We start from the raw sequence: 288358 nt of genomic DNA on the forward strand, positions 1-288358 counted from the left end.
CCAAGTCACCCAGTGCTGTGTGTTTGGTGTCTCCTCACCAAAACTCAGGCTGAGAATTTTTCAATGTGGCAGTGTTGGGAGGTGGTAGTGGCAGTATTGAGTCACCTGGGCAGAGCCATCATGAGTAGATGATGTCTTTTCTCAGGAGTGAGTGAGTTTTCCAGTGCTCAAAAGTCTGGATTATCAACAACAGGAGCTCATTGTTAGAAACCAGGGTTGCCTCCATATTTTTTCTCTTCCATATATGTGCAGTCACTGCTCTTGTACACTCTTCTGCAAGTGTGCAGCATTTATTTACAGTCTTACTGGGTTAGCAGGGCTTTCCTGAAGGAAGAGTGTGGTAGCAGGGCTCACTGGCAGGTAGATTATTAGGGAGGTGATCATAGGGAGGAGGAGAGAAATCAGAAAGGTAAGATAGCAAAAGGCAGACAACTTCTGTGAGAAACAGGGACTTGATTCTGCTGGGATCAGCTGAGAAGCCTGCTTAATGCCTTCCAAATCGTCCTACTAAAAGACAGGAAGCAGGTTCTTGTATCCATCAGCCCCTTTCCATCCATCAAAAGGCATCTTCAATAGTGTTAACTGCCTGATCTATGCAAATGCTTTGGGCAACCTAACCCCACTCAGTATTAGTGGTGCTCCAGGGCAGAAAGCAAAAATGTATGATTTGTTATCTGTGACGTAGAATAAATCACTCCAAAAGTACATGGCTTAAAATCACAAACAACTATGATGTCATAGTTTCTGTGGGCCAGGAATGTAGTTGTAGCTGAGACATTGGCTCAGGGTCATTCACCATATTGCAGTCAAGGTGTTGTCCAGACTGTTGTCATCCAGTGGCTTGAATGAGGGGCTTGAATATCTGCTTCCAAGATGGCACACACACACAGCTGATGGCACATGACCTCTGTTCTCCATTGGCTGGGTAGTAGGACTTATTTATTATCACACGGTCTTTTCCATAGGGCTGCCTGAGTGTCCTTACTGCACTTTTAGAAGCTAGCTTCTCCCAGAAAAAAAATGATCCTAGAGTGAGAGCAAGGCAGAAATCAAAATGTCTTTTATGACCTAGACAATAGTATTTATGCAACTGGTCACATACACACCCAACCCATCCTAAGACACTGTGGGAAGGTACTCCAACAAGAATGAGAATGCTAGGAAATGGAGATAATTAGGGGACAACATGTAGGCTTGCTACCATGTGTGAATATGTATTTCGGGAGCACTGTCAGCACAAAATGTACCAAAATCCACACAGAACTGTGCACACCAACATGGCTGAAATAACACATGAGGTCAGAAGGATGTAAGCCATGGTAGTCCAGATGCCTATTTGAGCTATGCTCCCCCATGCCTCCCATCACTTGTACACAGTCATTTCCTTGGTTCTTCAAGTTGAACCCAGGAGGATGTTCAATTAAACAAAGATTTCAGAAAATACAAAAGTGCAAAGCTGATCTAGAATTTTGCAATTATAAGTACAATAGATCATCTGAAAATAGAACACATCTTGGATTGATTAAGTCAATAAAGTCAATAAATTAGAAAGTTTATTTCTTGTTTTTCTTTCACCCCTAACCTACAGCACATAGGCTACAGAAGCTGATACATGACTGCCTGCTTTTAACATGGAAACAGAACAGATCAGAGGTTCCAGTTTTATGAAACAGGACAGGACACAACCCTAAAGGAAACTCTTCTGCTTTATCATAAAGACAAGATTCATTTTGGTTTGAGTTTGTTTAACATTTCAGCAGATGCCTTCAGGCTGTCAGGGTCATAGAGATCGGTGAACACAGCACCAAAGTCAGAATTTTTGAAATACATGTCATTTGGGTGGGTATAGAAAAAAAAAAAAAAAAGCATTTATACCCATACCTGTAATCCCAGCTACTCAGGAGGTAGAGATTGGGAGGATCCTGGCTCTAGGCTTACCTAGGTTAAAAAAAAAAATTAGTGAGAACTCAATCAACAAATTGGGTGTGGTGGTACACACCTTGGTCCCAATTATGTGGGAAGCACAAGTAGGAGAATTACAGTATGAAGGCAGTCTGAGGCAAGACCCTATCCAAAAAAATACTGAAGCAAAAATGGTTTGGGAGTATAGCTCAAATGGTAGAGTGCCTGCCTAGCAAGCACAAGACCCTGAGTTCAAACCCCAGTACTGCCCCCCCACAAATAATATATGTATTTCGAGTCACAGAGTAAGTTAAAAACAAAAACTCTTGGTCTCAAAGACAATTAACTACCTATCCAACATCCACTCTTTTTTTCTCCCTTACAAACAGGAAATTTGGCATCCAGCCTAAAACAACATGGAATGGCCATATGAAACCGTTCTGGCCAGTAGTTTACGTGAAGTGTCCGGGTGAGTTCTGGGGTTCTGCTTTCCTTACCTAATTTTTGTGTTTTGGCCCTACCTAGAAAGACAAGATAGTGACTGGAGTTGGAGCCAAAGCAGACACCATGCAGTACTGGGGGAAAAGGCCAAAAGAATCAGAGTTCTTAAGTCATCATACAACCAGTCACTGGTAAGTTCTGCATTCCTCAGGTGAAAAGAGAAACCTGTGTGATTTCTCTCACTGCTATTGGGCTTTCCATTAGAGAGCCTCCAATGCATACAGACCACAAAGGTATTTTTAGATTAATCCAAATAGAGTGGTAATTGATTGTCAAATTTAAAAAATATTTTATTACCTTGACGTGTTTTCAACATTTCAAACTTGTATAAAACCATTATTGTTGATCTTCTGAAGAAATGTTTAGCTACACGATGATCCTGACATGCCATGCACACTGGGCTTTTTTTTGTCTTTCCGGTTCCTTCAGCTGGCCAAGTTCTCACATCCTTTGGGTCTTTACAGATAACTAGTCCTCTGTCTACATGCCACCCCCCTCCCTACCCCACTCCTCACTTGCAGAGGCATTTTCTGACTTCTCGAATCCAAACCAAGTAACCCAATGCTATGGCTTGAATATGGCTTATCCACACCAAAACTCACATTAAGACTTAATTCCTCAATGCAGCAAGTGCTGAGAGCCATTTTGGTCATGGGGCAGAGCCCTTGTGAATAGCTAAATGACCTATCTTGGAAGCCAGTGAGTTCTTGCACTCACAGGACTAGGTTGTTTGCTGTAAGAGTGGGTTGCTATAAAGATGGCTTACCCCAATGTCTCTTCCATACAAGCCCACTGGCCACTTTTGGACACTCCCACTATGTGAAACCATTTGCCATGGTATCATGCAGCATGAGACCCTTCCTAGAGGTGGCCACCTAATCTTGAATGTTGTTGCCTCCAGAACCATAAATCTTTCTTTAAAAATTACCCAGTCCTTGACACCTGTGAAACTGAGTCAAAATAAACCTTTCCTCCTATAAGTTGTTTATATCAGGTATTTTAACACAACAATGCAAAAATAACTAATCCAGTGTCCTACCAGTACAATTGTTGTGGAATATTTTGCAAGCCAGCTACTCTGCTTAACTCCTACTCAGTATCAAAAAAGAATTTTGGATTTACAGGTCAGAATGGCCAAATATGAAGAGAGAAAATCTGCCAGATTTGTTTTAGGGGATATCTCATTCAGAACACTGTGTACCAGAAATGATTGAGATTAGAATGATGTTTAAAGAGTTCTTGAAGTGTGTTGCATTGAAACTTATTTCGGGTATTTAGCTTCCAGAAAAATTAAGCATTGGTTTGCCATTGGTCTTGTCTTTTCTTTTTTTTTTAGATAGAATCTCATGAACTATTGGCCCAGGCTACTTCGAACCACGATCCTCCTGATCTCTGCTTCTAGAGTAGCTAGGATTACAGGCATGAGCCACAGTGCCAAGTGTATTTGCTTTGCTTAACTCCTAAGCAGAAAACTTTTCTGAGGAATAGCCCCATTAATTTTCCCAATCTTTATGTCTTATGTGTCAATTAAAAATGACTTTAAAGTAAAAAGGTGAAAAACAAACAAACATTTCTTGTCATAGCAACAGAAAATAGACTAGGAGATTCAGTTACATTCTCATGCAAACAGAATCTTTCCTTTGTGGAATTTATCAAATATACACATACATTTGTGCATAATATTTGTTTCCTCACTGAACTAAGCCTGGTGGGGCCAGGGGCTGTTTTGGGTGCATTTGTGAAGAGAAGAATGCAAAGTGGAGTGTTATGCCTATGCTGTCTTTGAAGGAAAGTAAAAGTGCTCTTAGTTTAAGGTTCTACAGAATTTAGAGGCAATCAGAGATGGTGCCCATACTGGATTCTGCTAATTAAAATGTATACCCTTTTCTAGTTGTTACTTTTTTTTTTTGCTATTTCTGTTGCAAGCCCCCAGGAGCCAGATGTGTCCAGAGATGACAGCCTCCACAGAGCAGTCTGGGCAAACTTCCAGACGTCCAGCCAATCAAGAGAGTGTGTCCAGGGCTGACAGGCTAGGTTCCAGTCTCTTTTAGTTACCTTGAAACAGGATAAAAATACTGCTCATCCATAGTTAGAGGTGAGAAGCTCTGAATGCTTTCTTGTATAATGTTCTTGAATATGGAAATATCTATTTACACTGGTGGCCAAGCAGGCGTCTGGGGTCCATTTAACCATGGTGATACTATGCTCCCAAGTAAAAGTTCTGTTTGTTGGAATATAACACAGTTACTTGATTTTTCCAAAAGGCGCCATTCCCCTTCTAAGTTCTGGCTGAAAACAAGAATTCAAGATAAGCCATTTTTGGAATATTAAAACACATCCAAATTCTAATGGAAAGATGAGGAAAACTAGAAAGAAATCTAGTAAGTTGTATGGTGGCATATGCTTACAATCCCAGCACTCTGGAGGCTGAGGCAGGAGGATAAAAAGTTTGAGGCTGGCCTGGGTTACATAGAAAGACCCTGTCTCAAAAAAAGCAAACAAAAACAAACTTTAAAATATAATGCCTGCTTGGAAAATATATTACCATTTGCTGCTTATTCTACTTCTTTCTTCTAAGTACCTAGTGTAATGGGAACACCCATGAATGACTCCTACATAGCCGGAAGTCTCCTTAATCCACACTGTCTGGACTTGAGAGACATAAAGGCAGGAAGTGGGTTAAGAGAGAAGGGGAGTGAGGGGTCAGCTGGAAGCTGCACTTCCACACGGAGGTGACATACTGTGGACTGTGGGGCTGAGCAGTTTTAGTAATCACAGGTCAGGTAGAGATGAGGTTTCTGGAATATTTGGGTGCTTATACATCTAGATTACCTGGCTGTAAAGGAACCAGATAGAAGAATTTCTAGTAGAAAAATAAAACTGACTCAGCAGAAACTTAATTCTAGGTAGTAACTATAAAAGCTGTTTAATTTTCTACTGGAATTAGAATATTAGTTCTAAATAAATAGTATTTTAAATTACTATATAACATTAATCTAAAGGTACACTATATGAAGGATAAAATCATATTTTCAATTATTTACTCATCATTTAATAGATACTCACTTTAAGAAGGAAAAATACTATGCTTCTATATGTTTTCCTGATTTTTGATGTAATTATAAATATACTCAAAATATGATGAGAAAATAACTTTTAAAAAATTGATAATACTTCTCAGTGCCATTTAGATAAAAGTTTTTGAAAGGTTACTGATAAATTATCTGCCCCAGAGGTAATCCATCATAAAGAACTGAAAATATCAGAAGTAGAGAATTGTATACTTTTATACTTGCTAGGCCACTATAACAAAGGCAGCAGGTTTAGATCCAGAGAGGAGGTGCTGTTTCTGCCAGGGACAAAAATACATTTGAATGCTATTTCATTGAAAAAAAACTAACCTGTTGGGACCAAAATACTTGTTCAGAATTTATGACCTTATAGTTAAAGTCATTTTTAAGTGTACAAAAACAAGGTGGGCTGTAGCCCACTCTATGTACTTTCTGGGAACTCCTACAGCTGAGCCTGAGCAGAGAAGAACGAGTAGGATCCAGTATACAGCTTGTATAAGTGCCAGTAAAGTGTATGATCATTTAAAATGTTTTATTCTTTTTGCTGTTTAACTACCATTTGAAGTGGACACAGCTTAGAGCAATTCTATGTGTCTGTTCTGGATTCCCAATAGGTAAATAATTGAATCCATCCCTGGAGTGTTCTCCTCAAGGTATTTGTAAGAAGGCTGCCCATGTTAGAAGTCTGAGTTTAGCTGGACTTCTTTCCTAGCTGCTTGTGTTTTCATCTTTAGGCAAATAGTAGAAACATTTCACCTGTTATGTCACAGTTTATCTGTAGATGTAGCAGATAGAAGTAATGAAAGTTTTACTATGTGGACAGTACGACACTCACTCTTGAGTGACACAGTTTGTTTATACATGGAGAAAAGTTTAACAAGCTGTCATTTATGGCAGTGGGGGCATAGGAGTGGCTCTCAAACCAAGGAGCAGAGATTATCTCTTTTGTGAGGACAAATTTGATTAAGAGGCACCTCTTGTGCACTTTTTGTGGGACAAAACAGTCGAATGCTTAGCCTCAATATAACTATCTTTCCGTCACTTTTAAGGAAACCTTTGAGCTGACTGTCAACACTTGGGTAAACAGTAAATATGCATGAGTGATGGAAGGGAAAATGCTCAGAAGCAGGAAAGCAATAGGCATTCAAAATGTGCAAGACCTGCATGCATTCATGAAAGGACCAGAGTGCTCAAAAAGAGAGTGGGATTTTGTACCCTCCGCTCTTTAGTCCCCACAAACTCCCCACAGCCCTGGACTCAAGGAATTCTTCCTTGGTTACAATGAATATAGTAAGTGCTCTGTTTGTGCCAAGAGAGAAATAAAAGACCACGGTTAACATAAAATAATGAGTCACCCTTTACAGTCACTCACATGGTCACTTCCTCAGTCCTTGCCCTGTAGGCTTCAAAATGTGGAGACACAGGCCCAGCTACCAGCTTTTTGCTAGAACATTGCCAGGAAATATGAACCAGATTCAGATCAATATTTAAAATCTGGACACACAAAATCTGTTCATGTAGCCTAATCTTTAAATTTCTACTCAAAATAAAATGTGCCTCTAAAACAAAATATGGTGAGACACTCAGAAAGCATGGTAAGGGGGGGGGAAGATACAAGAAGTTGAGGTGGCAGGGGCTGTGGAAGAGAGGAGTGAAATGAGGTTATTCAGGAGATTATTTTACCTACCTCATTGCTAAAAATGTTCATTTCCTGCCTCTGGGATCAGAGTGTCAAGAGTATTTCATCTTTCTCTGTTGACAGAGAAAGTATGATGACCACTGAGTCAACTAAATTATACTCACAAATGTTGATGAGTACTCTCTACGCATTTACCCTGTGCTGGCACAAAAGAAGATACAAAAACAACTAAATATGGTCCCTATCTTCGAGACCTCTATAATTCATTACGAAAGTTTAAAATAATTCCCTAGGAAACTGGTCTACAAAGCACAAATTGGCTTCAAAGCAGAAGTAAACTATTAATTTATCTATCTATCTACTCTTTTACTTATTTAGTTTCCTAAGGTCTAGGAGATTATGTCAGATCATTCTCAAAGTTGATTTTTAAATAGTCATTTTCTTAATCTTCTTTTCTAAAATCTTTTCTAAAGACAGTCTATCATTGAAAGTAAATTTACAACTTTTTAACATCTGAAACACAGGCTGTGGTCCTGGAAATAAGAAATCCAAAAATTCATGAATAGCTCTACAAGTCTACAAAATTGCCTTCAGATCCTTCCAGACTACTATAAAACAAGCTAATAAATTAGAAACAGAAAAGCATATTGACACCAAAGTGACAGCTGACAGCAGAGAAAAGAGATGGAAAAATATTTAAATCAAACAGAAGAACTGAAGGACAGTTACTAAGTGTCATTTAGTACAGATGTAAAAAAGCTCCTTCTGATAGGCTTGCATGTGGATTAGGAAAAACAGCAGGTACTTAATAGAAGAGTAAGGGCTCAGCTGATAGCAAGCAGGGTTAGAGGTAACCAGTGAAAATTTCAAACACCACAATAGTCTGGGCACTGGTAGGAGCCAGCAGCTCTACTCGCTTTAATAATCACTGGGAAATCACATCATTATGAAATTGTTTTCCATAATCGTGGCCCTGAGTCATCAAGGAAGACTTTAAATCCTGTTTAGTATTCTCTATTTTAAAAAGCAGGAAATGTTTTGGGACCAGGAGACTGAATAATGCATTTTAGAGTTTTATAGGCAAAATTTGGTTGTGTACACATTTTACATGTTCCCTAGGGACTGAAATCACACTAATTAATTAATCAGGGGCTTACAGAATTCTTGGTCAATAAAATGCTCTTCTAAATTTTTCCTAATAACTATTGAATGTTAATATGTCATTAAAAATGAGTCAAAAAGCAAATTATATTTTCAGCTATTTCCACAACTATTTGAAAACACTAAATGTAACCTACACTGTGGAAGCATTTTGTGTAGCTTACATAGGTGGGGAAACCGCGGTAGCGATGAGGTTGACAGCAGTAACACAGCATGAGGGACCTGTGATAACCTGGCTGCACAGAGATCCTGTGGTGATAGGTAAAGGCACCTCATCCTGCTGATGAGGTCATGGGGTTGAGAGTATGTGAGAAAATGACCCCCTCCCCCTCTACAATCAATGTGCAAATGATAGTGTTTTGTCCCATAAGCATGTAAAGTCCAGATTCTAGGGAAGGGCCTTCTGCTGTTGGTTGCAGTATCTTTCATATGATGGAAGATGGTACTGGAATAGGAAATAAACCTGACAGCTCCTTCCATAGGTGGGCCTCACTTTCCTGGGCCTTGGCTTGAAGCTGTCTACGTATACTGTGGGCATTGTTTGAGGGGTGCCCTGGTGAAAGCAGAAGATGGGCTCTGTACTGGAGCAAGAGTGAAGGGACAGAGTTAAAACTCACCCTGGGGCCTCACAGGGCTGAGCAGGCCAGTCCAAGCTGCAGGTGGGTTCTGAGTCTGTCTCTCTCTAACAACCATAGGAGCTCTGTCGAATGTTCTTGAACATTGCACACAGATTTCAAGTGGTCACCTGTCTACACAGTCAGCATCCTTGACTGGCAACTTCCTGCCTCCCTAGTAGCCCTAGGGAATTATTTAAGAGATAACCATGGTAAAGTTACTTCACCTCACATGAGTAAGGGTTTAATTACTGGATCCAACTTTATAGTCACTTTCCTTTTCGCTCTTTGCAAAATGTCTTCTCTGGTTTTTCTCGTTCTTGCTGCATACCTGTCAAGTAACATTTAAGTAAGATTATGTGAAGGCTCATGATACCATACACTTGGTAGATTTTCCAGGACCTTTTCTGGTCCATTTACCATTTCAAATTTTGGTAGCACCTATACCACAGGGTGAGGTGGGAAAAGGAAAGATGCTAACAAAGACTGAAATGACTAATGGAGCAGAAATATTTTTAACAAAATTATAGGCATGGAGTTACCTTAAATTGGCATCCATTTTGTGACCTGGTTTTGGAAATTTACTAGAATATTGGGTATCGCTAAATATATCTAAAAGATAGTCATAAGGCAACATAATACACACATACTATTATTTCCAACCAATAGAGCTTGCAGCATTTCCCCACAACCCTTGTCCCCACTGAATGCCTGAGTGAAATTCCCACCCTTTTTTTGTATGGTTTTGGAATCTGGGACATCATCTTTATCTACTGGCTTCTGTGGTATTTACTGCATCTAAAATGAAAGATTCTACATTTAAATGGTGCCTGGAAAAAAACATAGTATCTTGCTTTCTTTTATTCATTCATTTGAACTAATTATTGCTATCATAGTCGCATGAGCATTTTTCCCAAACCATAATGATTTGAGACTTATAGAGTATGGTAAAACAGTTGGATTGTTTTCTTTAAGCAGGCAATTTTGTGAAGCAAATGGTAGTAATCTGAGCCACTTTTTGGTTTCTAAAGATTTCATCTGTTCATAGGATGACTTCAGGCTTCATATAACTTCTTACCTGGAGACTAACATCCTATGCTCAAAATCCTGTTTTCCAACTCCCATGTGCAGAGTACAGGCTTAAGAACTTTAAAAAAGACACATTCTTTCAGAGTTTTCCTTTTCTTACTTCCTTTGGGTCAGAGTGTTTCTGAGTTCTTTATTAGTTTGAAAGAAACATGGAAAAAAAAGTTACAGTGTTTTCAAATAAACTACATGTGCCCCTTAGGAATTTATACTAAAATGTGCATTTATTTTTAAAAGACCAAAGGATATGAATATAAGAAATGCAATACTGGGTCACCCAATGGTCTAACCAGCCTGTGGTTTGAAAGTTTCACAGTACTCCATTAATGTTGGACTCAAGCTTTGGGATGTATTTCAAACTGGTATTTCCCTGGTTTCCTTTAATACTCAAATCTGGACTTACCATTCACAGATTCATCTAAATCTTTCCCAAACTTATTTATATTGTTAGCTTACATCAACTACAGAAATAACAAGTCCCACAATGGTAAGGGTACTATACTGTACCTACTGTGAGATTACAGCTAGGGTACTACTACAGGGGAGTGAGAATTGGGATGGATAGTCCCATTGGTTACAGTTTTTCCTCTTGGTCACCACTATTCACATCCTCCCACATGTAAAACTCACTCACTTCCATCCTGTGAGCCACCTGCCTAAGACCTCATCCAATCATGGCACCAGCCAAGAGTCCAGGATCTTGTGATCTACATCAGGTCCAGACCCAAAGATCTATATACTGCATAGAAAATCATCTGCCTCCTACATACCCGTGGTAGGCAGCTCCTAAAATGGCTATCCCAATGGTCCCCAATAGTATTGGTGGCTTTGTGTTATCCTTTCTCCTTGAATAATTTACTTTGACCAAAAGAATATGGCAACATTGAGGGGAGTCATTTCTGTGATTAGGCAAACATAAGACAGTGACTTTCTCTCTCGCCGTCTCTCTCTCTGTTTCTCTCAGCAAGCTGCCATGCTGAGGAAGACATGGCAAGGAACTAAGGGTAACTTCCAGCAAATACCAAGCAAGGGATGAGGAACCAAGTCCTGCCAACTACAAAGGTGAGTGTAGGAGTGGATCTTTCCCTAGTCAAACCTTCAGATGAGACTCCATCCCTAGATGACAATTTGGATAAAGACCAAATCAGAACAGTAAGATAATAAATATGTCTTTTTAACTGATAAACCTTGGGAACAATTTGTTACTTAGCGAAGATAACTAATAGTAGATAATTAGTATAGTACATCTAACATACAATAGTAGAACAGGGACAGATAATTGCAATACATACTGCTATTTGGAAAGGCGAAGAATAGGAAGTACAAAACAATCACTGGCTCCCATCAGTTCTACAGTTCCATTAGATAAGTGCTGACGGAATGCTTATTAACTAGCTGGGTCCCTCTACCGAGTTTGAACACAAAACAACAGTTCCTTCTACTTAATAGAAATAGCTCTCAAATTTATTTTCCTCCATTGTTCTTGGCTCTGTTTTCTCAGAGGACTCTTCCTTTTCATTATACCCTGTGTTGCCTTGTGAAGAAAACATTGAGAATATGGCCTTGTCAGATAAACAAAAAAAGGAGACAAGGTCTCGCTACGTAGCTCAGGCCAGCCTTCAACTCACAATTTTCCTGCCTCAGCCTCCTGAGGGAGAGTAAACAATGTTTTCTAGACCCCTTCTTGCCTGTATAAAGTTGAGACCTGTGAGGTTTTTTTGCATCTTGAACCATCTCAATCCCTTTTAATTTAGAACAGAAGCATTTTTTAAAATCAATGTATACCTCTCAAAAATGTAGACTTTCTATTTTCTTTACTTAAATAAACTTCATATGCCCAAAGGCACAGCCAGCTGGGGATGTAGATCAGTGGTAGAGCACACAATTCCCTGGGTTTGATCTCCAACACTGCCAAAAGGCACATCCATAGTTCTTTTTGAGATAAGCCTTTATCTGTCTGGACTAATTACCTCTAATTTGGGCAGAGTCAGGCTTCAGTAGGACTTTGTTCATAAGATTTCTGGGAATTCTTTGTCCATCTAGAAGAATCTACTAGCTGGACAAATCTTGGTCCTTTCAGAAATTTTACACTGTGTGTGTGTTTGAACTCACAGTCTTGAAGTTGCTACACAAACATTGCACCACTTCAGCCACACACCCATACCCCAAGCTCTTTTTGTTTACAGTTTATTTTTCAGATAGGGTCTCATATGTCTGCCTGAGGTGGGCCTCGGACTTATGATTCTCCTACCTCTGCCTCCCACATAGCTGGGGTTCCAGGCACATACCACCACGCGTGACTTGTTTTTTGAGATAGGAGTCTTGGTAACTTTTTTGCCCTGGCTGGCCTTGAACCACAATTCCCCACCTCCCACATAGCTGAGATAACAGGTGTGTTCAACCACACCAGGCCCCAGAAACCTTAACCCAGGTGTTCTGGCTCCATTCTAGATTTGATCTTTATTCCAAGGCCCAGCATTGTGGGTTCTACTTCTGCTTTAACCATATTTTAATGCCCACTGACTCTTCCCTGAGTTTGTATATTTCTTGTAATACCTTATTAAACACAGTTTATGCTTTCAGCAGTCTGCCTCAAAACTTCTTGCCCAAATCTCTGTTATGTAGGTACATTTTTTGTCTTCCAAGTTATCTCAGGTGACAGTTTTACCAAATGTTTTACTACTATATAACAGTCATTACTTTTCTCACATCCTATAACAATTTCTTTGCTGCAGACTGCCAATTCCAGAACCATTGCTACTTTCACATACTAATTCCCTGCAGGATTGTGTGCTCTATTATGTCTTAGTGCTGCTTCCTGGAAGGCCTGAGCTGACATAAAAACATTGTGAGACAGATTTTGTTTGGCATGATGAATTGACTTCCAAAAAAATATTGACTTAATTAGTTGCCTTACTTAAAAAATATTAAAGAAACGAAGATTGTTCCCTGAAATTTGGCTCTTTAGGATATCTCCATCTAGCTGACTTGAATTAGATGATTGGGGCTTGAGACACTAATTTTTCTAGGTTCCCATGGATGTTTTCATCGAGGTTGCAAATGTAGGACATGCTGTACCAAAATAAAGAAGTGAACCACAAAAGAAGCATAGGAAACAGAGATACAATAGAATCCGCAAATGGGAGTCATGGAGCCAAAGTGCTGGGTGATATTTGGAAATCAATCCCTGAGTAACCACCCTGTCTCTTATCTGAGCCTGGCAAATGCCCTAACATATTACCATAAATTGGGTGGCTTAGAATAACAAAAATCTATTCTCTCACAGTTCAAGGGCCAGGAGTCTGAAATCAAGGTGTCAGCATGTTGAATCCTTCTTGGGGACTAGGAGGTAGAATCTGTTCCCTGCCCCTCTCCTACCTTCTGGTGGTTATTTGCACTCTCCGGCACTCCTTGGTTTGTGGCAGCATAACTACAATTCAAAGAGATGGAATTTCATTGATGGCAGAGTTTTTCTCTTGGCATTCTCTGTGTGTCTGTGTCTCTGTGTCCAAATTGACCTCACTGAGTGAGGATACTGCCTTTAGGACCCACCTCAATCCAGCATGACCTCACCTTAAACTTGACTACACTGGAAAGTCCCTATTCCAGATAGGTTCATAATCACAAGCTCCATTTGGACATGATTTTGGGGGGACACTATTCAACCCAGCACACCTGGGAAAGAGTTTAGATTACAAACTGGCCTTTAGACTGTTGTCCTAAGAGATGGGAAAGAATTTTCTGGTAGTGAACTTTTGAAAATAGGGCTATAGGACCTTGTTGCAGGATCTGAAATACCGGAGGGCATATTTCCTCATCACCACTCCTCCATAATCAGGACCGTTACTTAATGTATGTTCCACATGGTTTCCAGTCTACAGAGCAGTGAAACAGCTGGGTTAGTGCATTTGTGTATATGCATTTGCTTTTCTTTTACCTCCTCATTCTTTCAACAGAGGAAGGCAGATAGCAAACATCTAGAGTCCAAATACTAAACTGCTAAACTTATGTTAGGGTCAGAGAGAACCAGTCACTTCAGGTGAAGGGGGAGGGAGCAGCCCAGCTATTGGAGTAGAGTGAGGGAAGGAGACTATGATCTTATTTCTCAGCTTTTACCCAATCCTGTTTACTTTGGACCTCCCGCACCCCCATTTCACTCCCAGATCTAGAACATTCTGAGGATACTGTAGAGCCAGGTTGGTTTTCAGCTTTCCTCACTGCTAGCTCAGACTGTGTCTATCTCTGTTCTGCTAAATCAATTTCTATTCATCCATTTACTTTCCAGATTGCAAAATTTTGTTGCTGCTGTCTCTTTTCCTGTTTTCTAATACTTGAGATTTTTGTCAGCATGGGTATTCATCCATCCATCTCCCTCTCTTGTGATTTTAGTGAGATTTTAAAGTGGTATTAGATGTGTATATTGATCTGACACTGTATCTTAGAATTCCAGATTTAAAATAAAAGCAATCAGTATGGTTGTGAGACTTTTTGCCTGTAGTATTGTGCTGTTCAGGTACAGGCATGAAATAGGTAGATTTAAATGGGGCTAGTTTTCCCAGGTAAGAAATGGAAGGGATGAGGAGACAGGATTTATGGGTATTTATTTGCAAGGGGGTAAAAGTAATGATGCTTCTGGGTAAGCTGGGTAAGCAGGGCAGTGAGAACATGAATGAGATAATGAGGAAAAAACTGGGGGCCATGGATTGAAGTTTCAAAGAATGTTGAAAAAGAGTTCAATGGGGTCCACAAAAATTAAGGGAGCAGAAATGATGGTGAGTAAAAGACTTGAAATTTCGGTTTGTGATCTTGGGAAGGAGTGGTATGGCAGGTTATTTTCCTAAGATGCCCATAATATCTGTCATCTCATCTGGCTTTTGACACTGTGACAATGCAACACCTCCATTAGTAGGTGGAGTATTATTTCCCTCTCCTTGATTATGGGCTGGCCTTTCAATTTGTTTACAACCAGCTGGGTGGAAGTAAAGCTATGTGAAGTCCCAGATTAGATCAGAAAAGGCCATTGCTTCCCTGACACTATTGGAGGAATGCATTCTAACTGCTCTAAGACTACTGCACTAGAGAGACATGATGCGCTTTAACTGACATGAAGTCCCAGCTGAACTCCATCTTCCAGCTTCCCTGACAAAATGCCAGACGTATGAAAGTCTCCTGGAAACTTTCTTGGACCTTACACTAGCCAGTTAGGTACCTAGTGATTTCACTTGATGCAATGAGAAAAAAAACAAAACAAAAAACTAAGACAAAAAACAAGTTGAACCCTGTCTCAATTCTTCACCAACATAATTTGTAGCACATGATAAAATGTCTATGATTTGCAAGTCTTTATCTTTATCTTTCATCTGGGCCTCTCCAATGAACTCCAGGCCCATATACCAACTGCCATCGGAATATCTCCACTTACATGTCTAACTTACAGCATTTCAAAATGTCCAAAGCTGAGTTCTGGATATTCCTCTCAAATCTGCTCTTCCTTTTATCAGTTGCACAGACCAAAACCCCTGGTGTCACCTCTCTCTCATTTCCTCTCTCGTACTATGTATCTAGTATTCAGGAAATCCCCATTTGTTCCACCTTCAAAGAAGATCCAGATTTCAACCACTTCTCTCCACCCTCACTGGTATTACCCTGGTCCAAATGGCTCTCTTCTCTCGCCTGGATTATGTGACTATCCTTACAGGTCTCAATGCAGCTGCTCTTGCTCATCTTCAGTCTACTCAGCCAGCCTGCTCAAGGGATCCTGCTAAAATGTCAGTCAGATTTTATCCTCCCTCTGCTCAGAATCCTCCAGTATCCCTCCATCTCAATCAGAGTAAACAAATGCTAGAGGACCCATGTGGCCTCCTCCCTCACCTCTGAGTTGTGTCCTACTCCTCTTACACTCAGCTACAATGGCTTCTCCCTGCTCCTTGAACTTGAGAGACACTGGCCTGTCTCAGACCATTTACGCTAGCCACTGCCTCTGCTGGAATTATTTCCCAGGAACTCCTGTGGTTAGCTTCTTCCTCTCTTTCAGATATTATTCCAAAGTGACTTCCTCTGGAGGCATAAAACTGACACCACATCTAAAATTCAATCTGTCACTCAGATACTTTGTAACTTTTTCCCTGCCTTTTCTTTTGCTTTATTTTTCTTCTTAGCATGTGTCATTGTCTGACACACTCTACATTTCATTTACTTATTTATTGTCCACTCTCTGGGTGATTGTTAAGCACCACAAGGCAAGTTATTTTTTCTAATCTGTTTACTGCTGGTTAGACTAGTGCTATGCACACACATCACTCAAACTATAGTCACTGAATGACAGAATTTCTCAGTACAGTTTACACTATTTCAATCAAAGAAAAAAAAGTGATAGAAAAAGGGCGGGGGAGAGGCAGCTAAAGAAAATTCTAACAAGTAAGAGCTATAATCAGTTTTCATTTATTACACCTTCTTTCAATCATTTATTCACAATTTTCTAATTACATTCCTGATGATTATCTGAGTTCAACAATATGCAAGTTCATTTACTTCTCAGGATGCTCCTTTTTTGACTTTGAGTCTCTGTTCTCCTGGAGTCCTAAGAGGACCGCATCAGCCTCCAGTATAGTTGTATCTGTGGTTGCTCCCAGGAACCTAGATGTGAGCTCAAGATCTAAGAGCCGCAGCCGGACCTTGGTGCCTTTCTGGTATTTCCTAAGTAGTAAGAAAAAAAATTCTATTCAGTCTGTATATCATAATATGAACAAAGATTTTAAAATGAAGTCCAAATTCTAATTTTATTTTGTATTGGCTCAAGTTAAAACAAGTTAACACTGTGAGCCGAGAAATACTTGCATTCGACTTAAAAGTAATTTGCTCTATCATAGAGCTTTCTTCATTTTTTAAAATTTACTAATAACCATTAAGTTTATCTCAGAAAGCTATTTACAAAAGCTTGAATTTATAGAGAGCTTATATTATAGTGTCAGAAATTCTAGACTGAGAGGAACCACTGAGGAATGGTTGATGGGTGTTGACAGTGTTCATTTCTTGACTACAATGTGCACTGGTTAACACAGATATTTTCTATCATGTACAAAATCATAGAATTACACATTTCTGTAGATATATTAAAGGTAAACACAATGTATTGTTAAAAGCACAGAATTACAAGGAAAACTAACCACCCACAATCATGGTGGGAAGATTCTTTCTGTAAATGATAGAACCAGTACATGACATTTGTAAGTATATGGAAAATTTATAAACTTATTTTAAATTTTTTATCTAATACATACACAAATATTATTCATTTTTCTACTAATTCATTTGTTATAATTATTAACACATATTAATTATATAAAGTAATGGGAGTCACTGAGATACAGTATGCATAGATTGTCTGCCCACCCTTCTTCTGCCGATGTCTGTCCTCCCCCTCCTCCTTCCCCCTGGCTCCTTCCCAGTCCCTCTTCTACTTTCAAGTCACCTGTTTTTTTGCTGGTTTGTTTTTACAGGTGACCAAAAGCATGAGGTGCTTGTCTTTCTGTGCCTGGCTTACTTTGTTTACCATGATGTCCTCAAGTTCCATCAGTCTGCGATAATTTTCATCTTAAAGTTGCCTTTAAAGATTTTTATAACCACAATAAAAATGTACTCAAAACTAAAATTCAAACAAGTCAGTTCTTAAAACTGCCTTTTTTTTTTTTGGTGGTAATGGGGTTTGAACTCAGGGCATTGTGTGCTAACTAGGCAGGCACTCTACCACTTGAGCCATGCCCCCAGCCTTTTTGCTTTAGTTATTTTTCAGATAGGGTCTTATATTTTTGAGCAGGCCAGTCTGGACCATGATCCTCCTACTTATGCCTCCCATGTAACTGGGATTACAGACATGTACTATCACACCTGGCTTATTGGTTATGGGTCTGGCTAGCTTTTTGTTGGAGCTGGTCTCAAATTGTAATCCTCCTGATCTCCTCAGTACCTAGGATTACAGGTATGTGCCATCATGCCCAGCCCTTCATTTTTTTTTAATGTCACTCGTTTTTTTTAATTTTATCATTTTTACATTTACTTACATGTGTATTCATTGTTTGGGCCACCTCTCCTCTCTTCCCACCCCCCTACATGCCCCCACTTCTGGGCAGAACCTGTTCTGCCCTCTTCTTCTCTGATTTTGTTGAAAAAACATAGGAGATAATAAGAAAGACATAGTGTTTTTGCTAGTTTTTAAAGTCAGAGAGTATCAAGGGGAAGCAAGTTTTCTGATACATTTTTCCTCTTAAAATTAAAATCTTCCTTTAAAGTAAAGTAAAAATTTATAGAAGCAACATGGGTAAAAGCCCAAGTGCAAAGTACATACTATATTGGGGTTGACTGAACTGTCATTAAAGTATAATGCCAGCTGGATGACACTGGAGGATGTGATAAGTGAAATAAGCCAAGCACAGAAAGACAAACACTACATAATCTTACTTATACATAGAATCTGAAAGAGTTGCACTCACAGAAGTAGCAAGTAATGGTGGTTACTTGGGTGAGTGTGGGGTTTTGGGAAGATGTTGTTCAAAGGACAAAAAAATTCAGTTAAACAGGATGAGTAAGTTCAGGAGATCAGCTGTACATCACCATGACTATAGGAATACCAGTGTTTTATATGCTTGAAAATAGACCTAATGTGTTCTCACCACAAAAAATGATAAGTATATGAGATAATACATAGTTAATTACTCAAGTTAGCCAGGCCACAATGCATATTATTTTTTAATTTTTAATTTTTTTATTATTCATATGTGCATACAAGGCTTGGGTCATTTCTCCCCCCTGCCCCCATCCCCTCCCTTACCACCCACTCCACCCCCTCCCTCTCCCCCCCACCCCCTTGATACCCGGCAGAAACTGTTTTGCTCTTATCTCTAATTTTGTTGAAGAGAGAGTATAAGCAATAATAGGAAGGAACAAGGGTTTTTGCTAGTTGAGATAAGGATAGCTATACAGGGAGTTGACTCACATTAATTTCCTGTGCATGTGTGTTACCTTTCTAGGTTAATTCTTTTTGATCTCACCTTTTCTCTAGTTCCTGGTCCCCTTCTCCTATTGGTCTCAGTTGCTTTTAAGGTTAAAAAAATTTCTCTGTATTGAGGGCAACAAATGCTAGCTAATTTTTTAGGTGTCTTACCTATCCTCACACCTCCCTTGTGTGCTCTTGTTTTTATCATGTGCTCAAAGTCCAATTCCATTGTTGTGTTTGCCCTTGATCTAATGTCTGCATATGAGGGAGAACATACGATTTTTGGTCTTTTGGGCCAGGCTAACCTCACTCAGAATGATGTTCTCCAATTCCATCCATTTACCAGCGAATGATAACATTTTGTTCTTCTTCATGGCTGCATAAAATTCCATTGTGTATAGATACCACATTTTCTTGATCCATTTGCAAGTAGTGTTTCCATAACTTGGCTATTGTGAATAGTGCCGCAATAAACATGGGTGTGCAGGTGCCTCTGGAGTAACCTGTGTCACAGTCTTTTGGGTATATCCCCAAGAGTGGTATTGCTGGATCAAATGGTAGATCACTGTTTAGCTTTTTAAGTAACTTCCAAATTTTTTTCCAGAGTGGTTGTACTAGTTTACATTCCCACCAACACCGTAAGAGGGTTCCTTTTTCCCACATCCTCAACAACACCTGTTGTTGGTGGTGTTGCTAATGATGGCTATTCTAACAGGGGTGAGGTGGAATCTTAGTGTGGTTTTAATTTGCATTTCCTTTATATGCATATGTATTTTAAAGCATCATGTTGCCACAATAAATACATGTAATTTATATTTATTAATTAAAAATAAATAAGAGGAAAATGTAATGCCAGCATAACATACAAGATGACTCAATTTGATCAATAAAATATTCAAGTATTTTATGCACCAAATGAAATTTGCCCTTTTTCCTTGATTAATTCTTTTAAAAGTTTACTATCAACATAATAGACATGCAAGAAAGTAAAATATTGCTACTGACTGAAAATATAAATCTTTAAAGAGCTAAATATATATGCCAAATACTGTAAATTTATTTATTTATTTACTTTTGTAGTGGTGGGGATCAAATCCAAAGGGATGTGCTCTACTATGGAGCTACAACCCCAGCCTATAAGTTGATTTTTAAATTTATTTTACATAAACAGAAAATTAAAAAATAAAGTTTTGAGAAAAGTCAGTAGAAAATAGCTTTGGTAGACCATATAATGAAGTCTCTACACAATGTTTCATTTACGTATTCTGAAGGAATTTATAAAGTCCATCAAGTAAACATTTAGGCTATTCCTATTTTTTAAATGTGATTTTTCTGATTATAGAAGTTAATGTTCTTTAATAAAAACTTGGAAAATAATGAAGCCAGTCACATTTTCTTGTCTTTGTGTGTGTGTGTGTGTATCTGTATTTGATAACACAGGTCATATTTTCTCTCTTTGTTTAAACAAATTAAAGAGATACCAGAATACTGAGGCATAGCTTTATATTAAAACATAGCAATTATAGAATGTATCCCATAGTAATTAATCACTGGCACTACACAGTTAGTTCACAGGCAAGGGAAAGCCTACATTACTTGGAGTTCCAATCTGTGTTCTAACGGATTCCTTCAATGTCCTCACAGCACAACTCAGTGATTGTTCAGTCAGTTTTCATTCACATTGATCCCTCCTTCCCTCTCCCCTGCAACATCCAACTTTATCATGCTTTGGTCATTTTTTAACACAGGTGTATCTTCAACTCAATCCTTCAAGGAATCATCACCCCAAGTTAAAGCTGAGGCATGACACGATCTTCCTGGAGTGCATGTATCCCTCCTGGTGGGTTCCACACCTTACAAGCTTTGGTGAAAAAGGCCTAGGGTCGTTCCCCCTATCTTTGTCCTTCTGTACCTTTACTTCTGCCACCAGCACTGCATGGACTTCTGTCCTTCTCAATCCTACTGATTCTTAAGTATACAGGTAGAACACACCAAGTGCAGTTCTTCCCCCATTTCCTTAGTCAGAAAGAATTTATTGTTTGAATTCCCATGAAAGAATGAGGCTTTGCAGAGTTGAACTCTGCTATTTACTATGGGGAAACCATGACTAAGTTGCTTTCTCTAAATCACAATTTCCTCATCTATGTGACATAGGTTCCAACTACTTTGCAGGTTTGCTGTCACGATCAATGGGTTAATATACTGAACAGCACAGTATGCACATGTTAGTACCCTTCATTTACTTGTGTTGTCTGATTTTCTTAGTATACTGTATGTTTCCTATAAGGTCTGGCCTGGTGTTGCACTTATTTCCCCATTCCCCCAGACCCAACACAGCAAATACTCAACTACTGTCAACAAATTAGTGTGATGCTTGCTGATAAAAGCCATAGGTCATCAATGATCTAGAATCTCTATTTTCTTCAATTTTGTGTGGACAGGTACATTTACTTCATCACTCTGAAATTAGCTTGCCATAGTACCTGACATATATGAGTAATAAATGTTATTTCTCCTCTATTCAAACTTGTTGACCTACTTCTTTTTTATTATTTTTAGGAGTATTATTCATAGGTAAACTGTAAACTAACCAGAAGGATGAGAACAGTGATTTTGTTTTTTCACAGAAATAGTTGAGTGCGTCACAAACACTTGAGACAAAAGCTCTGCACATACTGACACAAGGAGGAAGCTGATGAGGTTTAGTACTCAGCCCTCAGTGTGCCATGTCATGTAATGTTGGCAATCTCCTATGGAAAAACTTAAACAGAAGCACCAGGGGAGTCCAGTAGGCCTGGAAATTTATGGGAAGCAAAACTCTGTTTCCATTTTTACATGCAGTAGCCTTTAATAATATGAAAGCTTTATTTTCATTTCTGTAAATTATGCAAATTTGAAATTATACCAATGAGCTAGAAAAGGAGACCAAGAGCAAACTACAGACCATTATGTGTGCTGAATAAATAATCACTCAACTGTATAGTACCTAACAAAACAAAAATATCTCTAAAATATTCTGACTTATGCTCCTGGAGGAAGCTGTTTCTACATTTAAGAAACTTAGGATTTTTTTTTTAACTTTGCATTATGGCTATTTCTATACAAGTGTTATCTTCTCTGTTGGACTGTAACCTTGCCTAGAATAACCTTTATTATGCATAAGCAAGTGCAGGAGACAGGCTTTCCTGTACAGTGAGGACAGCTGAGAGAAAATTGGGGTCCCCATTAACAACCTTCAAAAGTAACAACTGTCTGTCATAAGTAATGGCAGACTTTTAGGGTGAGTTGTTTATTGAGACCAAAAAAAAAAAAAAAAAGGAAAAAAGCGAAATGCACCTAAGCAAAATCCACTGTCAGCCTGGAGAAGGGGTGGCCTCTCCTATGCACACTGTCCATTCTGGGAAACCTGCGACATGGGAAGGTCAGCATGTTTGTTCATCAACAGGAACTGAAGCCATACAAGAAATGGGGAGTTCATCCCTGTTTTAACTGTGGAACACTTTATTAAAAGGGGAAAAAAAAAAGAAGTTAACTAATAATGTATTTCTGAGAAGTCCACTTCTGTCAATGTAATTTGAGGTGACCCTTCAGTATAGTCTTGGATCATCACTTATACTACTTAGTCTTCTCATTTGGCTTTCCATTGTTCCATGTAACAAAATTTAAAAGGATATGCCAGTAAACTTTCCCCAGATTGTTTGTGCAGTCTTTAAACAATCATTTTATCCAATGATTTTGGCCTGAGTATAAAAATCCAGAAGAGGCCAGTGTGGACTGTGGGACTGGACTAGACAACAGGGATGGTGTCTAGCTCCATCACTGTTCAATATGCAACTCAGAGTCAGGTGCTTCATCTATGTTTCAGTTTTCTCTTATGAAATAATAATAGTAATTGTACCTATTTTCTAGAGCTTTTGTGAGCATAAAACGAACAAACATATGCCAAGTCCTTATAAGGACTCAACAAATGTTAGCTCTCACCATTCATCAATCGCTACCACCACCACCACCATCACATCATCATCAAAATAAACTTGGTGACACCTAAGTTTATTAGTATTATTAATACCTACTTAATCCTACACAATTGATAGAGTACAAGAGCCCTCTCAGTCTATAATTCCAGTTTATAATTAAATCAAGAAAAGATTTGTGCAGAAAGTAAGGTTAAATTTTGATTTATTTTGTTTTGACCCAAATCCTATTCATTTTAATGGTATAAACATTCCTCTCTTAAAATACATTATAACATAAGTGTTCTACAAAAATAAAAATTTCTCTTGAAATGAATCTTGAGTATCTTTCAGGTCTGAGGCAAAATAACTGAACAAAAACAAGTATACTTCAGAGAACTACACATTTAATGGCCCACATTCCCCAGCATTAGCCACAAAAGAACTGGAAACAAGAAAGCAGCACATACCATCAGCCACAAAAGGGTCACAGTGACTAATGTACTCCAGGGTTCTTTTTGACAGTAGCTCAAAGAAGACTAAGAGACAGGTAGAACTGGCTGACTTGTCTTACCTCCTATCACTCTTTCTTGCTTCTTGAACTCTTGGTAGAGTTAGAGTGAAGCCTTTTTAAATCTACTTATATTTTTAGCATACACCATTTCTGGGAAGGATAGGTTCATTACTGTTCTTCCAAGAAACCTTTTTTTCAGCCTTTTTAAGAATTTACTACTTCAATTACACATTTAATCTCTAATCTAATCAAATCAACTATCCTTTTCATGATTTTATAGACTCAAATCTATCTCTTATTTTCTTTCTAGAATGGGGCTTAATTATTCTTTTATTTAATCAATTCCTTTAATTATTCAATGGCCTCTATCTTATAAAATATGCACAAATGCCCACAAATATAATTTTGCTATAGTACAAGGGATCCAGTCACCCATAGACCTCAAGGACTAGTAGTCCTGTTAAGTCTGTTTGTCTTTCTTCATTTTTTGGCAGTACTGGGTTTGAACACAGGGTGTTACACTTGCTAGGCAGACACTCTACCACTTGAGCCACACCCACAGCCCTTATTTGTCTTTCTTGAGGTAAGAAAATGAGTTCTCATTTAATCTACAGAACATCATGACCTTTTGATGCTAATTTTTGTTACTTCACTTGAATGTGCTTCTGAAGGAAATAAAATGGTTGGGGGACAGATAACTCAGTGAGGTCCTGCTTAGCATGCACAAGGCCACAGGTTTGATCCCCAGCACCACAAAAAAAAATAAACATAAACACAAACAAACAAACAAACACAATCCCAAAACCCTCAGGAAATCTCAGGATTTCACTGAACAGGTTCATTGGTCCAGTGTTCAATGTTAGCAAATGAAAGAGCCAACCTTCACTACAGTCTTATTTCCTAATGGAAACAGGAAAAAAAGTCTTGTAAAGATTTCCTTTCATTATCTCTGATACTTTAAGAAGCTCAACCGTAGTAGGAATGAATAAGGACAGGTACTACGAGAAGAACTGGGTCTATGGCAGCATTATACTTTCAAATAAAAAATATAGAAAGAAAAGATAAATCAGTAAGATGAATCCAAAAAAGGAACAGGCTTAAGATAATGTCCTAAGAGGCTGAGTGGCCCTGAGTGCAGGTGGCTCATGCCTGTGATACTAACTACTAAGGAGGCAAGAGGCAGGAGGATCGAGGTTTTAACCCAGCCTGGGCAAATATTTTGTGAGACTTTATCTTGAAAAAACCCTTCCCCAAAGAGGGCTGGTGGAGTGGCTCAAGGTGTAGGTTCTGAGTTTAAACACTAGTTCACACACACACACACACACACACACAAAAGAGGTTGAGTGACACAGAGCTCAGATTTTCTAAAATTAGTTTGAAAATTTTAGAATTTTGGAGTGCTTTTTAGTTGTCTGTATGATAGGATACTTAGAGAGGTCTTATAATTCACAGAATTTTATGTCTGACAGAATTGGGCTTCACCTGTGCTAGTCAGAGACCTTGATGTGGGTGAAAAACCTCCTCACAATGATCCAAGCCTAGAGCTTATACTTACTGAAGATAAAAGATTTTCAAATGTATAGTTTAATGCCCCCCCCCATAAATTTCCAGAAATTCAGTGATTACTATGAAAATTGATGGGAATGTAGCAAGAACTGTTCACTATTTCAGAAAATCATGTCACCATGGACCATCCCTACCATTTCCTTTGTGACCTGTATTAAATGTACTTTTGGAGACAGGGTCTTGCTATGTTGCCCAAATCTCTGTCTCCTGAGGAACAGGACTACAGATGCAAGCCACAAGCCCAGCTTCATTACAGCTTGGCCTAATCTTTCCATTAGTCTCCTTAGCACCTGCCACCCAAAAATATATGAATTTGTATTCTCCCCTTTCAATGACATGCATAAAAAAACTTCAAGTATGATATATCTGATATATTCTAAGAACTTTTATAAATGCCACAATGTACACCCACCCAGCAAAACAATAAAAAATATGTATTTGACTCTAGATTTCTAGAATAAATTTCATTGTTACACCAGGAAAAAAAAATATCAATATGAAAACACCACTGCCCAACATATCTCTGAGAGATGATGGAAACATTCCATATAATGTGAGCACTTAAGAGATGGCTCATGTGCTGGGCACAGTGGCTCACACCTGGAATCCCAGCTACTCACAACAGAAATGAGGAGAATCATGGTTTGAGGCCAGCCCTGGCAAAAAGCTACTGAGATCTCATCGCAACAATAAGCAGGTGTGGTGGTACACACCTGTGATGAGTCCAGGCATGTGCAAGGTCATAAATATGAAGATCAAAGTCTGAGGCTGCTCTGGGCAAAAAAAAAAAAAAAAAACTTGCTACCTTACCTGAAAAAAAACAAAAGGCTAATGTGACTAAGATATTAAAGTTTTAAATTATATTTAATTTTAATTAAGTAAAATATAAGTTTAAATATCCATGTAATAGTGTAGCTCTACAAAATTTCAAATGTAGGGCCAGGGGTGGTAGCACACAGCTGTAATGCCAGCACTTGGAGGCTGAGGCAGGAGGATCATAAGTTTAGGCAGGCCAGCCTGGGCAACACAGTGAGACCTTGTTTCAAACAACAAACAAATAAACAAAAAAAAACCAAACAAAACAAAAAATAATTTCAAATTTAAACTAAAAATAGCAAGCATGCTTTTTCCATAATAAATAAATACATTGTATAGTGGAAAGGTTAGCTTTACAGGCAAAAATAGCACTGTGAAATAAATTTGTTATAATAACTAACTGCTACTACTTAGATCTGGCAACAACATACAGAAACTCCATGTAGTCCATTATTAACACTCCATTTCTTTCTTTTATGTTACTTTTTATACTCTTCTTCAAATCCCTGTGATATATTAGACATACAGCAACTAAAGCGTCTTAATATTGAAGGGTTAAAATTAAATCCCCCATAGAGAGCTTCCTCCATGTTACCGATAGAAAAGAACTGTAGTATACAGAAATAAAGCTACTGACCTAATGCCACATAGTGGCACAAGAGGATTCACAGGTTTTGTTGTTACTGTTTTTTTTTTCCTCTTTAAATTCTCAATTACCTGTGATATCTTGCAAGAGTAAACTTAATCCCTCTAGAAGTAGTAAGAATTTACCATTTCATATAAAATTATAGTGTATTTCCTTTGAAATAAAATGAAGTCATGTAGCTGCCATCCAGTTCATTAATTATTCTAGGTTAGAAAAATGGTTACTTTCAATACTAACAAATAAAGAATTAAAAAAAAATCTATACAACTTCATGAAATGCTATTTCTTTTACATTTTTTTTTAATTAGGAAAGTATCTCCAGATACTAGTTTTTGAGAATTCTTATATTCCATACTAAAACCACAAAATACCACTGTCTTGAGAGGCAAGTAGGATGACTCCAATGAGTACATCCACCATGAAAATAAGCTTGTGTTTTTACTGCTGGTGTTTCTTTGAACTTCAAGTGCTTCTTCTGACTGATCTTTGTGAACTCCAGCCTTTACCACGACTGCTCTCCTCCACTGTGCACTTTCTCAGACCATATGCTGCTGTAAATGAGCCTGCATGTCTGAGTTCTGTAGGAAAAGGGCAATTAAATCTGGTTTTGCATTTCTGCATTAAGGACGTGGTTAAAGACTTTCCTTTGGAGAGGTTTTTGACATTCATGCCTCAGACATTCTTTCACATCTGTCAGTGCCTGCTACTGATGGTTCTCATAGACTTAAAATAGAGAGAATCTCTCTGACTAGTTCTTTGATATAAACATATTCAATAATACAAAGCCGACAATCACAAGGCTTGGATTGAACCTCAGTATCTAAAGAGAATATTGTGAGGAATTCTGACTTTGCTAGTCAAACTAGCTGTCTCTATAATCATAATTCTCAGAGGGCTTAAAAATAGTCCTTTTGAAATTATTAACCATGTAAGTTTTCAGCTCAGTGAGTCAAACTTGTTCAGAAGTTTCTTACTTTCTCTAATTCCTTATTTTAAATTTTATGATAAAAGTATTTTTTTTCTTTTCTCAAGAGAAAAAACATTAAAATGTTTCTAATGTGTTAATTAACTGTTTTGTTTTTCCTAATTCTCACAGACATACTGATCTACATGTAAAGCTGGCGACATTTGCCCGAGTGTATGGGAATGGGTGTACTTTGTTCTTGAAATAAACTGTCTGGTCCTCAATTTCCTCATCATTTAAAAGCAGTGTTAGAAAAGACCTAAGGTCTTTTGCAGGTTTGTGATTTTATTCTACTTTTATACAATTTTAAGTGTTTGAAACTGATACAAAGTGCTATTAAATGAAATTAATAAAATATAGACAGAATGAAAAAAATGTAAGCCTTTTTAGTAGCTATATAAAACACTGTGATGACTGTGAACACAGAACTAAGAATTTGCCATTACTGCAGCTGGTGCATTGGTGCATTTTGCATTTGTCCCACTTGTGAAAAGTACTGGAAGGATGTTTCTTTGACCCAGCCTATTGCTTCTTCTGTTCAATTCGTAAGATGCTAAAGATTCTCCTACTTGTTCTTTTTACTCTCCACCCTGATCAGAAGCATGCACCACTTCATATACCCTAACTGGTTTCTGTGTAGTTTGAATAAATGCCTTTGTTTAGTATTGCTCACCACTGTATTATCTGTAACATATTCTCACGCACATGGTTAACAAAATAAAGGTGAGAGAGTGTTTACAAAGTTTTAGGTCTCAGCAATGTCACTGCTCACCATTAAAAATTTAAATACAGCATAAATCATAAGTCCTAACTTATTCCAGATGGTTAGAAGATATAAATGGAAAATAAAATTATGACAATCATAATTTCTGCCACCTAAATTAATACCAAAAATTCACTGAGAAAACAAATACTTATTGTTTTAAAAATACTGCAGACAGAAGAATGCCCATCAATTTGGCCAAAATAAACCAACTGGCAACTGGAAACCTACACACCCTCATGGTGAAAAGCAAAGGATACTGTTTACCATACTAAAGTACATCTCCTCTAACTCCAGTCATCCTGAATTGGGACTTTGATCTTTTTCTAGAATTCTAATAAGAATGCATAATTTTGTTTTTCCCTAAAATTGAGTTCTTTTTAACCTTGTTCTGCAAATATGGTTGATGTACTTTATATATGCATATGAAAATTGAATGACGAAACCTGTTGAAATTGTTCTAAGAATGGGGAAGGGGAAGGAGGGAGAATAATGGAAGGGGTGAATCTAATTAATATACATTGTAAACACAATTGCAAATGTCACAATGGAAATCCCCCTGTACAATATCTGCTAAAAAAACAAAAACAAAAGCCTTGTCCTGTTAATATTTTGGGTCATCACAATTTTATCTGTTGGTTAAGCATTTCAACAACAAGAAATGTGATTTATTTTATGAAATGTGAAAATGGAGCATTTAAAAATGTCCAGTAAATAACTTCACTTTTTAATAATGTGGAATATGCATGTGCATAATATAATAAATATATTAATGGCATCAATCATGACAAAATCTTTTCTGCTGTTTCAAATAAGATATATCAAGAAACAAAGGAAAAGAAAATCCTATGTATTGAGGCTATTTTTACTTTAAAAAAAAGCCAAAAGAAAAGGACATAATGGTTTCAGGTTCCTGAAATATGCAGATGACTAACATTGGGATCAAACTGGGCATCTAAGCAAAATACTTTTTAATATGCAATTTTCATTCTGTGAGAGAAGAGATTTATTGGCACTGGCAGAAAAGGTTGTCACTGTAGAACAGAGGTTTAACTGTGACTGAGCATAAGAAATCTACCTTTTCTGAGATGTGTACTTCTCTGTAAAATGAGAGCGATACAGAACACTTCCCAAGGTTGATATGAGGTTTAAAGCATTAAAAGTATAATGTCATATAATAATTCATAATAAATAGCTATTATAAAACTTATTGCATTAAAATACAATAAATAATTGAAAGGATAACTTCAAATGTGATTTTATTAAAAATACTAGAATATTGTTCCAGTGGACAAGTCTAGTATGCAACCTTTAACATATATAAAAGAAATGACATGAGAATAAAAGTTATGGAATGCATCTTTGAGTTTGGGGATTTGGGACTGAAGGAGAGAAATAATAAGGTCCAGAAATTATTCTGTAATTTACAGGAAAAGACTTGCTAACCTTATAGGGAGTTAGAGGTAGGAGGCAAGATGAATAAAGAATAGCTTTAAGGACTTAAAAAAATTTTTTTTGTCTTATTTAAAAAATACTAGCAGGGCAGGATGGTACACAGCTGTAATCCCAGCACTCAGGAGGTGAAAGTAGGAGGATCACAAGTTTGAAGACAACCTGGACTATACAAAGCGAGTTCAAGGCCAGCCTGGACTACAGAGTAAGACTCTGCATCAAAAACACCACCACCACCGATGCCTGTAGTCTAACCCAGACCTGCTCCTCAATAGCAGAGAGCTGGAGACAGAAGAGAGTAGAACGCTGGGGGAAAGCTCCCCCAACGGGTCCAGTCTTCCTGACCTTGTTAAAACCATAGATTTATGTTCATAAGTTATTCTCCTAAGTGTCTGTTCCATTAGAATTCCAAATGCTTTGTGGTGGTCTGGCAGTACCAAGCTGAATCTTGCTTAATCCAATCTTTAATTTCCCTAATAAGTACATGCAATTTAAACACTGTATGAAAGGTTAAAGTTAGAATTGCATGATTTAAATAACAGATATGAAAAGCAATTTTTTTTCCATTATGAAAATTGAAGAGATTAATATTTATGTTCATCTAAACCAAAGGCTGAATCACTTTAGTTTAGCTTTGTAAGGTATACTGCAGTTATTTGTATTTTCGTGGCCAAAAGATACGAAATTTTCCAAACCACTTACACAATGTTCAATAACCTAATGGTTGTTAGCACACACAAGAGTTGGATTTTAGCTCGACAACTGCTTTATGGCAGGTGTTATCTCCTGATCACTTCACCCCTAAAACATCCTTAATAATGTCTTTCCTCACTAAAACCTGTCTTCAGATTCCTACCCAACTCTCTGCACTTTTGACTACATTAAAAGAATGGAAAAGCTCTAAATCTGTTGTTCCTACCCATTTTCAGTTTTCTTTTAATCTTGTTTCTGTCTCTCTAACTTAGCTACTTATTAAACAGGTACTGTCAAATCTTACCTATATGACATAATGGAACAGCAACAAGAAACAGAGCAGAAAGGGGAGTAGAGGGGTGAGGGTGGAGCACACAGACCAGGCTCATGTTAGGTCTGGTCTCTCGCAGCATGGAAGAGTGCTTCTGACTTGACCCCACTGATCCTGTTTGACATTTGCCCCTTGTACCCCAACTCTAAGAACATTAAACACTCCAACTCATGCCTATTAAAAACTGAGGGCACCAATTTATGGAGAATGCTTGCCTAACATACATGAGGCCCTGGGTTTGATCCCAGCATCACAAATAAACAAACAAAAACAAAACAAAACAACAAAAGAGCAGAGAGCACTGAATGAAGCTTAAAGAAGTCTTATGAAATAAAAAATAAAAAAGGAACTGAATTACCCAAGTACAGAAAAGCAAACAGTTTAAAGGCATATCATGTGTAAGGTGGTTTTATATCATTGTAAGCTCAATTAAAGTTGGCAATATGTTTTTGTTCTCACAAAAAATTAATGTATTTTTAGACTGAATTAGAAGTATATATTCCAATTAATATACATTCCACATAGTAATCCCAATTTCTTTTCTCCTTTGCAACCATAGGTATAATACTGTGATCTGCTCCCTTTAACACAATTAGAACCACTGGTAACTGGAGTTTTTTCAAAAAGGTGACAGTGAAAGAATTTTTTATTATGTTGAATGAGAAACTTCAGGAAAGGAAGTAGAGGAAAAAAAAAAAGAGAGAAAGAGAGAAAAAATGGCCAGGCACAGTGGCTTACACCTGTATCTCAGCTACTCAGGAGACAGAGGGGGGTCGGTATTCAAAGCTAGCTAGAGCAAAAAGTCAGTGAGACCCCATTTTACTTGATCAGCCAGGCATGGTGGTGCAGGCCTGTGATTCTAGCTATGAGGGAGGAGTAAATAGGATTACAGTCCAGGTTGGCCCTGGGCAAAAACACCCTATTCAAAAAATAACAAAAGCAAAAAGGGCTGAGGGTGTCATTCAAATGGTAGAAAGGGCCTGCCTAGCAAGTACAAGACCATGAGTTCAAACCCCCAGAACCACCAAAGGAAAAGAAAAAAGAAGTGGAAACAACCTAAGTGTTCAGGTATACAGGAATAGCCAAAGAAAGCTAGCACATAAAAAATTTGTCATTTGTGACATGTATGGAACTGAAGTACATTATATTATGTGGAATAAGCCAACATTGGAAAACAAGTACTGCATGATTCACTCATATATGGCATATAAAAAAATTTGATCTCATTGAAGGTAAGAGTAGAATGGTGGTTACCAGAGGTCAGGGAGGGACAGTGGAGAGGAGGAGGGATGAGGAACGCTGTACTGTGATACAACTGACAGGAGTAAGATGCTCCAGTGCTCTGTTACACAGTAGGGTGACCAGATTAATGATAATGGAAATGTTGAGAAGACAAATGTTTAGCAACTTAAACACTATTTAATATATATGTACTGAAGTATCACATGGTACCCCATAAATACGTACAATTATTATGTTTTTATGTATCGGTTAAAATAAACTTAAAAGTTGAAAACAGCTTTCTGGCGAAGAAAGAGACAATATTTATCTTGTGTGACTACTTTGGGTAGCTCCAGGAAGCAGAAATAAGACAAACTGTAGAAGCTGCAGGCTGGAGACTTAGCAGATTTGTCTGGTATGAGCAAGAACTTCTAGCAGAGCTCGGGAAAGTAGATCAGCTGTTCTGTGTACTAAAGTGGAAAGCACAGGGAATCCCCACAATGCATGCACTGTGGCAATGAAGGAGTTTGAATTCTTCAAGAGCTTAGATGACTTTCAACTTCCTATCCATTTTTAATGTTTTAAGATTCTGTGACTCAGAAAGCTATTATCTCCCACACTATGAAGCATACAAGCTGGAAAGCAGGCTAAAAAATAAAGCAGCCAATCAGAAGGTAGGTCAGGTGTACAGTAGAAAAGCTGACTGACTTTCAGTTTACCTTTCACCACATAACTCTTTCAGAACACAAAAATATGGAACTCTCAGTAATGACTTATCACGTCCACAGATGCCTCATTTTCAGATAGCAATACAATTACCCGAAACTAATTTACTCATCTAGCTCAAATCTTGCTCAAATCTGAAACCAAAAACGATTCTTTTCTTTCTTCCTTCTTTTTTGAGACAAGGTCTTGAACCTTGTCTGGACTTGAACTTTTGATCGTCCTGCATTGCCTCCTAAGTGCTAGTTGTGTGAGTGTGACAATTCTTGACATGATTCCTGATGTCTAAAATACCTACCTTTGCTGTTACCTATGCTATTCTCTTTAATAAGTTCATGTCAGTAGTACTTTTGAACTTTCACTCTGTTGCACTACACTACACTGTTCACAGTAGGCATGTAATCAGTATCTGCAGAAAATTACAGTAAGTAATATAAACTCTCAAGTGCTATACAAAACATCTGCAACTTATTCTGAAAACTGGAAGTCTGAAGTCTTTGGACAAACCTGCATCCCACCACCTGTCCTGTGCATTCTCAACTGGGCTTCTGGTCTCAAGGCTGCATTCAGAGCGGTAGGTGTTGACCAGTGTTGCTCAGCACCATGCCAGTAACTGGATCCCTGGGTCATTCCTGTCAAAACAGGTGTGACTACACCGTGACCAGGGTGCTTACAAGCAGCAGGCTGATGATATGTTTTGCTTCTGATCTGAGAAACAAATCATTTCTGAGCTGATTGGCATCTCTAGAGTGGCAAATACTGTCAACAGTCAAATGGTTTTGAAATAAAATCCTGCAAAAAAGTACCTCAGAATCTCTGAATTAAAAAAAATCAAGGCACATATTTGTGATTAAAATTATACATAAAACCTTTTTTGTTTATTTTTGCTATTATTTTTATGGAAGTGGGAAGCTGTGGCAATTTTCTTAAATTAGATAATGATATTATTTTAAGCCATTATTACCCAGAAAACATTTAAATAATAAAATTCCATAAGAAGAGTATTAGGTATATTTTGACAAGTATCTCCAAATAAATTCTTATGCCTTTAAAGTAAAATAATACAAGGTAGACTAGTGACTTAAAATTTCTTCTTCACTACCAAGAATGAATAAGCAGTCCCTACAAAAACTAATTTTAATAGGCATTCACTTTCCCCGTGAAATTCTGTTTTATAGAGGCTATCTGTATCTAACTTTCCTTACCCTTGTAAATGGACTTCCCAAATAAGTGCCTACAAGGCCAAAAAGGGTTTCAAGATCCTTGAGCTTTCTAATTTGCAAAGAAAAGATGAACAAAGGAATAGAACATAAGTTATGTGATATTAATGGGCCAAGAAGGCCAGTTTTTTTATTGGCCAGAAATAACTAACACAAGAATAGATATACTCTCCTTTGATGTGAACAATTTTATTATGTAGCTTTGGGCAAGTATTTACCACTATCGTTACTGTAAAATGGGAATCACCATAGCTCCTACCTCATAGGATTGCTGGAAGACTGTATGAGACTGCACATAAAGGACTTGATAAATACTCAATGAAAGTCTAATCAGCAGAGAAATCATTCAGGTACAGCACTACCTACTTTCTGTCAGAAATAAAGCAGCCTGGCTATAAGGTTTACTGAGCCTGGCAAATTGACTTGGCAGGGGCTTGTCTCCTCTGGGGAAAAGACAACAGTTGACAAATTTCCAAAGATTTTGTATTCAAAGCAATTGAACTCTTTCTTTTTTTTTTCTTTCTTCTTAAGATGGGGGGGGGGGTCTCCCTATGCTGTCCAGGCTGACCTCAAATCCCTTCCCAGGCTGGCAAGCTTAATTTTAGATGGGTTATCAGTCAGCTAAAGGGTCCCAATCTATTGGATAAACAACAGCAGCTGGACTTTTTTCTAGTCTCTACAGAACCTTTCTGTTGACAGCAGGATGCAGGCGGCTAAGATTTAGGAATAGTACATTAGCCCTGAGGGAGAGATTTCTTTCATGTCTCCACCTCCTTTTATAAGGAAAGCAATCCCATCGGATTAGGGCCCAGCCTTATGACCTCATTTAATCCTTACTACCTCCTTACAGTTCTACCTATAAACACAGTCACACTGGGAGTTAGGAATTCGATATATGAATTTGGGAGTGGAGAGGATACAACTCAGTCTGTAACAAGGCGTTATAGTCACAGGAATTCTTATGTGTGAGTACACACAGATGTTCAATTTATTTGAAACATGTAATAGCCACTCATGTGCTAAGCAGATACTTAGGATATGGAGAATATGTTTATGATCTCAAGGAGTTTAGAGTAGCCAGGGAGAGAAATACAATGAAATGTGGCATGTTATATTAAAAGTAGATATAAATGTCAAGAATTCTATTAGGAAAAATAAGTTAATTTAAAAGAAAAAGAAAACAATTCCATTAAGGAAAGAAACTTCATGGAACGCTACTGAAATTGATGCTCAGTTTTTATAGTATGTATTCCTATAAAATTTTATAGGAAGCCCAGATTCACCTCCTAATCCAGCCTCTATGAAGTCTTTTTCTGACTACCCTGACTGAAGATATTTATCCTCTTACTGAGTTTCAAGAATAATTACTGTCTGCACCATCCATTTAGCCACTAAAGGACTGCTCTGAGATAGGGCTCCTATTATTGTCTTGAACTACTATTTAAATCTTTTGTTATAAACAACTTTTAATGAATGCAATCCTTGTTTACTTACTAGAAAGTAGGTTTCTCTAAGGCAAATATCTATGAACTCTTTAATGGAGAAGGAGCCCAGTAAATGAGTGTTGTTTTGATTTGGTGAAATAAAACATGTAAAAGAGATCATTTAGATGTGAGAATTAGGAGAAGCCTTACAATTTGGTTCTAACTTCTCACTAGCTAGGTTATTACCAGTTAATTGCTCTGATTTTCATTTTTTTTTTCTGTCAAAAGAGAGGGTTGCCTAGGTATCTGACGCTCACAGTCTTAACCTTCATATTAGTTCAATCTCTAATCCAAAGGAAACTGCCAAAATATAGAAGGTGTAAATCATGCATTTTTCATTTTGTAACAAAACCTTACCTTAAAATGAACAAGCAGTTTAAGAAGAAACTCAATTAAGAGATATAACAACTCTAAAAGCACTACACTAGTAATTATCAAAAAAGAAATAGATCCATTTGTAAAGTGGTAACAGTTCTAACCTTAAAGTCACAGATTCTTTTGTCAGGTTACATTAAGTAAATTGGTTGTTAAAAACTCGGGCTTACAAAAGTAATTCTGATACCCAAGTATGGGACAGGCTCCATGACCACAAAACTATGCCAGTTCTACCTTTTAAATAGTTTGCCAAGATGAGTGTGTTATTAGCTAGGCTTGACTGAAACAATCCATTGCCCACAAAGCTACTTTAATGTACTGTCTCTATTGAAAATCACAGTAATCCAACAATACATTACGATACTTTCCCATCACTGCAGCAATTCCCACCACAGGCAACACTTTGTCTTCAACAAAGAAGGCTCACATACAACGTCTGCAAAAGCCCCAACCCTGACGAGTACTGCAGGGCTGCCAAGAGGAACATCTGTGCGCTCCACAGTACACAGAACTGGCACTTTTCTTTCTTTCTCTTCCTTCCTTTCTCTTCTTCTTCGTCTTCATCTTCTTTATTTCCTAGACAATAAACTGTGTGACTGCTTGGTAAGGAAATGGTCTTTCATTCCCTTCCTGTCCTCTTTGTTTGTCTGTCTAACACCAGAGTCAAGCAACTACATATGCCATCCACTATTACTTTTAGTCCAAATCCTGAAAACAGTAAAGTTTCTTATTTCATATGAACATAAACTTGTGATTAAAGATTGTTAATTTTAAAGATGAAGATCTTTAAAAGTATATTAATGAGAAGCTATTCAATTCTGAGAATAACTAGAACTTCATTATATCTGTGGAGTGATAAACCCTTATTTAATACTAAAAAATGGTAATATACTCTCAAGAGTAAAAAACTTATAAACTACTATGCATTCTCTGCAAATAGCTACAACATATGCCAGTGTTTCATAAGAATATCCAATTTTGGTGTTTTATACCAAGGCAGCCTTTTATATTTATTTAAAGCTTGGATTAATAATTTGCCTTAAAGAAGTAAAAGAAATCGAGGCACAAGAGAATATGAACAAAACTACAGCTAGTAGGAATCCATTAGAGAAAAATTATATAATGCAAGCCCATTATTTATTTATTTATTTATTCATTCATTTATTCTCATGAGGTAGACATTACTACCACATATTCCAAGTGAGAAAACGTTCCCTAAGCCACATAGCTAGGACACAGTGGAGGTGGGATCCAAACTCTGTCCTCACTGATTCCAGTCTGTGCCTTTTTACAATATTATTGAGTCAAGAGAAGTAGATTAATTGAATGCCAAAATTAAGAAATGCCCTTTCGGTTGAAGGAAGGGGGGGAGAAATGACCCAAACACTGTATGCACATATGAATAAAAGAAAAAAAAATTGAATGCCACGAAACTAAAACAGTACCTTACCATTGTCAGTGGTTTCCCTTTCCTCTCAATACACTGGCATAGCGCATTTGTTTAGAAAAGTTAAATCCAAATCAAATGTTTGACATAAAAGAATTTATAGGTAACTACACAACTTCATTGTAAATCTGGCAGAGATAAATTATAATGTCAAATTATGACCTAATTGATTTGGACTATAGGATCAGTGTTATAAACGGGTTTTATGTTTAGGAATCCTCATTTGCTCAAGCAAATAAATGAAAATGAAATAAAATTAATCTATATACTTATTCAATAAGCAAAATCAAACATTTCACACAAAATCCTCTAGGAGTAGGGGATTCTTCGGATGTGCTGAGTTGCCTGGGGAAGAAGGAGAAGATGGCAGTTTCCCTGGGATGATCCCTGCTTCGAATTCTGGTTTTTATCCAATGTGCACCAGCAATTGTGGTTTCAGAAATACTTGTAGAAAGATAGGCACAGGCTCTCTCCAAGTTCCTTAGGACCAGGTTCAATGATCTCATTCAACTTTCACTAATGGTTTTCATTTTGCTCTTCAAAATGCTTTTGTTCACATTGAAGAGAATGTCTCTCGTGGCCACATCACGCTCTTACACATTTGAAAGTAGGACAAGTCATTGCCTGCTGAGGATCATACTGATTTTAAGTCCCATTATGGTGCAGTCACCCAATCACACACTTTGTAAGTCACCAATCAGCCCATTATCATTTTTTAAACCCTTTGTCTACATGGTGATTTTAAAGCTGAAAGTATACCTAGTCAGAGTTGCCTATACTTCTCTCCTTTATAAGGTCATTACAGCTATAACTGCATTTTAAAACTCATTTTACAAGGCATGTCATAACAATAAAATAAATCAGCTTGGTCTCAATCATCATGAAGAAAATCTGTGATTCAGTAATCTCACTACTAGGTGTATAACAAAAGGAAATGAAATTAGTAGATCAAAGAAATATGCACTCTCATGTTTATCATGGCACTAGTCACAATAGCCAAGATATGGAATTAATCTAAGTGTCCATCATAGTGAATGTGTAAAGAAATACTATTTAGCCACCAAAAGGATGAAATGCTGTCATTTGTGACAACATGGTTGAATCTGGAGGGCATGATGTTAAGTGAAGTAGGCAAGTATCACATGATCTCGTGTATATGTGTAATCCAAGTAGAATGGAAGCTACCAGCGGCTGGGGGAGAAAGGTGGGCAAAGGTATGGGAGACCTTGATAATGAGTACAAAGTTATTGATAGAATGAATAGCTCTGATGTTCTGTTGCACAGTAGTATGACTATAGTTAACAATAATTTATTGCATATTTCAATATAAATAAAAGGATTTTTTAATATTCTCACCACAAGAAAAGATAGGTGTTTGAGGTGAAGGCTATACTAATTAAACTGATTTGATTATTACATAATGTATACAAGAAATGAAACATTTCCTTGTACCCTATAAATATGTATATAATGTGTCAATTAAAAATAAAATAGAACTTAAAAAAATCTTCTATTAAATATTCCAATATGGAAGTTTCTTTTAAGGAATAAAAATAGTTTTCTCATTCTTCCCGCTGCCCTGGTACTTGCCTCAACTACCTCCATTGTTTTTAGAAGTAAGCCACTACTAACCTGTCAGCTGAGAAACCAATCTCACTAAGAAATGTGTATCAATAAGCATTGATTATGAGGGCCAAAAGCAAGGTTCTTCATTTTTAGTAAGCATTTGAAGTACCTGGGGGAATGTGCTGGAGGCTGAATTTTGGGCCTCATTTCCAGACAATTCTGAATCTTTACATATGAGGTAAGATTAGTGGTCTGAATATTAAGCAAAACTATCTGGTAAAAAGATACTAGTTTTAGTACAGAACTTTATGGCCACTGTTCTCAGAACTCCATTATTTTCAGGTTTTGTACTCTGTCTTGGAGAGCCTAAAGAGCTGTCAGTGTAGGAGTTTAATTCTAGATAAGTGAGGCATTATTGCACATATATCTGGTCCTCTGACTTAAAATTCATTCAACATTTTCATAATGCATTTGTTAGCAAAATTAACCCTGTCAACTCTTCTGGGAAATAAAAATATAGTAACAGCTGACAAATTATTTTTAAAGTTACTTTAATAACTAAATCTTGCTCTTGCTTATCAGTCTTACAAGATGGGCATACTCCAAATTTGGAAAGAACAGACAAGTTATTAAGAAGTCTGCCCTTATTGAACAGCAAAAGAAACTATCAGCAGAACCTTTCTTTTTCATCATCCCCAACACTGGCTGTGCCTTTCCCACAGTATCTGATTGCTGGTCAAGCCATACACACAACCTAGGTGATAATTCACTTAGATTTAAATTGTTTTTCAAAACCACCTTTTCCAAACAATGCATCATCTACATTTTAAATGGTGGGTGAAATTCTACCACTACTCTCAAAAAGGGACAAGGAGGTGTATTGTACTGGACAAAAGAAATGGAGAGAAGTATTGACAGTACAAGCAATCTAAGTACCCCTGGGGTAGAAAGAATTGCTGAAAGAGTTTTCTCACACATGAAAAGCAATGAAGCACACAACACTGATTTTTATTTCATTATTTTTTTGAACCTGGGTATTGAAATACCCAAAAGAAAGCTATCATTTTTAATACATATAATCTCCTTTCCCCATCAATAGACAAGTCAGTGTGACTAGTCTCAGTCCTAGAAAAAATTTGTCTTTTAGAAAAACTGAGACATATAATCTGTGGTGGTTACTTTATACATGAAAATCCTCAGATCTTTCAGTATTTCCTTGATTCCAAATGTGGTATAACATCTTGATCCACTCTACTGTCTCCCAGTCTCCTAGATTACCAGCTGAAGGAAGATGTTCCAAATAACAAAGATTAACAATTGTTCTCCATATCCCCCATTATTCTTTGTATGTAACAGTTTGCTTATACAATCTTAAGACCAGATGGAGAGCTTCAGCACACTTTTCCCACTTAAGCAATTATAAGGCATTTACAGAACAAGGCAAAATACAGCATAAAAATCATATTCTCAGGGGTCTCTGAGACGTCACCTACTCAAATCTCCTGGCTCTAGTCCTGCTAAACCAACATGCTATTTACAAGAAAACAGTTCTTCCAAGACTTAAGTCTCAATAATTATTATTAATTTAGTCAAATTAGCTAGCATGAGTTATAAATTAATCCAAGATGTTGGGTTTTAAATGTTGAAAAGTTAATTAAGCTCAGAGCCAGTTGTTATGAAAGAGAAAACTGTTTCGATAACTTATTCAGGTCTAAGGGTAAGTACATCTTCAAGTGTATTATCCATCCTAACAACCTGTGAGAATATTGTAAATTAGGGAGAAAAAGAATAAGATGAAAAATGTTTTTTCATCTGCATGTTCATGCTAATGACAGTGGCCAACTGTTGTGGAGGAAGATAAATCTGACTGGTGCACTTAACTTATTTCAATGTGGTCAGGTGCCAAGGACTATGTCTAGGAAGTTAAGGAAGCTAACTCTGCTATAGCACCCGATCTGAGACTCAACTCAGACTTCCTAAGGCAATGCGATTTCTCCTACTGAGGGGACAAGACATCTGCGCGGAACGGGTAAAAATGAGAACATTGTGCTGATTTCCTCAGGGAGGCTCAGGAACAGCAGTTTGGTTCGAAAGGAAAGTAGATTAAGAGACAGCAGCAGAGACTGTACTGATTCTCCACTGACAACCTGGGCTATACAACACTCCTAGGTGAAAAACTCACAATTTCAAGAGACCACAAATTATCAACAGCACAAAAACTATTTTATAGTTTCAAGAACTGATTATGCAAAATAAAAGCATGCCAACAGTGGGATTTTTGAAGATGAGTCTTAAAAATCTTAGAATTGTCCCCTAATTTCTGTTAAATGAGCCAACTTCAGGCAATGTATATATCTATCTGGTTCTGTAACACTTAGTTTCTTTCATGAAATTTCTGTAAGTAAAGCTGAGAAGACTAGTTCTAGAAGTCTGGAGTGAGAGTTGTTATGGGAGCATGTGAATTTACTTAACAATTCTTAACAATATCAGTGCTTTCCCTGATTAGATAGAAATTGGTGTCTGGGTAACATCAGACCAGTATTTTTATATCTTTATCATTTAGAGTTAAACTGATCTTGAGATTGCTTTTAAAATAATCCCTTCCCTTAAATTAAATATTTTTAAAAAGTATCTAACAGGCTACTATAACTATGGCTATTATCAGGGGAAAAAAAGTCCCATGTTCTCTATAGATAAAACAAATTTTGAAAATGTGGTCCACTTTGAATGAAACAAACAATCCACAGTTGTATGTCCTAAATCACTCAGGGAAGGGAGATTCTGTAAAGATTCTTTAAAAAAATCAAGAAGAAATGGCTAGCATCAAGCTCAAACATATTTCAATAACCTTCCATTGATTATATTTTTAGGAGGAATTAACAGTGCTATTTTATTCCACATGGCCAAGATCTAAGATTAAGAAGCTTTTGTTGTCTTCTGCATAATGTTAACTTTCACTGATACCAAGTGCATTCCCCCAGCTGTGAAGTCAGTCTAGCAGCTGCCTTACCAAACCATGCCAACCCTACACCAATACATAAAGACAGCTGCCTTGCCTGTCCTTACAGATGAATGAAGAGTGCTAAAAGCCTAGAAAAATCTTTAGCACTGGCAATGGTTGTAAAGGCAGCTACTTGCCTGTCAGACTGCTGCAGTGTGTGCTAAGTGACAACAGCTACAAGAGATGCAGGAAAGAATGACTATAGCCAATTTCTACCAATAACACATTATACTTCCAAATTTTTTTCATCATGGGACATCACATTGCTTTTGACACTTTTAATTTAATTCCTCGGTATGTCTTAACAGTTTATAAGCAAAACTGATATATTTCTTTTAGAAAATGTTCTTTTAATAAAAATACTATACTTGATCATGATGTCTATAATTCATTCTGAAATGCTTAAAAATACAGTTGGATGCTGTGATGTGCATTAAAATAACAAATATATAATCCAGGGGCTTGTCAATTGTAATAATAATAAAAGTTCATATGGCAGGTGGCTATTAAGTGTCTCTATTATCTTCAGTTCAGTAAACAACTGACCCTTTGCTATTACCATTGTGATATTGGAGGTTTCATTGGTGAAACTAGTTAATATTAAAAATGGGGTTCCATTTGTGAAATAAATAGCATTTAAGAGATATGGGCTGGTTAAAAAAAAGCATTTTAAAGACTTGGTCCATCTTTTCATGAGCAGAGGCTAGGAATCCACTGGAGCATGGATGCTTTCCCCTTGTTCCAGGCTTTCCCTTAAATTGCATATTCTAATATCCAGCTGCAAAAAGTAGAGGATTCTGTTTGCCTGTTGTTGGCTATGATGGAGGCAGAATAGCTCCTGAGTGAACTCTTATCTACAAGGTGTTAGTCAGGATGCCTCTAAGGACTATGAGATGTGGTTTCCTCAGGTTCTAAGAACTGCCTGTGTCTGCTTGTTAGTATTTAGCTAGTAAAGTTCTGTATGTGCAAGGTCTGAGATTTGCTTTAATTAGAATCTAATAATGAGGGTGTCAAAAGTAGCTAGTCCTTACCTACTCAAATTTCTTTGGAGGCTATCATTATCTCCCAAAAGGAGCCAAAGAGTAGGGCATGAACACACTAGTTCAGGTCAGTGTGGGATGGTAAGACGTACATTACGTAAAACACTTGAGAATAATCATATGTAAAGCCACAATCTTGTCAAACACAAAATTTCAGATCCAACATATGACTATTATTATCAAGCACTTTAAAATAATATCAAGTTAGAATGCTCTGCATAGGAACCAAAAACTTTATACCAAAACATGTGAAACTTAATTAGGTTTCAATAAAACCAGTATGTATATAACTTTGGAAAGTCCTAACAACCTAGTCACACAGAATGCCATTCAGAGATCTGTTATAGTTTACTATGGAAAAAAATACATATATAGCTATACATAAAGGTACCTTGGCAAGAAGCCTAACTACAAAGCAGTATATTTATAAATACAAATTTATGTTCTAAAATCCCTGGGCAAGAGAACTGAGAAAAGTGAACTACCCTAAACAAACTTAAGTACATATACAGAACATGGTAGATGACAGAGATAGCATTTTAAATTCGTGGAAAAAAAAGATTAATGATAAATCAAACTGAGAAAATTATTTTTTTATCTGGAAACAAAAGAGATTATTAGGTCATCATTACCAAAGCATACCTAGAAATAAGCTGTAAAATGGGCAAAGAGTTTTCTTTTGGGATAATGAAAATATTCTGAAACTGGATAGTGGTGATGGCTGCAAATCATTGGGAATGAACTGAATTGTATCTTTTAAATGCCAAAAATGGTAAACCTTGCATTTTATGTGCTTTTCCATAGTAAAAATGCTAAGTAGTAGATACATTACAGAAATTAAGAAAACTCAAGCTTTGAGTATATTATACATAAATAGGGGAAATTTCTTTCTTTTTTTTTTTTTTTGTGATACTGGAGCTTGAACTCAGGGCCTTCACCTTGAGCCACTCTGCCAGCCCTTTTTCTTTTTGTGATGGGTATTTTCAAGATAGGGTCCACAGTCTCGTGAACAATTAGCTCAGGCTGGCTTGGAACTGTGATCCTCCTGATCTCTGCCTCCTGAGTAGCTAGGATTACAGGTGTGAGCCACTAGTGCCTGGCATGTCTTTGACCCCAGCACAGGAAAGGCTTTTCTAGATAGATACACAGAGTTACAACTATTCCAGCTACATAATAAATCATCCTAAAACTCAACAGTTTTAAAAATAATCCTTAATTTTTTTCAAGAACCTGAAGTCTGAGCAAGGCTGGGCGGGACAGTTAGTCTCTGCTTCCCCAGGTCTGTTGTAGCCTGGCTGGGGCTGGAGGATCCAGTTAAAGATTGTCTCACTCACATAGATAAAGACAAGTTCATGCTGTCTGTTGGTTGCTGTCCACATGGACTTTTCTGGAGGGCATGGCACCATGGACTTCCTCACAGGATGGTGGTTATATTCCGAAAGTATCCCAAGAAAGAGGAAGAAGAAGCTGTTTTCTAACCCTAGGCCCCCAAACTGGCACATACCACCTTTGTTACCTTCTATTGTGCAAGAGCTCATTTAGTTCAGATTCAAAGGTGATGAGAAGAATGTCAAAGAACTTGGGGCTATGGCTAAGACTACCATACCAATCCATAAAGTAAAAGATGGGCACACTTGCCTGAGGCAAAACTTATTTCAATGAATTTTTAAACTGATACACAGAAACATTAAAAGGTTTACATATTATGATTTACAATGTCCAATATATGCAAATATTGCATTAAATATATTTATCTCCTCAAACTAATCATTTGTTTGTGGTGAAAACTTTCAAAATCCTTTCTTCTACTCTTCTGAAAATACAGAATATAATTGTTATCTACAGTCATCACATTATGCAATAGCACCCCAGAGCTTCTTGCTCCTAAATGTATCTTAGTACCCATTGATCAACCAGTACCCCTCCGACCTTCTCACTTCTGCATGGGGTCTCCATTAACCATGGTTCTATCTCAACTTCTATGATGATCCCCCAGGAGTGAGATCATCCAGTACTCATTTCACTTAACATAATGATCTTTAGTTTCATTCATGTTGTTGCAAAGGACAGGATTTCATTTTTCTTCTTCTTCTTTTTTTTTTTTTTTGGCCAAATAGTATTTTCTTATTTATTTATCAATTGATGGATACTTGAGCTGTTTCCATTGCATGGCTATTGCAAATAGAGTTGTAATGAATATGGGTGTATAGATATCTCTTCGACATACTGATATCGTTTCTTTTAGATATATATCCTGTAGTAAAATTGCTGAATCATACAATAGTTCTATTTTTATTTTTTTGAGGAAACTCCATACAGTTTTTCATAATGACTGCACTAATGTACACTCCCACCAAAAGTGTGCAAGTATTGCTCTTCTCCACATCCTTGCCAGCACCTGCTATTGTTTAAAGTCTTTTTGATATTAGTCATTCTTATTGGGATTCAGTGGTATCTCATTATGGTTTTGATTTGCATTCCCCTGATGATTAGTGACACTGAGCATTTTTTTTTTCATGTGCCTGCTGGCCATTTGTAGGCTGTCTTTTGAGAAGTTCCCATTTCTATCTATTTATTGGACATTTTAAAATTGGGTTATTTGTGTCTTTGCTATTGAGTTTTGGGACTTTCTTTTATATTTGGGATATCAAACCCTGTCAGCTGTATACACTGCAAATATTTCCTCCCATTCTGTAGGTGTCTCTACACTTTTGTTGAGAACTCCCTTTGTTGTTCAGAAGCTTTTTAGTTTTATGTAATCTTATTTGCCTATTTCAGCTTTCATTTTCTGTGCTTTGGGGATCTTGTCCAAAAAAAATCCTTATCCATTCCAAAGTCCTGAAACATTTCCTCTATGCTTTCTTCTAGTATTTTCAAAGTTTTGTGACTTACATTTAAATCTTCAATCCATTTTGACCTTGGTAACTGGGAGCTAGGAATCTAACTTCATATTTTGCATGTAGATATACAATTTTCCCAACACTATTTATTGAAAAGACTGTCCTTTTTTCAGTGTGTGTTCTTAACATCTCTGTCAAAAATCAGTTGACTATTGATGTATGAGTTTACTTGTAGGTTCTGTATTTTGTCCAGCTGATCTATGTGTTTGTTTTTATGTCAATACCATACTATTTTGATTATTACAACTTTCTAGTATGTTTTGAAATCAAGTAATATAGTGTTTTTCCTGCTTTGTTCTTTTTTTGCTGAAAATAGCTTTGGCTATTCAGGTTTTTTTTGTGTGTGGTTCCATATAAATTTCAGAATTGATTTTTGGTTCTGGGCAGAATGCAATTAGTATTTTGACAGGAATTGCACTGAATTTATAGATTGCATTGGGTAGTATTGACATTTAACAATACTGATTCTACCAATCTACGAACATGGCATACCTTGCCACTTTTTTATGTTCTCTTTAATTTTTTAAATCAGTGTTTTATAATTTTAACTGTAGGGAGAGAACTCTATTAAATCCATTCTTAGGCATTTTGCCTGTACTCAATTTTAAACTCTTGTACAATAAATCCTCCATGAAAAAAGTAAAACATGAGATTGTTTGAAAAGAGATAATTTATAACACAGAATTAATAACCAGAGTATACAAAGAATTTATAGTATCTAACCATTATATTCATTTACTTCTAGTTGAATCTACTTGAAGCACACAGCAGAGTGCTTGGCAGAATGCAGAAATTTATGAGACACTTGAAGAGCCTTTGAAAAGCAAGGCTTATTAAACCCACTGTATAGTGGAGCTAAGCAATCTCAAAGATGTTGAATCATTTAATCAAAGTAATTACATTTTCTCAAATTAAAATGTCAAAAATAAAATTCACTACAATAAATTAAGGAAATGAAAAATATGCTGTTATATCTCTTTTTAAATTTAGTAATAGAGTGAATCTTTAGACAGTAAACTCTAAAAGGTAAATTATTTTAAAATACACACCCACAAATTTCTGAGATATAGGATCTAGAAACTAAAGAATATTTTCCAGTATGAATTAATTGCTTTAATATAGATTTCATCACAGTTGAACACTCAAGGAATATAATACTACGTAGTAGGGGAAAACACAGATAACATTCACAATATCCCATTAGTAATAGGTTTTGGTATACTACACTTTTCTTTTTCTTGACAGTACTGGGGTTTGAACTCAGGGCCTCACACTTGCTAGGAAGGCACTCTACCACTTGAGCTACTCTGCCAGCCCTGTTCATTCTTGAACCACTATTTTAATGTGTGTGCTCTTTTATTTATTTATTTTTTTTTGGCTGTACTGGTGTTTGAACTCAGGGCCTCACACTTGCTGGGCAGGTGCTCTATCACTTGAACCACTCCACCAGCCTAATGTGTGTGCTTTTAACTAAAGAAGAAACAAAAATTTTAACATATGTTCCGTCCGTTTGTACTACTGATTGTATTATTGAGAGTATGAACAATACTCTTAGCCAGACAGTCTGATTTATTTAACTGAAATCCAATTTAATGTTAGGTTCAATACCTTGCAGAAAGAGAACCAATCTGTTAAAATTAGAGCTAGTTATTAAAAATATCACTCAGCCAGTGATGGTGGTGCATGCCTATAATCCCAGCACATGGGAGGCTGATGCAATTTCAAGGCCAGCCTGTGCTACATAGTGCAACACTGTTTCAAAAAAACCCCCCAAAACTATGAACTAAAACAAAACAATGCAACAAGCTACTACATTTCCAATGGTAGTATTAATTTTCTCTTTGCTCTTGTGTAATTTCTAAGTTTTCTACAGTTAGAGGAAGGAAAAATGCTTATCTGAAAGTCATAGATTATAGATTTGCAAAATGAATGCTTTTCTAATTAAAACAGCAAGCTTTAAAAATCTTTTTTGGGTGGTGTTGGGATTGAAACCAGGACCTTACATATTAAGCACAGATTCTACTAGTAAGTTACACCACCAGTTACAGCTTTTTGGTTTTGTTTTGTAAAGGCACTATTTTGCTTACAAATGGTCCCTAAGTATTTTTTTAAAAATCAGCTTAATAGACAAAAAAGAAACTCAATAACTGGGTACTTTGTACTTTAATAACAAGAAGTGTCACTGTAACTAATATATTTAGAAAACATAAAAAAGAAGCATAAAAATTAAACAAAGGATATGTTTCTCACTACTTACAGATAATGACTGTTTCTTTGGAAAATCCCTGATAATAAAAGTAGTAAGTATTGCAAGCCATAAATTTAGTAAGGTAACTGGATATAAAATTAAGACACAAAAATCCAGCAGTGTACACATGCAAACAACTGACAAATGAGGGTGAAGACACAGAGAAAAGATACCACGGGCAACAAAAACAACAACTACAACACAAAAAAAACCCACGTTGGAATAAATATAAAATACATGTTAGATCTTCATGAAAACTAACAGGCACACAAGTACACAATACCTCAGATAAATGACTGGAAGTAAGAATGATTGCACAAAAATCTAAAAACATTTCACCAAGGTAGTTAGTTATCTTAGTGAATAACTAGATAGCCTTTTGCCATCTGAAGTAAAATTCTGAGCATGGGGTTTAGATTGTATCAGACTAGCTGACCTCTCAGGTATTCAGGATTTGTGCTAACCAATGTCAGATGAATAGATGTCCACTGCTACTCAATCCCAGAGTCACCAACAGGAAGCCAGAGCACCCCCCTGTCACTTTTACTTTGGGACTCATATTTCAAATCACTGTATTTTCTCTGGTCATGGTATTTATAGCAAACACTCTTGATTCCCAGCCTAATATCTACTGCCTTTCCCACCACCACTCTTCCTTCAAACAAAACCCTGTTTTGTTCAGGCTGGGGAAGCTGGTTGCAGTTCTCATCCTGGAAGAGAATGGGTATGTGACGAACCAGTGCAGCCACTCAGGAACTCAAGGAAGAAAGTCCTGTGCTTGGGGTTTAGTGTGCTGTGCTCACTGAGTTGAAGTTCTTAATAATTTAATCCTGGCATTTGTGTCTGCAAGTGACCCATTGATGGGACAACAACAAAGCACTAGGACTTGGAGTCTAGACTTACATTTGATTCTTGATACCAGGTTCAGAGTTGGGACATGCACTCTGTGGAATCTTGGTGTAAGGTGAGGTGGTGACCCTCCCAGCCACAAACTGTTAATTCCATGATATGTTCTGTGAGCAAAGCAATGGGGAGTCTTGCACCCATACACGATGCAGGTACCTCTGTGGATCCTGGCACACTGGCAGCAATCCTTTGGATTGCCCTTCACTTTGGGTTGAAGTGGTGGACCAATGGGAGGGAACATTAACTTCCCTACTCCTGGCTAGAGACCCAAACTTTTGTTTGGGACTGAGCTTTGAAAATTATGCAGCTCAGCTTGGCAGATTTTTGACAAGTATGAATCAATCACAGTTTCATTCCATCAATGATTGCCTTATATGTAGATAGGTAATGCAATTCTGGCTAATAATATAATGGAGTATCTGCAGGGGAACTTCTGCTCTCCTAAAAGAGATGCAAGAAAGACATGTCCCCTTTGCGCACCTGCAAACTGTCAATTATGGACAGGGTTTCCAGTATTTTTACCATCATCTTGCGATGATGATAGGATCAAGCCTGAGTTCAAAACCTACATGGCGAGGCCAGTACAGAAAACAATCATAACAAAGAGGATCCAGAATTCTCATCACAACACAATTACAATGCTCTGCTTCTGGATTCCCTGTTATGAGAGGTGATACATTTTATTCTGTTTAAGACAGTTAACAGTAGGTCTGCCAATTGCAGCTGAAAGTATCTTGATATATATGAGACGGTACTTTTGACAGGAGTAATACAGATCCCACAGAACCTATTTTATCAGCTTCTGAAAATAATGCTTATTCTTCTGAGATGTCCTCAACTCCTCTTCCCTAAGTGGATCTTATATATTACATAACCAAATTTTTGTACATCAAACCACTCAAAAATACCTCTTTCCAAAATTTGTTAGAATACTTGCAGTGGTTTCCTTGCTCACAGATAGATAGATAAATGCAAACAATCTTAGTTATACAGCTTGAGATGTACTATTTGGATGGGTTAACAGGGAATATTACAAAGAAAACTATTTCTAGTATATCTTTCTCTTTCTACTCTAACCTTCCCAAACTGCATCATCAATGATCTGCCTATAAATGGAAGGTATAAGAAAGAACTATTTTTACATTGGAAGAAGAAATGTTGTCACACTATTTTTCACGAGAATGACATTAAAGAATTCTCATGGAATAGTAGAAATATTCTTCCTATGAGAGTATTCTTGTATCAAGACTTATTCCCCTTAAATGGGCTGGAACTGCACCCCCACAAGGCAAAATACCCACCACAGAAAGCAGATGCAGATGAATCCCTGTTTTCCCTAACAAGCCCTTCCCACCTCCTGGTATCAGGGTCCTTATTGCAGGAAAGAATCTTACATCCTCAAGAGAGACCCTCATTTCCCATGGGTAGCTGTTCTGCTACAAGGAGTCAGCTAAGTCCACCAGGCCTCACTTGAGATCTGCCTAGCTGTACCAAAAAACAAAACAACAGCAACAAAAAACAAACCCAAAATACGATTCCTGGATAATAATAAGATTGGATAGTAACATTCATAATTTGTTAAATTTGATATATTTGTGTTAGATAAAAGTCTTTAAGAGCAGGTTAGGAACAAAATTTTCATTGTGACTTTGGGAAAAATCATAATCTCTTGCAAAAAACCAGAACCAGTTAAAATATGTGATTATAGCTTTTTTTAGAGATAATTTTTGGTAGTGAGAAAATTAATTAAACATTCTTTAGAAGCCATGGAGCTGAAGTCAGAGCACTGACTAACAGAGCAGCTGTCAGTGCAAAGTGGGTTCCTGTCCTAATCCTGTTCTGACCTCAGCATTGAGCCTGAGAACCTGTCAGAAAGGTGCTCTCACAGTGGAAGACATCAAGCAGCAGCTGCTTGAGCTCAATGCGCTACAGCCGTTTTCTCTCTTAAAAACTACAGTGCTCTGGTTACATATTTCATGATATGAGGGCAAGGATAGTTCTCATCACTGCTACAGAGGGCAACGAGTGTTCAGTTCCACTAGCACATGGCTGTGAAAGGCAGGGTCTTCCAGACACTCCTCAGGATCTGGAGCTGAATCTGTATCTATGGGCCCACAGAGTCACAGTCCTCATCATCAATACGGACAGTAGGTAGTAGTAACATAACTGCCCTTTTGTCAGGAAGTTAAAACTGAGCCGTCATTGACATCATTTATATAAGCTAAAACCAAAGTAACTTAAAATTTCCTTTAGGGTAGTTAAGGAAAGAAATAAGTATAAAAATATAAAATATAAAGAACAGTTGAGGGGGGTAGTTGGAGGCATGGCACAAGCAGTAGAGCACCTACCTAACAAGCACGAGGCCCTGAGTTCAAACCCCAGTACTGCTGGAAAATAACTAAATAAGGCCTGGATCCAGTTTTGCCTGAATCCACCCCCCTTGAATTTTACAGTTTCTTAAGTCAAGAAAAGTTGAAGGAGAAAAAGCAAATCACACACACACACATATATTGTGAGTGTGACAGAGACAGAAACAAAGATCATTTATTATATATATCGCACACGTACTGATTTGTAAAATTAAAATAATTAATAAAGAATAAAAAAAGGGAGGGTGAATGAAGGAGGGTGATGGTATATGATTGATGGACTTCATATATATATGAAGGAGACAGAACTAAGAAACTTGTTGCAATTGCTTTAAATGGGTTGTGGAAGGGGTTGCGAGGGAGAGACAATGGGGGAGATGTAACTAATGTACAGTATAAGCCTAATCGGAATTGCCACTATTAATCCCCCTTGTACAATGAATATATACTAATAAAATTTATTTAAAAAATAAAAATAAAATAAAGATCAAGATCACTGACTTAGAGAGAGGCACACTAGGGACATACTGATACTCTTTTAATTCTGCAATGGTCATTTACATAAAAGGACTGTCCTGTGTAAAGTTCCCAGTGGCAACGACTCTGTTTCTTCTCTGGTCTCTTCCTTGTATATTTGAGGGGAGGAATATGGGAAATTCATGGTAAAAAATAAAGGAATTTGTGTGCCATGAATTCTTCCTCTATAGTGCCTGACCTAAACAGGCTGCTCCATGGGCCTCTCTCCCAGGGCTTGCTGTTTCTCCCCAGGAGTGGGTGTTTCTGTTATCCCACAGGCAGCACTGCTATTAAAAATATGTCTCTGTGGCTTTTCTGCTGCCTCTACAATATTCGATACTACAAATGAGGGGATGGTTAGTTTTATGTGTTCACTTGGCTAGGCTACTGTACCCAGTTATTTAATCAAGTACTAATCTAGGTATTGCTGCAAAATTATTTTCCAGATGGTGTTAACATCTACAATTCACAATTACCCTCAACAATGTAAGTGGGCCTCATCTAATCAGTTGAAGGGCTTAAAAGAAACTAAAGTTTTTCTGGAAAATAAACTCTGCCTCAGAACTTCAGCATCAACTCCTGCTTGTGTTTTCAGCCTGCTAGCCTGCCCTATATATTTTCAGACTCGTCAACCCCAACAATTGCATGAGCCAATCCTTAAAATAAATCATCTATAGCTTTAGATACAGTTCTTAATGGTTCTGTTTCTCTGGAGAGCAAACTCATACAGATGGCAACACCGACTTTTCTTTTTTATGAGTGGAAACTCTATGTCGTCCAATCTATGCTGGGTATCTATGAGGACTGGATACAGGTTCCAGATACTGCAAGGAACTGAGGAGCGCACAAACATCCATCTCATGTGGACTAAGTTCACCACCTGAACCTTGAGCAAGGTTTGAACCTTTCTGACTCAGCTTTCCTTACTGTCCTTACCTCCTCTGGGTTTTCTCTTGGCTTGAAATCTGTACAGAAGAAGGTCCTTTCTTTTTTGTTCAGTTTCCTGTCCTACATTGAATCTAATTAAAGTAAAATTTGTGTGTGTCTCTGTGTACACTTTTTCTTTCTTGAAAATATGACAGGAAGATACATATAGTAAAACCTTTACTACGACAAAACCTTGGGAGGATGGAGCCCTCTGATTAAATGAAGCTCCTAGGTTGCTGGAAATTTGCCTCTTTTTTGTTGAGTATATTTAAAAATTAAAAAGGGGGGGGGAAGTAAATAGTAAGATGATTGACTTAAACTCAAATATATTGTGGTTACATGAAATTTAAAAGGGCAAAGTGTTCCAATCAAAAGTTAAAGCTTGGCAGATTGCATAGATTAAACAAATCCCAATTAGACACTGCTTGTAAGAGTCACACTTTAAATACATATAACACAGAGAAATTTATCATACAAACACTGACTAAAATAAAGCTAGTATGGCTATATTAATAAGATAAAATCTCTTAAGACATGAAATAGCAAAAGAAATACAAAGGAACATTTCATGATGACAAACACCGGGTGATTATAAATTAACGACATTAAATAATAAATGAGCAGCTCTCTCAGAGGCATTCATTTTGAATGTACCAATGCCTACACGGCCCTTCCTGCCACCTTCCTGGTCCAGTTCTCCAACGTCATCTCCTGCCAAGGCACCCAACACATGAGCCCTGGGCTCAGACGTGACCTGAGCCACTGGCAGCTCCTGAACACCCAATGCTTATTTTGTTTCTCCCTTGCTCTGTGCCTCGGTGTAAATTATTCATTCTCTCTGCATGGGAGGACCCCATCTCCCTGGCACATTCTCTTTCTCTCCAACTTAGACCACAAGTTCCATTCTCAGAGAATTTTCCTTAAAATCTTGAGGTAGAGCATAGCACTTTCTTCCCCCATCCTAAATTCGGTCTACTTATAAAAGAATGGTCAGGACTTTAGGATGTCCGATATCATAATGGCACACCTTTGGGGCATGCTTTTGTTTTTGCCTGTCTTTCTAATAATGGTGAGACTGTAGAGGGCAGGAGTCAGAATCTGGTCATGTCTGTATTAGCATGTGGGGCAGTATTTGTTATATTATTATAAGACTGTGCTAATGAGGCACCTGTGCCTGGCATGTATTAGAAATCAATAAATATTTGCTAAATCAATGCATTTCATCTCCGATGAAAGATACAAATATCTCTTAAACAGTCAGGTTTTAGGACTGTGCAGATTAACATATTGTAGCATGGGTTTTAGTTCAGTTATTAAAATGATATTAGGCTAATGATCTAGTCTACATAAAACTTATATTTACAATCCTACAGTGGGGTACTTTGAGAGAGGTTAACTATAAGCATAAAACATTAATAATTTTTTAAATCTAAAGTATTTCCATTACTAAAACTTCAACAGCTTTACTGACATAATTCACATATGGTAAATTTTATCCATTGAAAGGGAACAATCTGGTGAATTTATAGTACATTCTTAGAATTGTACTGTCTTTACCACAATCTAATTTTGAAATATTTCCATCACCTGCAATAAGAAACCCTGTACCCATTAACAGACGCACCTCACAGCTCCTCATCCTAGCCCTTGGCAATGACTAATCTACTTTCTGTCTCTATGGATTTGTCTGTACTGGACATTTCATATGAAGTGATTCATACAATATATGGCCTTTTGTGACTGGCTTCTTAACTTGGCATAATGTCTTCAGAGTTCATATATGTTGCACTACAACTTCTTTATCTTTTATAATGTTTTTAAAAGAGCTAGAAAAAATGTTATAATCTTTTTTTTAAAAAAAGCTCCCCAAACAGCATAATGAAAAAACATACCTGATGGAAAGAAAATTCTAAGACACAAAGGAAACCAGGGCTATTTAAAAAATAATTTTATTGCTAACTAGTCCTATTTGGTACATTTTTAAAAAAGACATTTACTAAGAGTCACCAACAAATTTTGTTGAATTTTCATTTAATGCAAAATAGGTGGTCCAAGACTTTGTAGATGGGCATGTCAACCCAAGGTAATTTAGAGAATGGGTAGTCCTGTTATTCTATTCTGTCCACATAGCTAAAAAACTAACAAATGTGATGTGTGCTCAAGGCTATAAATACTGGTTCTGTTGATATGCAAGTTAGGATGAATTTTTCTTAGATCTTTTAAGAAATGTCCAAATATAACCCCCAAATATATCAAGGCTAATTTGGATTTGCTCAACTCATTTGAGTAAAGTAAATTAGATATCTGAAGTTAGTAGGGGCTCATTGAGTCTTTTCACCAATACTGCCTTAAGCATAGAAGTAGGGTTATAATCTAGTATTGGAAACTATGTGAGTTAAAGAAACACCACAAGATTATCTATGAATGAGTGCCAACATAAATGCGTGGTACAGATAATAAAGATGTACATTATACATATACAGCTTAAGCTACACAATAGACTTTGGAATGAAATTTTTCCCTCTTTCACATATGAGCTTATAAAGCATTAGTGTATACAGGAATTACATTACTCTATCTGCAGCAAAGATTGCCAAAATAATGGAATTCTATTGTTATCTGCTTTTAATTGTAGTAATAAATTAGCTCCAAGATACTGTTATTAATTTCTTTGTAGTGCAGTAATACTACATTGAATAATGCTTCAAGGAAAAAGTGATAGATTGAGAGTTGGAGATCTTTGTTAAATAAAACTTGTAAAATAAAACTTTGTAAAATACAGGAGAAAAAAAGTCAAACTGTTATTCTCAGGGAGATACTCTACCTATTTTTTAATAGTTGCAAGAAAAAATAGTTTTTCTATATAAAAAAACTGTAATAAAAGTTTTTTTAAAACTTTCAAATTTTGGGGGTTTTTTGTTTATATATAGTTTTAAAAGTCAGATTTCATTCTGAAAGATCAAGTAGTATAACTTTTAAATAAAAGGGACAAAGGTGGTTTGTAACTGTGGCTTGCAAATGTTTTCCCCCATCCAAAATAATTTTATACAGGAAAACTTTTCAGCACACAGAACTCAAGCACATTTAAATATGGGTATAGGAGGTGATAAAGGTGAATGATGAAGGGGGTGAATTCAATTAGTGTATTGTAAGAATTTTTGCAAATGTTACAATGTATGCCTAGTGTAACAACAACAAAAAACCAAAATAAATAAATAAATATGGGTGTTTGGTATGAAAGATTAGCATTAGAGTCATGAGCAATCCAAATTGCAAATCTATTTTAAGTTAATAGCAAGTAGAAAACATTAGATTAAATCTTAACATTTCAGATTTACACTTACACAAAATCAGTACACATGGTTTTAAAAATAGTACATTTGTAACAATGTTTTATTTCAAAATGCTCATAATCTTTTGAACCACTATGAATTTTATCAATAAAGTAGCAATAAAACTATTTTCCTTTCTTAAAAAGGCACAGAGGATAAACACTGACTGATTAAAACTCCTCAGTATTGTCAAATGTCCCATGGATCATTCCCAAACCTTAAATCCTAACAACATCCTATTTTACTAGGAAGACTCTTTGCACTCAGCGCCATCTCAGAGAGACCACAAAGTCTTCCCCAGTGGGCTTGCCCCAGCCCCTCCTTGGATGGCAAAAAGCACCATGGAGTTGAGCTCTGAGACAGGTATCCACGCCTTCTTGTTAGAGAAAAGTACAATGCGGATGCTGGATGGGAAAATGCCTGGCTGCTTTGTCCCTTGTCTGAACAGCCTCTCACTTTCCCACAACAGGTACGCACAAGCACAAACTGCTGCTGAAGGCTCCAGACCTTGCCAAAGAGCCTGAAACCCACTGGTTTCTGTGGTTGTCCCAGGCAGACCCATTTTCTGCAGACTCTGGCTCTGTGCCAGAGCCTAATTAAGCCACAGAGTATGCCAGATGGTTAACCCCTCTGCACCCACCTCCAGTTACGTGTAAAGCACTTCGATATGCTTTCACTTTTCCCAAAACTAAAGATATGCATCACACTCTCCCCATGTATAACAGACTAAGTATAGGTATGTGTGTTTTGGTGCTGGCAGGCTAGTACTCACTGCTAGTACTTAACAGTAAAGAAAAAGAAGCTCAATTGCTAAGCTAGCAATCAGGAAACCTTTCAAAATATGTGTGGGTTTGGTTTTATTAGCTAGGTTAGAAGGAAAAACACAAAAAACCTCTAATTTAGTCATGCTTAATCTTAGGGAAATAATTTTCCATTAAAAGAGAGAGAAAATAAGTATTTGGATCACATGTCTGTTGTGAATCCTTTTTATCATATGAACAAAACATTACAGAGCTTTTGAAATTCCCAAAGCCACTGGTGTTCATTAAAAAAAGAAAGCACTCTTTTAAGATCTAGGTGCTTTATCTTTTACAAAATGAAAAGATCAAACATAAACCCTTATTTGTAAGCAAGGCAATAGTGTCTCTGGGTCTCTTGCTAAGATCAACAGCAAGGAGGATGAATGAGGGGAAGCAGTGACAATGGTCAAAATGGGTGAAAGGAAGCTCTCTGTTGAGGCCAGCCTTCCCTGATTGCAATCTTTAGACCCAGGGCCCATAACTCTGTTTAACTACTATATCCTGAATAAGAAGTCAATTCTACGCTAATGAGAAGCAAGTGAAGTTGCACGGTGAGAGGAACACGAGGAACCTAATTGAGCCCATCTAGTTTGATATCAGAGAAGATCTCTGAAGATAATTTAAGAATATCTAAAGTGGAGTTCAGGAGAAATGCAGGAAATCGATTAGTCAGGCTAATTATTTTCTCTTTTAACAATAGGACATCCCACTATACACAGCATATAACTAAGTAATTTTTTCTCATTCTATATTCTCTAGCAACAGACACCTGCTACAGATGTTCAAGTTCCAACTTCTTGTTAACATTGATGCAATTTTCAACAGACCAAAGTGATAAGAATCATTTTTCTGCTAACCCAGGGCCAAGTTCTTACTCTCATCTTATCCTAACAGCTTTTGTGTGCTTCAATTACTTATACTTAAAATTCTTCTTTGTAGCAAAACAGCACCCAAGTTGACTGCTTTCCCTAAAACAATCATGGATGCACAAGAATATTTCTATCTGGTGACAAGAGAAGATTTCACACCTATACAACATCACAATATGGCCCAAACAAAAGGGTGACTTAATTAATTGCTGGCCAAGAGCCACATTCTTTCCAAATCAGGGCTTCTACAAGATGGCATATGGTTTGTTATTTCTTACAAATATTTCTTACAGCCTTTTGAAGTGATTATCTGTCAAAATAACTACATATATGAAACAGCAGCACTAAAAAAAAAAGTATTATTTTAAAAAAATCACTACAAGAATTTGAAAAGTTTTCATTTTTAAGGATTAATAGTGATTGGCATGCCATTTGCATAAGTATTATCTTAATTCCACCTAGTGTTCCATGCACAACAATGCCAACTTTACTTATTAACTTACTGAGGAATATTAGTTTTAAAGTGGACAGACAGTTCTTCATTATTGGCCCACATTTCATAATTATCATATTATTTATCATATTAAATCCAATCACTATGCCATGTTTCCAAAATTGGGGTTGTAGTAAGGATGGAATAAAAACAAAAGAATTTAACTTGAGTTCCCTGAGGATAAGAGTTTTATATTTTTCATCACTGTATTTCTAGGACCTCAGACACAGAAGGTGATGCTGAATTATTATCTTTTGAATGGCCACAAGCTCCAAGAGACCAATATAGTAAGTCCAGGCTCACTCTGAGAAGTGCAAAGGGAAGGGAGCCCTGTTTACAGGACTCTGGTTCAAAAGGCAGGATAATCCAGGCCCATGGGCATCCTGACTGCTTTCCCATCAAGACCAAATAGAATCTGTAACTACCTACTTAGAGAGACACTGCATCCCACTATTCAAGGGACAGAAAGTGTCAAAACATTAGAAAAACCTTGAAATTACAAATTCTTGAAGCTAATTTCCTCTATGTGCTGCATTGTGAGTTTCATTCCTGATATACTTCTTAATGCCACAAGTGACAGCATAAATCAGAAAAAGGAAGCCAACAGATTTTTAAGTGGCACCCCAATTACCAGCACAGTCTACCATCAACTAGGCTTTTACTAAATATTATTAAATAATGAACTGTAGAGATGAATGAAAATATAAATGTAGGATGTCTGAGTGGTAAGTGGATTTTCATGGTAGACTAGAACATATTTCTAAACATTTTTTCTGTGACTGTTATAAAAGTGCTTCTTTTTCACAGAAGATGTGATGTACTAAGACTAATTTATTCATAACTTTTGCTCCTTAGAATCCTGAAAGTAACTACAAAGGACAGACCTTATTAACATAATTGAGAGCCATGAGCCTCAAGTCAGTCTGATGTACATGCCACGACCAGGACCAATGGCCTTTTGCACAGACCATCCCGCACTGCGAGAGCGCAGCAATGAGGACACAACAGATAAAAGCACAGGCAGGCACAGCTGAGTATGAGAGGTGGCCCTTTCAGAGTGACTTAGCATGATAATGTGATCATACAACACAGAAGCATAAAACAATTGTTACCTTATACTGTCCTAAAGCTCAGTCAAGATTATACACGCTGGACTCAAAGAAAGGCAATGTGTTATCAAAGGAAAACACGCAAGCATCTGTGTTGGAGACTATTTTAAAGTATCCACCTTGTTAATCTTTTAGTCTTCCTACTACTGCATTATCCATTTTCAGTTCAAAATCATTAAAGTCCAGCATATAAGAACCTAGACACTGGACAAAAAGCACATACTATTTTTCCCATGGGGGTGGTAACCAGATGTCAATAGCTGCAGCTGTGACTATATAATTACCTGTTTGCATTAACATATACCACAGTTTAGATTTAATAGGTCAGATGACAATGTGGCAAAATGCATTTAGCCTATGATTACCCCTTTCCAAACATTCTCTCACTCACAACTTCGACCCTGGGAACATAGCAAGCACAGACTTAGGTCAATAAGAAACACTGGCCAGCACAATAGGCCTTGCCTCAAACAGCACTGTTGACAGACACCAGCACAAAGGAAATGAATAGAGTCCCCCTCAGTTCTCACACAGAGAGAAGAATGACTCAGTGTACTGCTGCTTTGGTGCTCTGTTTGTACAGTGTATACAGCTTTTGTCCTCAGCCACTGTTCACAGCTCAATGGGGGCTAAAGAGCCTAGGAAGTAAAGATGGAAGAATGCTCCACACTTGTCCCCGTGGCCAGCAGTTGTATCCATATGCACAGGACAGGTCAAGTGAGAACTGGAAAGTCACTAGCTAAAACTCCTCCTACTCTAGCTTACATGAGCGAGTAACTTTTATGTTAAAATATAAGTAAGGCAAATAGAAGTCACCATTAGTTTAACATTAATATAGTTATCGACTAAATCACTGTTACTGTTCTTTTTGTTTTTTTTCTTTTCTGTCCTATTTCTCTTATGGCCAGTTATATAATCTTTTTTCAGAGGCTTGTGTTGAATGCAAAGAGAAATCAGGGTTGGCTTAAAGTAGGGAATTAAAGTAGGCCTAATTAAACTGAGGCTGTTGGAATTGAGCCACGAAGCAGTTGGTGGGCAAGATCTAGCAGATATGGATCTGAGACATCAACAAGGGCAGCAGTAGCACTGCTTTTCTTGCATGTGTATTACCATATTGTCCCAAGCACATACAGTTTTCTCTTTATACTAATTTCTATTTCTTGGGGTAATGGGGTATACCAATAAAGAAACAGAATTCTAAGATAAACAGAATTCTAAGACAATTCAGTGGATATCATGGATAGACAACCTACTTTGACTTAAAATGGTTTGTTTTATACTGGCCAAGAAAGCCTAGCTAGAACAAGGTGCAAGCTCAAGTGCTGAATGCAGTATCATTTCCCTAAGACAAAAATAACTGGGCAGAAACATGTCTATATTTAAGTGTGCATGTTTAGGATAAGACTGTGCTCAAATTTGTGTCTATCAATTAGGAGATGTGTAACATTGTATAATCTCACTGTGCTTTCATTTCCATCTGTAAGACTGGATGTCCTCCCATTTCTTCATTTGAAAAAAGCTATTATTATTATTATTTTTGTATTAATTTTTACTTCCTGATTGACATAACATTTGTACTTATTTATGTGGTACAGTACTATAATTCAGTATGTATATAATGTATATGCTCAAGTTAGGATAATGAGCACTTCCTTCTCAAATACTATCACTTGTATGTGGTGGGAGCCTTTAAATTTTCTCTAGTTATTTTGAAATAAATAATTAATTGTTGTAGATCAGAGTTACCCCACCGTACTGTAAAACACTGGAACTACTCCCTCCACAATGTGCTTTGTACCCACTATCCACCCTCTCTCTATCCCCGCTGCACCTACCCTTGCCAGACTCTCCAGTAACCACTATTTTACATTAAAAAATAATTACTGAGACATAACACCTACTTCCTTGGTTGATATAAAGATAAAATTAATTAGTACACCTGAAGAGGGCCTGGTACCATGTAAGCACTGAATAAATGTTACCTGTGAGTTTTAGCAATTGTTGCTATGGCCGCTACCACATTCTACAACTAGTACTAACGTCACAGCTACCACCACCACTCCCACAGTGAGTGGACCTGTATATTCATGACCCTTCAGGAACACTTTTTCCAGATGACTGAGATCACTAATTCTTGAGTCCATGAGGCTATCCCTCGTATCCAGAGGTTGTTTTCAGTGATCTCCAACAAACACATGAGTTCAAGTTTTATGAACACTGCACATGTGACATAACCATACATAATACACACAAATCGATCAATAGTAACCTTTAAAAACAATGTATGATTTGACATTTTTCCCCAAATCTAAATCAATGTGCAGCCTAATAATTATTCTTAAGAGGGAAAAACAATAACAAACATTAACTGCTTGCTATTTTAGGTGCCAGATTTTCTTCTAAATGATTTATTTAAGGTACTATTATTTTTACAGTACAGAAACTGAGGAATAGAACATTAGGTAACTGGCTTAAATAAGCAGAGTCAAGCAATTTGAGTTCAGATTGTATTATAAATGTTATACTGTCTCATTGATATTCCTATGAAGGCATCTATAACAACTTGTTAAATAGTACCGTCCTTATGCTTAGCAAAGAAAAGAAGACACTGCTATAGAAGGTCTGGCACAAAATCAAACCATAAATCCATAAATGATAATATATTATGAATTAAAATATGCTTAGGGTATATCCTTTCATCCTTCTTGAAGAACAGGCAGTTGCCAACCTCATCTAGTCTTTAGGAGTCAAACGCTTTGTTTTAATTGCTTTCATAAATCCTCATCACTACACAACCATAATGAGTTTCAAGCTTATGAATTTTATCTTACATGTTAATTATATCTGTAATGATACTGAGAATGCAAATAAGTTAATTAATGAAAAATAACTGCCTTGAGGATAGATGTTTTAAGCATTTAAGTGATTATAAAAAGAAAAAAGTAATGTTTCAATTACTTTCAGAATGGCTCCCTATGTTTAAACTCCTTCACTACTGGTCAACAGAACATCAACACCAAGCAAGAACAATGGCAGAAGTTTAAATGAATTTTGCACTTAGTTTGTAAAAGTTCCCTCTGACTTAATTTAAAGTCTGAACTTGTAAGCATATACAATATTCCTGTATTATCATGATTATAAGTAAATTTTAAAATAATAACAGATTTCCAGCTCCAGCAGTGTGTTAGAACAAGTAGGCTGACCAAAGCTTTTGCTAAGCAGAAATAAACACAGTGGTTAAAATACGAAAAACATTTTTTCGAATTGTATCACTGAGCCACCAGTTTACAATTGACTACAGAAAGGCAGGAAAAGAAAAGAGAACTACGCTCGGAATAAACAAAGCTCTGAAGCGGGGTCTTGCAAAACCTGACCTTATTTTAACTTTTTTGTTTGTTTGTTTTATTTGAGACAGGGTCTCACCATGTAGCCCACACTGGCCTGGATCTTGCTATGTATCCCAGCTGGCCTTAAACTCATGATCTTCCTGCCTGAGTGCTAGTATACACCATGCTCAGCTTCTTTCAACATTACCAGAGACACTAAGGCATACTAAATAGTGAAAAAAAAGCTGAAATATGAAAATTTTAGACTTTACAAAAGCAGTAAAACAGCCTCAAAACATATCAAAACAAAAAATTAAAATGATTACTAGCAGAAAAGACAAATGACCATGACAGTGGTTCTATAAATGAAACATTTACATAAAATAACTCAATAGTGTGTAAAAAGGAAAGTTTGACAAATTTCAAAAATTAAAGTTTTTTTCCTGATCCCAATAAAACTTTGCTAGGAATAAACCATGAAAAATTTTTCATTTGTTTAGGAATGTAAAATATATTTCTAGAGCTGGAGGTGTGGAGAGCCAGCTTTGCAATCATGAAGCCCCAAGTTCAAATCCAGTTCCACCAAAAAAAATTTGTTAAAATATATTTCCATATAATTCATAAGCCAAAGAATAAATCATGGACTTAGAAAATAGTATGAAAATTAGCAAGGTTGCTCAAATATACTATAGAACAGCATGATAAATACAAAACAGGAACTTTAATTCTTATGGATTAATTAATTAATCAGCATGCAGTTTGGCTTTAGTGCTTTTGTTGGTCACAAAAAAGCATAGTTCACAATTGTGTATGCTATGTATAAAATGTGACCAAAATTATAATAAATTCTCACTTTGTAATTAGAAATTTTTCTAATATAATGTGTTTACATTAGTTTGACATCTTCAAGTTTTCATTCTTGAAGGTATACATTTTATGATTTTTCACTTCAATGTGCATATCCTTTTAAGAAAGAAATGTTGAGCGATTACATACATGCATTTAAAAGTAATCTTGAAGATGGAGGCAAGAGGATTGGGAGTTCTAGGCCAACCTGGGCTAAATAGTGAAAACCTGTCTCAGAAAATGAAATAATAAAAATAAATAAAGGCAATCTTGATTCCTGAATACATTCTGTGTTCTCTATACTCATAATCTGGCTATAAAACATGGCAAGAATCATTTAAAAAGAGCAGTAAAAATAAGAACCTTGAAATAAGTACTTAGAGATATACACTAGGATTTAAAACTTTGTGTTAGAATACATACTACAGTGTTTCCCACTCTAAAATGCAAATGCAATCCAAATGCCTAGGCTAGACTGAAAATATGAAGAGCTGATCTGTATCTCGAATCACCAAATCAAAGTATGTTGTCTAAACGTTCAACACTTCTCAAAAATGATAGGCCTGGTATGCCTAACTTTACCTTTTGACAAAAGACTGGAAAGGCTGGTGAGTGGATACTGACTCCTGGCTCCCAGAGACTGACAAGCCGTAAAGGACACAGACAATGGTCTGTCTCTCCCTTCCCCCTTTCCTCCACGCTCTTCTCTACTTGTCTGTGTGATTCTTTTTTTTATGGATCCACTTTCTCTGCATGGCATACAATATGGCTACACTAAGCCCTTGAATTTACAAGTTAAAGCCTCAGACATGAAGAAAGTACTTTTCTTTCTCTTGTTCTTGGTTAAATGTCTACTCTATCAGCTGTGGCCAGCTGGAAAAGATCACATGGTTTCAACATGGTTGCTTACAGACCACTGCTTGCATGGCAAAACATGGCAAAAGGCAGCTAAAGGTGCAGCTGTGAGGAGGAAATGGCGTGGTGTTCAGCATTAACATGCAGCGTGTACTGAGTAAGCAATGTGTTTTCTGATGGAGTCTTTGCACCACCCTGTGCCTGGTAATCAGGTATCAAGTTGGATGTTCAAGGTGGAGGGTACTACCTCGGGCTTTGAGTAGGGGAAAGGAGTGGAGAATGAATTTTCTTAAGGAGTAGAAGACTTACAGCAAAGAGATGTGGCCAGCACTGCCTCAAGAAGATGACGGGTCAGAATTTAACTGCCAATTCTTACTCTTGTATGATTGAACACAAACTGCTTATATTACCTGGAATACACATATTTAAATAAGTTAATAATAACTTATCTAATTAATAATAATTAACAAAATAATTTTGCTCTTCTTGGGTGATTATGCACCTAACTGCCTAGCCTAAAACTACTAACATAGTCCTTTACTCTTCCCTACCCATTCCTATCCATTCTACATACGGGTTCCTACTGTGAGGTACCTTCTGAATCAGACACCTATGCTCCATTACTGCTGCATTTAATTCAAGACCTTATTACCTCTTTTCTAAATTTTTGCAACAGCCTCTTAATTGATCTCCCTACCTCAAAATCTCCAATTATTTTGTACTAGCTTTAATTACCTTAATATCAAATCACACCCTGTCCTTGTCACCTGCCTGTTTCTAAATCTCAATTAGTTCTTTACAACCTGTTGCAGAGATCCAGGTGTGCCTATATATAAGAACCACCCATCTAGCTGTTGTGCTAGACTTTCTGAATCAGAATCTTCTCGAGTGGGGCTTAGGAACTTGCCTCTTTATCAAGCTCCCAACTTGATTCTGAAGTAACCAGCTCAGCATCCATCTTTGGACCTCTAAGACAAAGTCCAAACTCCTTGATTGGACACAGGTAACTCGCAACCTGATTCCAACCAATCTCTTTCTAGTATCATCCATGGCAACCTTCCCTTTTTAACCTTTCTCACAACACACTTTGAGACTGCTGAGCATCTACATATCTGCCCTCTCTGCACTTTACTCAGGATCTTCTGTTCATTCTTTGAGAATGAGTTCAATGGTCACTTCCACTGTGAAACCTTTCTTGACTCCACTGGCATTTAGTCACTTTTTTTTTTTTTCGGTGGTACTAGGGTTTGAACTCAGGGCTTGCTAGGCAGGCACTTTACCATTTGAACCATGTCCCCCGTCCCATTTATTCACTCTTGATTATAGAGTTTACAAGGCATTCTAATGTGGTGCTTAGGAGAAGAGGCTCTGTAACCAGTTTGCCAGTGTTTGAAACTGAGACTGCAAACTACTAAAGAGTGTCAAGTGGTTTGGACAAGTTACTCAACCTCTCTGTCCCCTTAGTTGCCTTCAGAATGTAAAATGGGAATAAGAACAGTATGTATTCAATATAATTCTAAGAGTTAATGAATTAAAGCATAGAAAATATTTGTCTGGGCCCTAGCAAATTATTTTTAAAATCAGCTTCCCATCTAAAAATTATTCCTATCCCTTAGAACAATGAACCTTAATTCTATTCCATTAAGCTAGTCAATTTAAAAATCCCACTTTTTAGATGTGGTACCACCCAAAAAAGATAATATAACAAAACAACTTCCTCTCATTTCCTTCTTAAAAGATGACAGAACGGTTGGGGCTGTGCTTCAGCGGTACAGCACTTGCCTCGCAACATGTGAGGTTCTACCCACAGCACTGTGGCAGGTAGGGATGAGGAAAACAGATGACTGAGGATGATATTCTAAACCTACTTAAGGAAAAAAAAAAAAAAGCAATGTGTGAGAAGGAACTTTGTGTTTTTTTAAGTCATCCACTGGAGGAGTAGAAACAATTTGGAAGGCTTAATCCTTAATCTATCTGAATAACTTCAGCAAAGAAAGGAAATATTGAGCCTAGTTTTAGGCTACTAAAATTACAGAGAAAACTGGAGTCTTGAGATATAGCTCAGTGGTAAAGTGCTTACCAACCAGGGGTAGAGTCCTGGGTTTGGTCCCCATGGCCAACAAAAATTTAAAAAATAAAGAAAACTGAAAAATCTAGAGAGAAATCTAAAAGAACAAAATTTCCATTATTTATAAGACTACAACTTTAGCCAAAAATAAATTATGAGAAGTCCGGTGGGCTTTCAAAATAACTAGAAATAAGGCTGGGGAGTATGGCTCAAGAGGTGAAGCGTTTGCCTAGCGAGCTCAAGGCCGTGAGTTAAGTCAGTACAAAATCTTTATGAATCCTGCCTTTTCTCTAATCACTAAGGTAATATCTGCTACAAAAGGAAACAAGTATGATTATGCCACGTAAGAAGAAAATAGGAGCCAGCTCAGGGGTGCATGGCTGTAATTCCCACATGGGGGAAGCTGAGGCGAGTGGATTTTGAGTTCAAAGTCAGCCTTGGCTACATGGAGAAACCCTGTCTCAGAAAAGAAAAAAAAAAAGGAAGGAAGGAAGGAAGGAGGGAGGGAAGGAGGGAGAAAGGAAAAGAAGAGGAAAAAAATTTTGTACTCAGATACTAAGTGAGCATCTTCTGTAATGTTATGTCATTACCACATGTATTCAGAGCTATTTTGCTTATTTTGCTTCTGACATATCAGCTAATAATAAAAGTTTAAAACAAAATATAGTGAAATCTGGTCATAAGAGTTAGCTTAGCTACTTGGAAGGTGGAGATTGGGAGGATCATAGTTTTGTTTTTTTTTTAATTTGTGACATTTCCATATATGCTTACAATGTACGTTGGTTAGGTTAGGTTCGTCCCCACCATCGTTCTCCTTTATCCCTCTACCCCCTACTTAAAATCATTGACAGGTTTCAATGTTCTATCAAAGTCCAAGTATATAACATACACTAACATATTTACCTTCCTTTACCCTCTCTATCCACCCTCCTCCTGCTACTAGCACACCCCTTAGCGGGGCCTGGTTCACGTTCCTGTCCTTCATTATACTCATTGTTCAAAGGGCTTTCACTACGGTATTTAAACTGTCAATATACCATACATTAATCAGATTAACCCCTCCTATCACTCTCCCTTCCACTTCTCCCTCAACCCTATTATTTAATAGCGTTCAATGCATAATTCATTATGCCATCTTTCTACAGAGACAATGATTTCAATTTTATTCACTATCATTCTCTTTTCCTCTCCCTCCTCCCCCTAATAATCTCAAATAGCCCCACTATCACAGATGGGTTTTACACACACACACACACACACACACACACACACAAAATCCTGTTTGTATTTGTGTATACGGTTATCTTTTGGATCTATCTTCCACATATGACAGAAAACATGCAACCTTGTCTTTCTGAACCTGGCTTACTTCACTTAATACAATGATTTCCAATCCATCCATTTACAATGACTTAATTTCATTCTTCTTTATGGATGAATAATATTCCATTGCATATGTATAAATGTGTGTCTGTGTGTGTGTATCTGATGTATACATCTCAGATTTTCTTAATCTATTCATCAGTTGTAGGGGATCTAGCTGTTTCCATATCTTGGCTATTGTGAATAGTGCTGCAATAAACATGAGTGTGTGTCTTTAATATAACCTGATTTACATTCTTTCAAATATATGCCCAGGATTGGTAATGCTGATAGTTCTATTTTGAAGAACCTCCATGCTGCTTCCCATAGTGGTTATACTAATTTACATTCCCACTAACAGAGGATCATGAGGCTAGTATCAGAAAATAGTGAGACTCCATCTTAACAAATAATCTGGGTGCAATGGTTCATACCTGTAATCCCAGCTACACAGGAGGCATAGGTAACAGGACTGTGGTCAGAGGCTGGCCATAGGTAAAAAGCATAAGACTCTATCTGAAAAAATAAAAAAAAGCAGAAGGGCTGCTTTCCATGCTTGAATAAAGCTGTGAACAAAAGTGGCAGTGAGGTGTGATGACACTCCTGTGGTGCTTAATAGGTGAGCAACCTCTGTGTTGCAACGAATTCAGCTGACCTCATACACTGCCACAAGGAATGGTTCTACTTACGAATAACCAATACGAGTCACAACAGAAGATAAACCTATCTCATCTCTATGCTATGAGTCTCTGGTGTGTCGAGGGAAATCTGTGAACACCTATATGCACACAAATGTATGTATGCACATCCATGAGCAAATTCTCCTAGACAATGTGCTTTCATGAAAGTACAAATGATCACTGCTATGGCTGTAGAGGAATTCCTTCTCAGTTCTGTCCTCCTGAAAAGGTGGCTGCCTGTACCAACCCAGAGAGCACAGGGTAAAATTCCTCATCTGACATTTCTTAGCACAATATTCAACAAGTTGAACACAATTGACAAGCTATGTTTTGCTCATCTAAATTCTGGCCTGAAATTTTTCGAATACCAACAATCTAGTTAGTCTGCTTGACAAAGACTTCTTCCAAAAAAACTGTTTATAGAACTTGGGCTCCAGCAACTCTTGCAATATAATCCTTGTGTATTACTGAACCACAGAAAAATAACTCCTTAATTTGTGGTTAGGATAACCACTGCAGAACAACCTACAGTGGGTGGCATGAAACTATCACAATTATAAAGTAACCAAGCAAATAATATGCTATGTCTCTAAGAGATAAAATGTTATAAATCAAAAACACACATTGCTATAAATAGTCTGTGGTTATTTGCTGAGATACTCCGACTAACATTGCAGTGACAAGGGACACTCTTACCAAGTTTTATAAAGGAATAGGAAAGCTATTTGACAGTAGACTTGGTGGCACCACATGTATTGTTTGGGCTAAGAAATGAGGTGAACTTCACTGTACAGTAACTTTGGGAAAACAAGGCCTTTAATATAAACAAACAATAGACTTTCCTTTAGAAGCCATGATAAGGGAGAAGAGGACAGCAGGATCAGTTCTACTGAATCAGCTTGCCTGCAATTTGGGAAACCATTGAATCACAGCAATCAGTGTGTCTACATGCATATTTGTCAATAGCTATAATCAGATAATTTCCCTTAAAGTTAAAATAATAGATTTTAGAGTAGGACGGACTTAAAAAGACCAACCAGACAAGGGGGTCTGAGGAACAAAAAGGATGTGTGACTTGTGCAGGTTCACAACACAAAATAGAAATTGCATCTCTTGACTCCCCTATCATGCTGAATTTTTACACAGAGAAGTTTTCAACTGAAATGTAACTCACATGCCATAAAATTCACCTACTTCAATTTAATGAACTTCAGTATAGTTACTAAAATAATTATGCATCAATTGACTTTTTAACATTTACATCACCCCCACGAGGGTGAATAGAGGATGTGTTTTATATTCATATATGAAAATAGAATGAAAACTTGTTGAAATAATTCTAAGAAGCCAGGGACAGAGAGGAAGAATGATGGAGAGGGTGAATCTAACTACGATACATTATAAGCACATATGTAAATATCACAATGTATTCCTCTGTACAACTATTATATGCTAATAAAATTTACATCACTCCACAAAAATATGGTAACCTTTGGCCATCATTTCCTTCAATATTCACCACCAGCCCTCTTCATCCCATCTTCTCATTTCCCAAGTCATCACTAATCCACTTTCTACCTTTGTACACTTGTCTATTGTAGACATTTCAGATAAATGGACTCATACAGTATGTAATCCTTTGTGACTAGCTTCTTTCATGGCATATTATGCCATGGCTCATAACTTCATTACCTATTTACGGGCAAATAATATTCCACTGTATGAACATGCTATGTTTTCTTTACTGATTCATCAGTTGATAGACTTGTTTCCACCTTTCAGCTATCAAGAATAAGGCTACTATAAACATTTATATAAAAGCTTTTGAGTAGATAAAAAGTATTATCTCTCTGATACAAACACACACACACACACACACACACACACACACACACACACACAGAATTGCTGGGTCACATAGCATGGTAACTGTGACCACCGAAGGAAATGACAAAATGTTTTCTAAAGTGGGTTGCAAAATTTTACATTTCCACCTATCAGAAAGTTCTTACTTTAAAAATAACATACCACAAACACAGATTCCTTAATTTCTACTAAAAGGTAACAAAAGAAAGAACCCACATGTTGATAAATGTTTTAGAAAAGGCCACATACTATTAGTACATGAAAGTCAAATTCAGAGTTCAGAGAAAAAGGCAGCTTTAAATTACTATTTTTAAAAGGATTAGAGTATAATAAATATTTCCTTTCTTAAATCATATCAAAAAATTATATACAAGCCACAGATAATGTCAAATTTTTAAAAACATTACAGAATCTAAAAATATGAATAAAAAGACAAATTGAATTTTCTCAAACATTAAATCAGAACCAATCACTAAGTGATATTATACAGTTTCAGTCATTAGAAGGGAAAAAGTTACTTTTAAGGTAGAGAACTGACAAGTATTCACAGGGCAAAGTACACACAGCACTCAGGTTTGGAAGAGAAAGAAAGTTAGCTTCTACAAGTATACAGCAAAGATAGAAAGAAGCTATCGCCCAAATGGGCTCATGGTAAGCAATCTGAGGAACAAGAACTTCATAAATTATGTAGAAAACTGCATAATCTGGATGGCAAGGGTTCCTGCTTCTATATACTATGTGCACTTCCTAGACAGGAAAGTCAGGACAAGTCAGTGTCTATGCCTAGGAAGTACAAAAGGAGATTAAAGGAGAATTTGGTCAAGGATTGTTAACTCCCACGGTATTTCTGACAAGAAGAGAGTCCAGAATTTGGGGAACAGCAGAAAGCAGACAAGGGGCCAGGAGGAAAGTACAACTAGGAATAGAGAAAGTAAAGATCCCACAGATGCCAAAATCTGCACGTGCTCAGCTCCTATACAGAATAATGGTATTTGCATATAACCCATGCATATCCTCCTGTATATTTTAAATTATCTCCGCATGACTTAAAATACTTAATACAATGTAAATGCTAGGTAATTTTTATATTGTACAATTTAGGGAATAATGACAAGGAAAAATTCTGTACACATCCAGTACAGATTCCAGTACAGTCTTTTTGTTTCCCCTGAGAATAGGGCCTACTGTATATGTGTGTATATGTATATATCATTTACATATGTATATATCACTTACACATATATGCATATGTCATTTACATCTCCTTTGCAGTTCTGCCACTTCAAAAGCTTTGTCCCCAGGAATAATCAGACAGTTACAACAAGATTTGTGCACAGAACTGTTGCTGAAATATTGTTTATAAGTACTCTCTGTAATTTTGAATCTTGAATTTTGAAACAACATCAATGTGTGACAATTTAACTAGTCCCCAACAAAATCAGTTGGGGACTAGTTAAATTATAGTAATGAAATGCTGTGTGATCTTTAACAATTTTTGTTCATGACATAAATGTTCATGACGGGAAACTTAGCTACAAAATAAAATTCAAAAATGATTTTTTTGCTAGGAATTTTTTGCATATATGTAAAAATGTTTTCACTAGGTAATCTTTTGTTTTCTTTAATTTATCTGAATTTGTATTTTGCAACCAGCTTGAATTACTTATGTAAAAAATATTTTTTAAATAAAAAGGTGAGCAATCCTAACAATATCAAGAGCTCATGTACATAAATTAGGAGAGCACTATAATCCCAATAGATAAATAGACTAACCAACGAAATGGACAACTTATATAAAAAAGTCAATGCTATTGATAAATAAATAGATGAAATGTTCAATCTTGTTTATGTAGCCTGAAAACAACGAGTAACCATTAAGCCTGGTTATTCCACTTATACTTTCCTCAGGAAATAATCCTAAATAAGTCTTATTCTTGAGAGGCTCCTAGTTTTGTCATTTATAGGAAAAGGCAAAAACAACCTAACAAACAGGAGTGCCTAAAGAAATTATGATATATCCAATGATACATAATGTATTCTTCACAGTGAAAAAGTGCTATTGCTATAAAATTAACTGAGAAGCTCAAGATTCAAAATTACAGATAGTACAGTTAAAACTACATACAAACAAAGTGAAAACCTGTATCTGGCTGAAAGTTTTGGAAAAAAATACACTAAAATGATTGTCAGAATTCTGAAGTTTCAAAATTTAAATATTTAAGGAATTCGCTATAATTTCTTTATGAAAGGTATTGTTTTTGCAAGTCAAAACCAAAAAAGGAAAAATACCAAAAATATCAATATTAGTACAATTTTGTTAATTTGGCATCACTAAAGAATATCAGCTTTGATATTGTAGTAATCAATATAGAGAATAAATAATTTTAAGTTTTAATATAAAATGAAAAGGATAACAGAATTACTTAGGTTTGGTTTGGTACATAAAATGTTTTTATAAATAATAATACACAGAAAAAATAGAATAAGAGTATATATAAAAAGAACACTTGCCAAATTATAATTTATGCATTTCAATAAACCATAAAAATTTTAATGCAAAAGAACACAATATTTGGTATTTGCTGCAGATATATAAATTCTTCTTCCTACTTTCCCTTTTTTTTTTCCTTTTTCTTTTATTATTCATATGTGCATACAAGGCTTGGTTCATTTCTCCCCCCTGCCCCCACCCCCTCAATTACCACCCACTCCACCCCCTCCCTCTCCATCCCCTCAATACCCAGCAGAAACTATTTTGCCCTTATTTCTAATTTTGTTGTAGAGAGAGTATAAGCAATAATAGGAAGGAACAAGGGTTTTTGCTGGTTGAGATAAGGATAGCTATACAGGGAGTTGACTCACACTGATTTCCTGTGCGTGGGTGTTACCTTCTAGGTTCTTTTTGATCTAACCTTTTCTCTAGTACCTGTTCCCCTTTTCCTATTGGCCTCAGTTGCTTTTAAGGTATCTGCTTTAGTTTCTCTGCGTTAAGGGCAACAAATGCTAGCTAGTTTTTTAGGTGTCTTACCTATCCTCACCCCTCCCTTGTGTGCTCTCGCTTTTATCATGTGCTCAAAGTCCAATCCCCTTGTTGTGTCTGCCCTTGATCTAATGTCCACATATGATGGAGAACATATGATTTTTGGTCTTTTGGGCCAGGCTAACCTCACTCAGAATGATGTTCTCCAATTCCATCCATTTACCGGCGAATGATAACATTTTGTTCTTCTTCATGGCTGCATAAAATTCCATTGTGTATAGATACCACATTTTCTTAATCCATTCGTCAGTGGTGGGGCATCTTGGCTGTTTCCATAATGTGGCTATTGTGAATAGTGCCACAATAAACATGGGTGTGCAGGTGCCTCTGGAGTAACCTGTGTCACAGTCTTTTGGTTATATCCCCAAGAGTGGTATTGCTGGATCAAATGGTAGATCGATGTCTAGCTTTTTACCTACTTTCCCTTTTCTTATAAAAATGTAACTAAAAATATTTTACTTGGTTAATTTCCAATTTAAAAAAATGAACATGAAATAGAGCTATACATGCAGAACACAGACCACAGAGCACACTGCAATATAACTACTTAAAAGACATACAGTGCTTTGAATTTCAGACTACAAAGGACAAGACAAGAGTAGTCTATGCATTTACCACTCACTGACAGCCTAGGACTGACAGTGGTATAGCTAAATTCAGCCCAACTTACTGAAACAGTTCTATGAAGTGATTTGGTAAAACAAAAATGAAAAATTGTCAGCTAAGGTAAACTTGGCTTATATGTAAGATGAATGTGACAAAAAGGTATTGATATTTTTTTTAAATGGTAGAGATATGATATTGAGATCTGCTTCTCCCCCCTAATAAACATGTAATTTAAATATTTTAAGGAACTAGACAGTCTAGAATCTGTCCTCACTGGAAAGAATGCCCAAGATTTTATCCTGACCATGCACTTGTGAATCGGATCAGGTTTCAGTCCAAATTCTACTAAAAATACAGTTTATTGGATTTGCATAAATTTAGTAATTTTTCTAAATCTCAGTTTCCTTGCTTAAAAAATCATGGATAATGCTGTCTAAGTCAGAACCTTACTGTACTTGTCCTTTTTCATCTACAAAATTCAATATAATTTATCTCAAATATAGAAAGATAAAACAGTAAAGTACAGTTAAATATTTAAAGAATTAAGCAGAGAATTTAGATTATGACCTTAATTTCACCCACTCACCCCCGCCCTCAGAGAAGGAGGAGGAATGAGGAAGAAAGATGGAGGGGTGAATCTAATTCAAGATGTGTCGTAAGCACAGATGTAAATGTCACAATGAATTGCCCCTGCACAATTTTAATATGCTAATAAAAATTTAAAAAACAGATTAAAATAAATAAATAAGCACTGCCAAGAACTGTGGACATTTTTATTTTTCCAGAAAATGAAATCGGCAGATAACCACTCCTTAGGAAATGAACATAGAACAAATTCACTTAATACAAGTTAAAACATAATAATTAGAACAGAGAGAGGAAAAAACTCAATACTTCAACTATGTATTATGATACTTTTACTACAGAAAGTTAAAAAATGTTATCAGAAATTCCCTAAAACAAACATATGATAATAGTCATTTCTAAATATAAAAAGCATTTAGTCCTAAGTTTTCGGTTTTTAAAAAATGTTTTACTTGGAGATAGAGCAAAACATAACCTATACCTTCAAAATTCAGGCAGCTTAAAGAGGGAAATAATTTTTATTTTGAAAATCACAAAATTTTAAGAAAACTTGATATAGATAATGTTTATTTAAAATGTTTGTGACATGGGGTCTTTATCCTTTGAGAGGCAGAACTGGGAACGAGGCCCTCAGAGGTCATTTACATTGTAGGACTGAGCTACCTAACAGAACCATCAGCTAGGTAACATAAGAATTACCCCAACCCTCTAATACTCTATAATGAAGAAAAACCCAATCAAAGAAATTTCATTGAAAAAGTTAAATGCTGGTTTTCAGAGACTTCCCTATAGCTAGAAAGGAGCCAAGTTATAGAGATCAGACCAATGAAACAGAAACTGAAGTTTCAGAGAGGTTAGAAAGTTTTGGTTTTCCGAGTGAAAGGGACAAGCCAGATGGTCCTGCCCTCCCATTCTCTTCCTTGCTTCAATAGTTGTGCTGCTTGCAAAACCAGCAGCCTTACTGCACCAAGCATGATGGTGAGGTTGATGCTGAGGCAGTCACAGGAGCCACCAGCACCCAGGATTCTCATACAAGAACTCAAGAGTTCTACTGTTTGCAAGTGACACTAGTCACTTAAGTTCGTCAAGGCTCACCTTCTTCCTCTATTAAGTAGGCATGCTTATTAGATGTATAGATGTATGTAAGGCATGGTATCGGTCTGACACACAGAAAAGGTTTAACCATGCCACTGATATAATGATGATGACCTTATTTAATTCTAATATCAACCATTTAAGGTAAGTAGTATCATTTCATTCATTTTAAAGACATGACAGCTCAGGTTTTAAGAAGTTAAGCAACTCGCAGAAGATCACACAATTAAGGAGTGAAGTCAGGATTCAAATTCAGAAACCCTTATTCTGGGGCCAATGTTAACAAAAGTGACTAAACAGTAATATGAGTTAATAGTGAATATTGTTGGTTATACTGATTGTGATAATGATATGATAATAATTGTCTAACTATGAAAACAAGAACTGGTAGAAAACTTCCTAATTTTCAATTCTGGAAAACAGTAAGTTCTTATTTAATTCAGTAATAATTTTACTTTCCTTCTGAAAATTCAGAAGGTTCTCATTTCTTCAATGAAACAGGAATTCCCAAGCCTCTTCATCAAAGGTAATTTTGTTCCTTTATAACACCAAGGAAAAACTAAGAATGGTATAGCTCAACTTATAACTGAAGTATACTATTGTTTAGCTTGCGATTTTGTGAATTTCATCTTCAATTCCTACCACACACACACACACACACACACACTCACATAGGAAATAAAAAATAAGCAATGAATACTTATGGTGAATTTATACTCTGCAAGGCACTATGCCAGATGCTCTTAAACTATTTTCCTCCAAAGATGCAGCATATGTTTATTTTCTTAAAGTGATTTAAGATTCCTTTACAGGGAGAATTTCCTAACGGTCCTAAAATTAGGAAGTTGCTGCCACTGTTATCAGTCATCACCATCGTCATCACCACCGTCATCACCATTGTTGTTAATAACAAATATAAAGCTTGTATCACAAACCAGCATATGCTAAACTTTACTTTTTGAACACTTTTCTTCAAACTTCAGATGAGTAAAAAAAATTCATGCTGAAGACACAATATTCACAAAATAAGCTAAGTTCAGAATTAAAATTTCTAAATAAATTACATCCAGGAAACAGGCAGGCTAAAATATTTATAATTATAATTAGAAAAAGCTATTTTGTTTCTGGAATAGATTTTGAGATTTTTAGGTGTTTATGTTTAGCTGTTAACTTTCAAAATAGTTTGGCATATTAGCTTTCTAGAAAATAAAAAAATAAATGGAGTGTAACTAAAGGCCAAAACAAAACGGATACCGAGTCAAAAAGCAGTTTTGATGCCATGTTCATTCACAAGAAAATGTTGACTTCCAAAACAGGTCCATTTACAGCAAAATACATATATTTTGAAAGCTAAATAACCTCACGTCATATGTTCCACACTGAAAGAAGTATAGCTTCTCCATTATTTCTCAAAACAAACAGTTGATACCATCATTTTCATGAGAACGCAGTACAAAAAAGAAAATGCTTTCAAGGATACTATATCGAGGAAAAATTTGTTCTCTTAATGAATTAAAAAATGACAGTTAGTAGCATAAAATCCACATGAACATTATAATATGCTCAATTAGTACTAATTAAAGTGCAAATTATACTTACTTAATATCTAATTTGCATTTTAAAAAGGAACACAAAGTATTCTATTTTAGGTCCAAAATTAAAGTTCTGATTTAAAACTTTATTTATTTATTTATTTATTTATTATCTTTGTGACAATTTGTTTTTACACATTCTTCTCATCTTTTTTTCTTCTTTTATTCAAATGTGCATACAATGTGATTTAAAACTTTTAAAGAAACTTGTATAATTTAAGAAAAAATTTTTCTTAAGAACTTGGAATAAACTACAAACAAAACATATTTTCAAATACTAGACTTATGCTGAACCTGAATGATTCCTCATTTACCAAATGAAAGAAAAATGGACACATACAAGCAAGACATTAGTGTCATTTATATCCACATAAAGTATTTTTCAATTACTGAAATTATGTGTTTTTTAAAACAGATGAGCATCAAAGCAATAGGATTTGCTTTAGAGCAACTCTTTTTTTGCATGCTTAGCCTCACACGTGTTAAGCATGCAGTTTACCACCGTACTACAGCGAACCCCCTGGGGGAGGAATTCTATGGGTTAAACTGAGTGTAGATTTCTGGGTAAATGAACTTTTCCTGTACATACTGACAAATGTGTGGTGAGACCAAGGTCTCTTCCCCTCCACTCCCATGCTCTTCTTCATACTTGTTTTGCTCATCTTCTTTGCATATGCCCCAAACCATACTTCTGTTAGACAATCAACTTAAAAAGAAGAAAGGCTTATTTTGACTCAGGTTTCAGTCCATAGTTGCTTGGCTCTACTACAAGTAGAAGGGTAACCAAAAAAGTGAAATGATGAAATAATTTCAAAGAAGAGAACAGCTAAGAGAACTGAATGCCTCAGTGCCTCAACAAAAACTGGTAAGCAAGTGGCCAGGGGTTACTGATAACATTATGAGTGTGCTTTCTTTCTAATGGTTAGGGCAGAGCCTGGTGGGCTGAACCAAAGTACGAACAGAAATTAAGAAAATAGGCAATATTTGGAACAGGGAAGAACAGAACAATAGCTTAAAAGAGAAACAAGCTAAAATGTTTTTGATTTTACCAAATTCTCTAGTAAAGATGATAGAGAAAGCCAGGTATGGTAGGACATAACTGTAATCCCAGCATTGGGATTGGCAGGAGGATCACAAGTTGAGACCAACCTGGGCCATGTAGTTAGATATTGTCTCAGAAAAACCAAAAGAGAATGAGGAGGGGGGAAGAGGGAGAACGATGGTGGAGGTGAACCTTACCAAGGTATATTGTAAGTATATATGGAAATGTCACAATGAAATCCCCCTGTACAACTAATAAACGGTAATAAAAATGTGAAAAGAAAAGAACAGATAAAATTTACAGAGTATTAGGTTGAATTATATGAAATTTCAGATAGTCAACTATTCTTGACTTATAAAAACAGGGATATCATATGGTTTAACTAATGTCTGAACTTGATTTCAAGATTATCTGCTAAGTAGGTAAAAGAAAGAAACAAAGTCTGTAGGAGTGAAAAAGGTAAAATAACAAAAGTAGATGCAAGAATTTTGAGAGTGCTGGTTGAAGCTGAGAAACAAGAATCTATAGTGAATATACTTGACAACATTCCCCCCATTTCTCCAAAGTGGCCTTATCTGTTGTTATGCTTGCATTTCACATTTGGAAGTACAGCTACTCTGCTGTAATCGGATGCCTGAATCTGAGCATGGCAAAACTTCAGTGCAGTCACTCTTATTTACGGTGGCACAAACACAGATCTGCACTGATGCTGCTACTTTAGTATTTACAGTTTTTGTCTTCTTTACATTGTTTTTGCTAACAAAGCAGAAGATATAGAGATTTAGAGTAGAACATAAAATGCTAACTCCAGGTCTAGTGTTATATTCTACAGTCTAATGTCTCTTATTCCAATCCCATGTACCAAATGCCTACAGAAAACCCACAATATGTCTGAGTGCTGAGTGCCAGCAGCCTGAAAGAGCTTTTACCATCACTGGATTTCAAAGGCCAGGGGAGGGAAAGAAGGAGAGGGAAAGAGAGAGAGACAGAGAAAGAGAGAGAGAGAGAGAGAGAGAGAGAGAGAGCGGCCCCCCAAGATAGTGCTGGGCCTGACCAACTTGATTAATGTTTACAAATTAGCCTAAAGCTATCAGCACTTTACTAAGTGCATGGATAAGTAAGGAGACAAAGGTTTTGGATCCCCAGAATTATACTAAGGAAGAAAAAAATTAAGTTATCTTAGAAACATACACAAAATTTAGAGTTAAGTAGTGCCTAATAATACTAATACTAGTGATTAAAAATATCTGAACATTGAAAATAACAGAGGGAAAGATGTTTCCATTTTCTTAAATCTTGCTTTATTCATGTACTTCTGTTTCCTCTCTGTTTCCTGTTCACAATGAGGTGAAGAACTCCTCTGTCACATACTTCCACCCCCACAATGTTCTGCCCACGTGCATGGAGCCAAGTGACTATGGAATGAACCCTGTGAAACTATGAGCAAAATAAATAATTCCTCCTTTGATTTGTTTGGTCACAGCAATACAAAAGTAACTAATACAGCAATTTATTTGTATCAAATAAAATACAGCTTGAGTAACAATGTGTGACTCTTCAAGAAAGGTATCATGACTTCCTCCTTGCTCTCTTTTAGATCACTACTGAGAACACTTATGCAGCCCAATGGAGAGACATGTGACAAGCAACTGAGGCCTCCTGCTAACAACCATCATTCTCAAGACCTGCATGAGAGACACAACAGCCTCATCTACCTCCAGCGAGTTTATTATATACAGTGGCAAACAAGGCGCGAGTTTATTATATACAGTGGCAAACAAGGAGGTGGAGCAACAGTTGGGGGGGGGCACATTACTGTGAACAGGAGGAACCTGCCAGGGCTACTGTCTGAATGTAAACGTCTTAGGACAAGCAGCCATACTGCATTTTGCCCTCGCCCCCTTCTGTGACTGGGGCCATGCCAACTCAGCCTGCAGATTATTGAACATAGCTGTACTTATGTCAAGTTCTCATACTCTGCTCTGCACACATCATGCTATATTGGATCTGGAACATCCTCCCAAGCTCTATGTATTGACAGCTTGGTTGCCAGGCCATGGTACCATTGGGAGGTAGTGGAACCTTTGGAAGGTGGGGCCTTGTGGAAGAAAGATACCACATTTGGGGTGTGCCCTTAAAGTAGATATTGAATCCTTAGTATTTTCTGATTCTTCTCTCTTTGCTTCTCAGCTACCATGAGGTAAGTAGCTTTGCTCCACCATGTACTCCTCGTCATGATGTTCTGCCTCCCCAAAGGCTCCAAAACAACAGAGCCAACAGACCATGGACTGAAATCTCAGAAATCGTGAGCTAAAATAAAATGAATATCATAGGTACTTTTATCATAGTGACAGAAATCTGACTAACACACAGCACTAACTTGCCAGACACAGCATTGAGCCACACTGGAAGCAAATTCCCCAACCCCAGTCGAGCCTTCAGATGGCTGATGCCTCAGCTAATACCCTGAAGGAACTTCTTGAGTCCTTGAGCCAGAACCATCCAGCTAAGGCTCTCCTGGATTCCTGGCCCATAGCAATTAAAGGTTTAAATTAAGGTTTAAGGTTTAAACTAGACCTTAAACAATAAAGATTAATTGTTTAAGCTCTACATTTTGGAGTAATTTGTTATATAGATGTAAGTAACTAGTATGATCACACCAAATTCATTCTTAATTCTTTCCCACTGCTCATCCTATTTCTCCCAGAGATATCCTTTCATTATCCATCTCCCAACAACTCCCCCATCTTTCAGATTCTAATCAAAGTTCCCATCTTTAGGTGAGGCACTTTTTTCTCTAATGAAACCACCACCTCAACTTTCTTGCTCTAGCTTCTCCTTTGAACACTTCCATGTTTCATCACATCATTCACTTGGGCATCTATCTGTTACTGTGTTATATATACATATATATTTATATGTACTCAATATATATGCTCAACAAATATTTACTGAGAAATCAACAAATTATATACATATACATCTATATGTATGTGTATGTGTGTGTATATACATATATGTATGTATATATATATGTACACACACGCATCCTGGAAGTATATCTGAATAGCATAAAGTAGTGATTAACAAAAATGGACTTTGAGAAGTTATGCTGCCTCAGGTCTGTACACTTACTAACTGCCATCTTTGGGCAATTCTTTTTATTTGATATTTCTGTTAGTACATATTAGTTGTACAAAGTAATGGGTTCATTATGATACTTTCACATATACATATACCATATTTTCAATATTCTCCCCTTCTATTACCCTATTTCAGTCCTCCTTCCCTACTCCCTCTTCCTCTTCCACATCTCTAACAGTTCATCTTAGGGTAAATTACTTAAAAGCCTCTGTAAGCCTTAGTGTTTTTTAATGAGGATCCTAACATTACCTAAATGTTAGCTAACAAAAAGGGTAAAAGAAATAATGCATGCCAATCTCTTAACAAAGTGCCTATCATAGAGAGAGCTAAGCAATTATATACAAATTACAAAATACATACTGAAGTTTTGGGTCTCTAAAAGTTACTAGATCTTATCAAGTGGCCATCTAAATTAATGCAAAATTCTACAAACTGAAATAGAACTCAGAACTTCTATTAAAAATAGCTTTTAATTTTATAAAAAATCCACTCTTAGGTCAATAGAACTACAGCCTGAACCAATTCCAAGAATGCAGCCTTGACTTTTTCTTCTCTCTGTTCTATTATGATATTAAGTTCAAAATTTTTGTAAGAACATTTAATTGCTTGCATTCTTAGTAGTTTCCAGATACACTTTTGACCTTTACAGTCCTGAGAAAACATGTATGGCAAACTCAGTAGACACATAAATTTAGACAATCTCTGCCCTGTAGAGCTGTACATATGTGACTGCCACTGAAAGAAATCAAAGTAGAATCTAATAGAACTACCAATCCAATAGAACAAAACCCAAAGAGCTTTCCTATGAAATGTATCCAAACAAGGAAGAAAATCCTCTCATGTGATTCACAGTTTGAATTACATGTATTTCAAGAATCTAAACATTTCCCCAAGACTGCATTTTATAATTTGATCTTATTTGGACATGTAATACTTATTTGAATATATTTTATTAAAAATAAAATGGATACTCTTCTATCCTAAAATAAAGGATAAATAAAAGAAAGGCTAACAGGACGAGTTTAAGTCACTGATCTGTTAAAAATATGCATACTTTTTCCTTCATTTTTACTATCAGATACTAAGAATACAAGGGAATTTCATTGAGATAATTCCATAGAAAAAATATGCATTCTTAAAAATTCTGTCCAATGTCCTCTACAATAAAAAGAACTACTTAATTCAAATTCTCATTTTCTCTTTCCTACACCAATACACTTGAAAACTTTAGTTTTTGAAACATTCAATATACAATCCACTCTCTATTTGACCCTACACATCATACAACCTGAAATAGAAACAAAGACCAGGTAATTAGCTTGTTTATTCCACCTTCATGTCAAACAAAAGTACAAATAACATTCAGTGCATGTGCTAGCTACCTTAGAGCTGCCAATCACCCTTGTTTTGAAACTCTTTGATTTGCAAAGCTGTCAATCATGTGTGTGGTGATACAGATGCCAGTATAGAGAGAATGCTTTAAAAGATAAAACCTTCATTTGCACACTAGTAAATAAATGACTTTGCTTATAAAACTGGACTTGAGAACTTTACAGAAATGCAACCATTGAAAAAGTCAAAATAAAACATAACTTACTGAAATGAAAAGGTTTGGAGAATTTGGTTCTTTAAGTTAAGCAATAAGCATGAATTAAGCATAGGGATTTTATAGTTTGGTAAAAAGAGAAATATTCCTTGCATGGCAAGTTATCAGAAATACTATGACTGTAATGGCAATGACGGAGTCAAACTGATCTAAATCTGGGCAGGCAAGCAAGCAAAAATGTCAATATATCCCCCTGCTTCACCTCCCAATGCAATCCAACTCTCTTATCTACCTAGCAATTCACATCTGAAATAAAATATTGTTCAAAACGTCTCCTTCTATCTCATAATCCACAACTACTCAGTCAACAAGACAGGCCCTTTCTACCTCCTAGATCGCTGAGGAATGTTTCTCTTTTCTCCACCTTCACACTTAATTCACCTTCTCATCATTTCTCCCCATTAGCTTCCTTATGGACCTAACTCAGCACCATTCTGCCAACACACACCTCACACCTCTGCCAGGATGATTTCATGAAATGCAAATTTAATCCATGTTATCTGCTACAAAATTTTAATGGTTATTTGCACCTTCAGAATAAAGCCCCACTTTTTCTTTTCCCCTTCTCTTCCCTTCCCTCCCCTCCTCTCCCCTTTTCTCCCATCCTTCCTTCCTTCTTTCTTTCTTTTGGGGGGAAGGGTCTCACTATGTAGCCTATGCTGGCAATGAACTCAAGTTCCTCCTTTCTTAGCCTCCTGTTGCTGGCATCACAGGCAAGTGCCACCACATCCAGCTTGTAAACCCCACTTCTTTTTTTTTTTCTTGGTGGGACTGGGGTTTGAACTTAGGGCTTTGCGTTTGCAAAGCACACGCCTTACTGCTTGAGCTAGACCTCCAGCCCTAAACTCCACTTGTTTGACTAGCATATAACTTCCTGAAAATTGTACTCCTATTCACCTTCCCACTTCCATCATTCCTTCTTAATTTAGGCTCACTAAGCCACCCAGGTTGAAGACTCAGGCTCTCTCACTTGCAACATCTGCAAGGGCAGCTCTCACCTGGAAACACTCAATGTCTGTGCTTAGTGTAACTGCCTACTCCTTCTTTACAACTTGTTCAACTGTTAGTTCCTCTGGGAAAGCTTCCCTAACAAGTAACTGAACCATCCATCACCTCTTCTCCATCCCTATGGAATACTATGCCCCAGACTGAATCAACTGTTAGAAAGCAGGGACTGGGGGATTCCAGGATGGCGGCTAGAGGGAGGAAGCAGAAAGCGAGCCTCCTATAGTGAAATCTTGGAGAGACGCTGGAGACACACTTTGCAGGCATAATCACCGAGAAAAGGCATAACTTTGACCCCTCCACATCTCCAGCCGGCGCAGAGAATCTCCACTTCACGTTAAACGGAGAACCGAGGAGGGCCCCCGGGGCCGCCAGTGGCCGGCGCCCATACGGCTTGGGAAGACGCGGACCAGGTGAGCTTCGCGGTACCGCGGTAGCCCCACAGACAAGCCTGGGCCAGAGCAGCATAGCCCCCCTCGACAGACTGACCTCCACCCAGGGAAAAAAGAGAAACTGAATACTAAGCAATAAGAAAGCTGGAAAGAGGGTGGGGCGCCCTGAGCGCTGAAGATTGGGGGAAGGGAATCCTTCCCGGGACTGTAAATAAACGAGCCTGGCGGGCGGGAGAGGCTATGGGGGAGCAGGGGTGCCCACTATCTCCACTCCTATTCAACATAGTACTGGAATTCCTAGCCAGAGCAATTAGGCAAGAAGAAGGAATAAAAGGAATACAAATAGGTAAAGAAACTGTCAAAATATCCCTATTTGCAGACGACATGATCCTATACCTTAAAGACCCAAAAAACTCTACTCAGAAGCTTCTAGACATCATCAATAGCTATAGCAAGGTAGCAGGATATAAAATCAACATAGAAAAATCATTAGCATTTCTATACACTAACAATGAGCAAATGGAAAAAGAATGTATGAAAACAATTCCATTTACAATAGCCTCAAAAAAAATCAAATACCTAGGTGTAAACCTAACAAAAGATGTGAAAGACCTCTACAAGGAAAACTATAAACTTCTGAAGAAAGAGACTGAGGAAGACTATAGAAAGTGGAGAGATCTCCCATGCTCATGGATTGGTAGAATCAACATAGTAAAAATGTCAATACTCCCAAAAGTAATCTACATGTTTAATGCAATTCCCATCAAAATTCCAATGACATTCATTAAAGAGATTGAAAAATCTACTGTTAAATTTATATGGAAACACAAGAGGCCATGAATAACCAAGGCAATACTCAGTCAAAAGAACAATGCAGGAGGTATCACAATACCTGACTTCAAACTATATTTCAAAGCAGTAACAATAAAAACAGCATGGTACTGGCACAAAAACAGACATGAAGACCAGTGGAACAGAATAGAGGACCCAGATATGAAGCCACACAACTCTAAGCAACTTATCTTTGACAAAGGAGCTAAAAATATACGATGGAGAAATAGCAGCCTCTTCAACAAAAACTGCTGGGAAAACTGGTTAGCAGTCTGCAAAAAACTGAAACTAGATCCATGTATATCACCCTATACCAAGATTAACTCAAAATGGATCAAGGATCTTAATATCAGACCACAAACTCTAAAGTTGATACAGGAAAGAGTTGGAAATACCCTGGAGTTAGTAGGTATAGGTAAGAACTTTCTCAATGAAACCCCAGCAGCACAGCAACTAAGAGATAGCATAGATAAATGGGACCTCATAAAACTAAAAAGCTTCTGTTCATCAAAAGAAATGGTCCCTAAACTGAGGAGAACAACCACAGAGTGGGAGAAAATATTTGTCAACTATACATCAGACAAAGGACTGATAACCAGAATATATAGGGAACTTAAAAAACTAAATTCTCCCAAAACTAATGAACCAATAAAGAAATGGGCAAGTGAACTAAACAGAACTTTCTCAAAAGAAGAAATTCAAATGGCCAGAAAACACATGAAAAAATGCTCACCATCTCTAGCAATAAAGGAAATGCAAATTAAAACCACACTAAGATTCCACCTCACCCCTGTTAGAATAGCCATCATCAGCAACACCACCAACAACAGGTGTTGGCGAGGGTGCGGGGGAAAAAGGAACCCTCTTACACTGTTGGTGGGAATGTAGACTAGTACAACCACTCTGGAAAAAAATTTGGAGGCTACTTAAAAAGCTAGACATCGATCTACCATTTGATCCAGTAATACCACTCTTGGGGATATACCCAAAAGACTGTGACACAGGTTACTCCAGAGGCACCTGCACACCCATGTTTATTGCGGCACTATTCACAATAGCCAAGTTATGGAAACAGCCAAGATGCCCCACCACTGACGAATGGATTAAGAAAATGTGGTATCTATACACAATGGAATTCTATGCAGCCATGAAGAAGAACGAAATGTTATCATTCGCTGGTAAATGGATGGAATTGGAGAACATCATTCTGAGTGAGGTTAGCCTGGCCCAAAAGACCAAAAATCATATGTTCTCCCTCATATGTGGACATTAGACCAAGGGTAAACACAACAAGGGGATTGGACTATAAGCACATGATAAAAGCGAGAGCACACAAGGGAGGGGTGAGGATAGGTAAGACACCTAAAAAATTAGCTAGCATTTGTTGCCCTTAACGCAGAGAAACTAAAGCAGATATCTTAAAAGCAACTGAGGCCAATAGGAAAAGGGGAACAGGTACTAGAGAAAAGGTTAGTTCAAGAAGAATTAACCTAGAAGGTAACACCCACGCACAGGAAATCAATGTGAGTCAACTCCCTGTATAGCTATCCTTATCTCAACCAGCAAAAACCCTTGTTCCTTCCTATTATAGCTTATACTCTCTCTACAACAAAATTAGAGATAAGGGCAAAATAGTTTCTGCTGGGTATTGAGGAGGGGGAGCGGGAGGGGGTGGAGTGGGTGGTAAGGAAGGGGGTGGGGGCAGGGGGGAGAAATGAACCAAGCCTTGTATGCACATATGAATAATAAAAGAAAAAGGAAAAAAAAAAAGAAATAAATTAAATCATGAAATAGAAATATTTGTAAATCTAAAAAAAAAAAAAAAAAAAGAAAGCAGCTACTGTGCTTTAATCTGTACATCATTAGGACTCATGATAAAAAGGTGGCACAAAATAGTTACACATGTAAAGCTTTCTGGCTCAATGAAAAACTGTAACATGCCTAGTTTATTTGCAAATAAAATTAATAAAACTAGTAGCTTATTTCTTGTGAGTGATAAAATGTTCTATTATGTATAATCTATGCCATAAAACAATTCTTTGGGCTTTGCAAATTTTCAAAGGAATTTAGTCAGTTACTTAAATTCAATGTATGAACTGACGCCATCTTAAATAGGATTTGGGATCCAATAATCCCATCTTATTTTCTCTTCTGTTCCTCCTGGAGGTGTTAAAGTTTCAACCATGATAAATGCTCATGTCCAAAACACTCAGCACCTTGACTGGCTCGACAAACACTGTTCTGATATGTGACAATCCCTATCAAGGGCATCAGTGAACAGGCAATCAACACAGGTAAAATCCCACACCAATCACACTTCACTTATCAGGAAGTTAGTTATCTGGGACATCAAGTACTGAGAATACAATGAGAATTAAGCAGGAGTTTAGGAGCTGTCAAAACACATGTTAAGGCACACGTACTGAGGTACATGTACTTTACTTATAGAAGAGGCTGCTAGGTCCTTACATACCAGTTGTTCTTATTTTAAGCACAACACACTTGATGATCAATTTCTCAGCACACTGTAACAAGAAAATTAGGAGGTTTGAGAAAGCTACAAAAAGCAAAAATGGGCATAACAACAGAAAAGAAGGATTAAAATACAAAACTATAGAATTGGTATTATATGGTTATTGAGAAATAGTTCTATATAGTATTTCTATAATGATAATTCATATTTGTAAATTATTACCTTGGGTCATTGAAAACAAAAATGGTTAAACTACTTCAGACCTAATAATGTACATGCTTCATTATATAAAAACAACCAAAGAATTAAAATCAACTACCACTTACAAGTAGCAAACTTCCATTACTTGCAGAATAAATTTGTATAAAATATATTATTCTCAGATAACATGAAGAATGATGACTTTTAGCGACTAATCACTGTTAAACACTAACCAATTCTGTACTCACAGGTCTCACTATAATTATGATATAGATGCATTCCAAAACAAAGCATGGTCCACTAGTCATTAACTTATTGGTGATAACACTATCCAAATACCACTGTCTTAGTTTAGGCTACCATAACAAAGTACCATAAACAGGATAGCTTATAAACAGAAATTTATTTCTCACAATCCTAGAGGCTAGGAAGTCCAAAAACAAGGTGCCAGCAGATTCAGTGTCTGGTGATGGCCAGTACTGGTTCACAGATGACGCTTTCTCATTGTGTCTTCAAATGGTGGGAGAATCAAGGCAGTTTTCTTGGACCTCTTTTATAAGGACACAATTCAATTCATGAGGGTGCAGCTCCATGACCTAATCGTCTCCTAATAGCATCACACTGGTGATTATGTTGCAACATTTGAACCTTGGGGGGGGGGGGGCGTGTGGGGAACGACACACATTCAGACAACAGCAATTGTGAACACCATAACAGGGATATTATAATTGAGTACCCAACATGCCTTAACAAACCTGCACAGAGCTCCCCATCTCACTACCGCACTGCCTTCAGAGTCCCTGGTACAACACTGCTTCATATGTGAGACTGTTTTTAGGAGATTTTTATGACACTTGACTAACCATAGGTTGCATGACTCAGAAAACAGCATAGCAGGGCAAAAAGAACACTTCTGGGCTTTGGATAACACACAGTCCTAGGTTTGAATCTCTGTTTTGTGAAATTATCAGCTGTACGACAGTGGCAGATTATTTATGTTCAGAGACTCACTTTCATCATTTGGAAAATGCTTCTTGTGAGTTATAAATGACACAAATACATAAATTTCAATGAGATTAAAAAACTAGCTAATATGATTATTGAAAGAAATCAGATGAAATACAGAAAGGGAATAATCTTAATTCATACTGGGACAATTTTGGGAAACTGTGTGCTGTATTACTAATACAGAAGCAAAAAAAGTCTAAAGAAAAGGACAGGCAGGGTCACATGATGAGAAAAGTGCTTTCATCAAATCACAGAAGTCTTTCACTTATAGATTGGTACATGGAAAAAACAGACTAAAAGTGAAGACTCATAAAATAGGGTACGCTTAAGGCTGAGTGTGGTGGTACATGACATGGAAATAAGGAGGATCCCCTTTTAAGTATAACCCAGGCAAAAAAAGTTAGTGAGATCCCATCTCAATAAATAAGCCATGTGGGAGGAGGAAGGTAAATGAAGAGGGTAAAGGAAGGTGAATATGGCTAATGTATTGTCAAAAAGAGGTCAGGCTGGTGAATGATAAACAAATTTGAATAGTCAGTTCCCACCACAAATTTTGTTTTGGGGTGGGCAGGAGTGAAAAGTAACTGGAGCAGTGAATCTGCTGGCCTGACATTTCTCAACATTTTTAAGCCTAAGTGTCAGGAAGCTACAAGAAACCTAAAGAAGGGTTTTAGAAGGAATCTAAGCCTTTCTACTACACAAGCAAACAAGAGACTCAGTAATACTCTGTGAAGACTGCAAACCTTAATTTCAGGACAAAATAAAACTGGGATACAGAATCTGCTATCTTAGAAAGTTTCTGTTCATAAAACAATGCATGTCTACATGGAGCTGTATGTACATACTGTGATAGCTATGAGGAGCTGTATACACAGTAAGCCCTCCTTAGTCACAGATTTATTACACATGGTTTTGACCAAAAGTGGACAAAAATGATAAGTAATAAATGAAAAGAAATTTCAAAACCAAAATTTTAAATTCCTGCATATGCAATATGCAGCTCATGTTACGTGAAGATCTCAGTCAGTCCTGTGTATTTCTGTTTAAATTGTTGGGGATCTACTAAATGTTCCCCTGCCCTTCATTTTGTGAAAAATCTGCCTCCCCAAAAGCAAATGCTGCCTCAAAAGCAAGGTCAAAGTGAAGGTGCTTCAATAGCCAAGTTATGGAAACAGCCAAGATGCCCCAGCACTGACGAATGGATTAAGAAAATGTGGTATCTATACACAATGGAATTCTATGCAGCCATGAAGAAGAACGAAATGTTATCATTCGCTGGTAAATGGATGGAATTGGAGAACATCATTCTGAGTGAGGTTAGCCTGGCCCAAAAGACCAAAAATCGTATGTTCTCCCTCATATGTGGACATTAGATCAAGGGCAAACACAACAAGGGGATTGGACTATGAGCACATGATAAAAGCGAGAGCACACAAGGGAGGGGTGAGAATAGGTAAGACACCTAAAAAACTAGCTAGCATTTGTTGCCCTTAATGCAGAGAAACTAAAGCAGATACCTTAAAGCAACTGAGGCCAATAGGAAAAGGGGACCAGGAACTAGAGAAAAGGTTAGATCAAAAAGAATTAACCTAGAAGGTAACACCCACGCACAGGAAATCAATGTGAGTCAACTCCCTGTATAGCTATCCTTATCTCAACCAGCAAAACCCCTTGTTCCTTCCTATTATTGCTTATACTCTCTCTACAACAAAATTAGAGATAAGGGCAAAATAGTTTCTGCTGGGTATTGAGTGGGGGGAGCGGGAGGGGGTGGAGTGGGTGGTAAGGGAGGGGGTGGGGGCAGGGGGGAGAAATGAACCAAGCCTTGTATGCACATATGAATAATAAAAGAAAAATGAAAAACAAAACAAAAAACAAACAAACAAAAAAAGCAAAGTGAATGTGCTTCATTTAAGTGATAAAGTGAAATTTTAAATTTGTTGAAGACAACACGCCTTTAGCAGATGCTCGGCGGCATGATGGGAAAAATGAATCAAGCATCCACAGTGCAGCACTGAACTCTACGCATCCTGAGACCTCCTCAGTGGAGGTCTCCTTGAACTACACACCACTGATGCCAGGGTCTACTGTATAGATAGGGAAGAAAAAAGTAACCAAACTATTCAGGCTAAATGTTGTCTTAAGTAATCTACTCTCTTGGGCACAATGTTAGAAATTAACATTTCTGGTCCACAGATTCAGAGTTTCAGCTTAAGCTTTGACTCCTATTTATCACTTAAAAATAAATAAATAGGCTGGGTACCGGTGGCTCAAGCTTGTAAATCCTAGCTACTCAGAAGGCAAACATCAGGAGGATCATGGTTCAAAACCAGCCCAGGCAAACAGTCTGCAAGACCTGATCTTGAAAATACTCAAAACAGTAAAAGGGCTGGTGGAGTGCCTCAAGTGGTAGAGCACTGGCCTAGCAAGCATGAAGCCCTGAGTTCAAACCCCAGTACTACTGATAAATAAATAAATAAATAAATGGCAACACTTTGATGGTATTTCAGATTTACAGCAATAGAAGCAGAGGTCAAAGGCTCTTCTTTTTTCTATTTTTGGTCAAAGGCTTTTTCTGACTACTGCTATTTTCCACTCATCAGTATTCTGTCACTATTTTATTCCTTTTTACTTGTATAATTATCGATATTTTAAATTGGTCTATGCCTTGTTTACTCTCTATTCCTTCTTCTCCCATCAGAATATTCCCTTCATGAGGATAGAGAAGTAGCTTGTTTTGTTCACCAGCCCTAACAGTTACTGTCTGGCAAACTGAAGAGGTGTAGTAAGTATTTAAATGAACGAATGAATGAGCATATGAGTGAACAGATCGACTGCTGCATAACTATGGCTCCTCCCTCTTCATGATCCTCATCCATGGATGCACTGATGTTTTGAGTACTTGGAAGTTAAGTGGGCATTTCTGGTGACGGTAATTGGAATCTGGGCAGGTGGTTCCATGGAAGCTGAGGTATAACTACTGCAGGTAACTACAGAACAAAGAGATGAAGACACGTAACTCTCCCACATAAATAGATAGTGACTGCTCCGAAGACGAGAGAACTTAATTGCAAAATTACTATGGGCCACCCCCGACTCCCAAAAGACATTTGTTAAACAAACTGCTTCCCTGGAAAAAGAACAGATGGAAATGTGGGTTTTAAGCACATTAGTAATTTCCATAATAGAATATGTACATATGTGGTATTTATGCAGTTTTAAATAAAAATTTAAGATTTAATATATATATTTAATATATATTGCAAGAGATTCTAATATTTAACCATTTAAAGCTATATTATACATAAAATAAATTCAAATTGTACTATAGCACTCATTACAGAAATACCTAATCCCAAACACAACTAACATTTAAAATTTTGCACTTTAGCGAGTAAGTCATAAGAATCAGAACTATAATTGTACATCTCCAAAGCACGCTGAAACATGATGTTCAAGAGTAAGACATAATGACAAAACTAATGCTATAAAATTTCAATTAAATGAAAAAAAAGAACAGTATGGATAAAAGAATATCCACAAAGAAATAAACACCCATGAAAGAAATATTAACAAAATTCCATGCTTAAATATAAAGAAACATAAACAAAACTGGTATTGGGAAATGATAATAACCTTGAGTGAGAAAGAGAGCATCTCCTGAGAAATATCTCAGCAGAGTTACCTGTAAAATACAATTTTTTATAAAGTTCTTTGGTCACATATTAGGTCAACTTGTAAGGCTAGGATAGTCACTGCAACTGGATTGCATTCATGAACATGATGAAAAGTTTATCAGTTACAACTGGAGACCATAAGACTTCTTTGTGTAAAATAAAACAGTACTTTATTTTAAATTTATGGATATACTTTGTACTAATGACAAAAATGTCTACTATAGCTTCTGCTGACAGTATCCAAGAGCTTAGGATGCCTCTCTTGAGGGATAACTTTGGGACCGTATATACTCACACTTGCCTCCTCCATAAACCCTCCTCAGTAGGAATTCTTGAGAGATGTCATTTAGGTCACCAGGTATTTCAATAGTAACACAACAAAAAATATCAACAATAGTAGCATCTATTTACCATATGCCAGTCCTGTTCTAAATCTTTACATATAATAACTTAATCCCTTCAATAACTCTATACAATAGATACATATCAGAGTATTACAATGTGGATTGACAGATACATCCTACTTAGAAATTTCTTTAGGTCTTCCTACTTTCAACTGAGCTTTTAAGTAATTGCTATACCAACTCAAGCCATGCCTGAAACACTGGCTGGCATCTCATTATCTAGTAGAGCTGTGACAGTCCACTGTCCACAGCTTCACAGCTCTGCTTTCAGTGACACTGCAGTAGTAACCTGAATTTGACCATGATGGGCATATTTAACACTACAGAAATTGGCAAATCAGGGCCTTTCAAAAAAATCAGAAATCCGATTGTTAAGTATCTACTAATGCATCGCTGATCTTAGGAAATGTGTATTCTGTTAATTTTTTCATGTCCTATTCAGATTCAGGTAGAACAAGCTAAGTCCCCTAATTGGGTGAACCCAGTTATCATCTGCACCTGTAGAAACCAGAGCTCTTAGAAAGGGGAAACTGAGTCTCATAACTACTTTCTTAGGTCTAGAGTACATTCCCTCCTTATTCATTTCCACAATATAATTCATTCTTAAACATCATGAACTTCTTAATCACTCTAAGACATCAATGATTACTATACTTGTCATGATTTTATAAGCTATTAAGAAGAAAAAAACTGCCAATTAAATTGATATATCATCAACAATAAGATGCATCCTGATACTATAAATACTGAAATCTAAAAAGTGTGCACATCAGAAACTGATGGAAATAAATCTTTTCTATCTTGTTTACTTTTGTTTTCCTATCTCGGAATCTTAGCTCAACATTTCCTTTAACCTTGATATTATACTCCTAAATCTCCCACCCTAGTTTTTTCCCCAATGCATATCTATATTCACAAATATCTTTATCTGTACAAACTATAAATACAATGAATTCAATTTATGTAATAGGAAAAATAACAATTCTGAAAAAGAAATGCAAAGTAATCGATAAAACGATAAAGCATCAGAATTCAGTGGGGTAAGAAGAGGGTACATGAAGATGTGACAATGGAAGGCTGCCCTGAAGAGAAAAACAATGTCTGTGGAACAGGGGAGGAGGCAAAAAAGGTTGCAGGCAAATGGGCCTGAGCAGCGTACATTACTACAGAATCCATTTTCATTTTATGGTGTAGAATCATCATCAGGCTTATCATTCAGATCTTCTCCAAAACTCTTATTGCTTTGAAAAGACAAAGAGTGGCCTAAGATGACTAACAAGGATTTTTTAAGCACTTCAGACTTTTCTTCTAATAGCATTACCATGAGAAGCAAATCTACTGTCTGCCTTTTCAAAAGTTACCCTCAAAACAATACTTTTAAGGTATTTCAACTTTTATGAATACTTGTAAAGCATCTGGAAATGAGTCTACTTACTCGCCATCCACTTCTGGTCTTTTACATACGCAATGAAACTTGCCACCAAAATCTATGTAAAGATCATTCTCTACAATATGAAAGATTCTTCCAATGACCACTTTGTCCTTGGCAGGGCCCATCTGTGTGAGAGGAGAGCGTCTCAGCATGGATGCGAAGGATTCCACATTTTTTGGAGATTCCTAAATATGAAAAGATATTTATACACATAAAATTCAACATAAATATATAATATGGTAGGAATAAGAAAGACACAAAGGATTTTTAAAAAGCCAATTTGCTGTACATTTACATTTTGTGGTGCTACTGAAGAACTTAAGTGGAATTTTGCTTTCAAAAGCCAGTTGTGCTCCTCAGCTTCCTCTTTTTCCCTTTCCTTACTGAATGCAGGTAATAGCATGATGCCATGGTACAAAAGTCCAAGTAAGGCAGGAGCAAGAAGCATCTGCATACAAAACTCTCAGAATGGTGGTCAGAGCCAGACTGGGAGAGAGGCATCCAAGGAGCCCGCTGGATTCATTCCTTGTACTGACCACCTGCAGAAAATGCCTTCTAATTCAGGTTTTAGTGAGAGTGACTGTTCTTTTAATAAAAATTCAAATGCACATTCACATAAAAATGACTAAGAGTCCTTCATCACAATTATCAGTCTGAGCTGGGCACTGGTAGGTCACGCCTATAATCCTAGCTACTCAGGAGGCAGAGATCAGAAGGATCAAGGTTCGAAGCTGGTCTGGGCAAACAGTTTGAGAGACCCTATCTTGAAAAAACTCATCACAAAAAGCTGGGCTGGTGGAGTGGCTCAGAGCCTTCACCTTGAGCCACTCTACCCGCACAAGTTTTTGTGATAGGGCTTTGAGAGATAGGGTCTTGCAAACTATTTGCCTGGGCTGGGTTCGAACTGCGATCCTAGTCTCTGTCTCCTGAGTAGCTAGGATTACAAGCATAAGCCACTGGCACCCAGCACGAGCTCTTGTTATATAATAATTTTAAACAAATCGAGTTTAAATTTCCCTCTCTTTCTTAAAGACAAATTCCAAAGAAAAAGTAGCATCTTTAAACATTTTGTGCTGCTTACTTTCTAGGAGTCTTTTATAGACTAAATTTGCCTATGGTCTGGCTGAACATGCAATGTAATCTGGTTACTCCTTTTTTATATGAAAATTTTTGCCAAATACATGCTTTTTCAGAAGTCCATGAGCAGAGATTTGTGCCTCTATTCATCTTTAATTTACACACGTTGTGATATCTACACTTTTCACAGATGAAGGGAAGCATTAAGTTTGTATTTGTGAGAGCTAATCACAAAAGAATATTAACAATTTGCTCTGGTTAAGTACATCCTGTACTTGGAATGAGTTTTAAGGTTATTATGTTATATATTATTACCAAAGAAGACTTATTATTTTTATGAAAATGGCATACATTTTAGTACCACTTATTTATTTATTTAGGCAGTACTGAGGTTTGAACTCAGTGTCTCATGCTTGCTAGACAGGCACTCTACCTCTTGAGCTGTACCTCAGGCTCTCAAAGAAAATTATTAAGAAGGAACTCTTAGCACAGAAGGCTCAATATAAACCAACAAGTCGGGAGAAGTACAGGCCAAGCTAGAGCTGAAAGGATAGCCAGGGATGTGTGCCATGAGCCACAGCACTAACTCATAACTCCATGAAGTTAAGAGTTAAAAGCTCATAACTGCTTAAAAGCTCCTTTCTGCTTAGCAAGCATGAGGCCCTGAGTACAAACTTCAGTACCACCAAAAAAATGAATAAAATAAAAGGCTTAAGTGGTAGAGTGCCTGCTTTGAAAGTGCAAAGCCCTCTGCTCAAACCCCAGTACCACAAAAAAAAAAAAATAAGTTTTTTCTTACAGACACAAGGAAAAAACACAACACAGACACAGCTAAGAACTGCCCTTTAGATGTGGTGCAGAGAGTAAAACTAGGTAACTCTAAGCCATCAGCAACAAGAGCAGCCACTATGCCCCTGTTTTGGAAGCCCCTATGCATCTGCAGCAGCTGTCCCCAGAGGCCTGGAGAGGAGCAGTGTTAACTTGGGGTTCTCGTCTTGCTTGTAGTAGGGAGGGTCCCGCACACTGTCCCTACTTTTCTTCATCACACTTTGATGGTTAATATCTACCAGGTTTCCTCTCTTCTTTGTCTTTGTCAGCAGACTCATTGAAGCCATGGTTCAATTAAAACAGCCTCAGATGACAGGAAAATGAAGATAATGCACCCATCACTAGCCTTGCTCCTAAAATACCACCATCTCCTTTATGACTGCAAAGAATGTCTGGGCTAAGATTATTGTGACAGTAAGGGGAACTTCCCCTTGGCTTTAGGAAATTGGGTATTCTCAGTTATTTTAAAATGATTCTCTTGAGATTTTTGGTAAATCTGTTCAGAAATATTTATTGCATTATAAGCTCTATAAAACTATGAATAATTATTTTCAAGATAACTTTAAGATCAAGTGGAAATAAAACTTATTGCTTTCTGTTCCATTATTGTTGCCTTTTATTTACTTCATCACATACAATGGAGGTGAGGTTTTTCAATGAGTGAATTTTTTTTTTTTTACCACAAATATAACACCAGACCCTTGAGTTAACACCAAGTTTGTTCTTAAATTGTACATTCATTATTGTTCACTGATTTTGGAAACCATAGCAAACAACCAGGCAAAATCTTCCTTCGAAAATCAGTCTACTTGGGAGGCAGAAATCTGGAGGATCATAGTTCAGGGCCAGTCTGGGCAAACAGTGAGATTCAATCTCAACAAATAAGCTGGGTGTGGTAGTACACACCGTTAACCTCAGCTATGTGGGAGGCTTATGTAGGATGATCATCACGGTCCAAAGCTGGCCCAGGAAAAAAAAAGTGAGACCCTATCTGAAAACTAAACTAGAGCAAAAAGGGCTGGGGGGGGGCGTGACTCCAGTGATAGAGTGCTTGCCTAGCAAGCACAGAGCCCCGAATTCAATCCCTAGTACCAATGACAACAACAAGAACAAAAATGATAGCATAGAACTATCTGATTTTCTAGGGCATAAGCCAAGCTGCACTCATTTACTTGTCAAGTAACTTCTAAACACAATAAATGTAGAGAGTCCTGTTTATAAAATGTCTAAGCCAACACTGAAAGCTCCTCCCATGGTGATGCAGATGCAAGGATTATAGGCAGGTACTCTGTCAAGTGCTGGGTCTGCCTCTTGAGCTCAGTGCCTAACCCTGACCAGAAAGCGCACTCACTGTGGTGAAAGTGGGCAAGCAGGTAATTTGGAGATGACTGCTTCCCTCAAGAGCTGTTCTGGAGCTCAGATTTCCTGTTATTCTGCCATATTTTCTCAAAGTTGAACATAAAGGGAACAAGCAATAAGAGTCATTCATCAAACAAACTGGATGTTGAGTACTTATCATGTACCAGTCTCAGTTCTGGACCTTGACATGAGAACATATGAAATGGTAGGGGACATGGAGTTAAACCAACATGACTACAGAACTTGGTTCAAAAGTTACAACAGAATTGTTGCTCACACATAGGTTGTGAAGAGTCTTGTACTCTAGGCTAAGCAGGTTAGCATCAGAGTCAAAAAGTGGTTTCCCGCCAAGGAAGTGACAGTACTTGCTCTTTGTTTTAAAAAGACAGTGGTGGTAGCAGTATGCAAGATGAGCAGAAGGATAAAAAGAAGAGCTGGGAAGAGTGAACTGCTAAGCTGCTCCTTCAGTTAGCTAGCACATAGATGACAGGGTGGTGAGCACAGGACACAGAAGACACCAAGCTCAACTGAGCATGAGGACTGGATACCCAGCTGGCCATGGAGGTGGAGGAACCAGGGAGCCAAGAGGAAGAGCAGACCAGCACAGGAAAGGTAAAGAGGAAAAGAAAATTTAGTTCTGCACATGTTCTATCTATTATATAAACCTTTATAAAATTTTGGGAAACATTGGCTATCTGGTAGATAGTTTAAGAAAACAGTGTTTATGTTTCTGCACATATTTACATTATTTTACATGTAAATTACATATATTGTATAGATATAAATCCCTCAGAAGAAATGCACCGAATGCTAACTGCAGTAATTTCTGTATAGAACTGCATTCTTCTTCATATTATTTACCATAGAAAATCTAAAATACAAAAACTGTATCACTTAAAATCCTTAAAACATATGAAGCGTATATACATATTGTAAGTATCATGCACATGAGGACACTTTAATACAATAGCTTGCAGTCAAAGATTCTCAGTAATAAAAGAAAAATGAGCCATCAACTAGTCCAACTACTTCATTCTACACAGAAACAACATAACTGCTAGTCGAAGCTACATAGTATGGTATATTACTTCTTAAATAAAAGTTGCCAAAAGACAGAAATATCACTGAAAAAAACTAAAAAAGAAAGGACTGGCGGAAGGGAGCCATTGCTCAAATGCAGAGTGCCTGTCTCACAGGGCCTCAGTACGAGGCCCTGAGTTCAAGCCCCAGTACAGCAAAAAACAAGCAAACAAAAAAACCCGTAAGAAAGAATATAGCATACCAGAATAATACAATCATTTAAGAAACCCAAATGCTATAACAAACGTGGCCAATAAATAGCTAAAAAGTTAACCTCTCCAGATTTGTTCTCTTATTTGAAAATAAAAGAACTGGACAATTATATTTTCTTCCAACTCTAAAACAGCAGAAATTCTTAAATATTTTCAAATACAAAAAAGGCTTTATAGGGCCAGGCACAGTGGCTCCACCTGTAATCCCAGCTATTCAGGAAGTGGAGATCAGGAGGATGGGAAGGTTCAAAGCTATCCCAGGCAAAAAGTAAAACTTCATCTCAACAAATCAGGTATAACAGTGCACACCTGAATTCCAGATGTGCAGGACACATAGATAGGAGGATAGTGGTCCAAGGCTAGCTCTGGGCAAAAACATAAGATCCTATCTGAAAAACAAATAAAGACAAAAAAAAGAGCTGGGGGTGTGGCTCAAGCAGTAGAGTGCCTGCCTAGCAAGTCTGAGCACTGAGTTAAAAACCAAATACCACCAAAAATAAATAATAAAAGATTATATAAAGTGGTATGTATTAGAAATGTAAGACATCATTATTACTCAGCTTCCTCAAACAATAACAAAATAATGAAATAGTATATGTACTTACTTTCATACTACTTAGTAAGAAAAAGATTTCAGGACTAGCTGAGAGGTTCAAGTGGTAGCACTTACTTAGCAAACATGAGGCCCTCAGTTCAAACCCTAGTACCACAAAAAAGAAAAGAAAAAGGATTTCAACATGTACCTTGTCTGACAAGTAATTTTAGGTTTTTTTAGTGGAGGGAGGGTTGGCAGCACTGGGGTTTGAATTCAGGGCCTCACACTTGCTAGGCAGGCACTCTACCACTTGAGTCACTTGACCAGTCCTCTGCAAGTAATGTTAGAATGATTCACTTTTTGTGGGTTTTTTAAAATCAAGTCTCTCAATGTAGCTAAAGCTGGCCTTGAACTTGTGGTTCTCCTGTCTCAGACTCCTGAGTGCTGGAACTACAGGCGTGTAACACCACTCCTAGCTCTAGAATGACTCACTTTTTATTAACTGTCCAAAAATAACTTTTATTTCCACAATACTAATCAATATATGTAATGCTTGTAACAATATTCTTTTGCTAAAATAAACTGCTAGTGCCTCAAGATGAAATCGTATTTACAGTTATCTCTCTCCTTTCTGAAATTCCATTAAATGATGGGAAAGAATGATTGAAAATAATCATAGAAATTTTAACCTCTTAACAGTGAAGAGAACGTTATAGAGCCCGAAGCATAACCACATGCTTTCTAGTGGTCAGACAGCATGCAGAAGACTAGGAACCAGTGAAGCAGAATGGAAGGAAATGCAGAAAAAATGTGTGCAGGATGAAGCCTGGGGTAGGGGGAGGCCAATCTGTCCCAAAGCATTCCAGAAAGATTTGAGGCTTAGGCAGGCCAGGAATAACAGAAGTCTAGAACAAAAAGGCAGAATAAAAACAAGAGGAAGAATTAAAAACAGAGGCAGCGCAGCCAATATGTTCAGCACAAAATACTCAAGAGCACAAAACCTATTGCCCCAGAAAAATTAATACAAGAGTTTTTCTCTCCTCAAAAATGAAATTGAATAGACTGTTCAGAAGACAACTAAGTTTGGGATAACCTGTTATGCAACACAAGCTTACAAAAGTGAGAATTAAAATGACAGCAATCAGTGAGGGCAGCAGAGGAATGCTCTGAAGGGAGGCTCTGAAGTCAGCTTCATGCATCACATCATGGCTCTGCCTCACCAGCTCCGCAAAGGCAATGCATTGTAGCTCTGTGCTGCTGTATCTTATAAAATCGGGGTAGTAATTGTGGTGCTATTTTACAGGGTTGCTGTATGATCAAATAAATATGTGGCCATATGTAAGACACTCAAACAGTGCCTAAAGGTAAGGTAAAACATCAGACTCAGACTCAACTATGGCAGGGATGCTGGAATTACTAGACCAGAAATCCAAAACAACCATGATGAAGGTGCTAAGATCTCTAATGGATAAAGCAGACACCAGGCAAGAACAGAAGGGCAATCCAAGCAAAAAGAATGCTAGAGATCAAAAATGCTGAACAGAAATGAAAACTAGCTTCAGTGGGCTTTTTGTAGACTGGACACGGATGAGGGAAGATTCTCTGTCCTTAATGGTATCTCAATAGCAACTGCACAATCTGAAAAACAAAGAGAAAAAACACGGTGGGGAAGGAGAGTGCGACAGAATATCTAAAAGGTGTAAGATAAAACATAGTGGGAATTCCAGAAGGAGAAAAAAGGATAGAAGGAAAAGAAATATTTGAAACAATAATGACTGAGTTTCCCCCAAATTAGTATCAAACACCAAACCACAGATCCAGAAGGCTCAGAGAGCACCAAGCAGGATAAGGGCCCCCAAACACTACACTGTATCATTTTCAAACTGGAGACAATAAAAAGATAAAGAAAAAAATCCAAAAGAAACCAGAGGGAAAAATATCCTATCTATAGACGAGCAAAGACAAGAATTACTTACAAATTCTCATACAGAAAAGAAGATAAAAGAAATATCTAAAGTGTTGCGGGGTGGGGGGATGGAAGGGGGTGGAGAGAAAGACATTATCAGACAAACAAAAACTGAAGGAATTTTTTGTCATAGTAGGCCTTGCAAGAAAGGTTAAAAGAAATACTACAGAGAGAAGAAAAATTTAAAGACCAGAAATTTGTATCTACATAAAGAAAGGAACAGCATTGAAACAGAAATAAATACAAGTAAAATAAAAACTTATTTTTCTTACTCTTTTTTTATTTTGGCTGGTACTGAAGTTTAAACTCAGGGCCTCAAGCCTGCCAAGCAGGTGCTCTGCCACTTGGGAGTCACTCCACCACCCCCTTCTCTTATTCTAAATGATCTAACAGATAGCAGTTTGTTACTATAGTTTATTAACGATAAAGGGGTCAGTTCTCCAAAAAGATGCAACAATCCTTAATGTATATGTATATGACAGCATTAGTCAAAATATATGAGGCAAAAACTGATAGAACTGCAAGGAAAAATAAATAAATCCACTATTACAGTTAAAGACTTCAGCACCCCTCTATGAGAAATAGATGCAGCAAGCAAAAAGCCAGTAAGGACATGGTTAAATTTATTAACACCATCAACCAACTGCATATAATGGACTTTCACAGACTATTTCATCCTACAACAGTAGAATACAACTTCTCCTCAAACTTTCATTGAACATTCACCAAGTTAGATAATACTCTAACACACCTCCATAAAACATACCTTCAAAATTAAAAAATGGAAATCATACAATATCTGCTCTCAGACCACAATGGAATTAAACTAGAAATAGTAACAGAAAGACAGCTTCAAACACTGCAAAATACTTGGAGAGTACACACACATTTCTAAACACATGGGACAAAGAAAAAAAAAAATCTCAAGAGAAAATTTAAAAATCTTTCAACTAACTGAAAATAAAAACAAAACTTATCAAAATTTGTGGGACCAGGGATGCAGTGAAAGCAGTGCTGAAAGAGAAATTTATTGTATTGACTACATCTTAGAAACAAGGCAAACTCTGAAATCAATCATTTAGGCTTCCATCTTGGCAAACTAGAAAAAGAAAGAAATTAAATCCAAAGTAAACAGAAGAAAAAAATTAAAATCAGAGCAGAAAGCAATGAAACTGACAGAACAATCAATAGAGAAAATCAACACAGACAAAAGCTGGTTTTTTTAAATGATTAATAAATTTAATAAGCCTCTGGCCAGGCTTACCAAGAAAGAGAGAGGACACAAAGTACTAATATAGTAGTCCCCCAGCATCCGTGGGGGATATGTTCCAAGACCCCTGCTGGATATCTAAAGCTGCAGATTGTACCAAACCCTGCACGTACTATGCTTTTTCTTATATTACATGCCTGTGATAAAGTAAAATTAAAAATTAGGCACAATAAGAGATTTATAATAGCAATAAAATAGTACACTTATAACAATATACTGTAATAAAAAGTTACGGGAATCTCTCTCTCTCTCTCTCTCTCAAAATATTTTATTATGCCGTAGTCAACCTTCTTCTTCTTGTGGTCTCCAGGTAATGGAAACCACACAAAGTGAAACCATAGGTAAGAAGACACTACTGTATCAAAAATGAAAGAGGAGACATCACTATAGATCCCACAGACATTAACAGGATAATAAAGGAAAACTATGAAAAAACTCTGTGCCCAGAAATTTGATAACCTGGATGAAACAAACCAATTCCTTGAAAGACACAGTCCACCAAAACTCACACCAGAAAAAAACCCCAGGCAATTCAATTAGGCCTAATATCTATTAAATAAATTCAATCAATAATTAATATCCTTCCAAAACAGAAAGCACCAGACCCAGATAAATGCACTGGTGAATTCTATCAAACACTTAAGGAAGAAATTATACAAATTCTCTACAGTCCCTCTCAGAAGATAGAAATAGAGTGAATACTTCCTAATTCATCCTATGAGGCAGGCATTACTCTAATACCAAAACCACTCGTGGACAGTACACGAAAAGAAAACTAGAGACTATATCTTTCATGAAAAGATTCAAAATTCTTCAACAAAATATGAGCAAATCAAATCCAATGACTTAAATCCCATACAAGTGGGATTTATGACAGGTTCAACATTCAGAAATCAAATAATGTAATCCATAATATCAATCACATGGTCATACCAATAATTACACAAAAAAGCATTTGACAAAATCCAACCACCCACTTGTGATTAAACACTCTCAGTAAACTGGGAATAGAGAGGAACTTCTCAACTTGATAAAGAATATCCTTAAAAACCTTACAGCTAACATCATACTTAATGATGAGAAACATGAAATTTCCTACTAAGCTCAGGAAGAAGGCAAGGACATATCCCCTTCACATGGCTTTTTAACATCAATCTCATACTGGAAGTCCTAGTCAAGGCAATAAGACCAACAAAACAGAAACAATAACACTAAAAAGAACTATACAGCTAGGGAGGGAAGAAGTAAAACTTTTTGCAGATGCATGATCATCTATGTAGATAAATCCACAAATATCAACAACAAAACAAAACAAACTCCTAGAACTAATAAATGATAGCAACAAGGCTGCGGGATACAAGGTTAATATATAAAAAATTATGTGGCCAAAGTACTGATGAAGTCACCAATGAAGATGCTGAAGTCACTGAAGATGTAGAGATACAGAGATGTAGAAATATAGAGAACTGCAAACTGATGCTAAAGAAAAAAAAACTGAAAAAATTGAGAGGATTCCTATCAAGGAGCCTTTTAAAAAGCATTTCTAATACAACAGTAGTGTGAAATGGTATTGAGAAATAAGAACCATGATAACTCCTTTCCTACTCCTAGTCATGGACTCACCACAACCTCTACTAAAGGAAAGAAAAGTTATCAAGAGAAATCAAGTGAGCCACCAAGAAATACTTGTAGAGAAAGTTAAAAGTTTATAGGAGGTTTGGAACCAAAGAATACAAATCTAGAGTAGGCCTGAAGGAAAGAAGACAGGCCATATGAAAGAACAGTGGTCTTCATGATAATCCATAGGACAAAAGAAGCAAACACTGCCATTTCTATTTGTAGGGTTTTTTTTTTTTTACTTCAGTCTTTATAACATTTGTGTGAGGATAGATGTGTATGCTTTAAAATGTATATACTAAATAGTACTATAGTACTTACACATCTTTTTAAAGTGAACATTTGGAACATGTGCTCAAAAATTTCTTAATGAAGGAAGATGACTGAAAAAGTTGAGAAATATTAGTAATAGAGGACCATTATAGTAGGAGGAGAATAATTATGCTAGATAGGGGCAAATATAGTTATGAGAGGAAACTAGGTTCTCCCACACACACACCCTTTCTTTCTTTCTCTCACTTTCTGAGAAGAGCTATGAGACATATGCTAGCAGATGCTGGAGGGGAGAGAGGAAAAAAGACAGAGCTGGAAACAAAAAATGCCTTTATGGTTTCTAATAAGATAGAAGTTATCTGACTAAAAAAGCTAGGGCATGCAGATAGGTATATGGAATTTTACTTCCAACTATTCTAGGAAGTGGAACACTTCCAGAACTACATCAAATGCCTTGCTCTAAGATCTTACATAACTTAGTCAGTACTATACAATTTCTTTAGTAATATATTTCACATTTTAAAATTATTTTTTATCTTCCTTGCTATATTTGATGAAAGAGAAGCTGAAAAAAAAAAGCTACATAAATGTATAATCTTAGTTCCTACAACACAAAGAAAAGAGAATTGGTATACTTGCTGATTATCCTAAAAAGAATCATCTAGAAACCAATTTCTATCCCATCTGTGAGACCATCTACATGAACACTACCCACATTCCAATATTCAACAAACACACTAGTCAAAAAATTCTTTCAAGGCTGAGACAGGAGGATCATGAGTTGGAGGAAGTCAGCAAGTTCAAGGCTAGCCTGGACTACATAGTGAGACCCACTCTCAAAAGCAACATCAAAAAATTCTTTCAGAGATGCATTACATAAAAGCCTATTGAGAAAAATGCTTTCAGAAATCTGATTTTTAAAAATGCTATTACTCCCTAGTGCTACTTCTTACTCTAATACTGCATAATAAAAATATAGAGACAACACAAATAAATAATGTCCAGGACAGGAACTGGCTCACAAAGAGACACTCACCAAGGCTGTGAGCATAAGAGATGAGATACCCAAATGGTTTCAGAGGAAAAGAACCTTAAGATGTATTATCAGAACTCTTCTGGGTTATTTGGGGTTGGTTCTGTGAAGTGATTCAATTTAAAGGCATTAACTGATCTCATTTCCTGATCCATGATACACACTGGCAAAGCAGTTTTTTTAATTAACACCTGGAGACATCTATAATCAAGTGCCCACAGAAGGCAAGGTTTTGTGGTGAGCAAATATTTTCTGCTCCAGATCAATTAGGTCAAAAGATAGAAGTATAAAAGTGTTGGTTGGTTGCTGCAAAAGTGTTGGGTTTCTGCTAAAATTAACAGCTAAAGGTCCACCAAACGAATCTGGAAGTTTCTATGACAGTCCTGAAAGAGTCACAGATTGAGATTTCTGAAAAACAAAAGAATAAACCACAAACCATGTCTAACCCTACAGATAGCTAAATGACAATGCACACTGAATTTTTAATTTTGCAGGTTCTCTAGTAAAAAACTTTACACAATAATTGGGAAGGCAGTGGATTCTGAAAACTGGATTGGGAATCTAATGATTCTGGAGACTTTAAACCCCTAAATTCTGCTAAGTATCTGCTAGTAAAAGAAGTCCCAGTCTGCAAATGATAACTTCGCCACCCCTGAAGAACCTACAATGGTACACCTGGAGGTAGTTACAAGGACTGTTCATCCTCAAGACCCCATCATTACTACGTCTCACTGCTTCTAGACCTACACTGTTGAGTATGGTATCCACTAGTCATATGTGGCCATTTAACTCTAATTTTAAATTGAAATGAAATTAAACTTAAAATTCACTCTTCAATCACACTAGCCATATTTTAATTGTTCAACAGCTATACATGACAACATATTATAGGACATTTCCATCTTCACAAAAAGTTCTATTAAAAAGAGCACTGTTCTAGACCTTCAAACAAACTCAAGTCTCAGCAGACCCCCAAGGGTAAAATATAAGTGTAGTCCATGAAAATGTACAATATACACCAAAAGAATTGCATGATGTTGCCAGTTTCTACCAGCAGAAACTGAGGATGCATGTGGGAATTGTTCCTAAAAGTACTGGATCTTGGTGAGAGGAAAACAGTGTTGCCTGAGAGCAAATTTATTAATATAGGTTTGCTAAGCAGAGATTCTGGATACAATGCTTGTTTAAGAGACTGCGAGTGGCTTTAATAGTTTGCTTGGTTGGCTGAATGAAACCTGAACCCAAGATAAGACTACAGAAAATGAAACTGAAATACCAGAACTTCCTTAGTATAGAGGAAGGTATTTAAAAGGTTTGGAAAAATACTCCCTTCACCAAGGCCAAGAAAAAAACATTTGTGAGTGGAACACTAGCATTTCTGAAATACTGTATGGTGGCTGTTATCAGAAGGCCAGGACTGCTTGTGGGAAATCTGCCACAAACAGCTTCCTGAATACAATAGAGATGATGAGACCCCAAAGAGCAGAAATCAAGTGAGCACTTACTAGCCAAAGACCTGGTATGCACAGTTATCATAATGCGAGAGAGCCTAAGCAGTAATCAGAACAGTCTGACCTTTACAGTTCTTTGGCTGTTGATTATAGTCTTCCTAGAAATAACATATATGGGCAACTCTAGTTTGAGTGGAAAAAAGTCTGACTTGAATCACCACAAATGGATGTTATGGCCCCTCAACCAATTTCCAAAGTTTAACCAATTTCTAAGACCTTCAGTCTCTTGCATGAAGAAGAGGTCACGTCCCCTTAAGAAAGGGTTCTGCCAAAAATTTATACTGTCACTCTTCCTCATAGCTTTCCCAAAGAGAGCTGCATCCACTGAAGAAAGGGAAATAATCAGACTTTTCAGAGATTATCTGAATTAACACTAATTCTTGGAGATCTACATCTCACCAGTCAGACAGGGGCTTAGGAGGTCACAGGCTCAATGTGTTTTAGCTTAGGTCATCCCATGTAACTACTCTGAGGTTAGCTTCCCGGTTGCAAAATGCACACTTCAATATTCAGCCACTGGGACAGTCCCCACACTTTTCCTTGATTTGAGGAGTTGGGGCAACTAAGGAAGTAGAAAACACTAGAACTTCCTCTACCTACCAAACAAGTAAATTGAAGGCAATGCTACATTCTAGGAAGGAGTGCAGCAATTGGTACACCACCAAACTTTCCAAGATCAGACAAGATTGGGCACATTCAGGGTGCTAGGGCCATAGACAAATTCAAGAGTACAGTGATCCTAATGCTTTCTCATTCAACTTGCCTGTTTGGCCTGCAGAAAACAGAAGGAGCTTAGAAAATGAAAAGTTTTTATCATAAACTTAGGTTGCAGGTCCAACTGTAGCTCTTGTTACATGGCTAGACCAAGTCAAATATCCCTCAGCATCTAGTATCCAATTACTGATTTTCACAATTGTGTTCTTTTACTAAACCTGCTAGTAAAGATCATTATCTTAAGATAGTATCAGTTCTCTAGTTCTATGTTATAACCTATTCTGTAGGAATTTTTATTGCCAGATCATTCCACTGGACAACCTGATGGTCCATTACACTTTGCAACTCCTTCTAGATGCAGGGTAAGACATATGTATACGGGAGGAGGCAAGTAAGTCCCATCTGGTGAAATTCCTAAGGGCTAGTGATCTGGAATGTGTAAAGATACCCTTTCTTACTAATAGGAAAGAAGCACAATGCCAAGAGGTTCTTTTTGAATTCTGGAGGCAATAAATAAATTATTTGGGCATATTTATCCAATCTTTTTACTAAATACCCTGAAAGCTGCCAGTTTTGAGTGGGCCCTGGAACAAGGTAAAGCTCCATAACAGGTCCAGGCTCATGAGCAAGCCAGTTAGCTTGCTGGGCTATATGACCTGGCAGATGCAGAGCTGCTTGAATGGTCTGTGGCAGATGGAGATTAGAGACTTGGAGAGTTCTCTGTAGGTGACTCACAGTGTAGAACTAGGATGACACTGAAGGACTGTGGTAAAGGAACAGCAGGTAAAACTCTGGGCAGTACACATAAATGATAACTTTCCCTGGAAAGATAGATAGCTTATATTAGTTATCAAAAATTCTGATTTTTGGATGGTCAGGAATTTAGAAGGAAATGTTTGGAAAATAGATGACAAGGTATGGAAAAGAGATCTGTGAACAGACCTCTCTGAATGGGCACACAGTGAGAACAAAAATGAGTCTGCGCACTTTCCTTTGCTATAACAAAATATTTGAGGCTGGGTACTTTATAAAGAAAACAAGTTTATTCAGTTTAAAATTTGGGGATCTGAACATCCAAATAGCATGGTGCCAGCTCTAGTGACTGTGTCTCATCATGGAGGATGGCATCATGGTGGAAGCACATGCAAGTAGAACAAATCTCATGGCAAGACATGAAGCCAAACAGCTATTCACAGATAGGCTCTCTCTTTTCCAACAACTCATTCTCATGGGAACTAAGTGGGTCTAACAACAAATACATCAATTACTCCCAACGGCAACACCCCCAATGATCCAACCTCTCACACAAGGCTCCACCTCTTTACAAATCCCCCACATCTCACATCGCAAACAGAATGGTTCCATTGACACAGGATCCCTTGGTTTGATGATTTGTAACTCTCCACTTCCCTTCTACCCATCCATCCCATGCTTAACTCTTAGCAACCATGATAAGCTCTCCATCTTATTTATAGTTCTGTCATTTCAAGAATGCCAGATAAATTAAATCACAGCATGTAACCTTTTGGATCTGGCTTTTTTTTCCCTTTTGTCATAATTCCCTTGAGAGTTATTCAAACCATTTCAAGTAATAGTCACTCATTACTTTTTATGGCTAAGCAATATTCCATGGTAAGGATTTACCACAATTTAACCATCCACCAGTTGAACGGCATGTGGGCTGTTTCCAGTTCTTACCATTACAGAAAAAGCTGCAGGATAAAAATCACACAATCATCTCAACAGATGCATAAAAGTCTTTGACAAAATTCAACATTCTTTTTTGGGGTGGTACTGGGATTTGAACTCAGGGCTCTACCACTTGAACCACTCTGCAGTCAACATCCTTTCTTGATAAAAGCTCTGATGAAACTAGAAATAGAAGGAATGTACTTCAACATAACAAAGGCTGTATACAACAAACATAGCCAGCATCACACTAAATGGGGGAAAACTGAAACCACTTCCTCAAAGTCAGGAATGAGACAATGGTGTCTACTCTCTCCACTCTTATTCAACAAAGTTTTGGAGTAAGACAAAGTTTGCAATAAGACAGGAAGAAGAAATAAAAGGAATTCATGTAAGAAAGAAAGAAGCCAAATCATCCCTATTTGCAGAAGACATGATCTTATACCTAAAAGACTCAAAAAAACAAACAAACAAACAAAAAAAAACCCTAGACATTATAAAAACCTCTAGCAAAGTAACAGGATACAAAAATCAATAGCCTTTCTAGATATTTCGTTTATAATAGCCTTAAAAAAATTTTTTTAAAGGAAGTGAAAGACCTCTAAAAAAATTATAAACTTCTAAAGAAAGAAATTAAAGAAGACATCAGAAAATGGAAAGATCTCCCACATTCATGGATCAGAATTAGTATCATGAAAATCATTACACTATCAAAAGCAATTCCATTAAAATTCTAATGACATTGCTCACAAAGATGGAAAAATCAACCCTAAAATTCACATGGAAACAAAAGACTGCAAATAGCCAAGCCAATACTGAGCAAAAAGAGTAACACTGTAGGTATCACGATACCTGATTTCAAAGTATACTACAGAGCCATAGCAATAAAAACAGCATGGTACTGGCACAAAAATAGACATGCAGACCAGTGAAACAAAACAGAAGATCCAGACAGAGATCCATGCAACTACAACCACCTGATTTTTGACAAAGGCACCCAAAATGTACAGTGGAGAAAAGACAGCCTCTTCAACAAATGTTGCTGGGAAAACATGTAGAAGACTGAAACTAGACCAATGTCTTTCACCCTGTACAAATATCAATTCAAAATGAATCAAAGACCTTGATATAAAGCCTGAAATATTGCAACTCCTACAGGAAAGAGTAGGGAATACACTGGATTATACAGGCACAGGCAATAACATCCTAAACAGAACTCCAAAAGCTCAGCAATTAGGAGAATGGGTTGACAAGTGGAACTACATGAAACTAAAAAGCTTCTGCACAATGAAAGAAAGAAATGGTCACCAGACTGAAGAGGCAGTCCACAGAATGAGAGAAAATCTTTGCCAGCTATGCATCTGACAAGGGATTAATAACCAGAATATACAGGGAGCTCAAAAAACTAAACTCCCAAAGAATCAATGACCCAATGATGAAATATGGGCAAATGAACAGAAAAAAATCTTTCAAAGGAAGAAGTACAAAAGGCCAAAAAACACATGAAGAAATGCTCAACATCCCTGACCATAGAGGAAATGCAAATCAAAACCACATTAAGATTCCACTTCACTCCTGTTAGAATAGCTACCATCAAGAACACAAACAAGACCACAGCCGCCTGAGAGGAGCTGGGGGAGGACGGTGGCCTGCGAGGCTCCTGGCAGACAACGCGGCGGCGATGTCCGCGAGTCAGGCGAGTGCCGCGGCGGTAGCGGCGGGGCCTCGCGCGCTGCAGGGCGGCCTGGGCTTTGGCCTCCCTCCGGTTCCCAGGAAGCGGGCCGGTGTCCTGCGCGGGAGCGGCAGCAGCAGAGGCGGAGGCCCCAGCGCGTCTCCCTCTCCCACAGCCTGAGCCAGGGGAGGCCAGGCGGCCCGGGGGCTGGAGGGGGTCCGCTGCCCAAGAATGGGAATTCTCTTCACCAGGATATGGAGACTGTTCAATCACCAGGAGCACAAAGTTATCATTGTTGGGTTGGATAATGCAGGGAAAACTACCATCCTTTACCAATTTTCTATGAATGAAGTTGTACATACATCCCCTACAATAGGAAGTAATGTAGAAGAGATAGTGATTAATAACACACGTTTCCTAATGTGGGATATCGGTGGCCAAGAATCTCTTCGTTCTTCCTGGAACACTTACTATACTAACACAGAGTTTGTAATAGTTGTTGTGGACAGTACATACAGAGAGAGAATTTCTGTAACTAGAGAAGAACTCTATAAAATGTTAGCACACGAGGACCTAAGGAAAGCTGGGTTGCTGATTTTTCCTAATAAACAAGATGTTAAAGAATGCATGACTGTGGCAGAAGTCTCCCAGTTTTTGAAGCTAACTTCTATTAAAGATCACCAGTGGCATATCCAGGCATGTTGTGCTCTTACTGGAGAGGGATTATGCCAAGGACTTGAGTGGATGATGTCACAACTTAAGATTAGATGATCGCTACTGAACTCTTCTCATACACTTTGTATAAACAAAGTGCTGGACTTTACCTGAAAGCTGCAAAAATTAATGATTTAGATATATTTATAATAAACTGATTTAAACTTTTTCTATAAGAAGAAACATTAAGACCACTTATTTGAAAACAAAAATGAAGTGTCACCTTACAATTTGCTTTCCATTAGCTCCTTCCAAAGTACATTATTAAAGCTGTGATTGACATTTTCCTCATAATGAATCCTCTCAGGACATTGTATAGCCTGTGGTAAGTACAAAGGGAGAGGAAGACATTTTGAATTTAAGAGCTTTATTGTCAGTATAACCCTCCCTAGTTGAATGTTGTTCTCTTCTTGTTCCACTAAATCAAAATACAAATCAGCACAGATACTATTTCCAATTTTTTAAATGTAATATCACTTATGAAAAGTATTTTGCTTAGGGTTGTGTATGTATTGTGTATATACGTCACATTCAGGTTAATGGCTTTGAAAGCAAATCACACAAAAATTAATACTATCCTTAGTTATTACCCTAATGAGATAAGTACTGGCAGTAGTGTTAAATGTCATTTTTTACCTTCCCCTTATGTTCTCTGTATTGTACTAACCAGGTCTCTACCCCCCAAATCATTGAGCTGCTCTTGAAAGAGACACATGGAAATATGTAACCCAAATAAGTGGACTATCAGTCAGATTCTTGGCTATTATACTACTAATGGACAGAATTGACATTGAGCAAGTATCAGATTATTCCTTTTGCTGGTCTTATGTGATTAAAACTATGAAGTGATTTCTTCTTAATTAAAAACTGTTGTGTATAACAAATATGCCCAGAAAGGTAGCATTCTATAAATACTAATAAATAGTTTGACTGTAATCTTTTTAAATTACATGTCAAGCAGTTAAAAGTGAATTTGAAAGTATTCTCCATGCAACATTGATAATTTCTTAATTTGCAAATTTCTTATTTTAGGAGTTGAATAGTTTGAGATTTTTTTGTTTCTTTAAGAATTCTTGTATCTTCCGCTACACAGGTGTATTGTTTAACAATTACACAGTACAAGTGTTTTTTGAATGCTTATAAGAATTTGGTTGGAAATCGATTGACATATACTACTTGTACTAAGAATAAGTTGACCCAAAAACACCTTTTATGTTTGCTTAGGGTATTTTAATTTTAAATACCTAAAAGTTAAAGTTGTTCCTGGCTTTACTAGAAATGAAATGATCCTAACTGTGTTAAAAAATATTCTGGGGTACTCTATTTGTACTCTCTTTCATGCCCTGAAAATTTGAAGGCTAATCCACATTGACATATTTTAGACTACTCAAGAAAAGAAATAACTACTTTTAAACCAGCCTTTTAAATTTCATGAAGATCTTGGTAAAGAATAATAATAGTATATACTAAGCATTGATGGAACTTTGAAATTCTTTGTATACAATATAAAATACTCAGCATCTATATCTGAGTCAGGCATGGGAGATCAGTGTTACATTGGATGTTTTGTGTTTTTTATTTGTGTTACAATTTTCCAAATACAGATACAATATTTGTCAACATATTTTTACAAAAGTAAATCCTAACTTACTAAAAAAAAAAAAAAAAAAAACACAAACAACAACAAATGTTGGCGAGGATGTGGGAAAAAAAAAACCTCATACACTGCTGGTGGAAATGCAAATTAGTACGACCACTATGGAAAACAGTACAGAGGTTCCTCAAAAAAACTAAAAATACATCTGCCATATAATCAAGCAATCCTATTCCTAGGGATATACCCAAAGGAATGTAAGTCAGATTACAACAAAGGAACCTCCACACCCATGTTTATTGCAGCATTATTCACAATAGCCAAGCTATGGAAACAGCACAGATGCCCTACAAATGATGAATGGTTAAGAAAATGTGGTACGTATATACAATAGAATATTATTCAGCCATAAAGAAAAGTGAAACTTTGTCATTCACAGGTAAATCAATGGAACTGGAGAACAACTGTGTTCAGTGAAGTAAGCCAGGTTCAGAAAGACAATCGCCACATTTTTCCTCATATGTGGAAGATAGATCTAAATACAAGCATTATCGTATACATACATATATTTGCAGAACATGTTTCCAAAAGTGGACTGTAAGAGGAGACTAAGGGAGGGGGAAAAGAAAAGAATGATAGGGAGTGAATAATACTGAAATATTATTATTCAATAATACTGAAATACATCACATCCACGTAAGAACAAGATACAACGAAACACACTGAAAACTGTTGAATACAGGGTAGGGGGAAAAATGTAAGGAACAGTAATAGAGGAAGTTTGACTGACTAAAGTACAATATATTTGCAGGTAAAATACCAAGGCAAAATCACACTGAACAATGAACAGACACTAAAACAGTGAAGGACAGGAATGCAGAACTAGTCATGTAAAGGGGAAGGTAAATGAAGAGGGTAAAGGAGGGTGAACATGGTTGTGGCACTTTCTATACGTGTATGGATATGGAACATTGAAACCTGTCAGTCATTTCAAGAAGAGGAGTGGGAGAAGAAGGAGAATAATGGAGGGGATAAGTCAAACCAGAGTACAATATATGCATATATAAACATTACAATGAAACTCCTGCATAACTATCACATACTAATAGAAACATTTTTTAAAAGAAATAAAGCTGCTATTAATATTTAAGTACCAGTTTTTATATGAACATACGTTTTCATGCCTTTGGGATAAATACTCTCTACCCCAGTAACATCTAACTCACAGCGTTCCCTTACTTCCTTTGGAGAACCCAAGCGTACCAACTTGGGTAGTTGGTCAGAGACCAACCAAGCAACTTGTTGAATTGCTAACACCTGGACCGACACCTCCCTGTGTCAGGTCTCACTGCTTAGCTGTTGTCAACAGTGGAGTTGCAAAGCCTTAAAAATTTAGGAAGGCAAAACCCAAACTGAATAAAAACTATTTAATTTTATTCCTAAATCCCTATAAATCAGGCCCTGCTCAAATGTGGTTAGTTTCTTTTACTTCCAATGTTACTTGATGCCAATAGATAAAAACAAACATAAAGGGTTATAATCATGTTACAAAACTGATGTAATAAAAATCTTCATATATAACCTTTATAAGCAAAAAACAAAATAAAACAAAACTTAAGCACATTAAAAATTTCTGGATAAAAAAACCAAGAGTTTAAAAAGTATAAGCCAGGTGTGGTAGCACCTGTAGCTACTCAAGAGTCACAGACAGGATCAGGGCTTGAGGCAAGCACACGGTAAATGTTAGTAAGACCCAATCTCAAAAACAAACTAAAAGCAAAAGGACTGGAGGTGTGGCTCAAGTAACAGAGTGAATTAGTGAAAATTCATGAAAGAATGTGAATGTATCAGATCCTAAGACCACCCACAAAACAAAATATATACAGAATACAGCATTTTTAGGAAACACATAGTACTGCTTATAAGTATACTATAGGTGTTCATAAAAACCTACTCTCCCCTGAGAATTCTATGTACTTCAATTTACTCTTTGATTAGCCTTATACTAGTTGGTCATTTTCTCTAATAATGCTTTAAAAATGCTCACACTCTACCCGGAAGTAAACATTTCAGAAGACTTTCGTTACTAACACAGATAACTTCTAAAATTCTATAACGCAAAAAAAATAAAAGGTTGGCATCATGGGTAAAAATCAGAAATATTTTTTAGTATTCCTATGTATATTAAATTATTTTTAAAGCTGTGTATTTTTTAGAAGTTGTCGATATAAAATTGGAGAGGGAAAAGTTAAATGAAGGTAGATAACTTTGGTACTCTATGAATTTTAGTGGATTTAAAACTTATATAAAAAAAATTTCCCTTTTATATAAAACAAATCCTTTAAACAAGCTGTGTTTTAAGGTTTTTCAGTATTTTCAAAAGAACTAGATATTTGATTTAAGTGTTCTGTCTCCTGGAACATTCCAGAATTTTGAAATAAAAAATAGTAAGAAATATTCATGAAAAACATTTTTTAAAATATTTGCATGAAATCTACTTAATATATTGCTAAAATAAGGCAAAACTACAAAGTGTCTTAAACCATCAGCATTAAAATAAATAAGCTGAAATAAAAGGATACTGTGTGCCCCTAGACCACTCTGCAAACCACTTTCCAGTGTGCTGAGAAGTGACATGCCCCCCTCTACTGTTAAGAAATAGTAGTAATATCCATAAAGCAGAGAGCACAATTCTTTGCATAACTGTTGCCACCTTGTGGCTATGGGATGGATTATATACTACAGCAATTCACAATTCTATAAATTTTTATGGTCTAAGTGACATAAGAGAGATTAAGGTGTTAGGATTTTAAAAAATGGCTGGGAATGTAGCTCAGTGGTAGAGTACCTGCCTTGAATGTACAAGGCCCTGTGTTCAGTCCCTAGCACCAAAGACAGAAAAAAGTATCTGATTGAAAATGTATCTTTAGCAAACATCTCTGGGTCCTTTATACATAAATTTATGTTATGTTGGTTACAAAAATGAACAGACCCTAATAACAAAATAATGGTGTTACAGGCCCTTTAATTTTAATTCCCAGGCTGCTGGTTTGGCTCAAGTGGTAGAGTGCCTACTTTGCAAATGTGAAGCCCTGAGTTCAAACCTCAGTCCCATCAAAAAAAAAAAAGTTGAATTCCCTTTATCTACTACTTCAGTGAAATACTACGATGAGGAATTCATGATACACTGTGCTTGGTTCAATTCCTGATTACAGAAGAATGTCTCTGTAAGGACAATTTGCTTGGCTCTTACTACATATCACTTATTTCTAAGGTGCACATATACACAAGTCTATACTTCAAGGACTGTAAGAATTAAATCAAAATATACAAACACATAGAGATGGAGCAATACACTTTTGAATGATCCATGGGTCACTGAAATTAGGGGGAAAACTTAAAAATTCCTAGAATCAAATGAGAATGAAAGCAACTTGCCAGAACCTTTGGGACACAGCAAGGGCAGTTCTGAAAGGAGAGTTGATAGCTAGGAGTGCCTATATTTAAAAAACAAAAAATCAGAGAGCCTGGCATAGTGGCTTACACTTGTAATCCTAGCTACTCAGGAGGCAGAGCCCTGGAGGATCACAGTTTGAGACCAGCCAGGCAAAAAGTTATTAAGACTCCATGTCAATCAATAACCTGGGCATGGTGGCACACATCTGTCATCCCGGCAATGCAAGAGACTATAGATAAGAGGATGGCAAGATTGTAGTCCAAGGCCAACCCTGGAGCCTAGCTGAAAAATAACCTAAAAAGCAAAAAGGGCTGGAGTTATGGCTCCAGTAGTAGAGCGTTTGTCTAACAAGCACAAAGCCCTGAATTCAAATGCCTCCATAAGACCCCCCCAAAATTTAAAAAAAAACAAAACAAAAAGAAAAATCAGAGCAATCTCAAATAACTTAATCATGCATCTGAAGGTCTTAGCAAAATAACAAGCCAACTTGCAAACCAACAGAAGAAACACTAAAAATTACAGCTGAAATTAATGAAACAGAGATTAAAAGAACAATACAAAGGATCAACGAAATGAAGAGTGGGATCTTTGAAAGGATAATCACTATTGACAAACACTTAGTCAAATTAACCAAAAAAAATAAAGAAGACCTAAATAAATAAAATTACAGATGAAAAGGGAGGATATTGTAACAGATACCACTGAAATCCAGAGGACCATGAGGGAATAGTTTGAAAACTTATATTCCAGTAAGTTGGAAAATTGTGAAGAAATGCAAAAAGTTCTAAACACATATGGCCTACCAAAATTGAACCAAGAGGATATAAAAAACAAAAAGAGATCAGAAACAAGCAATGATATTTAAGCAGTAATAAAATCTCCCAACAAAGAAAAGCCAAGAATGGGATGGATTCACTGATGAATTCTACAAGATCTTTAAAAAGAGAGCTAACACCAAAACTCCTCTAACTGCTCTGTAATATAGAATGGGAAAGAACTCTTTCAAACTCATCATATAAAACCAGTACTTCCCTGATACCAAAACTGGATGAGAATAACAAAAAAAGAAAACTATAGATCAATTTCCTGGATTGTCGTATTTTTAAAAATCTCATTAAAATACTTGTAAATCAAATTCAACAACACATTGAAAAGACCATACACCATGATCAAGTCAGTTTCACTGCAGGGATGGAAGGATAGTTCAACATATGCAAATCAATAAATACAATACAGCATATAGAGTCAGTGACAAAAATTAAATGATCATCTCAATAGATACAGAAAAACCCTGGGAAAAAATTCAACATCCTTCATAACAAAAGCACTGAAGAAACTAGAAAGAGAAGGATCATACCTCAATATAATGGAGGATGTATACCATAAACTTATAGCCAACATTGTACTAAATGAAGAGAAATGAAAGCATTTCCTCTAAAATCCAAAACAGGACAAGTATGTCCACTCTCTCCACTTTTAATCAATGTAGTCCTTGAATTCTTAGAACGATAAGGCAAGAGAAAGAAATAATACAGATACAAGTAGGAAATGAAGACATCAAATTATCCTCTATCTGTACATGATATCATACTTGAAAGACCCTACAACTTCACCAAAAACTGTTAGATCTGATAAAACACTTTTGGCAAAGTAGCAGGATAAAAATACCAACACACAAAAATCAGTAGTTTTTCTATATACCAATTATCAGAGAAACAACTGCATTCACGGTAGTTGCAAAAAAACAAAACAAAACAAACTTAGGAATATACTTAACCAAGGAGGTAAAAGACTTCTGTGATTAAAAACTATTAAAAAAAAAAAAAAAAGACTGAAGAAGCCAGTCTCACGCCTATAATCCTAGCTACTGAGAAGACAGATCATGAAGATTTCAGTTTGAGGACAGCAGAGGCAGAGTTAGCAAGACCCCATGTCAATAAATCCCTGGTCACTGTGGTATGCACCTAGCATCCCAATCTACATGAGGTTAAAATTGGGAGAATCAAGGTTCAAGGTCAACCTGGGCAAAAAAGTTTGGGAGACCCTATCTCATGAAAAAAATCTCGGTGTGGTAGAACACGCCTGTCATCCAAGAGACTGCGGGAAGCATAAAATAGGAAGGTCACAGTTCAGGCTGGCCTGAACAAAAGATGAAACTCTATTGCCAAAATAACAAGAGGAAAAAGAGTTGCAAGTATGGTTCAAGTGTAGTGCACCTGTAATGCTAGTAAGTGCAACACCCTGAGTTCAAGCCCCAGTACCAAAAAAAAAAATTATATGCACATATGTAAATACCACATAAAACCCTTTTCTATGAGTAACTTACACTAATAAAAACATTTGAAATAGTAAAGTGCTACTTTTATAATTTGTGAATAATTAACTTGTTTTTCAAAACTCCTGACCACCGGTAAGTATTCATCTTGTAATGCCAGGATACTCTTCAATTAAATAGAATCAGAAACTCCAGAAAGTAAAATGGGTTTTCTCACAAATTGAATCCCCATCATCACCTAACAAATGCTCATGTTCTTCATCATAATTAAGAAATGTACCAAAAACTTACAATCAACTTTAAAATTAAAACAAATGTGGTACTTTCAATTTTCTTCTTGCTCAACTGTTACTGTGGAGAGGCACATTTGATATGCTCAGGCCTGCACATGTTCACTTGTGCAACTGTCTGTGAGCAGTCACAACACATCAGTTAGCCCAGGTTTAACTGAAGTGCACCAGGCACAGTATGTACCATTCATTCATTGATCCACTTGGCCAATATTTCCTGAGTGCTAAAAGACTAAATACCTCTGGTTCTGAAACTTCTGTTGTTGGAGAGAAAAAAAAGTCAAGAAAAACTTCATTCTGAAGTATACATTTATTACTCAGCACCAGTTAACATATCAGAAATTGCAAATGTCTTTCTACTTGGGATTAAACAAAATGACATGTGCATGGTTGTATGAGGGCTTTTGAGATTTTTTGGTTTTTTTGTTTGGTTGGTTTTGATCTTTTTTTTGCTTGGAAAAATGTGAGTTTATTGTTTCTTTGAATGGTACAGCTCAACTTATAGTTGCATATAAACCTATTTACATTTTTAAGTAGCATCTTACATGCTTTCTTTAAAACACAAAACTATGAGGCGAGACGGTGGGGGTGATCTAACCAATGGACAATGTAAGGCTATTTGGAATTGTCACAATGAATCCCCTCTGTAGAAGGAATATAACCTAATAAAAATGGGGGAAAAAATCAAAACATAAGACACAAAATTAAGCCAGAAGTGGTGGTACATACTTATAATTCCAGTATTCAGGAGGCAGACACAGGAGGATTGTGAGTTCAAGGTTGGCTTGAGCTATAAAGCAAGACTCTATCTCAACAACAACAAAAAGCCAAGCCTGGGGCTGTAGCTCAGTGGTAGAGTATTTGTTAGTATGCACAAGGTATTGGGCCCCGTCCTCAGCACACACATGCACATACATGCACAAAGATTTTAGCGCTGTTCTAGGTTCACAGCAAAACTGACAGAACAGTAGGAAGGTGCCCCATGCATGCCCTCTCATCCCATGCATAGCTCCCCCTCAGCAGCTTCCACCAGACACCTGCTACACCTGATGAGCCTACATGCTTGGCAAAGTTTACTATTAAGTAAGGAAACAGTGAATTCAATTTAAAGAACAATGTGGTTCTGGAAGCATCTCTGTGAAGGTATATTCTCCAAAAGGCAGTAAGAAGGAAAAATGGCTGGGGCCACATAAAAGCTAAATTCCACTGAGTGAAAGCTTAACTCTGCACCAGTGTACTGAGAGCACTTATTTCATATAAACTTTCACTGTGAGGTAGGAAAGCAAACTCAGGTAGGTAATTTGTCCAAGGCCGCTAGTAAGATGGCAGAATGAATGTCTGAGATCCTGAAGCCTTAAACTAAGCCTAAGCTTTTAACCTCTGTACCAGGCAGGACCCAACATAATGGCAGCAGGCCTGCAAGGCAGTGGTGTGAGATGTGTATTTAATCTCTAGGCATTGTGAATGGAGGTCTATAAAATTTAACTTTGGGAAAATAACTCTATCGCAGCGTGCGGAATAACCTAGACTGGTGAGCAACTGGAGTCAGCAGTATTAAGAACCAGTAAAAGACACCACATAACTGAAATGCTACAAACCTAAGAACCTATAAAATGGAGAGGGCAACCATCTCCTAATACCCTCCTCCCCAGGAGGAGAATGGAATGGAATTCCGTTAAACCAAGATGAGCCAGAATTCTGAATAGGTAAACTACATGTCACAACCAAACACATTTACCTTTCATCTAGTACAATTATGTTTTCTAAACTTTATTAGGTGGAGAAAAACTGCCCGTGGAGACTCCAGTCTGAACTGAAAATACATGGGCCAGGGCTGCCAGAAACACCCCAGCCTCCTCCTGGAAAAACTAAGCTGCCCCACTAGAACTGTCTGGAGAGGAAAGAAAAGGGAATCAGGTCACTCTTAAGTACCTGGGCTGGCCTCTAAATCTAGATCCCCCTACTTTCACCTCCCTATAGCCAGGATTATAGGTATGCACCACCACACCCAGCTAGTTTTCTGTTTTTGCTATGGCAAATTGTCACAAATTAAGCAAACATTCTTCCCTTCATTAAGCAAACATTCATATTAAAACCTACCAAGTGAAACTCTCAAGTATGAGAGACATTAGGAACTCCAAACAATTATTACTATACATGTGATACTAGAATTTTCACTTTTGCCAAATTAACTTAGTAATTGAGAATGATTTTCTAGGTACTTCTGAAAATGTTCCAAATGTGTTGTGTATGGTGGGGGGAAGGTGAGTGAGAAAAGCCAGAAGGTGAAACAGGAAAATTCCTTTCAGCATTCTTACTGCTCTAAGTCACTAAATTTGCGACAATTTGCCATAGCAACAGAAAACTAACTGGGTGTGGTGGTGCATACCTATAATCCTGGCTATAGGGAGGTGGAGGTAGGGTGAGCTAGATTTAGAGGCCAGCCCAGGGAAAGTTGGTGAGAGCCTATCTCAAAAACAAAGTAAAAACAAAAGGGCAGGGGATGTGACTCCAGTGATACCGTGCCTGCCAAGGACAAGACCTTGGGTTCAATCCCCAAAAAACAAATAATTTTCTTAAATAAATAAATAATTTTTAAAAAAGCAGAAAACTAACACAGCAGGCTTCTTCTAATCCTTGAATCTTAGGAAATTTTTGGCACTTAGTTACTAAAATGGAGCTGTAATCCAGGAAAATGCCTACCTGTGAACTGTTTGGTACTATACCCCAAGAAGATAAACACAAATTGAGAAAGTTTATTTTTATATAGCCCAATTTCATGCTTGCTGAATAAAAAAATAAGTTTGTTCTCATGTCTACTTTCTCTATCTAATTTATCTAGTAATTTTACAAAAGTATTGGTTGAGATACATGGAAATTTTAAAGAAGAAAGAGAGGGGCGATGGACGAGTGGCTCAATTGTAGGGCGCAAGCATAGCAAGCGTGAGGCCCTGAGTTCAAACTCCTATACCACCAAAAAAAAAAAAACAAAAAACCTTACGAATCATCATTTACAGAAACGAAAGTGAAGCACTCACAGAATATTCGCCCAAGTTCAGAAAAACTATAATTCTATCATTTACTTATCAACCTAGTTCACAAATGTTTACGCCAGACACCAAGCTGCAGCTGAAGCCATCGTAAGCCACTGTGTGGACCAATACGGAGAGCAGCTCAGTCCCCTGGTGACTCCCGCCACCCGCCCGCCGGAAAGACGCTCGCTAAGGCGCGGACAGCTGAGCCCCTCGCCGCCCCTCGGCCCGGGTCTTGGGATGCAGGCAGTCCGCGTAGGGATCTGCTCGGCAGTCCGCGTAGGGATCTGCTCGGCAGTCCAGTCGGCCCGACCCTGCCCCGCCACGCTCACCAGGTCGCGGACGTAACTCCACCCCCTACGCCGGGGCCCACACCCCCCGCCCAGCCGGCCCACTCCGCCGTGGCGTGGCCCCACCCTCTCTCTCACCCGCCCGAGCTCCGCCTTCCTCTGCAGCTCCGAGTGCCGTTCCAATGCGCTCGCGAAGCCGCCTGGGCCAGTTTTTGAGTCTGAGGAATGGGAACTCCAGCTCTCGGAGCCATGTTCAGTGCCTACTCCTCGAAAGGGCCTGGAGAAGAGAAACATTCGTAGAAAATGGCTCCCGGCGGCCAAGGCACGAGTCCGACACAGCGCCGCCATGACGCCTTCCCAACCTCTGACCTATGCCCCCCGCTCCGCAAGCGCGCGTGTCAAGGGGCGTGGCGATGAGAGCCCCGCCCTCCCAGGCCCCCGGGCAAGATCTGTCCTGTGCTGCGGAGCAGTGTGCGGCGGCGACGTTAGCAAAAACTGGTGATGTGAATCTTTAGTCTGGACGTCCGCTAAGATTTGCCTTCGAAGTGCTTGTGACTCGTATCCAAACATGAGATTGCCCTTGATTGCACTGTTAAAATCGGAACCCCCCACACACACCACCTTGCGGAAATAGTAATCTTCGAGACGTTTTGTCACTGACAGGTACTATCCCTTCTGGGAAATTTCAGAATGTGCCCATATATTACACCCTGAGGCTTCCACCCTCACGTTGGACTTTCTCTTTTTCTTCTCAATGTGAGCTGCCCATCCTTTTCAAAATCAAACATAATACCATACTCATGTGTTCACCAGTTTCGTCCAATTTTTTAACCAGTTTTGTTAATCCCGCAACTAGCCATTCTGGGGGCAGGTGGCACACAGCTTACACACAATTTTAAAGTGGGAAGAAAGTAGGACTGTGAGAGGAGGATTTTTTAAGGTCACAGACCCTATTTTAGTAATGCCTTTTACTATAGATGTCATTCTCATGCTCTCAACCAATGGCATAGATTGTACGGAACACTAAGAAGTTCACTGACTTGGAATGCTGCCTAATTTTGGGCATCACATAAAACTACTACTAGTGTGAAAATCCTCACAAATTCAGTTTGGGGCTGAAGAGCAATCCACCTCCGGTTGATTTCTACCTCGAGGCACTAAACCTGTTTGTTTCCCTTTATCATTAATGGACTCTTGCCTGAAACAGTTTTGCTTTATTCTGTGGCTGTTGTAAATTATAAAGAGCATGGCCAAAGACCTTTAAGAACCCACAGTAGTCCTAATCCTAACCAAATTTCGTGTAGATTCTGCTTCCTTCCTACTTGTAAAACCAAGCTGTTATCCATAGTGCCAAAGTTTAAGGAAGTGCTTTGTAAACTTAAACCACATTAGTATGGGGGCTTAGTAGTACAGTGCTTGCTTAGGCCTTGGGTTCAGTCCCCAGCATTGAAAACTCTGACATCAGTATGGACAAAACAAGTAGGAGTTACTAAGGTCCTGACTCTAAAATTCAATATATGTGTTACATTCATGTCCTGCCTCAGCCAAATGACAAACTTCTGAAGAACTATGAGAAAGGCATTTTGGGGACAATTCCAATTCTTACCTTTTAAAAATGAACATGTTGATGGGTTGTATCTCAGTAAGATACAAATAAAAGCTTTCAGTTTTATTTGCAGATTGAAGGCTAACTTTTACATTAAACACATTTTTTAAAAACACTGAAAAATTCACCAACATTCAAAAGAGGAATTAACAACTGACTTCAAGTTATGCCTTAGTTCTGTGCCTTTGGTAGATTATCAGAAGGATCAAATGAAAGATTAAAGAAGTGAATGAGTCAACAAGACAGATGTCTCCAGACGTTTTTCCCTAACCCAGCAGGAACATCTGTTGCAGCAGCAATGTTTTCACATCCTTATGGCATCTTAAGGCTGTTGATCCTGCTCTACCTGCACCTTCCTTCTGGTTTTATTAAAAATGCAGACCTCTTTTCTCCTCTACAGCTTACAAGTTGTTAATACACATATAAAAATATTAGTAATGGCAGATGGCAAGGAAAGTAAACAGAAAACAGTTCAAGTCCTGACGTCATGTCTACTAGCTATGGTCGCATCTGTCAAACTGTAAAATTACCACATCTCTAAATTTTAAAAAATGCAAGTGTAAAATGCCTGGACACTTACTGAAAGCTCAGTAAAAAGGTGGCTATTATTGGCTGGGTGGCAGTGATTTTAAGGTGACTAGAAATTCATGCCTTTTGGGGCTGGGGGTGTGGTTCAGTGGTAAAGCACTTGCCTAACATGCTTGAGACCTTGGGTTTGATTGCCATCACCACAAAAGAAAAAAAGGCAATCTGTGCCTCTTAACTACAGGTGAAAGCCTGGAAGAATGAATAACTCTAGAGAGACTGGGGAGATAGTATCATGGTGTAGCCAACCACCGAAACAGGTAAGAGTATTAAAGAAAGCATGTAGAATTTATGAAGGATAGGCAACAGCATTCAAGAAGCTGGAAAGTTAAATTGGGATATATGAACAGAACTAATCCTAGAAATCAAGGAAAACTTTAAAGTATTTTGAAGTGGACATTGTTAAAGTCAGCATAACCACTTAGAAATATGGGTTCAAACTATAAAATTACATTTGACTTTTACTGTGGTAGGAAAACCATCAAATTAAAATAATCACACTCCCAACCAACTTAAGTAAATAACACCAAAATTACATGAGTTGGCAAGAATTTGAGTCACCAAACAGTATTTATTGAAGTCTGAAATCCTGACAGGTGATAGACACATGCAGGCCCTGCCCTGGTGGCTTACAAACTAAGAATGAGAAACCTTGGGGTTTGTTTTGGTTTCAGCGTCAGAACAGTATCAAAATTGTGAAAACAATTTTTGCTGGCTTCCTTAAAAGTGATAATGCTTTATATTAACTTTATATTAACCCACACATGGTTTCTATAACTAATACAAATTCAAATGGAATGAACACTAAAAATAACCCAATGGTCAAAGTCTCTTCTTCTAAGGGCAAGACTCTGATTTTTCATCTGGTTTTAACAATTATAAAGAAACATGTGATCCTCACAAACTGCCTAATGCATCATCTTCTCTGGCATATGTGCAGTAAACAGACACCTAATAAATACCTTTTGGTAGCCAGCCTGTAGCCTTTTTATGTTTGTTTAATACCTTGATTCAATACAGCTGTTCACTGATCTTTAGTCAGGCTAAGAAGGATTTGAAAGAGAAGCTGCATTTTGGACTTACCCCTTTCCTAAACAAGTAATATGTACAAAATAACCCGTACCCAAATCATAGAATTTTTATTGTTTTCAAACACCATACAAAAAAATACAGTATATATCTTGATTAACAGATCTAGAAACAGTCCAAATTAAATGTGTTTGCTATAGATCAATAATTACTGTGAGTTGTTAAGATGATAATGCAATTACTGATAATGCTGCTCTCTTCCATTGATTGCTTTGACCTTTTAACCATAAGAACTCTTCCTGAATTTCCCACAGACTCCATAAATTAAAGACATTCCTTTTTGTAAGAAGGGGATATTGTCAGGGATATTTCCTTCTGTTACACTTCTTATATGCTTTAATATCTGAGATTTTACAAATACCTGAGACTTCATTCTTGCCATTTTCTTACGGTGCCAAACAAAACACAATAGGGTAGCTAGGACATCTTTCTGTATTTCTACTAACTACTGTGCTTCCAATTTCTTAAATATCTGTGAGTTCTGAATATTGAATCTACCACAAAGACCATTTTGAATATTTCTAATGACATGCTTATTTTTCTAAATTCATCCTCACTTTTTTTACAACTTCTTTAGGAGACAAGAGTACTTTACAACATTTTTTTTTAGATTAAGTGTAGGAAGATGTCTAGAAAAGTGATTCTCTAATTGTTGCTTTCATAACTATCCCAGTATTCACCAATTCATACCCATCCCCCTTCCCACCACCATTTATATAATTTTTCCTCATATGGACAGTAAAGAGATTTCAAGATATTTTACCTCAACTCACTTCAGAAACTGTTATCTTACTTTATTTTTGCCTGTTGAAAAGACAGGCACAGGACAGGACACCTAGGAAACAATGTGATGAATAGAAAACACTGGAACAACAACAATTCAAGACTAGTTAGTAGAAAAACTAATTCAACAGTTAAGCTGAATAACCAAAGTATTTCTATAAAGAGACAAATTTCTATAAATTCACTTCTTGGGACAATGCTACCACAACCTTACTTAGTCTTACAGCCTCTAGAAGGAAATATGTACCTTAGAATATGTTAGTCTGATACCATTAAGCAGTGATTTAGAGTGATGGTTTTTAAAAATCCCTTTTTTAAAGCCTAGAAAACAATTGATTCATTAACAAGCTATTTGCAGACCACTGGTCTCGTAACAAATATTGAGACCTATATAGTACTGATATACAGAATTTATTAAGCTTTTCACAAGTATGTAAAGGAGTATCAATTGCATTCAAAGTGCTAACACGCAAGCTCTAGCAATCAAGAATGGAAGCATGTCATTTTATAACAACATGTATGGCCTTTCAAATTTGATTTTCAGAAGAATTTATCCTCAAGTAAATATAGTCATGCTTTCAAAAAATGATTTAGGTCATTCCAAGCTTGGCAATTAACATTTGGCATAAACAATAATAAAACAGTCACACTTGATAAATAACAGATAAAACCTTGTAGGCCATAAACATGTACAGCATAAGGAGATGATGGTGGTGGTGGGTTAATTATCAGAGTAAACAGAATACCTTGGCCTGTGCAGATCCATCCAGAGGCCTTATTCATTAACAGAGACCCAGTTCTCAAAGTAGGGCGAATGTCTACAGTACCATTTTAGAACTGCTACCACGTTGAAAACAAGTAGAAAATGATAAGCCCATTTTTATTAATGCATTACAACCTCAGGAGTTATCGCCAACATTTTAATATAAAAAATGTTCAACTTACATTAGTCACATAGCTTTGTGTGCTTATTTTAAAGAATGTAAAATGGATTAAATAGAGACAGCAATGTTTCCCTGAATGTAAAGGACTTTAGCATTTTTACAGCTACCTAGACTAAAAACACCTTCAGGCTTTTCAATTGAACAATTGATGAGTATGCTCATATTTCAACCTACTGATAATACAATATGCTTGACTCAGAAATTAAAATTTTAATCTTGTTTTAAAAGAAAAGTTGATGTAAGTAGCATAATAACCAAGATGCTGAAATGGTTACTGTCACAAATGGTGATTAGCAAGAATATAGGAGTGGGTCCCACTTAAGTCACTTAGTAGTCTGAACTACTGTAAACATCGTCACCTACAGAACTATAACATATTGGATATACAGCTGTTTACTTTAGTATGAGGACTTCAGACACCCAAGATATGTACCTTATATGAAAGCAGGATTTATTCAAGAAAAAAATTTTTGTAGGTGGTAGTTCTTCCCTATCACCTACAAACCACCACCAAAACTTTTAATAACCAGGATTCAGAAAACTCAGAAGAACAATTTTAGTTAGGAATCAAATATATAGAAATTCAAATTGGAAAAAAAGAAAATCTTACAGAAGACAAAGATCAAACTGGCATCTCAGATGTAGAGCAATTTTGAGCAATTCTGTCAAGTAGAAAAGCAACTATGATCACCTGCAGCTTCTCAGATCATTCTAGTGAGCCTCCCCAGGTACTATACCTGTCTTTATAGTACTGTTGCCTAAATTAAGGGCCTTTGATGCACATTAAAGGGTGTTTTTTTCTGGTAGTAGAGGTGAAGGTATTTTCATTCTGTTTAACCCACAAACTATTTGGTCAAAGAAATATGTAAAGCTAAATAAAAGCACATCTGGTAGAAATTGATGGAATGAATGTTGACAAGATGTGCTTGGATCTTGCTCGCAGCATCTGGCAGTGGGTAGCAGAACAAAGGTAGGAATCTCACGGGCTCTCCTGCATCTGTTCTGGAGGCGGCTCCGTGGCGGTGGCACTAGCATTTGCAGTTGAATTCAAGACTTCTCCAAAATCACCGCCAGCAGGCTTGGTTCCCCCTACTTTAGACTTAAAAAAAAGTTCAAAAAAGAAAAGACAACATGAAACAAAATTAGCTGACTCTGCATAAATGAACTCTTAATTTTACTTTCAAGAACAAATAAATTGGGAACCTCATTCAGTGATCATTGTATATCTATGTATGGACTCTAATACTATTGTAATGCTCAGTATGGTATAACAGTATAATTTAGGCATTCCTCCTTCCTTGCTAAAACATTTAGATTGGTAAATTCTACCCCCTTTTCTTTTTGTCTAAGTGCTCTGTACAGAGAAATTTAAGAACTCTATAAAGCCTATTATTCTAAATTATCTACTGAAGTCTCCTGACCCTTATGTAAACACTTTGTATTGCATCAGATTGTTTATTCAACTACACTCATTCAAGAAATGTTATTGGTACAACAAATGAAAGAAATACATGTATTTTTCCCAGTTACAGGATAAGCTTTTCAACACTTTACTACTTAAAATTCTGGATCAAGGACCTGTACACTCCACATCACCTAGGAGCTTGTTAGAAATTCAGAACCTTAGATACTCACAGACCCCACTCTTAACTACAGAATTGAACTCCACATTACAACACAATCCTCAGGTATTTGTGTGCACGTGAAGTTTCTGAGGCTCTATTCCAACTTAAGAATTTCTTAGCCTGAAATTCTATCAATAAATATTTGTTTGAATGAATACATCATCAGTCTTACATTTGTATTATATTTTATGCTTTTTAAAACCCTTACATATAATATGTCCTTCATGCTTTTCAACAGTGACATATTTATGCTGTTACATACAATGACTGAGCAACAGGATAGCTAACATTAAGAAACCCTGGATGCAGGAAGCTCATAGTGGATTTGAACTTGACTGTCCTCTTAGCTCAGTCTCAACTGGCTAGAAATCCTAACAATTAGAATTTAGCTGAAATTTCCTGTCTCATTCTTTTTGCTATCCCATTCAAAATCTTTTAATTATTTTGAGAAATTTTAATAATTAATATCTGTAGTTGTTTATTAAATTTATTAGAACACATTCCTTAATTATAAGACTTTTTTTGGGGGGTGGAGGGGGAGATACAGGAGTTTGAACTCAGGGCCTCATACTGGCCAGGTAGATGATCTACCACTTGAGCCATATCCCCAGCCCTATAAGAAATTTCTTTTTTGGGGGGGGAGAGTACTGGGGTCTGAGTTCAGGGCCTCACACTTGCTAGGCAGGTGCTCTACCACTTGAGCCACTCCACCAGCCCTTTTTTGTGTTGACTATTTACAAGGTAGGGTCTTGTAAACTATTTGCCTGTGCTGGTTCAAACCTCAATCCTCCTGATCTCTGCCTCCTGAGTAGCTAGTGTGACAGGCGTGAGCCCCCAGAATCTGGCTAAGAAATTCTTTAAGACTCCTTGTAATTAAACACATCTAAAATTAAACTCCTTCTCTCCACAACCAATCCTTTCTGTAGCTATTTTTTTCAGCTATCTTTTTAAAGACTTTTTATGGCAGTAATGCTAGCCAGACACCTGGAGTTGTCTGTGAGCTTGCCCCATCCTGTTCCATATGCAATCACTTTTATTGTGTCCTTCTTAATTTCTAAATATCTCTACATTTTGTCTCATTGCACTACTTTAATTAACTCCACCATCATCTTTGACCTGGATTACAACTCTTACTTCCCAATTAATCTGCCCATTACCAATCTTTCCCACCTGGGCTGTACAAGGCTGCTAGGGTTTTTTTTTTCTTTTTTTCTTTTTTCTTCTGAAGTACACAGAAGAATGTGTTCCTCCTATTGTCAAAAATCTTCCAATGGTTTCCGATTGCCCAGAGCCCAAATTCTCATTCCTCAAAAGGGCCTTCATGCTTCAAACAGTTCCATTTATAATACTGGGTCCTCTGAGACCTTCCCTGACCTTTCCTCCTGTAAAGCTAGGTGAGATTTCTGCCACTGGTCTACATTGTGCTCTCAACATTCCCTGTCACAGCAAATGCTCAATACTCACAGATAAATGAATCAATCCAAAATCCCAATAGGAGTACTTGTCAACGCAATGTTTAACTGAATAGATGTATAATTTGGCAAAATTATATCCTAAGAGTATAATTTGCCATTTCCTTGGGAATATTAGTTTAATGTACTATGCTTTTTTTAAATGACATTTTTATCTGAATAATGTCAAATCATACTTAAAAAGTAGATGGCACTACAATTTATAGAGTATATACTCAAGAAGAGGGTACACAGCAAATGAACATAGCGTATATAGTATCAAATGAACATAAGTTGCCTGCCTGGTTTAACTAGACGTTTTAAAAACTAACGCTTAGGGCAGGAGCTGAAGAGCAGCTGTAGAGTCACAACAACATTGAGAACTGAATTGTAGTAAACCTTGACTTTCTGTGACATAATCTGTTTTGAAATATATGATGTGGCATTAAGAAGAGAAAACTGGTCTCTCGTACATATCCTGAAGGGTGACTATATTTTTTTATTCACCAAATGTATACTAAGCAATTTGTCAATGACTGTCCTAGGCTCTGGAGAAGTTATTAGTCAGCAAAAAGAATGGGTCCCTGCAACCCTGGGTTCACAGAGCACCAGGCCAGTGGAGGTGGAATAAGTAAGCTATAAAGCTATGTGTACAGTGTGACTCTTGGAAAAACATTTACATTTGGGTAAAAACATAAAAGGTATGTGCTAATGTTTGTAATGTGCAAGAAAGAAAGATCTAGATCACTGTATAGTGTTTGCTTTTCTTCCAATAAACATACTCTGTCTCTGTAATTTTTTAAAGATGCATTTAAAAATGCACAGCTCAGTTAAAGATCTGAAAGACATAACTAAATATTAGCTTTTAAGCTCTTTTTTTTTTTTTGAGACAAGGTCTTACTATACAGCCCAGGCTGGCCTCAAACACGTAATACTCCTGCCTCAGAGTCCCAATGCTGCAATTACAGGCACGATCCACCATACCCAGCATGATCATTTATATTAAAACATCTAAGATATTAACTTTAATCTTTAAAATATATCCACTATAATTATCAGTTACATTATGAAGAAATGAATGGGCAGGCTCGCTTATACTAAAACATCTAAGATACTAGTTTTAATTCTTAAGATAGATCCACTATAATTATCAGTTAGGTTATGAAGAAATGAACATGTAGACTTCATACAAACCCTGTAGAGAGGGTCAGGCAATGAGTGTGAACTAGAGGACTTTGAGGTCATTAGTGATCCTAAGAGTTGATGATTTGGTAGTTCTGAATATAATCTTGAAAATGATGCAATTTATAAAACTAACTGTTACAGAAAGATGTCCACTTCCATGGAAATAAAAGAAATAAAAAATAAAGAGTGAATCATCAATGACAAACATCATGGACTCATGTAATAATAAAGTAACAAAATGTACAATAGTTAAGATTAAAAAAACAATATCCATTACAAGGCATAAACAATCATTAAACATAATGAAGGAAAATGATTATGATATGTGGTTCTTTATAAAGTATAATAGCAAAGTATTATGACATACATAAGTCACTGTCAGTGGGTGGCAGCACCATTTTTTTAAAATTGTGCTTTTTATATTGTTGTTATCTATAACAAAATTACAGTAAATTTTGTGCAATTATGAAAGTATTTGACATGAATAAACCATTATTTATTTATTTTTGGTGGGACTGGGGTTTGAACTCAGGCTTTGTACTTCCCAAGCAGGTGCTCTACTGCTTAAGCCAAGCTTCTAGTCCATTTTGCTCTAGTTATTTTGGAGATGGGATGGTCTCATGAACTATTTGCCCAGGCTAGCCTTGAACTTGATCCTTCCGATCTCAGCCTCCCAAGTAGCTAGGAGTATAGGTGTGAGCCACCAGGGACCAGCAAAAGTACTGTCACTTTTTAAATTGTACATTTCCTTTTGGCATTTAGCATATTATCCTGCTACACCATATATTCAAAAACTATTGATTAAAAGAGTACATAACCACTGAAATGTCCATTAATGACCTAGAGAGTAACATGCTTACAATTCTTAGTTTTCAAAAATATTTGAGAATGATCCACACCAAAGAAAATTTGGGCACAAAGACTCTGTTCATTTCTCTACTTGCCTTTAAATTTTCAACTTTTTCTTCAAAGGATTTGAAAGTCGGGGAATTTCTATAAAAAAAATGATAAAGTTACAAACGCTGAAAAAAATTAATTTTGAAAACATTAGTTGACTGAGTTCCTCTTCATCACTGTTAATCAGCAAAAAAACATATATTTAGCTATATGATATGTGAGCAGGGATACAAGCAAATACATATCATATACGATTATCAATGTTGAGCTAATGTCTCTACAAGTCTGCTTGTGAGTCATTAAGATAGCCACTCTTAGACTTAAGTGATATAGTGAACCACATGTGTGAGGAAAGAGAACAAAACCATGTGAAACATCAATTCTGTCACTTCCCCAAACAACTTGTCATGATATAAGACGACACCACCACTACATCAGTTTACTCTTGGTTAATGTACCATGCTCTGGAACTCCTCCTTAGATTCTCATCTTGCCTGTTAGGATTCCTACATCAACCCACATCATCCCAGAGGGACAAGCAGATCTATAAAGGGACCCTAATTCTCAAGAAGCACACCACAAACAGGGAGAGGAGGAACCAAAAAGAAGCTGGGAACACTGACACTTGGCTTTCCTACTTCACAAGCTGTCCCAACTGACAAAGGGAGCACTCCTAGCCCACAGGAACCTTCCCAAGGGGCTTCTCTTTCATCCACATTAATGACAGAAACAAAGGTTTCCAAAGCTTTTATCTGTCCTACTACTTAGATGAAAAATGGAAAGAAAACAAATGGGAATATAGGCTTCCTCCTTATCCCAGCAGTGATGGCAGAATAGTATATGTCAATGGTTCTCAAAGTATGGCTCCCACACCAGCTGTATCACCATCACTGGGGCACTTGTTCGGAATGCAAGTTCTCAGGTTGCACCCCAGAATCAGAAACTCTAAGGGTAAGTCTAGTTGAATGACCCTTCCAGGTGATTTTGATATACACTGAAGTCTAAACCAAGCACATACTGTTAAAAATCCTCTACTCGCTAAAGGTTAGGTGAGGTAATGACATGTACCACTTGCAAGTGCTTGCTGATGAAAGTGGGCAGTAGAATTGTATCACAGTTGGCTCCAAATGTCACACTTGGGTAAAGGGAGCATAACTAAGGCTAATGTACATAAAGGAGATGGGCCACCTAAATCCACGAAAAGAGAAGGTGCATTAGAAACTAGCATTCACTTTCTACATGTAGCTTGTTCAGGGCAGAATTCTAATTCCCTACTTCAGAACAGTTGAGATTAAGCATTTAAAGAAAGCACAGGAGAGCATAAGACCAACTACATTTTGTAAAAATATACTTTACCTCATGGCAGGCATGCTAATTGAATGTTGAATGGAGCGTATACTAAGAGGCAGCATTAAAGAGAGACAGAAATGAAGTTAGTATAGAGTCGTGATTCAACATATAAAAAAGCTGACAAAACTTTGCTATCTAGGAGGTTTATTCATTTGACACCATGAAAAGCTGTCTGCTTTTTGAGGTAGAGGGGATCAAAATTATTCTGATGTAATTTACTTTTATTCATGAGCCAATTTAATCCCAATCCTTACTAGAGCTAATAATACAAGGTTGTATTTTCATAGAACCTTGAAAACTGTAAAGTACATTCACACCTGGATCAGCAAGGCCTGTAGCATCAGGCTCAGAAGTTAAATAGTCTGGCCAAGATTACGGCAGAATCAACAATGGAACTTGGGTCTTTAGGACTCTTAGTTCAGTGTTCACCACCTCCCCTCAAAAATGAAGCACACATACATACAGGTAGACACATGTATAAGCAAAGCCAGTGTAAGGTCTCTGTGAAAGGCCATCTTTCTCACAGCATTTGTTGCCAGGCTGGAACAGGTAGGTTTCAAAATAAATGACCTAATTGACTACTGTGAATGACTATAAATTACTTATCATTCTTGAGAAATATCAGTATCTGTTCTGTAATAAGGCACACTTACACTTCATCACAAACTAAATGCTCTTAAAAGGCCATTCAAATAACATTTGGCCCTCTATCTTACTAAGTCCAACTTCTACTCAAGGACAGTGCAGTTCACTGATTGTTCAGGTTCAAGGTATCTACTCTAGGCCATCTCTCCTGGAGACCAGTTCATAAGCTCAAAGTACCTTCATTCTTAGGCTTATAAAACCACTGCATTCTGCTGATAGTATTACTATGTGCATAATATTTTGATCATTGGTATAGCTTTTTTGGTAAGTAATCTTTCCCTTGGATGAGGTGGGTAGTTCAGGGTATTAACTTTCAATTACATTTATGATTTAGTTTTCTCAGAGTCAGTTGTTAAAATGGTAATGTATTTTGAGTGTCAGCTCCTCAATCTAGTTTTGCATTATTATGTAACAATATAGAGTATGATTCTGATATACACAAAAATAATCTGGTATTTTGTGTAATCAAAATAATCCGTGTAATATTTGGATATCTCTGTACTTATGTCTTACATAATACAGGACAAGATCCATATAATGCAGCATTCTCACTTTCCTACAGTAGTGGCTGACAGCTGGGTGTAGGACTACAACTACTCCAGGGAGAATTGCTACTTTTTTTCCTACTTCATCTTTGGAAGCGTATTGGTTCCATATTTGAAAGACAGAGATTAGTAAGAAAACTCCTAAATTAACAATACCAGAACTCCATCACCTTTCTAAAGAAATGCCTGGAACAGCCACATTGCACAAACCACCTTCCACTTTAACTTATGATACCTGGGTCAGTGTAGCACCACCTACCACATCTAACCTCCTGGTGACCTACAGATTGATTGGATTGAACGGGGGAAGACAGTTAAAACAATTAAGATCCTTATTTTTAGCGTGCTCTAACTGGGACTAAGCTGCTGACTCAGTTAGTGGTAGGTACTTAAGCTAGAATGTCACACTGACTTGAATGTTGAAAATTTTAGGGGACCAGACAAACTGCAAGATGGAGAAGCCAATTCCCTAAGGAAGACTCAAATATAAGCACGGAGAGAGGCAGAAGAAATGAGGGAGAAAAGACCAAGCAGGAACAGGGCAGGGTGGGAGAGGAAAAGGCTTCCTCTAATAAGCGTGGTCTCTAGAAGCTATCTCAATTTCTAACACTTTCCCAGTCAGCCTGGTTTGAGTAGGGCCTGAGCTTATTTCCTCTCTTCTCTCCACTCCTTGGATCACAGAACTTTGTATCTTTTATGTTGACCTAACATATATAGTTTTCTGTTCCTCGTAATCGAAATGTTCTTTACTAGAACATTCATTTTGGCAGAAACTACCAAATTCTGGCCAAGGTTAGTAATGACCAAACATGTGATAAACTGCCTGTCCATGGGACTCACACATGGAAACTGATAATGTCAACAAAATGAGTACAGATGTGACAAAAGTGAAAATTTTAGAAATTCACAGGTAATTCTAGTCACTATTATCACGCACCCATGTAAAAACCATTTTCTTCCGACTCTAGTTAGTTCTATGTCCCTTTCAAGAGAACATAGCTAGCACACACCAACTTAGGATGCTTCAGTAGTAATATGTTAAAAAAAAAAAAAGCAAGGAAGTGATTAAAATAAGGCTGATTTTGTGAAAATCACTGAGCTGAATTTGATTTTTAGTACTTCTCTCTATGCATTTTTCACAATAAAAAAAGACTAAAAACTTGTCCACAAAACAGAATGAAATTAGTGAACAGAAACAGATTTAAAGTCAAGGCTTCTCTGCTTGTGAGGCAGTCATTTTGGTAGAAAGACCAAGGAAGAACAATTATAATCCCATCCAGTTATTTGATCCCCTCTGCAATCTGTATTGAAATGAAATTCAATTTGGTTGGTAGCTACTCCATAATCTCACTATAGGGGGCAGCTGTTCTTTCATTTCTGGTTTCTCTACAAAAAGTTCCATGAAATTTCTGGAACTTACATACCACCTTCTACTTCCCCTCAAGAAGAATTGTAGAATTCAAAAACAAAAAACCATATTGTTAGGACTAGTGGGGTAGCTCAAGCAATTAAAAAAAATGTTGCTGCTAGACCAGAATAATCTCCAAGAGACACACTGTGAAGATTAGTTAACATCTATGAGGAAAAATTTAAAACTATTTTCTACCTTGATTTGTGACCCTCAAATATATTAGTCTGTGGGACTGGGAGTGTAGCTCAGTAGAAAAGTCCAGGTAGTTCCTCAAAACACAATGAGAAAAATAATCAGAGGGCAATTTGATTCTAAGTACTTCTTACTCTTATTCTGCAAAAGTTATTCTTTTAAAAAGTTGAACTGGTTTTAAATTTCTCCTGGTTTCTTACACCAGGCTATTCGATTTTGTCATCCTTAATAGTAAGGGAGAGGGGCAGAATAAGGAGGGGAAGAAAGAGGTAGAGGAAGAAGATGGAAGAGTTAATGGCTCACATTTGTGAGTGCTTATTGTGCACCAAGCATGTTTGTAAGATCAGTCAATCTGTGTATTGTTATGCTGTTCTACTCTCACACATTCTCCTGACATACAGACAATAACGGAAGAGCAACTGCTAAACAATGCCCAGTGGACAGTCTCTATTATTGTTCTGGAACCAAGGTGTGCTGGGTTTCAATCCTGACCATCAGCCACTCACACTTGCTCTGCAACCTTGGGGAAGTCAATTAGCCTTCCCTTATGGTTCAGTTTCCTCCCAAGCATAGAATCAAGGTAATACAGTACACACTTTGGAGGTACTATATATAGTCTTATCTGTTGTAACACATGACTTTAGTGGAAACATGAATTAGCATTATTTCATATTAGATTATATCTCTTAAAAAGTCACTGTAGGGTTAGTTCTAACCCTACAGTGACTGACACAGCCCTCAATAAATACTTCTGAATTAAAGAATGAACAATTTTATTTACTAAATTGGGAAACATGAATATGAAAGGTAGAGAAAGTTATTATAATGTTCCAAATTCTAATTAAAATATACTCTCTTTCTGAGAAGAGAAAATGATCTCATTTTTCTCACTAAGGGATAAAAATTTTCAGCAAAAAAGGAATTGTTTGGATTGATTTTAATAAACCTAAAACAAATTTTAAAATACCCACAGGTATACACAAAGAAACACTCATTTAAAAAGATTCCTTTGGAAATGAACACAAAATGAAACAGCACTTTTTCTTAAGCATATCAAAACTAGCACAATGAGATTACTGATTATAGTATGTTATTAATTACTAAGACTACAACTTATTTCTAACAGTGGCATTGAGTGAAATAGGTTCTTTTAAAGTCTCTCTCCAAACGGTAAAAGCATGAGTCAATGCTTACCATGGATGTGTACAGAAAAAACAAACAGGAGAGGGGTGGAAATGCACACACCTCCCACCTGGGTCTCAGCCTTGCTATGCCCCATTCTCACAGCATCAAAAATGACTATTCTCATTCTTTTTCTAATTTTCTCTTTCCACCACCACTCCAGTGTCTCTGTCTGACTGTGCCTCTTTCCTTGTTCTTCCATCCACCTCTTCTCTCTCTCCTTCCTCTCCCTTGTTGCTAAGTATGAACTTAAGCTGGCAAAACTAGTACATTTCTGCTCTTATAATTTTACATCTTAGTGAAACCACTGGCCTAAATTTGCCAGAAGAGATGGACAGTTAATAGGATAACCACCTGTGTCCAAGCAGTTTCTATAGGAAGCCTCTCATGTCCATCCCAGGGGCCTTGCTCCTAGGATTAGAGAGGGAACCATCTCTTGTTGGATAGTTCTTGGGCCAGTATTTTGCTTCTGTGACCCACATGATCTAAAAGATGTGTTTTTCTTTATACATCTAAACACATGAAATCAGATTAAATCACCTTAGCCAACCTTTGATGTAGAAGAATTAGTTTAAAAATTTAATTTCTCATTTCCAAGTATTAATCAAAAGATTCACTTAACCTCCACATAATAATATACAATGTATAGTCATTAAAACAAGACTGAAAACAGTGAAGTATAATCTCAATTGTAGCCTTAAATGGAATGAAATAAAGCAACTTAGAAGGAACTAGAAATGAGCAGCAAAACTCAATTTGTTTCTGATGAATTAATGACAGTACACATTGAGCTATACCTAGATACACCTGCTTAATCTTTTTAGAGATGTAGAAAAACAGTGATATCTACAGAAGCAACATTTCTCTACAGCTCTCACATATTCTTATACTTTGTATTTACATATGTACCACACCTGGCATTGTCTTATAATCGAGTGCTTACAGGCTCTTCAATTCTCAAGGCATCCCCTCATGCCCCCGACCCCTTTTCCTTGACCCTCAGCACTCAAAACTGCTAAACTCTACTCTAACAAAGCTGTGTCTGGTGGTGGCTATGGCCTCAGGATCCATCCACAGCAGGCATTCTCAGGGTGGTAGAATGGATTATGTGACTGAAGGCAGCATTTGGCCATGTTAAGTGAACTCCAAAGATCACAATCAACTCTTATCACTGGTTATTACCTGATTTTTTTAAAGCTTAATTTTAGCTTTAAACAGTCCAATATTGACAGTTTATATATTTCTGTGATTTACCCTGACTTCCAGAGATAAATGTCACCAACATCAGAACTCTAAGTACTTGTTTGCTTATTTACAAAGGCAGAGCACTAGATCACAGCAAGTGACTGCTTAAGAAGAAAATTCAAGTTACTAGTAACAGAGATGGAGACTACTATATTACCTTTCCTGCTTGCATGTAAAGATCCTCCCCCACCTGTTTTCTACAACACCTAATTAGATAATCAAAGTCTGCAAAGAGAAAGAAGAGGTTTGCTCAACATCACCAGGACTCCTCTAAGGCATGGTTTGGAATAGCATATTTTTGATGTACTTTTCCCTTTGCAAACCATGAAATTGCTTTGCATGCACAGTTTAAAATAAACTAGTATAAAGAAATGATAAAATAGTAAAAACTATAAGCTAATAAAATGAATATTAAAAACTGCACGGTAATGGTAAATTTTCTTATTTACCACACACAAAAATGTAGAGTAACCTACAGAAGACAGAAGACTTTAACATCACGAGGCAGCACATATGCAGTCTATTATAACTGCAATAATGGGACCCAGGTGAAGAATTCCAACATCCTTACAAAAGCACCAAAGAAACAAAAGCATCAAAAACAAAGTCAGACATTAAAAGGGAGGAATCCTGAATGCCATGGAATAGCTGCTTCTTTTCACAAAAAAAAAAAAAATTAAAAAGAAACTCAAAAATCATTTCTATAACCCTTGAACTAGTGTCAAATTCTTCTTTTAATTTATCCATTATCCATGGTATACAAGAAACCCTCCCTTGAAATTAGAAATGCACTAGAGAAAAAAATACTCCAAATGCAAGAAATTACATAGTGAACAAACATAAGCATCCACCATAGTATAATCATCTAATCTTAGCACAGCGTCTCACACGACTGCTAGACAGCAGTGATGGTTCCAACTCTCCTTACCTAAATGAATGTGAAAAGGCTTGCAATCTGTAAGAAGCCAGAGTAAGCATTAAAAAAGAAAGGAAGTTCTGATAAATCTATAACAATTAAGTAACTTTTTAAAAGTTGCATATTTTACCTCATCCTATAGCACTACACAATTCAGTAAGCAGAAAAAGTGAGAGTATCTAACCGATGTACCTGTTTACTAATTATCAAAAAGCTTCAAGAAAGCTATGCTCATTATGCATAGGATGACGATACTCCAAATATAATGGAGGGATTTATTTTGGTATAAAGTGTAATACATTGATTGAACAAATCTATTCAACCAATAAAATTCTGGTTATAAAATCTGCTTTCCCCACAAATGAAAAAAGTCATGCAATCTGAGCTTTAAAAGAAAATAACCACAAATTGTGCATGCCAACAGAAGCACAGCTGATTTAAACCATGTTTTCCATTTTCAGCACTATCCTAATCCATATGGGAAGAGAGGCACAAAGCACTTATGAAGTGGTTTTATCAAAATGACAAGGAAAACTGTGCAAAGTAGTCTAAAATAGAAATGGGAAACAAAAAGCAACAGCTCAAAATCAAGATGTGGACCTAAGCATGAATGTACACACAGCTCACCCATTAGTACAAACCAGTGCACAAATGAGCATGTTGAAATCACACCATGGCATAAAACTGTCATATACAGAAAGTGAAGCCAGGTCTCAGTCCAAGCGTGCACTTCAATGCTCTTGTATTCATCCCGAGAAAGACTCCAGGCTCTGCCCACAATCACAAATATTCAACCACCAGAGGCATACTTACCCTGTATGATCAAGAAGGACTAAAAAGACATAAACTGCAACCAGAATTTTTCAATAACCTTTAATGGATTTCTAGGATGATCATTCTTAAGTTAGAATGCTCTTTCTAAAAGAATTTGATCTATGATTTCAGATCCTGGTTTGAAGGAGTTTTCCCCTCTCCCTCACCCTAACAGAGAATCTAGCATCATCCTGAGCCAAAACCAGGAAACAAAAAACAACCACAGTAACATTTCAATCTGCCTTAGCTGCTTAGTGAGCAAGGAAAAAGGCAGACATACTTTACGTCCTCCAGCTTTTTGGTGATGACTGAGCCAACAGATGAAAACGCAGCTGAAGCCTTCTGTCCAGCCTGAGATAAGGTTTCAGATGTCTTCTTGTATCTAAAGTCAATTATAAATGAACAAAAAAAAGAATGGTCAAGCTAGCCTTTTCAATTATCAATTATTTCCAGTGTAGTGGTCACCTCTTACTGGAGAACTCCCACAAATAAAATAGTTTTAAGGACTTCAAAAATCATTCCTAACCAACAGGGTATCAACAGCCTCCTCATCTTAGACTGACCATCATCTCAGGCACAATCTTCTGCAGTACCTGAGACCTGACAGAAAGGCAGAGGCCCACAAAGGAATGGCCAAAGAAATCAGGGTAGAACTAAAAATAGTCATGGAAGAAAAATGAAAATGAGCCAGTCTGAAAGAAATTATACCTCTTCTCCTTCCTCTTACACATAAGCCAAACAAAATAAAAATGGAGTCAAATTCCTCAGATGCCTTTATCTCAAATAAAGGGGTAAGAAGCAAAACGTAGGTCAGGACAGGCAGTGTATTTTAATTTCCCAACAAATTTTATGGGCATAAAAAAGTTCTTTTTCTTTTTTAAAAAAATTTGCCTGTCTGTAGAGCTACCAAATAAGGACTTGCTAGACTTTCAAGCATGTAAAAGATGCAATACTTAAAATGACCCTAGTGTAATATTTGCTTTTAGAAAGGTGTAAATTGCCACCCCCTCTTCCCAGCTATGTGGAGATTAGAGAAAAACAAACAACAAAAAAGATGATACCTACCAAAAAGGTTAAGATCCTACTTTGTGGAAATGAATGCTCAGGCATTTTTTCTTACCCCTCAAGATCAAATACCAGAAACAAATAGCTTATGGTTAATACAATCAAATACTAGTTTTCTGCATGTTTTCCCACTGTCAACTAATTTGGGAAGAAAGCAGACCAAAAGAGTAGGCACCCAAGTACTGTCAAGTGGAATGCAGGTGGCTTCACTGCTAGTGGCTGTCAACGCCTAAGCTTACCACTGGACCTGAACACAAGACAAGGGACAGTTCGAATCTGTTGCTAAAAGCTTGCTCCAATTAGCACTGGGAAAGAAAACTGCACTGTGATAATTCTGTATCATAACTTGTGTGATCAGAGGGACAGAGAATTTGAGATTCTGCCATGAACATACATGAGAAAATGGTGACCTAATCTTAGGTATGTACAGAGCATGGTAAAAAAAAAAAAAAAAAAAGACTGATTCTGCTGGTGGAGTAGCTCAAGTGGTAAAGCTTCTGCTAGCAAATGTGAGGTCCTGAGTTCAAACCTCAGTACTGTCCCCACCCCCAAAGGACTGATTCTATAGTTGACCAGATGTGGGTTCAAATCTAGACTCCACATTTTATGCTCAACACTTCACTGAGCCTGTTTCCTTGTGTTATCTCACCATCCACCTACTAGGTTATCCTGAGAAGTAAATGACAATATGTACGTATTTGGAAAATCAATATACATAGTCCTATCCCTTATCTGATGGAGATATGCTCCAAGACCACCAGTGGATACCTAAAATTACAGCTCATACTGAATCATACACACACACACACACACACACACACACATTTTCTCTTAACATGGCTACTAAGCAGCTACAGGTGGGTAGCATATAAAGCACGGATGCTCTGGATAAAGGGGTGATTCACATCCCAAGATGGGAGAGCAGGATTGACTATGAGAAACTGAAACCTCAGAAAGAGAAACTTCAGTAAGGAAGGAGTACTGTGTAACATTTTGGGAACTTGAATTTTCCTTCTTCAACTTGCTTATGAGGCTGCTTTTCTTTCTATTCCCTAAAATAGTCTGGAAAAGCAAAGCTAGAAGGGAGTCAGGTACACTGGAAAATTAGAAAAAAAGTGCCTGGCATGGTCCAAAGAAATGCTGTGGAAACCTCCTCATCCCCTTTCTCTTCCTCTACCCAAAGAAAAGGTACAAAAGTGTCCTTTACATGTCTAGAAAAACTCATGATCGAGGGCACATACGCAGATGTCGCTGTCACGTCCTGCCACCCTTTGGCAATGTTTTGTTTCAGTTCCTGTAGTGAGTTGATTCCAAGTTTCCGCTTGATCTCTGCTAGATGCTTCTCTTTTGCTGCTAACACTTGAGACAGAGTCTGGATTTCTTCTTCTACCTATAAGGAAGGGGTTGGGGGTGGGAATACAGCAGGAGTCATTCAGTAAGTTAAAGTTATTAGAGCAAAACTACACTCAAAATTTTATTGTCAGTTAAAATTTTTTTGACTCATTTATCTGTTTCTTTAAAAACAAAATGAGCTGGGTGTGGTGGTGCACATCTGTAATCCCAGCACTGAAGATGCCGAGGCAAGAGAATTTCAAGTTAGAAGTAAACATGGACTACATAGTGAGATCCTGCCTCAAAAAAAAGAAGTTAAGTAAATCATCTACATACTGATCATTCCTGTAGAGCTGTTCTTTTCTCTACCACAACAACTGTTTATAGTCTGTATCTTGATGTCCTAGGCCTTCTCTCTCTCCCTATGCTTCCTTACTCAGGTTTAAGGCCTTAAACCCTTCAGATGGATAATACTTGTGTCACTCTAACACCCATTCTCTGACCTCTAACTTTCCAGCTAGACACTTCAACTCTGCTTGAATGCCTACAAAAACTAAAACTAATCTCATCCCCACCAAAACATGCACAACCAGAACAAACCAAAACACAACTTTTTTGAATATTTCATGAAGGTTTATACTGGATCTTCAATCATAGGCCTGCCAAAGCCACAGCAATTGCTCCCCCGAGACAGCCCTGCAGAAAACAGCCACCCATCCAGTGGCCAAGAACTACTGAGGTGCCTGGCATGAAAAGAAGTGGTCAACTAACCAGTCTTTCTCATCCTGGAGCCTTGATGGAGAAATGGAGTTAACAGTGGGAGAAGCTGGAAAGATCTGGAAAAAAGAGCCTTGAGGTCTAGCAAGAGCACAGTAAGATTAGGAAATGCTGTGGAAGCCAACACTATAAGCAGATTTATAAAGTAGAGGAAAAGGTTAAACCTGGGAAATGGAAAAGGGCAGAGTCACAGAGGGAAAGACACAATGTGGAAGAGACTTTTTGTTCCAAAAAGTTGAAAGGTTGGATCCCTAAGGTATATTCATTAATATTCAAGACCCTTACGGAAATGTTCCCTTACTTTTGCAAAGCCATATTCTCAGTCCTGACCTATACAATACTTCTATCATCTCAAAGACATGACCTTTAAAGACAACATATAGTATTGCTAAGTAAACTCTTTTTCACTGTTAATTAAATCTTCAGAAAACATGAAATGAACAATGGAGAGAAGGACAAATTGAACATGATGTGGCTGTGAAATAAAAAGGAATACTTTCACTACATAGCTCTAAGATGGCATTAATTAGAAGGGAAATCCAGAGCAAACACACAGTCCTTTGTGCTTGTCAGAGAGGATCTCAAATATTACACACAGCTCCGGGAGTCACATTTTAAGACTTCCAGAACAGGAGAAGAAAAAGGCAACAAAGGAGGAATGGATAAGGTTCAAAATCAAGTAAATTCAATGATTTGCCCAAAGTCATCACACAAGTAATGTAGGAACCACAATTTCCATCCGGATTTTTAGACACCACTTCTCAATCATTATACACTCTTCCCTCTCCAAAACCTTTCTCTTAACTCCAGATCATCAGATATTTAAAGGAGTATCTGCATAGTAAATAAGTTTCCTACCCCTTAACACTTTTTCTGAGGTAGTTACTTCCCCTAATAAAAGTTGGAAAGAAGGCCAGGTACACACCTATAATCCCAGCTGCTAGGGAGGCCAAGGCAGGAAGATCTTGAGTGAGGCTAGCCTAGGGAAAGTTAATAAGACCCTATCTTAAAAATAAAATGAAACAATAAAATAAAATTTAAAAAAAGAAAACTTAAATAGCTATCTTAAAAAAACATACAAAAGAGCTGGAGGTATTGCTAAGTGGTAGTGACTAATTAGCACCAGGCCTTGTGTCGATCTCCAATACAGCCAAACAAAAACAGCAAAAGAAAACAAAGACTACTGTAAATCTTTCTGAACAATACACAATCCAGTGAATTCCCTGTTTTTGTTAATTAATGTGTGCTAACACACAGCAAACTGCAGCTACAATTCCTTAATTCAACACACACATATGCACATGGAATGCCCTTAAGAGTATAAGAGAGCACATTAAGAATTTCTGATATAAATTTTAAAATGGGTGAGAAAGTTACTAGCAGGCTAGAGTAATGGAGACTGCAGTACTTGGCATTAAGAACAGACATACAGACTAATGAAATAGAATTTAGAGTCCAGAAATCAACCCACATATCTATAATGAATTGGTTTGCAGAGTTCCTAGATAATTTAGAGGAGAAAGAACAGGTTTTTTTCAGACAAATGTGACTTGGACAACTGACTTCCATATGCAAAAGAATAAAGTTGGGCTCAAAACTAAGTCCGTGTACATAAATTAACTCAAAATGGATCAAAAATCTAAATTTATGTAACACTTAGAACAAAACACCAAGGCAAATCTTCATAACCTTGGATTTGGCAATGGGTTTTTAGATGTAACACATATAGTACAAGCAACCAAGAAAAATGATAAGACTGCATCAAAATTAAAAACAATTATTAAGGTACATTATCATGAAATTATAACAGAATGAGGAAAGTATCTTCAAATTACATATCTAACAAGGGTCTAGTATAGAGAATATATGAAGAAATTTAGGGCAAAGGAATCAGACCTTTATTACAAAAGGATACATAAATGACCATTAAGCAAATGAAAAGATGATTAACATTATTCACTATTATTCATTATGCAAATCAAAATTATCACTTCACACTCATTAGGATTGCAAAAGTCAAAAGGACAGGCATGAACCAGTGCTGGCAAGGCCATGGAGAAACCAGAATCCTCAGAAACTGCTGGTGGGAATATAAAATGATACAGTTTGGCTGAAAACAGTTTGACCACTCCTCAAATATTTACACACACAGCTACAATGTCTTGGCGATGCTACTGCTAGGAATTTCACTAAAAGAATTAAAAGCATATGTCTCCAGGCAAACATGTATACAAATGTTCATTATGGTATTGTTCCTATCAGCCCCAAAAGTGAAAACAACCTAAATGTCCATCAGTTGATGAATGGAAAAACAGAATGTGGCCATACAACAAAATATTACGCAGTAATACAAAGTGCTGACGTGGGTCACAACATGGATGAAGCTTGAACACTTAACATATTAACTCAAAGAAGAAATTACAAAAGACATCATATGATTCCATTTCTATGAAATACCCAGAACCGGCAAACCTAGAGACAAAGAAGATCAATGGCTGCTAGGAGAAAGGGAGGGAGGACTGGGAGTGGCTGCTAATGAAACAGGGTTTTCTGGCGGATGATGGAAATGTTCTGGTGTTAAGTGGTGATGTTTGTACAACCTTGCAAATATAAACAAATCACTGACTTGTATACTTCAAAAGGGTGAATTTTAAAGAAAAATGGGTTTTTAAAAGCTTCCCATTCTACAACTATTTTAAGCAATTTCTTCCAAATTGAAATATATCATTTCTTTTGAATGAAAATCATTTTCATTATATCCAATTATTATTAGAACACAACTAGGAGGCTAGTAGTAATAGTTTTCTATCTTATCTCATAGAGTTTGGGGAAGATCTGGATACATGTCAGAGAAAGCATGAATATTATACAAATAAAAGAGTAAGTGCACAGACAGCAGAATTCACAAAGACCTGAATACAAAGACTCAGTGTTGCTATGAACTGTGTAACCTTGATTTCTGTTAATAGGGGTTAGGCAATGGCTTCTGCATATGATACCTTAAAGCACAAGAAACCACCAAAGTACATAAATATGACTTCATCAAAATAAAAAACTTCTGTGCTTCAAAGATCACAATCAAGAAAGTGGAAAGAGTTGTGGGTATAGCTCAGCGGTACAGTGCGTCCCTACACACATGGGGGCCTAGGTGCAGCCCCTAGAACAACAACAGACAAAAAAAGAGGGAAAAGAAAAACCCACGGAATGGGAGAAAATGTTTACAGATCACAGCATACTTGATAACTTCAGTTACTAAATAAAGTTACATAGTCTACTTGGAAATTGAGACCTACATGTACCTCAATCATGATACCAACACCTGCTTCATAAAATTAATGAAATAATACATGCAAAGAACTCAGCTGAGCACCTGCCATATAATGAATAGTCTGCAGATACTAGGTGCGAGTAATTATTTTTATTTTGATAATGGATTAATCCAGAGAGCTGGTCAGGGTCTGGAAACCTGCTCTTTCAATACCAGGAGAAACAGTCTCAAGAGCACCAAGTCCATGTTGGTACACTTGGGAATGCCTGTGTGACCTCAGCAGCCCTTAGCTCCACTAACAATTCCAACTCCAGGGCTTTAGCTTAATTAAAGAACATGCATAAAGGTTTCGTGAGTGTACTTTCAACTACTATTCCTAATTGAAAGAAAAAAACAATTAACTGTTTGTAAATGAATGTATGCCTAGCAACTAACAATAAGCTTGCAGAAATTAAAAATGGGCTGTGCGGTAATTAAAACTGATTTGGTAGACTATTTCTTGGCATAAAATGTTTTTGAAATTTCAAATAAGTAGGGAAAAGTTATAGATATGTATTCTAATGCGCTCTTCACATATAGAAACATATTACAACAATAAACACAAGGAAGAAAGCTGGAAACAGCTAAGTTTTTATACTGTTGTTGACTTTCGTTTCCATTTTTTATGTTTCTACAGTAAACATAGCTTGTGTGAAAACTGATTTTTTTTTCTTTTTAAAAATAGTATTGCTGGATACCAATGGCTCACACCTGTAAATCCTAGCTACCTGGGAGACAAAGATCAGGAGGATCACGGTTTGAGGCCAGTCCAGGCAAATAGTTCAAGATATTCAAGATAGTCCAAAATAACCAGAGCAAAACGGACTGAAGGTATGGCTCAGGCAATAGAGTATATGCCTTAGAAGCATGAACTTGTGAGCTGAGTTCAAACCACAGTCCTGCCAAAATAAATAAATACATACATACATACATATGTATAAATATAAAACATTAACAGATGGAAGCATGGCTCAAGCAGTACAGCACCTGCCTAGCAAGGGTGAGGCCCTGAGCTCAAATCCCAGTACCACTTAAAAAGAAAAAAATGAAAATAACATTAGTCATGCACTAAACACTTTGTAATTTTAATCCTTGTTCTCTTCATTAGGGTTATCACTAATCTCCTTTACCCACCCTACCCCCACCTTGCTTATAGACCCTTATGTAAAGAAATAAATACAGTAGGGAGCTGGCTGAGTGGTTCAAGTGGTAGAACACCTGCCTAGCAAGCATGAGGCCCTGAGTTCAAACCCCAGTGCCAATGCAAAAGAAGAAAAAAAAAGAATTTACAGTAAAGTCAGGCAGATAAGGAAACAGAGGACCTTGAACAATAATATAAACCAACTAAATCTAATAGACATATACAGAACATTCCACCCAAAATCACAGAATGCACATACTTCTCAACCACACGTGGAACATTCTCCAGGATAGAACATATGTTAGGCAGCAAGTCTTGGTAAGTTTTAATTCACACTAAGTACCTTCTCCAATCACAATGAAATGAAATTAAAACTCAAAAACAAAGAAAATTTGAAAATTCACAAATATGTAAAGCACACTGTTCTTCAAGAATGTCAAAGAATAACAAAGAAAATCAGAAAATATTTTGAGATGAATGAAAACAAAAACACAAGACACTAAATCTTAAGGGATGCAATGACAGTGGGAAATGTGTAGCTTGTAAATATCTGCATTGAAAACTAAACATTTCCATCAGGTTAGTAAATGAAATCAGCCAGGCTCAGAAAGACAAATGTCACATGTTCTCTCACATGCAGAACCTAGACCTAAAAAAGAAAAGAACGGCATAAGTATAAAATCAGGACCAACAGGGGATGGGAGCCAGTGGAAGGGGGGAGGGTAAAAAGAGAGGGTGTGGAGCGAGCTGAATATGATTGAAGTCCTTTATATGTGTGCATGAAAACAGAATAATGAAACCAGTTAAAAGGAGGGGAAAAGGGAGTAAAAGTAATGGGGGGGGTATTGAATCCAAGTACATTACATGCTTATATGGAAATACCACAATGAAACCTTTTGTAGAATTAAAATGTGCTATTAAAAATAAAGATCTCAAATCACTAACCTCAATCTACACCTTACAGAATTGGAAAAAGAAAAAAAACAAACTAAACCCAAAGCAAACACAAGGAAGAGAATAATAATGATCTGAGTGAAGATAAACAAAATGAACAATAGGAAAACAGAGAAAATGAATAAAACCAAGAGCTGGTTCTTTAAAAAGAACAAAATTTTTCAACATTTTAGCTAGACTGACAGAAAAAAAGGCAAGATACAAATATCTAAAATCAAAATGAAAGTGGGAACATTAATACCAACCTTGCAGAAACAAAGACTGTAAAGGAATACTGTGAATACCAGCAAACTATGTAACCTAGATTAAATGGACAAATTCCTTAAAACATAGAAATGATCAAAAACAACCCATGAAGAAAGAAAATCTGAACTGACCAATAACATGAAAAGAGATTGAATCAGTAGTCAAAAACTTCCCAACAAAGTCTAAAAATAGATGGCTTCACTAATACTACCAAACATTTCAAAATTCAACACACATCCTTCTGAAACTCTTCCCAAAAAAACCCAAAAAAATAGAAGAGGATGGAACACTTCCTAACTCCTTTAAAGAGGTCAGCATTACCCTGACATCAAACATAGACAAGAATATTCCAAGAAAAGAAAACTAACTGGTATTTCTTAGGACTATTACTTCCAGAAAGCACAACAAAAATACTAGCAAACCAAATCTAGCCACATAGTAAAAGGACTTGATAAAACATGACTAAATGAATTTGTCCTAGGAATGCAAGGATGATTCAACATATGAAAATCAATCAATGTAATATTCCATGTTAATAACATATTAACAGAAGCAAAGACAAAAATCATATAATCATCAATAAATGCAGAAAAAGCCTTCAATGAAATTCAACATCCTTTCATGATAAAAACTCTGATGAAACTAGGAACAGAAGGAATGTACATCAACATAATAAAGCTATATATGACAAACCTACAGCCAACATCATACTAAATGGGGAAACTGAAACCATTTCCTCTAAGGTCAGGAACTTTCTCCATTTTTATCCAACATAGTCTTGGAATTCCTAGTCAGAACAATGAGGCAGGAGAAATAAAAGGAATTCAAATAGGAAAGCAAAAAGTCAAATATCCCTATTTTCAGATGACATGATCTTATACCTAAAGACCCAGAAAACTCCACCAAAAAACCTCCTAGACAGCATAAAGCAAAATCGCAGGATACAAAATCCATATACGAAAATCAGTAGCCTTCCTATAGCCCAACAATGAACACACTGAGAAAGAATATAAGAAAACAATTCCATTTACAATAGCCTCAAAAAAACACCTAAGAATAAACTTAAAGAAAGTGAAAAACCTCTACAATGAAAACTATAAACCATTAAAGAAAGAACTCAAAGAAGACTACAGAAGATGGAATTAACTCCCATGTTCATGGATTGGCACAATCAATATTGTGAAAATGGCTATATTACCAAAAACAATCTACATGCTTAATACAATTCCCATCAAAATCCCAATGACAGATACTGAAAAATCAACCCTAAAGTTCATATGGAAGCACAAAAGACTGCAAATAGTCTGATTTTTGACAAAGGTGCCCAAAACATATGATGGAGAAAGACACCTTCTTCAACAAATGTTGCTTGGAAAACTAGATATCTACATGCAAAAATACTGAAACTAGATACATGTCTTTCACCCTGTATAAGTATCAACTCAAAGTAGATTAAAGACCCTGATATAAGACCTGAAACTTTGAAACAACAAGAACTATAAGAAAAACACGGGAACTTACAGGCACAATTACTTCCTAAATAGTACCCCAATGGCTCAGCAACTAAGAGAAAGGATTGACAAATGGTACTACTTAACACTAAAAAGCTTCTGTGCAGCAAAAGAAATGGTCACCTGATTGAAGAGGCAGTCCACAGAATGAGAAAAAAAAAATCTTTGCCAGTTATACATCTGACAGGGATTAATAATCAGAATATGCAGGGAACTCAAAACACTAAACTCTCAAATAATCAACGATCCAGTGAAGAAATGGGCAAATTAATTGAATAGAATTTTTTCAAAGGAAGAAGTCCAAATGGCCAAAAAACACATAAAGAAATGCTCACCATCCCTGGCTATAAAGGAAATGCAAATCAAGACCACATTAAGATTCTGCCTCACTCCTGTTAGAATAGCTACCATCAAGAACACTACCACAACAAATGTTGGTGAGAATGTGGGGGACAAGAAACCTTCATATACTGTTGGTGGGATATAAATTAGTATAACCGCTAGGGAAAACAATATGAAGGCTCCTCAAAAACTAAAAATAAACTGCCATATGATCCAGCAATTCCACTCCTGGGTATATACCCAAAGAAATGTAACCCAGGTTACAAAAAAGACACCTGCACTCCCATGTTTATTGCAGCACTATTCACAGTAACTAAGCTATGCAAACAGCCAAGCTACCCCACAACTGATGAGCAGATTAACAAAGTATGGTGTTTATATACAATGGAATTTCATTCTGCCACAAAGAAGAATGAAATTTTGTCATTTTGCAAGTATATGGGTGGTACTGTAAGAACATCATCCTAAGTGAAGTTGGCCAGGTTCAGAAAGTCAAAAGCTGCATGTTTTCTCTCATATATGGAATATAGGCCTAATACAAATGCAAGCATTATTATATACACATATAGATACATAAAGAACGTGTGCCTAAAAATGGAACTGGTGGAGGAGACTAAAAGAGGAGGAAAAGGAAAGACAGACAACAAATAATAATGAAATACATCAAATTGTGTAGGAACAAGACACAAGGAAACACACTGAAAACCATTTAACAACGCAGGATGAGGAAAAGGGTTGAGGAAGTGCGGTGGGTGGGGTGGGGGTACAATGACTTAAGCAGAGTGCATGTACAGGTGTAACACCAAGGCAAAATTACACTCAACAATGAACAGACACCTAACCAACAAAGCACAAGAATGAAAAACAAGTCATGCTGAGAGGAGGGCATTAGCAGGAAGGGGAGGATAAAAGAAGAAAGCAAAGATGAATATGATTGATGTACTTTCTATACAAGAGTAAATACAGAATATTTCACCTGTTGAGATCACCATAAAAAGGCGGCTAATGTAGAAAGGAGAAAAATGGAGGGGATGAACCAATTCAGGATATAATACATATATACTTTGAGTTATCATAATGAAACTCCCTATATAACTATCTTAAAAATGTCTTTTTTTTTCCAAAAATGAAGGACAGGAGGTAAAATAGATCCTGTCTGGGGGTTGGCACCAGTGAGAGGGGAGGACATAAGGAAAGGGTGAAGGAGGTGAATACGGTGGGAATATCATGTGCTCATGTATGAAAATGGAACAATGAAGCCTGCTGCAAGTATTCTACAAAGGGCAGAGGGGAAATAAAGGAGAACAATGGAGGGGTGAATCTAAGATATATTGTAAGCACTTTTGTAAATGTCACAATGTACCCCCCAGTACAACAGTAATATGATAATAAAAATGGTAATATTCTACCTTAAGAGAATGAAAGGAAAATAGACAGTTGTCTCATTAGGTACAGAAAAAACACATTTGACAAAATCTTGAACTCTTTCATGATTAAAAAAAGAATTAACAAAGTAGGAAGCAAAAGGAATTTCCATGACATGAAAAAAAGTACATTTATGAAAAACTGGCAGTTAATGTATACTCAGTGATGAATGACTTAAAGCTTTCCTGATAAAATAAGGGAAAAGGATTGTCCAATTCCACCACTGCTACTGAACATTCCACTAGGAGTTTTAGCCAGGGCAATTATGAAAGAAAAATAAAGCCATACAAATTGGATTCACATATGATTGGATCTTTAATCATAGATGACATGACTTTATATGTAGAATAAAGAATCCACAAAAATAAGATCTATTAGAACTCATAAACAAATTCAGCAAAGTGGCAGAATACAAGGATCAACATGCAGGGACTGGAGGGGAGGGGATGGGAAGGAAAAGACAGCCTGTAAAACAAGCAAAAATGTTTGGAAATTATGTATCTGATAGTATCTAAAATCCATAATATATACCTAACTCTTACATCTAAGCAACAAACAGCCCAATTTTTTTAAATGGACAGAGGACTTGAGCAGACAGTTTTCCAAAGAAGATATGCAAGTGATTAATAAATATATGAAAAGTTTATTATCATTTGTCATTACAGAAATACAAATTAAAACCACAAAAAGATGGTTAGAATCAAAAAGATAGAAAAAAAAAAAGTTGGCAAGGATGTGAAGAAATTGCTTATGGTAATATAAAAATGGTATCACTGGTGTACAAAACATTTTGGTGGTTCTCAAAAATGGTTAAAATGTGAACCTGAGGCTTATACCTATAATCCTAGCTACCAGGAGGCAGAGATCAGGAGGATCACAGTTCAAAGCTAGCCAGGGCAAATAGTTCATAAGACCCTATCTCAAAAACACCCAACACACACACAAAAAAAAGGGCTAGTGGAGTGGCTCCAGGTATAGGCCCTGAGTTCAAACCCCAGTATTTCAAAAAAAAGTTAAAAAAGGGAAACAACCATATGATGAAGCAATTCCACTCCTAGGCACACAAGCAAAAAAACTGAAACCAGTTTATTCTATCTTACAGGATAAAGCTAAAAAAAAAAAAGTATTTGCACATAAATGTTGCTAGCTCACTGTGCACAACAGTCAAAAGGTGGAATTATCCCAAGTGTCCATCCGTGGATGAATTCTAAAACGAAATAAAGTAGGTACATACCGTGGAATATTATTCAACCATAAAAAGGAATGAATAATGAATTACTGATAGATGCTACAACATGGATGAACACTGGATACATTGCACTACGTGAAAGAAGACACATACAGAAGATCATATATTATATGATTCCATTTATAGGAAATATGTAGAAAGTAGTTAAATCCACAGAGACACAAAGGCGATTAGCTATTTCCAGGGACTAAGAGAGGGGAGACTGAGGAGTGACTACCTGGTGAGTGCAAGGAGCTCTTGTGGAGGCGAAGAAAATGTCTAGAACAGAAAGAGGTGACAGTTGCACAAACGTGAGTGTTCTAAATACCACTGAATTATATACTTTAGAATGGTTAATTTTATGTTATATGAATTTTTCAGAAGGACTTTTTCGGTAGTACTGGCGTATGAAGCCAGGGCCTCACACTTGCTAGGCAGGTAACTCTACCACCTGAACCACTCCCCAGCCCCAGAAGGAAGCTAAGAAAGGAGGTGGAAGTCAGAAGTTAGATGGAAAGAAGGAAGGAGGGAGTTGGAAGGCATGAGGTTCAAAAGTGCCTATACCTGCAAGACAGGCAAAGTCACAGAGGAGACTAAAGAGCAAGTGTCCAGACATTAGTCTCAAGGTCCTCAGGTGATTCATGAGTTCTCTGCTCCTCCAGTTTTTGCCATACACCCTACCTCTCAGATCACCTCACCATAGATGCTCTGTCATGTCATGTAAAAACACCCTCTTCTCTCTCCTCTCCCCTAATCAAGACCTGTGGGACAAGTAAGCTGGTGGTGCTTTCTCTCCCCTGGAGCTAACCATGAGCTGTTACAATGAGCTTTGGAAGCACAAGGGACATTACAATTTAAGTGCAAACCATGAAGCTCCTTTACCTTTGCAAGTTCTCTTCTCAGCTCATCTTGCTCCTCTTCTGAGAGTGTCTCTGTGGCACTCAGTGTGGCAGCAGCATCTTCTCCTTCCTCGGGTACTGGGTCTGTCCCCAGCAGACCTTGGAGATTAAAAAAGAAAAAATGTGAATGCCAAGTAAAATTCTCCTTTGGGCTGCTCCACTGTCAAGGCCGGAATAAAGTCAATCAGGTTAGAATCCCACACTGCCTTTCTGCAGCAACCCAATGACCTAGCTCGTAATAAAGGACAAAAGTCTGGGCTAGCCAATAAATACTGCCAACTGAGACTCTGGCAAAGTATAAATTTAGAAAATATAGCCTCCCCTCTGCTTCCACTCATATTCTCAGTCACAATATGGTCGAGGCAAAGCTGTGTGAGCAAATCAGCATAAATTAGATCAAAGATTTTAGGGGAGAGGACTACACACTCATTAACTCCTGTGGAGATCAAATCACTCTTTAACAACTTCAGTGAAGGACCAACCACAGAACAACTAACCATCTTAAAAGAAACCGTGTTCCGTTTCCTCCCGTTAGTTAGTGGTGGTAAAATCTTAGCACTCAGGAGGCTGAAGCAGAAGGATGGAGAGTTTGAGGCCTGACTGAGCTACTTACTGAGACCCTAAAGAAGATGGGAGGGAAGAAAGAAAAAAAAGAAAAGGAAAAAGCAGAGCCTACTGGGAAGAACTATTTTGGGAGTACAGCCAGCGAGGCAGCAGCCGCTCAGCAATCCATGCTCTTCTGCACCATGTTCTTCATGGCCACCTGCACCAAGGCTAAAGGCCAGTGAGGCTCAAACCTTGGGTGCAAAACAGAAGGAGGCATCAATAACCTCAGCGATATTTTAATCCAATTTTTAAAATCAAAGTTAATTCAAAGAATCCACTATTTTACATTCTAACATTTTGTTCAGAGATTTTTTGTATTAATTTTAACTTCTTAAGCACTGCATTTACATATTGTTTGATTACTAAGCTTTTGGGTACCCTCTTAAACTTTATACCTGAGCCAGGCACCAGTGGCTCACCCCTGTAATCCCAGCTACTCAGAAGGCAGAGATCAGGAGGATTGAGGTTCGAAGCCAGCCTGGGCAAATAGTTTGCAAACCCTATCTTGAAAAACAAAAAAAGGGTTGGTGAAGCGGCTCAAGGTGTAGGCCCTGAGTTCAAGCCCAAGTACCACCCAAAAAAATAACAAAAAACTTTACACCTAAGACAAGTGTTTCCTGGCCTCTTGCCCTAGCCAGTCTGCCTATCCATTCCTAGGTCCCAGGTGTGGGATTTTTTAATCTCTTTCAGCAACAGATTTTGCTGCACAGAGGACCAGGAGAATATTTCCTGTTCTTTCTACCAAAGAGTGTCACAACCAATACAGTCTTTCCCTACCACCTTCCACAATCATTTGAGCAGTGTGGGTTCAGCCATAGGAGCTATGTGGCACTCCTCCAAAGCACAATGCCAGGAACATGAAGGCAGCTGGGCAGGCGGAAAGGAAGACCATGCTGTGAACGAGCTGCCAGTCACAGCAACATAAGAGAAAAACAAGAACCAATGTGACCGCACTCACTGTTACAGTCACAAAGGTTCTTGGTGTTGGGGCTATCACGTGCCAACTATTTAACGGTAGTTCATAATTATGATAATCACCACGACCAGTACCAAAACAGTGCCTACCTGGAAGGTGTTTACAGCATCCTAAGCAAAAAATAAAGTAATACAAATAAAACAATTATAACACCACAAATTGGACTGACAAACATAAGCTTCTGCACATCTCTAAAATACTTTGAAGGGACTGCTTGAGTTAATACTTCCATGACAGAAATCTGGCCATTTCACTCTCCAGTTTAATACCTTTTAGTGCTTCCATGTTTTTAAAACATAGTCTAGCCCCTTAGGGTAGCAAACAGGCCTCATGGGACCATCTCCTCCTTTCCGGTACTGGTGCCTCTCAGTCCAACTCCAGCCAACTCCAACTGTGAAGGAGGTGCTGCACCACATACAGTCAGAAACTGATTCCAAGAACTAGTATGTGCTTGTCAAAAAGGGAGTATGAGAGTGAGGATGGGAGTCAAGCACAGCAGATAAGGAGACACAGTCAAAACTGTATCAGAGTTGCCAGTAAACAATCCTTAATTTTATTGTAATATTCTGCTCAGAACTCTCAAGTTCTCAACTGCAAGAAGACTAAAACCAAAACAAGACCAAGAAACTTCAGGTGCTAAACCATGCCTTAAATAGCAAAGACTCTTTCACGCTTTTAAATAAATGCTACTTTGCAAATCTACTTATGTAAGGGGAAAATACATTATCTGATTGCTAATAATGGATTATGGGTACCACCAATTCCAAGAAGAATCCAAAGGGATTCTGCTATGGGTTGAACAACCTTAACTCAAAAAAAATTAAGATTTTGAAGAATTTCAGATTTCTGACTTTCAAATTAGGGATGCTCAATCAATCAGTAAAGTCTATGCAAATATTCTCATCTCCAAAAAACTCCAAAACCTTAAAAAGTTCTTCTCCCAAGAACTGGTTGAATATTTGAAAGCTAAGGAATATTCAACCAGTTCATGTAGTATTCCATTAGAATACCAAGGAAAGTAAGTATCTCAGAAAAGAGGACTTTGGAATTGTCCATAGTTGGCTGCAGGACCACCAAGATGACGTGATTTTTATACTCAGCATCTAACAAAGTTGATGACAAATGTTCTGCTTTTTCCATATTACCCTGTAGGTGGCAGCAAAACAATAATATTAAAATTTAAAGGCACAGTTTAAGATATTCAACTGAAAAGGATGCAAAGCAAGTACAGGATAGTAGATGCCAAAATTACCAGCAAAATATGACAGCCATGCCTCAGGATAATTACTAACCACAGCCACCACCATGGGTGTATCCTGTTTATATTCAAATCCGAGCCAAGTGGTTCAAATATATGGTTCAAGTATATTCAGTCATTTACATGCAACAGAAAAGGGAATGGAACAGAAGCTCAGAGAGGCCAGGCAACTTGATCAACTAGCACAGTTGCTGGAGTTAGGGTTTTGAACTCAGATAGTCTGATTTAAAAGGAGATCCTTAATATCAGTGATCTGAAAACTAGAAAAGACATTGAAGGCAAGAATAATAAGACTATTTTTAAATAATCTGGCAGACTAGACCAAAACCAACCTTCATTATTTCAAACACAAGTTTCCCCAAACCCGAGGATCCAAATTCTGCCTTATATAACTTTTTAGATATCATCTTGTTTCCTATATGCTCAGAAATAGTATAGCATTTAATATGGAAGGAGAGTCTGGCCTTTGAGAGAAAAAATTAATTTCTCATTCAAACTACAAAAGGTAGACAACAGGATACTTTATAGTACTCCTTAAAATTATAAATAGCCCCAAAAAATTCTTGTTAAGTTTTAAAGTTCCTTCTCAGAATCTGATGCAAAGGTGTTTTTAAATGATGAAGACAGGGAATAATGACTAATATTTATTGAAATATAATAACCTAATCACTGTGAGGGGAGATTTACACCTTGACAAGGACTGTTTGCTTGAAAACTTAAGTCAGGCCTCTGAATCTTCTCTTAGGCCCTTCTATCCATTCTTTATAAAATCAATGGAAGCAAAGAACACTGCTAAATCAGAATCCCCATCCTTGATCAAATATGGATCAGGTTTCTCATCCTCCACCATCCCCCAGATGATGTTCATCTTGGCCTGCCTTCAGCAAGAATCCGATTAAGTTGGTTTAAGTCAGAGTCCACCTTATTCCTGTATTTCTCGGTAGTAATTTTCCATCCAGAGCTCCCTAGACAGACAGACAGACAGACAGACACACACACACACACACACACACAGGAGTTCCTTGCCCAAGCAATATTCAGAGAGGAATCCAATCTCCTTCCCCTATAATGCCCCCAATGCAGTAGTCTCCGTATCTACCTCGATGGTACTGAACAATTTTCCTTACTTTGTGTTAATAAGTCTCACTGAATAATTGTTTAACATTTTCTCATAAAACAAAAACAAAAAAACTTACAACCTACATCTGGTGAGAGGAGTATTTATTTCCACCAGGAAACTTAGGTCCTCTGAGGTTGCATAATTTACCCAGATTCCCAGAGGCAGGTTTAAAACTCGGGTCTTTCTGATTCTGCACTCTTATTTCCTTACATACTTTTTCTTAGAGAAATACCAATGAACAGGGCAGGACAAGGAAAACAGTCTCCACAAAGACTTCTTCACATCCCTGGTCTGAAAAGTCACAGATGGCATTATCAAGCCCAAGTGAATGAACACTGGCAATCATTTGCCCCCTTAGGTTAATATTTTAGCCATTTCCTTAATTCTTCTTTGTACAGTGCAAGCAGATCATCTCCCATCTTCAATTGTAATAATGGGATCTTTGAGGTGTTTTTTGATGTGTTTGTTTTTACATTATTGGGGTTTGAACTCAAGGCCTAAACCCTGAGCCACTCTGCCAGCCCTTTTTTATGTTGGGTATTTTTTTTTTAATTTTATTATTCATATGTGCATACAAGGCTTGGGTCATTTCTCTCCCCTGCCCCCACCCCCTCCCTTACCACCCACTCTGCCTCCTGCCTCTCCCTCCTACCCCCTCAATACCCAGCAGAAACTATTTTGCCCTTATCTCTAATTTTGTTGTAGAGAGAGTATAAGCAATAATAGGAAGGAACAAGGGTTTTTGCTGGTTGAGATAAGGATAGCTATACAGGGCATTGACTCACATTGATTTCCTGTGCGTGGGTGTTACCTTCTAGGTTAATTCTTTTTGATCTAACCTTTTCTCTAGTTCCTGGTCCCCTTCTCCTATTGGTCTCAGTTGCTTTTAAGGTATCTGCTTTAGTTTCTCTGCGTTAAGGGCAACAAATGCTAGCTAGTTTTTTAGGTGTCTTGCCTATCCTCACCCCTCCCTTGTGTGCTCTCACTTTTATCATGTGCTCAAAGTCCAATCCCATTGTTGTGTTTGCCCTTGATCTAACATCCACATATGAGGGAGAACATACAATTTTTGGTCTTTTGGGCCAAGCTAACCTCACTCAGAATGATGGTCTCCAATTCCATCCATTTACCAGCGAATGATAACATTTCGTTCTTCTTCACGGCTGCATAAAATTCCATTGTGTATAGATACCACATTTTCTTGATCCATTCATCAGTGGTGGGGCATCTTGGCTGTTTCCATAACTTGGCTATTGTGAATAGTGCCACAATAAAACATGGGTGTGCAGGTGCCTTTGGAGTAACCTGTGTCACAGTCTTTTGGGTATATCCCCAGGAGTGGTATTGCTGGATCAAATGGTAGATCAATGTCTAGCTTTTTAAGTAGCCTCCAAATTTTTTTCCAGAGTGGTTGTACTAGTTTACATTCCCACCAATAGTGTAAGAGGGTTCCTTTTTCCCCGAATCCTTGGTGGTGTTGCTGATGATGTCTGTTCTCACAGGGGTGAAGTGGAATCTTAGTGTGGTTTTAATTTGCATTTCCTTTATTGCTAGAGATGGTGAGCATTTTTTCATGTGTTTTTTGGCCATTTGAATTTCTTCTTTTGAGAAAGTTCTCTTTAGTTCACTTGCCCATTTCTTTATTGGTTCATTAGTTTTGGGAGAATTTAGTTTTTTAAATTCCCTATATATTCTGGTTATCAGTCCTTTGTCTGATGTATAGTTGGCAAATATTTTCTCCCACTCTGTGGGTGTTCTCTTCAGTTTAGAGACCATTTTTTTTGATGAACAGAAGCTTTTAGTTTTATGAGGTCCCATTTATCTATGCTATCTTTTAGTTGCTGTGCTGCTGGGGTTTCATTGAGAAAGTTCTTACCTATACCTACTAATTCCAGAGTATTTCCTACTCTTTCCTGTATCAACTTTAGAGTTTGTGGTCTGATATTAAGATCCTTGATCCATTTTGAGTTAATCTTGGTATAGGATGATATACATGGATCTAGTTTCAGTTTTTTGCAGACTGCTACCCAGTTTTCCCAGCACTTTTTGTTGAAGAGGCTGCTATTATTTATGTTGGGTATTTTTGAGATAGGGTCTTGCGAACTATTCTGCCCAGGCTGGCTTTGAATCTTGAAACTCTTCTCTGCCTCCTGAGTAGCTACGATTACAGGTTTGAGTCACTGGTGCCCAGGTTCCTTAGGTGTTTTAGGTAGGGCTGTGACCAGCAGCAGGGTGGAGCCCCACTGTCTAGGGAGTGAGGACAGAGAAGACACACACATAAGACTGCACTGAGCTAATGTTAAATCATTTCTACATGGTGTGGTTTTTTGGGGTTTTGTGTGTGTGTGTGTGTGTGTGTGTGTGTGTGTGTGTGTGTGTGTGGTACTGAGGCTTGAATTCAGGGCCTTCACCTTGATCCACTCCACCAGATCCATTTTTGTGAAGAGTTTTCAAGATAGGGTCTCACAAACTATTTACCAGGGCTGGCTTTGAACCATGATCCTCCTGAGTAGCTAGGATTATAGGTGTGAGCCACCAGCACCTGGCTTTACATGGTACATCTTTGAACAGGAGATGCATTTGCACTGGTGGGCCAAGTAATCACTGTGACACAGCTGTCTATCACCTGCAAACATGCTTCCCACTCTGGAAACTGGGCATCAATGGCTTAGAAAATCCCAGATGTACCACTTACTGACTACAACACACATTCTGTGTTAGGAAAATAAAAACAGGAATACAACATTCCTAGGTGAAAAGCAATTCAGGTGAGAGGATGAGTCTGAGGGCATTTTAAGAAAACCTTAACTTTCTTTAAAAATATGCCCAGAAGTGTTAGAGTCAGCATACCTGACTGAATAAATCTAAGGGAACTTCAATAAGCATAAAACTTAAAAATTTTAGGTGACAAGAAACCACTAATTTTTAGTTTAACTGGCAAAATGTTTTATTCCTGCATAGAAAAACATGAAACAATAGACCATCTAATGATCTGAGGTGTCTTAGTGTTCATGAAATGCAATACATCAGACTTGGGAAAACTTGTGGGTAATCTGAGGAAGACAGTGTTCTTCAGCTTTGGGTTTGGTGGGAATGTGTGGGAGGGAGCATACCAGGGAGAAAGGAAGACAGGCCAGGGGAGAAGAAGAATGGGAGAGAGAGTGCTAAAGGCCTGATGTCACCTCCTTATCTTTTCATCTTAGCACTCACAGTGCCTAGAATAGAACGAACATTAATATTTTACTTGAACTGACTTTTTTTTTTTGGCTAAAGATGTAATCAAGTTAGTTTCTTTTCCCATTCACCACATATTTCCACAAATTTCAGTCAACATCCCACACACACACACCTGGGTCTCCCTAGCCATGGGTGGCCCAGAAGTCATGATCCTCCTACCTCTCTGCTGGGATTACAGATTCCATACAATCTTTTTATATACAAATTTAGATCCTACAACCAAGTCCACCCAAGTCTGGTGGGTGCTGCCATATGCACCCCCCCCCACACACACACCCCGCAGCCCTCACCTGAACAGCTCTGTCTTCTAGTGCTTCATCTTTGACCTTCATTCGACTGTTTCTCTTCAAAACTTTCTATTATGGTTAAAATTTTAGCTACTTTCATGCAAATTTAAATCTAAAAAGAATATGGGACCATTTACAACTCAAACACTTCATTGTATAAAGATGAGGAAATTCAAGTGTGGGAGGTTGAGATTTAAAAAAACAAAACAAGCATGAGATCTGAAATTTGATGGTGTGGTTAACTAAAATACACCTCCTTCAAAGTAGTCATTCAACTTCCTAACTCCTGCTGCCTGTGAATGTGTCTTATTTGGAAACAGCATCTTTGTAGCTATAAGCAGGCTCAAGTGAGGCCATACTGGAATAATCCAATAACTGGTGTCCTTATAAGATGGAAATTTGGACACAGAGACCAAGAGACGAGAATGTTGTGTGCAGGCATAGCACACACAGACATGGGGAGACTGCCTGTGATGCTGCAGGCAGAGAGACAATGATGGAGCTATAAACCAAAGAATGCTAAGGATGAGCCTATCAGTCATGATAGTACAAAGCTGTAATCCCAACTATGTGGGAGGTGGAGGCAGGAGGATCCCGAGTTTGACATCAGCCCAGGTAAAGTCAGGAAGACTCTCAAAAACAAAAGTACAAACAAATACACTGTGGGTATGGCTCAAGTAGCAAGCGCAGGAGGTCCTTGGGGGGTGGGGGTGGGGGAGGGAATGCCAAGGATAGTAAGCAGTCCAGAAGCTAGGAAGAGCACCCTGATTTTGTACTTCTAGCCTCCAGAACTAGGCAACTATAAATCCCTATTGCTGCAAGCCTCCCAGGTGGTAGCACTTTTTAGGGCAACCCTAGGAAATTAATATAAATGGAAAAGAATATAAAAATGGATTTGGTCATCTACTAGCTGGGTGACCTTTGGACCTACAAATCCCAAATCCCTCATCTAAACAAAGCGAGCACACAGAAGGATCTGTTTTCCTGACTTTCCCAAGCACCACCACTCATTCCATCTCCTTCTCTCCCCTACTTTTCCATGATGCTGGGGTTACTGTCTTGTTCCCTCACCTGTCACTCTTCAGCCCCTCAACCCTGCATTTTTAAGTGTCAGTTCCCTGGCATTACTTATATTCACAATGATGTGCAACAATCTCTGCCACCCCTTCCTAATCATGTTCTCTATGTCTGTGAACATGCTACCTCTCCATCTGAAATGCCCTATTTCCAAGTCCCATTCATTTCAGTCAGTCAGTTTTCAGGTTTACTGTTCCTGGAGAATTTTTCCTGGACCCCCAAACCAGGCTGAGAAGACACTGTGGCTTTGGATACAATGACCTTTCAGTAATATCTCCTACACTAGGGCACAGCCATGGCAGGACAATACTTGGCCTCCCTGTTCCAATCCCGAATCTTTAGGTCCAGCACAGTCTCTGAAACATGGTGTCTAGCAAAGAGATTTTCAGCAACACTCTCTGAATAAATGAATTACAGGAAGGTACATGGTTGAGTTACAGGGAGAGATAAGAACCCAGACTGGTATCACTGTCTACCTTACCTCTTGAGCCCTTTATTTTATATATTGCATTCTCTCTACAAAGGTTTTCCTACTTAAAATAGGAAACCCCCAACTTTTATCTCACATGTCACCCATCAGAAGATTGTTACTATTTGGACCAAGTGCTCTATCTTCATGTTACAGAGAAAGTACACAAACACTCCATGTGTTGTATAGGTGGGGCACAAATGATATTACAGAAGGAAAAATATGAAGTCAGCAGCTCCCAGGAAAGTTCAAGTAAGAGGGAAGAAGATGCCAGGAAAATAACCTAAGGTGTCTGGAATTAGAATGTTAATACTGACTATCCAAGAAATAATTTGTTGACATAAAATTGAGCATTCAAAGACTCTCTAGAAAATAAACTGCATATATCATCTTACACAGTCTTCAAAGAGACAACAATGACTTTAACATCAGAATAGCAGTACAAAACTTCAGACTGCTTGATTCAAGCACAAATGAAGGGAAATAAGACTCCCTTTTTCAATCCTAGAAACATAAAAAGAGATACAACATATAAAGTGTCTATAATGGTACTATGCAAAAATATAGTTAAGATAAAGATTTTTTCCTTATAAGTCTGTGCTTGGCGCTCCAGCTCTCTGTGCCTTATTCTGTTTCTGGACATGACAAGCCCCAGAAGTTGGAGGAATATTTGGAGGGTCCCACACCAAGGCAGCTCTCTTCAATGAAGTTGGAATTTCTCAAACATAGCATGACGGACTTTAAGGACTTTTGAACCACGTAACTCTCAGTAGGGACACAAGCCTGAATAGCATCTGGATCTCTAAGCACTAGATGTCAGTAGCAGTCTCACCCACACCAGGTATGACAACCAACACCCAAATGCCCGAAGTGGGCAAAGCTGTCCCAGGTTGAGGAACACTAACCTCAGGCAGGGGAGCAGCTGAAGACACAACAGTTGACACTGCTCAAAGTTAGAAGATGGTGACACAGAATAAGGGTCCTAGAAACCACACTCTTGAGACAGTAACTTCCCCATTAACTGCTCACAGTGAGAAGAGTAAGCCTGGATGTATGGGGATTGAGTTGAGTAATGTAGCGGAAGCAGCAAGAAACAACAAAAAAATCTGAGGAAACTTGATCCACTCCATTTAGGGAAAAATCCAGGAACCCCAACATCTTAACTGAGCAATGTGAGGGTTACTAAAGAGGAAAAGAGACAGAGGAGGAAGGGAAAGGTGGAACTAGGAGCAAGAGCAGGGAAGAACCTTCTTCAGAACACAGGAAGGGCCCTGACAGGAGTCAATGCCCAATCCAGGAAAGAAGTCACTCCCCAAACTTCAAGAAAAAGTGGGGGAGGAAGGAAAGATCCCGACATATTCTGAAAAAACAAACTGGAACTGGTAAAGCTCAGTAGTACACCACCTACCGTGGCTTGGAACCCCACCACCACCAAGAAAAAAAAATCAATTTATAATAAAAATTTAAAAAACACTGATTGAAAACTGAGAGACAAGTGCTAGTCCCAGCTTAGGCTAACTAGACTTGGTGATCAGGAGAATCACACATCTCTCCAAGACTCAAAATGTTCACATCTGCAAAATCAACTAGAGTGTGAACTAGTCCTTGCCAATTCCACGCACTCAGTCAATTAGAACATAATCACACATACTAAGGACAGGTTCTGTTTCACAAAATTTGTTTCAGTTACTGATAGGTATTTGTGTTTATAAGGATTGTGAGTCAAAAGGGAAAAGATGCCCCTGAATGCACTGGTCATGCCAAAGGTTCAGACATCCCTGATAAAGGACATCTTTTAGTTCCAGCCACTGGCTCACCTCCTACTCAAGAACATCCTGCCCACTGACTGAATCTTATTACTTCTCCTTTGCCCTATGAAGGCATTTTGGATATAAATCAGAGAACATGTTCTTTTTAGATCAGCAGTCAGTGTTCCCAACCTTTCTCAGTAGGATGGCTTTTTACATCAGTCCTTTGTCTATCTGACTAAGAAAATACGCAGTGACCAAAAACCACTTGTAAGTAATAGTCTTAAGAGCATCTACACAGAAATACAACTACTACAAACACAGAAAAGACATGTTATCAGTCCATCTATATATCACATTTGAAGTTCAGAAGGTGTGTGGGTTTATATGTCCTAAGGAATCTCACACACAGAGACTGGGAACCAATGTTTCTAGGTCCCCACTTTGATTTGGCTGTTTTGGAATCACTGAACTCTTACCAGACAACTGCATATGGTGGGTTTTTTTTTTTAACAATTTTTTTTAATCCCATGACTTCAGGCTGCTTCAGATCGCTACTAGGAATTCTGAAAATAATTTGGCAATATTTGCAGAGACACAGCCAATCCTACACCTGAAAACGTCCCACAGAAGCCATGATCATAACTGGAAGAAAGAAAAGAGGTGAAGTGGGGACCAGAGGAATAGATAAGCAATCAGAGAAACAAGCAGCGTAAGTCTTCCTTGGTGATTGCAGCCTGGCTTCACAAGGTTTTCATGGCCCTTGTCACTGAGGCTTCATTATGGAGCTCTAAGTTCCCCACTGTGTGTGCTGCTCTGATCCATAAAATTAAAAAGTTAGAATGATGCCATCCTTATTAAGGAGCTGAGCAAATAGGAAGCCCAGTTCCCTTTATTACAGAGATCTGTCGTGGGCCACAAAGACAGAAGGGTCAGCAAGGGGCCAAGTTCTCAGCAATCAGACTCCCCAGCAGACTTCAGCTGCTATCACCAGCCCCACCTTCTACAGACCTACTCTGACCCTTTTATTGTCAACATTTTTCCCCTTCCAGGAAATCCAAGCTCTACCTGCAAAGGTGGCTACCAACTGAAACCAAGAGTTACAGAGATGTTGCTTTAGCACACACCCTGTAGTTAACAAATACACAAACCTCCAGTACTTATAACTGTATCCTTTAGCACCTGTTTTCTGAATTACCCATGTGTTATACTTAAAAAGAACAAAATGTGACCTATTCTTCATTAATAAGGAAATAATTAACTTCCAGGAAAACTCCATTGCTTCCTGGACAAGTTACAGAGGAGGTCATTTAGCTGTCTTCCTCTCAGCACTGTCTATTAAGAACAACTTGGTCCAAGATTCAACTTGGACCATAGCTGTTGAGGCTCTGGCTTCTTGCCAGCCGAGTGACACATTCAGACCCTCACTGACCAGACCCCAGGCTGATAGAAAATCTCATACTGCATGTGGGAGGGAACAATGGCTTCCAAAGGCACAGCAATTTTGAGATTTTCCTTTTTTAAAAATCTCTTGCCTAGGTATTTCTGTGAGTTGCTCTCAGTCTTCCATAACAAAATTCAGGACATCTGTTAGAAACCCTGGAATTCGGCCAGTGCTTCAGTGCTTAACCCTCAGTTTACCAAGACAACAATGAGGGTAGTCTTCACAAATTTCAGAAGCAACTGGAAAGTGAGGCCTTCAGATTCCTCCTTTTCTGTTATTTATCAGCTTAACGCACTCAAAGTGATCAGAAGACCTCTAATGAACACAAAAACAGTACTAACTTTAAAAACTAACTTCCCACTACAAATACATTCCGAATACTTAACAGCCAACTCTCTCTCCTCTTTCAATCTGGAAAAACCTTGCTAACTCGTTACAACACAGCAACACCCTGATACATCTTTCACTAATAATTTTAAAGCCAGGTGAGCCCCAAGATACGTCTAGGTTTTATTACAGCAAATCTTACAATATAGTTACCAAATTTCTGAGTAGGTGATCCAGGTGGAGATAAATTTCCACTAGGAGACAAGTAGAGATAATTTTTGTTCACTCCTGTATCAAAATCAAATGGAGACTGGTAGTCCTCAAATAAGTCCATGTCTCTACTATCCATTCCAGACAAAGGCAGAGTGCATGGCTTTACAGCTGCCTGAAATTACTCTTCATTTGTGTGCCCCTTCGGCCATGGTCTCTTTGCACCAAGCAAGCTCATTGAGGAAATCAACCCCAGCTTAGAAGCCACGCCCAGCTTCTAGGCTCAGGTGCAACATTTCCTTCTGGAAGCCTTCACCCCCTCATAGTAAGAGAGCCTTTTAATAGATGACTGATCCCCAGCAACCTCAGGAGAGGCTCTGATCACCACCTGTTGTTAATTTCAGTCAACAATGAACAACCAGGGCAGGGGAGTGGTATTTTCTTCAGTAAACAAAGGAGGGGCCAGCTCTGCCATAGCACTCAGATGTACAAACAGCTCAAGCAAACCCTGGAAGAATTACAAAAAAAAAAACCTACAGTTTTTTTAAAAAAAAAACCAGTCAGCTGAGTACAACTACACCAGGGCAGACCTAATCTTCTAGGACAAGGAAGGATTATGGGTCAGTAATCTCCTGCAAATGCCATCTGGGGTGATACTGTTTTCTACCCTGGATTACCAGAGAATTCTGAAAGCCAAGCTTCCTGGGTTAGAATCAGCTTTCTAAGCATAACCTGGTGCAAAAATAAGACTATATTTCCATCACTACTTTACCTAAAGTGTATTATTGTCATCAAAATTTCAATCTTTCTTCCTTTCTTTTTCTCTTTTGGAAGGATGCAGTTATAGTCACATGCACTGAAAGGAGAAGAATCAGCTTTGAAGGTGCAGCTCCCATGTGTTCCAGCACCTTCTTTGTTTAATTAAGGTCCTGGCCCTGAGGTTCCATATAAACCTGTTTCCCTTGGCACAGCCCACCCTGCAGTAAAGGGCCACAGCAGGCTTGTAAAACAAAACTTCCAATCACCAAATTCATTTCCTTTGGCACCAGTCTCTCAGCACAACCTTCCTTTGCTCATGGTGGCCTATGCTCCAGCACAGCACTGACAGCCCTTATGGTTCTAATGTTAAGGAGGTAAAAATAAAGGTATCCGTCTGCCTCCTTGGGGACAAAGGTCACTGCACAAAAGAAAAAAAAAGGCAGTGTTCTACCTTTTCAATATCTGAGGAAAGAACTTGATATAGTCTCCTGAAGTAGAAGCAAACATGAAACCCAAAATAGCATAAACATTAAAAATATAGTGTGTGCCTAGTATAAAAAATACATATGCATCAAGGTAATCCATATTCATCTCAACTTACCATTGGTTTTTTTTTGGCAGGTTTTTGTCTTAAGTTTTTTAAGTTTATTTTCAACAACAACAAAAAATCAATCTATATTCTCTTTCCTAAAAGGTACCAAAACTGGGGAAACTAAAATGTTGCTCATTTTATATTAAGAAATAGGAAAAATGGTTTCTTTTTTTATTATTACTTAGAAGAATGAACTATCAGGTTTCCTGAAATCTACAGTATCTCTCTCTCTCACTGTGACAGGACAAGTATCAGTCACATCCCTGGATTAGGGAATTAAGGAGTCCTTGGCCTTCTCTACATTTTCTGTGTTTGGTCACTAAATACTGGTAGAAAAAGCACTTCTCCATTACCTCACTTGTTCTCCCTCCTTGACACACAAGTATTAGAAAGTTTTTAATACAGATAGAATGCAAGCCATGACCACCTCTACACTTCTGTCTCAACCCCACGTCCTTGACCTCTGTCAAAAGCCCTCCTCTCCCAGCATCAGCATACAGATGTGAAGGGCCATCTGCCAGCCTGTCTGGGCCCTACAACCTCCCCCACAGCACCCTGTTGTCCCTACCCTGAAGATCTGGCTTCAAATCATTGTGGAATGGAAAAAGTCAACAAGGCCTATTTACAAATATGAGGGTTGAGAATTTAATTATCTATAAGCTTTACTCTACCTGCTTTGGTAGGATCTTAGCACTATTACAGAACACCCCAGCTCTGGGAACCAGTTCTTGTTTATATCTCCAGTCAAACCCCAGTGCAGACATTCCAGCCTTGAGAAAAGTGAAAACAGATGACCAGACATGGGAAAAGTATGGGTGGCTTAATGGAATGGCAGAAATTCAGTTGACTCGAGGTTCACAGACAAAGTAGAAGGGAGTTGAAAAAATAAAAACCAGAAATGTAGCTCGGGAATACACCACTGAAGTGACAAACTTTTACACACAGTATACCGCATAAACAAACAAACAAAAACTTTGCCTGGTTTTTGAGCCAAGCAAAAACAGTATAAAAAATGTTAGGGCTGGGATGTAGCTGAATGAATGGTAGGGCACTTGCCTAGCATGCATGAGGCCCTGGGTTCAACACCCATACCACTAAATAAATAATTAGAATTTTATCTACAAAAGTAAATGCTATAAAGATGACCCTGAAGAACACCCTCCCTTAGGGACACCCTCCCCCCAACTCTGGAGGCTCTACTCTCCCATTTTACACTTTTTTATCTCAATTAACTCTCTTGTTTTACACTTAAAAAAAAAACAAAAACAGATGACTCTGGAAACAGTAGCAGTGGCTACTCCTAAAACAATCTAGCAAGAAAGAGGAAGTCTTTGGGTCCATGGCTGCTTTTCATTTCCTGTGTGCCAGTTGGCCCAATATCCTGAGTCTCATAGGCCTGACCTTGAAGGACTCATACCTTGAAGGAATTCCCCCTGCTCTAAAAGGAGGCACCACTGAGAGAACCCTCCTTCCAATGTCTCTGACCATACCCTACTCAGACCTGCTTGAAGTGCTCCCATGGAGGCTGGATGAGTATGGTAGGTATCTGCTGTCTTATCCATTCAATACCATCTTTCTCTTGAGGAATTCCAGATCACATACTTCATGGGGTTCTGGTGGAGAAATAATCATAGTTCCTATATATTCCCTGGCCTTTGGTGTGGGCCTACGTTTCAGATCTGACTGAGGCAGACCACTGTCCCTTTGTTCACACAGACTGACCTAAGAGTAGACATCTGACAAAAAGTACCTGTCATGGCTTCTCTGATATTCACTCTATGAGTAATGGAAGAAAGTGGCTCTATAACCTGAGCTGCTGGTGAGCAGCTGGATGCCAATTTGGAGAGACCTAGAGGCTCCTTCCCTTCCCAGGCCAACAGGCAAGAGAACCAGTGCTGAGACAGGGAAAGGACAGAAGGAGAAACAGAGACAGGCAAGGGATAGAGCTGTAGCATCTGAGTCCCTGAACCCAGCTACCTGGGCTTTCTAGTTATGAACAAAGAAATTTCTGTGCTACTTCTCTTACGGTTGGGCTCTGTCAATTCAGTAGAAAGTCCTGAAAAAGTACCTACTTTCCCACTAAGTTTCCCACTATTACCCAGCCATATTTCAGCCAAACTTGATTTTCCTGTTTAGTTGTTTGTTTGGAGGTGCTGGGGAACAGAACCCAGGGCCTTGCACATGCTAGGCAAGTACTCTACCAGTGAGCTACAATCCCCAGTCCTTTTGCTTTTTTGCCCAGAGTCTCTTTCTATAGCCCAGGCTAGCCTTGAACACATGTTCCTCTTGCCTCTGCCCCTGGAATACTGGCATTATAGGTGTGCATCACCACACCCAGCCATTCACCTAGTTCTTGAACACATGCAAAACTTGTCCTAGAAATTTTTTTCAGACTAAAGACTCCTTTATATTTTTACCAGTCAAGGGCTGGTGAAGTGGCTCAAGCAGTAGAGTGCCTGGCTAGCAAGTGTGAGACATTTAGTTCAAACCCCAGCACCACCAAAAAAAAAATTCCTGTGTACTTTTACCTGTCAAGTTCCTACCTACCCACTTATCAAATTCTGCTTAATAAGTCACATGTGTATGGTGTATGTACAGGAGATTTTCATTTTATATGCTATCTGAAAAGGAAAAAAACAAGCAATGCAAACACCTACTGAGTGGATGACTTAAGTATTCATGTAAAGAAAAATATGCAGATTAACATGTCAATGTAAAAATACGTATTTAACATGGGGACATATTCTTGACACATTTAGCAAATAAAGCAGGTTGTATTATATGATCTTCTTCTGTGTAAATAATTGAAGGGGGCGGGGCAGACCAAGTAACCAAGAGAAAGAAAATGGGCAGCAAGAGGAATCTGTCACACAATCCCAGAAAAGTGCTCATGCAATGCAGAGCCAGCAGAGGGTGCCCAAAGGCAGCTCAATGGTCAACGGGTGCAGCCAGTGACTTATGCTCTTGCAAGTGGAAACAGGAGGTACAAATGACCATGGAGAAAATACGCCTCTGTCTACCTACTGATACATACATAGCTCAAATACATCAGCACAGGTTCTCTCCAAGTTTGACAGACATTTAAGGGATAGTCTGATTTAAAAGCTGTATGACACAAAACTTACTTGGCAGGCCCTTGAAGAGCATCTCAGAGACAAAGTGGCTAATCAATAGGAGGGACAGGTCACAGGTACTCAGATAATTCAGTTCTTAAAAAGGGGAATGGGAATACATTCTTCAAACAACATCAACTCATTAAAGACAAAGAAAATGATCCATATTAAAGAAGACTAAAATATATTCCAACTAAATATACTTGATCCTAGAGTTGGTCCTATAATGAATTCTATAAAGAACATCATTGAATGTGCTGAAAAAACTGGAATATAGCCAGGCATGGTGGTACATGCCTGTAATACTGCACTTATGAGTCCGAGCCAGAAGCATGAGTATGAGGCTAGTCTGGGCTACATATGGAGTTCAAGACCAGTCTGAACTACATAGGAAAACCTTGTCTCAAAAAATCAAGGGCTGGGCGTATAGTTTACCAAGCACCACAAAAATAGGGGGAGAGAAGGAAGGGAGGGATGGAGGGTAGGAAGGAGGGAGGGCAGAAGGGAGGGAAGGAAGAGAGGGAGTGAAGGAAAGGACCAAAGAAAGGATTCCAAATTTACTGAAGTTGACAATTGTACTGCACTGTGGTTATGTAGAGCATATCCCCCTTCTCAGTGCAAACACAAAGTGAAAGTTGAAGGACAAAAGGCCCTAGAATATTCAGCTTCCTCTCTAGCTAAAAACACTGTCTCACACAAGAAGAAAAATGAAGCAGGTGGAGTAAAATACGAACAGTCAGTCAATCAGACTAGAGGGTGCAGGGTCCTTCATACTATTCTCAGCCTTGCCATTTTTCTGTAAACTTGAAATTTATATGGAACTCCTCTGCATCAGATTTAGCTTTCTGCATATACTTGATAATTACTCTACCTCCTGAGCTACACCCCCAGCCTTTTGTCTGTGTTTTTCAGATAGGATCTCACTAGCTTTGCTTCAAATTCACAATCCTTTTGCCTTTACCACCCAAGGACCTAAGATTACAGGTATGCTTCAGGAAGATTTAGCAGTCTTGAGGGAGCTGAACAAAAAGGAAGAGGCCACTTCTCACACCAAAGAGTAGCTTACAATGACTGAGCTTTGGTCACAGTTTAGACATATATGTACATCTTGGTTCCTGGCCACTTCTGAGAGCTGGAAGAATTTCCTCTACCTTCCACTGAAGAAGTCTCACAACCATACCTTTGCTGGTCACATCTTCCTTGAGAAAGTGTGGGAGGGAAGTGAAGGAAGCAGTCCAAGAAGCCAAAAAGGGCAGAAAATGCCCTTTAATGATGATAACAGTGACAGTAATTGTGACTCAGCCCCAAGGAACCGTTCCTATGTACCAGGTATTTTTCTATGCACTTTGCACCAACCCTTTGGGATAGGGTTTTTTGACTTCATTTCACAGACGAGACAACTGAAGCACAAAGAAGTTATTTAACCAACTTGCTCCAGCACAAAGTAGTGAGGCTAGGATTTGAACTCATGCTCAAGAAGCAAAACATATGGAAGAAAACCTTGAGCGACCAATATGACATAAATGTTCACCCTTGTAACACACCTCTCCCCAAAAGGAATAAAGGGAGGAAAGAGATCTAAAATGAAGTCACAGGACTGGGTGTCCCAAGAGCCATGGTAAAGAATGGATAAGGGGAGGTGGAAGCCAGTGGCAAACCTGAATGAAAAGAAGCTCCAAGTTTGTGAAGTGTGTGTAAAGGAAGAGTCGGAGCAGACAATGCAAAAGAAGGTGCACAGTGAGGCCAACCAAGTTGTCTAGAAAGCCCAGGGCTTCAATTCCAACACTAAATAAAGCTAGAGTAAATCATGTTGGCTTTAAAATATATGTCAGCCTTCAGATCCAAAACTTTATAGCAGAAATTTGGGGAATATTCCATTACTTTCCCCCCTTATTTTCCACCCAAAGTGAAAAAAGTCTACAGTGGCACAGGATCATATTAAAAAAGAAAAAAGAAAAAACTAACCTCGCTGGAGACCCCCTCCAGAATAAAAATGCATAAATTACCAGACATATTCAAATCATTTAGAGCTAAATGCAAAGAACTTAAATGACAAGTTCTTACAGGTGCAAATCCACTTACCTGTCCCATTAACTTGCAGAGAAACTCTCACTTGACAGGAACCCTAACATTCAAGGTTGTGTGTTCCACTCTCAAAACAACTGAAGTTGAATTAACAGTGATTGTCAGGCCAAAGGTTTTTTTCCCCACTTAAGACATTTAGAGCTAGCATGACACATAGTAAGAATGATACCTAATTCCCTCCCTCAACCTATCTCCAAACACATTTTCTGGTTAAGCTTCAGCTGGGGAAGTCACCCATACTAAAGAGATTTCATTACTGCACCAGAAAATAACAGAAAGATTGGTATTTGCCACGGACCCAGTTAACTCATATACCAAAAAATGAAATACATATTTTACAAATAGAATCTGAGTTTAAGTTTTATGGTCACTCCTTGCACTTGTTGGTGGCTTCCCTGATCACAGGCTCAGGTAAAAGTTCATCAACTAGTGCTTCTCCACTTTTAAGGTTTCTCCGAGCTGTTTGAAACTACAGTCTGACTGAGCATGTGTAGAGTGGGGCCTGAGATTCTGCCTTCAAACTCCAGGTGATTTCAGATGTTACAGATCCGACTTTAGCTGACAGCTGCTAAGTGTGCCTGAGGATAAAAGTCTAAGCAAACTCCACAGTCATGTGTCACTTGGCAATTCTGTCACTGTGTGACCATCATAGAGTATGCTAAAACAAACTACGAAAGCCATGAGCTCACTAATGGAACCACCATATTGTGCATAGTTCCATGGACATGTTAGTCAGATTTCTGTGGCTGCAACAAAATACCCAACATGCTCAACTTAGAAAGAGGATTTATTTTAGCTCCAGTTTCAGAAGTTTTAGTCTACGGTCACTTTGGGCCTGTGGCAAGGCAGAATATCATGCAGCAAGCACATGGTGGAGTAAAGTTACTCACTTCATGGCAGCCAACCAGGAAGCAAAGAGGAAGATCAAGGGCCCAATGTCCCTTCAACAGCACGCACTCCATGACCTAACTTCCTCCCAATACACCCCACCTCTTAAAGGTTTCAATGTTTCCCAACAACACCACAGTGGGGTGACCAATCTTGAATACATGAACCCTTGGGGAACATTCCAGAACCAAACCATGGCAAGTATTAACTGACATGCTTTTCATTCCACAGGGCACCAGCACTTTCTAAATATATACTTTTGAAAATTAGTGATTTTATAGCCACAAGTTTTGTTGTTTTGATGTCTGTTTCTTTTTCTTCCTCTCATCCTAACAACAGTTCCACAAAACAAGCAAGTTCAGACAGGGCAAACTGCTATGTCACGATAGTGCAGACAAGTACCTGGACTTTTCTATTGGGTAATCACTTGGAGCCTGGAATAATAATAATAATCATAAACAGGACCAGAACAATGGCTCAGTAATAAAGGAATACAAGCTGGCCATTCCATTTAAGTACTAACATGTACTTGAGGTTACCATGGTCTCACTGGTGAGATTACTGGAAGATTGAGAGGTTTTGTCCAAGTTGAATGCTTATAATTTGCTGACTGAGTTTAAAGAGTGCTCTGTAGGGGTGCATAAACATAACCGAATGTCAGAACCCTAAAAGGAATAAGTGATCTGGAGGACATCATTATAATTTGGAAAAACTGGCACAGGGCTTACACAGCTATTCCGGTAACTGGAGGCTCAGATGAAACAGTTTTCCTTAAGGGAGTGGGAATTTCTCGAGCACAGTAGGCACTTATTTAAAATTAATGTTGACAGGGAACTTCAACCTCCAGCAGTCTGAGGCATACCAAACGTGCTCCAAATCTCACCAGGTCATTCAGTTAGGTGGCTGGACTTGCTTTTAAACTGTAACGAGCTCACTGGCTGAATCTAGTGAGTCAACTATTAAAGAATACATAGCACAAATATTGCCAATTTATTCCTAAGTCTTATTAAGAAACAGTCCTGTGTGAAATTTTACAGCCTCTCTCTCTCTGAACCTGCTGGTCTGATTAAGAAAGGCCTTCACCAATTCCAAATTCCATATCCTTTCCTTCTTAAAGATAACAGTAAAACCAATGCTACAAGCAAATTCAAGAGTAGATTGCTATCCTGAAACCAAATCAATGGCTGGAAAGTACTATAAGCCCTGGCATTTTTTAAGTATCTGACTATAATAATAACTGTATTTATTATTGTGAAGACGCTTTATAACCTTTTCTCAGGGTTTTAAAAATGGCATTATCAAATGGATATTTATGAAAAAAAAACTGCATAAGTTTACTTATTCTCAGAAGCTCTCAACGTTAAAAGGATAAGACCACTGAAGTATGGATGAGAAGGGAGCCTAACATGGAAAAAAATGCTTTCCCAATGTTTCCAGAACCAAGAAACTGCAATTATTGTCACATCATCCCTGAAAGATCAAGACAGTTATGTGTATGATTTAATAACTTTGCTTCTTATGGCTAAGAATGCTATCAATTCACCAAACCAATTTCCTCCTATTCCTATGCACAGGGTTATTCTCCATTCCCAGCCATCCCTGCAGTTGGACATGGCCATGGGACCAACATCTAATCAAAGGAAAGTGATGTATATTAAAGGAGAGAGACACAGATTGTTGTTCATACCTGCTGAGATTTTGGGGGTGCTAATGCAGCGAAATTCAGCATAAGGTGACTGATAGAAATATTTTTCCAAAAAAGAACTTCAGATGGATTTTTTAATTCCTCTTTTAAATGATCATATTCCCAGATGAAAAGTTTTTGGAGGACTTGAGGCATGGCTCAAGGGGCAGAGTGTATGCCTATAAGACCCTGAGTTCAATCCCCAGTACCACCAAACAAACAAACGAAAACCCAACTAGAGCTGATGGAGTGGCTCAAGGTCCTGATTCAAACCCCAGTACCATCAAAAATAAATAAAATACAATAAAACAAAATAAAACCACGTACTTCACTTCTTACCCAGTACTCTGGAGACTGAGGCAAGAGGATCATGAGTTCAAGGCCAACGTAGCCTACATGGTGAGTTCTAAGCAAGCCAGGGCTACACAGTGAAACACTATCTCAAAAAAATTTAAAAACAAGAACAAACTTTGGAAACAGATGCTGGTGATGACTGCCCAATGAAGTAACTGTAATGAATGCCACTGAATTATCTACTTTAAAATGGTAAGGATTGCAAGTTTTGTGTTTACTTATCCTCCCACTATAAAAAAACAAACAGCCAAATGATTGTAATAGTTGAGACAGTCATTCACACTTGAATGTAAATTACTACGAGACAGCCCCAAATAAGAGGTTCAACACTGAGCAATGGGGGAAGGATGGGAGCACAGCAACTGCAATGAAAGAGTATCTGTGGTTAGATATTTAAACCATCTCTCCAGACTCCTGTGTCCAGACTTGCTCAGAAAATGTTTCCCATGAAAAAGAGAAACCCCCTGGCAGAAACAGGCCTGGTTAGGATGCCACAGGTACGGAAGGCGGTTGTCAGCAAGAGTGTACACCAGGCCAAACACCTATTTCAGAGCCAGTGTTCACACTCCCAGGTGTTCACCTGAACAACCTACAAACTTATGCACACACAAAAACCTGTACATGAAATGTTTGCAGCAGCTTTATTCACAGCCACCCAAAACTGGAAGTCACCAAGATGTTCTACAGTAGGTGCATCAATAGTAACTGTGGTACATTCAGACAATGGAGTATGTTTAAGTGCTACAAAGAAATTAGCTCTCAAACTATGAAAAGACAGGAAGGAACCTTAAATGTACATTACTACTTGAAAGAGTGGCTAATCTGAAAAGTTACCTGCTGTGAGATTCCATCTGTCTGACATGTGGAAGAGGCTAAACACAAGAAGATCAGTGGCGGGGAGGGAGGGAAATATGGGTAAGTGGAGCACAGGGGACTTTTAGAGCAGTGAAACTATTTTGTAGGATACTGCAATGGTGGGTCTATTTTATTGTGCATTTTTCAAAACCCACTGAACTGTCCAACACATTGAGTAAGCCTGAATGTAAATTATAGACTGTAGTTAATAATAATGTATCATATTGATTGAAGTACTTTATGCGTGTATCAAAGTAGGGTAATGAAAGAGTAATAGAGGGGATGAATTTAATTACAGCGCATTATTATATACATATTATGGATATGTCACAATGAAACTCCTTTGTATAATTAATGTAAGAAAATAATAATGTATCATATGAATCAACTGTAATGAATGTACCATATAAAGGTAAGAAGTTAACAGAGGAAACTAAGGGGCTGGGGGAACTCTCTGTACTATCTGCTCAATTTTCTATAAGCCTAAAATGGCTCTAAGAAATAAAGTGTACCAATTAAAAAAATAAACACATTTCAGCTTCTCTGCTACTCTGCCTATGGGGAAATACCCAGAATGGTGAAACTGGTCTGCTTGGGCTATTGTCAAGGCTTCACCAGAAAAAGCACACTGATGTATATTTCCAAAAAAAGGCTTAAGTTCTCAATAAAGGAAATGGCTTTATTATCAAGCTCCATTATTAATGCAAAGTAGACAACCACCTGAGCATCTCTACTGAAGGCCTTCTATCTATTATTATCATCTTTAAAGAATTTTACACCTCAGGCAAGGGTGGCTGGTTCACAAAGCTGGCTGGTGATCTAACATCTTTCTAAAACCAAACAGTTACCTACTTAATACAAATACAGGAAAACCTGGCCAGGCACAGTGGCTCACACCTATAATCCCAGCACCTCTACTGAGGACGTGGAGATCAAGAGACCAGACCCAGCAAAAAGTTAGCTAGACCCCATCCTAACAAATTAGCAGAGCATGGTGGTATATGTCTGTGACTTCAGCTACATGAGAGACATAGGTAGGAAGTTCCCAGTCCCAGGCCAGCCAGGCAAAAACTGAGAAACCTACCTGAAAAACAATCAAAAGCAAAAAGGGCTGGAGGCACGGCTCAAGCGTAGAGTGCCTGCCTAGCAAGCGCAAAGCCCTGAATTCAAACCCCAACACTGCCAAAAAAAAAAAAAATAGGACAACCAAGTTGAAGGCCAACACACTTGAACTGTAAAGCCTCTTTTGTGGTCAAAATGCAGTGAAAATACGCTATCAAGATGACAAACCCATTGCTGCCAAGGTACATCGTGACACTGGCAGTCCTGGTTCCTTTCCATGAATTTGAAGGAAGGCAGGCTGGCCCCACCAGCTCCTGTAAACAGTGTGTTAAACACTGAGTCTACATGTTGACAAAAACAGCAATTCTAAATTTAGATTCTCCGTAAGAGGATTTATTTAGAAAGGTAATCCTCTGGAGAAATCTGGCCTCCAAATTTTAAGTAGTGAAAAATCAAAGGGCACTAACTGCAGAACGAAGCACAATGACACACAGAAACAAACTAGGAACCCAGAATGCATCCACAGTAATGCTCATCCTGACGTGAAGACTATTTCCTTCAACAGACTGGCCCAACCCTGGTGAGTTTTCACTGCAAGAGTTCCTACTTCTACACAAAAGCAAGCACCACTCACAATGACCTCTCTACAGATTTTACTCTGCTGCCTAAGAAGCAGGAAGAGAAGCACAAAGACATGGGACCTTCAGCACTTCCCTTGAAAACCCAAAAGCATTGTTGCAACAGAAACCAGAAGTTGGCTCCCTGGAAACTACCTGAAGCAGGTTCACTGCAGATGCTGGGAAAGGCCAGTTCAGCACAGGGCAGCTCAGAAAATAGTGAGTCAGCTCTTTTCAGTCATCTGACCAGCTAATGTGCATAAAGTCATTTATGTTACTCTGGGCTCGCCAAAGATTTTATATATATATAAAATATCTCACAATTATGGAGGCTGAGAAGTCTCAAGACCTGCAGTTGGCAAGCCAAAACCAAGGGTGTTAAGTTTCAGTCCACATTTGAGTCCAACTGCAGAAGGCAAAGGTCCCAGCTCAAAGGCATGAAGAGAGAAGTTCCCAAACCCAGCCTGTTTGAACTCAGGCCTTTGGGGGACTGGATGAGTGAGACCCATCTACATTGGGAGGGCAATCTGCTTTATTTATCCATCAACTCAAATATTAATTCTTGCCCCAAAACACCATCAGACACATCCAGAATGTTTGACACAAAGTCTGGGCACCAATGGCCCAGTCAAGTTGACACAAAAAATGGTCACATCATGGCTGAGCTCACCATGTTGCCATGCTGACAGCTGCACTGCTATTTTCACTATTAAAGGTTGTAGCAACAGGAACCCAGTCAATAGCACATTTAGTGGGAAAACAAGTGGAACAGACCAATATAGATAAATAAACCCAGGAAAGGAGTAAATTTGCCAACCAAGTGAAAGTGTACGTGAGAAAAAAGAGAAAAGACACAGAGAATCTAGGATGTTGGAAATAATAGGGTATGATTCATAATTTCACAATAATTTGCTTAACAAATTACCCCCAAAATGCAGGACCCTGAAATAGCAAGCATGTATCGCAACACAGTTTCTAAAGGCCAGGTGGGTGTTTCTGGCTTGGGACTCCCGTGAGGTTGCAGGTGGCCATGAGGAGCAGGAACACTGGCTGCCAGGCTCCCTCCTGTGGTTACTGGCACGAGGTTTATTCTGTACTCACTTCAGTCTCCTCATCGAGCTGCTCACAGCGTGGCAGGCTAGCTTCCTCCAGAGAACATGAATAAGAGAAAGACCCCAAGCAGAAACACAGGCTAATCTTAGAAGTCACATATTCTCTTTTCTACCTATTCTACTGCTCACAGACTAAAACTCGTACCACACGTGAGGGGACTATATCCAGTGTGAGTACTGGACCACTGGAAACTGTTCTAGGGACTGGCTACTGCACAGGGTGTACTAGTACTGTGGGTGGTGCAGAAAAGCCTCTGTAACCCATTGTGGGCACTAGCAAACAGAAAAGACTTCTGGACTATCTTGCTGGGATATTAATACACACTTGCTATTTGTTCCAAGAATCTCCAGACTGGTGGGTGTCTTCTGTATGCTCATGAGATGACTGATGCCTGGGGGCTCTTAAGACAGAGGCAGGACAGGAGCTGGCAGCCAGGTGAACCACCACGTGACTAGGAGGCTGGAACTTCCGGTCCGACTCTGAACTCTACGGAGTTCATTTCATTAGCCATGCTGACATAATGCAGCTCCATAAAAACCCAAAAGGTAAGTTTTAGGAGCTTTGACAACCGAACACAAGGAGGTTCCTAGAAGGTGGCACACCTGAACAGAGCAGGGAAGCTGTGTGTCCCTTCTCCCATGCCTCACACTATACACCTCTTCCATCTGGCTGTGCATTTACAATGTGCATCATGTCCTTTTTAATAAATGGGTAAACATGAGTGTTTCTCTGAGTTCTGTGAATCACTCTGGCAAATTAATCAGACCCAAACAGGGAAGACCTGGGAACTCCAATATATAGCTGGTCAGTCAGAAGTTCCGGAGGCCCACACTGGGTCCATGGGGGACAGCCTTGTAGAAGAGCCCTCAACAGGTGGGATCCTACTACTTCTAGGTATACAAAGTCAGAGCTGAAGTAAAATAGAGGACTCCCAGCTGATGTCCACTGCAGACTGGCTCGGCTTGTAGGTGAGGAAAAACTCCAACATCTGATCAAAGCTTTCTATGCTGTACCAAATGACTGCAGAAACAGAAAGCACTTTGGTTTTTTAATGTTGTATCAACACATTGTTAAAGACAAAAAAAAAATCTATGTTCTCAATCGAATAGAATGATGTGACTAGCCTCCCATTAATGAAGCATGACCAATGAGGTGTTAGCAGCAGTGGGGCGAGATGTGTGCATATGCACATGACTGGAAAGCATGCCCTTCAAGAATCAAAGGTCAGGTAACTCTCTGGTGTTAAGGAAGGAGTGAGGGCTTTGAGTAATGCATGCCTATATCCCAGCACTAGGGAGACTGAGACAGAAGACTGAGTGTCCCAGGCTAACCCAGGACAGATAAAAAGACGCTGTCTCTCAACAAAGAATCTGTTCAATTAATTAACGCCATTGCCCAACTTAAAACTATGACTAGTTCCTCACTACTTATCAAATAAAATCCAAGCACCCCTCAGAAAGCCCTGGCACTAAATATAGTTAGGACCTTTCCATCTTTACTTCCACTGCCAGGTTCAAACCCCAGAGACTGAGCATTTCCACTGCTTCCTGGGCTTTCATACGTCACTGACTCTCTTTCTGGAATCCTCTAGTATACTACACCACCATCACCTATCAATATTACACCTACTGTGAAGGGAATGCCATCCTCCAAGTCTCCTCAAATGCTGTCTTTCTCAGACACTTCCCTGAACTGTGAGCACAAAGAGTGCTGCTAAGGCTTAGCTCCTGCAGAATGCCATGGTCCCTGTCCTGTGCGTGGTTAAGGACGTCTGGATGTTATGTCCTCCACAGACATTACTGAGGACACGGGGACAGAGAATCTCTGTTTCTACACATTAGCTGCCTGGTGTGCTGCACATCTTACAAGACAGGCCATCTGCCTTTCACCTGTAATGCTCCTTTGCTTTTTCAAACTTCCTGTGTCACCCAGAGAGCAAGGAAGGTAGAAAGCTCTCGCAGAGTACAGACCTACCAACTAATCCTGGATGGCTGCTGTGTCCCCAAAACACAAACCAGTCTGCGAGGCAACTGCTCTGAAGTTCATAAAGCCAATCACCCTGAGGGATGCATATGTTGGTTAGCATGTATTTTTCTTGAGGCCTAAAAGAACCATGCAATTACATTGCATGATGAACAGTGGTTAAGAACGCCAACTTGATGCCAGTTGAGAAGTCAGAAGGGAAAGTTAATACTTCTGTATGGCAAGGCATGCCCAACAAGATCAAAAGAAACTACAACAAGGGAAAATACTTAGAAGCCACATAACAAAGGCTCATTTCCTTAATATAACCAAAAATTGGTAAAATAATCCAATAAAAATGAAGATATAACATTATAGAAAAATAAATGTAAATAGTCAATATATGTAAAAGAAATTCAACTTCATTTAAAAATGTGAGTCAAAATAAAATTTAATTGCTCACATATTTTATTGGCAAACATTAAAAAGCTAGATGACTCCCAATGCTGGAGAAATCCTCATACACACCAAACTCTATGGAATTGATCTGTCCATATGTACTAATATTGAACACGACAGCTCTTTAATCTAGCAAATCAAGTGCTACCAATTTATCCTCAAAAACATGGTATCACCAAAGTACACTAAGACATGTATAAAGTTACAACTACTGCATTATTCATACTAATGGCCATAAACAGGTGAACTATGGAATACTAGCTGACCTTTAAAAGTAAGTTGGAGCACATCTGTAATTCCAGCACTTGGGAAACTGAGGCATGAGGATCAAGAGTTCAAGGCCAGACTGGTCTATGTAGCAAGACAGTCTCAAACAAAGATAAGTTAGATCTTTACGGAAAGATCTCTAAAGTAAAAAGCTTTAAAAAGAAAATAAAATCAAAATCATGAATAAAAAAAGCAGTCATTATTACCAACTGCACAGAATGAAACACATTATAAAGAAATACTATGTAGAGCTGTATGCCAACAAATTAGCTTAGAAAAAATGGACTAACTCCTGGAAAGATACAAAATCCTAAAACTGACTCAAGAATAAAGCAAAAATCTGAAAACATCTCTAACAAACGACAAGATTTAAAAACCACCCACAAGGAAAAGCCCAATCCCAGAGGGTGTCACTGGTGAAGTCTACCAACTATTTAAAGAACGTATACCAAAGCTTCACAAATGCTTTATAAAACAAATATAAGACTACCTAGAACTCAAGTCTATGAGGCCAGAATTACCCTAATACAAAGACCAAAGACATCCCAAGAAAATCATAGAACTGCAAATGAATGTAAAGACAAAAGATCCTGAGCAAAATACCAGAAAAACATATCCAGGCATAGTCTCTCTTTTTTTTGACAGTACTAGCATTTGAACTCAGAGCCTCCCACTTGTTAGGCAGGCACTCTACCACTTGAGCCATGCCCCCAGCCTGAATACTCTCTTTTTAAAAAGGACATAGCTGGGCATGGTGGTGCACACCTATAATCCCAGTGTTTGGTAGGCTTAGGCAATAGGACCACAAAAGTTCAAGGCCAGATTGGGCTACCGAGCAAGTTCCATGCCAGCCTAGGCTACACACTGAGACCATATTTTCAAAATAATAATAATAATAATAATAATAATAGGATTCTATAGCACGAATAAGTAGAATTTGTCCTAGGAAGGTACATTACTTTAACACCTCAAAAATCAATCAATATAATGCATCATATTAACAGTGCAAAGAACTATGAACACAAGAGATACAGAAATCATTTGTAAGATTCATCACCTTTTATGGTAAAAAAAAATTCAACAAACCAGGAAAAGAAGAGAACTTGTGCTGCCTGATAAATGATGTCTATTGGAAACCACAGCAAACATCTTACATAAGAACAAACAAGTGAAGGCTTTCTCCTGAATTCAGGAGCAGACAGGACATCAGCTCTCGCCACTTCTACTCAATACTGTACTGAAGGAGAAAGGCAAAATGAAATAAAAGGCAACAATCTCTACTTACAAATAATGTAACTTCATATATAAAACAACTGAAGAATTCACTAAAGGCTGGGTACAGTGGCTCATGCCTGTAATCTTAGCTATTGAGGGGATAGAGATCAGGAGGACTGAGGTAGGTCAAAGAAGTTAGCAGCACCCCATTTCAATCAAGAAAAGCTAGGCATGGTGGCATGCACCTGTCATCCCAGCCACACAGGAAGTGTAACTGGGAGGATCACAGTCCAGGCTAGCCTGGGCATCAATACAGGACCCTACCAAAAACAAAACCCACCTAAAGCAAAAAAAGCCTGGGAGCATGGATAGACTGGTAGAGCACCTGCCAAACAAGCACAAGACTCTGAGTTCAAACCCCAGTATTGAAAAAAAAAAAAAAAAAAAAAAAGAATCCACTAAAAAAACCTATCATAATTCATAAACAACTTCAGCAAGTTTACAGAATACCAATATACAAATATTATCAAATATCTACTCAATAGCAATGACAATCTGCAATCTGATAATGAGATTAAGAAAAATGTCACTTGTCATATCATTGAAAAATACTTTTAACAAAATAGAAGCAGAATTTATACTGTGAAAATTACAAAACATTGGGGACCAGGCACGGAGGTGCATGCCTGTAATCCAGCTACTTCGGAGGCAGAGATGGGGAGGACAGTAGTTCAAGGCCAGCCCAGGCAAAAAGTTAGCAAGAACACCCTCCCCCCAATCTCAACAAGCCGGGTGTGGTAGTTCACAGATAAAATCCCATCTATAAGGGAAGCATAGATAGGAGAAACATGGTCCAAGGCCAGCCCCAGTCAGAAAATACGAGACCCCACCAGAAAAACAAAAAGAGCTGAGAGTGTGGATCAAGTGGTAGAGCACCTATTTAAAAAGTACAAGGCCCTGAGTTCAAACTGTATTACTACCCAAACACAGGAGGATAAAAAAGAGGGTACAGAAACATTCACATTAAGTTTGTTTACTATTTGTCAAGGTGCCAAGACAATCCAATGAGGAAAAATGGTGCTAGGAAAATGGCTATCCACATGCAAAAGAATAAAACTGGATGTTTACCTCAAACCACACACTTAAAACCAAAGAGCTAAATATAAGGGCTTAGACTATAAAACTCAGGATAAAATACAGACATAGATCCACACGGTCTAGATTAAACAATGGAGTCTTAGAAATGACACCAAAAGCACAAACCAAAGGCAGACAAAGTAGACATCATCAACATGAAAAATTTTCATACTTCAAGAACACCATCAAAAACATGAAGACACAGCAGGGCACCAGTGGCTCACATCTGTAATTCTAGCTACTCAGGAAGCAGAGATCAGTAGGATCATGGTTGGAAGCCAGTCAGGGCAAACAGGTCTCCAGACCCTGTCTTTAAAACACCCCACACAAGAAAGGGCTGGTGAATAGCTCAGGTTGTAGACTACCTACCTAGCAAGCATGAGGTTCTTAGTTCAAACCCCAGTATCACAAAGGAAAAGAAAAGAAAAAACAGCCACATACTGGAAGGATATATTGGAAAATCGAATTATCTGATGAAGGACTTGTATAAAAACATGAAATGAGGGGAGAGTATGAGAGCACGGGATACTGAGGGGTGAAGAGGATGCACATACATTTCATGTGTACATTATGAAGACAGCTAATAAAATCCACCAAACACTACTGGAAAAAGCGGGAAGGCAAAATTGGAAATACAATGGAGGGGGTGAGCTTGCTCAAAGTACATTGTTCACATATATGGAATTATCACAATGAAATCTGTTCATGTTATTAATGTATGCTAATCAAAAATTAAATTAAAGTTTAAAAACATGAAATGAACTCTTCTAAAATATCAAATTTTAAAATGTGCAAACAATCTAATTTTTCCAAGAAGACATACACTATACAAACGGTCAAGTACATAAAAAGATGGTCAGAACCACTTCATACTTCAGACCCACTTGGATGGCTATAATGAAAAAGACAGTAACAGCAAGCATTGATGAGGATCCACTGTGCATCCTGGCCATTCCTCAAAAGGTTAAACAGAGTTAAATAGCCCAACAATTGCTCTAGGCATGTATCTAAGAGGTATGAACACTTAAGTCCATACAAATGTACATGAATATTCAAAGTAGCCAAAAAGTAGAAAACTGTTCATCAACTGATGAATAAATAAAATACGGCATATCATATATCAGAATATTATACAGCCATAAAGAAATTTAAGTGCTGATACATGCCAACAACCCATGGGTGAAAATATCATAACGTAAGAAGCCAGTTACAAAAGACCACACGTGTATAGATCCACTTATAGGAAATGTCCAAAACAGGCAAATCTATGGAGAAAGAAAGCTGATTAGCATTTGCCCGGAGTTGGGGCAGAGGAATGAATGCATAGTGAATGCTGATGGGTAAAGCTTATCATTTGGGCTTGAGTTCTAAAATAGATCATGGTTGCAAAACATATGAATACACTAAAGCCAATTAATTCTAGACAAAATGGGTGAACTGTGAGATGTGAAAGTTGTATCTCAGTAAAGCTGCTACTTTTTAAAAGGCAAAGTGAAGAATACTGTCTCACAGTGTGACCCCACTTCTGTGAACTTTCACTCATTAGTGTGTGCTTGTGCTTGTGCTCATACATGAAAAATGTTTTCTAGGAAAAAGTTTGTTTTTATACCATGTAAAAGGAGAAAATGTAAACTATTTTACAACTAAAATGAATATGGCCTTTAAACCAGGCAGTACTGGCATAAAAATAAGCAAAACATGTAAGACAAACTGAAGCCAAGAAATAAATCCATGCATACAAAGAAATTTAATATATGAAAGTTACCTTTTACATGATTGGAGAAAAAAATACTAACCCAAGCCAAAAATTCCAGGTGGAATAAAAAGCCATAGATAAATGTTAGAAATATAATACTCAACAAAAATGTAAGAATAACCATAGGAAGGGTAGGGAAACGTCACAGTGAAACCCATTAATTTGTACAATTAATGTATGTTAATAAAGAAATAACTATAGAACATTATTTTTATAGCTTGATTATCGATCATCTATGAAAAAAGTTACTAGAAGTCTGACAAAGTTGACTACTAGAATTTAAACTCATGATATAAAAAACATACATTATGTATTTTACATAATAAATATAAAATATACATATTTTTATATATTCTTTACATATATTTTGTTGGGCTGAGGATGTAGCTCAGTGGTACAGTACTTGCCTAATATGTCTGAGGCCTTTGGTTTGATATTCAGCACAGAGAAAAATATATATATGTACATATACATAAATATGTATTAAAAGGCAAGTGATAGCCTGACAGAAAATATTTACAACAGACAGAAATTTACACATTTGGCAGCATGCATACAATAACTCAAAATAATATAAGATTAAATTAATTTTTAGTTTTAATAACTTATTATAGTATAGTTATAGTTACAGTTTATTAGTAATTGTTGTTAAACTCTTACTGTGCCCAGTTTATAAATCAAACTTTATCAGGGTGTGCATGTACAGGAAAAAACACTGTACACACAGTTCACTGTTATCCATGGTTTCAGGCACCTGCTGTGAAGTGGAATGTATTCTTCACAAGTAGGTGCAGTAATTAAGATTTTAAGGTACTGTGAAATCACAGATGGACTCAATACGCAGCTTCTAAAAAATTATACATGTGACTAAAATATACATGTAGACACAATGGGCAGCTTTACAATTTAAAATAGCTTATAATTATTAACTGTGTCATTTCACCCTTATCAGAACACAATATAAGCAAATGTTTATTGTATACTTCACTTAAAAAAAACTAAGACAAATATTTCACAATAGGCAGGTTTTTTTCAAATGCCATATAAAAATGTAGATCTAGCTTTCATGTAGTGTTTAAAAACAAAATATCGGCACTAAAATACAAAATTAAGCCATTTATGTTGGTTTTCTCTTCCTGTACCCACACAAACTTGCAAACATATTCGGTAGGTACAAGATCCTCACCAAGACAACTATCTATCAACACTCAATTCTCCACTAAGAACAAACAATTTAAAACTAAGGGTTATTTAAGGTGAACACAGCAAAACTGGCACCCTTTCATGCCCCAGAAAAGCAAGTGTTGACAGGAATCCCCATGCAGGGACAGTAACAAGACTCCTCCATGCAGGGTAAGACTGGGGATTCTGAATGAATGTTTTTATAAAGATCTCTCAGAGCCGGTGCTGGTGGCTCACTCCTATTTTGGGAGGCTGAGATCAAGAGGATCACTATTGGACACCAGCCTGTACAAACAGTTCGTGAGACCATCCCATCTTCAAAATAAGCAGAGCAAAAAGGACTAGAGATGTGGCTCAAGAGGTAGAGCGCCTGCTTTGCAAGCACAAAGCCCTGAGTTCAAACCCCAGTTCCACCAAAAAGAAAAACAATTCTCTTAGTCTTAGGTTGACTCTTACTTAATGCAGCCAGTAATCCTCGGGAATACCATACTGCAAAAGTAACAAACACATGGTTAAAGGTAGTCAAGCCCAAACAGACCATCCAAGTAACCCTCTGAAACCATCACATAATTACCTCTCCCTAAATGCTATATACTTGTTCTAAGGAGTTCCTACTGAGACTAACTCTTATTCAAATACATCAATTAACCTACCCAGGTGGCCTCCGTGATGCTAAAAACCTGCACAGGTGGGTCACCTTTGTCTCATCTCACACAAGGGCAGCCTGGTTTACAAACCAAAGCTCCAGTCTGGCTTTATCCTTTTCATTATTCACTGGAAGGTTTTCAATGACTTCCAGCTGAGTCCTAGAGTTATGGGTAAGACGACACGGTGAAAGCTTCTTTTTTCAATGATCATTCATTATGTAATTAATGGAAGAGAAATTACATTTACCATTATTTCAACTTTACATATTCCCCCTTTGCTTTCAAACATGCTACCTCAAGCCTGAGAGAGAATCTCTAGGCAATGATGTTTGATCATCATTATCATTTTATAACTAAGAAAACTATACACTGATCATTTTAATTTAGCTAAAAACCACATGAGACATCTTCTGTGAGAATTGGAAACCAACTGTTATACCATAACCAGGGCTTTCTCTACTGTGACACAATGCATCTCAGAACAAGTGCTGGGCTTGGTGGCTCAGGCCTCTACTCTCAGCTACTCAGAAAGTAGAGACGTAGGGGATCAAAATTTGAGGGCAGCCTGAGCAAAAAGTTAGGGAACCTAAACAAACAAGATGGGCATAGTGATGTAGCTGTGATCCCACCTACACAGGAGGCATGGTTAGGAGGACCAGGATCTGAAATCCCAGCTACACAGGAGGCATGGTTAGGAGGATTAGGATCTGAAGCTGACCCAGGCAATACAAAAAAAAAAAAAAACAAGATTCCATCTAAAAAATAATCTAAAAGCAAACAGGGCTAGAGGCATGGCATCAAGTCCCTGAGTTCAAACCGCAGTACTACCACTGGGGTAAAGAAAAAGACCAGTAGCACAGGGCTATAATCCCAATACTGGGGAGAATGAGATAGGAGGTCAAAAGTTCAAGGCAAGTTTCAGTTATGTAGCAAAAAGGTGCCTTAAAAAATAAAATCTATATGGACAGCAATAAACGAGGACACAAACATCCTAAGGACATAGAGAAAATCAGCTCAGTTAGAAAGTCAGATTTTGGGAACTTTCCCTGCTGATCTGAGAACTGAAGTTTGCCCCTAGCCCAGCAAAGGCAAGCTGGGACAAGAGCAGGCCAGCAGCAGCGCTCAGTACAAGACAGACCAGCACATCACAGAGGGTGTGGTGAGACTCAGGACAGGGGCAACAGGGGATAAAGTGTTGGTGAGGTCTAAGTGGCCAAGTGACACTTCACATCTGTCTCTTAGATGAGACCCTCTGGTGACTGTGGAGGAGCAACATGAGAAGGCCAAACCTAGAGAAGAGATCAGTTAGGAGAGCACTAGAATCTCCACGTGGGCAAAGGTCCTGGATGAGGAGGGCCCTGGCAGATTGTGTAAATGCTAAGAAACACTCAGAAGATGAGAGCTGCAAGCCTTACTGTGTGATCGCATGGAAAAGGAAAAAAAGATACAAGGATCATTACTCCCCCCTTCCCCCCCCACCCCTTCACTTCCAAGCAGAAACTCTTCTGCCCTTATCTCTAATTTTGTTGAAGAGATAGTATAAACATTAATAAGGAGGACCAAGAGTTTTTGCTAGTTGAGGTAAGGATAGCTACACAGGGAGAGTCCCAGCATTGCTTCCATGTACATATGTGTTACATTCTAAATTGATTCTTCTCAAACTAACCTTTTCTCTAGTTCCTAGTTCCCTTCTCCTATTGGCCTCTGTTGCTTTAAAGTTTTCTGCATTAGTTCCTTTGCATTGAGGACATCAAATGCTATCTTGTTTTTGGGTTACCTACCTATCCTCATACCTCCCTTGTGTGCACTTGCCTTATCATGTGATCATAGTCCAATCCCCTTGCTGTATCTGCCCTTGATTTAAAGTCTGCATATGAGGGAGAACATACGATTTTTGGTCTCCTGGACCTGGCTAACCTCACTCAGGATGATGCTCTCTAGTTCCACCCATTTACTTGCAAATGATAAAATTATCCACATATGAATAAAAGAAATTAAAAAAAAATAAAAGTATGGCACATACAATTATGTAAAATACATAACACTTGAAAATAATAATAAATGACTATGTTACTGGTTTATATACTTACTATACATTTTATCATTACAAAAACAATAGAGTCAGCTATAAAAGGTGTTCCTGAAGGAACTATAGGAGAAACTCCAGAAAGTGATATTGCTATCATAGGAGATGGCAGCTCCACATATATTATTGCATGGAGAGTGTGTAGAGGTGGAAGACAGTGATACTGATGATCCCGACCTTGTTTAGACCTAAGCTAATATATATGTTCCTGTCTTAGTTTTTAACAAAAAGTTTAAAAAGCAAAAAGAAATTTGAATAGTAAAAAATTTATAGAATAAGGGCACAAAGAAAAAAATGTGTTTGTGTAGTTATATGTGTCTGTATTTAAATTATGTGTTATTATAAAATTAAAACAATTAAGTTTATAAAATAAAGTTATAATAAACTAAGATTAGTTTACTAAGAAAAAAATTTTTAATAAACTTAGTATGGCCTAAAAAAAAAAAGATATAAGGATGACTCTCAAGACTGAGTAGAGAACAGCGTCACCCACACAGAACAGAATGCAAACAAATTCCACGTAAGTCAAACTGATGGGCTAGCCAAGTACACGTGCTACATAAGCAGTTGGAAACAAGACTGTGATGCTGACTGGCAGAGCCAAAGAACAGGTGAATACATCACGAGGTGAAACTGTGGCTGAATACCTAAGAGTGAATACTAAGTTCTCTGGAAGTGAGTGCAGGGAGACAGGCACTATTAAAGGGTGGGCAGAGAATGGAGTCTTTAGTCCTGGTCAAAGAGGCATGAACTGCTCCAGTTCAACATCTGCAAAGATTTGGGAACAGTTTTACAAAAAAGAATGGGAAACAGCAACCAAGGCAGCAGCAATGTCCAGCAAGACAAGATAAGACAAGACAAGGATGAATGGCAGGACAAGGTGCCTGGGAATACCGCAACAGCACAGCACATGAGGAAAGCCTTAAAGACAGAGAAGCCGAATTACCTGGGCTGACCATGCCCCGAAGTAAGGAGGTAAAGACAGAGCAAACCTCTTTGGAGAGCTGTGCAGGCAAAAGGAGGCAACATATTACCCAGGAGCAGAGGGATCCAGCAAACAGAGCAGGGTGTGAGCATGCCCCACAGTCTCAGGCAATGTTTCTCATGCTGGGCCCAGATACGCTTGCACGTATTTTCTGCTGGTACGCCATGGCTTAACTGGCAGTGTTCTTTCTTAGTGGTAGTGTGGCTTTATAGTTGACAGTGTCCTCAATTAAATGACAACAAAGGGATTGGACTATGAGCACATGATAAAAGCTAGAGCACACAAGGGAGGGGTGAGGATAGGTAAGACACCTAAAAAACTAGCTAGCATTTGTTGCCCTTAACTCAGAGAAACTAAAGCAGATACCTTAAAGCAACTGAGGCCAATAGGAAAAGGGGACCAGGAACTAGAGAAAAGGTTAGATCAAAAAGAATTAACCTAGAAGGTAACACCCACGCACAGGAAATCAATGTGAGTCAACCCCTGTATAGCTATCCTTATCTCAACCAGCAAAACCCTTGTTCCTTCCTATTATTGCTTATACTCTCTCTACAACAAAATTAGAAACAAGGGCAAAATAGTTTCTGCTGGGTATTGAGGGGGGGGGAGAGGGAGGGGGCGGAGTGGGTGGTAAGGGAAGGGGTGGGGGCGGGGGGAGAAATGAACCAAGCCTTGTATGCACATATGAATAATAAAAGAAAAATGAAAAAAAAAGATGCCCCACTACTGCCAGGTATTGAGGGGGTGGGGGAGAGAGGGAGGGGGCGGAGTGGGTGGTAAGGGAGAGGGTGGGGGCAGGGGGGAGAAATGACCCAAGCCTTGTATGCACATATGAATGATAAAACAATAAAAAATAAAAAAATTTTTTTAAATGAAAACAAAAAAAATTTAATGAAATATGCTAGTTTTATGTTTATATGAATTTCAGTAATATAATTTTAAGGTAATTCACATCCTCCCTTCTTTCATGCTTTCTAAATTTCTTCAGCTCAAAACAGGAGAATTTTAACCAAGTGTGACAGTACACATCTGTAATTCCAGTTACCTGGGAGTATAAGGCCAGTGCAGGCAAAGATAGCAAATCCTATCTCAAAAATGAAATAAAAACCATAAAGGATGGGGACATGGCTCCCATGGTAGAGTGCGTGACTAGAAGTGCAAGGCCCTGGATTCAATTCCTGGTATAAAAAAAGATAAATAGATGATAGACAGACAGACAGATGAAAGAAAGAACAATATTTCTAAAAGCCTTTAGGCCTTTGAAAAAGCTTGTTTGAATGTCTTATAACTTGAAGATAAATTTTAGTGATGTGGCCCTTCATTTATTTTCAAGAACTTAATGTATAAAAATGATTCCAGTTTGACAAGTCCTCATTCTTACCTCTATATATTTGATATACGTGAGTTTAATAATGAAGCTGTGCATGGTGGTACATAGCTATAATCCCAGCTACTCAGGAGGCGGAGGTAAGAAGATGGAAAGCTTCAAAGCCAGTTGGCAAAGAATTGAGACCTTATCTCAAAAACAAAAGCATTAAGGACATGTCTCAACTGGTAGAAGCATTGTCTGGCAAGCGCAAGGCCTTGGGTTCAATCTCCAGTACTGGAAAAAAAAAAAAAAAAGAATTTTCATTGCACTACAGTATCAACTAAAGACTGGAAAGTAAAGTATCTGTTTTCATAGTCTCTTAATGAAAAAAGTAACAATTTTAACATATTTAAATTTATTTCACCATTCATAAGAAATGATTATTGAACCCAAATGCTTCGAAGAATTTTTTTAAACAAGAGCAGTCTAGGAAGAAAGAAGTTTACCCAGACTTTCCCAAATCTTAGGTTATTTCTCCTTCCCACATGCATACAAAGCAGGGGTGGGTGGGGGTACAGCTGCAGCTTTAGGGGTAACTGAATGATATTTGAAGTCAGGGTCCTGAGTAGGATCACAAGAGTCAGTGTGGACAGAAAGGAAAAGGCGGCCAAGAAGAAAGTTTGGTGTTGACATAGGCAGAGAAGACTCACTGAGCTTTCCATAATGGCTTACCCATTATAAGGAAAACAAGCTGACCAGTCGTGACTCCATCTACCTCAATGGGATATTTTTCTTTGGAACTGATGAACTCTTTTGGTAAATCGCTTTATTAATCATAGTATATACAATTCACAGCAAAATACCTGACACACTGTTTCCCTTCAAATACTAATAGGTACGCTGAGTCACATAGACTCCTTTTTTAAGTGCAAGTCTTGTATCATCTAAGACTTCTGAAGACACTGGGTAAATGTCTTCAAAAGATTGGTATGCCTCCTACCTCTACTGTCCTACTTCTGAGCCAGACTCCAGCTAAATTTTCCAGGTAAAACTGGTACCATTACCAGTTAGCTTTTTTGGGGGAAGGGGATACTGCAGTTTGAACTCAGAGCCTCCTGCTTGCTAGGCAGGTGCTCTGCCACTTAAGCCACACCACCAGCCCCATCAGCTAGCTTTTGTGGTTAGGAGTCGCAGGGCCACTATTAAAGGATCCACTTCCTCTACCCTCACCTAACATTGTTGAGATGTGGGTGCATTTAATCTTCCATGGGACTGTGTACCCTACAGTGCTACTAAGATAAGACTCCTCTTTTTAAAAGACAATGGACCTAGTGGTCTTCTCAGCCATATATTCCATGTGTCAACCATCAAAATTAAACAATGTAAGACTAGCTGGTGACAGGAAAGGCTTTTGTTTGGAGAGAGGTTCCATATGAAAAGGCAACTTAGCATCTTTGTTGAGAAATTACCTATAGAGTCAGAAAAACTAGGGATGCAAACCTTGCTCCATCATCTACTAGATGTGTGAAATGGTGAAACTAAACCCTCTGAACCTCAAGTTCCTCATCAATAAAAGTAGGATATTGCTGGTGGTGTAGTTCAAGTACAGAGAGTTTGCCTACCATGCATGAGGCTCTGGGTTCAATCCCCAGTACAAGAAAAAGGAAAAAGAAATAAATGAAAGTGGAATATTAAAAAATCTATCACATTCAATTGCTATAAGGATTAACTCTATGTTTGTAAATCATTCAGCACATGGTGTATGTTCCAGAATTCGTTACTGGAAATTATGAGAGCTATTATTTGTGAGAGAGGATTCAGGATCCTCTAGGCAAATGTGTCTGCAAACCAACCCTCCCTCTTCCACACAGGCCCAAGGAAATGGCCAATGGCTACCGAGACCAGTCTTTCTTAGATTTACACTAAATCAAGGTGAGAAGATGGAGGTATCAAAAGGAAAGAGGAGCTGATGGAGCCTGAAGGTTTTGTAAGCAGGTTCCATTTTTTCTGTTCTGTGCTACTCCCTACTGATTCAGAGAAAGAAACACAAGTCTTCTGCCTAAATAACAAGGGCCACATGAAGATATCCTCTAGTGGCTGGAAGAAAAGAAAGGTAAAATATTTCCTGGAGATGTTACCTGGGCCCATATGCCACTTTTGGATGCATCCTTTGTAGTTCTTACATTCTAGCAATTCAAACAGCTACATAAAAAGCAGACTCGTTTATTGGTGAAGAGTAAATGTGGAGTTCAAATCTTAGCTCCAGTACCTACTAGAGTTCATATGACTTTTGACAGGTTACCTGGTCACTCTAGTACTTTTATCCTGTATTTTTACAACTGTGTTAACCACACATACATTATATGGTTGTTATAAGGAGTAAGTATGATATTTAAAAACACCAGTCCTTAGTATTCAATATGGTTCCCTTTACCTTTCTACCATCAACTATAGGTTCCTCTTCCTGGACCACCCAAGAGATTACCTATAGGAACTTTACATCCGCTGTCCAACCTGAGGTTCCAAACATGGCAGCAGAGCATCATGGCTGTCCCTGGCTCATATACCAGGGACAATTGTCTGGTGAACAACCCCTCCCTCTCCTCTGAACTTAAAATCAAAACTGAATTATACTTCTTCCCATCCAAAACCAGGCATTATTTCCCCCTTTCATTTAGCTGTGTTCCTCCTGATTCCTTTTAATAACATCATGAAGGACTGGTGGTGTAGCTCAAGCGGTACTGCCTTGCAAGTGTGAAGGCCTGAGTTCAAAACCCCAGTAACAGCAAAAAAAAAAAAAAAAAAAAAGCAAAGAATATATCATGACTTTCTCTAGACACTCTGTTCTATTCTATACTATCTACTTCTCTGACACATTCACTAAATCAGCCAAAGCACTACTGATCTTTCCCTGGTCTCCTCCCAGTCCTCCTACCACAGCTTAGGCCTACAATATCACCTCAATTCCAGTGGATTACCTGTAGAAACTATCTCAACTTTTCAAGCAGGAAGTAGAAGTACAATGGTGTTTAAAAAAAAAAAATGTTTGTAACATTTTAAAGAGCAAGGAGCAAGACGACAGCCAAAAAATACCAAGCCACGTTAAACATGGCTAAAGTTGAGATTGGGGAAGTCATCCAAACATAGAAAGTATCAACCAATAAGAACCGTTTCCCTATATACAATATGCCACGCAGTCAGTGCCACGGCAGACAGTGTAAACCCTAACCCATGGCCATGGCTTGGGAACACCAGTTGATTTTATTTAGTGCCTGTCATATCTGTTCCAGGAACAATGAGAGCAGGTACTTACTACATGTTTTGTTTCATGAGCTACAAGTATGCTCTCCTTCAATCTTTATTTCCACCCTTAAAGGGTGCTACCATCATTCCAATACAGTTGTGTGCCACACAGAGATATACTGGTCAACAATAGTGGCCCCATAAGAATATTTCCTAGTAACAACACACAACAATGAAATCCCCTAATACCACCTTTCTCAGAACACATCATATAGCTGTTTAGTGATGTGTGACCATAACGGAACTGGCAATAATTGAGCTAATCTGTACAAGAGGAAAATGCTTTGCCTCCAAGAAAAAAGTACTTGTGTATTATTTTACCAACTCCAACGTCTTTAATGTTCACCATTTCATCAGAGCCACACAATAATCCTGTGAAGCAATGGTTACCTTGGACTTACAACTGAGAAAAGCTCCCTCCATGTCAGTGTAGGCCCCCATCTTCTTTATTTTATTGTTGTGCTATGCGTAGGGTGTACACTGTAGCATTTACAAAGGTTCTTACAACATATCAAATTTATCACACTTGAATTCACCCCGTCCATCATTCTCCTTTATCCTTCCCTCCCCCCATTCGAGAAATACTTTCAACAGGTAGCTTTTTTCATTTACAATCATGTGTACACAGTATTTGCACCATATTCACCCTCCTACACCCTTTCTCCACCTCCTCCCCCACTCACTGATATCAACCCCCACCCTCCCAGGCAGGACTTGTTCTGCCCTCCTGTTATCTGATTTTGCAAACGAAAGGAAAAAGAAATGACATTTTTTGTTTAATATAGCTACACAAGGAATTTCCTTGTGGCAATTCCATGTATATATGTATCATAGCCTGATCTGGTTCATTGCCTGTATTTTTCTTCTACTTTTAGTCCCTTTCTTATGATTGTTTCAACCATAAGAAAATCCTATATTCATTCTCATATAGAGAGTATATCAACCATATTCACCTTAACTTCTTCTTTTACCCTCCCCCTCTCATGTGTGGCCTCCCCTTGGTGTGTCCCGTTTTTCATAATATTGCTACATTTGTATTAGGTCTATATTCCACATATGAAAGAGAACCCACAGCTTTTGGCCTTCTGAGCCTGGCTAACTTCCCTTAAGATGATGTTCTCCAGTTCTATGTATTCACCTGCAAATGACAAAATTTCATTCTTCTTTGTGGCTGAATAGGATTCCATTGTGTATAAATACCACATTTTCTTAATGCATTCATCAGAAGTAGGTCATCTTGGCTATTTCAATAACTTAGCTACTGTGAATAGTGCTGCAATAAACATGGGTGTGCAGGTGCCTTTATTGTAACCTGACTTACACTCCTTTGGGTATATCTCTAAAGGTGGAATTGCTAGGTCATATGGCAATTCTATTTTTAGTTTTTTGAGGAGTGTCCATACTGTTTTCCATACTTGTATTAATTTACAGTCCCACCATTATTCTCCATACCCTTTTTCACCATATCCTCACCAACATTTGTTGTGTTCTTGAGCCCCCATCTTCTTGACTTTCAATATCTGCATGATATTTCTGTCTAAAACTGTGAGGGGAGCACTATCAGTGACCTCTGTGACCTGTCCTCCACTGATACCTGGAACTTTTCCCCAGCAATAAAGCTCCCCTCTGTATCTAGAACCACAGTCCTATAAAATACCACAGGTTATATAAGCAATCTGGTCAAAGAAATACAGACAATTCTAGAAATAAAGAAAGATGAGAGCCAGCCCAGGAGCAGGTATCACTCTGGGCAAAGATGTCATGGACACAGAGAAGTCTCTCCCTTTTACCACATCCCCCAGGAAACTACAGCAACTCTCCTCAAACATTAGGGGGATCAGAATTACCTGGAAAGCTTTTAAAAAGACTGCTGGGCACCCAATAGAAAGTGTGATTCAGAAGTGTGCAGTGATGATTAAGACCATGTATTTTGAAGGAGCTCTCAGATGACGCTGAGGCTGCAGGTGTGTACAAGCTATGCTCATCAGGGTCAGCATGCTACATTATCCTCTCCACACCTAAATCACAGAGTGACCTTCTCAGCCACATTTTAATCAGCAGACAACCCGAGGGCATAATACACCTTTCCTGCCATCTGTATCAAAATCCTAAGACTCTGTCAGCCGTGAAGCTACTTTGCGATGCAATGATCCAGTCTCCTCTTAGCATGATTCATTTTCTCTCTATGACAAAAGAATGCATGAGTTAATGCCTGACCCTGGATTCCCATATCCAACTAACTATTTTAGGGAGACAATTTCCATCTGGAGGGCAGCTATGTTGAAGAGCTCATGCTGTTCTGAGGCACCATGAAGACATTTTGGTCAACAATGGACAGCATACACAAAGCTGCTCCTTCAAGAGCATAATGAAGTTGAAAGATTCCTATCACCTGGAGACCTCGTGCAGTTATGCACGTTTGTGGTAGTGTTGGTGTACATGAGCCTGCTGTGCTTGCCAGTTACCTGTAAAACAGCCTCAGGCAGGTCCTTCAGGAGGTTCCTGAAGATTCCTTGGGCAGGTTCCACAAGATGGAGCATCCCACATGACTGTTTCTTAAACCCAGCAAAGGCAAACCTTTGTCATCTGCAGTCAAGTTGGACTATACTCTTCCACTAAGATCCTCTAGAATATTACTACAACCATCACCCACTCAGCTGCTATGGTGACCCACCTCTAAAATGGCACAGTGATCCCCCAGCTGGTATTCATACCCTGTATAACCCTCCCATTTTGTATGAGGATTGAGCTGTGTGACCAATAAAATACAAAAGTGGTTATATGTGACTTCCAAAGTTAGATCATAAAAACACTATCACCTCTTCCTTTCTTCACTCTTGATGCAAGACAGAGTATGTCATTTCATGCAGAGGCCCACATAGTAAGGAACTGGGGCCTCCTATCAACAACTATATGGAAGTAAGCCATCTTGGAAGTGGATCCTTGAGTCCACACAGCTTTCAGCAGACTTCAACCCACACTGACAACTTGATTGCTGTGTCATGAGAAACCCTGAGCCACACCAACCACATAAGCTACTCTAAGATTCCTGACTTATTACTGAAACAATGTTTGCTATCTTAAGCTGCTAAATTTGGGAGATAATTTGTTAAACGGCAATAAATAACTAACAAAGTTGCCCAATCCAGAAATCTGAGACATGAAGAAGCTGAAGAACTGGGATGCCTAGAGTTCATGAACTCTCCTCAGCAGATGTGTACCACACAGGTTGTCAAACAGAGGTATGATAGAAAAAATTTACATTAGGTGAAAATTTGCACAGACCTTCCTGTGACTTCCAACTACAAGATACAATGAATTTAATTTTTCAAACCCTCCCTAGTCTAAACGTGTGTATTGTCAAAAACTACCAGAAGTGAATAGTTGATAAGCTAACTAAAACCCATCAAAAGCTTCCTGCTTAGAACATCTGAAATAATTCATTGTTTTTTATACAGTGGTCACATGGAAAGTTTCGTTTTCCCCTCTCACTTCCCAAAACCAGCTAACTTACTTCCCCAGCCAACCCTAACACATTTTTGTCTCATTCACACCGCCTGCCCCAGAAGACTTCCAGTAGAACTCACATGAAGAGTGAGCCCAAACACAACCTGTTTAATGTCTCGATTGAAATTGTCCCGAGGTTTATATAACACACACACATTTGTAACTAAAATTGAAGTTTCAGAGAACAATGTCCCCATTACAACACACAAGGCATTTTACAATTATACTGCTCTACTTTGTTTTTTAAAAAATAAAATGGTTGGTCAAAATTTATGACCTAGTAACAGGCCCCTATACACAATTTGAAAATTCTATCCTAAGACATACTTCTAAACACTCCACTTCTGAATTCTCCTATTCAGTGACAAAGCAAAAACTGAAATAATAAATTCTTTTTCCAAATAGTGTAAATATTTAGTTGCACTTCACCCATATCCATAAAACACACATTAAATGCTAGGGTTTCCACCTAATCAAGGAAGACCTAAGGCACTTGCTATCCATGCAGATAATTATCTAAGCCCTAAAATTCTTCTCCTGCCCTAAAGCTAATCACTGGAAAATCCACAGACAACTCCAGCAAAACTCCCTTACCACTCTTACCAAGTGTGACTCAAAGGCATAGTATCAATCTTGTCAAAAAAAAATTTTGTAAAAAGCAGCAAAATAAAACATCAGCAAAAACTCAATTTGCTTGGAATGAGTACAGTTAAATTATTTTGGTACTTCCACAAAATGGACCACTGGTCACTATTAAAAAGAGTAAAATCAATTTGTAGAGACAGAAAGTAGATTAATGGTTGCCTGGGGGTAGCAATGCAGAGGGGCAGTAAATAAGCCCAGGGTGATGGAAGTGTTCTAAAACCAGACTGGTGACAGTTGCGTAACTCTCTAAACTTACTAAAAATCAATGAATACTGACCAACTTAAGACAACTAAGTTTTAAAGTAAATTATACCGTAATCATTTACACCAAATTATACTTCAAAAGAGTTACTGAAAACAAAAATGTTCTATATGTGCTAGATAAGGAAAAATATTCAAGATCCATATAAGTTAAAGCACAGAACCACGTGTATGACCAGTTTCCATTTACCTGCCTTGGACATTTCTGCACCCAAGAGCCCAACCCTGACAGGTGTCTCCAGGAAATGGGTCCAAGGAAAGAAGGTATGACTTATAATTGTCTATCCCACCTGCACTGTTTTGAATTCGTATGTATATTTTTCATACATACAAAAATAAGTTGGGGGGAAGCCCTCAGAAGCAGGACTCTCATTGTAAAGGTGTTAGTCAATGCAGTCCTTTGAGGAAAGGGATAGCTTGGTTCTTGAGAATTTAAATGTTTCTCAGTAGGAGATTACATTTAAAAGGTGTCTGGTTTTGACAATAAAATGCCAAATGACAAAAATCTCCCATTTAAAACCTTATTGCATAAAATGCAACAGGAAGAGAATCTGAACGCACTCCAAGGAGGAAAATGTGGCTGCATAAGAGTTAGTCATCTGCTTCTGCAGGTGCTCGAACAAAACTTAATTTGTGCTTTGCTATTATAAAACTGAAAAGGTATTAGGTGTATTAGATACCAGTACAGAGCTACAAGCATCTAGGGAACTGAAAATGTACTCTAAATAGAGATTTATCAGAAAACAAAAATAATATATGAATGACAACAGTAAAATTGAACCCAAAAAGGTACTGAACACCATACTCTCAAAACCTCTAACAACTGTCCAGATCCAGGACTGGTTCTGCCTTCCTGCTTTACCTCATTCCTTGGCTAACACCTTGCCATCCAAGAACAGATGCTCTCAAAACTAACAACTTGAAACTCACCAGTCCTCCCTCCAACTTCCCCAAAATGCAGCCATCTTCTAGCCTTAGCCCACTCTGCCAGCTTCATGATGTAGAAGGCCAGAGTAATCAGAGTTTGGACCATAAAATACTATCAGCTTAACTTTCAAACACAAGACTCCCATCTGACCTAATTCCAGACTCATTTGCAGATCCTCCCACCTGGACCCTCACCTGCTGGTGGCACATCTTCTCCATCCTGAGCCACCATCACTGCCATCCATGTGACCTCCTTCTCCATGGAGTTTTACTCCTGCCACTCCAGCCTCTACTTCCACCCTCACCTATTTGTGCCATTTGAATTATTTCAACTATATCATCTGCTGTGGTTTGAATGTGCCCCCTGAAATTCATGGTAGGAAACTTAATCCCAAAGACAGCAGTGTTGGGACAAGGGGCCTAATAAGAGGTGATTAGGCCATGAAGGATCTGTTACCAGAAATGGATTAACATCATGATCACAGGAGTGGGTTAGTTGTTACAAAAGTGTTTTTGTTATAAAAATGAGTTCAGCCCTCTCTTGCCCTTCCACCTTCCACATGAGATGATGCAGCACAAAGGCCTTCATCAGATGCTGGTGCCATGTTCTTGGACTTCCCAACCCACAGAACCATAAGCCAAATCAATCTCTGTTTTCATTATAAATTACTGGGATTGGGGCATGGCTCAAGTCGTAGAGAGCCTGCCTAGCAAGCACAAGATCCCAAGTTCAAACCCCAGTAACACACAAAAAAAAGGAATACATTATAAATTACTTAGGTATTCTTGTGCAGCAGCAGAAAAGGAACTACGATATTATTCAACATTTGGTGTCACCTGTATGTACCAAATGCCAACTATATCCAGGACACTGACAGAGAAAGGAGAGACAAGGGAACTTTTATAGTAACATTTAGGATAGTGTTTTATTTTGCTTCTTAATAGCAGCTTTATCAAGCCTAATTCAAATACTGTAAAATTCACCCTTTATAAAGAGTATAATTCAGTGGTTTCTAACATACTCAGAGTTGCACAACCATCACCATGATATAATTACTTCAATCTAATTTTAGGAATAGTAGGAATATTTTCATTACCCATCTAGGATACAGTCTTAGGATAGTGCTTTTAGGAAAATTTTTTTTTTAATTTAGAACTTCAGATGAGCAAACTCTTATAACATTTAGAATTATAAGCTGCCCATGTTATTCAAAAATTGTATGGTATGTGATCTACATTGATATAGTTAATAATTACCCACTGAGGGGCATATGCAACTTAAAGGACTGAGGTAAAGCTTCCCTTCAGAAAACATTCAGCACAACTATTAAAATAACAGGAACAATAAACAGGGGCTCAAATACTACAGCTAATACTGTACAGTTCACTTAAAAATGTGTTGGGAGAGTAGAGCTCATGGAAAGTAATCTAAAAAATTTTTTACATGCAATTTTTTTTTTTTTTTGGTGGCATTAGGGCTTTGTGCTTGCAAAGCAGGCGCTCTATAGCTTGAGCCATGCCTCCAGTCCCTCCTAATCATCTTGATAGATACAGAAGACATTTATAAATGGGGAGCCTGACCTTCCTGACTCCCAGTCATGGACAGAAACTCCTCAGCCCAGCTCCATCTGTGCAGGAGAAATGGACAAAGTAGCTTAGTGAGCAGGCACTGGGTTACCAGTAAGCAATTTCATTTTCATATCTGACTTTGAAAAGGAAAATAAAAGCAGGCTATTTATGCTCCCAATACAACAATGTGTGCCTTTGTTTTACACTAAGCACTGAAGATCTTTTCAGCATTGGACAGACTGTGACACACAGACATTGGTCCATGCAAATTGCTTTCTCTTTGTTTGGTTTTGGGAATGTGAGCCTCAGTAGAGCAGAAGTCCTGGGTTCTCCTGAGGTCACCTCAAAAGTCAGGAGCAAGTACCTGTGCATCACCCATATGGGAAGATGGGTTAGAGTTAGAATCTCTTAATTAAAATAAGGCAAAATTCTAATTATAATTGTCTCCGTAATAAGGTCATTTCTGACTCATCCAATCTTATTATAACCTGACCCACTGGAAACACCGACTCCACCTAGTTAACTAGAGAAAACAGCTTGTTTTTTTCCGGGAACACTGTGTTATTTCAGGCAAGAAGTAGTATTTAGTGGGTTTGCTTATTAATTTCTAAACTGTTAATGGCCTAAAAGAAGATCTACCACCTCTGAGAAGTAATCCATCCTAAGTAATCAGGTTAAAACTTCCCAGAACACAAAATACTCCAGTGTTTTAAAATTAACACCACACGTAAACACAATTACAAAATATAATTTTATAGGAATTGGTTACTTGTGGGGACAAATTTTAAACAATAACATAAATAAAAGGGCTAGCTACACTGCACTCAGAAATTACTCATTCCTAGCAGTCCTGACTCCTGTGTCACTCCAAAATAGAAAAGTTGAAGGACTCAACACTACCAAACCAACTAGTGGGGTCACCTCAGATTTAATCCTAAAGCCCACATTCTCTGCAAGTGGTATCATCCTGGCAGGAAGAACAGACCAGCAAAAGCATTTTCAGGGCATGCGCGAGTGCACGCGTGTGTGTAGAAAGAGGATCACAATGGTCCATGGCATTATAAGAAATGGATAAACCACATGACTTCACTGTGAGAAATGTGGATTATTTCCCATCCCCACAAACCTGGTTCTGCTACCCTAGCTCCCAGTGACCTTTGAACTCCCATAATAATCCACACCTCAGTGGACATACCACTTTTCAGATCCCTTATCACTGGTATCACAATTTTTAAAAAAGGCAAAAGATATATATGATCTGAAGAGAAACCAGAGTATAAGATCACAGTTAAATACAAAATGTATCTCCCTATTTTATGCACAGTAAAGTATCCTTTTTAGTACAGAATTCTGTTATGTTTACAAACATAACTGGACTCCCGAATTGGTTTATTCCTATGCCCGAAATCTTTTTGTTCTTCTATTACTCTTCCCTATGCCACCCAACACTACTGAGAATATTTAAAGGACAGGTACCCTTAAAATATAAATATGTATATATTATTTCCCCTAGCAGACTAAGCTGCTTAAAGGTTAATGCAACAACACAGTCATATTCTCTCTCTCTCTCTCTCTCTCTCTCTCTCTCTCTCTCTCTCTCTCATCACTGGCCCTGAGGGAGGTCATGTCATAAGCAACCTTATAGACACGTCCCCCAGCGGCCTCCAACCTGAGCTAGGAAAGGACCCTCCAGCCCCAACAAGACTTAGAATGACTGAAGTGCAGCCAAGAGCTTTGCTGCAACTTCCCGGAAGACACTGAGCCAGAACTACTGAACTAACCAGCCCTAGGCTCCTGAGCTGCAAAACCTGCATGAGCTAATAAGTGTTCTGAGTTCTGTTTTTAAAGCTACTACGTTCAGGAATGATGCGTCATGCAGCAACAAGCACTAAGACAATCTTCATACCACCTTTATCTGGAATGTTCTTCCCTATACCAGACAATCAAAATCCTCAATGTTCAGATCCAAAGAAAATGCCTTATCTTTTACAAAAATGCTTTGGAATCTCAGTCATCAGAGCTACTTCCTCCTTTCATGTAACTCAAATCGCACACACCAATCTGTAATAGTGATGTCATTTTGCCTTAGGTTGCAGGTAAGGCTCGTTAAGAGAATTTGATCTAGCCATAATAGACTTTCACCCACCCCACATCTGTGTGCAGAAAAAGGTGGGATGTACTATGACACGCAAGGTACTGATTCCCAGAGGTAAAGACTTGCTTAACTGTAAAGAAGCCTTCTCACATCAGTAAACACTTGTAGAAAATGAGAAAAGTCAGAGGAAGAGTTAAGAAAAAAAAGCGCAATCAGGCTGGAAGCATGCCTCTAGTAGTGGAGTGACTGCCTAAGCAAGCACAAAGCCCTGAGTTCAAAATCCAGTACCACATGAAGAGAGAGAGAGAAAGAGAAAAAGAAAGAAAAGAAAAGGAAAAAGAAAGGAAAGGAGAGAGAGACAGAGAGAGAGAGGGAGAGGAAAGAAAGAAAAAAAGGGGGGAGGGCGAGAAAGGGGAAGGGAGGGAGGGGAGGAGGCAGGAAGGGAGGGTGGGCCCTGGGCAGAATTCAACCTTTTCTTAGCTTTCTGGCCCCTACCCTTTCCCTTGTAATCCAAACTGTTCTCAATGAGAAGAGAGAGACCTGATCTATGACTCAGGGAGCTTATGGTTACTATGCGATGCAAGCCTCTGAGCCTTTAACTATAACACAAGGCAGAATAACATCACTGTTAAAGAAGAGAATAAGGAAGGAGGAAAAATTTATAGCAACATCATCTTGATGATGATGCTAACTGTTGTGCCCAAAATCTAGCAAGAGCTAGGGCCTCTGCATTCACATTCATGTAATGTGCTCACCTACACACACAGGCACACTTAAGTGTAAGTTATGCAAAAGCACTTAAGTCAAGAGTTAACAGGAACACCTGCCAAGTCAGCTACAAGGTCTTCCTGCAGTTGATGGCTGTAGTGGCCCTAGAGCATGAACTCTTCCTAGCAAGCATGAAGCCCTGAATTCAAATCCCAGTACCACAAAAAAAAAAAATTTTTTTACCCTAGAGCATGAACTTGGAAACCAAACCAATCTGAGTCTATATCTTGACTCCATTACAGATCATATGAACTAGGAAAAAAGCTTCTATCTCTCAAACCCTCAGACCACCCATCTATAAATTACCACAAATGACTAGGGCAACTAATTGCTGAAGAGATGAAATGAGATGAACCCAGGAATATTATGGGAACCATCCAAAACAGTGCTTGTTAAATCGTCCACTTTCCTTCCCCTCTCTGGAACCAGCCTCCAGGAACTTGTACCCAGGAAGAGAAGGTATAAGCCCTAACATGAGGACTCAAAGGCAAGTCATCTCTATTTGCTTTGTTGTTTTAAATCCCAAAAGGCTTCAAGACTGCAGAGACCACCTTCAAATTCACTTATAGACTTACATATGTCCTCAGTTATGTTTGGCTCCCTTAGAACATACATTTTCTCTTTGACCAGAACTCATTAAAACTTAGCAGGAGAAGCATATACGAAAGCAAAAAGGCTGTTCATGAAAATGTTATTTACTAGGTGCAGTAGCACATGACTGCAGGCCCAGCTATTCAGCAGACTGAGCTGTAGGAGGATCACTTGAATCCAAGAGTTTGAGTGTAGCCCAGGCAACACAGCAGGCCCTATCCAAAATAATAATAATGATGATAATTTATAGAACATTCTCATAACATCCATGAAATGAAAGATTTACATTTTACACAGTCACAGAACTCCCATTAGTTCATTTGTTGGTTAATCTATAAAATTAAATTCATGTAAAAGTTTTCAACATTTACATTACATGACAAATTTTGTAATCAGCTTTAAAAGATTTTCAAGGTATATTCAAAACAGGCAGACCATTCATGCTTTTTCAAATGAAAGCAATCTTAGGCGAGGATTTTTTAATATTATGTATATTCTAATGTTTTGGGGACTTTTTACCTACTATGAAAACTTTCACAATATTATGAACAGCTAATAAATTAGATATTAATTCTGTCAACACACAAGACTGAGATTTTCTATGATATATTGTAAGAACTTTTGTAAATGTCACAATATACTCCCAGTATAACAATAACATGACAATTAAAAAAATTTAAACCAGACTGGGATTTTGCAATAGAAACTAAAATAAAATTTCAACTAAAATAAAACAGTACTTCAAAAAATCCTGACCCACTAAAAATAATTAGACATCTTGCAATAAGGGAGACCATAAAGAAACCAATCAATACTCACCAGAGCCAAGAAGACACTTCAGGCTGAGGTTAAATGACCTTTGGCGGCTGGAGCTCCTGTTCCTGAAAGGCCTTTGTCACACAGCTGAGACCTGCACTGCCTCACCATAGCAACTTCAGCAAGCCCTTTAGATACCTTCTCTTACATTAAATATTTATTAGGCTCAGAACAGTGGATTTCTGGGCAAGTTCCTGGGGGGCACACACAACTCAGAGTCTACCATCCTGCCTTCTTTCCTAGCAGATTTGCTGGAACAAACCCAGAAAGGGAGTGGAGTGTCCACAACTGGTACACTGGGGTGTCTTGTGTACATCTCTTACATGCCACTCAGTGTCTACTTTAGCCAATCTTAGGATTTTCAAAGTTCTGGGATCACCTCAATCCCGTTAGCACCTCATCCAGTAAGTTATAACAACAAAAACCCAATAAAGCAAAGTACCTATTTAAAACCTAGTCAGCCTTTTACATCTTGTTGTTCGGAAAAAACTAAAATTGAAATGTGTTACTCTGTGGTTTATTTTTAATTTGTTTCCACATACATACACATGAGGTTCAAAATGAGCAACTAGATCAGGCTCAGCTGAAGCCCTCCTGCAGGGTCTCTCTCTATTTGGGAAGCCCAATGCTAAAATTAGTGCAAGTTTTGTCGGCATGTATTAGGGTTATTTTCACTTCCCAGAGCAAACACATAAAAGGTGGTGGCAGTCACTAAGGTTTTTGATGCTGAACAGCTAAGTGGAAAGCAGTTTCTTCCAAGCTCAGATACAACAGAGGTGATGAACCTATGTGAAGAATCTGATGGCAAGTGATCTCTGAGCAGGCATGGCAGTTATCACCATAGAAAACTGAGCACATTCTCATGGGAAAGTAGTTTGTGTGCCCTAGAGGGAGCTGAACTTGAGGGCTGCTACTGCAAGGACACCTTCCCCTGCTTCTTTCTCCAGTCCCCAGCTTGGGGCCAGCACTCAGCAGGTGCAGAATTAAAAGAATGTTTCTCTTCAGGAGAGCTGCAGACTCCAGGACCACCTATACGCCCCAGCAGCCACATTAGACAGGACACTTGAACAGTGCGACCAACTACAAAAGCCTAGATAGACATCAAATCTTGCATCCAAGAAATGACTGAATTCCTCTCTCTATCAGGACTCTATATAATATCAACATTTTCACTTGTCAGAGGAAAAAGAGAAAAAAAAACATTTTTTCTGGAACTAAACTTATAAGTAATGCTTTTTATTCTGGGATAATGTTCTTTCTGGGGTTTTTTGTTTAGGGAAAGTATTAAAAATCTTATGTTTATAAAAGATGGAAGCTTGTGGGGGGTTGGTCTCAATGACTTCACAAAACAAGGGGTTGACAACCCAGTGTCAGCCTTTTCCCTCCCTAATCTTAGCTTACCACTCCAAAACACCAGGACTGGTAGTGGTGGGATGTAATGACGCTGCCTTTCTATAACTCACCTATGAAGGCAACCCTCCCTAACACCTGCCCTCAATGACACCACTCACTCACTGCCCACTGAAGAAAAAGAGGAAGACCGCTTTAGAAGGAGGCGAGCACAAAGAACATTTGCTTGATTATACACATGCAGTGTGCTGTGAGCTAAGATCCATACTGCACTCTAGCACTGACTTCACATAAGAAAAATACGATTGGACAGAAGGCCTCAAGGAGTTGATCTAGTGAGTCATTGTTGCTGAGGGCAATTCTTATGCATCTGGTGTGCTGGTAGAGGAAAAGACCATCGAGTATCACAGATTTAGGAATTCTGTAAGATTTTCAGGGCTGGGGATGTAGCTCAATGGTACAGTGCTTGCCTAGCAAGTCCAAGGTCCTGGATTCAATTTCCAGCACTGGGGGAAAGAAAAAAAAAAAAAGAACCAGCATTATTAGCCAGGTGTGTTGGTACACACCAGCAATACCAGTACTCATGAGGCTGAGGCAGGAGGAATGTGAGCTAGAGGCAAGACCAGGCTAGTAGCGAGACCCTATCTCAAAAAATAAAAAATTAGAAAAATCAGCAGTTCAAAGTCCACTGCAGGATGAATTTTTAAGGTCCAGCCAGAACATTTTTAGGATTTCTGAAGCAACTGAGTTAGCCCCAGACTGAGAGAACAAGTCAAATTACTGCAGGCTGGGTATTTCTGTGGTGAGCACCAGAGAGCAGGGTTCATTATCTATTAATCCAAATGGAAAGAAAATGCACAGAAGCAGCACTGTCACTTCTCCATATCCTAAACAAACATGCTTGCATAAAAGAAAAATATACAAACGTTTTCAGTGCAGCACGTTTATAGTAACTGACCAAAAATACTGGAAAGGAGCATGGATAGAAATGAAATTATGGCACAGCAGTTGAAAATAATAAAGTAACCACCATGGTCCTCATGATATAGGACTGATGAAAAACACAGGAATGCATCATAGGTTTATACTGGCTTTTAAAAAGGCACCAAGCGGACTGGAGGAGTGGCTCAAGTGGTAGAGCACCTGCCTAGCAAGTGTGAGGCCCTGAGTTCAAACCCCAATACCACCAAAAAGAAAAAAGGCACCAAGGACTGGGGATGTGGCTCACTAGTAAACTGCCTGCCCAGCATTCACGAGGCCCTGCATTCCATCCTGAGCACACAGGAAAAGCAGAACACAAAAAAATCAATTTTATGGGCTCTTACCAAATGTAGTGCCTGAACCAACAGCATCAGCAGCACATAGGAGCAAATTCTCAGCCTCCCCTCTGATGTAGTGACCAGAACTCTGGGCAGGGTGAGCGTCTGTGTTTGACAAGCCCTCCATGCTACTAGAACCTGAGAGCCCCTGGTCTTCTCAAGCAGATCCTGGGGTCACTGAGAGAGGGCTGCACCAACTGAGGACCCTGAGTTTCAGCTACAGTATTTTTGCCTTTTTTTTTGTTTTGTTTTTTTTTGGTGGTACTGGGATTTGAACTCAGGGCCTCCCCCTCTACTACTTGAGACACAACAGCCCTATTTGCTTTAATTTGGTTTTGATAGGGTCTCACACTTTTGCCCAGAGCCCAGCTTTGGACATTAATTCTCCTACTGCCTCCAGGGTAGCTGAGTACACACCTGGCTTGGGACTTTTTGAGATAGGGTCTTGTTATCTTTTTGTGGGGGCCTGACTTAAATCTCAGTCCTCCTATCTCTATCTCCCTATTAGCTGAGATTATAGGCATGCAACACCACACCCAGTCCTTTTGCCCTTTCTTAAAACAGTCTATTTGTGCATTACTTGTATAAAAGAAACTGTTTGATATACTACAGGTGTTGGGTGATTGTGGTAGACCTAAAGCTCGTGGAATGGGAAAATGAGGTTCCCTGGGAGCAGCTGAACAATGGAGACCACAAAAAACAAATCTAGTAGGGATTTCACTCTTAACTCTCAAAAGTTCAACTTTTTGTTCTTACTGGTGTCTTCTATGGAGAGGGTGACAGAAATGGCCAACTGTGACAGAAAGGACAGTCAGCAACCATGGGATGACAAAGACTGAACAATGCAGACACTGTTTGGGGAAAGCTAGACTTCCAAAGTCTTTTGTTGTCCTGTTTTGTTGATTCTCTGGCAGGAACACTGCCCAGCCCCCACTGTCATCCTTACATTTGCTGGGGCTCTTTAGCAATGCAGGAAGGCTAAGGCCACAGAACAAGAGCCTTAAGAGCTAGGTGACAGGTCTCAGCCACTACCCCTCTAGAACCACCACCACCACACACACATACACATATACATAGACACACACACACACACACACACACACACACACACGGGCTTTTGTTCCCATTAGTTTCATAGAGAGAACTAAATAGACCATTACTGCTAATATTTCTAAAAATAAAATAAATGCCACACATGTGGTCAGGAATCTTCTTTAAAATTAGTTCACAGAAACCTATAAATATAAAAATAAAATTGATGATACTTAACCTTTGGTTGGGCAATGTCCATAAGAAGTAACCCATTAATCTCTCTACTATTGCTATAAATCATATTCCAAGGCAGGGACTAAAAATGAGAAAAATGAGAATTTATTTTCTATAAAATCCTTTTATAGGGAATAATTAATTTTCTACCTTCAAATTTTTAAAGTGAGTTTAATTGATTTAATATCTTAAGTGCAGGGCACTACCCTTGACACACAGCATGCAACAGTTATAAAAGCCATTATCTAGAACAACCTAGATAGTCTTCCTTCACTTTTGAGATAAAAGATCAAGTGAAAGTATAGCTCTCTGTAGCAAGTACTCTTCAAATTTCACTGAGGAGAAAAAACTGAATAAAGTACATTTCACTCCTGGGTTTTGGGAATATCAGCTAATCAGGTTTCAAAACTTTATTCTCTTGGATATGGGAAGGTCATCATTACCCACTTTACTTTGATAAAGCAAAAGCCCCATGTTTGAAGTTACTGCACAACTACAAAGTAATAGTTGTGTGTCACTCAACTTTCTGGGCCATGCATCTCCACTGTATAGAGAAAAAATAATTTCTTTTTTTAACCTGAAAGCAAACACAGTTCTCATCTCCCACTATTCAGCCAATTTTTTGCTTCCTTTAACTAGGCTACATTTTTAGCTGTATCCATTTAAGAAGCTTAAGCTCTTTTCCCAGAGAAAATGAAGCAAAAAGTGTTGTTATTATAACCTCAATAATAGAAATATCCCATTTTCAAGAAAAAGAAGAGAAACAAATATGTGCCACTATGTGGGAAGGAACAAGAGTGCTGGAGAAAGTATTTACCTCTAAAGAGACTTAAAACCTAAGAAGAAGAGCATGAGTGATTTTTAAGGTGTGGTAAACAAAAACTATGGGAGATCACTGTTCTGTTTAGTTCCCACAATAAGCCCCAACAGACCAGACCAAACCAAATGGAGTCACTCACACTAAGTACCACATAATTAAACTAAAACTTTAAGCATATGCCTCCCCAGACAGTCCACTTTTTCCCTGCAAACAGAAGATATCATTCTACCTGTGCTGCCTTAATAAGGAAGTCCCCTCTGCATTAACTCTGAAGGGAAAAGTAGCCTGAAGGGACCTGATACCAACCAATTGGCTGGAGGTTTTTTGGTTTTGTTTTTTTTTTAACTGTTGACCCATTTCCTTGTTCTTGCCTTACCAGAACCACTGTTCTGCCATTTCCCACTGGGAGTTCTCTTTCTGTTTTACAGAACAGAGGCTACATCAATTCATGAATGTCAAATAAAAGACAATTAGATCTATCACTAAATTTGTTGTCATTTTGTCTTTTGACAGGTATAAGATATAATACATGATCATTCTGAAATATATCCAATCCCACATTAGTTGGGCAGCCAATTAAAAGCAAGCCACCGGATGTAATTGCCCTTATGACAATATTTGCCAGAGAAGGCCTAAGTACTTCCTGACAAGCAGCTTTCAATATAAACAAGAGCCTGCACCTCTCCATTCCTTCAAAAATCATACTGCAACTCTGAGACAACACTCCCCTGTAGCTTAGGCTTAGAGAGACTTCCTGAAACAGACATTTCCCAGTCAGTAACACCTTTAGAGAGGAAAAAGACCAGATCTGCCTTTACCTAGCCACCCATCTCAGAAGCAAGTGAATCCAGAGGGAGAGAGCTGAGATCAGTGGCCAGCCATATGCAGAAGAGGAGCAGGGAGGAGCCAGGCCTGCCTATAACATAACTGACAGAATAATGTGGGCAGAAGCAAACTCCACTGCAGCACCAAGGTAGGTATGAAATGCAGTTGTGAAAATATCTTCCTCCTCACCTTTCCCTCTACATCTAATATCCAAAACTGAGACTGGCAAATCCAGCTCTAAAGATCTCTTACATGAACACAGGCAGGCACCAGCAGGTCTCAATTCCCTTTGAAGAGAGGAAACCTGATATCCTGAAGGGCTGCCAATGAAAGCAACCTATGTTTCAAGTAAATGCCTGTGATTAAAAATCTGACTTGACAGGGTGTGTGCAAGAGAGAGTGGATAATGTCAGTGAATAAAGAAAATGAGATCTCACCTCAGTGTGGCTTTTGTTAGAATGTGCTCATGTTTCTGTTAGCATGTTTGTCCCTTAACTTACATGTAAATCAAAACACAGAATGACTCTTAGACACTAATGACTATAAGTAGAAGACTGCTTAAGTCTGTGGAGGTCTGAGTAATTTGTTTTAAGTATTTATAATAACAAAATATCTAGTTTTTATCAAAATGTTCTATTGCTATACTTTCATACATGTTTCTCCGCTAAGGTTATATGTAACTTATGCAAAAAATGGTAAAGAATGACTTCAAATACATTAAGTACAGGTATTTTGACCTTCCAGTGCCCAGACACTAAAGGAAGCTAATGGTGACCTTCACGGCTTCCAAGAGCTAGCTGCCCACTGGCTTCCACTGGAATAGGCACCTGCACAGGTGTATTGACTCCACAGGGAAAACTACTTCCTGAAGCAACCTATGGCTCCCTCAAGCAAGATGGGCGGGGTGAGCAGAATGCTTTCTTTCCAGTACTTTCCATGTATCATTACTGCCTTCTCTGCTCTCCTGGATCATAGGGCTCTTCTTTCCAAAATGGCAATAGCAAGACCCAAGGATTTCTTTCCCTTTACTAGCATCATAACACTTCACCAGTGATTAACATAGTAATTCTACCCCAAAATACCTTATTTAAGATTTGATATTATTAAATAAATCAGGTCCATTTTGGCAAATTTATGTCTGTAACAAACTTATTTAAAATAAGGTCTTTCAATCCCAGTATGGTGATACACACCTATAATCCCAACAATCGTGAGGCTGAGGCAGAAGGATTGGGAGTTCAAGGCCAGCATGGGCTATACAGCAAAACCCTATCTCAAAACAAACAAATAAATAAATATAATAAAATCTCTCTACATTAGTGACATGTTGCAAGATTATTACAGATAAACTCTATAATCTTAAGTAGTTCCTTAATCCTGCTAAACTTTAAACTCCCTCACCAGTCAACAGGAAAAGGCAACTACATCTCCCCTGGACCTACATGAAGATCAAATAGACACTGGGCAGGAGCCAGGATCTAGGAAGGACTTGATAACAGTTAGTACCATCATCAAATAAAATGCCTTCTTTTTCACCAGTACTGGGTAAAAAGAACTAAAAACATCAAATTCTTCAAAAGTATGAAAAGTCCAAACCATCCCCATCTCACCCTCTGCATGCTCTCATTCACTTTCTCCAACTTCAAAAAAAAAGGCTGAACAGAACTGCCACACTGTGAAGAACACATTTTTCTTTTGCTCAGTACACAAAATTAGAACATGAGATAGTAGTGTTGATGGGAAAATGAACACACCTAAAAATGTATAAGCAAAAATGTATAAGCATCACATATTATTGTCAAAAGCAAAAAAGTGCGCAGACAGGCATTTGGGTCAAAAGAAACGAGAGAAGCAGAGAGAAAGGAGGGCCCGCTGTTCCCTGAGGGTGAGTGTGGGTGCAGGGAGCTGATGGCAGAGGTTCACCCACAGCCTTTCCCAACTTAGGAGCCCGCTGGCTGCCAGTGTCCACAGCAGATGTGACAATACCAGAAGTCTTCTTCCTAGGATGGGGCCAGACTAGAACTGCAATTGACCACTTCCCTCAGTCCTTGTATTGGAGAAAGAAAATTCTAAAAGTTCTTGTTGACCTACTAAGTCTTTAAAATTATGATGCACGTAAATCAAGAGAAAGGTACTGTGGCCTCTATATTTTTCCGTTGGCCCAGAGAGACCCAGAATTAAACTAACCAATAAAGTATGATGTTTTCAAAAATCTCAAATAATTTTAAATGTTTCTTCTAAGCTTTGAAACACAGACACCAATACAAACTAAATTAGCTTAACAACAGCAATGAAATTAATAATGAACAAAATAAATGAAGTAATTTTCAAGGGTTTTTTCCTATTATTCCTACAGAAAAAAAAATTAATAATAGAATAAGGCATAAACAAATTTATGAAATCTCTCTACGTAGAAGCAAAACAAAAACACCTGAGGTTCCATTTAACAGCCAAAAATGGGGAGGGATTAAAGAGAAAGAAGAAAGGGAACAGTGGTGAAGAAAAAAAGACAGAGAAGAGAAATGCTGAGACAGACACAGGAAAAGTGAAGACAGAAGGCAGAGGCCTGAGAGAAATCTTCACACAGGAGGAAAACAAGGAAGCAAACATACTGACATGTGATTTATGCTCCACTTTGGATTCAAAAGAATCAGCAAGGTTGTCTGGAGCACTTTGAAAAGTTGGCTGTCTCTGCTTTTCAAATCTAACATCTACAGTTATGAACTAAACAATCTGTCCAGGAGAATGTCCCCTGCAGTGACCATGAGGAAAGACAAGGCTCTTGTGGGATTAAATATTAAACATTAAAAAAAAAAAAGGAAGGAAAGTTTGGAAAGAATTGTACACTGGGAAAAATAAAAGCCACTAAACCAAGAGAAATGTATGTTGTCTTTAAGATTAGTCAGACTTTTCAATGAATCCCTGAAGCGATCCATTACAAATCACCAGTTTGGGGGTAGGGAACAGCTTTCTCTTCAAGAATGACCTGAAGAAAAAGAGTTGACTGGTTCCCAGGTTAGGGAACTGCCACTGTGGAATGAAAATCATGTATCAAAAGAACCTGAGTGAGACTATGTGACAGATCCAGACTTGCACAAATCAATCCCATGGCCAAAATACTCCACTGCTTCCCTGAAAGTATAGTCCCACTGAGCACTTCTTCTCTGCAAGGCTCTTACACATTAAAGTGAATTATTGCTTATAAAATTGAATCCTTGAAGGTCAAACTCCCTAATATCACTATTAAAATACATTTGCATTAAAAGCATCTTAACTAAAACCAGAGGCATACATAGGAACAGCAAATCTGGTTATTCTCCCCTACCCTCTGGGTTCTCCCATTGTATAAATATGCACAAATGCTAAAATTCTCATACTCTCCACTTCCACAGTAAAAACCACCCAACACAGGCAAGCAGATTACCACCACTTAATCCAAATTCCCTTCAAAACACCCCTTGACTTTTTTATTTTTATTTTTAGAGTCTGATTTTATTTTTTTTAATTATTCATTTACTCAAATGTGCATACATTGTTTGGGTCATTTCTCTCCCCACCCCCTGACTTCTGCACAGAGCAGTGTTCCCTTTTTGGCTGTGTCCACTTCACCATTCCCACAGGCCCTGAACAGAGTCCACCACACTCCATCTGCCGTCGCTGTGCTCCTCAGCCTCAGCCCAACACAGAGTTTGAATCTCTACATTATCCTCCAAAGGTCCCCATCATCAAAACTGGTATCTACCTTTCCACCTCAACCTACCCAGCATTTCCACACTTCTGAATACCTATTTCTTAATTTACACATCTCCCTCCCTTGCCTAGGCAGGCTCACATTCCATGCTTGCCTCTCTTTTTGCTCTCCTTTTTTCACCCACCTGGGCCATTTCAATAATTTAATATCTCCAAATATCACATGTCTCTCAAACTTTGATATTTTGCCCAGCTCATTCTCTTAAGAAATCCACATTTTATTCCTGAACCTATCCACATGGGCATCACACAAAAACCAGGTCATTTTCAAGCATAAACACACATTCACTGACACTCTTCCTAAAGGCAGAATCTAATTCCCCTCTCCTTGAATATAGGCTGGCCTTGGTGACACATCTCTAAGTACTAAAATGAGGCAAAAGGGACACCACATAATGTTCAAGGCAGGTCATACAAAGCCATATAGTTTGTACCTGTCTCTCTCGGGACTCCCTCCTGAGAAGCCCTAAACCAACCAGTAATAAGCCTGGGGACTCTGGGGGTACTTCTGAGACATACCAATAGAGGCAGCTGTGCAAGAAAACCAGCTGTTTGGGTCTTCCCAGTATTAACCACCCCTCATCAGTGAGGCACTGGATGACCCCAGCCTTGGTCTTCAGGTCCCTCCAGCTGAGGCTGAATACAGCAGACAGCAGCTGTCCCCACCAAAGCAGGTCTGTGGCCATAATAAATGTTGTTTTGCCTAAGTTTAGGGGTGGGTTTATTATGCAGTTTTGGCAATAGAACAGCCTTCAAGTATGAAATGCCCCCCCCAAAAAATTTATTATCTCCTTCCCTGTGTCTGCTTTCTGTATCCTTTATCCCAGGTTCTCCATTCAATCTGAAAGCTTTTTTCTACTCATCTTTTTCCTTGGATGCCCCACCCTCCACCCCAAACATCTGACCTATTCTCTCCCAGAGGTCTATGAATACAGAACCCCACTCGCCTCTTCACCAATGGCCTAAAGCACAGTAACATGCTCTATCTGGTTGCCAGTACCTTCTACCTAACTGATGATACTCTTAAAACTGCACACATACCCACCACCTGATTATCTCCTGGAGGACATAGCCCCAATTCCTGACCCTCTCGCACAAGACCCTTCACACTTCCCCAAGGATTACCTTAAAATCCAGCCACATGTAATTTCTGGGGATTTACACCTTTTTTTTTTGCACCTCTGAGCCTTTGCACATACTCAATCTTACTTGTAAATTTCTTTCCTTACTCTTCTTTCTATCACCACTTATAAGACTTCTACTTAGTCTTTGTCAGGTCAAGTTGCTAAAAACAAACACCACAGACTTACTGGCTTAAACAAGAGACATTTATTTCTCACAGTTGTAAACTAAAGTCTTAGGTGAAAGTGCCAGCAGTTCCTGGTGAAAACCCCTTCCTGGTTTACAGGAAGGTTCTTGCTATGTCCTCACATGGTAGATAAGAGATAATCTCTTCCATTCCTTCTTATAAAAGGCACTTACTCCACTCTCATGACTTAAATCACCTCCAAATACCACCACACTGGGAATTAGGGATTCAACTTGGCGGGGGGGGGGGGGGGGGGGGGGGGGGGGCAGGGGAACAGAACAACCTTCAAGCGCAAATTCAAAGGTTGTCTACTTTGGGTTGTCTTCTGATGACCCCAGCCAGAGTTGCTTACTTCCTGCTTGGCAGAGTTAGACAACTCTCACAACATGTACTTCCCTATAACAGCCTAATTGTATGTGTTTCTCCAGAGCAGTCAGTGAGCCTGAGGGCAATCAGTCTATCATATTTGTCTCTAAAGAAATGAAATGTTCACTTTGTGAATCACTTAGTGTTTTTACAGAAATAGCTAACATTCAGTGTCTGTTGGGCATCAGAGCAACTCACAGATTTTTAATTCAATTTCACAAATATTTAAGATATCTGACTGAGAGTGTGGCTCATGTGGTACAACACAAGTGGTGGAAGCCCTGGGCTGAGTCCCCAATATTGAAAATATATATACATTAGAGGTATCATCGATCTCAGAGATAACTGACTTATCCAATGTTTATAATCAGAAAACGATGAAGCCAGATTTTGAACCCAGTTGTGACTGAACATTTACAATTACTTCTGACGCAGGAGAACACACACAAGCCATACACTTCTCAGAGCTACGCTCTGTGGTTTCTGCCATAGATGCGCTACCTTTGAAAGGAAAAGGAAGACTATATAACTCTAGGTGGTATAATATGTTGGGTAAAAACTGGGTGTGTAGTGGAACATGACTATAATCTCAGCACTTGTGAGGGGCAGAGGAAAGAGGACTAAGCCTTCGACACCAGCCTGCATTACTAGACCCTGTCTCAAAAAACAAACAAAATATATGCAGGGTAAATACCTGATCACAGATCAGCAACCCAGATCCATCTGTGCCAAGCTTTGTGTCCCTGGAGAAGTTCTTACTCCTTCCTTTGACGCCTTGTTGCTTCAGCTGTAAAGCAGGGTCCCCCCAGCACCTGCCCCAGGAATTCAGGTTTTCAAAAATGAACTACAAACAGCATTTAGAAAAGAGAAAACGCTCAATAAATGTTGAGCTCTAGTAATAGTGTTACCTGTAAGAGAGTCCATAAAATCCCAGGAGGAAAACTTCGGCAAATGTAATGCATGGCTAACGCTCTGCCCCCTCAGACTCCACTTTTGTTCTCATTAGTTCTAAGGAAAAACATTTACAAAAATAACCAGTGTTCCTAGCCCTTGAAACTGGTCAATAAATGTAAACTGTTCTTAGACCCCAAGTTATTTTCCTAGAGGTGTCAGGTTGGGCACAAAGTCTCTGTACAGCTCTCAGGAGCCAACAAAAGCAGTCTGGGGAATCTGTCATTGTTCGGATTGTTTCCCCACAGATCAAATGACAATGATAGCAGCCCTAGCGCCCTGCGGCCCTCAATGAGTCAAGGGAGGTGATAGAAAAGTTAGTGAGAGCTTTCCAACACCATATGGCATCATTTTCTGGGGTTCTAACACAAGAGTCCTCCACTCATGGTTTCAGTTTCAGCTACCCAGGGTAACTGAAGTCTCAAATTATTAAATGGAAAATTCCAGAAATAACACTAAGTTTTAAATAACTTTTCATACAGGACATTATTATAATTGTTCTGTATTATTATTAGTTACTGTTAATGTTACTGTGCCTAACTTATAAGTTAATGCCATCATAGCTATGTATGTATAGGATAAAACATACATATGTATACATACACACCCACACACATATACACACACACATACATACGGTTCAGTATCTCCACAGTTTCAGGCATTCACTAGAGGTCTTAGTCTCTCCCTTATCCATAGGGAAGATATTCTATGTCCAACATCCTTCAGCAAATGAAAATTTAGCCAACACTGTCTCTTCTAGACAGATTAGAAAGAGAGAGAGAAAGAAGGATGGATGGATGGATGGATGGACAGACAGGCCAGCGGGCAGACAGACAGACAGTCACATATGCACATTCTCACATACAGACTTCAGAAGTACCAATTTCTCTTCTATTTACAGACTGGATTTTCAATGGTTATATATAAAACTATAAGCACATTTGAAACATAAATTACTATCTCCCAGCCAAACCATTTTCTTTTCCTAATTATTAGCCTTTTCTGTCTACTCCCATCTGACTCCATTTATGCTAGAAGTCTTTCCAGCTAACATGTGTCCTTCCAGCAACACAACAGATGTTTATGGAGTATCTGCTACATCCACCCTGGAACTGAGTACCAGGGAAATGTTTGAATGACATTTTATTTCTAGCCATGTATGGATCTTAGTAGGTTGGATTCGACTGTTTTCTTTATTCCTTTAGCCCTACTAATTGGGCCATAAGCTCCACTTTCCACACCACAACGCCTCCAACAAATCTAAGAATACAATGGGTGCAGTTTGACCCTATTAAGTTCTTAGTCCAAAACTGTATCACAGTCACATTTTATATATCTTTTAAACTGGCATTTACACTTGCATAGCTGAAACACGAAACACACCATGTTTGAGCTAAAGTATGTGAATTAACAGCTTGTCTGAAACCACTATTTTTGGTACTAGTAAGTAGTACTAAAAATACTAGTACTAGTCAGTACTTCTTTAGTATAAGTGTCTAAAGAGAGACTACTCAAAGACACAAAGAAGGAAGTATTGAAAGCCACTCAGAGCCATGCAAATTGTCCCAAAACGTCACCTAGAAAATAGTTGCTCTTAACACAGTATTTTGTGGGTAGCAATAACATTACAAGGTCCAACATAACCAAAATGGTAAGAAAAGCACAAAAAAAATTGCTAAGAATAAATAAGAAAACCAAAAGGCTACAAAGCAACTGGTTTGGAAAGGAGACAGGGATATATGCTCCAATACGCTTTTGGCCACAAAACACAAAGGTTAAATATGAGCTGAAGGAGGAAAAAAAGCAATGAGAAGGTAAAAACATACTACTTTAAAAAAAAAAAAAGTAGGGAACAAATCATCTCAAGAGGGAAATGTAGCTGGGCACTGGTGGCTCACACCTGTAATCCTAGCTACTCAGGAAGCAGAGATCAGGAGGATTATGGTTCAAAGCCAGCCTGGGCAAATAGTTCATGAGACCCTATCTTGAAAAACCCTTCACACAAATAGGACTGGTGGAGTGGCTCAAGATGAAGGCCCCAGGACCGCAAAAAAAAAAAAAAAGAAAAGAAAAAAGGGAGGGGGGGAATGCAATGGCTAATAATACCTATACCTGTCTAGCAAACAGAAATTGAAAACAAAAACAGGTGCACCTTGCAACTCTAAGATTCACAATTCTTTTTTTAAAGACAGTAACTCTGCAAAGCCAAGGAAATAAGAGAGAAAACAGGCAACCTATATGGCTGGGAGCAAGGCTCAAGTGGCACAGCACCTGCCTAGCAAGCCTAAAGCCCTGAGTTCAAACCCCAGTCCCACAAAGAGGGAAAGGGAGACAGAAAGACAGAGACAGACAGAGAAGACCAGCCCTTCCAGATATTTTCACATTTTATAAAGGTACAATAATTTATGCAGTTTAGTTTCTGGCAATAAACTCATATATCAAGGAGAAAGAAAAGAATTTAGTATATGACAATGGTGGTATTTCAAATTGGTAGAGGAAAAATCCATTAGGCAATGAATAGTGTTGGGCAATCGGGTAGCCAACTGGGGGGGTGGAAGTGTGAAGATTCATAGTGCAATCAAAATAAACTCCAGATGGATGAAAGATTTAAATGTAAAAAACAAAACCAGAAAACATAAAATCAAAGGGAGGAAGGCATTTCTAGGAATGATTCAAAAGCTGAAAGCTATAAATGAAAAGGGCCATTGGTTAGTATTCCTGGTTGGGGAAAAAAAATCATCATAAAGTCAAAAAAGAAATATATTAACAGCTCATTAAGTATAGTCCTCTTTAGACAGAGGACTACACTTTACAAAACAAAGGGGGAAAAAAATCAAATAACACAATGGGAAAAAATGGCCAAAAAAAAAAAAAAAAACCTGTGAACGTTCTGGTCAAGCATCTCATAGAAAATGAAAGAAATGTAGACCTTAATCATATCAAAAGAAGTGCAACCACACTCCTATAAGAAAACAATATAATGAAACATATACTGAGAAGCCACTTTTCTTCAGGACGATAAGCAAAGCTGAAGAAGTGTGAGAACATGCTACCCACGTGGTGTAGGAAAGGAGACACACTGGGGGGTGTAACTGGCACCACTTCTATGGAGCAGAATTTGGCACATCAAAACTGAACAGTCACATTCTTCTAAGAATCCTTCCTACAGACATCCTGGCATTTTGTGGAATCGCACATACATATACATTTGCTGCCACTTTGTTATAATAGCAAAATATCAGGGTAGGTGCTAGGGGCATGGCTCAAGTGGTAGAGCACCTACCCAGCAAGTATGAGGCCAAGTTCAAACCCCGGTACAAATATACAGATATATCAGGGTAAAGGAAGACATACCATCACAAAACATTCCACTTTGGGTTATTGATTATTCTCAGTCAAATGAACTTGAACAAGAGTAGATACAAGAGATCATTATGACCTCACGTTTTCTTCCTGAAATGAGATGATACTCTGATATAAAAGATGCCCTTCCTAAACTAGAAGGAAAGAAGCATTCTTATGAGCAGACAGGAAGATGAAGAGAAATCTGCAGAAACAAATTTTTTTAAACTAACCTTTGTCTTAGTGACTTTACAAGGGCCAGTCTTTGCTCAACCTAGTATACAAGAACTTGGGCTTTGCCAATTCTGTGGGGTTTCAATTTTCTTTTCATGTGTACGTGTAAACTAAATAAAATTCATGGGGCTGGCAGAGTAGTTCAAGTGGTAGAGCACCTGCCTAGCAAGCATGAGGCTTTGAGTTCAAGCCCCAGGACTGCAAAAACAAAATTAAATCAAATTTGTATACTTTTCTCCTCTTCATCTGTGTATGCAGATTTAATGCATAGGCTCAACAGAAAACCCTAGGAAGGTGGAGAATTTTTTCCTCCCCTACAAGGCAATACTTAAATGTTCATCAGTAGGGAACAGGTTAAATATTTCCTATTACAGTCATAAAACAGTATTATCTATAAAGAGGTATGCTCAAATGGCCATTAAAAATGAAGTTGGTGGTGGAATGGCTCAAGTGGTAGAGTCTACCACTCAGGGCTAACAAGCACGAGTCCCTGAATTCAAACCCAAATACTGCCAAAAAAAAAACCCAAGTTGTCTGGGCTGGGGAAGTAACTCAGTGGTAGAGTACTTAACACAGCATCCACAAAGTCCTGGGTTCTGTCCCCAGCACCACTCCCCCCAGAAAAAAAAGCTGTTCTATATAACATTACGGTGAATGATCTCTAAAACAGACACTGTACTTAAGAATGTTAGATGCTAGCCGGTTATTGGTTATCGGCGGCTCACTCTTGCAACCCCAGCTACTCAGGAAGCAGAGATCAGGAGAATCGTAGTTCAAAGCCATCCCCCAGCAAATAGTTTGAGAAACCCTATCTCAAAAATACCCAACACCAAGCAGGGCTGGCAGAGTAGCATGAAGCACTGAGTTCAAACTCCAGTACTGCCAAAAAAAAAAAAAAGAACGTTAGGTGCTAAGCAATTTATGTGCCTTAACTTTTATAATATACCATGTGTTTAAGTGCACTGGTATGCATACAATCAAACATACGTACACACAATCTCTCTGGATGGAGAGGCAGGAAGCTAGTAACAATGGCTGCCTTGTCACCCAAGAGAAGTACCCTGGGAGGGGCATTTGTATTTTACAACCTTTCAGCCATTTCAAATTTTGCATCATCTGCACTAATTACCTGGTAATACTAGTCAAAATTATGCCTAAGTGTATTTTTAAAATACGCTGAATTTATTTTTATTTTTGACAGTACTGGGGTTTGAACTCTGGGCTTCTTGCTGGCTTGCTATGCAGGCACTCTACCAGTTGAGGCATACCCCAGCCCTTTTACTTTAGTTATTTTGGGATAGGGTCTTGAGTTTTTGCCAGGGTCTGGCCTCTGACAGGACCCTCCCATCTCTGCCTCTGGGGTAGCTAAGAGTACAGGCCTGAACTACCACACCCACCTCTACATTGAGTTTATTTTAAAAAGCAAGCTATAAAATGGGATATTCCATACAATTATATTGTGATTTGTTTATGGAAAAGGGTAGATACATGATGGGTAGAAACTAATATGTTAACTGATTTTGCAACATAGAATTACAGGTGATTTTCTTTTATTCATTTTTCTAAAATGAACGACTGTTCCTGGTACAACAGTATATTCCTATATTCTAACATTTTAACTTCCATTAACAGTTGAAATCCTATGGCCCCTTTTGCTTTTTAATTTAAAAAAATGCTAAAATTATGATTTCAATATAGCTAGTATCCATCCAGTTGAAATAAAATTTGAGAAAGTCTCAGAAGAGAGATTTTTTACAACAGTCAACAATGAAAGCTGCAAATTAACCCCAAAAGGAAAATGAAATAAGCTTATCCCACAAGAAAAGGCTCAGTAGCACAAAGTTCAGGTATACTGCATGTTCTTTTTGTTGTCCTCTGAACTGTGTGTATATAATATTTTTTTACTGTATGCATAGATTATTCTGTTTTGAGATCTTACTAAGAGATCACAACCCCTCCTACCACTCAGCTTTTACCTTAGGGAATAGGCAGGTTGCCACATAAAAATAAAAGCAGGAAGTGGAGGAGAACTAACAGAGACATTAGCACCATATGGAAATGGAGAGTGTTATCCCAAGAAATTAACAGCCTGGAAGATCACACCCAGAGCCTTGACAGCATTCCTCAAAATGCTCACTCATTCTTCTCCATACCTGCTTTACTTTTCAATAAGTGACATCCCATATTTTTGCTGTTTGAAAGGCGTAACTAACTACAAAGCTGAAATGGCAACGTTACTGACATTATTGTGTTACTCCCCTCTCCATAGGTTTTTGGCCCCAGCAACCTATTCTCTTCCTCCATAAAAATTCTTTTTATTCAAAATGCTTAGTGGCTAGGTGACTGTCTCTTCAATATTAAGAGTGCTAAAACAAAGGTTATCACTTACAGGAGAGTACTTGCACATAAATATTTATTTAGTTCCATGAAGGAGGCAGGAGGTTTTTTTACACAATGTATGCTCTAGTTAGCAAGTCACTCTGCTTTCAAAGGAGGAAATTCCAAACACATTAAATGTGCTGTGCTGTGCTTAATGCTTAAAAACTCATTATGCACTTTAAGGCATTTTCAATCACTGACTATTTACTGAACTTTCAATGTATAAGCAGGGCACACTGTACAGAAGGTCTCAGTATAGAAGAAAGTAGAAAAATAGAACCTGGGTATTAGAAAACATGGTTAAAAACACGAAGAAAACTATGTTCATTTTTAAACTTCATAGCTCTATTAATAAAATCAGTAGCAAAGGGTAGATTTTGTCCCCTTCATGAAAGATTTAAGGAGACATTTTCAATAGAAATGTAAGACAAGGTAAAGCATTTAACTTTACAACAAAAGTTTTATTTTGTTGTAAAGCGACAAATGTAAGAAAAATCTACACACATAAAAAGTTAAAAATCCTAAAAACTTGTGATTTGGTTTAAACTATTTCACAAAATATATATATATATAATTCCAGTTTTCTACACCTGATCTCAGCCACCAGAGTTTGGTAGTGAACATCGGTTAAAAATCGCAGGTTCCATCTTGCTGACTTTAAGGCAGGAGTCTCTTGCCATATTCAAGACAGATCCATCTGCTCTCCCAGAGCAAAGGCCTTATCCTCCAAGCCCAACACAGCCTTATCAGCAACTTTCTTTGCCTAGCCACACAGTTCTGCTTCTTGAGAATAGAGAGGAAAAAAGGAACTGGAGGAAGAGGGAAACGAGAGATGACTTGGAGGGGCAGAGATTGCAGCAGCAGGCTTGGTAGGCACTTTTCATCTTAGGCAGTACATCTACTGGGTAAGATGGGGATGGACTGATGAAATGGCAGATAGGCAGACACATTGGCAGATGGCACCAAAAGGTAAGGAAAGCCACATGGTTCTAACACAGCACATGTGGGAGGAAACCAGCTGACCTTCCCAAAGCAGAGGACTGTTCTTTCACCAGTTATCCAAGTGATCCATGCTGAGGAGGGGAGTCCCCCTGCCCTCCATGATTGACAATTATTTCCTCCTGCCCTCCATGATAGACAATTAAAAACAAGGATGAAAACGTCAAAGGAATGTCTCAACAACAACAAAAAAAATTGAAAATTATGGAGACTCAGCTTACAAGCCAAAGAATTAATTAAAATATGTCACAGAATTAGACAACAAAAAAAAAGTCCTAAAATCATACAGAGTATATCAGCAAACAGGAATACTGCAGTGATACTGACAACTGTATCTATTACCACCCAAGTTAGAACACAATGCAGTAGTCACTCCAGTCACTTAGCTGGAACAGCTTTTTCATCTGCTCTGACAAGTGCCAAGCAGTGATTCTAAAAACATCATGTTAAATACAACAGTGTAAAATCAGCTAAGTATTTAAGCATGAATGTAAAATACTGACCCCCAACGCCACCCCATTAAAAACCAGAATAATGCTGGCTTACCTGGTGGCTCCCAGACCTTCTAACAATACATCCAAGACCTGCCATGAGCTTTCTAACTCACTGAAAGCCAACTATGTGCAAGTCACCCACCCAATCACACATGATCAAGATGTATTCCATTTGTTCCAACCTCAAGAAGCCGACAGACAACAACATGTGCGTATGCCTCTAGATCATATACAACAGCAAATGTATATGAATAAAATACCGTACAAAATGTTGAATATAAGACTTACATGCACTCACATGGTTAAGTGTGAAATTAATTTGAGGAGTGAGGAAAAAGGAAGGGATGGAAGGTTCCAAAGATTCTATGTTCAAGTTATCAAAAGTAAAAGCCAAACAGTGTATGTGGAATGTGGTTTTATTTAGATTAAAACTCACACGTGAAGGCAAATACTGCAGACAAATAAAAAACGAAAAGTGTTGTGTCAGGGCTCAAACAGGAGTTCTTCCTATGCCCACCTCCCAAAGGCTGCATTATGTTCTTTTCTTTATAATTGATACATCTTTTTAAAGCCTGCCACTCATGTGTGTGTTGGAGCCACTGGCTGATCAGCAGCAGAAACCTCCAGGAGGAAACAATATTTAAATCTAAAAACCATGCCCTCCTATTGCTACATTCCATGTTATGATTCTAGTCCGGGAAATTTCATCTGAGTGAAAAACCGCCATGGTAAACAGCTTTATGATGCGGTGGGTCAAACAAGAACCTTACTATGCAAAGCCCCCTCCTCTCCCCTTCACCCCCGCCCCCCATTAATCCCACAGACGCCACTCCACCAACGGGGACACCTCTGAAACCATGGCCACGGGGTCAAACACCAGGAAAAATCCTAAACCAACACCTACGGGAGAAGAGGGCAGGAAGTCTTCACAAGTCACGTTCCATCCTAAGAGGCAAAACCCGCCCCAGGTCTGAGGACATCACAAGACCTGTCCGTGCGGTGGTCGGCGGCCCCATGGCGGCCCCCTAGAACCTCATCTCTCCTTCCCTCTCTCACTGCCCCTCTCCGCCCGCCAGGAGCTGCACCCCGGCGCCCGCGCGGCCGCGCCCTCACCTTGCTCGCCGCGCTCCATGTCTGCGCCCGCCGCCCGCGTCCCCGCGCCTGGGCCGCCTGCAGAGCGTCCGGCTCCACCGCGCACGCCCCGCCCCTCCCCGCCCGGCCCCGCCCACGTCTCCCGCGAAGGCCACGCCCCCCGCGGCGTCGGGCGCGGCGACGGCCCCGCCCAGCGCTCCCCCGGGCGTCACCACCACCTGACCCGCGACCTGTGCTCCCCGCCACGTCGGCGCGGCAGGCCCCGCAGGAAGTGAGCGAGGGGGCCTCGAGCCGGGCGGCGGTGCAGGCGGCCTGGCCCCTCCCGCCCCGCCCACTGCGCCGTGTGGAGTTACTTACGTCAGAAGTTTTCTCCGAGCGAGCGACGCTCTCCGGCCGCGCTCCCCCGCCTCGGGCAGCACCTGCTCTCGGACGGACGCAGCGCAGACGCCCGGCTCCCCTCCCTGCTGCCCTCGTGGTGGCTTCACCAACCAGGACAAACCCAGTGGAGGCGAACGTGACCCTGCCTGGAAAAAATAGAGTTCTGTCTTTTCATAGGAAGTGCGGGATTTCTGAGATGGTACATTAGGAAGGTTTCCGGGTAATAAGAACGTGGCTGACTTGAGTGCCCGACTGACTACACTCTGAAATGAGCTAAATCAAATGAAATGAATTAAATGAATCAGTAGGCAGAAAATAGTAACGGGGGTCTCTGGGAAGTGAGTTTTGGGGTTCCGTGTCCATTGACCAAAGGGCTGAAGTGCCTGGAACTGGTTTTATTTTTTGATGGGACTGGGGTTTGAACTCAGGGCTTCACACTCACGAAGTGGGTGCTCTACCACTTGAGCCACACCTGTAGTCCATCTTGCTCTGGTTATTTTGGAGATGGCATCTTGTGAACTATTTGCCTGGGCTGGCCTCTATTGGGGATCTTTCCGATCTCAACATCCCAAGTAGCTAGGATTACAGGTGTGAGCCACCAGCGCTGGGCCCCTTAACTGCTTTTAATGATAGCATTCACTCTGTTTTCAAGATGTTTTTAATAAAGTCATGTTGATTGTATGGGTCCTCGGGTGGCACCTCAGTTTCATTAGCCATCTGAGACTGCAAGTCAGCGGGCTTCTTTCTGGGTTAACTGTGCAGACTCTGGCTTGACCTTCAGCTGACTTATTATATAATACACCACACACTAGGCTTTTATTAGAATGTTACGTTGCCTTGTTTTCGTTTGTTTAAGACAAGGTCTTGTTATGTAGCACAGGCTGGCATAGAACTAGTGATAATCAGCCTCTGCCCCCTGAGTGCTGGAATTGCAATCATGAGCCACTGCTCTCTACTTCTTACGTTTTTTAATTATTTGTAGTTACTAGAAATGACTCCATACTTTATTTCTGTACTAGTGCACTGTATTATCTCATTCCCACTGATATCTCCAACATCTGTAAAGGTTTTTTTCTTTACCCCTACTGGAGGTCTTGTGTGTGTGTGTGTGTGGTGCTGGGAGATGGAACCTAGGGCATTCTGCCTGCTAGGCAAGTGCCCTACCATTGAGCTAACACCCTCTGCCCCTGGAGGTCATCTTGACTCCCCCTTTCACTTTCCTTGGCTTCTCTCTTGCGGCTCTCACCCCTAATAGTCATAACTGGGTCCAGCCTGCTACGAGTGTATCTGTTTTCACAACCCAATTAGGTTAAAGCTTCAGAAGGGCAAGGATCATTCTAATTGTCTTGGCATCCATTTAATTATACTATGTATGTTATGGTTTGGACCTTGAATGTCTCCCAAAGGCCCATGTGTCGGTACCAGGGTGGTGCTATTGGAAGGTGGTGGAGCCTTTAAGAAGTGGGGGATCTAACAGGAGGTCTTTAGATCACTGGTGGCTTCCCTTGAAGGGGGTAGTGAAACCTTAGCTCCTTCTCTTTTGTTTCTTAACCATGCGTGGTTTTGCATGCACTCTATCCATGGTAGTCTTTCCTCTGCAGGCCCAAAGCCAGCCGACCTTGGACTAGAACTTCCAAAACTGTGGGCCAACATAAACCTTTTCTCGTTATAAATTGATTATCTCAGATGTTTTAGTAATAGTGACAGAAAACTGGCTAATACACAAACTTAATAAATATTGCAATTTCAGCTTTCTGGTTTAAATTATAAAATGAGGTATATTGTATTTTGGTTATTTTGGAGATGGGGATCTCACAGACTGTTCCCAGGTTGGCCTCAAACCTTGATCCTCCCAATCTCAGCTTCCCAAATAGCTAGTATTACAGGCGTGAGCCACTGACACCAGTACACTTTTTAAAATATATTTTTTAATGTGACCGTAAGGTAAAATTGGGCATTGGAAGGAAATTCTATAATGTGACAAAGAATTTTTGACTAAATGGGGCTCAGAGTATAGCTCAGTGGGTGAGTACTTGCCTAGCATGTGCAAGGCAAAGCAATGAGTTCAATTCCCAGCACCACAAAAAAATAATGTTTGCAACAAGGGAATTGAACTTTGATCACAAGATAAAAGTGAGAGCCCACAAGAGAGATATGAGGATGGGTAAGACACCTAAAAAATTAGCTAGCATTTGTTACCCTCAATGCAGAGAAACTAAAGCAGATACCTTAAAAGCAACTGAGGCCAATAGGAGAAGGGGACCAGGAACTAGAGAAAAGGTTAGATCAAGAAGAATTAACCTAGAAGGTAACACATATGCACAGGAAATTAATGTGAGTCAACTCCCTGTATAGCTATCTTTATCTCAACTAGCAAAAACCCTTGTTCCTTCCTATTATTGCTTATTCTCTCTCTTCAACAAAATTAGAGATGAGGGCAAAATAGTTTCTGCCAGATATCGAGGGGGTGGCTGGGAGAAGGAGGGAGCGGGGTGGGTGGTAAGGGAAGGGGTGGGGGCAGGGGGGAGAAATGACCCAAGCATTGTATGCACATATGAATAATAAATAAATAAATAATGTTTGACTAGCCAAACATCTGGAAAAATAATATCTCAGGCTGTGGACTAACTTGTGGACAAATAAGCACTTGAAAATGAGCACAGGCTGAAAGTGTTTGTTATATTCTTTTATGTTTAATTCACTACATAGTGATGAATTTAATTCAACATGCATATGTATGTTGAAAGGAAAAAGTGCCTGTCTTTTGAAGAGCTTATGTTCTAGTTCACTTGTGGAATCTTTCTCATTTTCCCTCCTAAGAGAAGCCTCATATTGTTTAGGAAAGCAATGTGCCCAGCTGAAACACTGCCCATTTCAAACTACCTTGGCTAGGGCTAGCTCCTACAAAGTTTAGTAGTTAGAACATCCAAGAAGCCATTTTAAAAGAAGACAGAAATCCCAGCACAGGTAGGCTAAGGCAGGAAGATCATGAGTTTGAGGCCTGCCTGAATTACACAGTAAGATCCTGTCTCAACAAAAGAAAACAGATTTTGTAACATTTTCACCTTCACCATTCCTACCTGGAGAGGCAGCAGCCATCTTGTAAGCATGAAGAAAGCCACAAGCTGAGGATGGCAGTCAGAAGGAAAGGCAGAAAGAACCTGAGTATTCAGTGGTCACTTAGACCTGCTTCTTATAGGAGGAAAATAAATGTCTAACTTTTTCAAGTCACTATAGACGGGTTCCTGTTACATGGCTCAAATGCACTTCTAACTAACACAACATGCTATTTTAAAGGTCCCCTTCTGGCAGGTGTCCACATAGGCCAGTTCATGGGTCATGAGCCTTAGGCAAACAGTAACTAAATTTTCTCTAAAGGTTAGATAAATTACGTTCATACTATGAACCTAGTAGTACATGTTTCCACAAAAGCCAACTTTTCCTTTTATCTTCTTTCTACTTAATTTTTTCCTGACAGAGAATCTGCATTTATAACCCAGCTGTTCTACTTCTGAAATGAGTGGAGCTTTTATTTTAACCCCCAGAGGACCCTCTGGAGAATGGTTAGACCTTAAACAGAGTAGCTAGTTCCATCTAGCTGAACCAGATCAGACTCAGACTCAGACTCAAAAAAAAAAAACACTAGATTTACTTTGAGGTGTTACTATTGCTAATGGGAACATGGATTTTTTTTTTTTTTTTTTTTTTTTTTTAAGCAGGGCCTTGCTAAGTTGCCCCAGGCTGGCCTTGAAATCATGATCTTCCTACCTCTGTTTCCCAAGTAGCTGGGACCAGAGGCATGTACCACAGCTTCCAGTTAGTTTCTTCTTTCAATATACTCATCCATTGGTGAAATATTTACAAGAAACGGTAGGCTTCTTCCAAAACAGATGAATTGAAGTAAGTGAAAGTATTAAAGAGGATAGATCAAAATACAAGTTACAGGCTAGGGGTGTAGCCCACTGGTAGAGTGTATGCTTAGCATGTGTGAGGCTCTGGGTTCCATCACTAGAAACACACACAAAATAGAGGTCATATAAGTGGAGCTCCTATACTCTGCCCTCATTTTACATACCTCCCGAAACTGACAGCCAACAGGAATCGCACAAAATGTATAGATACCAGCATGCTTTCTGCAGGTCTCCCCATAACAATGGTATAAATATAGGCCTTGGCTTTCTCCTCTGATTCTGTCCTTCGTCCTCCACTTTGTTCTGCATCAGTATGGGCCTGGCCCACACCCAGAGGTGGGGGTAACTTAGCAATCTATATCATCTCTACCCACACTTTCCTGTCACCTGCCTCTTAGCCATATCTCTAGCCTAGGGTGACCCTCTAAAAGATTGTCTGAGGGAAAAGGCTAAAGGCCCTGACAACAGTGGGCCAACCTAGACAGGAGATTTCAGAGTTGCAGGTACCCAGTGCATGGTCTATAAAGAGGGTACAGGTATGAATGAGGATATTTATTTGGTACCAAAGACTTCTCTCCCTTAGGAGAGGCACTGGTAGGCAGTCTCTAGAGCCCAGGACCCAGTACAGGGACCTCTAGTAGCCTGATCTAGGGTTGCCAGATAAAAGACACCCAGTTCAATTTGAGTTTCAGATAAATATCAAGTAATTGTCTAGTTACCCCTGTAGTTTGCAACACAGAGGCTGAAAAATTTATTCATTATCCAAAATTCTTAGACATTCTGTATTTTTCTTTGCTAAGTCTGACAACCCTAGGACAGACTGACTTGCTGATTGGCATAGGATTTCACAGTTTTGAAAGATATCATCCAAGAGAAAGCCAGGTTTTTCCTGCTAGAACCATGAAAGTAAACAAGGGGGTGAGGCCAAGAAATCAAGAGCAAATTTTGGACAAAAATCAGTTCAATGTCAGATAATTAGCATTTAATTGCTTAAGAAAATGTTACAGCCATTCTTCATGTGTTTTCTTAGCAATGTAAAAGACAAATTACGAAGTTGAAATAAACAACTTAAAAATGTGGAGAAATGGGTATTGACAGGAAGGAGTATTTAACACTAATGGAAGATAGACATGTAAATCCCTAAACACTAACAGGAAGCAATCTCACATTATTGATTTTGGCTATGTTAAGAAAAGCCATAGACCACTTAATCTTCCTTGTATGTTTTTATGCCTATGTATTTATCCAGTTACACTATGAGAGCTTGGTGGGGGATGGAGCCCAGGGAGAGATGCAGCCTCTTTTCTTCTGGAGCCTCCACCATTGCTGCTATCTAGTGTCTTCATTATTCATCTGTCCATAATGAACTTAGGGTATAAAATACATTGGTTTTGTATATATATTCACCAATTAAATGATGGCTGGATGTAATGGTACACACTTATAATCCCATATATAAAAAGCATAGATAAGAGGATTGAGGTCTGAGGTTGGCCTGGGGAAAAGTGTAAGACCCTATTGGAAAAATGACTAAAGCAAAAAACTGGTGGGGGTGTAGCTCAAGTGGTAGATCCCCTGCCTAGCAAGCCTGGGGTTCTAAATTCAAACTCCAGTACCACTCCCCCCAAAAAAGAAAACAGCAATTAAATGATTAACAATATTTTTAAGTTTTTTTAAACTGGTATTTAGCACAATGCCTTACAGACCATTTCACCCCTGCAAAGATGAAGGTTAGTTTTCAAAGCACTAGTGTTCCTCGTGCAAAAATGGAGTAGGCTAGAATGGCAAGTGCCCAGGGTCAGGACTGAACAACCCAAGTCTGTACCACTGTCATGAAAACACAACACTGCAAGGCCAGTTACAACTCAGAACCTAGAATGGATTGGCTTACATCATCACTTAAAAGTCCTCACTTAACCTATCACAATCCTGGGCTTCTCACTGAAGCTACTCTGGTTTGCTGTCCTCCTCTCTAAAACCTGCAGTGATACTTTGAGATAAAGATGGTATATCACATGTATTTATCATTTCTTAAATTTACTGACCTATAGTTTACATACCATAAAACTCACCCTTTTAAAGTGTACAGTTCCATGGTTTTTAGAGAGTCACAACATAGATTCATTCTTACTCCCTTCCAGTACTTCTAAATTACAGTAAGGTGATAAACCCACAAGGACAAAGAAAATTTGAGAAGCAACATAATGATAATTGATCTTGCAAATCTGAGAAAGCCAAAGGCAAAATAGGCAGTGGAGAAAGCCAAGAAAAGCCTAATTTACATAGCAGAACTTCCAAAAAGTTCAGAACTTGGCATCAGGTATTTGTTGGTGCAGAAAGAAAGTGAGACTTAAACCAGGAGGATAGGGAAGAGTGAAAGCAGAGGATGGTGGGGGTGCATATGGTCAAAGTAATTCATACATATATGAGAAAATCAAATAATGAGACCTGTTTAAGAGGAGGAGAGAGGGGGAATAAACAGTAATAGGATGAACTTAATCAAAGTATATTATATATGTGTATGGAAATACCGCAATGAAATTCCTTTGTACAATTGTATATGCTAATAAAAAGAGAAAAATAATAGGAGGATGGGTTGAATGTATACTTAAGAAGGAGTTAGAGCCAGGCCTGTGCAAAAAGTGAGACCCTATCTCCAAAATAACCAGAGCAAAAAGGGCTCAAGCATTAGAGCACCTGCCTCACAAGCACAAAGCCCTGAGTTGAAACCCCAAATCTGAGAACCTCCCAAGAAAAAAGGAGTTGGGTCTTAATTTCCTCACCCTACTGCAAAGTAGAATACCCAGGTGATTTCTCTGGAAAAGGAAATTGAACAATCTCTTGGCTAGAGGACAGTAAGTACATTTGACGGTGAGGATTCCCTCCTGCAAGTAGATCCATTAGCAGTCCCATCATGAGTACTGAGATCCCAGCTTCCCCTCCTTGGTTCCCAGAATGTGAAGAGCCAGCCCATCATATGCCCCGAAAGCAGGATATTGAAAGACCCATCCCCCATGGGTTTTGACCAGCCCAAGGTAAATGAACTAAAAACTTGATACAGGGTGAGCCAGATCCCCTTACCCTTAAACTGGTTCCCAGGGGTACCAATGAGCTGCTTAGTGCCCAGGCAGCCAGGAACCAATAGACAGGTCTTGGATGAAAGATAGAGACCAAAATATTTGAAAGGTAGCTTACATGAAATAAACTGTACACATTAAAGAAAATAAACCCACTTTTTTTTTCTTTTATTATTCTTATGTGCATACAGGGCTTGGGTCATTTCTCCCCCCTGCCCCAACCCCTTCCCTTACCACCCACTCCGCCCCCTCCCTCTCCCCCCCACCCCCTCAATACCCAGCAGAAACTATTTTGCCCTTATTTCTAATTTTGTTGTAGAGAGAGTATAAACTATAATAGGAAGGAACAAGGGTTTTTGCTGGTTGAGATAAGGATAGCTATACAGGGCATTGACTCACATTGATTTCCTGTGCATGGGTGTTACCTTCTAGGTTAATTCTTTTTGATCTAACCTTTTCTCTAGTTCCTGGTCCCCTTTTCCTATTGGCCTCAGTTGCTTTTAAGGTATCTGCTTTAGTTTCTCTGCGTTAAGGGCAACAAATGCTAGCTAATTTTTTAGGTGTCTTACCTATCCTCACCCCTCCCTTGTGTGCTCTCGCTTTTATCATGTGCTCAAAGTCCAATCCCATTGTTGTGTTTGCCCTTGATCTAATGTCTGCATATGAGGAAGAACATACGATTTTTGGTCTTTTGGGCCAGGCTAACCTCACTCAGAATGATGTTCTCCAATTCCATCCATTTACCAGCGAATGATAACATTTCGTTCTTCATGGCTGCATAAAATTCCATCGTGTATAGATACCACATTTTCTTAATCCATTCGTCAGTGGTGGGGCACCTTGGCTGTTTCCATAACTTGGCTATTGGGAATAGTGCCGCAATAAACATGGGTGTGCAGGTGCCTCTGGAGTGACCTGTGTCACAGTCTTTTGGGTATATCCCCAAGAGGGGTATTGCTGGATCAAATGGTAGATCAATGTTTAGCTTTTTAAGTAGCCTCCAAATTTTTTTCCAGAGTGCAAACCCACTTTTAAAGCGTCATGATATTCAGAGAGATATGTAAAAATATCCCTTGGCTGGGGTCGTAGCTCAGTAGAAGAGTTGCACGACCCTGAGATTAATCCCCAGCACCAAAATGAAAAAAAAAAAGCCCAAACATGAAAAAAAAAAAAACAAACATAATTTATTATACAAAAACAGGAACGTTCAGAGAACAAAGAGTTCTTAGAAGTTAAGGTGAGTATAATAGACATTAAAACTCCTGTGGTGTCCATGGCTCATGCCTGTAATCCTAGCAACTTGGGAGGCTGAGATCTGGAGGATCTTGGTTCAAGGCCAGCCTGAGCAAATAGTTTTCAAGTGGTAGAGTGTCTGCCTAGCAACCATGAGGCCCTGAGTTCAAACCTCAGTATCGCCTCACCACAAAAAAAAAAAAGTCCTCTAATATTTGCCTTTTATTCACTTTTAATCATTATAACTAATAGTTGACTATCTGGGAGGGACAGAAAAAATGTTGAACAAGTTTGAGAAGATGCTCAATTTTATAAAATCACATAATACGTGTTTTCTGACTATAGCCCTCCGTATGAGTTAACTTCAAAGTTGCATAAGGGGTTTTTTTGTTGCTTTTCTACAAGGAGAATGAATACAAAAGATGTTTGATTCTGACAAGGGTTATGAGAAAGAGTAATATGGTTTCTCCAGGCAAAGAATTATGATTGTTAGTCACATTCCCAGGGAAATAAATTAAGAGATGGAGATTTTGGGGGGCAGGAGGTTTATTGCTATATGCTCTGGAGTCAAAGCTTGGGGAAGAAAAGCCAGGAGGATTAGGTGGAGAGAGGAGTGAGCTGTGAACCAGTCACAAGAAAGACCTCATCCTGTCCCTCAAAGAGCTAAGGAGCTAGGATGTCCCTTCAGAGTTTTCCCAAATTGAACCAAGAGGCCCTGCCTTTCTACCCCCACATTGACTTGGCCCGGGGAAGTAGGCTGCCCTCAGGAAATGATGTTGGGCAAGGTGGCTTTCTGTGGTGAGGGCATTCACAAAGAGGAACTTTGCTGAGAGCCATGAGCCGCTAACATGCCCAGTCCTGTAGGGCGGATCTGGGTAGCATCGCCCTGCATGATCTTACATTTTATAACTTGCTTGGACTTTCCTGCCTACGTTACAGATTATTAATATGAATCAGAATAGAACTGAAAAGGGTCAGGGAGGGAAATAAAACTTTGGAGTTTAAGAACATGGAGAAGGGGGCTGGAGATAGAGCTCAGTGGTTGAGTGTGTTCCTAGCATGTGTGGAATGAGGCCATGAGTTTGAGCCCCAGACCTACTTAAAAAAGGGGGTGTGGGGGGGTGGGGAGTAATGAAGAAAAATTATTCCAAAACCAGATATTAGGAGCTTGACCCAGAACCTTCCTCAGAGCAAAAGCAAGCTTTAAATTACTTGATGATATGCTATGGCATCATCACCAAGATCTTTTCCAAGAAGCTCATGGTGTGTTGTAAGTGCAGCTCCCCTTCTCTCTCCTTCTCAAGCCTTAGACGAAGAAAAGAAAATACCTCAGCCACTTCATGGACTTTGTCCTGAAGCCAGAGATCCAGAATAGGACGAGTGCCCATCCTCCGTGGGTATCAAAATAAAAGCAATGGCTCACTAAAGAGAATCTCTTCCCTTCACTTAGACTCTCTCTTTCTTCCTCCCCAGGGAAAAGGCCAAAGAAGCAGGCTTCCAAAGAAATCAATGTGAGAGTGCCAGCCAGAGAACTGCTCCTGACACAGGAAAGAAATTTCCTCTCTTCCCAGGTCACCAATAATCCATCTGAGGTCTCCCTTTTGGTCAAGGGACTTAGAAAATCCTACTTGTTGGCCTCTGGATGAACTGTCTAGAAAATATTTCCTGTGGTTCTCAATGTTTTAAGGTTTTTAAAAATTTTATCCTAAAAAATGAATTATTTTCTCCAATTCACACTTCATTATATTCAATACAAGAATTTTAATGAAGCCAAAGATCAATGTGATGATATATACTAATACTCTGACTTTCTCCACAATGTTGGGGGCAGGCAGCATGACAGCTTGGAGATGAGTTCACTGAGCCACAAAAATGTTAAGAGACTTACTGAAAATCACATACCTCTTAAATGTCGGAACGCTAACTCACAAAGAGAGATTTCCTCTCAATTCTAGTGCCCCTTACACTACACCACTGCGGCAGACAGCCTCTGGATGATAAATGCTCTGTCACAGTTCAGGTCAGGACAAAGAACCAAAACCACCAGTGAGCATTTTCTATTTAACCTGACAGCCTGGTGCCCATCCCAATGGACAGACCTAGAATCAAAAAAAAAAAAAAACTTATCATATGACTTGGGACTAGAAACTATTGCAAATGAACATCTAGTTTGGTCTTCTGTCTTCAGAGAAATCCTTTTATCATTATGTCCACTTATTGAAATAGCAGTTGAATCCCAAAAAAAATTATTAAGTGCCCAGAGTTCATAGTTACTAAGAAAAAGACAACAAGAATCCAGGTTTCCTCTACTTCCTGAAGTGAATTAGATGCAGGATGGATCCTCACAAAAGGCAATAGACTATTCCAAACTGACTTTGCTAATGTTACAGGCAACCCCATGGGTGAAGGAACATCTGTCTATAGGATATAATTTAAGGAACATCAGATTACTGCTGAGAAATTGGATATACAAATGGATAATAGCCAGACCATCTCTGACAATAAAGCTCTAAATCCACAACCAGGAAACCACAGCCTCTACACCAATCAGCACAGAATGTCAAAGACTTGGTCATTAACTTTCAACTTCCCTATCTTTCACCTGCCCTTGCAACTCAGAACCAACCAGAGAAAGCCAAATATACTCAGCAAACCAATCATGAGATGCCCAATGGTAGCTGGCCGGCCTCCTGTTTCTCCTTCCCCTGTCAGCAACTCCAGTTGACACATACGGAAACCTTCCCTTTATTTTTCACTGTAAATCTTCCCAATTCCCTGCCTGCCTTTGAGTGTCTGCCAAACACAAATGACAGTGCACCACTCCCCGTCTATAGCAGACAGTGAATAAATAGACTTGTTTTGTTTTCACTTGGTTGGTCTTTGTTTATTTCCACAATTTTCCACAGTCCGTGGTCTACACTGCCTGTTGCATTCAACCAAGTATAGGCTCCTTAGATCTTGCAGCTTATGGCTTTTGAGTCCATGATGACGTGGGAAGTCAGCACCACATCTAAACTCTGCTCTCTTTACATCAACAGCAGATGTATTCATTCTGTTTGATACTGGGTTATTTATTGGTTCCAATTTGTTTTGATTTCTTTGCAAAACAGGCCATTTCCCTTCATCCTTTCTGCTTTTTTATGCTTTCAATTCCTGTTATGCTATGTAAAAGTATTGTATGCTGTAAAAGGACAAAAAGGTAGAACACAGCCATAGGACCTATTAGCCTACTTTTATGTTAAATTTATTTATATGATGGTGTTAATTTTCAAAACATCTTTAGTAAATAAATAAAGGGGAGATATAAAACACTGTGCTTTGCTTGGTGAATTTCTGTGTGTGTGTGTTTTACTGGAGATCAAATCCAGGACCTTGTACATGCTAGGCAAGCACTCTAACACTTGAGCCATATCCCCTGTTCGTTTTTTTCAATGTTTGTGTCATTTTTCCCCTCTTCCCCCCACACATCCCCTGTTCTTAGTTTATTTTTCAGATAGGATCTCAAGATAATTTTGCTAAGCTGGTTCAAATTGTAATTCTCCTACGTCTACCTCCTGAGTAGCTGGAGTTATAACCATGCACCACCACACCTGGCCCTGTTTAGTGAATCTTAATTGCAACGTTTCTTCTTTCAGGACATTTTTCCTCATGCATTTGCTGCTTTTTCAGCCATGTTTTCTGAGCCCTTCCTGGGTTCTATCTTCTAAACTCATGATCAGCCAGCAGTTCTTCCAAAATGGTTTTTTTTTTTTTTCTTTGCTAATTGGGAATTCAGGAAGTCAGCTGGATTGGAACAATGGTTCCAACCAGGAAGTACTTAGGAAAGCCATCTTTATCATTTTCCTTGTAAAGTCTTTTTGGGTCCATTCTTAGTCTTTCTTTTGAGTCAGTTTCACAGGCTGGTGAGTACCCATTTAGATAAACTTTACTGTGGATTACCAATAAAACTGGGGAAGGTTCTTTTGTCTTGTCTTTCTGATTTTGGAGGAGTGGTGGAGGGGTGTCCTGAGAACTTCACTTTTATCCAAAGAGAATATTGTGTCTGCTTTTCTGCCTACTAATAGGTCTAGATTGTTAGGTCTGCATTCCAAGATGGCTAATTGTTAGGATGGCGCCTGAGATACAAAGTGTACAGAATCACATTTGACTGATATCGTCAGCTCTCATGGGTTCATCCAAATCTAAATCTCCTCCAGGAAGTTTCTTACTGGTCCTTTCATTACAATGCTAGTTCTCCTGACTCCTTTCTAAATGCATAACTTCACGAAAGATGACTTGGGCCCTCAATGGTCTCTCTGAGGAAACATTTGACTTGAGCAATGTTGTACAATTGAGGGGACTCTGAATAAAGAAAGGGAATGGCTTGCTCAGGTCCAATGGTCAGTAATTTTTTATTGGTATGCAGAGACCTCCAAACAAAATTTGGATTTGGTAATTGCTTTACCAAAAACTATTTGGTCAAAGCTAATGCACAATTTTACAAACTTAAGCATTAACAAACTAGACTCATTTCCCTAACTGGCCTCCCTGCTTCTTGCTGTCAGTTACTTGGCCTTTATCCACCTCACCCTCTCACCATTATCCTTTTGAGCTGTCTCCGCATCTACACAAACTTTTCTTCTTCCATCCAGACACCATCTTTCCCAACAACTCTTCTAAGACCTGAAGATATCAATTCCCTCTACAAATCAATTCTGCCCTTGAACCATTATGTAGGCAGAGTGAAAATTTAAACCGGACTCCAAAGTAAAATTTGGACCTGAGCAGAATTAAGAGCTATAATTAAGGACTTCTTTAAATACTGACAAACTAATCATATATATATGATTTTGGAATAATCTAGACAATACCTTTCCACAACATCTGGGAACTAAAGAAGGGGCTATTGTAACATCACATGGGTAATCTAGATGAAGCTTTGGTATTTTAACTCAGCTTCATGGGAGCCATCAAAAACCTTTTGCCTTGTATAGCCTGTACTTTGACCTGACTGCAAAGGCTTATTCTGTTATATTAAGGCAATAGATGCCACTGCAACTCTTGTCAATGCTTCTGCTGAACTACTTCTAGGCTGCCTTATTTCACATCTCTTCATGCAATATCGGCGTTACTACTAATTAAGAACATATGGCACTTTTACCCTGCCAGTTATTCTTCCAACATTCTGTTACTCTCTCCTACTCACATTATTGTTTTCCATCGCAGTTTTCTGAACCCCACCTAGCAGAAGAAGGGGAACCTCAGGATTGTCTTATCTCAATTAGCAAAATTTCCTTCCCTCACTAAAATTTATTAGAAACTTCCACCAAGAACCCTGACCTAACAGTATTTGTGTATAGGATATACCTCAAAACTGAAATTGGAGGCCAATCTATAGGGTTCTATGGTTTCCATGCAGAGGCTACCTACCACTCCATGCCAGAATTGTGACTCCTATCAAAGGTGACCCATTGTGTTGTGGTTATGAACTCCACATGTAGCACACAGGGTAAGTCCCTCAGCCCCAGCAGACTAATGACATCAGAATTGTAACCTCCTCTTGAAGTTATTAGTTGCGCCTCACTATGTTGACATTTTTTCATTTACAGTATTGCTGATCTCATCCAATCAGTGACTCTCGAAACACCATAATGGCACTTGAAAGTAATCAGTGATTGGCTTCCTAGATCAGTTGTAGTCTGATAATGGTCCACTGCCTATTTAAAAAGCCACTGAACAGTGAACTGACAGAAATTAATCTTCCAAAAAAATTTTTTTTACCACCCATAGCCTTCTAGAATTGCTGAAAATGTGAATAAACTCTATCTCCTTAAGTTTTTCCTGGACCATATACCTCAGTAAATCAGTATGGTCAATGAATGTGGCTATTCCCAGAAAGAGATTTTCTTCTGTCAGCCACTTCTTGAGTAATTAGGAGGACTAAAAGGGCAGGGGACTCCATAGACATACTTGGAAAATTCAGGATTCCACAGTGATCACTTGGGCAGGATGCTTCTATCTTTTCTCAGAAGGGAACCCCATACTTGCCTGGTTTTTAAACTCTGCATGGTAGCCTGGATTAAAGATGTCTGGAGGATTTAAAGTAAATTGTGGTTCAGCCACTTAGATTCTCTTGTTGGGTTGAAGATCTAGATCATAAGGATAATGACTGTTAGTTTGAGTACACTTACTTGTGTACCTGTAATTAGACATGTAGACCAAAGAAAGGGACATAATGAGTCTGTAAGTCTTATAAAAACATGCTCGTTTCTCTTGTACCTGAACTTTTTGGACAAAAGTCTGGGTGCAAGTAGCGTATGATTGGAAACAATATGAAGTAATAGCTACTGGAGTGGGACACACTTTTTTCAGGGGAGTAGAGGGAACACCTTAAAACCCAAAAAGCATGGGAAGGAAAATGACCTTAATGATCTTGTCTTTGAGAACCATACCTGGAGCCTTCCTCACAAAGCCCTCTAAAACTATTGCAAATGCCTTAAAGTTGACTGTTGAGCCTGACATCCTCCAATGTACAGCTCTGCCCACTATTTGGTCACATTCCCCTTAAGTCTACCAAGACATCTTTGAGAAATAGCAGGAAATATAATTGGTTTCCATACTTCCCGGGAAAAACACCTGCTAACATCTGTGGATATCTTCTCCACTTACATTTCTATTGTCATCACTCAGTCATTCAAAGGGGTAGATGAGCCAGGCATAGTGACACATGCCTGTAATCCCAGCACTTAGGAGGATAAGGCAGGTAGATTGTGAATTCAAGGCCAGTCTGTGCTTACTAGCCCTTTTCTTAAAAAGGGAGGAGGAGACAGAGACAAATGAATGCTACTTGGCTGGTTGTATCAACAAACAGGACAGGTTGGACTGACGGTCCTTATTCAGTCTCTCCAAAAATAAGGTCCAGACCCAATTAGTTAGGCCCCAGTGGGAGGCCACATTAGATCTACTATCAACCTGTACTCCTTGACTAATGTTGGTCCCACTTGAAAACCCAGCAGTTATAAATAGCCCCGTACTTACTGTGTGGAAACTTACTTTTCAAGGTTGTAAGCAAACCTGCCCTTTGCTCTAGAGCAGGACACTGTCTTCCAAGAGTACCCATGATACAATCATCCTAGAAAAGATAGTCTGTAACAAAGACAGACATGTTGACTTGCAGCTTTATGGGTGACCATAAGTGACCTTCAAGTGTTTAACGCAACATCACCAGTAGATCCTGTAGCCCTCAGACAGCAGCACAGACCCTGCAAAATTTCTTAGTTACCTCTGGAAGCTTTCCAGAAGGTTTATAGATATGTTATGAATGTATGCTCTTGGGGACAGTTTTCCTTGTGATGTAATTTATCCAATTAAAAAAGATAATTCAAAATTTGTCCCTGACTTTAGCTGAAGTAATCAATCATCCTACCTTGACCTTGGAAAGCATTCAGGGCATCTTCAATTCACTGGTTACAGCTCTCAAGAAGTGAATTGTCCTAGAAGTCTTTTTTACAAGGCAGAGTCTACACAGTCTAATACAGCCTGCCATAGTTGGATTAATACCTCAGGCCAACTAGAAAAGATAATGTGAAACTAAAAGAAAAATCCACCTAGTTTTCTAAGACAGACTCTTATGGTTTTAGAGTTTGTTCAACTTGTTGGGTCGAAGATTTTTGGAGACATAATTGTGCACTTGGAGTCCTGTTAATAGTAGTCAAATCAGTGCTATGAGAGACTAATTGATGGACTTAGTCCCAGCCTCTGTGAGTCAGGTGAAGCACAGTGGCATCCTTTAGAGTAAATTCTTCATAGGTCTCTTGTGTTCCTGAACATCCTGGGAGCAGGGCCACTGATTGCCTTAGATCCAGACTATCTTTTCAAGGATGATTGTACAGTGAACATTCTTGGAATATAGAGATAATGTCTTCTTCCTAGGAAAAGGGCAGGTTTTGAAGATAGACAGTGTTTCCTTCCAAGGCAAAATTTAGGCAGGCTTAAGGCTCATTAGAAAAGATTCAGAGGTCCTGAACTCAGGTTTCTTCTCCTATAATGTCATCCACTGAGTACATAGTCCTCTTTGCATCATTTAGTAGGCACTGGTATTCAGTATACCATCGGAAAAAAACACAAGATAATAAAACACATGTATACTCAGGCTACACTTTTGCAATGAAGTCAATTATCACCAACCCAAGATGTTGCAGTGATACTCATGGAGCTATGGTGGGCTAATTTGTTAGATTGCAAGTAAGATACAATCTTACACTCTTCACAGTTCTTAACCATCATATTATCAAAACTCTAGGTTTCCTTTCCTTGTATTTAATGATTCTCAAACTGTGTCAGTAGAATATCAGAGAATTCATTTATCCACGGACTCGGAGGAGCTAGTAGGACAGCCAAGTGAAGATGCCTAATAGCTAGATGTTGCCAAGTTTGGCACATAAGTGGCATAAAAGCAGTGGATTTAGAAGAGGTGACCCAGGAAGAACATATACCATTAGTGGTGTGCTGAAGTAAGTTCATACCTGCTCACAAGAGCCAGTTGTGTGTATATCTTCTCAATTCTATGTTCAACGATTTCACATTGGTAGTTTGAGGTTGACCACAGTGAGCATATTTACAGGACAAAAATTAGTAAAAAGCTACAAATCAAGGTTTCCACTTGAAAGCTGGTTGTTATCAGCATGCCACAGAATATGGTATAGGCATATGGTATAGCTAGGGGGGCAAGTTTTTTAATTTACTTTCTTCTGTGAAATGCGAAGAATGATTGTGTCTGTGCCATACGACTTCTTAGAGGATTAAATGAGAGATTCTATAAAACATGTATAATAGTCTTGGCATATACTTTATCTAATGGAATCTTAATGTGCTACCAAATTTAAGATGCAACATTATTTTAGGTTGTACTGCCAAGAAAGAAAAAACACCATTAGTTAAATTATACTTTCTTATCACATCGATTTTAAGACACATCTTAATTTTGGGGATGATAACATGAAAAACTGTTCTGTCTTGGAATGTGTTAAGTACAGTATCATGCTTATAACAAGTTTTGCTGATCGTACATTACCAATGGACTGGTTCAAATGCATGTATGTGTCGTAAAATATCATTTATCTACTTCTACTATTTTAATCATTAACTTCATCAAAATTTCCAGGAAAAAGATGCTCAGAAACTGTTCGTAGTGGTGCACACCTGCAATCCCAGTCTCAGGAGGCTGAGGCAGGAGGATCAAGAGTTCAAGGCCAGTCTGGGCTATTCAGAAAGATCCTGTCTCAAAAAAACAAAAACAAGCAAGTAAACAAAATGCTCAGAAATCAGATGGTGTTACAGTTTGGATAGCCTTCAACTTGCATTCATCCTGCCCTAGCTTCTCAGGTGCTAGGATTGCAGGTGTGGGACCACCGCACCTGGCTAGATTGGATCTTAAATGTCTCCTGATGGCCCATGTGTTAAAGGCTTGGTTCCTAGCCCATAGTGCTACTGGAAGGTAATGAAACTTTAGAAAGAGTGCCCTTGAAGGGGAAATTGGGACCCCAGCCCCTCCTTCCTATCTCTCTTTGCTTGCCAGACACCTTGAAATGAGTGGCTTTGCTCTACTACACACTCCCAGCTTTGGTATTCTGCCTCACCACAGAGCCCCAAAATAACAAAGTCAACCTACCATGAACTGAAACCCTCAAAACTGTCAGCCAAAATAAATTGTTTTCCTTTATTTTTCTCGTGTGTTTTATCACAGTGATGGAAAGCTGGCTAACACAGATGGTTAATATTAATGAATGCTCAGCAGATCAAGAGGTGGTAAAGAGCCAGGTACCTGTGGCTCATGCCTATAATCTTAGTTACTTGTTTGAGAGGCTTAGAGTAGGAGGATCAAGGTTCAAGGCTAACCTGGGCAAACAGTTTGCAAGACCCCATCTCCAAGAGGTAGAGCATCTACTTTGCGACAGCTTTGTGAACATGAAACCCTGAGTTCAAACCCCAGTTTCCTAACCGCCTCCCCCTCCAAAAAAAAATGGTGAAGAAACAATTGGAAATATGATTTTTTTAAAGGAAATAAAAAACAAACACAAAATAGTTTTGAACCTCAAAATAGTTTTTAAGAAACATGAAAATTTATGGGTTGGGGTGTGGCTCAAGAAGTAGAGTACCTACTTAGCAAGCACAAAGCCCAGAATTCACACCCCAGTATTGAAGAAAGAGAGAGAAAGAGAGAAAGGAAGAGAGAGAGAGAAGATTTAAACATATCAGAAACTTTTGTGAAACTATAACAATAACACTTAAATCATAAACAAGTGAATGCACAATTAGGCTTTCTCTAAACAACTTATCCACATTTTAAGAAAAAAAAAGTATACTTACATAGAACGTTAGAGGAGTAGTAAATGTACTCATTTCACCAATACTATGTATGTCTCAAAAAAGACAAGGAATTAGCACATAATGACAAGGAAGGAAATTGGCTGAAGTATAACTGTCTCAAAGCAGAGGGAATGAATTTATAGGCTATAAGAAAAACTCCTGGAAATTGATGAATCCAGGAGAGACAAGAGAAACTACTATACTCTTAAAAAGAACTTCAAAGAGAAATATGGTTTGTTTTCTTTTTGCACCAATGCAACTAAAAATAAAATAGAAGAGCCTAAATAATTATGTGAAGAGTTTACAGCGATTGTACAGAACAGAATTTTCAGCAGGCTGTAAAACACAATGACCTTCAGAAATCTTCAAACTTCTTAGAAGCAGTCTCCATTCCCTCTGGGAAACCAAAATGCTTAGCATAAAAAGTTCTGGCTTTTGACCTCAAAATAACTCCAGGGCTCCACACACTGCTGCTGGACTGTTGCCTCAATGCATCCTGGTCAACTGACCACAGCCAGGCCACTCTGTTGGAAATAGTTTGCAAATCACTTTTCAGATCATGAGGAGAAGGACATTTCTAAGACAAGTGTGATGGAAATGGCATGAAATTTTGAAACAAAAAATATGTTTCTGGTCTGTCATTGAGACATACAGATTGAGCAGAGCTGTCTGTGACTCTGGGGTCCTTATCAGTGGAAGGGAATAGTGGAACTTTCCCTTCCTTTCAGAGTCACAGAATTCCTGAGGAGATCAGTATATATTTTAAAGAACCTTTAGAACTGTAAAAGTATTTTACAAAATAATAAAGTAAATTTTTCCAGGCATGGTGGCAACCTAGCTACTTAAAGAGACTGAGATTGGGAAGATCAAAGTTTGAGGCCAGTTCAGGGAAATAGTTCAAGAAATCCCACCTCCAAAATAACCAGAGCAAAATGGACTGGAGGTATGGCTTAAGCAGTAAAGCATCTGCTTTGCAAGTGTGAAGCCCTGATTATGGTAAGGCCATTGAATAAATAAGAATCATCCATGGCTCGATTTGGTACATTGTCTCAGTAGCTATATTCATTAATTACTGCCCAACTGATGACGTTTAAGAAAAATTTACTAGCTACTTAGTATCATGCCAGTTGTTACAGAGAATTAAACAAAGACCCAATTCACTAACCCTGAGGGAATTTTCAAGACAAACAGTATAAAAAAACAAAAGTGTAAGTGTCAGAACAAAGTCTAGAGGGGCTCCTGTCCCTACTGGAATGACAATTAACACAGTGATTAATTTGGAATTGTTTTGTGGGACTTTTGTCATAGGGTTGATGACTTACTCCAGTTACAATGCCCTGTTACTATTACTTCAGTCGAGATCTTGACTAAAGTTCAAATATTTTGTTATATTTACTGGCTTATTACAAAGGCTATTACAAAACTAAGAGATGAAGAAATGAGTAGGGTGAGACATGTGAGCACAGACCTTCCTGAGAGGGAGAGAGAAGCACCCCCCAGGCACTGCCATGTGTTCAGCTGTACAGAAGCTCTTCCTTGTCAATCCACCAAGTCTGGAATTTGAGCCCATTTACAGGAGGAGTTCAAGCAACAGTGACTCCTACGGATATGAATGCATTCTGCTGAAGCAAATAACTCCAAATTTTCCTCACTAGAAGTTGATGAAGATGTTTCACCAGCGTTGGAGTACAGGGGGCCGTGTGAACAAAGTCCCCAGTGCAGTGTTTGCTCTGACCTGTAGTCATCGACTATTTTCTCTGCTTTCTTTTGCCAGTTTTCAAGGCAGCATTCTTTCTGGTAAAAATGTGCTCTTCACATCTTGGGGAAGGAGGCAGGAAACCTGGAAAGAAATGAAAGAATACATGGTATGAGAGTATGAGGTTTCCTGTGGGGCCTCAGGAAAAGGAAAGAGTCAGAGAAAAGAAAAGGAAAGGAGAGAGAAGAGAAAGAGAGTGGATGGAAAGGAATAGAAGGAAACCCCAGAACAGTGAGCCTCTGTTGGTGAGACTAAAGCAGTAATGATCTTGCTCCTCTTTTGAGCCTTCATTGATTGTCTTTTCAATTTAGGAGGAGGTAGGTGGAGATGCTTTTAGACAATCTTGTACCACGACTGATGTCTTAGGTGCTAGGCACCTATTTGCTACTGTGAATGTAAGGAGCTGATTTCTCTCCTACTGGTCTCTGATTCCTAGAGTTAGGCTAAGAATAGTCTGGGGAAAAGGAAACGAAAAAGAAAAGGGAGGAAGGGAGAAAAGATGAAAAAAGAGGAAGGAGGGAAGAAAGAAAGTCCTTCAAGCTAAGCCCCTGCTATTAGGACTTTTGGACTTCCGCCACCAGGTACTAAGCTAGCTGGCTGGCCTGTGCCCTTTGGAGAACAACTCAAACCCCTGCTCCCATCCCAGGTTCTGGAACATTCAACTGGCACGTGCAAGTTTGAAAGTGCGTGAAACACATGCAAATGTGGATGAAATTGTACCCTTTGGCCCAGGACTCTATAACTTCATGGCATCGGAGAAACAGGAAACTGAACCTCAGACCAAGGATAGACACTGAGCCCTGAAGCCCTATGCATCTGGCTGAGGCCAGCAGGATGTTTTTGTTTGTGCCACTTTAGGGACTTTTGGTCCTGGAAAAGTACTGTATCACAGAGGTGGGAGGGGTCATGGAAGGCCATGTATAAAAAAGAAAGTCATCCATCTGTCCTGCAGCTCAAATAATGAGGCCATTATCTTCTCATTTGTTTGAATTTGAAGCATCCAGTCCCTCTCTCTGGCTTTCCTTCTCAGTCCTCCCATGTTTATGGCTTGGAAAATAATTAATGTCCTGCTTTTAACTCCAGCACAATGCTGCTGTTTATATACATCCCACGCTGCAACTCTTACTTGTAACTCAATTAAGGTATGTATGTCTGGAATGATTTTTGCCTAGCTCTTTATATAATCCAATAGATGTAATATATTATCCATAGAAAACCAGAAAAGGGATGTCACAAGCAGCTTTACTTTGGATGATTACCTTGTGTATCTTGCCAGATCTTAAATGCCCATCTTTCAGTTCTTTCTCTAGATGACGAGGATAAAGTATTCCACAAGTATCAGCTAATGGCCCACTGCCATTACTTCATTTCCTTCGAGAAGATTTATCTTTATTTTTGTCTGTACCAGCAACTGAGTAACACACTTACCGGTTTGTGAGGCACTCTTGTGCACCATAAACACAGTGAGTGATGAGCAAATGTTACCATCTTTCTTCCATGCCTCACTGCTGAAAGTGAAATATTTGCTAGCTATTTCATGAAGTCAAAAGTGATAAAGTAATGGAAATGTAACAGTCAATAGAAATGGTACAGGAGAAGTTTTATAAAACATTTTTGCTATTCTATTTGCTGCCCTCTGGTCAGGAAGGAGAGTTTTTAAATCTAAATATTGTCCTTGTCCTCTGAGCTGATTGAAGAATGTGTTGGCTATTCAGGAGGGATCCTCCAGAGGCTGATGTGGGGCCTGGAGGACTTGCCTCTCTCAGAATAGAGGAAAATCCTTCAGTATGACACTTTTCCACACAATGTGGGAAGACCTCCAGGGGCTCTTCTAGGGGGAATTGCACCCATCAGGTAACAACCCTCTTGAACATGAGCCATATTTTCGTTTTTCTTGGTAGGACTGGGGTTTGAACTCAGGGAGTCACACTGGCAAAGCCGGCACTGTACCACTTGGGTCACTCCTCCAGTCTCTTTTGCTCTGGTTGTTTTGGAGATGGAATCTCAGAGACTATTTGCCTGGGCTGGCGTTGATTTGCAATCCTCCTGATCTCCGCCTCCCAAGTAACTAGGATTACAGGTATGAATCATGGCACCCTGCTTGAGCCATATTTTGAGCATGAGGCAGACCAGTACTGGGTTGGACTGTGTACATTCATTATTTGGATGAGTTGACCAATACTCAATTTTACTTTTTTTCAGGCAGGAGATAAGCCTCCTTGTCCCCAGTATCTGGTTCATGTCTCTGGGGAAGCCACCTTGTTTTACACCTGAGATTAACTAATGTCCTTCCTCTGTGGCCCCTGTTGCTGCTGCCCTGGGAGGAGGAGCCAGAGCAGAGCAGGAGAAAAGTTGCAAAAGGAGATGGAGGAAAATGGTCACATGTGTGGGGTGACATGCTTTGTGCGTCACCTGCACTGCCCATTTGTTCTCAACAGCCTATGAAGCAAATACTATCGTTGCCCCATTTCATGGGGCTAAGGGAGGTGGAGTCCTCTGAGAGCTAAGGAACAGGTCAGTTAGTAAATTTGTCTCCTCCTTGCTCTTTAAAGGCTCTGATATTCTTTGTATTATTATATCACACTAGATTATAGTAATAGATTTATTGCTGAATACATGCTCTTAAAATATATGTTTTATTTTATTCTGCCACAGAATAGTAAGTGCCCTCACAGGTCCTCTTCAGGGTGATTGCCCTCAATGTGGGCTACTATCTAGCTTAAAATGTCTAGCTTAAACAGCAGACATTTGTTTCTCACTGTCATGGAGGCTGGAAACTCAAGGCACTGGCTAACTCAGCTCCTGGGGAGAGTGCACAAAGTTGTCTTCATGCTGTGACCTCACATAGTGGAGACAGGGAGGGAGAATTGTCTCTGTGTTTCTTCTTGCTACTCTCCTATCTCCTCTCTCTCTCTCTCTTCTCTCTCTCTCTCTCTCTCTCTTCTCTTCTTTTCTCTCTCTCTCTCTCTCTTTTTCTCTATCTCTTACAGGACTGGGGGTTGAACATAGGACCTCCTTCATGGGAGGCAAGTGCTCTACTACTGAGTTAAACCTCAAATCTTATGTCTCTCTTTTGTTCTCTTCTATGGAACTGGGGCTTTAACTCAGGGCCTTCACCATGAGCCATTCCACCAGCCCTTTTCTGTGATGGGTTTTTTGAGATAGGGTCTCTTGAACTATTTTCCTGGGCTGGTTTTGAACCATGATCCTCCTGATCTCTGTCTCCCGAGTAGCTAAGATCGCAAGAGTGAGCCACTGGGACCCGGCTCTGTGTCTCTTCTTCTGAGGGCACAAATACCATCATGAAGACTCCACCCCATGACCTAATTACCTTCCAAAGTTCCTCCCTCTAAATATATTACACTGAGGGTTAGGGCCTCAATAAATAAATAAAATGAGGTGTGATTGTCTTTTTCACATTGGAATTATTTTGTCCTATGTGTTCTTACATCTGGGCATTTTATCAAATATCTTAACTATTACAAAAGTCATTCATTCATGGGTGACCAGGTGCCCAGGATTCCTCAGTATAGTCTTGGTTTATGTCTGTTGTTTTGACAAAATTATTAATAACACACCCCTTATACCCTGGTTTAGGGCTGGGGGTGTAGCTCAGTGGCACAGTGCCTGCCTAACATGGGCAGGGCTCTGGGTTTGGTCTCCAGAACCACAAAAAAAAAAAAAAAAGAAAGAAAAAGAAAAAGGTTTAGATGATTACTCATATGGTCACTCTTTTTATTATCAATATTTAAAAAATATATTTAGAGACTAGAAATTTTTGATAATTTTAAAGTTAAGTGATAGGCATAAAGAGTTTAAATTTTCATAAGAAATATTAAATGTATATTTGTAATTAAGTTTTTTTCAGTTTTGATGTTTTCGATAGTGCTGGGAATTGAACCCAAGACCTCCATACATGCTCGGCAACAGCTCTATACTGACCTACACCCCTACATCTAAAGTTACGATTTTAAGAAATGTGGGGCAAAAATTGATTTTTAGGTTCAAGCAATTAACTTGCTTTCACATATAAAATATCATACATGAGACAATCATTTACACATCTCTTTTCATATATAAAATTGCGTTCCTTAATAGTTGTAAATGAAAAGCATGCAAATTGAGCTACTATAATTAAAAGGATAACTAAGGAGTATTTGTTACACTGAAGGACTAGAGAGAATTCTGTTACTAAATAATCTCTCTGTAAAGGGATCATTAATAGTCCTTATTGTCCTTCTGTGCAAATGCATATATTTTATACAGCTAAGAGGCAACATAATTTACATGGTTTTCTCATCTATAAAGCAAGGAAAATGATACCACTCCCTAGAAAGTTATCGTGGGTATGAATTTTTAAATTTCATGTAAAGAATATAACTCATTGGCTGGCATAAGAGTTCAAAAAGTATTACTGTTTTTTATCAGCTAGTGGCATACTTTTTACTTATAGTCAGGTATGGATTATGTCAAAGTATTTAAAGACAGCAGCATCAAAATACTCTTTGAACTCATTACTTCCATTTTGTAATTTAAAAAAAAAGAAAAAGAAGAGCGCTAGTAGAATGGCTCAAGTGGTAGAACACCTGATTAGCAAGAATGAGACCCTGAGTTCGAACCCCAGTACCACCAAAAAAGGAAAAGGAAAAGAACACTGATGGGCAGTATTAAAGTAAAGGTTATATTGAAAAGCTCTTCAAATGAAGGATGTGGTTAGCTCATCCAGCCAGCCAGTCATGAACCCTACTGAAGTTCAATCTGGGATCAGTGGGATTAGACCAGGTAAAGTGTGCAGCCTCAAGGTAACAAGAGGTAGTGGCACAGTAATGTGGTCACAGGGTGCAATCAAGATTTACTGTGGCAGGTTAAGAAAGCCTGGTTTAATTATAAATCCTCTCCTTCCTCAGGAATACACCTTTCTGCTCTAGCCACAGAATTCTTTTCCACAGGTTTTTAGTAAGGAACAAAGATGTCTCTGATGTGCATTTCACCTGTATATTTTCTATGCCTGGAAGCTTAAAACTATAGGAAAAAAATCTCACTTTCATTCTTGTCAATACCTCTCAGGCTTCAAGCCTTTGGACCTTTGAAATAAATCAATACTAAATTCATTGATTTAGGCATTCCAACAGAACAAAGGAATTTAACAGACTACAGAGCATTAAGATGTTTGAAATGCTTTTTTCTCCTAGAACACCTACTATTGTCTCACCAGAATAGCAACAGTTGGCATTTTTGTTGTAAAATTGCCATTGTTTTGCTTGCAAACAAACTAAAAAACATTGTATGGTTTAAATAGGTCCTCTCCAAATTTAGGTGCTGCCAGTGTGATAGAATTAAGAGACAAGACCTGTGAGAGGAGTTGGGCCGTGGGGGTTCCTCCTTCTCTGATGGGATTAAGGCCCCTTTTCATGGGAGGATATAGAAAGAAGGCTTTCACTAGGCTAAATGTTGGTGTCTTGACCTTGGCCTTCCCAACCTTCAAAACCATCAGAAATGAATTTCTGCTCTTTGTAAATGACCCAGTCTCAAATATTCTGTTATAGCAACACAAAACTATCAGTTATTCCCTTCACACATTCATTTTATAAATAACAAATTAGCATTTCACCAATAGCCACCAGTATTTAAAAAAGAAGGCTCTGGGCTGGGGATGAAGCTCAGTGGTAGAGTAGTTGCTTAGCATGTGTGAGGCCCTAGGTTCTACATTCAGCAATGGAAAAAAAATACTAATAAAATGCATAATTTTATATAATCTGTTTTCCCCAATCTATAAATAGTTCTCAAACAACACATATACTCAAGTATATTACAAGTTAATTTTTTTTTTTTTTTGGTGGTACTGGGGTTTAAACTCATGGTCTTACACTTGCTATGCAGGCATTCAGTACCACTTGAACCACTGCCAGCCCCAAGTTAAATTATATCTGAATAACTGAAATATTTAATGAGTTTTCCTGAATATGCAAAACACTAGTTTTCACCTATTTCTGAAAAGCTTGTAGTATTTCTCTCTCTCTCTCTCTCTCTCTCTCTGTCTCAGAGGTACTAGGGTTTGAACTCAGACCCCTTGTGTGATGAGACAGGCACTCTACCTCTTGAGTCACTCCATCAGCTCTTTTTTGTGTTGAGTATTTTTGAAATAGAGTGTTACTTTGTGCCTGGGATGGCCCCGACCATGATCTTCCTATTTGTGCTTCCCTGTGTAGCTGGGGTGACAGGCACACACCACCGTACCCAGCTGGTGGTTGAGAGGGGTCTTGTGAACTTTTGCCCAGGTTGTCCTCGAATTGCAATCTTCTTGATGTCTGCTTCCTGAGTCGCGAGGATTGCAAGCATGAAACACTGTATTTGCTCACAAATAGTGAAAGCGACATCAGGACAGAACAAGCTTACTTCCGTGGTATTACATATTCAGTAGCAACCAGAAGTTGCTAAATATTCTCTTTTGGCTTTTTGATCAACAAACAACAGGAAGCTCTGGTTGTTACCATGATTTTAAGACAGAAAGCCCAACTCAGACTGGCTGGCAATAACTAGAGCTGAAAGTTTAAAGGTAACGCAGCCTTTAGAATGATTAGCTCTGGGATGTCAAAAGAAATTAGTTAGGGAGATAATCAAAATGTCGTCGTTTTCCTTATAGTCACACTGTCATAGTGTTCACAATCCAGGAATGGCACATCCTGTCTAGAACTGAGCCTACCAATAAATAGTAGAATTTCCAATAAGCCTCAATACTCTTAGCCTCAAAAATCTATAGCTGGGCCAGTCGTGATGGTGCACACCTGTAATCCCAGTACTCAGGAGGCTAACACAGGATGAGCTTGAGCCTGAGCCTGCCTGGACTACATACTAATTTGCTGTGTCAAAAAGAAAAAAAAAAGTCTCTATCCTATCATCTTTCCTCCAGAATAGTATTATTTTTACAAGAGTTTATTAAAAGAAATTCTTCCTGGTAATGAAAACAAAGAATTTGCTGTCATAAAATAAATTAATGCTACTTCCCCACCACAGTTATAGGACTTCAAGCAAACCCTTGACCTCAATGATTTTCAGTTCCCCGATCTGTAAGATGGATCATACAGATAACATGCTCCTTGACGGTGTGAAGGATACCCACCAAAGTCTTACCATAAACGTCTTACTGGACACCAGGAGCATGCCCATTCATTTACCTCTTCTCTACAATTGCTTCTGCACTACAGTGGCAGAGTCCAGGGGCTGCCGGAGAGATTTTATAGCTCTCAGAGCCTCAGATGTTTACTATTTGATCTGGCAACTTTACCAAAAAATTTGCCAACCCCTGCCTAGAAGAGAAAGTATTTAATACTGGATTGCAGCTCCACAAGAAGCCTGGTTTTTCTGAATCACTGGGAACGCTGCACCTTGGGACACAGGGATAACAACTTAGTAACATTCATATTTTTACTCAGAGGGTGTCACTCAGGTCCCAAAGAGAAACAGATGGCCATTTTAACTCAGATAATCTGTGGAATGCTTAGTTACAAATAGACTATTTATAAGGTGTGAATTTAGGAGGGATCATGATTACTTGGAACTCATCACTGGTGTTGGAGGGGAAGCAGAAACCAGGAACAGAAAGAAGAGTTCCACATAGAGTGAGTGGCCCTGAGAAACTGGGGACTTCTGGTCAAGGAACACAGCCAACCTAAGGAGGCTATGCAGAGGAAAGACAGTGTAGTAAGTATCTGACTCTTCTTCTCTTTTGCTGGGACTTCTCACTGGCTGAACCTAGTTAAAGTGACAAAGGACTTGGGAATTGATCACTGAGTTTCATATCATGCAGGCCACTGGGCAGAATGCATGGTGGAGAAGGCTGGGATGTAGATATAGCTTGGAAAATAGAAGCTGTCTGGCATAGAGAGCAATCTTGGGGGTGTCAGTGAGCAAAATGAAGAAATGTAGCAGCCTCAATACAAAGAACTAGTGCTCTTTAGAAAAATGGCTTTTTCTCAGGCAGGAACAGGGAAGACAGGAGATGAACCTGGAAGATCTTGTTTTGCTGCAGAGTAAAGAGCTCAAAGAATTAAGGATTTGTGCCAAAAGGACCACTTAAAAGTATGCCCACTGGCCAAATCTGAGGGAATTTGGGACAATATTTAGCTATTTGTAATAATAATAGTTACAGATTGACCCTCAGAGTAAAAATAAGAATGCATGAACACACAATGATGTAAATAAATGAGTGAATAAATGGCTTCTAGTAAAAGTCTTAAAGTTTATGGCTACAAAGTACCCATATATAAGTTCACTTATTACTCAGTGAACATAAAGTACTCATTAAATAACTTTACAGTAAAGAAACTTAGCAAACATTACACTAGTCAAGTGATAAATGATAACATCATCAATAATGAGACAAGACTTACACCTCTGATGTGATGCAATGAGAAAAACTCAGCAGTATCTCTATGGCATAGCTCACGAACAAAAAACATCAGACTAACCCAAACTAAGGAACAATTAAATGGTCACTAGTATATACTCTTTAAAAATGACAGGTTAACTAGAAGGTAACACACACGCACAGGAAATCAATGTGAGTCAATGCCCTGTATAGCTATCCTTATCTCAACTAGCAAAAACCCTTCTTCCTTCCTATTATTGCTTATACTCTCTCTACAACAAAATTAGAGATAAGGGCAAAATAGTTTCTGCTGGGTATTGAGGGGGTGGGGGGGGAGAGAGAGAGGGCGGAGTGGGTGGTAAGGGAGGGGGTGGGGGCAGGGGGGAGAAATGACCCAAGCATTGTATGCACATATGAATAATAAAACAATTTTTAAAAATGACAGGTTAATAAGAGACTAGAAAAATCTGAGAAATGGTTACCAGTTGAAGGAAACCAAAGAGCTGTCAGAACTAAACCCAACATGTAACCTTGGCTTGGAGTCTGAGCCTATAATGTAAATTACAGGGGCAATACTCAGAATTTGAAGGAGGTCTGTGAATTAGGTAGTAATATTGAGTCATTATTAGTTGCCTGATTTTGATACTAGTACAATGGCAATGGCTATGTAGAAGAATGTCCTTTCCTTTAGGACATTTGCCCCAAAATACTAAAGGGTAATCATCATGTCTACAGATTATTCTCAAATAAGACAGGGGAAAAGTGTGTGTGTGTGTGTGTGTGTGTGTGTGTGTGTGTGTGTGTGTGTGTGTGTGTTTGTGTGTGTAGAGAGAGATAGCTGAGCGTCGGTGGCTCACGCCTGTAATTCTAGCTACTCGGGAGGCAGAGATCAGGAAGACCTTGATTTTGAAGCCATCCCAGGCAAGTAGTTCTCGAGACCCTATCTTGAAAAATGCTAATGCAAAAAAGGGCTGGTGGAGTGGTTCAAGTAGTAGAGCACTGCCTACCAAGTTCAAACCCCAGTGCTGCCAAAAAAAAAAAAAAAATAGAGAGACAGAGTCAGATAGAGAAACAGAGACACACAGAGAAAGAACAAGGCAAATGTGGAGGAAAATGTTAACAATTGGGGGCTCCAGGTGAAAGGTATGAAGGAGCTTTCTATATGTATATATAGGTATATTATGAATATTAAATTATTTTAAAATAAAGAGGGCTAGTGGAGTGTGGTTGGTACATGCCTATAATATCAGTACTTGAAAAGCTGAGGCAAGAAGATTGCAAGTTCAAGGCCAGCCTGAATTACATAGTGAGACCTTGTGAATGAGACAAAGGGAAGAAGAAAAGAAGGACAGAAAGGAGGGAGGGGAGGAGGGGAGGAAGAAAAGAAGGAGGGGAGGAGGGGGAGAAAGAGTTAAGGGGGGGAGTATACTTCAGGGATACAGTGCTTGCCTAGCGTGTTCAAGGCCTGGGTTTAACCCTCAGCACAGAAAAAAGAAAAAAGATGTTTAAAGCACTAAAGTGCTGAACTCCTAGACACCATCCAGAACCAGCTTAACCAGAATCTCTAGGCTGGAACTCAGCACTAAGCACTCGCAAAGCCCCAGGCCAGTCTCACTGGCAGCCCAACTTTTGAGTCTTTGGAGCAAAGGCCCTGCTAAGAGGTGTCATTTATTCTAGATGCAACAGAGCACCCTGAGGGGTTTTAGAGAGATGTGGTAAAACTTCTTTGGGACTTTACAAGATCACTCTGGCTACAAAATCACTAACAGACTGTGAGGAGAAGAGTAAAAGCAGACAGATCAACAGGAATCTATGACTGAGAAAAACTCTCTCACGAGGTTCCTGGAATCCAGTGAGGAGCAGTGAGACTCGACTCGGGATACATATTGGAATAGAGCTAATGGGGTATGCTGATGGGGTGAAAGGGGGAAAAGGGACATAGCAAGGGAGAGAGAGATGGAGGACAACTTTAGGCTTGGGGCAGGAGTCATCCTGACCATTTGGGTGATTGGTGAGGATTTGGAAAAAACTGGGGAGGATCAGATTTTTTGAGAGAGAAGTATAGAATATGAACTCTTATTTGGGTATGACAAGATCGAGTGACCTATTAGACATGAAAAATAAGTGGTTGAGTTTTCCCAAGGGAGATGAGAGGACTGTCAGGTTTGTAGCTAAAGATTTGGAAGTCATCAAAATATGGATGCCATTTAAAGCCATGGTGCTGGATTAGGTCGTCATGGAAAAGAAACAGGCCAGAAGAGCAGGAGCAGGGTTGGAGCCATGTGGCCCTCAACATTTAGAAAGGGAGAGAATGGGAAAGTAGCAAAGAAGAAGCAGTCTTTAGATATATTTAGAATGTATCTCAGAAAAGACAATGCCTTTGATAGGGAAAAGAAGATGAACGCTGCTGGCAGAGTGGCTCAAGGGGTAGAGCACCTGCCTAGCACAAGCGTGAGGTCCTGAGTTCAAATGCCAGTACTGCCAAAAAAAAAAAAAAGGTGATGAGCACTAAGCATTGCTTATAGGATTTAGCAAGGTGGAACTCAATTGTGACCTTGACAAGGGTAGTTCTAGAGAGTGATGGAGATGTAGACTTGGGTTGGGGGTTCAAGAGAGCATGGAAGGTAAGAAGAGAGACACAGCTGGGAGAGAAAACCTATTCAAGGAGGGCTTCTCCACAAGAGATGGAACAATTGGAAAAGGTAGGAGTTAAGGAAGAGTTTTTGTCCGTTTGTTTTTAAAATGATGATGAATGTCCAACTGAGAGGGAAAAAGTTGATGCTGAATGAGAAGGAGACAGCGGGAACAAAGTCCTTGAAGATGTGAGAAGGTACAGGACCAGGACACAAGAGAAGATGTGACACTGAGCAGGGGGACTTACTTAGTTCAGTAACTATTTGTTGAAGGACTTAGGTTGTGTCTCACTTTTCATCTTTAAATATCATTTTGCTTTGGGGGTGGCAGAGTGGCTCAAGTGGTAGAGTGTTTGCCTAGCAAGTGTGAGACCCCGTGTTCAAACCCCAGTACTGCAAAAAAAATGTACAAATATAAATGTGTAAATGCTTTGGATATATACATTCATCTGTATATACTTACATGCATTAATGAAGGACAAATTTTAAGAAATAGAATTCTTCATCAAAAGATATGAATATTTTGCCGGGTGCCAGTGGCTCATGCCTATAATCCTAGCTACTCAGGCGGCAGAGATCAGGAGGACGGAGGTTTGAAGCCAGCCCCAGCAGATAGTTCGAGAGACCTTATCTAGAAAAAAAACCTATCACAAAAAAGGACTAGCGGAGTGGCTCAAGGTGAAGGCCCTGAGTTCAAGCCCCAGTACCATGCACAAAAAGAGATGAATATTTTAAATGTTATTAGATATTAGAAAACTGCTTTCCAACATATCTAACTTTTAAGTAATTTTTGATGCTGGGTATTGAGCCCAGGGCCTTTTGCATGGTAAGTCTGTGCTCTATCTCTGAACTATACCTCCCAGTTCATACCTCATTTTTTAATTTAAAATCGAGCTGGGAAATATTAGCTCTATCTATCCTAATCTATTATACTTTTAGTCTCCTATAAGTCTCTCTTTATATATTATTGGATGTACATATTTAATTTCTCCTCTCTCCCACTTTGTTTTTCCTTTTTGATGACTCATCTTTATACTACTCAGCCAGAATTTGGGTCTGGAGGACCGAGAACCATGGAAAGTTTGCATTATAAGCAAGAAACCTTTCAGCTGCTTCTTCATACACCTGTTTCCTTGGCCTTCCAACAAAAACAAATCCCCTAGTGCATTAGCAAGATTCTAAGAAAAATTCCCTCTAGGGCCTGGGGTATAGGTTAGTGATAGAGCGCATATGTAAGGGCCTGAGTTCAATTCCCAGCACCACAAAACACAAATAAAAACAAGCACAAACAGAAGAATTTCCTCTAAGGAGATTTTGCAACTCGAGAGCTAACTTATGGTCCTGAGGCCATAAGTCCACAGTGAGCATAACATATTTGACTTGTTTGCAAAGTGTTGTTGAGGACATATCGTACTATCCGGCGATTACATTTTAAAAATTGCTTGTCATCTGTCTCTCCTGAACAAGCCACCATCTTTATGATTACTCCAACCACACCTTTGTTCAAGATGGTTTAATTATGCATATGTCTTGCCCCAATTCTTTCTCTATTTGAACCTAAAGCTCACATCAGTATGCCAAAGATGGGCTAAAATGCTGACTCTCCTTCTTCCCACAGCCACGTGCATTAAATAAATCTCCTTTCTCTCCCAAAAAAAAAAGTTGTCATAAAATTCAAAGACTCCAATTGGACTTGGGGCAAAAATGTCCATTTTAGGCTATAGGACAAAAGATGACAAAGGCATGAGTATTGTTTAGGTGATAGCCTGGATTTGATTTTGCCAGGAAGCGTGAAGGGTTGAAACTTCTGAGATGCTGACAGAAGGACGTACAGAAGCTTAGCCAAGTTCTTGGCACCAACTTTAAACTATTTCTACCCTTTTGTGGGTGACACTCCCTCTTTACTCACAGAATCACAGGTTTCTCTTAGACAGAAGGTACTGCCAGATCTCTTTTTGTATCTTGGGAACCAAAGGCCAGCTAACCAGATGAAGTTTATCCCTCAAAAGGGTTAAATCTACTGAGACTATTGTTCTTGGTGGGTGATTCTTTTCATTGGTAGATTCTGTATCTGGTTATTTAGAATGGTCCAGAAGGGTAGGGTTGAGGGAAGAGAGGTTCCCTCTCTCTTTCTAACCGTTAGCCATGGTTCCATTCTGGAAAGGTCATGAGCTATCTAGGGACATGGCTGAGATTGGGCTATAAAATTTTTCTGCTTTCTTTTTTTTGGCAGTACTAGGGGTTGAACTCAGGACCTTGTGCAGACAACACTCCATTGATTGAGCTACTCCTTCAGCCCTTTCTGCTCTTCTCTTTAAGAAAATGTGACTATCTCAGGTGGACACCATAGTTCATGCCTTTAATATCAGCTACTCCGGAGGTATGGGTAGGAAGATCAAAGTCTGAGGCTGGCCTCAAGCAAAAAACAAGATCCATGTCAGGTGCTGGTGGCTTACACTGTAATCCTAGTTACTTGGGAGACTGAGATCAGGAGGACTGAGGTTTGAGGCCAGCCCAGGCAAATAGTTTGTGAGATCTCATCTCCAAAATAACCAGAACAAAACAGACTGGAAATGTGGCTGAAGTGGTAGTGCCTGCTTTGCAAGTGCCGAGCTCTGACCTTAACTCCCCCCACCTCACAAAAAACTATCTGAAAGATAACTAAAGCAAAAAAGGACTGGGGTGTGGCTCAAATATAAGGCTCTGAGTTCAAACTCTACTACTGCCAAGAATCTGACTGATAGTCCACTCAGTTGGGTTATATATTTCCACGTGTGTCACTGACCTACAAAAAATAGGTATACAATGTCAAGCCTTGTCCTCTTTTTCACTCTTTCAAGAGCAGCTCAATGATTTGGGGGTGGGAGTCTGGCTAACACAATATAGAGAAAGGTACAAAATGGCATTTAACACCAGTGCCACTACTGAGCTCATTAGGGGAATAACTAAGAATAGTACTAATTTGTGTGTTATTTGCCTTTCTTTAGAACATAAATAATTGCTAGGCACTGGAGGCTCATGCCTGTAATCCTAGCTACTCAGGAGGCAGGGATCGGGAGGATCAAGGTTTAAAGCCAGCCGGGGCAAATAGTTCACGATACCCTATCTCAAAAACACCTTTCAGGGGGGAGAAATGAACCAAGCCTTGTATGCACATATGAATAATAAAAGAAAAATGAAAAAAAAAAAAAAACCTTTCAGGAAAAAGGGTTGGTAGAGTGACTCGAGGTGTAGGCCCTGAGTTCAAGCCCCAGTGCCACATACACAGAATATAAATAATCAAAGCCATTAACCTGAATATGAGGTAGATACACAGTATGTACGCAACCCTAACAAAATACTTTCATAAGTAATATTATATTTAAAAATTGGAAACAATGTCTGTGCTGATTTGTGTTTTGATTTAGTGAAACAAGAAGAGAACAACATTCAACCAGAGACGGTAATACTAATAACAAAGGGCTTAAGTTCAAAATGTCCTCCTCTCCCTTTGTACTTACACAGGCATACAATGTCCTGAGAGCATTTGTTATGGGAAAAATGCCAATCACAGCTTTAATGCGCACTTTGGAAGGAACTAATGGAAAGCAGATTTTAAGGTGAAACTTCATCTTTGTTCATCTTTGTTTTCAAACAAGTGGTCTTAATTTTTCTTCTTATAGAAACGTTTACATCAGTTTATTATAAATATATCTAAACCATTAATTTCTGCAGCTTTCAGGTAAAGTCCAGCACTTCATTTACACAGTCTATGAGGTCAGTAGAGATCATCTAACCCTAAGTCATGACGTCACCCACTCAAGTCCTTGGCATAATCCCTCTCCAATAAGAGCACTGCATGCCTAGATATGCCACAGGTGATCTTTAATAGAAGTTAGCTTCAAAACTGGGAGATTTCTGCTATAATCATGCATTCTTTAACATCTTGTTTATTAGTAAAGTAGTCCACCTTTCCTTAGTTGCTCGTGTGCTAACATTTTGTAGAGTTCTTCTCTAGTTACAGAAATTCTCCGTCTGTACTGTCCACAACTATTACACATTCTTTGTGAGTGCAGTGAGTGTTCCAGAAAGAACAGAGAGCTTCTTGCTCACCAGTACCCCCATTAGGAAACGTGTATTATTAATCGCTACCTCTTCTATATCATGTCCTATTACAAGGGGGTGTGTGTACAACTTCTTCCATAGAAAATTGGCAAAGGATGGTAGTTTTCCCTGCATTATCTAACAACAATGAAAACTTCTTGCTCTTGATGATTGAGCAGCCTCCACGTCCTGAGGAAGAGAATTTCCATTTTCAGGCCTCCCACCCCACCCCAGCCAGCTGACCTCCCCTGGCTCAGGCTGAGGGAGAGAGAGATGCATAGGGCCTCCTCCTCTGCTGCTGCCCAACCAGAGGAAGACCAAAGCCCAGGCCACCCTGCTGTGTGATGAGTCTCTCAGGCCACCATTCTTATCCTCTAGTTATTTTTTGAAAGAGGGCCCAGACTCGCCTCAAACACACGATTATCGTGCTCAGCCTCTGGAGTGCTGAGATAACAGGTATGCACGTGGCGCCTGGCAACAAGGAGAGTTTCTGAAGAAAAGGTCAAAGAAATTATAGAATGAAAGTGTCCTGAATTTTTTTTTTAATAATTGTTTCCCCACAAATAATTTACTGGATTCATTAAGCAGAGCTTTCTAACTGCTGTGGCCCAAATGCGTTAACCTGCTCTCAATATTTAATCTCTCAGTCCATAGACTAATCAACTGCATCTTGGCCCAACCTGTACTCCCAAGATGGCTATTTCTTCCTCTGAATACAATCTTCAGTTTATCTAGTGTGTTACTTAATTTGTGCCAAGAGAAATTAAAATTCGTGAAAACGTTTGGGAAGTGCTTCCTTTGAGAGTTCTTTCTTTCACCACATTGTCTCTTAATGGTACCTATGGAAATACCCAGAAAACTCATTCCACCATGTTCCACAAGTGTCCAGGAAGTATCTTGTCTTCTCCATGGAGCTGGAACTCAGGCAAGTACCCTTGAACTTGCTACATCACAACAGCTACCTGCAAATCTCACTGCTCTGCAATCACCATGCTACTGCGGCTAGTACTTGAGCCCCAGCCTTAGTGTAGCTGCCCTGCTCCCCGCCCCAGGAGTCTCCAGAGATGTGGCTCAGACTCCTGCCCTGCTCTGGACACTCTCCATGCTAGTGACATGGCCCTGTCAACTTCCTTTAAAGAATCTGTGCACCACAGTGACTCATGGATGCACTTGAACTCAGGACTTTCTTCCCCAGGACTCAGGATCCCACAGGGTCCTGTTGTTCCAAGGGCAGTCTCTTTCAGACTCACAACCTAGAGTCTGTGCTTTCCTCTAGACCTAAGTACACAAGCCAGCCTGCCAGCCCTGACTCTTCCTACCTGATGGTGACTTGTCCCTCCAAGAGCTTACTATTCTTTCCAGCTCTCTACGGAGCCCCAGGCCAGACTTGTTCTCAAAGCACTGGCTCTAGCTGGGCACCCGTGGCTCACATTTGTAATCCTAGCTACTCAGGAGGCAGAGATCAGGAGGATCTCGGTTTGAAGCCAGCCTGGCGAGTAGTTCGCAAGACCTTATCTTGAAAAAACTCATCACAAAAAAGGGCTGGTGGAGTGACTCAAGGTTTAGGACCTGAGTTCAAACCCCAGTACTGAAAAAAAAAAAAAATTGACCCTGAGGGGAGTGGGATAAAGGAGAATGATAGAATGATGGAAAGGGTGACTCTAAGACATATTGTAAACACTTTTGTAAATGTCAACATGTACCCCCAGTACAATAATATGCTGAAAGAATTTTTTTTACGAAAGCAAAGAAAAAAGAAATACCTTTCATGTTTACAAAGGCAATGTATTGCTCTAAACAAGGAGAGCTGGGCTGGCAGAGTGGCTCAAGTGGTAGAGCGCCTACCTAACAAGCAGGAGGTCCTGAGTTCAAAGTCCAGCACCACAAAAAAAATTAATAAAATGTTAAAAGAGGCAAGGAAGGATCCCCTACAGGTGTCAGGGGAGCACAACCCTGCTGCACCTTGAAAAAAAAAGAAAAATAAATAAATAAATAAATAAACAAGGAGAGCAGTCAATGATATAAGAATATATTTACATGTACAATATTAGTCATCAAAATGAATGTCCAAAGATTAACAATTTTGAATAAGTGTTTGCTATAGCAAAATGAAAAAAGACATATAATATGCATTATTACTCCATCTCCAAAAATAATTTTATAGAATATATTAAGTAAGAAGTAAAGATAACAATAGTTATCTTTCAGTGGTGTTCCTTAAAGATTTTTAAATTTTTCTTCTTGTGATTTTTTGGCAATCACTATTAAATGAGAGTGTATTTTATACTCAGATAAAATAGCATTTTTTTAAAGTTTTTTTCTTTTCTTTTAAAATAGCATTTTTAAAAACAAAAATCAAACTAACTTTAGAAATGGATGTGTTTCACTTACTATATTCAGTGTAAAATGCCTTGAGTTCTTGTCTATTTTAAAATTTTTAAAAGATCTATCAGTGAAAATCTAAATAAATGCTTTAAAGACTGTATGAATACTTAAAATAATATTGTAAGTACTTTTGAAAATGTTGCAATATACCCCTTGTACAACTATAATATGCTAATAAATAAAAAAAAATGCTATGCCAACTGAAAACAAAACAACAAAAAACATTATCCCTTACAGAGAAAGTGTGTCTGACTGTGCGAGAGAATGAGTGTGTGTGTGTGTGTGTGTGTGTGTGTGTGTGTGCGCCTGTGAGGGTGCCTGTGTGTTCTCAAGGAGCAGCAGAACTTTCTCAGACATGGTCCTTCTTCCATCACAGATGTTGCTGTACCATTCACCAGCACTCGGAGAACAGATACTATCAGAGTATTTGGGTTTCCCATTTTCTTGGCCTAGGCTATTCACCTTGGGTCAGGGAATCTGTTTAGGCTGAACTGCAAGTTCTGCAGTTAGAGCCCCTCACCTGCTGCTTGTGTAGACTCTGATCTGCAGGACTGTAAGAGGTATGGGACCAGAGAGGAGAAGGCCTTGAGGAAGGCCTAGAGCTTTTAAGCGAGTTATGGCAGAAATGTGTTTCTCTCTCCAGCCGTCCTTTCTCCTGCTTCCTGAGTTTTGACGTCAGTTCTGAGTTCGCTGATGTGAGTTCTGGAGGAGCTGGTCCTCTACTTATTTCCTAAAGCGAAAGGAAGGACAGGTGTCTTTCTTTACCAGCACTAACTGGAAGCAGTAGCCAATAGATAACTGGCCAGCTGGGTAATTATTATCAGAAAGGAGCAATTGTTCTCACTCTCAACTGTCCCAACTTTTATTGCCATTGGTAAGTGATTGTTTGACTTTCAACTGGTTTATAATCAACAGTTTCCTCACTTATCTTCCTTGGAGTCCATTTTTCAGGGACTTCATGTTAAAACAAATGCCAAGAAGTAGCACTATTCAACACACAGGGGATTGGATGCATAGTTTACTAATATATATAATATATATGTATTATATATATAGTGGTACTGGGGTTTGAACTGAGGGACTCACACTTCCTAGGGAAGCTCTCTACCACTTAAACCATTCTACCAGCCTCTTTTTGTGTTGGGTATTTTTCAGATAGGGTCTCACTGGTTTTATTTGGTGGGGGGAGCTGGGATGGCCTTGAATGGCAATCCTTCAGATCTCTGCCTCCTGAATAGCTAGGGTTATAGGCTTGAGACACTGGCTTGTTTTATTTTTTGAAGTGGGGCAGTCTCTATGTTTTCCAGTCTTGTCTTAAACTACTGGGCTCAAGTATTCCTCCTGTCTCAGCCTCCTGAGTAGCTGGGACTCCACCTGTATACCACTACACCAAGCTACTGGTTTCTATTCTTTTTTTTTTTTTATTTTACAGCACTGGGGTTTGAAGTCAGAGCCTCACATTTGCTAGGCAGTTACTCTTACCACTTAAGCCATGCCACCATCTCCAGTTTTCTATTCTTAACAAGAAGGTTTGGACACAGTTGCTTTAAAATGGGTTAAGGGTGTAGCTCAGTGTTAGAGCTCTTGCCAAGCATTTGCCAGATCTCAATGGATAGATAGATAGATAGATAGATAGATAAAGAAAGAGAGAAAATAGCCTGGGCTGAAAGTATGAGCGTGAAGCTCATATAGAGAAGGGCTCTGGGGATTATGAATTGGCCTTCCAGGAAGACTCAAATCCCTGTTCATCTCCTCCACCTTTGTAAAAGTACATAACCCTACCTGAGACGATTGTCCCCTTGAAAACAAGAATCACGGTAGAGCAGATGCTTGCCAGCAGTAACAGAATGATTCCAACTCACTGTGTCCCAGTGGGTGAGAAAAATCCATATTCTCGCAGGGCTTCTTGGAGGAAACCTAGTCCATCCACTCTGAAAGCCTACAATTTACTCCTGACCCAAACCAGCCAAAAAAGAGAGCTGGACCCTTTTAACTTGATTGACACAAGGCACAGGAAAAAGTTCCCTAACCCAAATTTACATCAGGGAAATCACAAGTGCACACTTGCGATTCCAGCAAGTGGGAGGCTGAGGTGAGAGGATTGTGAGTTTGAGGCCAGCCTGGGCTATATTGTGAGATCCTGTCTCAAGGAAACAAACAAAAGAAAACAAAAAGTCAGGATGGGGGCTGGAGATTTAGCTCAGTGATCAAGAACTTGCCTAGCATGTGCAGGCCCTGAGTCTGAACCCTAGCACCTAAAAAAACTAAGTCAGACAAGCTTTCCAGAGGAAGTGATGTCGAAGGCAGGTCCCCAAAAAAAGAGACAAGTAGGCCTAATTTCAGGCAAGGAAAGATGGAGAACCAATAGGTGACAGAGAGAACATGGAAGGCTTAAGGAGCTAAGGACAGTTCAGTGTGGCTGAGCACAGAGCGCAGGAAGGGAGTGGGAGGTGATCCAAAAGGCAGGCAGGAGCCAGACTGTGCAGCAGCTAAATGCTGGGGAAAAGTCTGAACTGTGTCCTGACAACATCAGGAAGCCAAGGCAAGGTTTTACACAAAGGGAGTAAGAAGCTGAGATGTGCTTTCTTGAAATACTATTCTGGTGGCACTGCAATGACAGAGGGGACAACCAGAAAGGACAAACCAAAGTTGGAAGACCACTTGGAAGTGGCAGCTGACAGTAGATGGAGGAATTGTGCCTGTCAACTATCAGGCCCACCCACCAGGGCACCCCACAGTGCCTGCTTCACAGCCTCACTCGGTTTCACTTTCCCAGGTTACATTGACTCAGAGTGGTTTAAAAAACACACATGCTGTGCTCGCTTCGGCAGCACATATACTAAAAAATTGGAACGATACAGAGAAGATTAGCATAGCCCCTGCGCAAGGATGACACGCAAATTCGTGAAGCGCTCCAGGTTTAAAAAAAATAAAACAAAACAAAAAGCACACATGCTAGGCACCGGTGGCTCACGCCTGTAATCCTAGCACTGAGGAAGCACAGGTGAACTCAGCCTGGGCAAATAGTTGGCGAGATCCTTCTTGAAAAAACCCAACACAAATAGAGCTGGTGGAGTGACTTAAGATATAGGCCCTGAGTTTAAGCCCCAGTACTGAAAAAAAAAATTAGTTAATTAAAAAACACACACATGTCAAATATAAGGTTTCAGCACACCCACCCACACAGGCAATGCTTAAAGACCACAAGAGTTACAAGTATTTTAACTTTGTTTCTTAGAGAAACTTTGGCAAATAAAATAAAATGTTCCACTTTCTCGTTTTAATTTTTTTTAATTAGGACTTGCATGTATTCAGTGCCTGCAATACACTCTAAAATTCCAGGAGCTGAGGATGTAGCCCTGGGTTGGATCCCCAGTATCACAAATAAATAAACAGAAATATGGTACCATATTATGACAATCTAGAAGCCATCTTTGATTTCTCCCTCCCTGTCTCTCACCTCTAAGGTATAAACAAGTCCTGTACACTCTGTCTGGGATGGACTTCACAGTCTCTCTCTATACCCCTATTGTCATCACAGCTCAAATCACACCATCCTTCACTTCAGAAGATCCTGATGGAGCTGGGTGTGCTGGCACAAGCCTGGACTCACAGCACTTGGAAGGTGAAGCGGGATGATCACATTTCAGGGCCAGTGCAGGCAGGGAGTTTGTGAGACTCCGTCTTAGCCAATAGCTGACCCAGTGATATGGCCTGTCATCCTAGCTATGGCAAAATAGGAGCATTGTGGTCCAGGCTGGGCTGGGCAAAAACCAAGGCCCTATCTCCAAAATAACCAGAGCAAAAAGGACTGAAGACATGGCTTAAGTGGAGAGTGCCTGCCTAGCAAGCACAAAGCCCTGAGTTCAAATCCCAAACCCCACTACTGCCAAAAAAAAAAAGTTTGAGTCCAATCTGAGACCTGTCTCAAAAAAAATAAATAAATAAAGTGAATATTCTTGCAAATCACATGTCTTACAAAGGACTTTTATCTAGAATGTATTTTTTAAAACTCTTATGGGAACGGTCCTTATAGGAAAATCTAGAGATGGAAATAATTTCCCTCTCTCTAGACACTGCATTAGCTTCATTTCATAAATTTTTATAAACTGTATTTTCATTTTCATTCAGTTTAAAATATTTCCCTTGTGACATCCTTTTGTGTTATTTAGATAGCTGTTGCTTGATTTCCAGGTATTTGGGATTTTCTTGATAATTTTTACAATATTTCTCTTATAGTCAGTAAGAAAAGTCTAGTCTTGGAACAGACCAGATTGTGATGAAAAATTCTTGCTATTGTCCTGAATTCAGTTTTAGAAATCACAGGATGGATCATTTTACCCATCTCTGACAGACTCTGCCAGACACTCCTTTTATTGGTTTGAAACTCAGGAGGTGAGGAATATTTTCAGGAGCACCTTACAAACTCCAACAAGACCTAAGATGCATACCAGACATTTTAATAAGAAATGAGACCTGATGTATTTGGCTTCTCCCTTGACTGAAATTTAAGATTCATTTTAAAACATGAAAATAATGATATGTCTTTTCTGAACCAATGGAGTTAAAAAATTACACATGGATGAATTCCATGACTTCCCATGCTTAATTGCTCATTAAGATAGTTACCTTGGCAACAGCTACAGCAAATGATAGCTTTTATGACCCTGACCTACAAAGAACCTTCTTAAAGTAACTCAACAGTGTTAAGTAAAAAGTGATGCCTTTATAAGCTACTAAAAATTTTATATATCAAATAAAAATTGCCTATCACGTGTGAAATTCTCAAAATTGTAGATATGAAATGCATAATGTATAATTATCCTTTATTGCAGCTGAGTAGGCTTCTCTGTGAATTGTGGTACAATGTCTACATTTTGATCTGATCATTTCTGAGCAACGGAAGAAAGGATATTGGTGAGATTAATGTGTTCAAAATCCTGTAAGTATGCTGTCAATAAAGTAACTTCATTCCAATTAAAATTTACTTAACCCATCTCACTGTTAGGTTTTCGAGATATTAAACTGAGTAAAAAACAGCCCAATATCTTGAGAAATTTGCAATCAGGTAAGAATGATTATTTATTCATTCAATAAATATTACAGAGCAATAATACATAATATTACAGAGCCAGGTAATTTTTTTAAGTGCTGGGGATAAGAAAAGGGTACACAGTGAACAAAACAGACAAAAATCTCTGTCCTTATGGGAACTAAAATTCTAATGGGAAAAAAGTGAACGACAATCAAGTAATGAAATAATATACTTATTATATTGTAAAAAGTGTTACTGAGAAAAATAAAACAAAAGAAAGTGGAGGTACGCTGTTGTGATTCTGATCTTTTTTTGGTGGTACCGGGATTTGAACTCAGGTCTCATGCTTGCTAAGCATCTAGGAGATATTCAATAAATAATGGTTGGGCAAAAGAATGTCCAGACTGTCTAAATAAATCATCCTTCTAGGAATTGCCAGAGCTGTTGGAATTCGGTTTTAATACTGTAGCTTGTGTGCCAAATCACTGTTTTAAGAATGTGTCCTAAAATGCAATGCATGTTTTTCTAGCCTAATTGCGTTCAAGTCTAACGCCAGGCCAACCAAGCTATTATGCTACTTCCTTCTTGCTGCACATGCTGACCGCGCCCTCTACTGTCCAGGAACCAGACTGCGCTGCAGATGGAATCCATAGATTCCAGACCCTGAAGTTCAGACAGCAGGATACACTTAGCACACACAGGTGGCTACATCTATCTAAAGGAGAGAGGATGGCCGTCAGTCCAGTAGCTGTGCACACTGCGAGGGGCTGCTCTCAAGTCCAGCTGCTGGCAGCCCCAGGGAGGAGCTAACCAGGATCACCGCACTGAAGAAAGCTGGTCACTGTTGACAGGTGCCCTTCTTTCCCTGGTAAGCCCTCATTCACTGTAAACCTGACTCCCTCCACACCAACCTGATTTCCACTCTTCAGCCTCCTCCTAAAGTTAGTTGCACAGTCGGCCCTCTCCAGCTGCTCCTCACCCCACCTGCCAAACCCTGATTCTGCTTTGGCAATATCTAGTCAGGTTAAAACCTCTATTGATAAACCTGGGCGGCTGTTTTCACTTGACTCCATCTTCCTGCTTGTAGCATTCCCTTACCATTTGTTTTCAACGATGCACAGCATATTCACAGTCATGAGGCCATCACCCTGCAAAGAAGTGCTATACCCAGTAGGGCTTGCCCCCCATTCTCCTCACACCGCACCCTTAACCCCAGGCAATCATCAACCCACCTGATGTTTTAAACCTTGACTGTTATAGACAATTAATACACGTGGAATCCATAAAATGTGGCCTTTTGTGAGTCACTTGTTTCACTCACAGTGTTTTCAAGCTGTAACGTATTAGCACTTCATTCTTTATCATTACTGAATAATATTCTGTAATGTTCTGTTACATGCATGTACTGAACACTATTTATCCATTCACAAGTTGTTGACCATTTGGGTTGTTTCTACTTTTTGGCTATTATAAGTGTTAATAGTCACCCATAAACTTTTGAGGGTTTTTTTTTTTTTTGGTGGTAGCAGGGTTTGAACCCATGGCCTTGCACACACTAGGCAAGGTGCTTTACCAGAGAGCCACGTCCCCACCCAGTTTTGAGTGGACTAATGTTTTCATTTCTCTTGGGTAGATAACTAGCAGTGGAATTGCTGAGTCGTGTGGTAAGGGAACTTCATAACCCACTCCTACCAAAGAATAAAGAAAGAAGCCAGGAGCCACTGGCTCACTCCTGTAATCCTTGGGAAACTGAGATCAGAAGGATTGAGGTTCAACGCCAGCCTGGGCAAATAGTTCAGGAAACCTCATCTCCAAAATGAACAGAGCAAAATGGACTGGAGGCGTGGCTCAAGTCGTAGAGCACCTGCTCTACAAGCACGAAGCCCCGCTGAAAAAAGAAAGAAAGACTAACAAGGCAGGAAATAGTGCTACCCCAGCGACTGTTAGACAGAATGTTAATAGGATTATAGTCAAGATTTCAAACAAGCAATTTGGCCTTGATTCTTCAGGACCAAAAACCCAAGTTGTGATGCAGGGAATTGTTCCTTTGTATTATTTACTACAAGACTCTTCCATTCTTCTTTCCTGAGAGTTCTAACATGTCCACCAGCATATGTGTTTGCGTATTCCTTGGAGGCCTGTTTTTCAGACCCATTGCCTATAGTCACTTCAACATGGAATTTTATGATTTTTAAAGCCTCCCTGGAAGCAGGGAGAGTAGTCATCAACATTATGTAATTGTAAGGTTTTGGGTTTTTTTACTTTAAGCCATAATATCCCATCAATAAAATAATAATTGAGTTCTTTGTTTTTGTTTTGAGACAAGGTCTCACTATGTAGTTCAAGCTTGCCTTGGGCTTGAAGATCCTCCTGCCTCTACCCAAGGGTTGGGATTATGGCATTCACCATCACACCATGCTTGGAGTATTCTTTTCTTTTTTTTGGAAGTACTGGGATTCAAACTCAGTGCCTCATGTTTGTTACGTAGGTGCTCTACCACTTGAGCCATTCTGCCAGCTCTTTTTGCTTTAGTTAGTTTTCTGATAAGGTTACTCATTCTGCCTTGTACCTTCTCCAGACTGAGATCCTCCTACCTATGCCTCTCAAATAGTTGGGATCACAGGTGGGCCAGCACACCTGGCTTAATTGTTGGGATGAGGGGGAGCCTCACTAACTTTTTGCCCGGGCTGGCTTTGAGCCTCAACCCTCCCAGTCTCTACCTCCTCCTGAGTTGTTGTAATTGCAGGTGTGGCTACCACACCCGCTGTCAAGTATTTTTTTTTTTCCCCTGGGGTTTGAACTCAGGGCCTCATGCTTGCTAGGCAGGCACTCTATCATTTGAGCCACTCTGCCAGCCCTGTTTTGTGTCGGGAATTTTCAAGATAGGGTCTCGTGAACTATCTGCTTCCAACCTTCATCTTCCTGATCTCTGCCTGTCTTGTAGGTAGGATTACAGGTGTGAGCCACAAGCATCCTCTGTTAAGTATTTAACACTCACTCTCCATAGCCAAGTGGGAACAACCAAAGAGATATGTCAGAACACGTGTCCTAGAAGAATTTATCCAGTAGGGAGGAAAAGTAAATTGCAACTCAGCTGTTCTGAGGCCTCGGGGCAGAGCTCAGCATAGCGAGCTTGCCTAGCATGCGAGAGGCCCTGGGTCCAATCCCCAGCACCAGAAAGAAAAATCACACAAGCATCCAAATATCCTCAGCGACACGCTGTCAACGGAGCAGTGAGAGCCGGGGTTCCGAGTCCTAGCAACACAGACCGTGAAAATATATACATGGATGCTAGGAATAACGATTGATGGGCATGTGGAGGAGACGCCTGGCTGGGACACCCGGCACCCAGACTTCCCTGTGAAGGCTTTCTGTCTCTCTCACTTGCAACCCATGAGAGCATAGCTAGAAATTTGTGGAAAGTTCTAGCCCATGTTACTTCCCGGAATTCTGGGTAAAAGTGTCAAGGAAGTAAAGCAGGCCAGGAATGGTGCTTCATGCAATGCTGCCATGGCGTCATACAATCTGCTTTGCATCTATTACCTATTACTTCAGAACTGAGGTATTTGTGTGCGTGCTCAGAATCTTGAAACAAAAAGACCATCTTGAAGGAGTAGCATAAGCTGAGACTATCCTGAACTGAATCACTGAAGACTGAGCAGGGTACAAATAACAGGCCCCTCTGCCTGCTCTGAAGTAGCTGGACACAGATAGGAGGAGGAGGAGGGGGAGAGGAGAGGAGGAGAGGGGACCAGGGAGGACCAAGGAGTCATCAGCAGGGAATGAGATCCATGCTATTACACCACACTTCTGTTACTGGTAGTTTAAGACCCTCGATAGGATTCTGTCTTTCAGTGTCACTTTAGATCATTTGAAGAACACATGATAATGCATTTTATTTCAGTTTGGCCACTTAAAAAAAAATTTTTTTTGTGGTACTGGGGCTAGAACTCAGTGCCTACACCTCAAGCCATTCTACCAGCCCCTTTTTTGTGTTGGATATTTTTGAGATAGGGTCTCAAGAACTATTTGCCCAAGCTGGCTTTGAACCGTGATCCTCCTGATTTCTGCCTCCTGAGTAGCTATGGTTACAGGTGTGATCCATGGGTGCCCGGCTTAGCTACAATTTCTAACAACTTCTTCTTCAATTGCTAATTCCCAAGTCTTCCCAGAATGCACCCCAGGACTACATGCTGGCCACCCTGGTCCTAACATCACCATCATTTCTCTTTTCCCCCCAACATAATTAAAAGATATTAGCTCAAAAAAGAAATTATTTACTTCTAAAAACAAGGAAGCTGGGCACAGTGGTGCACCCATAGTCCTAGTTACTTGACAGGCTGAGGTGGGAGGATCACTGGAGCCCCGGAGTTTGAGATCAGACTGGACAAGACAGTAGGAAGACTCCATCTCTAAACATAAATAAAATTTTAAAACAGGGAAAAGGAGCACAGAGGATCAAGAAGGGAAATGACATTAATTTCATTCCTTTTTAAATGCCCCTGTGTTTACTGTGGACCCTGGATTATGGCAGGACCAGTGACCTACATAGAAGAGCCTTCGGCTAGTGCACAGGGCCATAGAGTGGGTGTGCCAAGAGAACATGGTAGCTGGGGAAGAATCTGTACCTCTGATGGGGGGGATATGGGTGTGGCAGGAAGCTGGACATGAGACTAACACAGTGGGGGGAAAAGATCCACAGCCATTGTGGGATATATTCCTCACCAGCTGCACTGAAAATGCTGCTGCATCACAACCCTGGCCCACAGGGCTAAGTGACCCCAAGGGAAGCAGCCTCCAATCCTCCCATCTCCATCTGCCTTGCTTTGCATTAACTGTGAGGCTACAGCCAAGCAGGAAGCCTCCTGTCTTGCCAGAAGTCAACAGCCCTATCAGACCTCAGGCTCCAGTGATGATGGTGGCAGCAGGTGTCTGGAGGCATCCATGCGGGAGGTGGGAAGGGGTGTGGGGGGGGGGGCTCTGCAGCCTCAGTTCTGGCTTCAGTATTGAGGGAAGAGCTGGCCCTCTGGTTCAGAGCAGGGGAGAGGCCTCACCTGACCAGGGTAAAGAAGCCCAGGTGGAAAGACATCACTGGTATCCCAAGTAAGGTGCTGTAGGCTGTATGTGTGGTGTATATGTAAATGAAACTTGATGTATTCATTAGCATAAAGATAGAATATCATTAGTGCAGTGATATACAGGCACAGGACATTGTGACTAGCTAAGGCCAATCTGGGAGGCATTCATATTCAGTATTTATACTGAAGCATGGGGAACCAGAGGTCCAGGACCACATACAAACCAGTGACAACGGTAAAAGCAGAGCTTACACTTTCTGATTCTTGATCAGACAAGGTTTTGACCCTGTCTCCCTCTTTCTTCATCAGAGCTCGGTTGATGGGTGGGGCACTGAAATATCCCTACAAACGAAATACTTTGGGAGCCAGTACTGGACTTGCCTGCTGGAGGGAATTCCCCGGTGAGCTGCTTGTAGTATTGGGGCAGGGTGGGGTGGGGCGCTACCCTCATGGGAGTGGCTTAATCTGTGACCACAGATCATCACCCGCCTGCAGGTGAAAGGTGTCCCTGGATTCCCAGGTTGAGCCTTCCTGGGAGGAGAATGGAAGTTTTTCCTCAAAGGAGAGTCTGGTGACTACCCCTGGGAGGTGACTTTTCTGTCCTTCCACAATGCTCAGCGTCAAACCTGTCTATCCTGGTGGTACTAACCTGCTCTGATTATTAACTCTGCCCAGATCTCCACAGAGTCTCACTGGTCCTATGCCAGGGTCGTCATTCATAGTATCAAGCCTCCTGCCTGCAGTCCTTGGTCCCTACCGATGTTTAATGCCATGGTGTAGTTAGGGTTCCTTCCTCCGATGCAGAGACCCTTTCCACATGCTCTTGGGGACTTGGTGGCTGCTGCAGCGCCCCCTGTTGGCACTCGGTGGAAGGCCCCACAGTCCAGGACACCTGTCTCTGGGATGTCCAGGTCTCTGTGGCTGCCCTGCAGATTTCTGCCCCAGGCATTCACCTCTCTCTTGAACCAGCCCTTGGGTTGTCCTGCCTTGGCACCAGGATTCAGAATTTTAAAAATATGGAGTCTTCAGCCAGGTCTAGTGGTGCATGTCTGTAAACTCAGCACTTGGGGAGGCTGAAGCAGGGAGATTTCAAGTTTGAGGCCAACCTAGACTACATAGAAAGAACTGTCAAATAAAAGAAAATGAAATTTATAAAATTAAGTTAAATGAAAACCTCCAACCATTACTCTTTGGAGAAACGATGAGATGCCAGTTTGCTTCTGGTTTTCATGCTTCCCTTTTTCCCCCCAAAAGATTTGTAGCTAAGAGTGATTATCAACAACACAGATGCTGCCATTTGAGGGAAGCTTCAGATAGGAGTGGGAAGGAAATATAGCAAAATGCAGGAGAAAAGATAGAGAGAAGGAACCAATCAAGCACTGAAAATCCAAGGATTCCTTCCAAGGACCATGCTTGATGCAAGGGAGGGTAGCAGGTGCAGTGGAAGAGAGACTCTGTGACAATTCAATACCCATTCTTTCTGCATATACATCCTTACCGAGACAATACCCATTCTTCATAATCTATACAAAAATCTTAAAGCACTTTTCTGGGTTTACATTTGACTTATTTATTTTTGGTGCTGTGGACTGAACCCAAGGTTTCACACATGCTAGGTATGCACCCTACCACTGAGTTACGCTCCCAGCTTCAGATTTGACTTCTGAAAATTGTTCTGTAAGTGTGAATATGCACTCCCCAAATCACTGTTCTTACTGTTATGATTCTCCTTTCCTCAAAACTCTGCCCCCACTTTTTTTTTTCAATTACAGATTTTGCTTTCATTTTCTGTGATTATCTTCTATTTTCTTCTTTTTAAATATCCCTTTCTTTTGGAACCTGGAATTCTTCAAATTATATTTGGTCTCTTTTCAGTTCCTTGTTGACTGAGTTATACTGTACATATTTTCATTTGGTATCTCTCAGCTCTATTTTGGAATTCATTAACCCAAGCATATTCTCAGCTTTGCTCATCTCTGAATTTCCACCAAAATGCAGTAATTCTGAGACTAAGACACCCTCATTGAAAAGAATATAATGTATCCTTTGCCCAAATATGCATGGGGAACATCCTCTTTAAGTTCCCTGGCCACTATCAAACATTGTAACCTTGTAGCAGTACCTTCTGGAGAACAGTTCATTTGTAGCTAATTTTCTGCCTGCTTCCCACCAAAAAAACATGATCTAAATTATTTTTACTGAATTTTTTTTACTGCATCCCTTACTCTTACTGTGTTGGAATCAAGATGTCCAGTTTACTTTTTATTCCATTTTAAAACCATGTGCTTCTCTCCCTGCCTCTCTTGGATCATTCTGATCTGATTTTACCCCTGTTTGTGTCACCTTGTAATTTATGATAATCAGAGGAAGAACTGCATAAGTGTCTCCATTCCTAACTGGCTGGGGACAACAATTTGCCTGAGCTGAAATTAACATCACTTCAGTAGAAATACATTTTTAAAACCTCAGTGAAATGCAAAAAGTAAGACAAAATTTTAAAAATATGCCTTCTCTATAGCAATTCAGATGGTAACGTATCGACAGATGGAGAGCCAAGGGCGTCGGTTAGAGAATTATTCAAAGCCACCGCTGTGCAAGGGGCTGGCACATACACTGTCGCTTTTCACACTGGGGGTTTGAACAATGAACAATTTTTACAGAGTATTGTATATTGATGTCTCTAATTAAAAGTTAATTAAATATCTATTTCCTTGCACATTTGATTTTTCAAATGTTTCAGAATTTCCCCAAGTCCGTATTACTTCTTATTTTGAATAAACCTAAGCCTCAATTCAGAATATATGCATATATGTTCCAATGCTTTATATATTCCAGTACTTAGCATGGAAAGACAAGTTTGAAAAAAGACCTCGAAAATGAATCTCATTTATGAATCCATGGAGCCTGCCCAAGAGGCACCAAATGTATCAATCTTCCCATGTGCATTAATCATATTTCTAGTGTTGGCAGGATATTTATTTATTTATTTATTTGGTGTAGGAACTGCACCTGTTTGGTAAATGCTTTACAACTAAGCTACAGCTCCAGCCCCTATTTTAAAATCAAAAGTAAAGAGGTAACTGGCACTGGTTGCTCATGCCTGTAATCCTAGCTATTTGAGTGGCTGAGATCAGAAGGATTGAGGCTTGAGACCAGCCTGGGCAAATAGCTCTAGAGAACCCCATCTCCAAAATAACCAGAGCAAAACGGATTAGAGGTATGGCTCAAATAGTAGAGCACCTGCTTTGTGAGTGCAAAGCCCAGAGTTCAAACCCAGTCCCACCAAAATGAAAAGAAAAGGTGTGTGTGCAAGCCAGGTATGTGTACTTGTGGGCTCTCAGATTCCAGGATAAGCGACCAATATCATAGGATTTTCATTAGTAATAAAGGAACACACTGTGATCTTACGGATGTACTAGCTCAAGCTAATCTTGTCCCAAATACCTCCCTGTCACTTCTTACCTCCCACATGTGTACCTTTCACTTCTGCTTCACTAGTTTCACTGCTTGTGTTTCAATGAAGTTGATACGCCTCCAAGATCTTCCTCAAACTGCTCCCTCTGTTCAAAATGCAAAGCAGGGTTCGCCTTCCTCCAAACCTGGCATGTCTCCAAGATGTTTCTCAAACTGTTCCTTCCTCACTCTTCACCTGGCCTACTGGCTTAGTACTGCATATTATCAAGAAAGTTCTTCATAAAATGCTGGCTTAAAAAATGAAACGTCTCAGGGGAAGCCTATCACGGCTGTCATAATCAAATTTCTGTTGATTGAGACATTGAGATAAAAAGATGCCGGGCTACTAACAGATCTATGCTAAAAGAGCAGTGATAATAAAATAACAGGAGAAAGGAAAAGCTATTGCAAACAACATTCTGGGTGTCTTGAGACAGCTGGAGAACCTTAGAGAAAGCATGCATGGATGTTACAGGACTTAGGCTTCAGATCTGATGCAAACCCCCAGTGACAGAGAAATGAAATCAAAATAAGAGGGAACACTCAGTCTTGGCATTGAGGACTTACAGCATCAGAGAAGGGGACATTGTGCAAAAGTACAATCCACACATTTTGCACAGGAAGATTGTATCAGGGGAGCCCTGTGTTTAGCCAGGCTGTGACTCTGTTTCACCTTTAGTAGCATTTGTATGGCTGTGTTTCCTCATGGATAAGAGTATGGCACAAACAGATAACCCTTTATGACCAAGGAATGCCCATAAAATGAGGTACTGGCCTGGCCAGTGCAGGTCGGGCTTTTTAAAAAACCACTACTGAAGCTGGGTACTGGTGGCTCACACCTATAATCCTAGGTACTCAGGAGGTAGAGATCAGGAGGATCGTGGTTTGAAGCCAGACCAGAGCAAGTAGTTTGCAAGACTCTATCTTGACAAAACCCAATACAAAAAAGGACTGGTGGAGTGGTTCAAGGTGTAGACCCCAAGTACTACAAAACAAACAAAAACATTGGAGAGTCGGCTGTTGTCATTTTATAATTTCTGGTGAGCCAATTCTTCAAAAATTACTGTAACCATTTTCAAATTCAATAAAAACACATTAAACAGTATCTTACTTTTGAGAAAGAAAGCAGCCCTCAGGGGTGGCAAGGCTGGACACAGAGGTGATAGCAGGATCTGTATAGCTCGCTCTCCTGTCTAGAAAGCAAGGATGCACCAAAGGCCTGTGTGTCGCCAGTATTTCTTCCTTGTTTTCGCTGAGTCTTGAGAAGAGCCAGCTTTGAGTTGGCTGGCAGCTGGGCTTGTGAAATTGAGCAATTTCTTTCTGATTTCATCCCAATTGTGGGATGCACAGTCATCTCTGGTAGCTGAGAACTATTGTAAATTCTTTAAGACTTCATTGGAATCTCAGAAGTTTCAGCTACTTAGTTCAAGCAGCCCAAGAGCCTGCTCCTGCCCTTGGAGGAGTAAAGCATCAAGAGAGGATATTTGTCCCTTCCAGCTTCTGAGGGAGGTAGGCTGTCTGAGGGCTGCCCGAGGGTTCTGACAATGTGAGGACCCTGCCTTGGACATGTAGAGGTAATGGCAGCATTTTTCTGGCCTCAGACACAAAGGCCAGCCTCTTCCTCTGGAGATAATCCACCAGACCTCATACTATTGACACCTGGCCATCTCTTATAGTCACTTGTCCCATCTTCTTGGAATGATCTTAGTGGGAAAGCCAGGGAAACCCACGTGTCCTCTAATGATAGCATCCATGTAACAAAATAATTATAAAAACTTCTTGGGTCTATAAAATCACTGAGAACCTCAATGCTCCAATGTAGAACTGAAAGGTCTTTGCTTCTTTTTCCCTTTTTAAGGGTACTCTTAAAAGATCAAGTACCGCTGAGGGTGTGGCTCAAGAGATAGAGTGCCTGCCTAGCACTCACTAGGTCTGGAGTTCAAACCCCAGTAAAATAAAAGATCAAGGCCCAGTGAAAATCTGTGACATTATCTATTTATTTATATGCCCTGCTAGAAGCATTTGGTCATTGTAAACAACTCTGACAATGAAAAAGATGATTTTTTTTCTTTTTGGAAACAGGGTCTTGCTATTTTGTCTGGTTTGGTTTGAACTCATGATCCTCCTGCCTCAGCATTCTGAGTAGCTGGGATTATATGTACATGCCACCATGCCAAACTTAAGAGAGGATTATTGATATACCATGCCAACTAGGACATCTGGCACTGAATATCTATCTAGACTCTTGCTGGGCAGTTTTTAGAGACAGACTTTGGGCCAGGTGTTGGTGGCTCATGCTTGTAATCCTAACTACTCAGGAGGCAGAGATCAGGAGGTTTGAGGTTCAAGGCCAGCCCAGGCAAATAGTTCTCAAGACCCTATCTAGAAAATACTCAACACAGAAATGTGCTAGTGGAGTAGCTCAAGTGGAATGGCTCACCTACCTAGCAAGCATGAGGCCCTGAATTCAAATTCCAGTACTGAGAGAGAGAGAGAGAGAGAGAGAGAGATGGATCAGAAACACAGACCATTCAATCCTTGGTAAGTGTTGGCTGTAGCTTAGTGGTAAAATACATCTCTCACACAGTCGAGGACCTGGGTTCAATCCCCAGCAGCATGCACACAGTCCTCGCTAGCTGGATTATTCGCTCCCATTAATACAGTTGACTTCAACTGACTTCCTGCTAAATACCTCCCAGAACCTGTAAATGGGAAGATCATTATCTCTCAAGATTATTAGTAGGTTTAAATGATGTCTCATTTTCCAGTTATATTTTCTTCATAGCATTTGTCACTGTCTGAAATTGCCCAAGAACTTGTTTATTTCCTGTGAGTGTTCCTTCTCCCCCAGGAGCTGTGATAGTAAGAACCGGGCCTGCTGCCTTTGTTCAGCCTGTTTTCCCATTGCTGGTGGCAATTGCTCAGTGAATGTTTCTTGGATGAGTGAAGGTGAGATAGATGCATTTGTACAGCATCTGATAAGTGCTCAGGATTCATGATTTTTCTTCCTCCATAAGAGATTCTGCATTCACTGTAGCAAAGTGGAGTGTGGAAGTAGCCTAGATGGTGACAGTGCCAAGGCCACAGAATTCAGCTGAGTCCTCTTTGTTCTGGCTAAGAGCTTGCCTGGATTTTTCAGCATCTTACAAAGAAGGCTGGAGAAGTAAGAATTTATCTTTAGGTCCAAGGTCATTTGTTGGTAGTTTGGCTTTTCCATCATTGTCTATGTAGGGAGCTGTGTTGTGCTCTTGGGTCACTGGATGCCCTGGATGAAATTGTCTGGTTGTAGTGAAGGACATTCAATAGGTGGCAGTCTCTGCCACAACACTGTCACTCTTGTCAACCCAGATATTATTAATGATAAATCATTAGCCTGCAGTTAGAACAGCAGAGCAATTACAATACAGTCATGCTGGTGATTTTGCAACTCTTCTTCCCTCCTTCCCATGTGCCACACCCCCTTCTGTCTTGTTTTCTTACCTCCCTTAGATCGTTAACCAATGCTCTACAACTTTGAATTTATGGAAGACATGTTAGCTCTTATCCAGAGAGGAGAAAGAAACAGAAGGGAGAACGTCAGGCTAATTTCTGTGCTTGAAGTACAGTTTTGGTTATTTTTTCACTCACTCACTCATTCATTTAATCACCAGACTTTTACTGTGGGCCAAGAAATATCTTAATGAAGACAAGAACTGATGTGGTGGAAGTTGGTATGGGAGCCAGTGCTTGGGTCTGCTGCTTATCGACTGAACAAATTTCTTAACCTCTCAATGCCCTAATTTCCCTTTGTAATGTGGAATGACAATAACACTTCTCTCATAAGATTCTTTCAAGGATGAAATGAATTCTTGTTTGTAAAGTATATTAACCAGGTGCCAGTGGCTCACTACTGTAATCCTATCTACTAGGGAGGCAGAAATCAGGAAGATCTTGGTTTGAAGTCAGCCCCCAGCAAATAGTTTGAGAGACTCTATCTCAAGAAATACACAACACAAAAAAGGGGCTGGTGAAGTGGCTCAAGTGGTAGATTACCTGCCTAGCAAGTGTGAGGCTTTGAGTTCAAATCCCAGTACCTCCACAAAATAAATAAAGTATGGTAATCTTAAACGAGAGCTTATTAGATAAATACTGTCTAGCTAATACTTTGCTAATGACTTGCTTATGGACATGATAGCATTTTTATATTGAATATATTACATATCCTCTCCCCATTTCAATATCCCTGAAGTCAGAATAGGATGCTATAATTTGGCAATATTTATTTCTCTCAGTAAATACAAAATAGTTATTCATCTTAATATTGATGGCATATTGAGTTTGGTGAAATATTGTTATTATTTCTGTGAGATAGGGCCTTTTTAAGTGTTTTTATTAGTTGTACAGGGAATTTTGTTATGAGATTTCCATATATGTGTACAACGTACTGCGGTGAGGCAGAAACTTGATATGTAGCCCAGACTGACCTTGAACTCTAGATTCTCTTACTTCAGCCTCCTGAATGAGTGCTGGTATTACAGGTGTGTGCCACCATTCCCTGTGAAATACCTCAATTATAAATAACATCTCTCTCTTTTGGGGGGTCCCTTCTTCTCAGGTTTCATGTATGCTCAAATTTTCCCAATTAAAAAAGAAAGGGGAAAAGGAGAAAGGAAAAAAAAAAGAAGGTGGAGCCGGTTAAGGAGGAATCATTTGTATGCCTCGGGAGCATTCCCTAGAATGTCATAGGGAAGAACCCCTAACAGGTCTGAGTAGAGCTTACAGCTCCAAGGAGAACAGGTCTCAATTTCTACTCCTTCCCACCTTACCTGGAACTGTCATAGACACTGAAAGTGAGAAAGTCTGGCTGATGAGGAGGTGTGGGAAAGGAAGGAGCACCTATGACAAGGCTTGGGCTCAAGCTTCTGGAAAAGGCTTGTGTTCTGGAAAAGGCTGAATTTGAGGGCGCGATGACCTTTTGGGAAAGTGTCTTCACCAAGTCTGGAGCTGAGTCACAATTAAAGGGGCTGGGGCTGGTACCCGCAGGCCTGGCGAAGACATTGCCCTGATAAGGTCTCAACAAAGAACATTCTCAGGCTCCGTGAAGTCATCAGTTCACAGTAAGCACTGTGTGGAATGCTGCATTTCAATATTTCTGTGCTTTTACGCCTTCAGCTTGGATTCTTTCTTCTGTGTACTTGATTCAGCTTATGGCAACCTACCCCCCTCCCCACTAAAGCTCTCTTCCATTTGATGACTGTCCTTGAAGATACTCTCATAGTGCTAATTGGACACTTCAAGATGCCATGATGATTCATCTTCTTTGACCTCCAGTACTCCCTAGACACCTGATGTTTGTTTGGGATACTTCTAATACCCTCCATCCATCCATTTACGTACCCTACTGAGCTGAACTACTTTTCCAGCTTTCTGCTCACCCAAAACCTGCTAGTCATGCTTCATCTCCTTTAATTACAACTTCACTGAATGCCAGTTATGTCTCTCCATACATTCTAGACAGATAAAGATGAATGTGACCAGTCCTTGTCCCAGGAATGCACAGATATGTTCACCAGAGACCTCAACTCATGTTTTCTGATCTGTACTTTAAAGTCTATGAGGTGGGCATCTACCATTCATATTTCTTACAGATGAAGAAAGTGAGGAGAGAAGGGATTCAACAACTTCCACAAGGGCAATGGCAAAGCCATGATGTTCCTTTATCCACAAAGTGGAGAGCCTGATGGCAATGCTGCTACCCACGTGTCTGCCTGCTCCTGCTCCCGGCCACCTCACCTGACCCTTACTCTCTGAAGTTTCAGTCTAACATAAGAGTTACAGATCCTTGTCTACCCCAAATTGTAGCATTAAGACCCTTGCTTGCACACACTGGTTCATGCAGGATGGGGGCTTGTTTTGTCCCCTACGCTGCATTTTCTGCCTTAACTGTGGGTGGTGGGCCTGGGTCAGTCTGTCTATACAGACTCACTGAGCAGCAAGCACTGTGCTAGGAAGTCACCTTGAACTCGCCTTATAAGAAAGACAGTAACACCAAAACTTCTTTAAACAAGAAGTGATAAGGGCTGGGGATGTAGCTCAGTAATAAGTGTTTGCTTACCATGTCCAAGGCCACACACGAGTTTGGTCCCCAGCACCAAAAAAATAAATAAATAAAATAAAATAAAAGCATGTGCGTATGTTTTTAACAGAGCAGCAGTGAGTGAGCAGTAGCATTCTATTTGTCTTCCTATTTTAATTGCCGCATTTTTATAGTTGGGATTGTGACCAAGCTTGAGGTCGGGGTGGAAACCTCTTGGGTGTTCAGGCAGGAGGCCCCAGCTGAAGCCCGGGTGCACAGCTCCAGGGTGGAGGGGACTTGTGCAACCTCAGGCAAACGCCCAGTCACATTGCGGTGCTTCCTTCACCCCCAGGTGCCTGCTGAGTCATGTGCAGCCCAGCCTCCCTCCCGCCCTCTCTCTCCCCCTGCCCTGGGTTGGGGGAGTTGCTCTTTCAAGACATGGTGGTCAGCCCTGGCAAAAAGTGCCCATTCCAGAAGCCCCAAAGGAGGGTGGGCTCTTCTAGACCCGGTTCTGAGCAGAATAAAGAGGTTCATGATCAGAAAGTCTATTCCCCTTCCTTCTGGATCTGAATCTGGAGAGGAAGGAAGCAGACTATCATATCTGATGTGTGGGGGCGGGGGGGCGGGGACACTGCTCAGTATTTAGGTGGAGTAGGGGGCACCATTTACCTGGCTGGCCTGCTTGTCTGGGAGTGGGCTCCGGTCTCCTTTCATCCTGTTCATCCTGCTCCTCCCTGCTTGGGTCCTGTTGTTTATAGCTGTAATCAAGGGCACATCATCTTGGGTAGGTTTCCCTCTGCGTGGCCTGCCTTTCCTCAGCTCAAAGGGCCGAAGTAACTAACTCACCTCCTTGGGAGTGGAAAAATTCTAAACCAAGCATAATTGTTTTCCCTTTACTTTATTCTTTGAAGGCAACTGCTTCAAACTCTCCAAGCCCCTGTCTGAGAGCTTAGGTTGCCTGCCCAGGGCAGGGCTAAATGAAGACTGTGACTTCTGGTGGAGTCAAGCATTCAGCTAACGCTGTGGTGAAGTTGATCATTTTCATTTCCAAGAAAGAAACACAGGCCACTAGAAAAGCCACTGTCCTCCACCTTGGGGAAGAATCAGGGTCAGGGAGGAGTTCCTTTTTCAAAGGCTTTTCCTTCTGCACCCCACCGCAGCCTACAGTGTTCCC

At 38.9% G+C, this 288358-nt stretch overlaps 2 protein-coding genes, 1 non-coding gene and 2 pseudogenes across 9 annotated transcripts; 2 read left to right on the top strand and 3 right to left on the bottom strand.

Annotated features, from left to right (window-relative positions):
* Window positions 1–16399: 16399 nt before the first annotated feature.
* On the bottom strand, window positions 16400–123222 carry Mrps28 (mitochondrial ribosomal protein S28). Its single transcript, XM_020176263.2, has 3 exons — window positions 122973–123222; window positions 94350–94531; window positions 16400–16670 (listed from the first exon to the last, which is right to left on the bottom strand). The coding sequence occupies exons 1-3, from the start codon at window positions 123180–123182 to the stop codon at window positions 16502–16504; spliced, it is 561 nt and encodes a 186-aa protein (XP_020031852.1). The 5' UTR covers window positions 123183–123222; the 3' UTR covers window positions 16400–16501.
* On the top strand, window positions 111150–113518 carry LOC141421676 (ADP-ribosylation factor-like protein 5A pseudogene; annotated as a pseudogene).
* A 2354-nt stretch (window positions 123223–125576) lies between the features above and the next one.
* On the bottom strand, window positions 125577–229516 carry Tpd52 (tumor protein D52). 7 transcript variants are annotated; one of them, XM_074068750.1, is made up of 8 exons: window positions 229414–229516; window positions 155509–155624; window positions 143605–143753; window positions 141579–141680; window positions 140498–140524; window positions 134356–134397; window positions 133047–133095; window positions 125577–128940 (listed from the first exon to the last, which is right to left on the bottom strand). In XM_074068750.1, the coding sequence occupies exons 1-8, from the start codon at window positions 229430–229432 to the stop codon at window positions 128821–128823; spliced, it is 624 nt and encodes a 207-aa protein (XP_073924851.1). In that variant the 5' UTR covers window positions 229433–229516; the 3' UTR covers window positions 125577–128820. The 7 variants fall into 7 exon arrangements, with proteins under 7 accessions (XP_073924851.1, XP_073924852.1, XP_020031848.1 ...); XM_074068751.1 differs by lacking the exon at window positions 229414–229516 and adding an exon at window positions 204636–204669; XM_020176259.2 differs by lacking the exon at window positions 229414–229516 and adding an exon at window positions 168288–168614.
* Window positions 229517–264862: 35346 nt separating this feature from the next.
* Window positions 264863–265387, bottom strand: LOC109694383 (ADP-ribosylation factor-like protein 5A pseudogene; annotated as a pseudogene).
* Window positions 265388–270378: 4991 nt separating this feature from the next.
* Window positions 270379–270487, top strand: LOC141421989 (U6 spliceosomal RNA). Its single transcript, XR_012446658.1, has one exon. It is a non-coding gene; the product is annotated as a U6 spliceosomal RNA (small nuclear RNA).
* The last annotated feature ends 17871 nt before the right edge of the window (window positions 270488–288358 follow it).

Source organism: Castor canadensis, chromosome 3, assembly GCF_047511655.1.
Source record: "Castor canadensis chromosome 3, mCasCan1.hap1v2, whole genome shotgun sequence".
Taxonomy (NCBI): Eukaryota; Metazoa; Chordata; class Mammalia; order Rodentia; family Castoridae; genus Castor; species Castor canadensis.

Excerpts from the sequence above, each read along its gene's own strand:
- Mrps28 (XM_020176263.2), bottom strand. The coding sequence starts at position 123,182 with ATGGCGGCGCTGTGTCGGACTCGTGCCTTGGCCGCCGGGAGCCATTTT. Across the intron at positions 94,532-122,972 it reads GGAAGGCGGAGCTCGGGCGG|GAATCTCCAAAAAATGTGGA; the intron begins GTGAGAGAGAGG and ends TTTCATATTTAG. Across the intron at positions 16,671-94,349 it reads AGACCAGAAGTGGATGGCGA|GAAATACCAGAAAGGCACCA; the intron begins GTAAGTAGACTC and ends CTTACTACTTAG.
- Tpd52 (XM_020176259.2), bottom strand. The coding sequence starts at position 168,423 with ATGGATAGTAGAGACATGGACTTATTTGAGGACTACCAGTCTCCATTT. Across the intron at positions 155,625-168,287 it reads ATCACCTACTCAGAAATTTG|GTCTGCTGGGGACAGACCCA; the intron begins GTAACTATATTG and ends TTAATCTCCAAG. Across the intron at positions 140,525-141,578 it reads AAAAAGCTGGAGGACGTAAA|ATTGCAAGCCTTTTCACATT; the intron begins GTATGTCTGCCT and ends GGCTTCTTACAG.